The sequence below is a fragment of the Moschus berezovskii genome, chromosome 7 (genome assembly GCF_049115385.1).
Source record: "Moschus berezovskii isolate FMDL1 chromosome 7, NW_MosBer_1.0, whole genome shotgun sequence".
Taxonomy (NCBI): domain Eukaryota; kingdom Metazoa; phylum Chordata; class Mammalia; order Artiodactyla; family Moschidae; genus Moschus; species Moschus berezovskii.
The window spans coordinates 35,819,354-36,068,569 of NC_142466.1; the positions used below are offsets into that span (position 1 = coordinate 35,819,354).

Genomic DNA, 249,216 nt, shown 5'->3' on the forward strand with positions numbered 1-249,216 from the left:
TGAAAGTAACAAAGCTAACAGTTCTGTTTGTATTTAAAAATGCTGTCAAACGGTACTTAGATTACTTAGGAATCAGACATGTTGGAAAAGATATGGCCATTTCCAGTTTCTTTAAATCAATTTTGACTTGGGGTTAGAATGAAAAAAATGTGCAATATATTCTACCACCAAAAGACCTCTTCACAGGGCATTTGTCTGTTTTTAAGTGACTGGAAAGAAAATATATTTCCTCCACCGCTAGGTTATCATGGTGAAACTGGATTATCAGTTGTAAAAATGCTCTTAATTTAAGGTTTAAAGAGAATGAATGTTGAAAAATTAAGTTTCTATTTATCTTTCCAGGAAGCAGTCATCATAAAATGCATTCCCTTGCCTCTTGATAGTTAGCAGATGCTACTACACCCCCACAAAATATGCCCCCAGAGCCTTAGCCTATGAAGTAGGATCTGCCACAAATGTCTGAGGATATTTACTTGGCCAAGATTTATGTTACACATTGAAATCAAGTCTCATCTTTAAGGAAATAATCTATTTGATTAATATTTATGCATACTCGTGAATAATTTGAAAACATATGCTACGGATTTCTAGGGTAGAGTGGTGAGACAATGTGCCAAAAATATGCATTGATGCATAGGCATAGAAATGGAGCTTGTTTTGAAAAAGAAATTCCATTCCTCTTTGGATAGTGGTTTTTTTCTGAATTCCCTTTTCTATCTGTGGAATAGGGTTCCATTAATCTACACTGATGATAACTCCTTTTAAATATCGAGATAAATTCAGTTATACCCGAAGATACCAAGGTGAAGGGTCTTTCTTTCTGGGAGCTTATGGAAAGAGATGGGAAATTTCTTCAGCTACGCTGGTAAATGGGCTCCCTAACTTGCAGTCCAGGAGTGCTTCATGTGGTGGTAGTTCAGGGAATATGCTAAAGTGGTGTAGGTCACATTTTTAAATCTTGCTTTATCTTCAGATTCTCCAATTATCAAATGGCTCAACCTGTGACTGTGGTGATTGGCCTTTCAAGAAGAAAATTTATGATTATTTTTGTGAAAACTGAATTACTGCTGAAATGTTGTGACTTGCATGGAACAGAGTACCACTTGCTGTTGACTGATCACTCCCATGCAATCTAAGGGCACTTCATTAGGAGACTGAGGGATTTCTCCCTTTCTACTCTTTTGTTTTGTTCTTGGAAAGTAGAATGTTGCAGCACTCTGTTATAAAAACAGCTCCAAAGCACCAAAATTTGGCAAATTTGGCAAATTTGTCACCTTCCATTGTAATCATGATGGGGATGGTTTGGGATTACTCTAATTAAATATAAGAAGATCGTTTCAAAACAAAAATTCTTACATCACTCTCCATTGCAGCCCTCAAACTTCCCTGCTGCTAGGTCGTTTCAGTCGTGTCCAACTCTGTGTGACCCCATAGACGGCAGCCCAACAGGTTCCTCTGTCCCTGGGATTCTCCAGGCAAGAACACTGAAGTGGGTTACCGTTTCCGTCTCCAACGCATCCATGCATGCTAAGTTGCTTCAGTCAAGTCCGACTCTTTGCGACCCCATGGACAGCAGTCCATCAGGCTCCTCCGTCCACAGGAGTCTCTAGGCAAGAATATTGGAGTGGGTTGCCATTTCCCTCTCCAAACTTCACTACTTCTCCCTAATTCCAATTTTAATTATACTACCAAAATGACTAGTACATCTGAATATTTTCAGATATAAAAGTTGGAAATGTACACTTCACATTTGACATTTATTGGGAGAAGTCTAAAATGCTCCATGTTAGTTCAAGGCATTGACATATCTTAAAAGTGATGGATAATTAATAAGTGTTAAAAATTATTTTATATTTAGGAATATTTGAAGTCTTTCTAGCAACCTCATTGTTTACCTATGTTAAAGATTCTCCTTGATCCAACTACTCCAGTCTTTTCAATTTATTGGTATTTCTGTGAATATAGAAATAATAGAACTTGTATTTATTGTTATAATAAATAGTAAAACAATAATAGAACTTGTATTTATTGTTATAATAAACAATAAAACAATAATAAAACAATGTACTTATTGTATCTCTTATTCCAACTAACCCCAAATTGAAGCTAAGATCCTTATCTGCTTAGAGTCAGATCACCTTAGTCAGCAAAAAGGATTCAATTTTGAATTTATATGCCATTTAAAATCAAGGCATGCCATTAATCTCAAGCAGAAATAGAAATTTCAGTCATTACTTAATCATCCATTTAAGAAATTAATCATATTATGGGGAAAATTCATCAAACTGTGCAGAGCATTAGGGAAAAAAGTAAAATTATCAGTATATCACAAAACAACCAATGGTTGATCTCGAAAATGATTGTAAAATCTGACTTTTAGAATTTAAAAACTCACTTGGGTCTCATAAGGTATTTAACTGCTACCAGTTTGCTGTGTTAAAGAGATGGCTTCTATTCTTTTTACCTAATTTATAAGCTTAACATATAGTTCTGCCTCAGAGGATAGATGTTTGCTTCTAATCCAAATTCGACCATGCTTACTTTTAGTGAATGCAAGGTCAAAATAGACATCTGACTTTTCTTTTTACCCTTGAAGGATAAAGATACTTTCAGATAATTAGCTTCTCTTAAGAGCCTTTCAGATTTGGTGAAAGTATGTTTTAGAGAGAAGATGATCTTGGTTATTTAGAGAGTATTTAGATACGATTCCTTCCTTCTGCTTCATGGAAAGCACATTAGATAGGGTATCATAAACATCTCTATTCCAATCCCAGTCCAGCCAGTTAGACACGAATTTTTCTAGGTCAATTTGCTCATCAGTAAAATTGGAAGGATAATGCCTCTCTATTCACCTCAAACTTTTGAGGATTAAATAAAATCATGAATGCAAATATGGAGTCATGAACCATAACACTATTTGTGGAGACAGGAGAAAGTATAAGCTCTGTAATCTTTAATTTGTTCCTTGCTTTCCAGAAGTCCTGTTTCCTTTGATTCAATCTTGGCTAATATAACCACAGCTAAAGCCAGACTGTTGATCCAGGAATTGTTACATAAGGATATTGGGAATGTTTGGAAGATCAGTAGTTCTCAAACTTTTGGTCTCAGGGTTGCTTTGTACTCTCAAATTTTATTGAACATCCTACAGAGCTTTCATTTATTTTAGTTACACCTATATTTAATATATTGGAAATTAAAACTGAGAAATATTTAACTATTTAAAGGAACAAAAGTAAATTTATTACATTACAATATTCTGGTAGAAAATAACTATAATTTTGAAAGCAAAAAAAAAAAAACCCTGAGAAAGTGGTGTTTTATAATTTTTTTGCAAATCACTTTAATGTCTAGCAATACAAAACAGCTGGATTTTCACAGCTGCTTCTGCATTCAATCTCTTGTAACATCACATAGCCTCTAGAAAGCTAAGTTTTATACCCATGAGAGAATAAGGAAAAGAATATCTTAATATTGTAAAAATAATTTTGATCTCATGGAAGTCCTGAAACAATCTTGAGAAGCCCTGGCTACTTTTGAGAAGTTTTGGCTTGGAAGGTACTTAAAACATACATTCATTCTGCATTGTGATGAGGGTCAAGCCTACCTTAATCTGATTTAGTAACCAAAAGTGTTTTTTTCTAGGCTACCTTTAAAAAACCTGTTACTGATAGTCTCTTATGAATTTAACAATTATTCTTTTTTAAAATTGAGAGGTAGTTGAGATATAACACTCTGTAAGTTTGTATACAATGTAATGACTTGATATATTTGTAGTTTGTGAAATGATTACCATGGTAGTGTTAGCTAAACCCTTAACAGTTATTCTTATGGTTAAATATACTAATTTGTTTCCAGGGAACTGAGTTTTCTGTACTTCACTTGTATATAAAGGGACTAAAAATAATTTTTTTTATTGTCAGAGACCTATCTGTACTTCTCTGACAATAGTTTTTTGTATAATTGGCGAAATAAGATTACAGACTTATTTATTCAACCAATTTAAGAGGAACACTTTACTTTGACACAAATATAAAATGGTATTATTATTGTGAGTGAGACCCAGGAAAGTAAGAGATTCGCCTCAAGTCACACAGCTGCCTGATGGGAAAACAGCAAGTAGAATCTGATCTTTAGACTCTTTATTTAGTGCTTATATCACAGCTAGTTCTTCACTTTATTGAAACTCTTTACTTTTAGTAGAAGCCGGGAAATGCCTCCACTTTCAGACCACTCAGATCGCTTATTGTGAACTCCTATAATGCCTGCACTTTCCCCTCTTAGTACTCATCACATTCTAATTTCTAGCTCACTGTTCATCAGCCACCAGATGGTAAGCTTAATGCAGGCAGAACTCACACCTGCCTTGTTCACTGGAATGTTCCCAATACATGGCAGACTCTGGACAGGTTTAACGGAGTGAATAGTGTTGCAATGAATCTGCAGTGAATAATGTTGTAGAATTAAAGTTAGGCTAGGTTTGACTAGACTTGGAAGTTAATGTAATTATTTAAAATCCTGCTTTAAAATGCTATAGCTAAAATATACTTTATAACATAGCAATTTCAGACCTGAAATATACCCAAGAGAAAATAGTACATAGGTCCACCCAAAGGCAAATACAAGAATGTTCACAGCAACTTTATTCAGATTGGTCCCAACCCAGAAAACCCCCCACAAAGAGAAATATATAAATAAATTATTGAATATTCATACAAATGGTATATTACAATATAATAAAAAAGAGAAAGTATTGGTGAAAAGCATGGATGTATCTCACAAAACTTATGTTGAGTGAAAGACACAAGATAATATATACTGTATGACTCTATGTATATTAAGTTCAAGAACTGGCAAAACCCATCTATGGTTACTGAGACCAGAATAGTGGTCAGCTTTGTTTCACTGGGTGAGGAGGAGGGTGTTGACTGGGCAGGGAAATGAGGGAATCGTTGAGGGTGCTGAAAATATTCTCTGACTTGATGTGGGTTGCAGTTACATGAGTGGATGTGAGCATGCACATTCATCATGCTCTATACTTAAGATGAACGTACTTATATATACTTTACTATATATGGATGGGCATTCTGGTTCTTTCCATTTCTTGGCAACTGTGAATAATGCTGGTACAAATGTGTCTGTGCAAATATCTCTTTGAGATCCTGCTTTCATTTTTGGGAGGGGTATAGATCTAGAAATAGGATTGTGGGATTATGTAAGTCTATTTATTATTTTTTTTAAAGAACTTCCGTACTGTTTTCTATTGTGGTTCCACCATTTTATAATCACATCAACAGTGCACAAGGGGTCCAATTCCTCCATGTGGAATTCTTAAAGACCATCTTTCCTCTTTGAGAAATTCTCTGGGAATTGTGACCAGAAGTACCATTTTTTTACACTTTTGAATGCTAAAAAATATACTTATTAGATGTAATTTTTCGGAGAAATTTTAAGTTCACAGAAATATTGAATGGAATGTATCTCACTCAAAGTGAGAGATACAGAAATTTTTCTTATACTCACTACCCCAATGCATGCACAGCCTCCCCCATTCTCATTTCTCCCACCAGAGGGGTATCAGTACCATCTAGATTATATAGTCTGTATTAAGGTTCACTCTTGGTATTGTACGCGCTTTGGGTTTGGACTAATTTGTGAGACATCTATCTACCATACAGAGTAGTTTCATTGCCTTAAAGCTTTTCTGTGCTCTACTTATCCTTCCTATCCCTTATTCCCTTATTCTTTTTTATTGTCTCCATAGTTTGGCCCTTCCCAGAAGTCATATAGTCAGAATAACACAGTATGTAATCCTTCAGAATGGCTTCTTTCATTTAGAAGTATGCACTTAAATTGCCTTCATCTCTTTTCATGGCTTGATTGCTCCCTTCTCTTTTAAGTGCTTGAGAATTAATGCACCATGTAGTCAAAATAGAAAATAATTTTGTATTATAACTGGCTAAGAGACTCAAACTTAATTATTCCAACCACTAACAGGAAAAGATGATTATGTGATGTGATAGCAGTGCTAATTATCACTACAATGGCAATTAAATTACAGTATATAAATCTATCAAATTAACATGTTGTACACCTTGAATTGACACTGCATTTTATGTCAAATATATTTCAATAAGAAAGGGTTCCCATTGCCTTAAAGATTGGAACTGGCATCTCTCATGGTGCCTGACTGTCCTTCCCAGCTGCTTTCCCATCCTTCCCTGTTCCCATTCAGAAAATCTTTCCCCACTCTAAATTGTCCTGCTGTGTCAACATTCATGGCTCCCTCTTCTTTCTTAGTTGCCCTAGGGTTCTATCTTCTGCTAAAACTAGTACGGAAGATGACTCTCTTCCTTCTGGATTGTAAGGCATAGGAACTAAACTTGGGCTGCTGGTGGTTTTCTTTATCACAAAAAAAGCCTCCATGTACCAGGAAAAAATAAGGTTAATATGCAAATTAAAGCAGAGACAAAGTTTATCAATAGAGAGACAGAGAGCTAATGCTAGATTTGAGCCGCAAGATCCATTCAAGTTATTAGAGTTGTCTAGGTCCAATGAGCTAATAAATGCATGTAAGTAAAAATGTGCATTAGGTGGTACATGTTCAATGATTGTAATCACAGCTCAGTGGACAAGTTATTTCTGTTGTCTTGTCTTCTGCAAGTGCATTGTAAGGATTTTGAGAGCAGACACTAGGTCTTACTTACTCAAATTCATCTCTGTCCTTCCCAGGATTAGCACAGTGCCTGGCATATACTAAGATTCAATAACCCTGTTGAAGATAATTTAATAGATCAGCACGTTCTGGTTTCTGTCAGGCACACTCATTGTGTGACTTCAGCCTCAGCTTTCTAAACAAGTCTGGGGGGATTTTTTAATAGATTTGTGCCATTTACTCCTGAGAAAAACATCTTTGGCCTATGGGTATGTTCCATTACTTTCAGTGTTCACCTCTTGGACTAACCTACCATGATTTTTTTTTTTTAATGTAGCAACTATTTTTATTTTATTTTTTATGATGCAAAATACATTATCTTTTAAGAGAGTTGGATTTTTTTTTTTTTTTTTAAATCAATAAGCGAAGACTCCCAACTCCTAGTATTAGGCTTGGAAAGATAAAACTCTCTTGGTGCTAAGCTTTGAAAGACCAAATCTCTCACAAAGATAGTTGAAATGTAAAACAACTCAAAACTAAATTGTTTATGTTGGCTTTGGTACATTTTCCCCTTTTCCTGTAAAAGAAGAAGATAAAAAATATTCTTGATTTTTTTCATGTTTTTAATATGTACATGGAAGTCCTAATGTCTGTTTACTTTAATGCTAGTGTTTGAAGTTGTGTTAATTATTAATGAGAAAAGTACCATGCAGTGGAACAAAATGAGTCAGTTTATTCTGATTTCCTGCCTCAATGTGGTGGACAAATATGGAAATGATAATGCTAGGAGTTTCCACTTCCACAACCAATAGCTTGGAGTATGGAGGAGGGGAATCATTTTCTCAAATAGATTCTGTGATGAACATGTGATTTGAGCATCCGTCCTCATAAAATGAGAGAACTTGAATCTTTCATTCTTTCAGTTCTCCAGCTGGACCATTGCCTCCAAACATAAAACAAAGCGCTGGGAGAAGGTTTGTTTTTGTTATTAACAGCTGTCTTGCTGGGTGTTTACATGTGTCTATTTAGAAAAGGCTGCCCTTTCAATGTCTCTCCTGTCAGGACACCCTTTTCTGGCACCCTTATTTGGAAGATCTCTTTAAGATATTTTACAGGGGGACTTTTAGATGTCTTTTAGAAATATTGAATATCTTTTAGATTTTTTAAAACAAAATCTTAAAAAAAATCTTTTAGAAGTAAAAGTTTTATTTTCTTCTTTTCCAATCCTCATGCCTCATCATTATTATTATTTTTACTGTATTGGCTAGGGTCTTCTACAGTGTTGAATTGTGGTGATTGTAGCAGGCATTTTCTTTTCTTTCTTTCAGTTCAGTTCAGTTCAGTCGCTCAGTCGTGTCCGACTCTTTGCGACCCCATGAATCACAGCACGCCAATCCATACTAAAGGAGATCAATCCTGGGTGTTCATTGGAAGGACTGATGCTAAAGCTGAAACTCTAATACTCTGGCCACCTCATGAGACAAGTTGACTCCCTGGAAAAGACTGATGCTGGGAAGGATTGGGGGCGGGAGAAGAAGGGGACGACAGAGAATGAGATGGCTGGATGGCATCACTGACTCGATGGGCATGAGTTTGGTGAACTCCGGGAGTTGGTGATGTGGCTACTAAAATTTTGCCGTTAAGGATAAGATTTTTCAGAGAGGTCTTTGATTGGGTAAAAAGATTTCCATTCTGGTCTTAGCTGGCTAATAGTGTTTTTTGTTTGTTTATTTAGTGAATAAGTGTTGAATTTTACTGAACACCACTTTTTGGCATTTATTAAGATGATCATATGGCTTTTTTCTTCCTTCAATATATTAAATTGCTAGATGTTTTTATTTTGAACTGTCATTACAATCCTGAAATAAACCCTATTTGGGTATAATATCTTTAAAAATACATAGGAAGGTTAGATTTGAAGGTGTGTTATTTAGAATTTTGCACTTCTGTGTAAAAAAGTGATCTTGGTCCATACTTTTAGAATTTCAAGCAGAGCACATGGCTCTTTTTTCTGCCTTGCTGGGTTTATTTCATTCCCTGTTGTTCTACAGCCATCCCAAACTCTGAGGTCAGCAAGTCTCTGCCTCTACAAACTCCCACTAGGTTGTGTTTCTGTTCTTTTCTCATCCATAAGGGTGTTAATCTTGCTTTCATTTTATGTACTTATTTTCTTTAATTTGATCTATTTAAAGTGGACCCTTCCGCTCCTAGCCGATCGTCTTTTGTGTTGCAGTGTTGTCTCCCATAGCCACTGGGTTTTATAAATTCAGTGGAGGGACTTCCCTGGTGGTTCAGTGGCTAAGACTCCATGCTCCCAATGCAGGGGGCCAGGGTTCAATCCCTGGACAGGGAACTAGATCCTGCCTGCTGCAACTAAAGATCCTGCATGCTGCAATGAAGATCAGAGATCCCTCGTGTTGAAACTAAGACCCGATGTAGACAGATAAAGTAAATATGAAAAAAAAGAATTCAGTAGAAAACCATCTTCACAGTATGACGAAAAACACTTCTGTGCTTGGTGTCATCAGCAACAATTAAAAGACATGCTATTTTTTTTTTAAATATAGGCTTTTGGTGAAAGTGTTGGCTGTGCTCCTTAGAGAATGCTATATACTATAGCAGTTTAACAAAATTGTACATGTTTACAATCCAAAAACGTATGGTAATTTCCAACACATGGCATTCTGTATTTTTCATATCACATCTAACCCTAGGGTTAGAAATAGAATAACTTCTTTAAAATGCATTTTGTTTCAGTACTAAGTTCAACAACACATGCTTTTAGGGGGAGAATTCTTCATTGTTTCTTTGGCTAAGTTCTTTTAAAACATTCTGGCTTTGCATTTCAACTCGTTCAAAGAATATTAAAGTTGATAACTATATTATTTCAACAGCCGCTATCCACTAGTGGAAGATATGAGAAAGACTCACTTATTTGTATAAGTGGGTACCTCAGATTTCAAGATGTTTTGGCTAAACTAACTCTAGTTCTGTTTATTCTAATATATATGTTCAGCACAAAGTAAGGCCAACAACCATCATGTGTATAAATAACTTAATGAAAATTACATTTCCTGAAATATGTTGCAATCTAAGTTTTTGTTGTTTTTTGCTTAGAATGCTGAAGGTATTTTTTTCCCTACAAAAGTGGTATAAAGCATTTATTTCTGTTTCCATATGAATCCACAAGCTTTATTTAGCCCAGATGTTAGGAGAAGCACATCAATGCAACTACGTACTATCATTGCTTTCTCAACTAATAGCATCTAAAATCATCTTCATTTCTTTGCAGGTGAGATTTTCATAAGCTGGGAAAGTTTTAAATTTAGTCTGAGAACAGGATTGTCTATCACACTGTGTTTCCTGTCATCATTAAGGCTTTATTTCTTGGTTTTTAAAGATTAGTACATGAATCATACATTGTCACTATATTTTGTTTACTAATACTTGTGTGTAGTGAACACTGTTTACTTATGAAGAGCTTAGTGGTTCTTGGAGACATTTTCATCCATTTATTCTCAGAGCAAGAGGAAGAAATCAAGAGATTCTTGAAGATTTTAAATTTTTGGTTACTCTGAGTAAGTGTACACACACCTTTCATTGCTAAAGTATCCATAAAGCATGTTTTATTTATTTATTTTTTTTTCATAAAGCATGTTTTAAAATGAAATAATTGTTTTTCTCTCTCTCTTTGTATTCTTTCTCATTTTTTCTTTGCTTTATTCCTTCTTCACATAATTTTCTTCCTTTTCTTCTCCATTTTCTTCTCTCTCCCTCTCATTGCTTCCCAGAGAGAGGGTCTTATGTGGTGACCTTGTTCAGGAAAACCAGTCTTGTTTGAATTGGATTTATAGTGCCTTGTTCTTTAGGCAAAGATTTTAACCAGACGTGTCTCAATGTAAACATTTCCCCCAAAGCAAGGTAACACTCCATCCAGCTTCTCTATTTATGCCCAATTTAAAAGTTAGCCCAGATACTAATGCCACTATTTTTTTTTTTTCTGGTGGAGATGAAACACAGGAAAGCATTTTATCTTGCAGTTGTTAAGGAACAAAGCTTTCACCCACCCACTGAATCCTGCCCAGTTTAGCTGAATGAAGCTCTGTTGAGAGGACATTTCTTGACCTGTAATAGGGTGGAATCGGTGGGGTCATAAACTATATGCAAATGAGATGAGATTTACAGAATTTTTCTGGGTTTTTAAAAAAGAGCCAGAGACATGAAAAGGCTTATAAACTGAAGAACTAAGGTGGTACTTAAAAACAACCCCAGAATCTCCTCTTTTCCTTTAAAGGCTGTGACTAAAGTTCAAAGAGGCCAGGTCCCCTCCCTCTCCCTCCTCCCTTCTGAATGCAGGACATCTTGTCTGAATTTGAATAAAAACCTTTCAGGATGGGAATTTATTTCAGGAGAGGTTCAGGAAAAAAAATGTTTGAAGAGTTTGAAGGTTTAGGAAAAATCTTGTGCGAGTATGAGTGGGTATGTGCATGTCTCTGTGTGTACCTACGCATATGTGTGTTTGCACACACATGGGTATGAGGGTGTGTAAATGTGTGTGCTTGCCTGTGAATGCATTTGTCTGTGTGTAGGTGTGGGTACATGCACATGTGTGGGTGCCTGTGTGTAGTGTGTTGGGTGATTGTGTGGATGGGGTGTGAGTGTGTGCCGTGTGTGTCTGTGAGTGTGTGTGCCTCTGCGCTGCAGCGGGAGAGGCAGCTTGGGCTCAGCCAGTGGCGGAGCAGTTAGTACAGAACTAATAGTGAGAAAGGGAGCTGGGGAGAGACTAGGAAGAGACGCCACCGACCTTTAACAAAAGCTCAGCTTTGTCCCTGCGGACCCAGCCGGCAGAAGGGACTGGAGAGCTGTGGCTCTCTGCCAGGGAGGTCGGGCTCCCTGCAAACAGTTGCAGGCATCTCTGACCATGCCCTTTTCCCTGGGAGTGCTGAGCTTGGCAATCGGGAAGTTTTCAAAGCTTCAGCAGCGACTGCAGACTCGGAGAAGACCAGCAAAGACAGTGGAGTGTGTATGTGAACTTCAATTCTATATTTTCTTATGGGGTGGGTTAATGGATTTTTAGTACAAAGAGAGCTAAAACTCAGCTGACCTGAAAGACTGGAATTTCAGCTCTTCCCCTCCCTGGGCTGTTTTTCCTCCCCCTTCCTCTCAAAGCCCTTTAAATCAGAGATTACCGGGTCAGTGACTCTTATCCCGCCTGCCTGCGCCAAGGGTTTCTAGCTTTTGACTTGGCAAGGAAAACCACTACCTGTAAGTATCTGCTTTATGTATTTCCTCTCCTCTTGACTGTGAACGTTCTGCTAGAATGCCCCAGAGGTTATTTGTGTGGTAGCATTAACTCCGAGTAATGATACAAGAAGTAGATCAAGTCTGCTTGCAAAAGTTATCATATAAACTCACAAGGTGGCAAGTTGCAGTGTTAAAGAGCCCTGTACCCCAAATGGGAGGCTCTTTATTACATAATACAAATTTATAACTCTCTTCTCAACCCATCCCCAATAGCATTCACCAGTGAAAAAAACATTTTTACATTCTGAATTGTCCCCTCCCCCCACCCCCCAAATCAGAATATTTCTTTTTGGCTAAACAAAATGGCAAAGAGAAAAAAAAAAGGAAAAATTAACAAAACAGATAATATCCTCATGGTATAAAGATTCAAAAGTTTGGATGAGATGATTTTTGGATAGCTTTGCTTTAGTTTAGTTATATCTATATATATATATTTAAAGTATGGTTTCTTTTTTTATGGAGTTGAAAACCAGTGTTGGAGAGGCAAAGAAATCATATTGTTCTGAAGTTTCTGACTGATTTTTAATCTCTTTCTTCTCTTTATCTGGATTTGGCCTAGAGACTTTTGTGCTGGAGTAAATGATTTCTTTCAGTTGTCATCTGGATCCCAGAAATAATTTTCAAGGCATTTAAGTTTTGTTTCTGTTTTTTTCAATGGTTGTGTGCAGTCTTGTTGTGTGGTATGAATTACAAAGCTTTAAAAGAGCATTTCCGGGGGCTGGTTGGAGTTTATGGCCTGGGAATCTTGCTGGTGAGATTAACCTCTTCAGGACTATTTTACAGACCTGAGCAGGAGATCCAAATGCTTTACAGGTTTCTGCTCTTGAAAAGTGATGCCACCATATTCAGCGCTGCTTAAAGCTTGAAGTTTTGCTTCCTAGTCCTCTGCTTTCCTTTGATAAAATTGCCTTCAGAAATAACACTAGGAAAATGTTAACTCTTTCCCTCTTTCTCTTCATCAGAGATCTTCAAAACCCAATGTCCCTAAGAACCACTTGGGGTAAGGCAGGCACCTAGGCCACACCCCCAGAGGAGTTTAGACTTGGTGGGCTGGGGTTGGGGGCCTAGGCGGGGTGGGAGGTTGGGGGGCAGGAATTTCCCCAGGAGACTCTCATTCAGGCAAGATCACACTTGGATGAGTAGTGCTTTACATCGTCCTTGGCAAATTAAATTCTTGTCACATCCTCAGTTAATGTTAAACCTCACACCTAAATAATAAGCTTGAGTGTGAGCTGATGCTGAACACAAGTTACATGAAGCATGGTTTTGCATGCTTGACTGACAAACTAGAACTTTTAACCAGCTCTCCTGCCTTTACATTTCCCATAAGTAAGAAAAGCAGTCAGGGAAAGGTGCCCTGATTCCTTGTGTTGGACTGTGTGGTCTGACCTGCTCTGCATGGCCAAGCTATGTTTGTCTTGGAAACTTTAAGCCCAAGGCTATTCTTAGTTCTTTATCAACCTACTGGGAATGCTCTGCTCTTGGGACAGATTAGGCTGAGTGGGCTGAACTGAGTTGGATTATTTCTTGGGACCTGTTCAGTAGAAGTATAATTCCTAGAAATCTGTTTTGATTGAACAAACCCACAAGGATTGGGAGAAATAGGAAATGATTCCTCCATGAAATTGAGATCCTCATTAGTCAGCATATGAAAGGAAGAACTCAGCTTCCATCCCTGTCACCAGTGACAATGAATGACATAGTATATTTACAGTAAAAAGAAAATAGGATATGGTCATCAGTGCCCTTTTCTTTTTTTCCTCTCCTCATTCCAGATATTTGTAGGTGCCTGCTACATGCCAGGCTCTGGGCTGGTGCCGAGGATTCAGAAAGATCAGTGTACATAATATGGATAGACCCTTGGCCTTCATGGTGTTTCATGTCTTAGGTGTTGCTAACCAATCTTATGTGAGTCACCCATTCTTGCCAACCTTCACTTCTGCCATCAATGAAACAAAAGTGTTGAATTAAATGCGCTTCCGATATCTTGCTAACTCTGATATTCTGACATTGATGGATGTGCCTCAGTCTTCTAAACACAGATATAGAGGGTTGAGAGCTTTTCAGTGTTTGCTTTGACCACAGGCCCAAAGATTTGGCTTACTGCTTTTCTTAAAATTTTCAAAAATACCATTTAAGTTTTCTTTCACGAAGAATCAAGACTGCTGATCTAGTGAGTTATAGACAAATGCTACCTTTTCAGAGCACACAGTCATTCTCACAATGGAAGCCTGTAACCCTCTGGAAAGGCTGTTCCCTGGGCTGGGTTACATGGGCCAGCAGCCTCTTATCTTGTCTGAATCTGGTGTTGTTCTGCCTTTGGAGAGCTGGGTGGTCTGAACAGGACTTGCCGGCTTCCATACTTGCACAGCTTGCTCCCTGACCCTTTCATTCGACTGGTTTGATAGCTTTTGCGCTGCTAGGTGAGAGACTCAAACAGAGACCTTTGAGGGGCTGGAGAAAAAAAAAAAAGTCCCTAATGAAATCTTACATTTTTTGTACACTGTAGCTTCTTTTACTGCAGTGAATGGGGCAACATTTCAAAGGGTTCTAAAACTTGCCCATCAAGATAAGAATATCAAAATATAGGCATGATCTATGTGTTTTTCTGACAAATGTAGCCTCCAGCTGTCTGAAGATACTGCTTTTGGATGGGAAAGTGCTCACTGGAGGACAGAGTACTGGGATCTTGCAAAGTTATTTTTGACAAAATGTTCTTGGCCTCTTGTTGGTAAGTTTAATGGGGAGGGCAAAATAGGCTTTGGTTTCACTTTCATTCCTCTCTTTTTCTGAGTTGTTGATAGGATGCCAGAAGACTCGTCAAAGGCTGCTAAGATTGTTTGTCATTCTTTGCTCTCAACTTTGTTCTTGAAACCTTCATATCTGGCTTCCTTAGAGATAGAAGCAGATAATGCTCCAGGACTTGCTGATCTCCAAGTCCTTCCATTTACATGGCCCACCTCCCTGGGATCCCATCTCTGCATCCTATCAAGTGTTACCAGCTGCTTCATATTTATAGATGCTCCTTGAATTCTTCTCTTACAATAAACAAATCAGGACTATATCTTATGAGATTGCACTCAGTACCACAGTATTTTCTTTCCAAGGTCTGAATTTCTGTTAGCACAATTTTTTTTTTTTCATTTTGTAAATTATAAGCCAAAATCATTGAGTAGATATGAGAATTCCAGAGGGGATCAGAATTTCCAGATGATTCATCCAAACGTTCAAATGTTTTTGAGGGTTTCCTATCAAATCCTGTTTGTTGCCTAGATTTGTTTTTGTTTCCATAAAAGTGATTTTTCTTGAAAAAAGAACACAGTAACATCCAAGAGCAGTGCTTTATTCTGTTTTATATAAATCTTCTCTTGCTATCATGTGGTAGGATGAAACATTTTGTCAATAGGCATTAGTGGCTGTTTTGAAACCAAAACGTAGTGTTTGTAGAGAGCCCTTTTGAATATTAAATCAGAGTGGTATAGTAGAAAAAAAGAATGGCCTTTGAATAAATTTCAATTGGGTTTCAATCCTAGGCTGTAATGTTCTTTGGTTTTATGATGTTGCCCAAGTTACTTACCAGTTTCCTTGGGAGTAAAATAAATGTGTTGATGCTTACCTTCCCAGGTATTTAGGAGGGCTAAATGGCATTTGGAAAGCACCCAGCATGGGTTATGACATACGATTGGTTCTCAGTAAATATTTCTTCTTTAGAAGAGGACTAACGGGTATAAAGGCTGGAAAGCGTTGAATGTGTGACACGTCACTCAATTTATAGATCAAAGGGGAAATGGGAAATAGAGCTTTCTTCCAGGACTCATAGACTGGGCAGAATAGATATCTGTTCACCACTTCCTCAGCCTTTACCTCTGGGCAGCAGCCTTGTTCCCCCTTGATTCCTTTTTGCAGGTTAAGGAGAAGCATGAAACAGATTCATGAGCTCAGAGATCACCACAGGGATTCAGACGGAGAGAACAAAGGCAATGTGAAAATCATTCTGTCCTTTTCTACCAGGCCCTTCAGAATTAGAGACTTGTACAGCCATTTCAGATACATATATAAGAAGAGGAGTCATTTTGTTTCTCTTGGGATTTTGCTCTACTGTAGTAGGCAGCCCAGCCTCAAGGGGAAATATTTGTTTGAGATTTTGAAACTCTCCAGTTGCCGTGTGGTCAGCCTTTGAGCTGTCACCAAATGGAAAGACACAGCCATTCAAACATGTGGTGTGAGTACTCTCTGTCCCTCTCTGTCTTTCTTACTCTTCTAACCAGTTTTTCTTTTAAGTCCAAAGTTTAAACTGGAGTAAGTCAGTCTCTCAACTTGTGTCTATGGACCTCCTCTATGCCAAGTCCAGTGACCAAAACTGGAGATAATTTGAGTGAGCAGAACAATCATGGTTGTTATCTTCAAAAAGCTTTCAGACTAAGGTCAAAGGCAGACATGTTTTCAGGGACTGCAAATAAACAAATGCCTACAGGTGTGCATCGTGTGGTAAGGGTATTGCAGGATTCTATGCAAGCAGTTAACCTAGTCTGGGAAGTTGAGACCTTGGAGGAGGGGTAGAATTTAGCCAGATGTAGTGGTAGGCAGACTCGGAGAAGGCAATGGCACCCCACTCCAGTACTCTTGCCTAGAAAATCCCGTGGATGGAGGAGCCTGGTAGGCTGCAATCCATGGGGTCGCTAAGAGTCAGACACGACTGAGCAACTTCACTTTCACTTCACTTTCATGCATTGGAGAAGGAAATGGCAACCCACTCCAGTGTTCTTGCCTGGAGAATCCCAGGGACAGGGAAGCCTGGTTGGCTGCCGTCTATGGGGTCACACAGAGTCGGACACGACTGAAGTGACGCAGCAGCAGTAGCAGTGGTAGGCAGGAGAGGGCAAAGGGCATTCTTAGCAGAGGGGACAGCATGAATAAACCATGGAAAGGCCTGGAATGGGGAGTGCCACAAGTTTAGGAAAGAAATGAAAACCTGAGTGAATAGCTTGTCAATGGCAAGGAGGAGGAGTTGTGTGAGAAGAGACTGGAGAGGTGGCAGGGGACAACTACAGAGGGAAATCCAGTCTCGCAGTTAAGGGGACCCCAGAAAGTCCCTAACCGACACTCCCCCCAGAACCAAAGAACTCTTCTGATGTCTGTTCCTCAGCCCTTGCTGCTATTGGATGGCTTTGAAGGAAAGTTCTTTCTAAGAGGAACCCATCCTCCTGGTTCTGTATATGGGAAGCACAGAATAAAGTCATTCCTCTGGCAGGTATTTGAAGACAATTTTTTTTTTCATAAAGTATTGCTCAAGTAAATCTTCTCTGTCCCATACATGTGCAGCTGATATTTTGGAATGTAAATTTATATGTTTGTGTTTGTTGAAAGTGAACTTGGTGGCTTCAGTTCATCATTCCAGCCTCCATTATCTAAGATATACATCTTGACTGTGTCCTCAGTGGCTGCAAATAAACAAATGCCTGTAGGTGTGCATCGTGTGGTAAAAAACCATTCTGGATTTTTGCTGTCTGTGAATTGGATAAGCTAATCTCTTTATCTTTGTTTAGGAATTTGGAAAATTGTTGAACCAGAGGGTGCCAAAACTGGAGCTATGGGCACCACCCAAGATGTTTCTCACAGAAATGTCCAAGTATAAATGAGAAGAACTCAACAGTGTCAATGTGGGCTGATATTCTTGATTTGACAAGAATGCTAAATGCATTCAACTATAATCACTGATTTCATTTGTCGATACATGTGTTGAGTGCCTATCACACTCAGCAGAGTTCTGTCCTCCTGCTTTGAAAAACATAGTCACACAATCATGCAGGATGTGATACATGCCCCGTGATGAGTTTAAGTAAAGTGTGACTTTTCTGCAATAGCAGGAAGAAAATCTTTCCAAAGGGAATGATGAGGTCTTAGGATATCTTGAAGGAGGCAGTTCACAAGGCATTAACATGTGAGAAGGATTTTAATAAGAATGGAAGCAAAGACATTCCAGGTAGGGCAGACATGAAGAAGGGCATACAGGTGAGAATTGTCCAGCAAGACCCAGTGATGTGTAACTGAGGTTGTAGGAGGGGGAGGCCTGTGGTTTGGGGATACAGAAACCTAGATGAGGTGGCCAAAGACCATGGAAGCAGCTATGTAGTGGGAAGCCAGATGAGGTCAGATTTTAAAGAATAGTGTATTTTCAATGATACTATATGACCAAGAGAGAATAAAACAGAGGATGGAAAGAAAAGGAAGAGAAGATAAAGGAGAAAGAAACATTTGTGAGCTAGAAAGGGAAACGGGAAGTGTATTGAGTCACAGAAGCAATTGTGCAGACAGTGTGGGTGGAGGGCATTGTTGGGCACTGTAGAGATCAGAATGGACTGTTTAGAGATCGGAATGGACTGATCATCAGAAAGAACTGTTCAGAGAAAAGTTCAGTTTGCTGTCTGCATTAGGCAGTCCCTGGCAGCCTCTGAGACAGCCATTTCAGTGGCCTGGTGGTAACTTCCGGTTAGGAAACACAAGGCTGGTGAAGGGGTGGGGAGAGATGTTTATCTGGCTATGCCAGGTCTTAGTTACGGCATGTGGGGTCTTCAGTCTTTGTTGCAGCACACAGGCTCTTTCAGTTGCCGCATGTGGAATCTAGTTCCTTGACCAGGGATCGAACCTTGGCCCCCTGATTTGGGAGTGCAGAGTCTTAGCCACTGGACCACCATGGGAGTCCTGAGACAATGTTTCAAGGAGATAGTATCGTTGGTCATGATGAGGTATATAATGGGAAAGGGGAAAAGGAAATGTTTGGTGACTATTATAGCAATAGTCATAATAACAATGCTGCTGTTGCTGCTGCTGCTAAGTTGCTTCAGTCGTGTCTGACTCTGTGCGACCCCATAGATGGCAGCCCACCAGGCTCCCCCGTCCCTGGGATTCTCCAGGCAAGAACACTGGAGTCGGTTGCCATTTCCTTCTCCAATGCATGAAAGTGAAAAGTGAAAATGAAGTCACTCAGTCGTGTCCGACTCTTCGCTACCTCATGAACTACAGCCTACCAGGCTCCTCCGTCCATGGGATTTTCCAGGCAAGAGTACTGGAGTGGGTTGCCATTGCCTTCTCTGCATAATAACAATAGTGGTAGTAAAAAACACTAACATTTATTGAACACCCACTATGTGCTTAGGTGTGCTCATCGTAATGACCTCATTTTATTACCTCCTTATAGACTCTTTCTATAAATACAGTCATATTCTGAGGTCCTGAGCATTAGGATTTCAGTATATGAATTTTGGGTGAATGAAATTCAGCCCATAACACCATACCATCATATCACCTTGCAGTAGTTAGCTGATCTTCCAAATTCTTTAGACATTACTGCAGCCAAAGAAAATAGAATAAAACCTGTAGTCTCATAAACCCACATTTAAAATCAGTTTATAATGCACTCTGAATTTAGAGTTTGACTTCAGGAGGAGGTGACCGGGAAAATTCCTCATGCAGGACTACCTTTGCATTTTCAAAAATCCCAGGTGGCACCCATTTTGCCTTTTCTTATTTGGCCACGAAGCCCACATGGTGCTGATCTGTTTGCGTTAGGAATGAGCAGACTGCCCTGTGTACCATTTTGTATTACAGAGGCTATGTCACTTCAGTCATTGATTGTTGCCGAGTCGCTTTATTGGGATCTACTGGTCTTTATTTACTTCTCATGAAGTGAAATTCCCTGGTCTGTGGCTTTATAAGTTGCTTTGATGCTAGGCCCTTATGATGCATGTACATCACTCACTATGGGATACAGTGGTAGGGTGACTCTTGAGGTCCTCAAGTATCCCTTCCTGCACCACAGTTTGCCTATATTAAGAATGCCAACTGATGGTAACTGTGTGAGCTGATGGAGACATGGCCAGAGATCATATGGCATTGCATAGCAGCCTGGCTGTCAAGGACAGCTCCGTGCTTACAGGTGCCACATCTGAATTGCTAGCTCTGTGGCCAGATAATTCTGAAATGAGGACTTTAAAACCTAAAACTTAAGACTTCAGCTTTTCAAGATTAAGATTTTTCAGAATTTTTAAGACTTAGACTCAAGACTTTAGCATAATAACATGGTAAGGAGCACATGTACCTTTGGTGTGCATGCTCAGTCATGTCCAACTCTTTGCAACCCCACCAGGCTCCTCTGTCCGTGGGAGTCTCTAGGCAAGAATACTGGAGTGGGTTGCCATTTCCTCTTCCAGGGGATCTTCCTGTCCCAGAGATTGAACCTACGTCTCCTGCATTGGCAGGTCAATTCTTTACCACTGACTCACTGGGGAAGCACCTTTGATGTGAGGGTGGTTGAATTTCTTTATTCATTAAAAACAGCAACAAACTATCTTTACAGCAATCTTGTGAAATCAGTATAATGAATCCCCACTGTACAGATGATGAGAGCAAGGTTGAGAAAATTTTAGTAACCTATTTATATCACAGACTGAGGTTCTTTCTGAACACTAAAGTATTCAAAAAGTGAACAGTTTAGTCAAAATGTTTATCCTTACTTCAAAGGCTTAATTGAGGTCCGACTACAAAGAGATGTGTGAGCTGAAGAGTATGACACAAATGTCATGCAATTTTATCTGGCTTTCTCTTTATATAAAAAAGCGGATCTACTTTAAAAAAGGAATTGACTCCCTTTCCCCCTCAAAACATAGATCTTTGTTTTCTGTTATTGAGTAAACAGGCCAAGTGGAAGGCTGGAGAAAGTGGGATGGGTTCCAATGGACAAGATCAAGAATGGACATGACCATGTGAATGGAATGGGAGTTTGGGAAGATTGGATATGTGTATATGTATGACTGAGTCCCTGTGCTGTCCACCTGAAACTACCATAACATTGTTAATCGACTGTACTCCAACAAAATAAAAAGTTTAATTTAAAAAAAGCAAAAAAATTGTGTTAGGAGGGGTGAGATAATGACTCTTGTTTTATTGAAGAATCGACTAGAAATAATTGGTACCTTGGAACACAAAAGGGAATTAGACTTTGGAGTAATGTGAGAGGTTTTTAATTTGCAGACCAGAATGTTTGAGTGTTTCTGCTTTGCCTCATATGATTAAGCAGATAGCCTCCAATTCCTTCTAATCTAATCAGTAATGGCTTTGCAAGTAATGATTTGGGGAAGATCTATTACTTCTTGCCTAAATTCGAATGTTCTTTTCTATCACATCTTAAAATACCACACAATGAAAAAAGAAAAAGCATGGAAAAAATATTAGCCTTGTGAGCAATAAAATTTATTGCTACAATATCTGTATTTAACTTTGACTTAAAAGATTCACAGCAAGAGACATATTAGAATGCAACGAAAAGTAGTGGTAGCACAAAATCTTACTAGTTAAATTTTAATTTCTTTCATTTTTGACTTCGTTTCCTTTCTAACAATTTTGCTAGTTCAGGAAGCCACTGCCTTGTGTCTGTACACCTTACACATGTGACTGGCTTCCTAGTAATGACCCTCCCAGCCAGGCTGTCAAAAATGGTACCTTCCTTTCCTCTCTGGATGTCTGGGATATCTTATCTCCCTCTCCTCTTCTCCATCCCTCCCCAGTCACCTCCAAACTGGGTCATGCTTTCCAGTTCATCCTGTTGCTGGCCTTGGAGGTGGCTCCCCAGCCCTAGTCTTACTACTTCACTCTACTGAGGTGGTTTTCAGACAAGTCAAAGAACCTAGCTTCAGTCTGGGCACAAAAGTTCCTTAGACCTCTTCTTATAGGAGAAGGAAGGAAAAGTGCAGTTGTTTCCAGCAGCGATTCTCAATCCTGGAAACTCATTAAAGAAGTTTTGAGTTCAGGTGCCTGTACCCCACCAAAATAAATTAAATCTCAAACTCTGGGAGAGGTACTTGAATGATGGGGAAGGGAAGTCAGTGACGGGCCTCACTAGTTTAGGGGTGATGCCAGAGGCAGCTCTTTCACTTGGCGTTTCCACTGTCAACACTAAGGCAGACCACCTTAAACCTTCAGGGGATTGCTGCTTCCTCTGGGCCAGTGGGGTGGGGCTAAACCCAGGAGGGTAAAGTCTCCCCTGCAGCCAGCTCTTATCCTCAGGTCCTCAGAGACCTGGACTCAATCGCCATTTCCCTGGTGGCTCAGAGGTTAAAGCGCCTGTCTGCAAGGCGGGAGACCCAGGTTCGATCCCTGGGTAGGGAAGATACCCTGGAGAAGGAAACTGCAACCCACTCCAGTATTCTTGCCTGGAGAATCCCATGGGGTCGCAAAGAGTCAGATAAGACTGAGGGAATTCACTTAGGGTAGGCGCCATTCACGGAGATGGCAATGGCAAGCCACTCCAGTGTTCTTGCCTGAAGAATCCCAGGGACGGGGGAGCCTGGTGGGCCCCCGTCTATGGGGTCACACAGAGTCGGAAAGAAACGACTGAAGTGACTTAGCAGCAGCAGGCGCCATTCACTTTGGGGGGCTGTGAAAACAGCACCTTTGGCACCCTTAGGGCACAGTTACAGCACAGATGTTGCCCTGGAATTTGGTATACTGAACTTAGTTAAACTGAGGGAAGGACTCCCAACGCCTCTGCTCAACCCTTGAAAGATTAATTTGGTTTCCCACGAAAATCTCTTCCACCATGATGAGTTTATGCAGTGCTGAGTGGCATCACAGTTCGAATTGCACTTGCCAGTAAGTCTGGACACCCGTTCCTATGATAAATGTGTTCTTGTGTGTGCATGCGTGCTAAGTCGCTTCAGTCATCTCTGACTCTCTGTGACCCTGTGGACTGTAGCCCACCAGGCTCTTCTGTCCACGGGATTCTCCAGGCAAGAATACTGGAGTGGGTTGCCATTTTACTTCTAGACAAATTATTTGAAAACCAACTTTTAAAAAATAGCTTATTTGTGTCTTGGAGACTCTAAGGAAGTATTTTAGCCAAGAGTCCTTCTGTGCTCTATGTTTTTCTCCTTTAAAATACTTCTCTAACTTATTGGTGTTTGGTATTGTTTTATACTGCTGTTCTTATATTGTGCGTTGCTTTATTCACCACCACAGATTTGTTCAACAGTAAGTCATCTAATCAGACTTTCAGATACTTTATTTGCAGCCTGTGATGTTTATGGAGATTTCGTTTTTGAACCAGTACTTGAAGCATTTTTAGTCTCACTGGCTGAGCGCATCTTCGCATTTTCCATAGCCCACCCCAAGTTCTGCCAAAAGAAGCAGATCAAGGTTTGCTTTTGTTCGTGCAGTTAAGAATCTTAAAGCAATTAAGCTCAGTGGGCCACAGAGGTATCAGGGACTCTGCATGTGCAGAACTAACACTAGCGCTGGGTTGTGTGTTCACTTGTGGAGCCTCAATGTGGGAGAGTGTCTTAGGAACCAGAGAACTTGATGGTATCTGAGTGGCCCTTGAGAAGCTGGGGACACACAGATCCTCAGAAAGGACAGAGCTGGGCTGCCTGGAGAAAATCACACTCATTTCCAGACTTTAGAAGAGGCGCAAGTGAGAAGTCACTGTGGTTTGTCTCGTTTCCTTTTGGCTGCTGATGGCTCTACACAGCTCTGTGTAAAATTTCCTACCTCTGTCTGAACGTTACTGGAGGGTCAGTTCAACCTAAATTATGGAGCATGTCCAAGGATGGCTCAACTAATAAATTTTAGAAAATTAGTAAACTTTAGTTTTTGAGCAGATTTAGGTTTATAAGAAGATTGAGCAGAAAGTGCGGAGAGTTCTCACATTCCCTCCCTCCAGTTTCCCCGGTTATTAACATCTTGGTTTAGTCTGGTATGTTTGCTACAATTGATGAGCCAGTAACGATGCTCTAAAGTCCATAGTTTATATTAGGGTTCAGTATTAGTGTTGTCCCTTCTGTGTGTTTTGACAAATGTTAAGTGACATGCATCCACTATTACAGTGGTAACATTTTCAGCGTGTTTTAGAGAAAAAACAAAACAAAACAGCTTTTCTTTGATTGGCCTGGGGTAGAAAGGGGATGAGAGGACACTGGCTTTGGTTGAGCCTTGTGTGTGTGTGTGTGTGTGTGTGTGTGTGTGTGTCCTGGGGACCTCAGTTAAGCCATGATGTATTTATATATAATAGTACATTTAACTATTTAGCAACCCTGAAATGTACCAGTTATTGCATAGATGAGGAAACAGAGCCCAAGGAAGAGTGAGAACCCTGCTCAGGGAAATGATGGAACCAGGAGGGGTATACCAGTCTGGGAGATTTGATTCAGAATCTGTGCTGATCACCATTATATTTTCTTTCACTTCAGTTCCAATCCTGCATCAGAGAATTAAGCCCTCTATCCTTCTTTTTATAATACTGATGAATCGGAAAGTTGTTTACAAAGTTATTTGTAAAAAACCAAGTTTTTGTTAAAAAAATAATAAAGTAAACTGTTAAGTATCACAATAGGTTACTGAATCTCAGTATATAATACTGTGGTTTACTTACCACACTCTGCTATTCATGTTAATGAATAAAGCAGCTGCTGCTGCTAAGTCGCTTCAGTTGTGTCCGACTCTGTGCGACCCCATAGACGGCAGCCCACCAGGCTCCCCCGTCCATGGGATTTTCCAGGCAAGAGTACTGGAGTGGGTTGCCATTGCCTTCTCCAGAATAAAGCAGCAGGCCCAGGCAATTTTTTTCAACCTTTTTTTCAACCTAGGCCCCTATTTCCTCACCTTGACCTTGGGTGCTAGAGTGAACAGCATGAATCTGGGCTCTCCAGCTTGTCTACTGGGGTTGAATTCCACCTCCATGGTTTTTTAGCATTTGCCTTGAACAAATTATTTCTGTTTTCTTAGAATCCTTGGAATAGGATCTATTCCATAATTGGTGAAAATTAAATGAGTTAAAACAGTACCAGTGGCAAAGTAAATACATAACACATGATGCTGCTGTTGTGGAAGATGATAGCATGTACAATTTGGAGGAGAATCTCCTTCCAGTTCTATAATTCTGTAAATAGATATAGTCAGGTATAGTGAATGTGAGTGTTTTCCATTCTAAGTTATTCAATTAAAACAAGCTATTGTGAAAATTTGTATGATGCAACCCTCTGACTAAAAACAAAATGAAAATAAATTATGGCCATTTCCTAATGTTCACGGAAATACCTCTGATAACTTAAGAAACTTTAATAGTCATTAAGAACAAAACTATAAATCGAGGCACAAAGTATTTTCCCTCTGTGATCAGTTTTCTCTACCTTTGAAGGTAGTTTTAGTAGAAAGCCTTTGCAAAGAAAGGTTGAATATCTGGTTTCCAAAGAGTGCCCTGGAATTCAGATTTCTGACGTAGATTCATTAAGTGTGGATTTATCAAGTGTGACCAAAAACTTTGTAGATACCATGTGGCCATCCTATATTTCAGTAATTTTAATTCTATGACTAATGTCTCTTGAATGATTTTTCAGAGAACCTGGATTTTTAAATTAAAAATGGTTTTCTATAAGTTTGCAAACTTTGAACTTAATGATTTCGTTCTGCAGGAATTCTTAGAGCCTTTAATAAGCTCACATTATACTGTAAATCTCTAAAAGGAGTTTTTGGCATTCTGTGCTTCATGTATATTTGGATATAGAAGACTTTTGTGGAAAACTTTTTAACATCTCCAACATGTGCATTTAAAAAAACACAACTTGCAAACTATGGCCTTTTTCAGCGAGATAGACATTGAAGTGTTGAAAAATTTAAGAAAGGAAACCATCTAATGAGTCTGTGTGATAGTCAACGATCCATCTTTGCAATCCTGTGCTTGACGGTACAGGCCGAGGGGTCTTTCCATAGTTTTCTGAGTCTGTGTTTCCTTTGACTGAAGCTGAATCTTGCCTCTGTACCCCGACTCCAAATTAAATTTCAGAGGTAGGCTTTTGGGTGAAGTAGAAAAGAACAGCTTAATATTTTGTCAGGCAAAGGGACCACAATGGGCTAATACCCTCAAAACTAAGTGTCCAACCTGGAGTAGGCAGTGAGAAGTTTTATCGTAATGGTTCAGAGAGGGCATGAGAGCTCAGTGCACTCTTCTCATTTGTTAGTGGTGAGGTAGTGGGAGGCAGCATCCTCAGCCTTCTGTGTCCAACTGATCTTGGGTCTAAGTGTTTGTGGGCAGTTTACGATTAACTTCTCCCACCTGGTGAGAGTTTCAGTATCTGCAAAACAGCTCAAAGATATTATCATGTATGTCCCTTGAAGGGGAAGCAGGACCCTTCCCCAAAGCTGTGCTATTATTTCTTAACTGTTCTTCCCTTGTCTCTGCATCCTCTCCCTTCCCCAATTAGAGACTATTTGAACCTGCCAGTGGAAACTCAGGGAAAGTCACGGTGACTGAATGAAGTCTATTTCCTGTAATCAAGAAATGGGTGACAAAGAAAGATTTTTATGTTCACAAGGTCCTGCTCAGTTTCATGATCTAGAGTCAGTTCAGTTCAGTCGCTCAGTCGTGTCCAACTCTTTGTGATCCCATGGACTGTGGCATGCCAGGCCTCCCTGTCCATTAACCACTCCTGGAGTTTACTCACACTCATGTCCATTGAGTTGGTGATGCCATCCAATCATCTCATCCTCTGTTGTCCCCTTCTCGTCCTGCCTTCAATCTTTCCCAGCATCAGGGTCTTTTCCAATGAGTCAGTTCTTCACATCAGGTGGCCAAAGTATTGGAGTTTCAGCTTTAACATCAGTCCTTCCAATGAATATTCAGCACTGATTTCCCTTAGGATTGACTGGTTGGATCTCCTTTCAGTCCAAGGAACTCTCAAGAGTCTTCTCCAACACCATAGTTAAAAAGCATCAATTCTTTGGCACTCAGCTTTCTTTATAGTCCAACTCTCACATCCATACATGACTCCCGGAAAAACCATAGCCTTGACTAGATGGGCCTTTGTTGGCAAAGTAATGTCTCTGCATTTTAATATGCAGGTTGGTCATAGCTCTTCTTCCAAGGAGCAAGTGTCTTCTAATTTCATGGCTGTAGACCCCATCTGCAGTGATTTTGGAGCCCCCCCCAAATAAAGTCTGTCACTCTTTCCACTGTTTCTCCGTCTATTTTCCACGAAGTGATGGGACCAGATGCCATGATCTTAGTTTTCTGAATGTTGAGCTTTAAGTCAACTTTTTCATTCTCCTCTTGCTCTTTCATCAAGAGGCTTTTTAGTTCTTCACTTTCTGCCATAAGAGTGGTGTCATCTGCATATCTGAGGTTATTGATATTTCTCCCGGCAATCTTGATTCCAGCTTGTGCTTCATCCAGCCCAGCATTTCTCGTAAGTTAAATAAGTCTGTATATAAGTTGAATAAGCAGGGTGGCAATAGACAGCCTTTGAAGTACTCCTTTCCCTGTTTGGAATCAGTCTGTTGTTTCATGTCCAGTTTTCACTGAAAGGAATATTGCTGGACTAAGCACCTGTGATTTAAATGAGCTGCATTGGTTAGGAGACATTGCATGGGTCTGGATGTCAGGAGACCTTAGGTTTCAATGCAGGCTCTTTTCCAGATTATGGATAATCTTGATGTTAAAAGATGATTAAAGATGACAATTTAGGTGATACACACTTAACACTTCATGGAGTGAATAGTCTCCTTTCAGAGAACTGCAAAATGGGCAAAAGGCGAGAAGCTATTATCAGATAATGAATAAAAACAAAACAAATAGAAAACATCTGATTAGCTGGGGCTGGGTTGACAAAGTCAACCTTCTTTAGGGTAGGAAAGCCCAGAATTGGTGTTTAGGGATTGGCTGACTAAATATACTGTGTTTCTGGTCAAGCAGAGCATTTACAGGGACATGAAGGTTTGGTTGGCTGACGTGGTATCCTGGGGGGGAGTGGCTCCATCTTGGGCTTTAACAGTTATTTCAACATTGGGTAAAGTCACTTAACTGCTATAAGGCTTCCTTTCTTCTGTAAAATAAATGGGCTTCTACATGAGAAAATCCAGTGTTCTTGGACATAGAATAAAATAAGCCAAACTCAAGTAAATAAAGGAATGCAAGTTAAAATAGTGACAGGCTACAACATTTCACTTGGAAAGTGAGGAACAATTAAAGGGGATGATTTGAATATCAGCGGGAGCAAGGCTGGTAAGGGGGTAGATTAGTGCCATCTTTCTATATAGCATCATATCAAGAACCTGGCATGCTGCAGTCCATGGGGTTGCAAAGAGTCGGACAAGACTGAGTGACTGAACTGAAGAACCTCAAAATAAGTTGTACATCCTTTGATCTTATAATCCCACTTCCAAAGAACCATCAAAAGGAAAGAACTAGAAAAACAAGCTGATTTAATTAATGATTTTCAACACAACCTATTAACCTAATAACTAGCTTAACCTAACAATGAAATGACTATAGATGTCCATGTAGAGGATGCAGGGCACAAATGAAAAGTAAGATCACAAGGAATGTTTAATAATATGGAAAATGCTTAGAAAGGAATGTTACATTACTGAAAAAGAATTATTTGCAACTCTTTTTATAGTGTGGTTCTAATTAAATTTAAAAACTGTGTACATATACATACTTAGGAAAACCTAAGGACATTTTCTTTGGGTGTTGGGAAAGTGTATTTTTTCCTTTTCATTATGTTTATTTTTATCCTTTAGTTAATGAGTGTGCATTTCTTTTATATACACAAAAGGAAGTTATTTTCAGAAAAAGCTAAATTGATAAATAAAATAAAGGGTATAAACTGGTTGATTTCTGAGTGTTCTTGTAAACCACACATCTGTGATTTAGATTACATTTTAGAAAAAAATTGGCAGAATGAAGGAAGCAAAACATTATAAACAAAATCAATACATATTTTATTGATTTAATAGAGTGGAATTTGGAAGTGGCCTGCTTGCCTTGAGGCCTAGTGTAAGGAGTTGGAACACTCGGATGTGGGTAGGCAGGATATCTGCGTTAATTATATGATCTTAAAGTAACAGCTATTTCCTTGAGAGAACATTGCCTCCAGTGAAATTTAACTCCTGCAATAGCCAACCATTACTGTCTGGGACCATAAAAGAAATTGTTTAGGGTTTGCATACTGTAGGAAAAAGACCCCAGGGATAGTGAAGCAATAGCAGAGTTTAAGATTTTGTTGTAATGGGAAGTGATGTAATATAGCAGTTAAGTGCACAGGTCCTGGGGTCAGTAAATATGGGTTATAATTGCAAGGACACAGACTTGAGTCAAGCTCATGACCTTGGGCAAGTAACTTAACCTCTTTTACTTCATTTTCCAAATCTGTAAAATTACTGTTTTCTAAAACCACTGTCGGAGTTAAGATAACATATACAAAGTCCTTTGAACAATGCCTAATCCATAGTAAGCACTTAATATAAATATTGCTTTTTTATGTGATTATGATATCACATCCTTAACTCATGGTTTATTTATCTATAAAATCAGCATGATAATAGTAACTGCTTTGTAGGTTTGTTGTGAGAAATAAATGAAAATAAACATATAAAGAATATGTCTCGGTGCTATATATATATATACACACACAGAGTAAGCAAAAAGTACTAGTTGTCAAAAAATGAGAAAAGACATTCAACCTTCCATATCTGTGCATTTCGTATGTATGAATTTAGCCAATGACTGAAAATATTTGAAAAAAAATTCCAGAAGTTTCCAAAAAGCAACTTTGAATTTGCTGTGGACTAGCAACTATCGGAGAAGGCAATGGCAACCCACTCCAGTGTTCTTGCCTTGAGAATCCCAGGGACGGGGGAGCCTGGGGGGCTGCCGTCTATGGGGTCTTACAGAGTCGGACACGACAAAAGCGACTTAGCAGCAGCAGTAGCAGCAACTATTTACACAGCATTTACATTGTATTAAGGTATGTTACATAATCTAAAGATGATTTAAAATATATGGGAGGATGTTGCATGGGTTATATGCAAATGCTATGCTATTACTGACAAAATATTGACTTTCTCTGCCCACTGAACCAGAATAAATCCTCTGCCAACTGAGAACACAGCAGGCTAGTTCCTCAGGACTGTGCCTCTCTTCCTTGGGGAATTGAGAGACTTCATCTAGCCTGAGTCTCCTGGTCTTAGGGTAAATGATAAGACTCAGACTAATGAAGTGAAAGTGAAAGTCGCTCAGTCTTGTACAACTCTGCGACCCCATGGACTATACAGTCCATGGAATTCTCCAGGCCAGAACGCTGGAGTGGATAGCCTTTCCCTTCTCCAGGGGATCTTCCCAACCCAGGGATAAAGTCTTGCATTATTCTTCTTGCTTTGTTTCAAAACCGTAGTAGCTGGCAGCAGGTAGAAACGTAATTGGGTCCCTTTGTATCCAGTTTATTGTGCTGTGGCCTTCTATCTGAAATGCAAACAGAAAGAAAACTAGAAGGGGTGGTCTGCAGTAAAGGTAAGCACCAGGTGCAGGATGTAATTAGCATAGAATTAAAGACTAATAGGTGCAGAATGTAGCTTCTGCAGAGTTAGGGGGCCAGTAGGTGCAGGATGTACTTTACATGGGGTCAGATTTGTTGTTCTGTTGTTCAGTTATGTCTGACTCTTTGAGACCCCATGGACTGCAGCATGCCAGGTTTCCCTATCCTTCATTATCTCTCAGAGTTTGTTCAAACTCATGTCCATTGAGCCAGTGATGCCGTCCAACCACCTCATCCTCTGTCGTCCCCTTCTCCTGCTGTCTTCAGTCTTTTCCAGCGTCAAGGTCTTTTCCAGTGAGTCAGCTCTTTGCATCAGGTGGCCAAAGTATTGGAGTTTCAGCTTCAGGGTCAGCTTAGTTGAGAAAAGCAAACCTTGTTGTAGACTACAGATTAGGAACACTTAAAGTAAAAATTAAGAATGATCAGTCCTGCTTAGTGTTCTCTTTATGTTCTTTGTTCTCAGGAGAGAAAAGAAAGAAAAACTCATTCCTCTTTTTTCCTTTTCAATGCAACAGTGTCACTCAGGACTCGAGCATCATCCTGCAGTTGCTGTCTGGGGGAGTGGGGGTGAGGCCTGGAACCAACCTCCATGGACACAGAGGGACAACTGTACTAAAAATTGTTAAGAAAAAATGTTAGAACTCGCAATCTATTTCTTTCTTCTCCAGTATTCTATTCTCCCTTTCTGAAAGAATTCTCTCTGGAAAACCCATGAAGGGTAAGATCGCTAAGGATCCTCTACCCATGTGGGACCATTGAACAATTAAAACGCCATCAGAGGTGATGAACTTCTTGAAAGAGAAGAACCAGCTTTGTATTTGTGTATTCTCAGGACTGTTTTTTTGGCTTCCCAGGTGGTGCTTTTGGTAAAGAATCCACCTGCCAATGCAGGAGACACAGGGACTCAGGTTTGATCCCTCGGGTTGGGAAGATCCCCTGGAAGAGGAAATGGCACCCTACTCCAGTATTCTTGCCTGGAAAATTCCACGGGCAGAGGAGCCTGGTGGGCTACAGTCCATGGGGTCGCAAAGAGTTGGACACCACTGAGCACAGGGCTGATTTTGTAGTGGCTCAAAAGCAGCTCTCTGATGGAGGAAATGAAACAAGATTGTCAGGATAGAGTACAGAGCGCTTTTGCAGGTTGCCAGAGCCCTGATTCTCCCAGGCTCTGCTGCCTCTGGCTATGACCTCAGGCCAGCTTTAGATTGACTCCTTGTTGCTTATAATGAAACACCCCCCGTGAAAACATTAACCCAAAGAAAGGCCCATACCCAGGTGTTACTGGAAACTGAGCAACCGAAAAACCGCCTTGCGAGGAAGAAAAACAGCCCCACCCCGGAGGCCCACATTTCACAAGAAAAAGTCCCTGAGCTAAGTTCCCTAACCTTTAAACGAACCAATCATGTACCAACCCGTGTGATATGCTAACTATGCGGTTTTTGGCTTTAAAAACTGTCTGTAACTGCTGCTGAGGGTCCTCTGCTCACTTCAGGTACAGAGGGCCCGTTTGCGCAAACGCTTAATAAATCCTCTTGCTGATTGCATCTGTCGGCGTAGTGCTTGGGTCCCAGGGTCGCCCACCGAGACGATGGTCCGTGCTAAGACTGGCCCAACATTTTGGGGGCTCGTCCGGGATCGGGAGGACCCACGGGCTCAATCACAGGACCGGCAGGAGGTAAGACTGGGCTCCTTAATGTTTTTTTGTCTACGTCGTATGTCGTGTGTTTAACTGAATCTGAACTGTGCCTGCAGGACCTGAATCTGTTTTTATTAGGGCCAGCGGGGGAGGCAGACGTGGCCTGAGACCCCTGGTCCCACTCTGGAGCCTAACTCTCGAGTGATCTGGGAGAGAGAGGGGGACCAGGTCACCCTCCTCTCCAGGGATGGTCCGCGACCGCTCCCATCTGATTTCGCGTTTTCATTCTGTTATCAGTTTTCCGGTGCGCACCCGGCATTGTCATTTGTGTTTATCTGTGTGTTTTGTACTTTCTTCTTCGTTCTCCTTTTCACAGTGCACCAATCCCTTACCCCCATGGGGCAAACAATAACCACCCCTCTTAACCTCACTTTAGGACATTGGAAAGAAGTCGTCGGCCGAGCCCGCAATCTGTCGGTCGAAGTAAAAAAAACGAAAGTGGACCACCTTATGCTCCTCAGAATGGCCAACCTTCAATGTTGGGTGGCCACGAGAGGGAACCTTTAACGTTGACATTATCTTGCACGTAAAGGCCTTGGTTTTCCAGCCGGGGCCCCATGGACATCCCGACCAGGTGCCCTACATCATGGTATGGGAAGATGTTACCCAAAACCCACCCCCTTGGATAAAATATTTGATCCCTCTTCGAGAGTCACCAAACCCTGGACCCCCCCTCCCCCTCCTACCACTCCCCTCATCCCCCTCCCTTCCCCCGTTTCCACCCTTTGCCCTCTAAAACTTCCTGAAACAAAACCAAAACCTAAAGACCCTCCCGTTCTCCTGGGGGACGAAGACAGCCTGCTCCTCCTAGACTGCCCCCCCTTACGCTCAGCCCCAACTGGCCCATCAAGAGCCACAACCTCCCCCTACCGCTCCCCCGCCTCCGACCCCCGATTCCACGCAGGCGGAAGGAGAGACCCTAACCACCCCTCCGCTCTCCAGCCGACTCCGCCTGAGATGAGAGCGCGGGAAAGAGTCGGAGGATCTCTGGACCACCCAGGCATTTCCCCTCTGGTCGGTAGGCGGCCAGATGCAATACTGGCCGTTCTCCGCATCCGACCTCTATAACTGGAAGACTCACAACCTTTCCTTCTCCCAAGACCCTCAGGCACTGACAGGGTTAATTGAATCGATTCTGTTGACCTACCAGCCGACGTGGGATGACTGCCAACAACTCCTGCAGACTCTCCTCAGGACAGAGGAGAGGCAACGCGTCTACCTCGAGGCCTGCAAAAACGTCCCTGGGGCAGATGGGAGGCCAACCCAACTGCCTAATGAGATAGAGGACGCATTCCCCTTGACCCGCCCGACTTGGGACTACAATACAACTGCTGGTAGGGAGCGGCTCCGTCTCTATCGCCAGGTACTCCTAGCGGGTCTCAAAGGGGTGGGGAGACGCCCCACCAATTTGGCAAAGGTACGTGCTATAATGCAGGGAAAGGATGAGATGCCTGCGGGGTTTCTAGAGAGACTAATTGAGGGTTACCGTATGTATACCCCATTTGACCCCCTAGCTGAAGACAGACAGCCCGACATAATTATGTCTTTCATCGGGCAGTCGGCCTCAGATATTCGTAACAAGTTACAGCGGCTAGAGGGGTTACAGGGATATACTCTTCAAGACTTGGTAAAAGAGGCAGAAAAAATTTACAACAAGAGAGAAACTCCAGAAGAAAGAGAAGAGAGGTTCCATAGAGAACAGGAAGAAAGAGAGGATAAAGGAGATAAAAAACGCAGTAAAGAGCTGACTAGGATATTGGCCACTGTAGTGCAAAGTACAGGGCAGAATAGGTCAGGACAGAGCAGAGACCTGGGAGACAAGAAAAAACCACGGGTAGACAGAGACCAATGTGCATACTGCAAAGAGAGAGGACATTGGGTTAAAGACTGCCCAAAGAAGACTCAATCACAGGGGCCCAGGAAAAAGCCCATCTCTGTTTTGTCTCTAGAAGATGAAGACTAGAAGTGTCAGGGCCAGGAGCCCCCCCACCCCGAGCTCTGGATAACCCTAGATGTGGGGGGCCAACCAGTAACCTTTCTGGTTGACACGGGAGCCCAACATTCGGTTTTAACAGAGGTTGAGGGACCCCTGAGTTCTAAAACTTCGTGGGTCCAAGGGGCAACAGGAGGCAAACTGTACCGATGGACGACCGAGCAGAAGGTCCACCTGAGTACTGGGCAGGTAACACATTCCTTTCTGCTGGTTCCGGATTGCCCCTACCCCCTCCTCGGAAGAGACCTCCTCTCAAAGGTAGGGGCCCAGATCCACTTCCAGCAGGGGAAGGCCACCGTTACCGGGGAAAAGGGACAACCCCTCCAGGTCCTGACGCTACTCCTTGAAGATGAACATCGGCTCCATGACAACCTCTCGGTGCCCCCACAACCCTTGAGCCCCAGTTGTCTCTCTGGTTATCCCGGAGCATGGGCAGAGACAGCCGGAATGGGGCAAGCTATCAGACAGGCTCCTCTGATTATAACTCTGAAACCTTCTGCTACTCCCGTATCGATCCGGCAGTACCCCATGAGCCGAGAAGCCAAGGAGGGTATACGGCCACATATACTAAGACTGTTACAACTGGGTATCCTGGTGCCTTGTCAGTCACCATGGAACACCCCCCTCCTACCAGTAAAAAAAACCCGGCACGGGTGATTACCGGCCAGTCCAAGATTTACGAGAGGTCAACAAAAGAACAGAAGATATTCACTCCACGGTGCCCAACCCTTACAACTTGCTCAGTACCATGCCCCCAAGTCATACCAGGTATACAGTGCTGGATCTAAAATATGCCTTCTTCTGCCTGAGGTTAAGCCCCCAAAGCCAGTCCATTTTTGCCTTTGAATGGAAAGACCCTGAGGCGGGGATCTCAGGGCAACTCACGTGGACAAGACTGCTGCAGGGGTTCAAAAATTCCCCCACCTTATTCGACGAGGCCCTGCACCATGACCTGGCTGACTTCCGGATGGACCATCCTGATCTTGTCCTTCTACAATACGTAGATGATCTGCTTCTGGCCAGCAAAACCAAACAGGACTGTATGGCAGGTACAGGGGCCCTGCTTCAGAGGTTGGGAGAGCTGGGGTACCGAGCTTCTGCTAAAAAGGCCCAGATATGCCAACAGAGGGTGACCTATCTGAGGTACCTCCTGGAGGGAGGCCAGAGGTGGCTGAGTGAGGGCTGGAAAAAGGCCATGGCTTTGATCCTGGCACCCACCAATGCCAGAGGGCTACGAGAATTCCTCGGGAGTGCTGGGTTCTGCCGCCTTTGGATACCAGGGTTTGCAGAATTGGCGGCTCCTTTATATCCCCTCACCAAGGCAAATGTGCCCTACCACTGGGGAGAAAAACAACAGCTGGCATTCGACCAAATAAAAAGGGCCCTCCTGACTGCTCCTGCCCTGAGCCTCCCGGATGTGACTAAGCCTTTCACCCTCTATGTCGATGAGCAAGAGGGAATAGCTAAGGGGGTTCTGACTCAAACCCTTGGGCCATGGAAAAGACCTGTGGCTTATTTCTCAAAAAAACTGGACAATGTGGCGTCGGGATGGCCCCCATGCCTCCGCATGATAGCCGCGGTGGCGATTCTAGTAAAAGACTCCGACAAATTGACTCGGTCCAGCTCCTCACGGTGGTGGCTCCTCATGCTGTAGAGACTGTTATCCGCCAGCCCCCTGACCGATGGCTCTCTAATGCCCGAGTCACCCATTACCAGACCATGCTCCTAAACCCTGAACGAGTGCGGTTTGGGACATCTGCCTCCCTAAACCCAGCCACTCTGCTTCCCGATTCCGATTCCCCATCCCCGGTCGCACATGATTGTCACCAGATCCTCGCAGAGGTCCACGGCACCCGGGAAGACCTAAAAGACCAGCCCTTGCCGGATGCCGAGATGACTTGGTATACCGACGGCAGCAGTTTCCTGCAAGACGGTGAGCGGAAAGCTGGGGCAGCAGTGGTAGATGGAAAAGCTACCATCTGGGCTAGTGCCCTAAACCCGGGGACCTCCGCTCAGAGGGCAGAACTCATAGCCTTAACCCAAGCCCTAAAGAGGGCTCAAGGAAAAAAAGTCAACATCTACACAGACAGTAGGTATGCCTTTGCCACCGCCCACGTCCATGGGGAAATATACCGGAGAAGGGGCCTCCTCACCTCAGCTGGCAAAGACATCAAAAACAAACCAGAGATACTGGACCTCCTCCAGGCCCTCTTCCTGCCAAAAAAACTGAGTATTATCCACTGCCCCGGACACCAACGGGGAGATGACCCCGTAGCAAAAGGAAACCGGATGGCTGATAGGGTTGCCCGCACAGCTGCGCTGGGCCCACAAGTTCTTCCCTTAAAAGTACCTGAGACTACCCAGATGCCAGAGCAGTTTCCCCTCGAGTATTCGGATGACGGCCTGCAAACCATCCAGCAATTGGGGGCCAAATACGATGAGCAAATGAAGGTCTGGAAACTTCAAAAAAGGACGGTCCTACCCCAACGGCATGCAAAAGAACTGGTGACTCGACTCCACCAGTGGACCCACCTCGGACAAAAAAAATTAAAAACATTGCTTCAGACACAAGATCAGACTTACTACATTCCTAGACTCAACTCCTTGATCCAGCAAGTAACTGAAGCCTGCGTCCCTTGTGCTAAGGTAAACGCCAAGCACCTTAAGATGCCAGAAGGGACCCGAATAAGGGGAGAATGCCCCGGGACTAATTGGGAAATAGATTTCACCGAAATCAAACCAGGCAAGTACCATAACAGATACCTCCTAGTGTTCGTCGACACCTTTTCAGGATGGACGGAAGCCTTCCCTACCAGACGAGAGACCACCCAGGTGGTCGTCAAAAAGATCCTGGAAGACATCTTTCCCCGGTTCGGCTTGCCCAAGGTAATAGGGCCAGATAATGGCCAGGCCTTTGTCTCCCAGGTAAGTCAGCTGGTGGCCAAGGCACTGGGGATAAATTGGAAATTACATTGTGCTTACAGGCCCCAGAGCTCAGGACAGATAGAACGGATGAACAGGACACTTAAAGAGACCCTGACTAAATTAGCTCTGGAGACTGGCACTAGAGACTGGGTCCAACTCCTCCCCATGGCTCTGTTCCGGGTCCGGAATACCCCGGCCCGGCATGGATTGACCCCCTTCGAGATCCTCTATGGTAGCCCTCCCCCCATAACAACCTTGCTAGAACCCGCTATTGACTCCCTGGCCAATACTCCCAGTTTGCAGGACCGGATAAAAGCGCTCCAGATCGTCCAGCGCCAAGTCTGGAGGCCCCTTGCCGAGGTTTATCGCCCCGGGGACACCACTGTCCCCCATCAGTTCCAGACCGGAGATTCTGTCTGCGTCCGGAGACACCAGTCCAAAACCCTCGAACCCCGCTGGAAGGGACCCTTCACCATGCTCCTGACTACCCCAACGGCCCTGAAGGTAGATGTCATCGTTGCTTGGATCCACTCCTCGCACGTTAAGCGTGCCCCGCCATCGAGCTCCGCCGACATCAGCCAGGACAGCCCGGACGGACCGCCTCGATGGAAGCTCCAGCGCTCTCAAAATCTACTCAAGATAAGACTCTCAAAGATTACATAGCTGTAATCCTTATAATCTTGGGTTCCCTGTCTCCTGCATCCCCTACTAACCCCCATGCCCCAAAACAACTAACCTGGCAGGTGCTGACATCCGGAGGTGATGTGATCTGGTCAACGACCAAAACTGCCCCTGTGGGGACTTGGTGGCCCAACCTATATCCTGACCTATGTAAGCTGGCCCTGGGGGCCCCACACCCCTGGGACCTAGAAGGATACTTTGACACTTCCAAGGCGCCCCAAAAGGAGAGCCCCCTCGGGCGGCTGGGACTAGACCCATGGGGAGGGTGCGGAACGCCTGATAGAAGAGCCATGTTAAGCACTCTCCCTTTCTACGTTTGCCCTGGATACCACAGGGATCGCAGGCTAAATCCCCAATGCGGAGGAGGAGAATATTTCTATTGTAAGAGCTGGGGGTGCGAGACTACTGGGGACACATATTGGGACCCTTCCTCCACTTGGGACTATATTACTGTCAGGGCAAATTACACTCATCCACCCTTCAAAGATTGGAAGACCCTTAGCCACGGGTCATGCACAAATTGGTGTCATCCCCTACGGGTGTCATTTACAGAGAAAGGAAAAAAGGCCACCAGGTGGTGGGGCGCAGGGTATTCATGGGGGCTCAGGCTATACAAAGAACGATCAGACGACGGCCTTGTCTTCAAAGTCAGACTAAAAATAGAAACCCCAGCCTCCACCGCTGTCGGGCCCAACACCGTCCTGGGAGACCAAAAAAGCTTTCCCCAGACCAACGTCCCCAGCCCTAACTATACCAAATGCCACCCTGAGTAACCATAGCCCCCCTCCCCATTCCACGACCCCTGTAACTCCCCATTTTCCGCCCAACGTCGGGCAACGGTTGTTCAACCTCATCACGGGAGCTTACCAGGCTCTCAATCAGACCAACCCTGGGGTAACTGAATCCTGTTGGCTTTGCTTAGCTTCAAGTCCCCCATACTATGAAGGCATCGCCGCCACAGGAACCTACAATAGTCCTGCGGACACCCAGGCTTGTCTGGCAGATTCATGTCCCCAACTGACCCTCACTGAAGTCTCAGGACAAGGGACATGTATAGGAAAGCCTCCCCCAAAATACCAGGGGCTCTGCAACATCACGGCAGGCCCGATAAGTTCCTCCTCCTACCTTGTGCCCCCGCCCGGGATGTGGTGGGCTTGTAACAAAGGCCTCACCCCCTGTATATCAGCCCAGGTCTTCAACCAGTCAAATGATTTCTGTGTCATGGTACAGATCATGCCCCGAATATTCTACCACCCTGCCGGGATTTTAGAAAACCAATATGACAGCCACCCCTCTCGTCTCCGACGCGAGCCGGTCTCTTTGACCCTCGCCGTAATGTTAGGACTGGGGGTCGCGGCAGGGGTGGGTACCGGAGCCACTGCCCTGGTGCAGGGTTCACAACACTACCTACAACTTCAGGCCGCTGTGGATGAAGACCTCTGGACCCTAGAACAGTCCGTCTCTAAATTAGAACAGTCCCTCACCTCTCTCTCCGAGGTAGTTCTGCAAAATAGAAGGGGTTTAGACCTATTGTTCCTAAAAGAAGGAGGACTATGTGCAGCCCTGGGAGAAGAATGCTGCTTTTACGCCGACCACTCCGGGGTAGTGAGAAACTCCCTAGCCAAACTTAGAAGCAGGCTTGACAAGCGACAGAGGGAGAGAGAGGCCCAACAGAATTGGTTCGAAGGCTGGTTTAACCAGTCCCCCTGGATGACCACGTTGATTTCCACCATTCTGGGCCCCTTGGTTATCCTGTTACTATTACTAACCTTTGGTCCCTGCATCCTTAACCAATTGTTAGGGTTCATTCGCAACAGATTGTCCATTACCCAGGCCCTGGTACTGACCCAGCAGTACCAGGCCCTGCAGGCCACAGAATCAGAAATCCCCTGAGATTTTAAGGTTAAAATCTGTCCACACCAAGAGGAGGGAATGAAACACCCCCCGTGAAAACATTAACCCAAAGAAAGGCCCACACCCAGGTGTTACTGGAAATTGAGCAACCGAAAAACCGCCTTGCGAGGAAGAAAAACAGCCCCACCCCGGAGGCCCACATTTTGCAAGAAAAAGTCCCTGAGCTAAGTTCCCTAACCTTTAAACGAACCAATCATGTACCAACCCGTGTGATATGCTAACTATGCGGTTTTTGGCTTTAAAAACTGTCTGTAACTGCTGCTGAGGGTCCTCTGCTCACTTCAGGTACAGAGGGCCCGTTTGCGCAAACGCTTAATAAATCCTCTTGCTGATTGCATCTGTCGGCGTAGTGCTTGGGTCCCAGGGTCGCCCACCGAGACGTTGGTCCGTGCTAAGACCGGCCCAACAATAACAAGGAGCAATTAGACGTCTATCTCTCTCAGGGAAGGAGGATCCAAGCTGGTGGTGGATCTGAAGTCCTTGATAAAGTTTGTCTAATTCTTGATTTTCTCAACTATAATGCAAAAGAGAACCACTGAGTTTAGACAGTTAAGTTTTTCCCTGGGGGCAGTTCTCCTGATTTCCAGTTCATTGTTTCTGGGTGAATCAATTTATGTTACATATGAATCGGAATCATTTCAACTGTTCTATGGATAATTATATTCAGTTATGAGTTTGTGTTTTAAACTTTTATCCTTGATTTGTATAAATTACTTTGAAAATTAATTTGAGTAAAATCATGGTTTCAAAGATTCTTTGTAAGTAATTCCATGATGGCTGCTATGTTTCTTCTCACTGACGTCTTACAGGTTTTAATGTAGAGTACAAGTCAGAAAATCTTCACTGGTTTTCTTAGCATTCTAGTCAAATATCTCAAAATCTCTCTATGTTTTAGTGAGTGGGAATGGATTGATCATGGGTTGGCCATTTTTTACTCAAAATGCTACTTCTCTATTAGTTTATTTTCTTTCTTAAACACTTTAGGGTACTTGTAGGATCTGAAGCTGCGAGTCATGAGGTAATAACTTAAAGTACAGGAAAAACATCTATTTCTGCTTCATTGACTATGCCAAAGCCTTTGACTGTGTCGATCACAATAAACTGTGGAACATTCTGAAAGAGATGGGAATCCCAGACCACCTGACCTGCCTCTTGAGAAACCTGTATGCAGGTCAGGAAGCAACAGTTAGAACTGGACATGGAAAAACAGACTGGTTCCAAATAGGAAAAGGTGTACGTCAAGGTTGTATATTGTCACCTTGCTTATTTAACTTATATGCAGAGTACATCATGAGGAACGCTGGGCTGGAAGAAGCACAAGCTGGAATCAAGATTGCTGGGAGAAATATCAATAACCTCAGATATGCAGATGACACTACCCTTATGGCAGAAAGTGAAGAGGAACTCAAAAGCCTCTTGATGAAAGTGAAAGAGGAGAGTGAAAAGGTTGGCTTGAAGCTCATCATTCAGAAAACAAAGATCATGGCATCTGGTCCCATCACTTGATGGGAAATAGATGGAAAAATAGTGGAAACTGTGCCAGACTTTATTTTTTTGGGCTCCAAAATCACTGCAGATGCTGATTGCAGCCATGAAATTAAAAGACGCTTGCTCCTTGGAAGGAAAGTTATGACCAATCTTGATAGTATATTAAAAAGCAGAGACATTACTTTGCCAACAAAGGTCCGTCTAGTCAAGGCAATGGTTTTTCCCGTGGTCATGTATGGATGTGAGAGTTGGACTGTGAAGAAAACTGATCGCCGAAGAATCGATGTTTTTGAACTGTGGTGTTGGAGAAGACTCTTGAGAGTCCCTTATACTGCAAGGAGATCCAACCAGTCCATTCTAGAGGAGATCAATCCTGGATGTTCATTGGAGGGACTGATGCTAAAGCTGAAGCTGCAATACTTTGGCCACCTCATGCGACGAGTTGGCTCACTGGAAAAGACTCTGATGCTGGGAAAGGTTGGGGGCAGGAGGAGAAGGGGACGACAGAGAATGAGATGGCTGGACGACTCTGTGGACATGAGTTTGAGTGTACTCCGGGAGTTGGTGATGGACAGGGAGGCCTGGCGTGCTGTGATTCATGGGGTCGCGGAGAGTTGGACACGACTGAGCGACTGAACTGACTGACTGACTGACAGGGAAGATAAAAGGTTCTGTTGTTTATAGCATCTTTAGTTGGTTGGTAGTAACTATCCAGAGTGCTGAGAAGGATATCAGGCCTGTAGGAGCTCTGCAAATAGCACAGCAAGCCAGCAAAAGCTATGATAGATTATTGATGATGTTTCTGTGTTGGGCAGATATGGGGAAGGTGCTTGTATTGTGTAGGTGTCATCGTAAAATTATTCAGAAGAGCAGTAGTAAACATGAATCTCTTCAAGGCACATCATTAACATTGCCCATCAAGAATTTCCATTTCAGAGAGAGCCTGAAAGGATAGCTGGGATCCAGATTTTTTCCTTGCTGTACACAGATTATCTCAGATACATATGATGCCAACTTATCAGCATATTTATATCAACATGGAGCATACATTCTCCTCTGATTAAACTGAATGTGTAATTATGAAATAAACTGTTGTTGTTCAGTTGCTAAATTGTGTCTGATTCTTTGTGACCCCATGGACTGTAGCATGCTAGGCTCCACTGTCCTCCACTATCTCTCAGAGTTTGTTCAAATCCACATCCATTGAGTTGGTGACACTATCTAACCAGCTCATCCTCTATGCCCCTTATCTTTTTGCTTGCAATATTTCCCAGCATCAGTCTTTCCAATTCCTCTCTAAAAAATTAAATGTTACTAAATCATTTTCATCTGTTCAGGTAATTTACTAAAAAAGTTTGGGTAGAGAAACTTTTCTGAATTTTTATGAGAACTCAGAGCAGGGTGGTTTTTCCACTTTGCAAACATCTTTGCACTTTTTTGTTGGCTTGTACAGGTATCTTTAGAATACATGATTTCCACATGAAGGAAAAAAGGCAAGAGTGGGAAATGGCTTGTAAGAGCATCATTGATTTACAGGGTAACATGAGGGTTGTGAAATACTGAGAAGCAGCTGAACTGTACAAGCAAGCAGACAGTTTCTATTGCAGCATCAAATTAAGTTCCTCTGGCGAAAAGTCAGTTAGTTTATAAGAGTCCTTACGGAATCTGGCCACTTTTCTGCTTCCCCTTGCAAAAATGGTCCCAGTCATTCTACTGACCCTGAAGTTGCCCACATCAGTGATCAGAGCAAGCTGGGGACAGATGGATTCTGAGGCTCTGACTTGGCCCTGTGTTGGGGTCAAGAAATGGAGTTCTCAAGATGTGTTGTTAGGTTCCCCACTGGGGTGTTGTCCAGTAAATGTTGGCTGCCTCTGGACATTGCAATTTCATACCAGAGATAAAACAACACTATCATTTTATTTGGTGGAAATAAAACAAATTCTCATCTCTGAAATCTTGTTTGATTCAGAATCCTAATTTCCTTTACTATTGTTCTGTGGGTTTTTTTTTTTTGTTGTTGTTGTTATTTACTTTTTTTTTGACCCTTTTTTTCTCTGTTCATCCAAATCTTTCTCTCTTTCCCCTCCCCTGCTACCTTCTTCAAGTAAGAAATCAGAGCAATACTTTCCATGTAATATCTACATACTTGGTTTGCTCAACACCAAGTGAAAAATATAAGATCAAAATTGGAATATGAATAATACACAAATATAACATACTCTTTCTGATCTGTATTGCACCTAATTTGGTAGCCCAGTTGACTGAAGGATGCATTTTATTGGATTTTTGAACTTGGAAATTATTACTCTTGCACTCTTCATTACCCGCTAATGGTGTTGCTTCAGGTTGTTAATGAATTATCAGGATTCAGTGTTTTACTACTAGATCTGCCCTAGGACTCTGAGGAAGAAAAAGAGAAAATATGAATGTCAACAGAATATATTTTATTTGACTTATACTGAACTTTATTCTGCTGCCTTCATCCAGGAACAAGTTCTGCCATTCTGTTTTCCTTGAGACAAGCTTTGCTCTCTTATTCCTTTGCATATTTGTAATTTTGTAATAATAGTATTACATTTACATGGGGCTTTGTAATTAAGAAAATATTTCCAAATGGACTATTGCATTTGGCCTCTCTGGGACACTGGAAGAGGCAAGATGGATGGCCCCATTTTTGAAAGAGGAAACAGATGTTCATAAAAACCAAAGTTACAGTCCAGATCTTCAGATTCATGTCTATCCTTCCTACATCACTGTGGCACAAGGAGCCACAGAAATAGATTTACTTTTCTTTCTCCCTTTTCTCTTCCTGGTAGATGAACATTAGAATCTTGGTTTTTGACATTATTTTCTGATTAAGGACTTACTATGATATAGTTAGAGAATGAGTTATTGCCCCATATGCTGTTTGGTAAGAAGTTATAATACTTAGCTGACTAGTTACTAAATGAAATTATTATAATAGAAAAACTTGAAGAATAAGGTGGTTATTAACAGCGTAAAAGTTCAGTCACAAATAATGAAATAAACCCCAAATAAAAGTGGGTAGCTCAGCTGGTGAAGAATCCACATGCATTGCAGGAGACCCTGGTTCAATTCCTGGGTCAGGAAGATCCATTAGAGAAGGGATAGGCTACCCACTCCAGCATTCTTGGGCTTCCCTGGTGGCTTAGCTGGTAGAAAATCTGCCTGCAGTGCAGGATACCTGGGTTCAATCCCTGGATTGGGAAGGTCCCCCGAGAAGGGAATGGCTTCCCATTCCAGTGTTCTGGCCTGGAGAATTCCATGGACTATCCATGGGTTTGCAAAGAGCTGGACATGACTGAGCGACTTTCACTCACTCACTCACTCACTCAACAGTGGCTTAAACTGGAAAGCAGTTTACATTCCCTGTCAAAATTCTGAAAGAATAGGCTGATATGGTGACTTTGCCTTGCAAATGCCCGAACACCCACATTCCTTCTGGCTTACTGCTCTTGTAGCCTGAGGTGTGGTTCTGTTTCTTATGTGCAAGGCAGGCTTCTCAATCTGGGCAACAAAAGGGAGAGACGCGTAAAGATAAACCCATCAATAAAAAGGATGTTCTTACCTTCATGAGGGAAGTAGAAATGAACAATATAAATAAGCAAATGTATTATGTTAGGTGGTTATCACTGCTTAGGGAAAGGACCTGGGGATGAGAGCATCATAATTTTAATGAGATAGTTAGGTGTGGCCACAGCTTCAAGGTCACATTTGATGGAAAATTTGAAAGGGGTGAGGTAGAAGGAGGGATGTCTAGGGGAAGAATGTTTGTACCAGAGGGAACTGCAAATGGGAAGGTTGATTTTGGTTTGTTTGAAAAAAAGGCAAAGATACTAGTGTGGCTGGAGAAGGGTGAGCAAAGGGAAGACTAACAGGAGATGAGAGAGGTAAGGGGGAACAGATTACATGGTAAAATACCTTACAGGCCATCACAAGGCCTTCAGCTTTCACACTAAGGTGAGAAGCTGTTGGAGGTCTAGGGCAGAGAAGGGATGTGATATCAGTTCAGTTCAGTTCAGTCACTCAATCGTGTCCGACTCTTTGCGACCTGAATCACAGCACGCCAGGCCTCCCTGTCCGTCAACAACTCCCAGAGTTCACTCAAACTCGTGTCCATCGAGTCGGTGATGCCATCCAGCCATCTCATTCTCTGTCATCCCCTTCTCCTCCTGCCCCCAATCCCTCCCAGCATCAGAGTCTTTTCCAGTGAGTCAACTCCTCGCATGAGGTGGCCAAAGTATTGAAGTTTCAGCTTTAGCATCAGTCCTTCCAATGAACACCCAGGACTGATCTCCTTTAGGATGGACTGGTTGGGTCTCCTTGCAGTCCAAGGGACTCTCAAGAGTCTTCTCCAGCACCACAGTTCAAAAGCATCAATTCTTCGGCCCTCAGCTCTCTTCACAGCCCAACTCTCGCATCCATTCATGACCACTGGAAATAAGTAATGTCTAACAGGAACGTTATCCTGGATGTTCATTGGAGGGACTGATGCTAAAGCTGAAACTGCAATACTTTGGCCACCTCATGCGACGAGTTGACTCACTGGAAAAGACTCTGATGCTGGGAAAGGTTGGGGGCGGGAGGAGAAGGGGACGAAGGAGAATGAGATGGCTGGATGGCATCACCGACTCTGTGGACATGAGTTTGAGTGTACTCCGGGAGTTGGTGATGGACAGGGAGGCCTGGAGTGCTGTAATTCATGGGGTTGCGGAGAGTCGGACACGACTGAGCGACTGAGCTGAGCTGAATAGGAACGTTGGCTGCCATGCTGAGAAATGCCTAAAGGGGAGGCAAGAGGAGAAGCAGAGAGGTCCAGTAGGATGCTCCTGTAGTCCAGTGGAATTAGTGGTGGGTTGGACCAATGTGGTAGCAATGGAAACAGTGAGAAGTATTTGGATTCTTGATGTGTTTTGAAGAAAAGTGAACATTAAATTTACATTGCTGTACTAATGCATTACTACAAACAGTGGTTGAAAACAACACAATTGATTATCTCACAGTTTTCACTAGTCAGAGTCCAGGCATGGCTTATCCTGGTTCTCTGCTTCGGGTTGTCATCACCCTGAAGTCAAGGTATCCGTAGGGGTCCCTTCTTATTCGGAGGCTTGAGTCAGGAAGAACCTTCTCCCATGCTCGTTTAGGTTGTTGGCAGAGTTCATTGCCTTGTGACAGCAGAAATCCTAGGGGCATGCTTCTTTAAGTTCAGCAGGAGAGCCTCTAGCCCACTGGGTAAGAGAGTCTTAGTCTTGAGAATGACATCCCATCACCTTTGTTTTATTTGGTTGGTTGGACATATCGTTAGTTCTGTTGTCACTTAAGGAGAGGGAAATTCTGTGTACTAGGAGGCTGGAATTATTGGAGGTCACCCTAAGGTCTGCCCACCACAATGAACAAACAGCTTTGTTTATTTAGATGTGTAAAGCAAAGAAGAGAACAAATGAAAACATGGAGTTGTATTTACTGAGATAAAGAAGACCCAGGGAGTGGAGATCAAGAGCTCAGTTTTGGCTATGTCAACAAAAACAAAAAACTGAGCTGCCTGTTACACACCCACAGGTTGCTGTGTCCTTCTCCAGGGGATCTTCTTGATCCAGAGATCAAATAAGTTTCTCTTAGGTCTCCTGCATTGGCAGGCAGGTTTTTCACTACTAGCACCCCCTGGGGTGTGTTCACATGCACCCACAGGGAGACATCAAATAGTTCCATGTATGATCTAGAATTAAGGTGAGAGATATAAATGTAGGACTCATTAGCCACATTTAAAATAAGTGGTATTTAAAGCCAAGGAATGAGGTTGCTAGGGAATTGAGAGTAGACAGAAAACAGGACTAGACCTGGAGGTCCCCAAAGTGAAAAAGCCAGAGAGTCTATGGAGAAGCAGGAAAGAAGGGAGATGAGAAGAGTGTCTGAGAGTATAGAGTCCTTGTAGTATCCTTTATAGGTTGATTTAATTCATTTCAATCTCAGAAAGCCAATGTTTTTCTTTTATCTCTCAGTTTGGGGAGACACCTACCCACCCTGCTAGCTCTTTCTCTCTGAATGCACTGCTTTTTTGAACGCCCTTAGATGTCAGAGGTTAATGGAAAGAAGTTGTGAAAGTTCAACAGTTTGCATTCTTGCCCAAACAACCCAACCTAATGCAGCCTGAGAGTGTACAACATGGTCATGGGAGGGTGGTACTGTTTTATTTTGGGACCAATCAAATAGAAAACAGGCTGCTCTGTGAAGCATGTAATCCCTGGTGTCAGGTGACACAGATCAGGCACTACCTCAAAAGTGAAGGCTTAAAACAGTGACAAGAGGATGAGTCTTCCGTTAATGTCCTAGACGTGGACAGGACAGGCCTTTCTGTCTACACCTTCCGACATTTATTTCCATGTACAGAAATCATTAAAAGTATTAAAGCGTAAGACCTTTCTATGGGCATAATGAACTACCCTTGGTTCACCTAATCATATATTGGAGTTAAAGATATGTTTCACCATTTACTTTGGGTTAAAATCATTTCTGTTCTTACAGGACACAGAAAAAAAATCATGAAATTCTAAGTGGTTAAAATAGAAAAGAGTACCCCACTCGTGCAAATTCAGTACTTTCTATGTAATTAGCATTGCAGACGATGTATAAATGCATGTACATTTGCCGGGTCATTAGCTGTGTATGTTGAAGCTATGTTACTCAATTCCTAGTGCTTGTTACACCTAAAACAAAACCCCAAATGTTCACTTAGAAAAAAATATCTTTACTCCAATTTTCACTCAAGCATTTCTTAGGTGTCTTCATTGCCTGACAAAGTGTGCACAGGTGACAAATTATTAAGCCTTTTTTTAAAAAGTGGGTAACAGTGATTCAGAATTAATCATGTTTTCAAACAGTGGGTAAATAATTCTATCAGCTCTCTTGCACAAATTTGGTTACAGTCCTCATTTATCAAGTGAATAAACAGAAGCAGAGTTCAACAACTGTCTCTGAAAGCAGGGGGAGCAAACGCTGCCCTTGGCAGTGAGGCGGGCTGGCTCCTGTAAGACCACACAGCTGACATCCTGGTGGGGACCCGTGGAGTCCGGAAGCAGGAGTTACCACCGGGGAATGAAATGACTGCATTGCTTTTCACATGGGCCTGGAGGTCAAGTTAGTTTATTTGTTTTTAATTTAGCTGAAATTATAGGCTGGTTGAAAGATTCCTTTGACAGTGGGGGTCTTTAGAATGAGTCACATAAACTTTTGGTTTCTCTCTCACTTTCCTCCAACCCCTTGTCCCCTTTGCAGGATTAAAAAAGCACTTGGGAGGTATACATTAATCTTGCTGGCGTTGTCAGGAGTGATCAGCGAGTTTTATTAAAAGCTCTGGGACTGCCTGAAAGACCTCCTTGTCTGAGTTTGAAATGAAAGGGACATGTTAAGATCTTGGGGCACGTTGTCAGGACCCTTCTCCCTGCCCCTTGGACTATGAGCTGACACCCCTGGAGGAAGCCGAGAAGCCCTCCTTTGTTGAAGGGATTTCCCTGGTGAACGGAAACGACTTGGCCCCTGTCGGCATGAGCTCTCCGAGCTGGGGTGGGTTTGGTGCCCTGCTTCTGCTGCTGCTGCTGCTCCCAGGCTGGGCCAGCCTCACCTTTGTCCGTGTTAACCAAGGGGTCAGGGTGATGAAGGGCAGTTCCGCCTTCCTGTCTCAAGATGACCTGAAGTTCACCATCCCCAAAGAGAAAGATGCCTGCAAAGTGGAAGTTGTGATGAATGAGCCAATAACCCAGAGGGTTGGGAAACTCACTCCACAGGTAGGTCATATCTGAGATTTGCTATTTAGCAGTGTGTATGAATCTGAGTGTGTGAGAATGTTAGGGAGGGAGGGGGGAGAGGAGAAAGAGATAAAAGGTCTTCCTTCAAGCTACCAGAGGTGAGTGCTGTTAAGAAATTCAGATTTGAAATGGTGGAGTTGCAATTGGTGGGCATAATACTGTATTGTTTTCTCTATGCAAGGTGAAACCTGTTAAAATTTTTTTGAGGTATATTTGACATACAACATTAGTTTCAGGTGTACCAGGTAATGATTTGTTGTTGGTCAAAACTATTTTTGAATGTTCTTGGCTGACTGTGAATTACGAAACCAACAGGAGTTACTCCTGTTTATGTTAATACCTGTGGTGGAAGGCTGGTTCAAACTAATGGATAGATGGATTTTTAAATGAAAAATACACAAATTGACAAGTCTTTCCAATTTATCCTCTCTATTGAAGATAATGCATGTAAATGTTACTAACATGAGGGAATCAGCAACCCACTCCAGTACTCTTGCCTAGAAAATCCCATGGACAGAGGAGCTTGGTGCATGCTACTGTCCATGGGGTCACAAAGAGTCGGGCACAACTGAGCGATTTCACTTTCACTTTCATTTTAGGTACGTCAGTGCTCTCTGAGAAACTTAGGGGGGGAACAGAGGAAAATGGGGACAGAGAGAGAGAAAATGAAAACAGGGCCAGCCTTCCAAGGGTTGGAGTGGGCAGTCTCCTGTATAGTGTGATATGGTCAGTCTTTATGGGACTATTACTGCCCCAGATTATCTCACCCTGGCCAGTCAAGGTGCCTTTGGATAAGATGTCAGGGTTCCAGGACAATTTTAGGACACACTTGTACTGCAGAATAGCAAAAATAAAACGTAAAGATATTTTTATCTATTACCATCACTCAAACATTCCCTTGAGTAGTGGAAGAGATCTGGAAAAAAGATATGAAGATACTTTAAATAGTCGCTGTTCTTCAAAAATGTCCACATACATTTTTTCCCCTTTAATCAAGGCCTTGGAGAACTTGTCACTTAAGGGTAATCTGTGTTCAATCCTTTTGTAGGGTAAAGAGTTAGCCTCTAATTCACTGGTTTTAGGAGAGCCCAAATTATCAAATATTTGTTTAAAATAAAAGTTTTTCTCTATACACAGTAGAATATCACTTCTGGTCTTATTACTTGTTCTTATTGTGGTTTAACTTTCCTCTCAATGCAAACAGTTTTGAGAATATTCAGCACTGGATGTGACTACTACTTCTGGCAAAATACATCATTTCTATTTGCTGAACTATGAACATTAATGTTCTTTCTATTTAGCTAAAAATAAAAAAATCTATCAGCTTATTCAAAAGTGATAATAGATGTTATAAAGAAGAACTAAAAAGACAGAGATAGGGGACTTCCTTGGCGGCCCAGTGGTTAAGACTTTTCTTCTAGTGTAAAGAGTGTGGGTTTGGCTGATGAAAGAAATCAAAGATGACACAAATACATGGAGAAATATATCATGTTCATGGATCAGAAGAATCAATATAGTGAAAATGAGTATACTACCCAAAGCAATCTATAGATTCAGTGCAATCCCTATCAAGCTACCAACAGTATTTTTCAGAGAACTAGAGCAAATAATTTCACAATTTGTATGGAAATACAAAAAACCTCGAATAGCCAAAGCAATCTTGAGAAAGAAGAATGGAACTGGAAGAATCAACTGCCTGACTTCAGACTATACTACAAAGATACAGTCATCAAGACAGTATGGTACTGGCACAAAGACAGAAATATAGATCAGTGGAACAAAATAAAAAGCCCAGAGATAAATCCATGCATCTATGGACACCTTATCCTTGACAAAGAAGGAAAGAATATACAATGGAGAAAGACGATCTCTTTAACGAGTGATGCTGGGAAAACTGGTCAACTACTTGTAAAAGAATGAAACTAGAATACTTTCTAACACCATACACAAAAATAAACTCAAAATGGATTAAAGATCTAAATGTAAGACCAGAAACTATAAAACTCCTAGAGGAAAATATAGGCAAAACACTCTCTGACATAAATCACAGCAGGATCCTCTATGACCCACCTGTCAGAGTAATGAAAATAAAAGCAGAAATAAACAATGGGACCTAATTAAACTTAAAAGCTTTTGCACAACAAAGGAAACTATAAGAAAGGTGAAAAGACAGCCTTCAGAGTGGGAGAAAATAATAGCAAATGAAGCAACTGATAAAGAATTAATCTCAAAAATATACAAGCAGCTCCTGCAACTCAATTCCAAAAATAAATGACCCAATCAAAAAAACGGCCAAAGAACTAAACAGACATTTCTCCAAAGAAGACATACAGATGGCTAACACATGAAAAGATGCTCAACATCACTCATTATCAGAGAAATGCAAATCAAAACCACAATGAGGTACCATCGCACGCTGGTCAGAATGGCTGCTATCAAAAAGTCTACAAGCAATAAATGCTGGAGGTGGTGTGGAGAAAAGGGAACCCTCTTACACTGTTGATGGGAATGCAAACTAGTACAGCCACTATGGAGAACAGTGTGGAGATTCCTTAAAAATCTGGAAATAGAACTGCCATATGACCCAGCAATCCCACTGCTGGGCATACATACTGAGGAAACCAGAATTGAAAGAGTCACGTGTACCCCAGTGTTCATCACAGCACTGTTTACAATAGCCAAGACATGTAAGCAACCTAGATGTCCATCGGCAGATGAATGGATAAGAAAGCTGTGGTACATATACACAATGGAATATTACTCAGCCATTAAAAAGAATGCATTTGAACCAGTTCTAATGAGGTGGATAAAACTGGAGCCTATTATACAGTGTGAAATAAGTCAGAAAGAAAAACACCAATACAGTATATTAACACATATATATGGAATTTAGAAAGATGGTAATGATGACCCTATATGCAAGACAGTAAATGTAAAGAACATTTTAAAGAGATGTGAACATGTAAACATTTAAAGAGATGTAAAGAACAGTCTTCTGGACTCTGTGGGAGAAGACCAGGGTGGGATGATTTGAGAGAATAGCATTGAAACACATATATTATCATATGTGAAATAGATCACCAGTCCAGGTTCGATGCATGAGACAGGGTGCTCAGGGCTGGTGCACTGGGATGACCCTGAGGGATGGAATGGGGAGGGAGGTGGGAGGGGGCTTCAGGATGGGGAACACATGTACACCCATGGCTGATTCATGTCAATGTATGACAAAAACCGCTACAATATTGTAAAGTAATTAGCCCCCAATTAAAATAAATAAATTTAAAAAAAAAAGGAGTGTGGGTTTGATTCCTAGTCGGCAAGCTAAGATCCCACATCCCACATGCCTCATGCCCAAAAAACTAGAACATAAAAAGTAAAAGCAATATTGCAACAAATTCAATAAAGATTTTAAAAATGGTCCACATTCACCCCAAAAAAATCTTAAAAAAAAGAGACTGATGCACACTAGCTCAAATTGACATCTCCAGATACTCCACTTACCTCCCTACAGTTATATCTGATTCTGAAACACATCAGGATTCTGTGGAGAGCCCTCGTGTTGGGAGTATTGCTTATGATACTGTAGCTTAATGTCTCCTTTCAGTTTCCCATGAGCTTTTTCTTTTATCAGTCAGTGACCTTCAGATGGGCATCTAAACAGTGTTAGTTTGTGCTAATGGCCCTAGGTCACACTTGTATTCCCAAGTATGTAGGAACTGCAACATCTCCCCACTTTCTTCCAACATATAACTTCTGCTGGAAGGTGTGTTTGATTGATGTCTGTAAGTTAGGGGAAAGGTAGAGGCCTGGGATGGCTCATGCCTGGAACCCTGATGCACTAAATGTGATAAATCGGTGAACATGAATAGGCTCAATAGCAGGCAGTGGAGCCCTCACTACAGACACTGGGGTCAAAAGCAAAACCTTGGGGGTTTGTGCGGCAGCAAAATAGGACCCTAATCCTACATGACTGGGGTCCCTGATAGAGCAGGGACTCGTGACTGTATGGATAAAAGTGGATGCCTTATAAAGACTGATAATTTGATAATGCTTCCAATCAATACATTAAAAAAAAATTGTTCAACATTTATTTAGAAGTAAAGCTGACTATTTTGTGAGGGAAGAAGAGAGGGAAAATACCCCCTGTAGTGCAGAGATATTAAGCTCTGGCCTCAAGCATGCAAAAAAAACATCCTATTATTCCCCAGATTCTCCTTCCTTAGAAAGCATTTTGGGGAGAATCTACTGTGACTTAAACCTTTGGGGATATCCTGTCCCTCTCTCCATTCCAAACAGCCTATGACTTCTAAACACATATAACACTTTCTATGAGAATAAACTGAACTGATGAGAATAGTGAAAAAGTCATAATTTGTAGTGATATTTTAATGGTCCTCATCACTTGGCCAGTTCTGAGGCCCTGGAGAGCAAAAAGGAATCCATGTGACCAGAAGTAAGCAAAACACTTATTTGGTCACAAGAAGCAAGGATTGTAGGAGATCTCTAAGTCATCTCCTTTTCAAACTTTCTCTGATTTTAGGGCAAAAATCCGTTACTAGAAAGATGATGTGGAACAAAAACAACATACCTGTCTGGTTTAGGAAAGTCAGCATTGCAAGGCAAAGGAACAGGGCTCCATACATCCCCAGAGGGTCCCCTAGTGTGCTGTGGCTCATTAAAGGATCATGCTTCAGTGTATGCATATCCAGAGGTACCTCTGACATCTCAAATGAATTTTTCTCATCTAAGAATCCACCTGCCAATGCAGGACTGAAGACTCAAGAGATGTAGTTTGATCCTTGGATCAGGAAGATTCCCTGGAGTAGGAAATGGCAACCCACTCCAGTATTCTTAACCTGGAAAATTCCATGGACAGAGGAGCCTGGTGGGCTATTGTCCATGGGGTCACAAAGACTCAGACACGATTGAACACGCACACATGAAGTAAATATATTTATTTTCTTAAAATGTGGAGTTTTATTACCTTCTGGACAAATATTAGAGCTTTGTACTATCAAGAAATTTTTTATATCTGGAAAAAATTTCTCAGATCACCAGGTGACCAACATTCCTAAGTGAAAAGTGATTTTTTGAGGAATATGTGCCTGTTTTTAATTCAGGCAGATGAAGTTCTCCCGAGGGATTTATGTCTTATAGAGTTTTTGAAATTAAGCATAATCATGTTCATGCATGCGTGCCAAGTGCACACACACACAAACACACAGTGTAAGCATTACTCTTCAATAGAGCTTACTAGTAAGGTGAAAGCAAGCTTATGTGGGCCCATTCCTAGTGAGATGACTGTATTAACAATACCCTGCTGTGTAATGAACAGTTTCATGTGATTTGCACAGAAAATGTTTTGTTTAACATCTGTTCAATTAGTGTTTTCATTTCATTACTGAAGTTTGTCTTAGGACCAACAGGTTCATTTTCCTATTGGATATTTGGAAAGGGATTCGCTTGGCGCACACCAGTACCTTCTGTCTAGATAACCCTCTTGATATAGTCAGTTAGAAAAGGTTGATGGCGAGATGTTTTCCTCATGTTTTAGGACAAGACTTACCCCCACACAGCATTGCTCGCACCTGTCCCAAAGCAAGAAATTTCCTGGGTGGAAAAGCACCACAGTTTAGTGCTGAGCTTGCTCTTTTGAATAGGAAACATAGTGGTAAGAAAATATATCTCATTTGAACCAGTTTACTGTCATTAAAGTGAGTAATGAGTTAGGAATGTGTGACAATTTAATTATAAATTGTAATTGAAAAGCGGTTGGAGTGGAAAAAAACAAAGCTAGACAGTAATTAGAAAAGGATTTAGCTCTCCTTTGTTTTGGTTAGTAAATTTATGGACAATTATGGTTGTCGCCTTTTATAAAAGGAAAACATATTATGAAACATAAAACAGATGTTTCTTTTCACCAAACAGATTGTCTCTTTATTACCATGACTATTTGTCAATGATATGGGGAAGGTCTTTCCTTTATCTCCTTCCTTGTTGTCAATTAAGAAGAGGAAGAGAAGATGTGTGTAGAACAGGAATACAAATAAATGATCTCCTCTTCTACAGACGTCTTTGCTTCCTCTTTCTGACAGTAAGGAAGGAGATAAAGAGGAGACCTTCTGACTAGAGTAGAGTCAGAAAGGATTATGTTTTCTGTAAATGTGTGAGGCTGTACTTAGGTACAGGCTAAGTAGCATGAACTCAGCAGTGATGACATGTAAATACCTCGAGAGTACTTCTTAGAACTCTGCCAAGTCAGATTGTACACTATGAGTGTTATGGTGTGATTGGAAGAGAAAATTCTTTTTAAAAATATGACCCCAGAATATAACAATTAGCAATTTCCTTAATAGTTCTGAGTTAGGTGGTACAGTTAATTGTAATTCTGCTTGAAGAGAGAAAATTGCCTTGACGTTGCTATTTGTCTCATGAGTCATTTCTGTTACTACATAACTAGTAAACACAGTCTTTTGCAAGTAAATGAGAAACCACTGTGGGTCTTGTTTGGCTTTGATCAAACACAACAGTGTCCATAGTAAGCAGCTTCATCTTTAAATATAAAAACACTATTTGGAAAGGAAAGCAATAAAAGTAGAAGAAAAAATACACACAGAGCTAATATAGCATGTTGGTATGTGGGGTAAGACGTGTCTTTTCTTGTGTACATACAGGTATACCTCCTTAATTGCTATAAACCCCTGAAAGGTGTTGGCAAATAATGTTTTGAAAAATGGAACCATATTTTAAATATACTATAAAAAGATAATTATTTAGAGATCATCACTGCTTAATTTATCTGCTTCATCTGCTTGGACTTTCATAATTTAGATATTCTCAAAACAGACAACAGCAATATAAGCAGGATGGTCATGGACCTGGGGCAGGGTAGAGGTGTTGGTGGTTAAAACACACACATACAGGGAATTCTGTGGTGGTCTAGTGGTTAGGACTCTGCTTCCACTGCTAGGGGTATAGGTTCTATCCCTGTTCAGGGAATTAAGATTCTATATAACAAAACATACATACACATACATAATGCTAAGAGAACATAATTTCTCCAGGCCATACTTTACTGCTGGAAAAACTAAAAATTGTACCAATGATTTACACATATGTATCCCTTTCTTCTCATGAACTAGGTCTTTGACTGCCATTTCCTTCCCAATGAAGTAAAATATACTCATAACGGTTGCCCAATTCTCGATGAAGACACAGTGAAGCTTAGACTTTACAGGTAAGTGGCACAGGAGCGTTCTTCATTCTTTGTCAGATAACCATTCTGTGTGCTTCTGTTTCTTTGGATAAATATTGCTATGGTGGGAGTTACTAGATTTCAAACAGGTAAGTAAGTAGTAGTAGGAACTAGAGACCTGAATGGATGAGGCAAGAATTGTAGCAACCTTTCAGTTACTTTTATTTATATCCTCTTCCTTGGTGCTTTTCTATGGCAAATTATTAGCCTTCTCCTGTTTCCCTTTAGAGTTCTTGTACAGGTATCTCTGGTCATTCAACTCTCCATTTACGATTAAAAATGGAGATTACAAACTACAAATTTTTAATGAGAATTAGGAAGAAAATATATTCCAAAAGTGAATGAAATTCTTTGTTTTGATTATCAACTGCTTAGTTTTAAGAAGTGCAATATCTTCCATTTTTAAACATATTTTAAAAAGGTTTAAAACGATCAGTTATGGAGTTGGACAAAATGATCATATGACCGAACAGTTCTACTCCTAGATACATATATATACAAGAGAAATTAAAACATATGTTCACACAAAAATTTACACAAATGCTCACTGCAGCATTTTTTGTACATGTCAAAAAGTTGAAATAATCAGTCTGATGAATGAGTAAACAAGATGTGGTATATTTATACAGTGAAATATTATTCAGCCACAAAAGGGATGAAGTACTGTTACATGCTGTAACACAGATGGGCCTTGAAAATATTACGCTAAGTGAAAGAAGTCAGATGTAAAAGGTTACACATTGTAAAATTTCATTTATATGCAATGTCCAGGAAAGGCAAATTCAGAAAGGCAGAAAGTAGATTGCAGTTGTCAGCTTTTGGTGGTGGGGTGAGTGGGGAGTGACTGTTCATGGGTATAGATTTTTATGGGGGGAGGTGATTAAAGTGTTCTGGAATTAGAGAGCAGAATGGTTGCATAGCCTTCTGAAAATACTAAAAACACTGAGTTGTAAACTTTAAAAAGGTAAATTTTAGGATTATGTGAATTATATCTAAATAAAGAATTAATTTAAAAATTAAGCTTATGGTTATGTTATTGCTCACTTTATAGAAGCAACTGAAAATTCAGTGTAGGTGGAGTAGGCCTTATATAGTTTTTTACTTGGCTTTTGTCACTTTTGAGAGTATTTGACTAAAATACAGCAGCATGAATTTCCCTTAAGTACTAGAGGAATACTAGTCTAGAGTTTTGTAGCAGACAGTGAATTATCCTGATCACCTATTATAGGTCAGGCTCATGCCAGGTAGGCTTAGGAAACAAAAGCATGAGGATAAATGGGCTGGTTTTCAGGGCCTGATGCAAAAGATGGCTAGATAATTGTGATGCAGAATGACAAGCCAGAAGAGAGGCATGAAGCAAATGCCGTGCTTAGAAAATGAGATGGCACCCAAGGATTCCTTGGGAACTAGGCAATCAGCATATAGGGCTGTTTGATCTTCCTAAGACTTTAAAGTTAACATACTAATTAGCTTCAGAGAGCTTGCTGATGAATTCTGGCTATTCCCATTTCTTTGAGTTTCTAGGGGATGAGGCAGGTGGAGCAGCACACATGACGTGCAGAGTTAGAGGACCTGTCAATCTTCTTGGTCTTGAGGATTTAAAGTAGAACATTCAGAGGAGTTGGAGGCAGAAAAGCAGAGAGCATGTTTATTACCCTCTTACCTCATCTCTAGCCCTTTTGGTAAGCTACTTGAACCTCTCTAAGCCTCAGTTTCCTCATCTGTAAAATGGAGTCAACAACACTACATAGATTCCTGTGAAGACTGAATGATAAACTTGTTGTAAGGAGTCTAGCCTGTGCCTGGGCCGTTATGAAAGCACATCAGTGGAGAATCTATTATTGATGCACAACCATCACGTTAATTTTCTCCCTTCAATAAAGAATGACAGCCCATCAATTTGCTGTATGACTCAGGGAACTCAAAGCAGGACTCTGTAACAACCTAGAGGGGTGGGATGGGGATGAAGGTGGGAGGGATGTTCAAGAGGAAAGGGATCTAGGTATACCTATGGCTGATTCATGTTGATGTTTGGCAGAAACTAACACAGTGGAGCCTTGTAGGCTGCCGTCTATGGGGTCGCACAGAGTCGGACACAACTGAAGTGACTTAGCAGCAGCAACACAGTACTGTAAAGCAATTATCCTTCAATTAAAAATAAGTAAATTTAATTAGAAAAAGAATGACAATCCATCCCTATTAGGTTCTGCAAATATCCAGAGAATGTAGTTCCTAAGGGAATGGAGGTTATAGTCACTGATCACCCTTTACATGCCACCCACTGAGCTGAGCTTCCCCAGCTAGATTGGAAATAACTACTCTTATAGTGGTATTTGTGAAAAGCAAAAAGGGCTTGATGCTTCAGAAACCCCTCATCCCTTCACTCCTGAATTAAAAGTCAGTGCATAAACTAGATATGCAGGATACTCTTAAATTGCACACATGCTAGAGATGAGACTCTGAGCTCAGAGCAGTCGTTAAATACCTGTATTGATGATAGATTTGAGAGAAGGTGTTAAAAGGAGGGTCATTGGAAAGGGAAGTAACAGAAAAAGGAGTTGACACCAATTTAAGGAGAAGGGAAAAGAACATGGAGGTGGGGTGTACAGTATAAAGTTAAATCCAAACTCTACCTAATACACAGATTGCGTGAAAGACAATCTTTAAGCTTCAAGTCAACTTAGTGTCCAAGTATCAGAAGAACCTGTGCACCAGTAATGTTGCCTTTGCTCTGTTTTGCCCTCAGGTTTACTGAGACAGACACCTTCACGGAAACTTTTATCCTGCGGGTCTACCTCCTGGAACCAGACTGTAACATCATCCGCATGAGTGATAGTGCACTGGAGGTGTCTGAGTTCTATGGCCTGTCCCAAGTCATTGATAAGAACCTGCTCAGATTTGATTACGAGAGGATGGCCAACCTGGAATGCACAGTCAGACTGGACCCAGTGGGAACTCAGCTGCCAGCCCACGGCCAGTTGGTTCTGGTGGAGCCCCAGCTGGAAGAACCTCGTGGAGATCAGCCACATAGTTTCTTCCCTGAGTCTCGTATGATATGTTTTAATTCTTATCTGGATGTTACTAAATCTGCCAGATCTTAAATGGTCATCTTCCACCGTGACAAAGAGTTTTACTTAATAAAATTTGTAGCTGGTTGAAAAATGGGCAGGGATAGTGGCTGTTACATAGGGTTGTATAAAGGTGAGAGTGAATGAGATCACACACACACACACAAAGCAATTAACACAGTGTCTGGCTCATAGCAAGTGCTCAGTAACTGTCAGCTGTTATTATTAAGAGGAGGTAAGCAATAGCAGTGATAGCCAGAGTAGTTGGGGAATTCATTAGGTGTTATGAAGCAGACTTGAAGCAGGTTTGGGGTAAAGCTGGTAGGCAGGAGGTATGATTTAAATCAGGAAGAGTTGATGGATAATGTTCCTCTTGTTATTCATTTAATTATCTCATTTTTTGTACCTCCTAGATGCATAATAGTGTTCTAGGCACTGTGGAAAGACCAAGAAATATAGGGAAAATCATGGTCTTGGTCATACCTGGAATCTGGACAATAAGTTATAGCTAAAGACATGTTTGCACATATGTCATCTCATTTAGTCTTTGCAGCCTTCTGGGTAAGAATAGAATACCCAGTTTTTACATCAGGGAAGTATGCAAAAGGCCACTAACATAAGTGGCCTGGGCATATCATAGACTGTGAAAGAGTGAAAAATACAGTTGGCAGAGACAAAAAGACTATGTACTGGAGAGATGACTGCAGTTTTTAGTGGAGGAGATTAGGTTGGTTCAGGTGGTCAATGAATATTTGAAGAAAGGTTTAGTGAAAAGACTAAATGAACCTGGAAAATATGCAGAATTCAAATGTGTTTAAGTGGGGAGTGAATTTCAGTGAACAGAATATTCTAGCAGAGACTGTATGCTGGCGCTATGGAAGTGGATGCTGTAAATACAGACAAGAGCAGGATTGTAGAAGGCCTACAGTGAGCCTATTTGTCAGAGATGGTCCACCACCAGAAAATGCATTTTATATTTTTTCTCTCAAGCACTTTTGGTGGGTAAGGACCTTATTAGATAATCGGTCGATTGTTTTTACAGTAAGGAAATGGCAGGTTTTCAGAATAACGACAATCCACTCAGTGAAAGACTGACGGGTACACATGAGTGTTCTCTGGTCAGTGAGAGGGAATGTGTCTGTGGAAGGGAGGATAGGTTTTTAAAGATAATCACTAAGGTACAAGTGCCTCTCTTAATTCCCTGCTATACATTCTAGAATTGGGAACAGAGCTGAAGTGTCCAGGTGGCAGGTGTACCCTGGGACTAAAGAAAGTCGGAAGTCTTAAAGTGAGCTGTGAGAAGTTCCTGCTGATGGGGCTTCGATACCAACACCTGAGTTCCCCTTCTCCCAACATTGATTACTTCTCCATCCAACTGGACCTCACAGATAGCAGGAGTAAAATCACATACAAGGTAGAGTCTATGGGTTTATGTGTCTGGGTCCCCAGCTAAGAGGTGGTTCCCTGGGGGCACTTGTGCTGGCTCCCGTGTCAGCGAGGGTTCCCGTATGATTGTGGGTGGAACAGCCTAATGACTCACTGGAACTCCAGGCTTGTTCTGCCAGTAAGTGCTTAAAACAGGATTGATTTTGCACATACTATCCATGTGTACTTTCCCTTTTCTGGCAATCTTATAGCTCTACCATTGCAACTTAGAAAGGACCAGAATCAGGTTACATGCTAACCTTTCTCTCCCTTTCCCTTCAATCTTCTTCAGCTTCTCACTTTTGCAAGTCCTACTCTTTGATGCTTCATTTACTCCTTTATTAGACCCTCTTTTCATCTGCTGGAGGAAATCAAAGGGTCCACACACCCATTCAGCAAGGCCATGGGAAACTGGGAGAGAGGGAGTCCTTGTCTCACTGTTAGGACTGTAGTAGGGCCATCTTCATCTTCCAGTCTCTTTTAAATTCTTTTTCCCGTTCTTCCTCTTGATCTCTTCTTATTGAAGTGATGACAGAATGGGAAGTCAATCTAAATGAAAGATTGGCATGCTTCTCTACTAACTCATGTACTCTGTAATGTATTTATTTGGGAAGCTGGAGTGACTATGAAGCTGCTGAAACAGTTCAGATCTTGTGCTGATTTAAGATGATCTGAGATGACATTTGTGAAAGACTTCCATCTTTCAGTCTCACTTCTTGCTACGATTTCTCCTAAGAGACCCAGTTGAATGTTGAACATTATTACCACAGGAATTAATAAAACAAAGAATGATAAAGAAATGATTAAACAGGGTTGTAGTATATTTATAATTGAGAACTGGAAAAATTGTGAGGTGTTCTGGTCAAACTGATCAGGTAAATCACTTGGGGAAGTGAGATTTAAGAAGAGATTTAAGTCTGACATTAATAGTTAGCCTGCCCTTGGGCCAGGGTTGCCTGGGTTCAAATGTTTACTTAACTAGCTGTGTGATTTTGTACTTTATGCCTCATTTTTAAGATCTTTCAATGGGCATAGTAGTACTTCTTATTGAGAGGATTTAATGAGGTAATCTTTGTTTTCTGAATGTTGAGCTTCAAGCCAACCTTTTCACTCTCCTCTTTCACTTTCATCAAGAGGCTTTTGAGTTCCTCTTCACTTTCTGCCATAAGGGTGGTGTCATCTGCATATCTGAGGTTATTGATATTTCTCCCAGCAATCATAATTCCAGCTTGTGCTTCTTCCAGCCCAGCGTTCCTCATGATGTACTCTGCATATAAGTTAAATAAGCAAGGTGACAATATACAGCCTTGACGTACTCCTTTTCTTATTTGGAACAAGTCTGTTGTTTCATGTCCAGTTCTGACTGTTGCTTCCTGACCTGCATACAGGTTTCTCAAGAGGCAGGTCAGGTGGTCTGGTATTCCCATCTCTTTCAGAATTTTCCACAGTTCGGTCCCATCACTTCATGGGAAATAGATGGGGAAACAGTGGAAACAGTGTCAGACTTTATTTTTTTGGGCTCCAAAATCACTGCGGATGCTGATTGCAGCCATGAAATTAAAAGACACTTACACCTTGGAAGGAAAGTTATGACCAACCAAGATAGTATATTAAAAAGCAGAGACATTACTTTGCCAACTAAGGTCCGTCTAGTCAAGGCTATGGTTTTTCCCATGGTCATGTATGGATGTGAGAGTTGGACTGTGAAGAAAGCTGATCACCGAAGAATTGATGCTTTTGAACTGTGGTGCTGGAAAAGACTCTTGAGAGTCCCTTGGACTGCAAGGAGATCCAACCAGTCCATTCTAAAGGAGATCAATCCCGGGTGTTCATTGGAAGGACTGATGCTGAAGCTGAAACTCCAATACTTTGGCGACGAGTTGATTCACTGGAAAAGACTCTGATGCTGGGAAAGGTTGGGGGCAGGAGGAGAAGGGGACGTCAGAGAATGAGATGGCTGGATGGCATCACCAACTCGATGGACATGAGTTTGGGTGAACTCCGGGAGTTGGTGATGGACAGGGAAGCCTGGCGTGCTGTGATTCATGGGGTCGCAAAGAGTCGGACACGACTGAGTGACTGAACTGAACTGAACTGAATTAGGTGATGCTTACAAAGCTTGGCACAAAGCTGAACACACAGTAAGCGCTACATGTATCTTTTGCTAGTGAAAAAATTGTTTTGGAAACAATTGGTTTAGCCCAAGCCCCTTATTTTATACTGGGGCCACAAAAATTGCATATCTTGACCATGCACGCATGACTGAATCAAGACTAAACTCTCAGTCTCCTGATGCTTAGTACATGCTTTCTGTTTGTTTTCACGTGAAACTTCTTTGACTTTTAATGCTTTCTTATCTCTGTAAAAAACAAAATATAGAGCCATTTTTTTTCCTAACTGATTTTTATTCTTTTTCCTTGTATATTGATATAGGGCTTTCTTTGTTGAATTTTCAGATTAGTTTTATTAGAACTTTCCTCTCAAAATGAACTGCCTGTATTATTTAGAATTAACTTATACTGTAGTCAGTTCGGCATGTCATAAACAGATTCTTTTATGATTACAGTAATATGCTCAATGGCAGAGGCTATTTTTTTAAAAAAAAGCACAGAAAGAAAAAATAAGAAAATGGAACTAGGGTATTTCTAATATTTATATATATATAAATGTATGTGTATATATATGCATACTTAAACATACACACACACAGAGGGGAAGCCATGCATACCAGAGTCAGCTTATGGAATTGAATTATATTATATTTGAAGTTTTGAATTTTGTTATTTTATTATTTTTATGCTGGTATAATCCATCCTCATCAAGAGGCTGACTATTCACCCATAATTTCTTATAGATTTAAAAATATTTTCTTGTTTATGTTTACCTTTTTAATCTGCCTGAAATAAATTTTATCTTATTGTAAAACAACAGAACAGTTTTTTTCCAAGTAGCCAAAATTTTCAGCACTATTTGGTGAATAATGAACCTGTTTCCTAAGGATTTTTTGATTGTTTTGTTGTGTAGAAAGATATTATATGTCTGTTTCAAGGCTAGTTCTCTTATTCTTTAGATTTGCCCACTTATTCTTGTGCCAGAATCTTACTATTCCAAAATAAAAGGTCTAAAATGGACTTTAATATTTTACAGGCAAGTTTCTCCTCATGGTCCTCTTCAAAATTTTCTTATCTATTCTTTGTTCTAGACAAGTAATTAATATTTGTGTTAGTTTTTTTAAGCCCCTAATTATCAGGATTGGATTAAAATTATAAATTATTTTTAGAAAAATTGGAATATTGGAACATTTACCATATTGAGTCATCTTTTCCAGGCAAAAGTTATCTCACTTCATTGAGGCAAATGATCTTTGATATGTTTCTGTTAAGTTTGCAGTTTTCTTCATGTCACTTGCGAACACTTATTAAGTCCAATCCTAGGCAGTTTGTTTTTGTGAAATTATTCTGAGTAGTCTACTTTTCCTCCACTATTTCTTCTTGTTGGTTAGTGATGATAAACAGGAAAGATGTTTCTTAGTCTAATTTTCTTTTGTCTGGCTTCTTTCTTGAATTCAATTATTCTAAAATTTTTTCAATTCTATAGACTTTTAAAGACTGTATTAATTACATCTTCCACTGATGATGATAATTTTTCCTTTCTTTTTCAGTAATTATTCCTCTTTTTTCTGCTGTATTCCCCCTGGTTTGGCCAGAATAATATTAAATACAGTGATGCTTATCAGAATCATTGTCTTATACATTTTATCACTATTAACTGCACACACTGTCCTTTTTAATTCTTCTTGCCTTAAATTCATCTCTCTTTGAAATTCTTATAGTCACATCTGCAGACTTTTTTTGATCATCCTTTTATGTTTAATCTTTGTATATAATTTTAAATGCCTCTCCAGTAAGGCAGATATAATTGAATATTTAATTTCAGAATATTTGTCTTAAACAAGAGAATATAGACAATATATCTATAATAATGGATATCTGTTTTTTTTTTCTATCATCTTGTTTTATGCTTTCTTGCTAATTAATAAAATTATCTTGCACTTTAGGTTATATTTTATTTGCCTTTGTCTTTACTTATTTAATATCCCATTTTAAAATTTAGTTCTAAATTGAAAAAATTCTTTAACCTTTATTTTTAACATATTAAGTAAAAAATACAGTGAAGTCTTTTGCCTCCTTCATGTATGTTTTGAGGTCTGATCCTATTTATCCTTTCTCGCTGCAATTACCCACCACCAGGCTGGGTTAACATAATCTGCAGCTTTAATTCTAGCATATCATCTTTATACCTTATGGTACTTACCTTCATCTTTTATTTCAAGTGTGCTCTTTTGACATTTGTATCCATTCTGTTAGTGTTTCAAGTAATATTTGTTCAGGCTTAACCTCTAGTTTTAATATTTGTTATTGTTCAGCACCAATCCTTTTACAAAACTATGATTTCCTCATTCTTGATTAAATTATAAATCCTCAAATGCTTTTCAGTGGCACATTAGGACTACATAGTCTAAACTCTCAGTGTTATCACTCTTTTGTTTTTCTAAACCACCATGTGGGAGGGAGAGGAGTTGTCACCTTCTGTTTCTCTTGCTTTTCTCTCTTTCTCTGAGCCTTGCTGACTAGTTTCTGAAATTCCAGGCTGAGGAGTGGGTGGTTTTGGAGGAATGTTGGAGAGAGAGGTCTTATTTGACCAGGCATCGATGGAATATGGCTTTGTGCTCTCTGAGGTGGGTGGATGTTTCAAGCAATTGAAACATTGGGGCAGTTTCATTGTTCTCCTGGAGGTTCCCCTCTGCAAAGGCCTCTCATCTTGTCCAGCCTGATTAGTCCGTTGCAGTTCCTCCCAGTGCTCCTAGGATATGACCTCCACCTCCAGCTTCTTTCTGTGGTGATTTTTGGCTTCTCACAGATGGACCTAAAGGTCAGGGACCCAGATGACCCTAGATCAACCCTCTGTCCCACTTGCTCCATATCTGAGAGCACTCACATATTCCTTCCTACTGCAAACAAGGACTAGAGACTGATCCCAGCACAGATACCATGTTTCTTCTGCCTCTGGCCACTTAGCTTCCTCAGGGATGAGCCCAACATCAATCCCCTATGTGCTCCACTGGTAAAAGATGCATTTAAGGCTGGTGTGATAGAAGCTTCCCTCCTGACACCTGGGACAAGGGATGCAGCATTGCCCCCCCCCCTTCACAGAGGGCATACAGTGTGCGGCATCAAGGCAGTGACTCAGCATGACACAGAGCAACTTCTGTCTGTAAATAAATCTCTTTCTCTTCTCTCAACCCTTTTATATTCTTAGAGTGGGTGAGAAGGTTCTAGAGTCTAGAACTGGTTCCAGACAATTTGTTTTGTAAATTCTGCCTATAGTACCTGTCTCACATGGTCTTTGAAATGCTCTCTCCTGGAACTTCAGTTGAGACTAAGCCAAGAAGAACTTCATTTTAAACATTCCGTTATATAAGTATCCAGTGTTCAGCAGTACTGCACTCATGTGGCTCTGATCATTAAGCCTGGTCTCCCAATAATGGGGGACATCAAATTCTGTGATGACCAGTTATCTTCTGCTGGGAATCCTTTCTGCCCATCACACTTGTTGGGACCTTAGATCTCAGCATGCAAGTTCATGATATCTCTGGAGAACCCCACAATGAGAGCCTCTTCCTTATAACTCTCTTACTTGGGGAAGGTGTATTTCTAGCCTGAAGAGTTACTTGCAATTTTGATGACCTACTCCTCGCTTGGAGACCCAGGGTCCTAATTAATACACGACTGAGCAAACGTCCTTCAGTTTCATGAACAGCTATTATAAGGACAGGTTCCTTCATCCTGCCATTGTCACCTTTGAAACCTACAAGAGGTGGATGGGGTGGCCAGGGGAAGTTGGTTGTGTGTGCCAGACACTGCTAGTGCTTTACTTTGTTTTTTCTTAAGATTAAAAAAAATTATTTGCTTATTTGGCTCTGCCAGATCTTAGTTGTGGCATGAAAGCTCTTAATTGTGGCTTGTGGGATCTACTTCCCCAACCAGGGATCGAACCTTGGCCTTTTTCATTGAGAATGCAGTGTCTTAGCTACTGGACTGCTACGCAAGTCCTTGTGTTTTGCTTTGGCTATCTCTTGTAATCCTCACTCAGTACTTAGGACCTCTAGGATGTCCATGTTATAGTTGGGGAAATCAAGATTAAGAAGTTAAGCAACTTGTCCAAAGTCATATAAACCATATGTGCTGGGCATGGAATCAAAAGAACAGTTCCTTCTAACAAAATTGGTGCTCCACCTCAACTCTGGCTAAATATTGGAGTCACCAGAGAACTTTAAGAATACCAAGTCATCGTTTTTTTTTTTTTTAATCTCCTCCTTCAGTTCAGTTCAGTTGCTCAGTCATGTCCGACTCTTTGTGACCCCATGAATCATAGCACGCCAGGCCTCCCTGTCCATCACCAACTCCCAGACTTCACTCAAACTCATGTCCATTGAGTTGGTGATGCCATCCAGCCATCTCATTCTCTGTCGTCCCCTTCTTCTCCTGTCCCCAATCCTTCCCAGCATCAGAGTCTTTTCCAGTGAGTCAACTCGTCGCATGAGGTGGCCGAAGTATTGGAGTTTCAGCTTCAGCATCAGTCCTTCCAATGAACACCCGGGATTGATCTCCTTTAGAATGGACTGGTTGGATCTCCTTGCAGTCCAAGGGACTCTCAAGAGTCTTCTCCAGCACCACAGTTCAAAAGCATCAATTCTTTGGCGCTCAGCTTTCTTCACAGTCCAACTCTCACATCCATACATGACCACTGGAAAAACCATAGCCTTGACTAGACGGACCTTGGTTGGCAAATATCTCTGCTTTTTAATATATTATCTCGGTTGGTCATAACTTTCCTACCAAGGAGTAAGCATCTTTTAATTTCATGGCTGCAATCAGCATCCGCAGTGATTTTGGAGCCTAAAAAAATAAAGTCGACACTGTTTCCGCTGTTTTCCCATTTATTTCCCATGAAGTGATGGGACCAGATGCCATGATCTTTGTTTTCTGAATGTTGAGCTTCAAGCCAACCTTTTCACTCTCCTCTTTCACTTTCCTCAAGAGGCTTTTGAGTTCCTCTTCACTTTCTACCATAAGGGTGGTGTCATCTGCATATCTCCTCCTTAGGAAAGTTAAGTTAGAGCATCTGGAAATGGAATTCAGGCATCAGTATGTGATTAAAATCTCTCTAAATGATTCAGATCGCTGCTGGATGCACCCTCTAGGCTGTGGCTTTGTGTTAAATATCATGCGATTTACCCTGCTATTATATCAATAGCTTCATTTATAGTTTTCCTCTTTATCTTTTCTTTCTCCTTCCAAAGTCAGAGAGCGCGTGGTTGCCTGTCTATATCAGACCTGGAATTCCCAATCAGATTCCAAGAGCTGCATTCATGGCCATGTTTATTCTGGAAGTGGATCAGTTCATCCTGACCTCATTGACTACATCGGTTCTGGACTGTGAAGAGGATGAGACCCCCAAACCCTTGCTGGTGTTCAACATTACTAAAGCCCCACTCCAGGGCTATGTGACTCACCTGTGGGATCACACCAGACCAGTGTCCTCTTTCGCCTGGAAGGATCTAAGAGATATGCAGATTGCATATCAGCCACCAAACAGCAGCCATTCTGAGAGGAGAATTTATGAGGTGAGAAGGAAGAGAGACAAAGCTGCTAGACTCTTTGGTATTCAGAGAGTCATTGAAGAGGCCACTTCTCTTTAGCCTGCAGGTTACCTTGTATGGTCATTGCCTCAGAAGAGAATCAATCTCTGCAAATCAGGATGCAAACCAGGCAGGTGATGCAAATGAACAAACCCATCTGGAGGGAGATTGGGGGGAAGTGAGGAAGGAGCTGGCAATTTAGGAAGCAGATGTAACTCAGCTCCAGCTGACTGCTGCATGTGGGAATATGGATGTACCCTGTGTTGCTGCAGCTTTCATTTTTCAAGAGAAGTTGGAAAGCTCTACTTTTTTTTGGTAAAAATATTTCGAGTTTCATAATACAAGTGAATGTTTATGCAAAACTGAAACAGACCCACAGACCTAGAAAACCAACTTGTAGGTACTAAAGGGGCTAGGGAAGTGGGAGGGACAAAGTAGGGGTATGGGATTAATTGATAAAAACTACTATGTATAAAGTAGATAAGCAACAAAGATATACTGGATAGTATAGGGAATTGAAGCCCTTTTCTTGTAATAATTTATAATGAAGTATCACCAGCAAAAATACTGAATCTCCATGCTATATACCTGAAACTAATGTAATATTGTTAATCAACTATATTCAGTTAAAAAGTTTCAACTTTTAAACATAGAAGACATTGTAAATTTAAAACATAAAATACCAGCTGCAAAACATTTCTGAGGCCACATTTGGCCTCAGGTTCACCAGTTTGAGAATTCTGGTGCCTCCAACAGCCTTCTTCCATTACATAGACCACTGAAGTCAGAGATGGTCTAACTTCTATTTGTTTATAATTCTTTCATTAATAAATTATTTTATATTATTTTCCATCAAGGTTTTCTACTGGAATCCTTAATTTTAAGTAATAATGCTTACTCAGGGTAGGAGATTCCATATTCTCATTAAAATGACTCATTTCACTATCACTTTCCATCAGGAAAGTCCTCTTTCTATCTAATCTAAATCGTTTCTGCTATTTCTGCCTCTCTCCTCTTGTTTTGTATTCAATGAGAGTAGAGAACAGCTGGTTACAGACTTGTGCATAATAACCCTTCACAAACTTGCAGACCTACCCGCAAGTTGATTCAAAAATGGTGGAAAAGTTAAATAGGCAGGTTAACACAGACTTGAGTTCAGGTCTGTTAAGGAAAATATGTGTCCCTGGGGTTACCAAATTGCCCTCTATCTAGCTTAGGCATTTTTAGCATTTAGTCTCAAGGGCAGACTATAAATTCCATGCTTTGCCCTTTACTTTTATTTTCTTCACTTCATAATAGTAAGTGGCAACTGGTTTTTTCTTTCCTGTCTTCCCTTCTCATTTCTTCCATAGCATGAGGTAATTTCTCTTTAGATGTCCAGTTTTATCACGTTCACAAATAAAGCAATGCTACTCTGTCTGCGTTGTACGTGTTTTGTCTGGCATTGTACAATGTAATACTAAAGCAAAACGTGTCCAAATGTGTGCTTTTTTGGTTTGTTTTGTTAGAAAGTGACTTTCAATTTTCTCAGTGGAGATTTTGCACTGTTATTTTGGCTGGAAGCCACCTGGGGTGAGATATCTGAGAGCAGAGCAATGGCCGGTGCAGCATTAAGCTAGCTGATCCTTCCCTCAGCTGTTACACCAGGTAGTCTGTTCTTGTAGGCATGAAAATCCAACTTCACTCTAGTAGGTACTACATTTATCTTAAAGGAAAGTTCCTTAGTGATAGGGCTCAACCTAATATATATTTATATTAGACCTCCAACATGATATCCCCCATATCAGTATAGTTTCATTTTCAACGTGTGTATTTGTCATTCTAGAATCTCTTTTTTTTTTATGTAGTATTTGCTGATACGGTACTATCTAATTTTTTCTTTTGTCCTCTCAAATGGACCACACATTCTTCAAATGTAGGTAGCCTGCCTTCCTTTACAGTATTGTACATCATCCATCTCTGTCAGCACCTGGTGTAATTCACATGTAGCATGTAATAAAGCTCAAAATGTATAAGCCTACTTATTAGCTATGGAACTCAAGGGAGCAACTAAAATATAGATATTTAATAATATATCTAGTGGGATAGCTGCCTGTAGATCAGGATCTCTGCAACATTGTTGGCATTTTGAACTGGCTAATTCTTTGTTGTAAGGACTGACCTGGTCATGGTTGAATGTTATTAATAATAGCCTCCCTGGCTTCTATCGACTAGATGTCTGTAGCACCTCTGTGGGCATGCCTGTTTGTGAGACCAAAAATGTTTTCAGATATTCCCAAGTGTCCTGGGGAGAGGGGGTTGGTGAAATCACAGTGGAGAAACACTGCTCTAGATCCTATATCTTTGCGAGAAGCTGAAGTGGTCTGATGCTGGACTGATATAGTCTCCTGAAAAAATGCAGGGACACATTGCTAGCATATTTGCTTATTTCAGGTTAAGAACTTCATTCATAGAGAAGAAAATTTAAAAACACTGATAAATTAAGGAATAAGACATAGAGCTGGAAAAAGTGAGATTATGTTGTCAAAAATGAGGTCAGGCAACAGCAGAACCTGAATTAGTTTTGCCTCCATCTGTGGTATATATCCCAGAATTAATGGTATTTTATATTGTAAATTGTCAACATGTCGTTCATATTCAACTGTTTGTTTCCAGGTGGAGTTGGAGGTCTATGACTTCTTTTTTGAGAAGAGTGCACCTATTACAGTCCACATCTCCATCAGACCAGCAGATACAAATGCCCCGCGAGTGTCCTGGAACACAGGTGAAGTGCAATATAGGAGGCAAACAAAATAGGGAAGGGAAGATAAGAAAGTACACTGGTCAGTGAAAAAAGGTAGCTTTATTCCCAGTTTACACACAAAGCAACTGAAACCAGACAGGCTATTGGTATCTAGTTGGTTTTTTGGGTTTGTTTTTCCTACTGTCATGGTGAGAAATTTAAATTGAGGATTCTCATGTCCTGAAATTAAGTTCTTTCCTCTACAGGAGATAAACCAAAGGGTCCCTTTCAGCTGACTGAGGCAAAAAAGTGACTGTGATACTGAGCAGAGTTGGACTGAGAGATAAGGTCTCCAACTCAAAATTGTTCAAAGGAATCAAAGAAAGACACAGACTATAATCCATTCTCTTATTTTTAAGTTGGGTTGCATGGACATGAAAATACATAATTGAGTTTAAACTGCTTTGTCTTCTTATTTTTAATATATAACTGACTTACAATCTTACGTTAGTTATAGGTATACAATATAGTGATTCAATATTTTTATATATTATACTCCATTTAAAGTTATAAAATATTGGCTCTATTCCCAGTATTGTACAGTATATCCTTGTGGCTTTTTTATTCTATACTTAGTAGTTTGTACCTCTTAATTCCTTCTCCCTATATTGCACCTCCGCCCTTCCTTTTCCCCATTGGTTACCACTAGTTCTCTGTATCTGTGAGCCTGTTTCCATTTTCTCATATTCATTAGTTTTATTTTTCAGACTCCACACATAAGTGATAAAATAGAGTGTTTGTCTCTCTCTGATTTATTTCACAAAGCACAATATGCTCTATATGTATCCCCATTGTTGCAGATGGCAAACTTTCATTCTTTATTATGGCTAAGTAATAGTCCGTCGTATATATAAACCATATCTTCTTTATCCTTTCATTTGTTAACGGACATTTGGGTTGTTTTCATATGATGGCTATGGTAAATAATACTGCTATGAACATTGGAGTGCAAGTATCTTTTCAAATTAGTGTTTTTGTTTTATTCCAGTATACTCAGCAGTGTAATTGCTGGGTCATATGGCAGTTTTATTTCTAGCTTTTTGAGAAACCTCTCTACTCTTTTCCACAGTGGCTACACCAATTTTATTTTGTTGTTCGGTTGCTCAGTTGTGTCTGTCTCTTTGTGACCCCATGGACTGCAGCACGCCAGGCTTCTCTGTCCTTCCCTATCTCCTGGAGTTTGCTCAAACTCGTGTCCATTGATTTGATGCTGCCATCCAGCCATCTTGTCCTCTGCTGCCCTCTTTTCCTGTCCTTAATCTTTCCCAGCACTAGGGTCAGTGTATGAGGTCCCCTTTTCTCCGTATCCTTGAAACGTTTGTTATTTGTGTTCTTTTGATGACAGTCATTCTGAGAGGTGTGAAATAATATCTCACTGTGCTCTTGATTTGCATTTCTCTGATGACTAGTGATGTTGAGCATCTTTTCATGTGTCTGTTTGCCATCTATGTATCTTCTTTGGGAAAATGTATATTCAAATCTTCTGACCATTTTAAAATTGGATTACTATTATTATTATTTGCTGTTGTGTGAGTTGCTTATATGCTTGTATATTCACTAAGTTGTCTTTTCATTTTGTTGATGGTGTCTTTTACTGTGCAAGTTTCCTTTACTATATATTTGCCTTTACTAGTGGATTTTTCTTTTTCTATAGATTCTTACTGCTTGTTGTAACCCATTCGTTTCTTTTCCACTTAGAGAAGAGCCTTTAACATTTCTTTAAGAATTGGTTTAACATTGACATACTCTTTCAGTTTTTGCTTATAAATTCTTTATCTCTCCTTTAATTCTGAATGATAATCTTGCTGGATACAATATTCTAGGTTGTAGGTTTTTCCCATTTAGCACTTTAAATATATCATGCCATTCCCTTTTGACCTGCAAAATTTCTGCAGAAAAATCCATTAATAGCCTTGGAGGAGGAGGGTTCCCTTGTATGTGATTCTTTGTTTTTCTCTTGCTGCCTTTAGAATTCTCTCTTTAACTTTTGCCATTTTAATTATGATATGTTTTGGTGTGGTTCTCTTTAGTCTCATCTTGTTTCGGACCCTCTATGCTTCCTGTCTCTGGAAATCTGTTTCCTTCTTCAGGTTCGGGAAATTTTCAGCCATAATTTCATCAAATATCCTTTGACCTCTTTTGTTCTCTCTTCTCCTTCTAGGAGAATGTAATGTAAGTGTTATTATGTAAGTGTTATTATGCTTGATGTTGTTTCAGAGGTCCCTTAAACTGTTTTCAGTTTTTAAAATTTGTTTCTTCTTTTGTTGTTCTGACTGGATTTTTTCCATTATTCTATCTTCCAGAACACTATATATCCTCTGTGTCACTTAGTCTTTAATTATTTCTAGTGTATTTTTAATTTCAGTTATTGTATACTTCAGTTTTGACTTTTTCAAATTTTCTAGTTCATCTGTTCTTTCCCCTCAGCTAGCATTCTTATTACTAATCTTTAAATTCTTTATCTAGTAACTCATTCATCTCTGTTTCACTGGATGGTTTTACAGGTTTCTTTTTTTTTATTTCTTTCATTTGAAATAAAATTCTCCATCTTCCTGCTTGGTTAACTTTTCCTGTCTCTATAAAATGAGGTAAAAGTTACCCATCGTGGTCTTAACTGTATGTCCTTGTGTGGGAACATTCTGTACAGTCTGTGCATGTTCCCAGTGGATTTCGTGGGAGTGCTGGATCTGATATGAACACAACTCATGTCTTTCCTCAGAGTGTAGTGGCCTCTATCGACTTGGTAGGTGTTGTGGTCAGAGACGGATGAGCTAGAGCCAAAGCCAGGTGTAAGCCAGGGCTTCTCTGCTCAGTTGCCAACACCACCACCCTATTGGGGTAGGGCTATGTCCCAAGGTACTGGAGCAACAGCCGTGAGGGTTGGGCCCAAGCCAGCTCCATCCCCCACAACTGGGCGCTCTCCTCAGCTATGGCAGCCTCATTGTAGTGGGGAACTGTGCCTTTGAGCAAGTGGGGCTGGGAAGGGCACTCAGCATGGGCATGCACTGAGGCAGTTGTGAGAAGCCAGCCAATGTCCTGAGCAATTTCAATCTGCTTTCTCTATCTTGTATTGGGAGTAAACAAGAATGTGTGGGTTCTTCATGAGTAGAGTCTAGCTCTCTTACAGCCCTGTTGTCAGTCCTGCTGGTTTTCAAACCAGCCAACGGTCTTCCCACCGTTTGACTCCAGGGCTGGTGCACCCAGTGTATCGTTCAAGCTGCTCCCCAGGGATATCTTCATCCTTGTAATGCCCCTCCTGTCCTGTGGCCCCTCCTAGGGGTGCAGACCCCTACGTGATTGCTTCTGTTCCCTTCCTGCACAACTTTCTTTTAGCCTTGGTTGCATAAGGGTCTTTCTGTCAGTCTTCAGTCCATTTCCAGTGAGAACTGCTCCATGTGTAGATGTATTTTTGATGTGTTCATAAGTTGGGAGGGAGAGGGGAAGTAAATTCTGCATCCTCCTACTCTGCCATGTCGATTTCCTCTTGCTTTATTTCTTTTAAAAGAAGTAAAAGTACTGTTTCTCATTTCTGAGAAGACTTACAGTGCAGTGTATAAATTTAGATCAGATGTCAATGTGAAATGTAAGTGAAGATTTTTTCCTTTCCCACTGTTACCATCAATGGCATTCAAGCAGTGTTGGTAGGTTCATTTAACACAGAAAATATCTCTGTCTGATTTAAATCCTCAGGTGGCAGCTTATATGGATTATCTTTTGTGCGCGTGTGTGTATGTGTGTGCTTGCACATGGGTAACACACCATGTGTGTGTTTATATATATGTAAGTTTCAGTAGGGATGAACAATATCAGCTGGACATCCTTGATTTACAATCTGGTTTTCTATCCTGCTCTACTTCTGTTTGAGGGATAATGAGAGAAAAGAAGGAATTGGTGATCTAAAGTTCGCTGCTTTTGAATAGTGGTGTTGGAGAAGACCCTTGAGAGTCCCCTGGACTACAAGGAGATCATACCAGTCAATCCTAAAGGAAATCAACCCTGACTATTCATTGGAAATACTGATGCTGAAACTCCAATACTTTGGCCACCTGATGTGAAGAGCCAACTCACTGGAAAAGACCCTAGTGGGGGGAAAGATCGAGGGCAGGAGGGGAAGGGGGCGACAGAGGATGAGATGGGTGGATGGCGTCACTGACTCAGTACTCAATAAATATGAGTTTGAGCAGATTCCAGGAGATAATGAAGGACAAGGAAACTTGGTGTGCTATAGTTTGTGGGGTTGCAAAGAGCTAGACATGACTTAGCAACTGAATAACAGCAAAGTTTAGTATACAGCATAGAAACTTAATGGTCTGCATGTATATGTGTGATCTGTGAAACCTAGGCTTGTTAAGAGCTCCGGATCTGGTTTTCACTCCTTTGGACATCAGAATTCTTTTTAAAATAAAATTTTATTTATTATGAACTTAATATAAGATCATTGAAAACTTGGAAAGTGCAATAAGTAGAGTTAATAATAATGAATAAGTGAATGAAATAATAGTAGTTGGATAAAATTATTCATTACTCCACCACAAAACATAATCACCATTAATATCTTGCTACATGAATTTCTAGTGTTCTTGCTTGCTCCTCTGCTGCATCCCATGATGTCTTGTTCTGTGCTGTACCGTGTACTCTTGACTTCAAAATCCTTATTACCAGCCACAGAGATTCTTTACATGTGCTTGTCCTCCCTTCTTCCCTCCTTCCCTGCCTTCTTTCCTTCTACTCTCTTCTCCCTCACTTCTCTCTCTCTTTGCTTTTTTCAGTATTCCTGCATATCTTAACTCAGGTTCCCTAGCAAAGAGCCCCTGAGGCAGATGATATGCACTAACCCTGTACTGAAATCTGGAGAGAGGGGAAGTTGGGAGTTTGGAGGGTAGCAAATAGAAAGATGGTTTGACTGAGCTGGTCGTAGCTGTACAAGAAAATAAAGCTTATTGCTCAACAGTGCTGATGTCTCCAGGAGGAGATGGAAGCATTCTGTGTGGGAAGAGTCAGGGGTGGGGTTGGGAAGGGGTCAACAACCACATGTCAGCATCTTCCATCTCTTCTCTCAGCTCAGTCAGTCTGCCTCACTGGGGTTAACTTCCCACACGCCCGGGGGTGTGTCACTTGGCTCTTCTTAGCAGTCACTGTACAAATTCCTTGAGTCCCATGGTGTGAGACCTGGCCATGGTCACGGGGAAGGTCATGCCAAAACTTGGTCTGTTGGGCAGTTGAGGGCAGCGACATCAGAAGATGAAGCAACAATGGCGGCCAGGGCTTTATTGTGGGGATTGTGGGAAATTCGTTGGAGCTGCCAGGCTAGAAAGCGGGCAACTGGTCAACATCGGGGGCAGGGGACGCCAGGCAGGTTTGAGGGGAAGCGTTAATGCATTAACTGTGTCTACCAGTACACAGTCTTTAAATTTCATCCACTCATTTCTTTTCTATTTTTAATTGGAGGAAAATTACTTTTCAAGGTTGTGGTGGTTTCTGCTGCACAACAGTGTGAATCAGCCTTAAGTATATATATATATATAATATATATATATATATATATATATATACACACCCTCCCTCTGAATCCCTCCCATCCCAGCCCCCACATCCCACCCCCCTAGGTTATGACAGAGCACAGGCTGAGCTCCCTGTGTTACGCAGCAACTTCCCACTGGCTATCTGTTTTACACATAGTAATGTATATACTTCAGTGCACTCTCTCAATTCATCCCACCCTCTCCTTCCCCTGCTATGTCCACAGGTTCATTCTCTTTTGTCTATGTCTCTATTCCTGGCCTGCAAATTGGTTCATCAGTACCATTTTTTAATGGATCCACATATGTGTGTTAGTATATGATATTTGTTTTTCTCTTTCTGACTTACTTCACTCTGCATAACAGGCTCTAGGTTCACCTACCTCAGTTCAACTGACTCAAATTCGTTCCTTTTTATGGCTGAGTAATATTCCATTGAATATATGTATCACAACTTCTTTATCCGTTTACTGGTTGATGAGCATTTTGGTTGCTTCCGTGTCCTAGCTAGTGTAAATAACGCTGCAGTCAACATTAAGGAAAATGGATATAGCCACTATGGAGAGTAGTATGGAGATTCCTTAAAAAACTAGGAATAAAACTACCATATGACCCAACAATCCCACTGCTGGGCTTGCACTATAAGAAATTCATAATCTATAAAGACACTTGTTTCTTTGAAAGGCTTTGCCCCCTTTCAAGATTCTCTTCAGTCTGGTGACCCACCAGCTCTACTGGGTAATGGGAATGGTTGATGGTACTGCAGCTTTCTGTCTCTAACCTCAGTGTTCAGTCCAGATTTTGTCTTCTTGGCTCTGAGCTGCACGTCCCTTTCTCCCCAGATTCCCTTCAGCATGCTGGAGAAGCTTTTATTGTTAAATTCCTTTAGTTACAAAAGTCCCTTCCTTATTAGTGTCTAGACTAAAACACAACCCTCATTACAAAGTGTCAGACTTCCTGTCTAACACCATTAAACACTCCCCTGGCACAGTTGCTCTGTATTTGTACATTTAATGAATATTTAACTACTTTAATACTCTATCCTGTGGGCTACTTATGCTCTTAGAATTTATGTGTGAAAGCGCTTCTGACTCTTGCCCACTTAAAATATGTGAACCCAGCCTTTGAAAAATTCCTTGTGTACATTTTTGAACTAGAGACCCCTGTGAACATAACATCTGTTATTTCTTTCTAGTATTTATTTTTGGCACCATTGTGCTTCCAAAGGATAGATCATAAGGAACCAGTCATCAGGTTAGAGTTAATATTACTAATAGTAAAAATGTTACTTAAAAGCTAAATTACAGTTTCTTGAGAAGCTTTTGAAGATACAATTTTTACCTAGCTTTGTGAGTGAAAATTTATTACTCTTGTCTTAAAGTAGTCATCTTGACATGCTGTAGAACTTTCCAGGACATTTTTTGTTTGTTTGTTTTCTCTTGTAGGTCTGAATCTCCTGGAGGGACAGTCTAGGGCCATCACATGGGAACAGTTTCAGATTGTGGACAATGATGACATTCATGCTGTCCAGGTAGTCACTGTGGATGGCCTGCAGCATGGACAGCTTACTCTGAGAGGTGAAGGAACAAACTTTGTAACTTAGAATCAAACCCAACAATTATTTTCTCCAAAAGCAAATCATATTTAACAGGATATATGTGGTATTTCTTGGGCTCCATTTCTCAATGAATTATCATGTTCCCTATGTCCAGAGATCTTGAAACCATTGACTTTTGTAGTAGATGCTCAAATCAATGGATGACCATTTATGAATGATATTTTATATTTGAGCCATTATTTAAATCTCAGATTTGCTTTTTGAACTCACGTAGGGCTCCTTCTAAATGTACCCCTTAACTGATTATTTTAGCCCAGTTTAATTGGGGGTGGGGGGAGACGGGGACAACAGAGAATGAGATGGCTGGATGGCATCACCGACTCGATGGACATGAGTTTGAGTGAACTCCAGGAGTTGGTGATGGACAGGGAGGCCTGGTGTGCTGTGATTCATGGGGTCGCAAAGAGTCGGACACGACTGAGCGACTGAACTGAACTGAACTGAACTGAACCATAGTTTAAAAGAAATGGTTTTATAGTTTTAAGGGTGGTAGTTAACAAAGTAATGGCCCTAATAAAAATAACCATAGTTAATAATAGTATAGTCTATTCCTTGTAATGAGCTCAGAGGAAATAATTCCATTATTGTCTTAGTTTACCTATTTGTAAAGCAGAAAGAGAACTCTTGTTTATCATTATGTGTGATTAGGAATTCTGAAAAAAATAAAAATAAAAATGATAAATTCTCTTGCCTAATCCTAGGACAATGGGAGGTTAGCTCAAGGCTGGATGTATACATTAGGATGGGTATTCAGTTGCAGGGCTTCCCTGGTGGCTCAGAGGTTAAAGCGTCTGTCTCCAATGCGGGAGACCCAGGTTCGATCCCTGGGTTGGGAAGATCCTTGGAGAAGGAAATGGCAACCTACTCCAGTACTCTTGCCTGGAGAATCCCATGGACGGAGGAGCCTGGTAGGCTACAGTCCATGGGGTCACAAAGAGTTGGACACGACAGTAACTTAAACCTTCAAGAGTTACTTCTCCTTTTGACAAGTGACATAGAGGTGGATATTCTGTATTTATGATGCCAGCAGCTCTGTGTCAGTGGTCACACTGAATTTGTGACCTACACATCTAGGCTTCTAGTGAGCATTAGGGGAAGGAAGAAAGAAAAGGAACAATAAAAAAAAGCTATGCCATCTAAGTTTGCTCTGTTTAGCAACTTTTCCCAGGAGCCTGAAGAAATGAAGTCTAATTACATCTCTTACTAGTTACATACTATCCCCTAGGTGCAACAGGGTCTGGGAAGCTATTTTTAAATGGTTATATCACCATTCCAAATAAGACTAAGATTCTGGTACTGAGAAGGAGGAGAAAGTGACGGACGGGCAAGTAACCCATAGTGTTCACTATACTCATGTTTAATCTATAAAACCATCTGGAGTGGGAAAAGCTATGGGCCATCTGCAGAAAGAATTGAAATATTAGTAGTTTGTGCAGAGTGAAGCAATGTTTATCAATACTATAGAAATGAACCGGAGAGTCATACCCCATAATGATATTCCAGCTCAGAGGAGGCAGAAAATAGTACAAACATTTATTAAGCATTTACTTTGTGCCCAGTTGTACAAAGCATTCTACATACTTTATCTCCATCAACTTTATGAAGCAAGGTACTATTATTTGCAAATGAGAGCCTGAGACTAAGAGAAATTGACTTGTCTAAGGTCTAGAAAGTGGCTGAGCTGGTATGTGAACTCAAGCCATTTGCTACCACAACTCAAGCTCTTAGTCATTAAGCCAGTGATTCGCAAACGTTAGCACTCATTAGACTCCTGGAGGGCTTGATAAAACGTGGATTGCTGAGTTCCAGTAGCAGAATTTCTGATTCAGTAGGTCTGGGGTAGGACCTGAGAATTTGGATTTATAATGACTTCCCAAATGGTGCTGATGTTGCTGTTCGAAGCCACTACTCCAAGAAGTGCTGTCAGCTGATAACAATGAATTGAAAAATAATACTTACTGTAGATACACTATGATTTTGAGCTCTATCATTCTTAGGAGGGAATGTTAGGTAGGTATTATTATCTCTGTTTTATATATGGGTCTCAAATAAATCAAATACCTTGCCTAAGTCCACCCTGCTAATAAGTGTTACAACTAGCTAGTATTCAAAACTGGGTCTTTGGAGCCCCAGGGCCCACTAAACAATCTGTGGTTTTTCCAGGTGGGGAAAGTATTGGCCGCCCTACTTTCCATTTCACAGCCACTCCTGTAGTGTCACTTTTACTAACCTGCTGCCTCCATATCTTTCTCATCCTGCCTCATCTCTGTTCTTTCCATCAGGGGGGAAGGGGTTTCTCTTCACCGTGGCTGACCTTCAGGCTGGAGTCGTTCGATATCATCATGATGACAGTGACTCCACCAAAGATTTTGTGGTCTTCAGGATATTTGACAGCCAACACAGCATCCAACATAAGTTTCCCATCAACATCTTGCCCAAAGATGACAGTCCGCCATTCCTCATAACAAATGTTGTGATTGAACTGGAGGAGGGGCAGACCATACTAATCCAGGGTTCCATGCTGAGAGCTTCAGACATGGACTCCAGTGATGACTACATCTTCTTTAATATCACGAAACCCCCACAAGCTGGAGAGATCATGAAGAAACCAGCGCCAGAACTGATAGGTGAGTGCTGGGCAGTTAAGATCATTTGTGTTAGAATTTGTGCTAAGAGAGACATCAAGTTTATGAGGTAAGATTCTGTTATTATTATTCCCATTTCACAGATGGGAAGACTGAGACTTAGGTTAAGTTGATCTATCCTTCTGGAATCTAGAAAGTTCCAGAACTGGGCCTCAAGGTAACAATTACACTATGAAAAATTAAGTCTGCAATGCAAGGTGATAGGACAAATAAGGTTGAAGAGATATTTTGGCCTATTCTAGATTATTGATTAAAAAATTTCATGAATAACTTTTATTTACATTTTGTTAGAATACTTTCACAACGACTTTTTGAAGTAGATAGGTAAGGAGCTTGACAAAATAGGCGTCAGGCAGTTTTACCTAAGACTATTTGTTTTTTAAACATATTTGATTTTATTTTTAATAGATTATTTAAAAATTGAGGTATAGCTGATGCACAATATTATATAAGCTTTAGGTGTACAGCATAATGATGCACAATTTTTGAATGTTATACTCCATTTATTGCTATTTTAGAATATTGTTATATTCCCTGTGTTGTATAATGTACTTTGAAGCTGATTTATTTTATGCATAGTAGCTGACATAGCAGTTGGTACCTCTTAATCGCATACCCCTATGTTGGCCCTCTCCCTTCACTCTTCCCACAGGTAGTCACTCATTTGTTCTCTATATCTGTGAGTCTGTTTCTTTTTTTGTTACATTCACTAGTTTGTTTTACTTTTTAGATTCCACATGTAAGACATTTCACTCATCATAATACCTTTCAAGTTTATCTATATTGTTTTAAGTGGCATAATTTCATTCTTTTTCATAGCTGAGTAGTGTTCCATTGTATGTGTTTGTGTGTGTGAATGGCACATCTTTGTCTGTTCATTTATTAATGTCCACTTGGGTTGCTTCCATATCGAGGCAATTGTAAATAGTGCTGCAATATACATTGGAGTGCACATGTCTTTTCAAATTAGTGTTTTCATTTTTTTCAAGTGTATATCTAGGAGTGGAGTTGCTGGGATATATAGTCAATTCTATGTCTAGTTTTTTAAGAAACTTTCATACTGCTTTCCACAGTAGCTATATCAATTTACATCCCACCAATAGTGTACAAGGTTTCCTTTTCTCCACATTCTTGCCAGCATTTGTTATTTGTGTTAGCCATTTCCTACTTGTGATGGCCATTCTGACAGGTGTGAAATGATATCTCATTTGCATTGCTTTGATGATTAGTGGTATTGAGCATCTTTTCATTTGCTTGTTGGCAATCTGTAAGTCTTCTGTGGAAAAATGTCTATTCCAGTCTTCTGCCATTTTTAATTGGGTTTTTGTTACTTTGCTGTTGAATTATATGAGCCGTTTGTGTATTTTGGATTTTAATCCCTTATTTGTCATATTATTTGCAAATATTTTCTCCCCTTCAGTAGATTGTTTTTTGTTGTGGTGATAGTTTCTTTCACTGCACTTTTAAGTTGAACTAGGTCCCATTTGTTTATTTTTGCTTTAGGAGACAGATAAAAAAAAACAAAAACACAAAAACACAAAGCTCAGTATAGTTTATGTCAAAGAGTGTTCTGCCTTAATTTTCTTCCAGGAGTTTTATGGCTTCAGGTCTTACAGTTAGGTCTATAATTCATTTTGAGCTTATTTTTGTCTATGGTATTAGTTCAAAGCTCAGTTGTGTTCAACTCTTTGTGACCCCATGAACTGTAGCCCACCAGATTCCTCTGTCCATGGGATTTTCCAGGCAAGAATTCTTTAGGGGATCTTCCTGACCCAGGGATCAAACCTGGTTATCCTGCATGCAGGAAGACTCTTTACCATCTGAACCACCAGGAAAGCCATATGGTGTTAGAGAATGGTCTAATTTAATTGTTTTACACATAACTGTCCAGTTTTCCCAGCACCACTTATTGAAGAGACTGTCTTTTCTCCATTGTATAGTGTTGCCTCCTTTGTTGTAGATTAATTGAGTGTAAGTGCATGGATTTATCTCTGTATTCTCTATTTTGTTCCACTAATCTGTGTGTCTGCTGTGTGCCAGTATCATACTGTTTTGATTACTGTACCTTTGTAGTATAGTCTGAAGTCAGTGTGTGTTTCCTCCAGCTCTGTTCTTCTTTCTCAAGATTGCTTTGACAATCTGGAGTTTGGTGTTTCCATACAAATTTTAAAGTTATTTGTTTTAGTTATGTGGAAAATGCCCTTGATATATTGATAGGGATTACATTGAATCTGTAGATTGCCTTGGGTAATATGGTCACTTTAACAATTTTAATTCTTCCAGTACATGAACATGGTATGTCTTTTCATCTGTTTGTGTTGTCTTCAGTTTCTTTCATCAGTGTCTTAATTTCGGATACATTTTAATAACCCTGTACTCTTCTCTCCTCACTGCTTTTGATGTCACGGTGGTGGTGGTTTAGTTGCTAAGTTGCATCCAACCCTTGCAACCCCATGGACTCCTCTGTCCATGGGATTTCCAAGGCAAGAATAATGGGGTGGGTTTCCATTTCCTTCTCCATAGGATTTTCTGACCCAGGGATTGGACCTGTGTCTTCTGTGTTGGCAGGCAGATTCTTTACTGCTAAGCCACCAGAGAAGCCCTTTTGTCATATATTACATCTAATTGTTTTATGAATCCCTTAACAGCTTATTGTGGATGTAGATGATTTTACCACTTTTGTTTTTTAATCTTCCTCATATCTTTGTGTGTGAATGGCTTTCTAACTTTTTGCTGTATGTTTGCCTTTACTAATGAGCATTTTCCTTTTGCATTTTTCATGTTTCTAGTTGTGGTATTTTATTTTTCTCTTAAAATTCCTTCAACATTTCTTGTTAAGCTGATTTTGTGGTTCTGAACACTTATCTTTGTTTCCCTGTAAACTTTTTGACCTCTCCATCAAATCTGAACAAGAGCCTTGCTGGGTAGAATATTATTGGTTGTAGGTTTTTCCTTTTCATCACTTTAAATATATTGTGCCACTCTCTTCTGGTCTGCAGAATTTTTGTTGAAATTCACCTGATAGCTTTATGTGGGGTTCCTTTATACATTATTTGTTGCTTTTCCCGAGCTGCTTTTAATATTCTGTCTTTATATTTAATTTTGCCACTATAATTATAATGTGTCTTGGTGTGTTCCTCTTTGAGTGAATCCTGTATAGGACTCCCTGTACTCGCTAAACTTAGATAGCTGTTTTATTTACCAGGTTAGGGAAGTTTCTGACTTATGTCTTCAAATATGTTGATAGGTTCTCTCTCTTCTCCTTCTGCCACTCATATAATGTGAATATTAGGGTGGTTGATGTTGTCCTAGAGGTCTCTCAAACTGTCCTCATTTCTTTTCATTCTTTTTTCTTTTGTTTACTTCAGTCAGTTCAGTTCAGTTCAGTCGCTCAGTCGTGTCCGACTCTTTGCGACCCCATGAATCAGAGCATGCCAGGCCTCCCTGTCCATCACCAACTCCCCGAGTTCACTCAAACTCATGTCCATCGAGTCGGTGATGCTCTTCGCACTTAGCATTGGTCATTTCTATTACTCTGTCTTCCAGCACGCTGATCAGTTCCTCTGGATCGTTTAGTCTACTCTTTACCAGTCCATTCTAAGGGAGATCAATCCTCGGTGTTCATTGGAAGGACTGATGCTAAAACTGAAACTCCAATACTTTGGCCACCTCGTGCGACGAGTTGACTCACTGGAAAAGACTCTGATGCTGGGAGGGATTGGGGGCAGGAGGAGAAGGGGACGACAGAGAATGAGATGGCTGGATGGCATCACCGACTCGATGGACATGAGTTTGAGTGAACTCCAGGAGTTGGTGATGGACAGGGAGGCCTGGCTTGCTGTGATTCATGGGGTTGCAAAGAGTTGGACACAATTGAGCGGCTGAACTGAACTGAACTGAATTCTTTCTAGGGTATTTTTCACTTCAGTTATTGTATTCTTCATCTCTGTCTGGTTGTCCTTCATATTTTTTAACTTTTCATTAAAAAAAAATTTCTCACTCTGTGCATCCAGTTTTCTCTTGGGTTATTTGATCATCTTTATAATCACTGCTGCTGCTGCTAAGTCACTTTAGTCGTGTCCAACTCTGTGCGACCCCTTAGACGGCAGCCCACCAGGCTCCCCAGTCCTTGGGATTCATTACCTTGAACTCTTTCTCAGGTAGAGTGCCTATCTCTACTTTGCTTAGTTATACTTATGGGGTTTTATCTTATTTGTTTGAAACACGTTCCTTTGTTGCCTCCTTGTACCTAGGTTGCTGTTTTTATTTTTATGTATCTGGTAGGTTAGTTATGCTTTCTGACCTTGGAGAAGCAGCCCTTTGTAGGAGACATCATATGTGTCCTAGCAACACATCCCCCTCTCATCACCGAGCAATATGCTCTAGGGGATGTGTGTATCTTCCTATTGCACTGGACTGACTATGTAGGCAGTCTTATATGCTTGGTTTATTTCCTGTCCAGTTGGTTGCCAGGCCTTGCATTGTGTGGAGGTTGCTGGCTGCTGGTTGGTGGGACCAGGTCACAAGGTGGCACTAATGCTGGCTTATTGTTGGGTTGAGTCAAGATCCAGGAGACTCTGGGGCTATTACCACCCAATGGTGGGTGGAACCAGGTCCTAGGGCTAGTGTGGCCCACTGGCAGGCAGAGTCAGATACTCGAGTCTAGTTACAGGACCTAGGGGCCCTAGAGCTGGTTTTGCATCACTGGTGCATGGGACTACTTCCTGATGCTGTTGAGTGCAGGGTCTGGGGAGTCCTGAAGCTTGTGTTGGCTTGCTAGTGGACAGGATCATGGTCTAGTTGGTCAGGATGTATTTGCAGGCTGCATATCTGTGGTTTTATGAGGTTAGTACCTGCCTCCTGGTGGATACAACTAGTTCAGAGACTAGAGTAGGCTCCCTGGAGAGTGGGTCTGGGGTCCAGGCTATTCTGGAGTTGGTGTCTACCCAGAGATGGCTGGAGCTGGCTCCTGCACTCTCTGGTGGGCAAGGCTGTGTCCAGAGGCAACTGTTGGCTCAGGAGGTCTTAATACCTTCTGAGTGAAGTTGTGTCCCTACCCAGTTAGTTGCTTGGCCTGAGGTATCCCAGCACTGGAGCCCCTAGGCCTGTGGGCTGGATCGGGGCTTGGTTTTGGCCCTAATAAGCTAGAGGGAGGATTCCACAATGGTGCTTGCTAGAGCCAGTGTCTGTGTGGTTGAACAGGTTCCCCAAAATGACTGCTGCCAGTATCTGTGTCCCCAGAGTGAACTGTGGTTCCTCCTGTCTCTCCAGAAGGTTCTCCTAAACAAGCAAGTGGTTCTGACCCAGTTCAGTCCACTTCAGTTCAATCCAGCATAGTCAAGTTCAGTCCAGTTCAGTTCAATCCAAATTCAGTTCAGTTCAATCTCTTAGTCGTGGCCAACTCTTTGTGACCCGATGGACTGTAGCACGCCAGGCTTCCCTACCTATCACCAACTCCCAGAGCTTGCTCAAACTCGTTCAAGTCAGTGATGCCATCCACCCATCTCATCCTCTGGCATCCTCTTCTTCTGTCTTCAGTCTTTCCCAGGATCAGGGTCTTTTCCAGTGAGTTGGCTCTTTGCATAACATGGCCAAAGTATTGGAGCTTCAGCATCAGTCCTTCCAATGAATATTCAAGACTGATTTCCTTTAGGATTGACTGGTTTCATCTCCCTGCTGTCCAAGGGACTTTCAAGAGTCTTCTCCAACACCACAGTTCAAAAGCATTAGTTCTTTGGTGCTCAGCTTTCTTCATGGTCCGAATCTCACATCCATACATGACTACTGAAAAAACTATAGCTTTGACTAGATGGACCTTTGCTGTCTAGATTTGTCATAACTTTTCTTCCAAGGAGCAAGTGTCTTTTAATTTCTGATCTAGACTTCTGTCAAATTACTGCTTCTTCCCTGGGTCCTGAGGCATGTGAGATTCTTGGTGTGCCTTTTAAGAGTGACGACTGTATTTCCCCCATGTCCCAGGTGGTGCAATGGTAAAGAATCTGCCTGCCAATGTAGAAGATGTAGGAGACCCACGGATCATGGGTCAGGAAGATCCCCTGGAAGAGGAAACGGCAACCCTCTCCAGTAGTTTTGCCTGGAGAATCCCATGGACAGAGGAGCCTGGCAGGCTACAGTCCAGGGGGTTGCAAAGAGTCAGTCATGACTGAGCATGCATGCACACACTCTATTTCCCCCAGCTGTCTGGGGCTAACAAAAATAACCCTATAGGTTCTCAAAGTCAAATGCCCTAGAGACTCATCTTCCCAAGTGCAGGATCCCTGGGCTTAGACTTGGAGCTCTTAGTCCTTTGAGAGAAACTCTGCACTTGTAATTATTTTCCTGTATGTGTATTGCCCACCCTGGGGTATGAAACTTGACTGTATTGTGACTTTACTCCTCCTACCAACCTTACTGTGGTTTCTTCTTTATAACTTTAATTGTAGAAGATCTCTTCTGGTATGTTCTGGACTTTTTCACTGATCGGTATTCTGAAGATAGTTGTAATTTTGGTATGCCCATGAGAGGAAGTGAGCTCAGGCTCTTTCTCTCCTCTGACATCTTGGCTGACTTTGATACTGTTTCTTGAAAATATTTTTCTGATGCTAATTTTTCTATATACTAAGGCAGAGGTAGTAACTTTAATTTTTATGCTTTATTATTTATAAGCTTTAATTTTTGTTGTTCAGTCACTAAGTTGTGTCTGACTCTTTGAGACTGACCCCATGAACTGTAGCACATCAGGCTTCCCTTCCTTTTCTATCTCCCAGAGTTTGCTCAAACTAATGTCCATTGAGTCAGTGATGCCATCTAATCATCTAAGCTGTCACCTCCTTTTCCTCCTGCTTTGATAAGAGCATTTAATAATGATTCCTCAAACAAACTACTATATACAAAATTGATAAGCAATAAGAATTTACTGTCGAGCACAGGGAACTATATTCAGTATCTTCTAATAATCTATAATAGAAAAGAATCTGGAAAAACATATGAATTACTTTGCTATATACCTGAAGCTAACACAATATTGTGAATCGGCTGTACTTAAAAAAAATACTCCTTGGGTACATGCAACATACTAGGCAGAAAAAACTTGTAGATAGATCCAAATTATTTTACCCCAACACCTGGCAGACGGTTAAAAAGGTATGTGGTATTTTGTGGACTCCATAGGTTATCCAGTCCCTGGCTTCATTCAGAGGGATCTATTCAATGGCATCATTTACTATCGTCACTTTGGTGGAGAAATCTTTGAAGATTCATTTGAATTTGTCCTGTGGGACAGCCACGAACCTCCAAATCTCTCAGTGCCACAGGTAAGAGTCCATCTTTGAACACATATATCAGTTCTAGAAGATATTATTAGAAACTCTATGAAAACAGATTCCAAAGTTTGAGGAGCAGTGGAATAGGCAAAATTAAGTCAATTTCCTTGCAACATAACTGCTTTTTAATATTTACTTTCCCCCAAACTTATGAACAGCTTATGTTCACATTGTTCAAACTTACGAGAAAGTGAAAGTCACTCAGTCATGTCCTCCTCTTTTGAATTCTTCAGGCCAGAATACTGGAGTGGGTAGCTGTTCCCTTCTCCAGGGGATCTTCCCAACCCAGGGATAAAACCCATGTCTCCCTCATTACGTGGATTCTTTACCAGCTGAGCCACAAGGGAAGCCCAAGAATACTGAAGTGGATTATGTAAATTTCCATGTATGCAGTGTTTTCAAAGTTAACTATGGGACCCTTTTATGAAGAGTATCTTATGAGATTTGCTTGCTTCGTAACACTCAAAAAAAAAAAAAAAAAACCCCACTGATTTATTTTATGTGTAGTGGTTAAAATATAGGCTCTGTAGTTAGATTGTCTTTTTCTCCTGTCCTTGGCATTAACTGACCTGTGCCTCAGTTTCCTTATCTGTACCGCAAGGAAATCCAACCAGTCCATTCTAAGGGAGATCGATCCTGGGTGTTCATTGGAAGGACTGATGCTAAAGCTGAAACTGCAATACTTTTTGTCCCCTTCTCCTCCCGCCCCCAACCTTTCCCAGCATCAGAGTCTTTTCCAGTGAGTCAACTCGTCGCATGAGGTGGCCAAAGTATTGGAGTTTCAGCTTTAGCATCAGTCCTTCCAATGAACACCCAGGACTGATCTCCTTTAGAATGGACTGGTTGGATCTCCTTGCAGTCCTTTCAGTTCAGTTGAGTGAACTCCGGGAGTTGGTGATGGACAGGGAGGCCTGGTGTGCTGTGATTCATGGGGTCGCAGAGAGTTGGACATGACTGAGCAACTGAACTGAACTGAAAACAGATAAAACAACTTACTTATGATGTAATACATATGAGTATGGTAAACCTTCTGGCACCTAGTATGTACTCAATGAATATATTTGCTTTTATTTATTGTTGCTTTTGAAGAACTAAGAGTTTTATTAACACTCAAGGATTTTATTTAAATATACATAATAAAAAATAGGCTTAAGGAGACATCATCCTACAGAAATTATAGGAAAAAAGGGTCTGGACAGCTATAAAGGGGTAGATTTCTTGTAAGGAGAGGGCAGTTGGTGGTAGGGATGGACAAATGTCTTCTGAGAATAAATGACACACACTATATATAGTTATTTTTGCTAGGCATTTTATACCTCTTATTTTAGAAGTTGGCATGTGTAGGGGTCTAAGCAAATTTTGAACCTAATCCCTATTGGTTATATAATATCATCTCATAGTGTCACTGTCATTGACATTAGCCAATACGTAGATGATTGGGTTATTCATCTGTTTGCCAGGATACAGGTAACAAAAGGGGATGATCAGGAGGAATGATACGGACGGCTCAGAAACTGAAGGAGGTAGATGCTACTTGCTAAAAGAAGTAATGGAAAAATGAATGAGGAAATTCTCAATTCATCTGCTTATTGACTAAAAAAAAATTCCTTTATGTAGAACAGCCTCTCCTTTTCATCAACGTATATGATTGTGCCACTTATTGATTCCTTTTTTCTTGAAATCTTAGTTGATCTGATAGTCCAGAATGAAAACTATTCAGTTCAGTTCAGTCGCAGTCATGTCCGACTCTTCGCGACCCCATGAATCACAGCACACCAGGCCTCCCTGTCCATCACCAACTCCCAGAGTACACTCAAACTCATGTCCATTGAGTCAGTGATGCCATCCAGCCATCTCATTCTCTGTCATCCCTGTCTCCTCCCACCCCCAATCCCTCCCAGCATCAGAGTCTTTTCCAGTGAGTCAACTCGTCGCATGAGGTGGCCAAAGTATTGGAGTTTCAGCTTTAGCATCAGTCCTTCCAATGAACACCCAGGACTGATCTCCTTTAGAATGGACTGGTTGGATCTCCTTGCAGTCCTTTCAGTTCAGTTCAGTCGCTGTCGTGTCCGACTCTCTGCTACCCCATGAATCACAGCACGCCAGGCCTTCCTGTCCATCACCAACTCCCGGAGTTCACTCAGACTCAACTATTAGTAGGATTTATGTCTACATCTTCTGTTGTATCCATTCAACTGTGCTATGTTTCTCACTAGAATACCATATCCCTCTTAGCAAACTATCGGCCTTTTTGAAAATAGGAAATTCAGGACTACTTTTTACTTTTCTGCTCTTATATATTTTATAGATCATATTTTTCATACTCACAAGTATAGATGTCAGTTTTCTCTAGTAAAGACCGCAGTAATGAAAACTTTACTGAAATAAAATTATTTGTAAATCTTGACAAATAAGTCAGATTAAATGCTATAGATCCAGTTATGTTTATTCCCTATTATGGTTGTGCTTCTAAGGAAATCATATCATATTTTTCTCTGCTTTTATTTATCTTCTTAATCTATGTTGAATGGGGAGGGAGAGAAGAAAGAAGGGAAGGGTTGGATAAAGAGAGAAAGAAAGAGAGAGCATGAGGAGGGAGGGAGCGAGAAAGAGAGAAATGGGGAGAAAAAGAATTTTGCTCTGTTTTCATGTAGCACCTATTTTCTGACTCCTAAATATCCTCCAGCTCAGGCTTGCATACCTACATCTCTACCTGACATCTCTACATTTATTTTAAACTCATGTTCACAAGACATTTAGCCTATTTCGCTAAAGCTGTGCAAAGCCACTGTAACTGGAATTTCTGAAGTCACCCCTACCCTCTTTCTGTTGAGTTATCTGTATAACCAATCAGTTGGCTAGTATTACTAAATCTACTTGAGAAATTTCTCTCATCTATCTTTACTTACCCCACCCCACTGTCATTGCTTTTGTTTCAGCCTTCATCTTTTTTGAACTAGATTATTCTCCAAATCTCTCACATGGTCTCTTAAGAATAGAAGCAATTAACAGCATCCTTTGAGGACAATTATTTGAGGACAAATAAAATTCACTGATGGACTTCCCTGGTAGCTGGTAGTAAAGAATCTTCCTGCCAATGCAGGAGACACGGGTTTGATTCCTGGCTCAGGAAGATCCCCTGGAGAAGGAAATGATAACCCACCCCAGTATTCTTGTTTGGGAAATCCCATGGACAGAGGAGTCTAGTGGGCTGTGGTCCATGGGGTCACAAAGAGTGGAACACAGTTAAGTGACTAAACAACAAAAACAAATTCATTGATACAGAAGCAATATGTTGAGTAGAATTCATCTGGTTGTTTTTTTTTTTCCCCAACTCTCCCTCTTCTGGTCTTTAGTATCTTTAGCTTCTCTAGATATGGACCAGCTCTCAGCTATAACATCATCTGCTCCAGGAATCCTTCTCTGATCCTCTTATTCCCATTTCCCCGTGTTTGGCTATCTGGTCCTTTTACATGATCTGATACCAAGTTACAATAACGTGAGGCCATTATTTATTTTATTGGATCAATGGTGAGCTCATTAATGACAGGGATCCTGGTATATTTATCTCTGTGTCTTCGCATCTTGGTACCTACCTCAGAGTAGAACCCCAAGAATTGTATGTTGGTTCTAAAACTAACTCTGGTTCTTTCAACTTGTAATGAAGTGAAGTGAAGTGAAATCACTCAGTCGTGTCCGACTCTTGGCGATCCCATGGACTGTAGCCTACCAGGTTTCTCCATCCATGGGATTTTCTGGGCAAGGGTACTGGAGTGGGTTGCCATTTCCTTCTCCAACAACTTGTAATGAAACTGGGAGGAAATAAGAAGACCCAACCATTTTTCAGGGACTGGGGAAGAAGTGAGATAGGGAGGTAATAAGTGTAAAACTTTAGTTTTCAGAGTTTTCAAGAATTAGTGTGGTGTATAAAAACAAAACAATTATTTTGTATATGTGTGTGTTGATAAGGGTTTCTATGTTATAATTATATCATCACTGAAACTCTGATTCTTAAGGAATACAAATGATTACCTGGTCTATTGTACCAGTATCTAGTCATGTCCAACAGATAAAAATGTATTTAAAATATTCAACAAAATGTAACTTTCAGCTGTTCAACTATAACACCAGATGAAATGGTTACTTGATTGGAGCTTTTGTGATCAGAAGGTTCCTGGGTCACTGAAGATTAAACTCAAGCCCTGGATTTTTTCAGCCATACTGTTAGAATAGTTCCTTTCAAAGGGACAGAGACCAAAGATTTTCTCATGTAAGTTTCTGGTCAAAGCAGGGAAGAAGTTGCATAAGTGGAGATGCCCCTTACTTCCTCTCATCCTTCCCATCTGGCTAGGGATGAGCAACCTACCTACCCATCAACAAAGTGTTAGCTAGAAGCCCCTCTCTCTTTCCATCTTGGTTATCATGACTGTTGCCAAATAAAGCCTCACTTACTCAATGTGCTTTTCAAAAATATTTTCTTAGATTATTAAGTGTAGAGTTGATTGTATCAGCACCCAAAATACTCATCAGCAGAAGACTGGTTTAAAAAATTATGGTATATCTATACAGTGAAATACTATCAAACCAACCAACCAACCCCCCAAAAAAAGAGCAAATCCGTGGGAGATATTATGTATCTTAATTGTGGTCATATCTTCATAGGTGTATGTGATTGTCACAACTCATCAGATTATAGACTTAAATTGAATGCAGTTCATTGTTTGTAGAGTAGTCCTCAATAAAGCTGACCATAAAAAGAAAATATTTTCTTCTTTATTCTTCTCAGTAGAGATTTATAAAGCTTACATTTGAGGTCTTAGTCTAGGAGAGCATAATGTTAGCAGTAAAATAGAGAGTCAAACATAAGAATAGAAGAAAGAGAACTCAGAAACTGAAAGAAGGGAAGCAGATGCCACAAGGCCTGTGTGTGAAGTGGGAGGAAGGAAATGTAACGTGACCAGTGCAGAGAACAGGCAGCTGGGATAGGCATTTACCAGAAGTCAGTCTGGAGAGTGGAGTGCACAAAACTAGCATTGGATGTAATTCCAGTGCGAGAATTTATTTGGTTTAATTGTTCTGCAGTTGTGGGTCTTCTACTCGGTGGCTCTATGGTGGGGTTAATGGTGACCTCCTCCAAGAGGGCTTATGCCACATGCTTCGTGACCCAGGTCTGCTGGAATCAAGATTGCTCGGAGGAATATCAATAACCTCAGATACACAGATGACATGCCCTTATGGCAGAAAGTGAAGAAGAAGTAAAGAGCCTCTTGATGAAAGTGAAAGAGGAGAGTGAAAAAGTTGGCTTAAAATTCAACATTCAGAAAACTAAGATCATGGCATCTGGTCCCATCACTTCGTGGCAAATAGATGGGGAAACAATGGAAACAGTGAGAGACTTTATTTTTTTGGGCTCCAAAATCACTGCAGATGGCGACTGCAGCCATGAAATTAGAAGATACTTTCTCCTTGGAAGAAAAGCTATGACCAACCTAGACAGCATATTAAAAAGCAGAGACAACACTTTGCTGACAAAGGTCCATCTAGTCAAAGCTATGGTTTTTCCAGTAGTTATGTATGGATGTGAGAGTTGGACTATTAAGGAAGCTGAATGTCAAAGAATTGATGCTTTTGAACTGTGGTGCTGGAGAAGACTCTTGAGTCCCTTGGACATCAAGGAGATCCAACCAGTCAATCCTACAGGTAATCAGTCCTGAATATTCATTGGAAGGACTGATGCTGAAGCTGAAACTCCAATACTTTGACCAGCTGACACGAAGAACTGACTCATTGGAAAAGACCCTGATGTTGGGAAAGATTGAAGGCAGGAGGAGAAGGGGATGACAGAGGATGCGATGGTTGGATAGCATCACCGACTTGATGGACATGAGTTTGAGTAAGCTCTGGGAGTTAGTGGTGGATCATGAAGCCTGGTGTGCTACTGTCCATGGGGTTGCAAAGAGTCAGATACAACTGAGTAACTGAACTGAACTGAACTGAAGTGATAATTCCTGTGGGTGAAAAATAGCTTTGAAAATCTCAAAGAATCAGCTTCCCAGATGGCGCTAGTGGTAAAGAACTCGTCTGCCAATGCAGGAGACATAAGAGATGCAGATTTGATCCCTGGGTCAGGAACATCCCCTAGAGGAGGGCATGGCATCCTACTCCACTATTCTTGCCTAGAGAATCTCATGGACAGAGGAGCGTGGTGGCTATAGTCCATAGGTTCACAAGGAGTTGGATATGACTGAAGTAACTTAGCATGCACACACACAATGTCAAAGGAAGATGAAAAAGAAAGAATCAGTTAGGAATCAAACCTCAGAGCAGAGAAGGGATCAAAAATCCAGGTCCACAAGAAAGGTAGATACTAGCTGGTAGAGTGTCATATTGTGACCTGTATTCTGAGGGTCAAGGTTAGTCATTGTCATTTTATATACGGATTTATTTCTTTATGTTCTGATTTCCGGCCAATCTGTCTGTGGGTGCTTGTGGCCTTAAGTAGACTGGAGACATGTAGAGGAAGGCAGCAGGCAAGAACCCAGTGACTGGTATGGGCGCTAGTTTTCCACTGTGTGGCAATGGGTATTTAATTAGGTCTTTTTTACAATCAAATTTCAGGAAGAATGGGAACAGTTTATTTCTTTATGGAGTTTGTTAAAATTGGATTTTTTCTCACCCACAGAATACACACACACAGTAATTATTTGGACATGCATAAATATGTAAAGATACGTCAACTTAGGCAATCATAAAGCATGTTGAAAAATGGGCCCACCAAGAATTACTACTGGGGTATGAAAAAGCATTGCTTGTACATTCTTTTTGTACAAAGAGCACACTAGAGAATAACTTTGCATGGAAAATGGTCTCTTTGAATGCACAATAAGTATTGTTTCCTTATTAAATCCAGGTTTTCAATTAAGTGGAGCCTCACTGATCCACAGCATGACTGGGAGGTCCCATAGAGAATTTCTGAACTTAGTAGATTAGCAAAAAACTGTAATTGGAAAAAAAAATCATGACACAGATTCCAGGAAACTAGAGAAATGACTGCCACTGTGTTCCATTATTTTGATAACTGGGTTTAGTTTTTAATTATTGAAATACTTCATAGTTCAGTCGCTCAGTCATGTCTGACTCTTTGTGACCCCATGAACTGTGAAATACTTCATAATGGAATAGTAAATATGCTATATGCTTTTCTAAAAGTGATGAAGAATGGAGATAGGGAATTGATTTATTGAGCACGTACCACCAGGTACTTTCTGTGATATCAGATATCTTGTTTGATCCTAATAACACTTCACTGTAATAGCCATTCTTATTACTCTCAATGTGCAGAAAGAAAAACTGAGCCCCAGAGGGATTAAATGATTTGCCCCAAGCAGTAAAAGCTTGTAGGTGGCTGAGCTGATGTTCCAGTCTTTTTTATATTATAGCAAAAGCTTAGCTATGTTTTCATTTTTGCTTTATATGTTAATTTTAAAAAGGAATTCTCTTCATTTTCAAACTGGTTCTTGTGAACACCACTTTCTTAGAAAAAATTTGCATTGCTGATCTGTGTTTCAGTGACAATATTAAATAAATCAAAACCAGGAGAAGAATATTAATACTTTCATGCATCAGGCTTTCATGATGCCAAGCAAATGTGCCATTTCAAGAGAGAGTAATTGCTTTCTTCCAACCAGGCATGGATTATTCTTACAAAAAGATAAAAAGTGACAATAAAAACTGGCACAATCTCCTTGCCCTCCTTGCAAGATCTAAAGCTGTGAATTTTTGAGAAAATTCTTAATATCACAAACAGGACATGTAGACTCATTCAGTGAGAAAACGTGATAAAGTGCCTCCTACTTACAAAATACCATGCTAGATGTGGTGGAGCTGATATTATGCCTAATTTACAGATAAGAAAATGGACACTTGAAAAAGGTGAATGACTTGTTCAAGATAGGTAACTACCAAGTGGTGTACTCAGGACTGTCCATTCACTGGCACTTTCCAAGTGGGACTATACTGTGATCCTCCTCTTATGGAACTTACAGTCTAGGAGAGATGAAATGTAAACTACAAACTAATAATGCAAGACAATGAAATTATAGTGGTTGTCAAGGGATAATGAAGATTCAAGAAAAATGAAATCCAACTGAGAAACTGGAAAACATTTCAAGAAGAGCCTTCGAGAGTACGAAAGAATTGAGTTGCTAGAGAAAACAGGAGAAGAGCATTCCAGACTGAAGAAATAACATGGTCCAGAGCAGAGAGGCATGTCTGGGGACTGGGCCTGGATCTGCTTTGTGCGATCGGGGTGCTGGATGAATGTTAAAAGGTAGCAAAAGACAAAGTTAAAATAAAGAGGGTGTCTAAACTGTGAAGGGTTTTGAATACCATGCTAGGGAGTTTGAATAATTCTATCCCTCCTGGGTGGTTGTTTAAGATTTTCCTTTCTTGTTTTAAAAATTTTTACTGAAATATAGTTAGAGTGTTGTGTTAATTTCAGGTATACAGCAAGTGAATCAGTTACACATGTTTATGTATATATATGCTTTTTTAGGGGCTTCCCAGGTGGCTCAGGGGTAAAGAATCCACCTGCCAATGCACAAGATACAGGAGATGTGGGTTCAGTCCCTGGATCGGGAAGATCCCTTGGTGGAGGCAATGGCGAACCACTCCAGTATCCTTGCTGGGAGAAACTCAAGGACAGAGGAGCCTGGCAGGCTATAGTCCATAGGGTCACACACAGTCGGACACGACTGAGCACACACATGTATTCTTTTTCAAATTCTTTTCCTGTATAGATGAAAAACTATATAGCATAGTTCCCTGTGCTATACAGTAGGTCCTTGGTGGTTATCTATCTTACATATAGTAGTGTATATATGTTCATCCCAGCCTCCTAATTTATTCCTCCCTTGCCTTTCCCCTTTGGTAACCATAAATTTGTTTTCTATGTCCGTGGGTCTGTTTCTGTTTTGTAGATAACTTCCTTTGTATTTTTTTTTAGATCTTTAAGGAAGTGAATAATCTGATTTTACTTGTGTTTTTTAAAAGATAAGATCAGAGGTATGAAAAGTCAAGATTGGTTATTGAAATTAGGGCTGATGGAAAGCTGTTACAATGATACAAGGAAGAAATTTTGAAAGCTAGAGCAAGATCAGAAATAGTGGGGCTGACAGCTGGGGAGGAGGGTGTGGTCACTATTTAAAAAAATTTATAAATACAAACTCTAAGACTTAGTGTTGTGTTCTATGTGGGTAGAAAAAGAGGAACCAAAAGTTATGTCAAGGTTTCCAGGAATCATGACAGAGTGGAAGGAGGAAGAGAAAGCCCAAGCTGTTGGTAAAGAGAGATGTAAAAGTGAAACCTGATGCTTTCAAACTGTGGTGCTGGAGACTCTTTGAGAGTCCCTGGGTCTGCAAGGAGATCAAACCTGTGAATCCTAAAGGAAATCAACCCTGAATATTTATTGAAAGGTCTGTTACTAAAGTTGAAGGCCCAATACTTTGGCCACCTGATGAGAAGAACTGACTCATTGGAAAAGACCCTTATGCTGGGAAAGACTGAAGGCGAAAGGAAAAGGGGGTGGCATAGGATGAGATGATTAGATGGCATCACCGACTCAGTGGACATGAATCTGAGCAAGTTCCTGGAGATAGTGGGGATAGAGGAGCCTGGCATACTACAGTCATTGGGGTCACAAAGAGTTAGAAAAGACTTAGTGGCTGAACAACAACAACAAAAAATAAAACCAGGAATATATTTTGTGCATTGTATGCCCATTTGATAGTACTCAGGACTGCATTAAATGTAATTGTGATAATTGTATTCTTAAGATACAGTGAAAAATGGATGGAGAACGATCCATTTTTAGCTCGTGCTCTTAATAGCTCCTGAACTTTTTCGCTGGAAGTGTATTATAAAATGGCAGTTTTTGAAAATCATAGTTGATTGGATGATAGTGGAGTGTCTTTTTTCTGGTGTCCTTTCGGTATTTCAAATTAATGATACAGATAATTTCTCTCCAGGTGGTGGCAGTTCATATCACTCCAGTAGATGACCAGCTTCCAAAAGAGGCTCCTGGAGTTTCTCGGCATTTAGTTGTCAAGGAAACGGAGGTGGCCTACATCACTAAGAAACATCTACATTTTATAGATATGGAATCACAAGACAGGGAGCTGCTCTACACAATAACTGCTCCTCCATTTTTCTCCTCCAGCCGCAGGTATCTTTGAAAAGTCATCACTTGGGCTATTGGTTGAAGGTTGTGTTCTAGGATTGAGTTGAAAGGGTCACTGTGTAGTCCTTGGTTCGCTTACTTTGTTAGTCAGACATGAACTTGTATTCAATTCAGCATTTATTCTAATCTCAAACTTGACTCATGCCTTCCTTCAAAGACTATGTTAATAGGTAAATGGCCTGCAACTTGTAGTGTTTTTAGCTTCAGTTCAGTTGCTCAGTTGTGTCTGACTCTTTGCAACCCCATGAATCATAGCACGCCAGGCCTCCCTGTCCATCACCAACTCCCGGAGTTCACTCAAACTCATGTCCATCGAGTTGGTGATGCCATCCAGCCATCTCATTCTCTGTCATCCCTTTCTCCTCCTGCCCCCAATCCCTCCCAGCATCAGAGTCTTTTCCAGTGAGTCCTCTCTTCGCATGAGGTGGCCAAAGTATTGGAGTTTCAGCTTTAGCATCAGTCCTTCCAATGAATACCCAGGACTGATCTCCTTTAGGTTGGATCTCCTCGCAGTCCAAGGGACTCTCAGGAGTCTTCTCCAGCACCACAGTTCAAAAGCATCAATTCTTCGGCGATCAGCTTTCTTCACAGTCCAACTCTCACATCCATACTTGACCACTGGAAAAATCATAGTGTTGACTAGATGGACCTTTGTTGGCAAAGTAATGTCTGTGCTTTTTAATATGCTGTCTAGGTTCGTCATAACTTTCCTTCCAAGGAGTAAGCGTCTTCTGATTTCATAGCTGCAATCAGCATCTGCAGTGATTTTGGAGCCTCAAAAAATAAAGTCTGACACTGTTTCCACTGTTTCTCCATCTATTTCCCATGAAGTGGCTGAAAACAGTCTTTAATCCATTTTTTATAAAGAGAATACTTTTTTCTTTTAGGTACAATTTATTGAGTCTTCATAGCTTTATTTTTAGATATCTCAGGCTACAAAAACGGTCATATTCTATGATTCCAGTCCAGAAAGTGCCATGAATATACCTTAGGCTTGAATTGTGTACTAAATGATAGTGAGTAAATGTTTTTCAGATGAGTATCTAACTGCATTTCATTGTAGTTAGATTCCCTTTCATCATGTCAGAGCAGAAATTTTGTACATACTTTTTATATTTATGATGAGAATGACATTCATGATACTAGACTTAAGGCTAGTAAGTCTTAAGTCCCCGCCCCTGATATAAAGAGAGAATATAAAGATGGAATATTTGATTTCTTCTGACAATGAACACTTTTAGCTTTAGAAAATGTGGTTGCAGGCTAATGTGTGACTTAATTTTTACCTGGAAAATTAGCTGGTGTGTTCTCTTGTATTTTTCTTTAGACACTTAGATGCTGGGAAATTATTCATGGTGGACAGCATACCAAGGCTAACCAAGACTCCTGCAGCTCCAGGGTTAAAATATTTCACTCAGGTATGATGCCATGCTCAAATGTTGACAAACAGATGAAAGTATCCTCTGAGAAGGTCTGGTGCTCCTAGCATTTTACTTGAGAATTTTGACCTTTGACATCCTCCACTAGCAACAAATACCTGATGTCTATATTCCTTCTGCTTGCACATTTCCATTAAGCAAGTGACATGTATTTGAAAATGCTTGATCCAGCTGAATATGTTTGTGTAGTAAAATCTCATTATATTTCAATACAGCCTTTTGCTTCAATTTAGGTTCCTGGTTTAGGGCTCTGATTTAGGGACCTGATGCATATGTTTTTATTCCATCAATTTCAGTTCATCTGATAACCTACATGTTAGTTTCCTAGGGCTGCTATAGCAAAGACCACAAGCTAGGTGGCTTTAAAGGACTGAGATGTATAGTCATAGAGGCGAGAAGTCTGAAGTCAGGGTGTCAGCAGGGATACCATCCTCCAAAACCTTGTTCATGTGTGGGGTGAACAAGGTTCACCTTTTCTCTTCCCAGCAACTAGGGGTTTGCTGGGAATCTTACATTCCTTGGCTGATAGATGATCACTCCACTCTCTGTTTCTGTCACCCCGTGGCTGTGTTCGCCCTATGTCTCTCTCTTCTTATGAGGACACAAGTTATGTAGGATTAAGGGCCACTTTATTCCAGTACAGCCTTACCTTAACTAATTGTGAGTTTTGCCACACCCATTTCTAAACAAGATTATATGCTGAGGTGCTGGGGTTTAGGACATCAGCATATCTTCTTTTTGTGTATGGGGGACATAATTCAACCCATAATATATACTGCTTTGCAAAATCCTTCCTTAACCTTCTCCCTACTCCTGTGGTTTCTCTATTCTGAAGACCTGAGTGGAGTCACAGTAATAATGAGTGCTTAGGCAGCAGCTATGCCTCAGGTTTAAGGTTCAATATGTTGAATCTCACTGAAGTTTGTTGTTCAATCTCTAAATCATGTCCAACTCTTTGTGACCCCATGGTAGTTAGAAGTGGTAAATGAACATGCCAACCCTCATGATAAGTACTATTATTTTATTACCATTTATTTTATAGATAAGGAAACAGGGGCCTCATAACTTTATTTATTTAATTATTTACTCTTGGCTGTGCTGGGTCTTCGTTGCTGCACAGGCTTTTCTCTAGTTGTGGTGAGCAGGGGCTACTCTTTAGTTGCGGTGCATAGGCTTTTCTTTGCAGTGGCTTCTCTTGTTGTGGAGCTTGGGCTCCAGGGCATGTGGGCCTCAAAAGTTTAAGTAGCTTGACCAATATCACACAGCTCCTTCATGGTGGAGTAGGGCTGAAATTCAAGGTTCCTGTCTTTTATAGAGTTGGCTGACTTTAAGCACTTGGCATAGTTTCTTAATTTCTTTGTTCTTTTTCCTCCCATTTTTAGAAAATCTGATTTGTAAGATAGAGCTTTGTAGAATCTTCAGATTGATGATGGGAGTGTTTGCAATGTTCCCATTAAGTTAACCCAATGGGTCTCTTAGCCCAGGTCTTTAAATGTCCCTGATCCTGGCAGTCAGTACCCACATGTCCATCTTGATTTGCTTGGCAGCACGCTGTGAACCATATGAAAGTGGCCTACATGCCACCCATGCAAGATGTAGGTCCGCATCCAAGACACGTCCAGTTTGCCTTTTCCGTCAGTAACCAGCACGGTGGGACGCTATATGGGATCTGCTTTAACATCACTATTCTTCCGGTGGACAATCAGGCCCCAAAGGTAGGTATCATGCTTGATACGAAGGATGAAGAAGAGCGAGGACCTAAGGAGAAAAAGGTTTTTAAAGACTTACTCGAAATGCTCACTTCTCTTTAGGCTGTTTCCAAGGACTTTTCTATTTTCCAACTACAGTATAGGGAACACAAGCATGGGGAGGGGAGTCCTTCATCTCCTATAAGACTTTCTATCTAAAAGGTGAGATTTTCCAGTTGCTTTATTTGGCATGAAAATCATTTGGCATGATTTTCAAAGCTTTGTCAAAATCTCTTTCATTTCCTCTCCTTTTTACTGAGTTTCACGTGTTGATCAGGGGAAGGAGATTAAATTAGGAGTCTCTTAGCAACCAGACAGGCTTAGTTGCTCTCCCCACAGACTAGCTATGCTGCTCTGTCATCTAAATAAGCACTTTAATTTTCCAAAATGAATTAAGATGGACCCTTGCATATCATCCTGTTCTACTCCCTCATGTTTGTGTAAGCTTTAAAGCACTCGGGTCTCTCATTAAAACCAGACTACAAAGGCGATGCTACCTTGCGCATCTTATCTTCAGGGCTAGGATTCATCATAAGAGTTTGTTTCCCACCTGCCCCCGCCCCATCAGAGTGCTAGGGTTAATGAGTGTGGCTATTCCTAGGCTTGTTTTTCGTCCCTCATAAGTGGAAAGACAAAGTGTGATTACCCATTCATTAGGAACCACTGGGGACTAGAACCCACCCATGTCACATCCCTAAGGAGAGAGGCCACCTTCCCAGGCCCCCACCTGAAATGAAACCAGGAAAGCATGGATGCTCCCTTTCCTGGGTTCTCCTTATCATCTCTGCACCTGCCCGACGTTGTGGGGCAGAAGTCTCACGCTGAGGGACTGAGGCACTTATCCAACCTGCACAACTGTTCTGATGAGTCTAAATGACACCGGAAAGTAATGAATTGCCCAAATTTCTGTTAGCTGCTGAATGGATAGATGAGATGTGGCAATCCATACATTGGAATATCAATCCTCAACGTAAAGGAATAAAGTACTAATATGTTTTACCAGTTGGTTGAACTTGGAAAATATTATTTCAAAGACAAGTACCCAGTCACAGAAGACCACATGTTATAATAACATGTGGTTATACAGTGATAATAATGCTCTTTAAATGTGAGATCCCTTTATTTCTTTCTCCTACAATCAGTGAAGGTGTAAAATCCATTTAAATGAAAGATCCAGGATAGGCAAGTCTATAGGAAAAGAAAGTAGATTAGTGGTTAGGTAGATTAGTGAATAGGACTGCAAGGGGGCTTTCAGGGTAGCTCAGCTGGTAAAGAATCCGCCTGCAATGCAGGAGACCCTGGTTTGATTCCTGGGTCGATAAGTTCCCCTGGAGAAGGAAAAGGCTTCCCACTCCAGTATTCTTGGGTTTCCCTGGTGGCTCAGACGGTGAAGAATCTGCCTGTAATTTGGGAGACCTGGGTTTGATCCCTGGGTTGGGAAGATTCCCTGGAAGAGGGCATGGCAACCCACTCTACCATTCTTGCCTGGAGAATCCCATGGGCAGAGGCACAGCACAGCATAGGACTGCAAGGTGGGGAAATGGGAGGGTGGGGGAGGGAAGGATGGTGGGGAAATAGGGAGTAATTGCTAATAAAGACAGGGTGTGTTTTCTTGTGAAAAATATTCTAAACTTGATGATAATGGTTACATAACTTTGAATATGTGAAAATACTAAAAGACAAATACTAAAAGACATTGTCTTTTACACAGGGATAAATTGTATGGTGTATGAATTATCTCAATAAAATCATTCTGTGTTTATTTCTGGATTTCTGGCTTCTGCAGTTTACCCTACCCCCACTCTGCGGCAGCTGGACAGGGCATGTTCCCCAGTCACCAAAGTATCCATCCAGCTCAGGACACTCATTTACCTCACGGGCCTGACCCTTCAGGCCCCTGAGCTTGCAAATTTTGGTAGAAGATGGGCCCCCCAAGAGGTCACACAAAATAATCTAAACTGGATTCTTTGTCTCCTTCCCTGCTGGGGACCAGATCATGTTCCGTGTTGAAAATACACTTCTGAATGTCTGTGAATTTGATTAGATATTATTCAGATCATCCTTTTCTGTGTATGAGATGCATGCACTGAAATAGCCCGGTATCCAAAGAGGCTACCATGTTTTCCAGAATAATCACAGAGAAGCTGTTTTTTTATGTAAAATATCCAAACCTCTTGCCAGAGAAAGATGATCTCCGGGGTGGGGGGCGGAGGAAACCAACAGAAGGAGTGAAATGAATAGTTACCTCTGTCATTTGAAGGTAAATGGAATTGTTACGAGGACTTGGGGCTCAAGAGGCATAGGGGCTTCTGTATTTTTTCTACACTGTATGAGACAAATGAAATAGTACCATAGAGACCTGAGAATAATACAATAGAAGTCAAATTAAATTTCTCCTCCATGAAAATGGTCGTGGGAACTGTTCCCTGATGTTAAAAATCCATAGAGCACTAGGTTGAGTGAAACCGTGAGAGACTCTTGATGCCATATTGACCTGAAGTTCCAGAAACCTAAGCACTGGGTTCAGGGAGGGACTGGAAGGTGAATGATGAAAAAGTGGAAGTAAGTTAGCCTTATGGTTTTAGTCTTCGAAAGTTGTTCTAAAACCATATGTAGTTAAAAATCATTGAATGAGGCAAAGTATATTCCTTGAAGCTTAGCATCTTGGGATCTTAATTGATGTAACTCAGGACACAACGAGGCTGGCACACATGGACCATGTTTCAGTGATAATAATCCTCTTTAAGTGTGAGCTCCCTTTATTTCTTTCTCCTACAATCAGTGAAGGTGTAGGTGTGGCAAATGAGAGTAAGTCTCTTGGGAAAGGTGGGAGTGAGTGGTTGTAGGGAGAAAAGGCTCTTACTTTATGTTTTGCTTTGCTGAAAGAAGTAGTTTATTAAAGAATACAAGGCAGCCGTCCCAGGGAGCTTGGTGTCATCATTTCTATGACCCAAGGGCTGCCCTTGGGGCAGCTGTGGGTAAGTGGTAAGATGGAGCAGGGCTGTAAGTGGACACTGCGATTTCTTGCTCACTTCCCTTTCCTCTGCCCATTTCTTGCCCCGTCTCTCCCAACCCCCTTTTCAAGATCTTTCCTTGGGGAAACTTCTCCTTTCTAGGAGTGGCAGCTGCTCTGAAGAGAGTAGCTGCTTCCTTAGAGAACATTGTGTCCTTACATTAGCAGAGCAGTCATCCCAGAGTGTTCGTGAGGATCCTTCAAAGCCCATGACTTGTAGCCCAGCTGTATCAACTTGTTTTTGATTCTGTGTAGTAATACAACTTTGGGAAAATAGTAGGTTAAATAAATTTAACAGATTTTCCTATTCTAGGATCTCAGAGCATGAATATGATTATGAGTCTTATAAACCTCCAAGGTGAAGATATTATATTAATATGTGACTATTTTCCTCCTCCTCCATCCATGGGATTTTCCAGGCAAGAGTACTGGAGTGGGGTGCCATTGTTGTGTTTGACCATGGAACACTTCTTGCCAACTCCCAAAGTAATGATAAATATCCCCAGTTGTTCAAATTTGCTTTTTACTTTCAAATGAATTCTTACTGAGCAGTGGGTTTTTTTCTATTATAGAAAATTATCTTTATGGCTTTAATATTTAAGTCTAATGTTTGAATGAATCTATTTCCTCTGAATTCTTCAGTTTCCAGTCTTCAGTTTCCCTGTTCTACTTCCATCTCTAAAATGCTCACTACCCTAATGCTTAAATGCTCCAATCAGTTACTCCAGTCTTTAAGAATTTTTAGGGTGTAAGAAAACACGGATTCTTTCCCTCAGGAAATTTAATATAGGTTTTGTTCATTTTGTAAATTAAGGTACATATGTGCCAAGCAATGATAGATACAGACATGATGAGGAATGTTATTTTCTTAGTTTAGATACATAGTTTAGATATCATACTATGATAAATCTGATTGATGCTGATAGATCTAATTGCTTAAATCTATTCAGGATCTGAGGTCAAAGAAATGTAGATGCTTTCAGGTTTCCAGATCTGCCTTGTTTCTTTGTGTCCATCAATGTTTAGAACTGAAATTATTTAGCAAAAAATATTTTTTAGCCATGATGTTCAACTATGAATTTGTCCCCTTTAGAACATTCTTGAAAGTTGGATTGACATGTAAAGATGATACTGGAATTTTTCTGTTGCTTTCGTGAGTTCTGTTTTCAGGTACACCTCATAAACAAGGCTTTAAATGTTTCCTCCTTCTTTCTAGGTGTTTACCAAACCTCTGAGAGTGGCTGAGGGAGGTCAGTGTGTCATCAGCACAGAGCATGTCCTGGTTTCTGATGAGGACACCAAACTGGACACCATCCACCTCTCCTTGCAGAGTCCGCCTCAGCATGGACTTGTGGAGCTAAATGGATTCCCTCTAAACACAGGGGCCACGTTTTCTTGGGGAGACCTCCAGACCTTAAAACTTAGGTTAGAACATTTCCTGGATTCTTTGTTTTATATACTTTGGCTCCCATTTGAATCAGTTGTGAGGCAGTGTAAGAAGTTTATTCAATTCTTGCAGGAGTAACAACATGCCACCTAATACTTTCAAAGGGCAGTTGAACATTAGCAATAACAACCCTTTAGTATTCCCTGCGGAGAAGGCAATGGCAAGCCACTCCAGTACTCTTGCCTAGAAAATCCCATGGATGGAGGAGCCTGGTAGGCTGCAGTCCATGGGGCCGCTACGAGTCAGATATGACTGAGCAACTTCACTCTCACTTTTCACTTTCACACATTGGAGAAGGAAATGGCAACCCACTCCAGTGCTCTTGCCTGGAGAATCCCAGGGACGGGGGAGCCTGGTGGGCTGCCGTCTATGGGGTCGCACAGAGTCGGACACGACTGAAGTGACTTAGCAGCAGCAGTAGCAGCAGTTTTCCCTGTAGACATTTTCTTCCCCTCTGGCTTGCTGTACTGATGGGAATGATATTATGAATATTTGAACAACAAAAATTGAATTGCCATGAATTCAATTAAATTTGCTGCAACAGCACATATCACAAAGGGTAGCAGTCAAACTAGATGAATTAAGTCTGAACTAATCTATCAGGCTAATCTACATAACTGAATTTGGCTTTTAGAAAAGCCGACTCGTAACCCTGGAAATTCTGGGATAGAATTCTGTTGATTGATGTCTTTAGAGTGACTTTTTAATCCATTCTACTGGGGAGGTGATTTGCAGGCAAATAAGTAGGGTAGATTAGGTAGGTAGGACGCAGACTAGTACTTGGGTCTCTTATTATCAGGGATGGAGTAATCCCTGCTTCATAGTTCTGTAGTGGGCCTATAGTATTAATAGTTCCCTTCACCTTGAGAATGTTCCTTTCCTCTGCCTAATGTCATTATGTAAGATGCTTGAAAAAAAAAATCTAGTAAAACTCTTTCTCTGTAAAATAATGCAAGATACTCAAAAGCAGTTGTCGGGTAGACAGACATACTGGTTAATTTCTCACTTGTACAAATTCAAGTTACAAACTAGAATTTTGGTCTTTTTGATAAAGTATAGGCCTCAAATGCTTAGTTTTGCATTTGGAAATTGACAAAGAAAGGGGATTTATATACAGGAAGAGCATTTTCATCCAGAAGTTTAGTTACACTGTTTTATTTACAGCTTCCAATATCTTAAGCTGTTTTCACTACTCTTATTCTCATTAAAATTTTCTTCCCTCACCCCCAAGATCTCAGCTGTTTCCTACCCGTTAGAAAGAGAGCTCTGTTTAGGTAATTCTTTCTAGGGAATGAATGATGGATAGAAAAAAGGTACCAATTTTGCCAGCACATAGTTCAAGCATTCTTGAGCTATAGTTCAAATATTCTTTGAGAGACTTGCAATTATGTTTTGTTCATTGAACTTCACAGCAACCAAACCTGATAAGGTAGATGGTTCTGTTCTCATATTATAGTTGAGTTAGCTAATGCACAAAGAGGTTAACTAAGGTCACTTAGCAAGGAGTCTGGTTTTAAAAGAAGTTCTGTTTGATTCCATTGCCATACTTTGGAATGTGTACTCCTAGACCTATTTGGCCCCATTAAGGGTAATAGCATGGTTAAATTTATTTGAATTAGCACATTATCACATGTCAGTCTACTTTTGATCAGGGAGCGTGACAAAATAAATCATAGGATTCAGTGTTGGGAGGGAAACAGGAGGTTGGAAGTGGGTTTTCTCCACCATTGGAATTGAATCCCTAACTAGTGCATGAATGAGTCAGTATCATCAATAAGCTAGACATTTGGCTCAGTTCAACAATGACTTAAAACTTACAGTGTATCACTACAGTAGACTGGAGAGTGAATGGAAAGTCTCAGTTCAGTTCAGTTCAGTTCAGTCGCTCAGTCGTGTCCGACTCTCCGCGACCCCATGAATCACAGCACGCCAGGCCTCCCTGTCCATCACCAACTCCCGGAGGTCACTCAAACTCATGTCCACAGAGTCGGTGATGCCATCCAGCCATCTCATTCTCGGTCATCCCCTTCTCCTCCCGCCCCCCACATTTCCCAGCATCAGAGTCTTTTCCAGTGAGTCAACTCGTCGCATGAGGTGGCCAAAGTATTGCAGTTTCAGCTTTAGCATCAGTCCTTCCAATGAACACCCAGGATCGATCTCCCTTAGAATGGACTGGTTGGATCTCCTTGCGGTACAAGGGACTCTCAAGAGTCTTCTCCAACACCACAGTTCAAAAGCATCAATTCTTTGGCAATCAGCTTTCTTCACAGTCCAACTCTCACATCCACACATGACCACGGGAAAAACCATAGCCTTGACTAGACGGACCTTTGTTGGCAAAGTAATGTCTCTGCTTTTTAATATACTATCAAGGTTGGTCATAACTTTCCTTCCAAGGAGTAAGCGTCTTTTAATTTCATGGCTGCAATCAGCATCTGCAGTGATTTTGGAGCCCAAAAAAATAAAGTCTGACTAGAATTAGACAATTCCTTTAAGAAACTTGATTGGAGAATGAAAAGAAAATAGTGTCAAGAATAGATCAAGAAAAAAATATTTTTAAGTCTGAAGACCTTCAAGAATCTTCTTAGGTTGAGAGGAAAAGACCTAGTCACTGGCAGGAGGGAAATGGCAGAAGAGAGGTAGTGAGTAATCAATAGATGAGGTTTTGGGGCAGAGCTATACTGATTCAGAGCACAGAAGGATTAACCCTAAAAGTGGGGGAGGAGGGAGAATCACCAAAATCCACTCATTGTCCCACTTCTGTCTGTCACTGCTCAGTTTCAGGATCTCCTTGGCCCCAGACAGTGTTTTTTGTATGTAAGCCTCCTGATGAAAGTGAAAGAGGAGAGTGAAAAGGTTGGCTTGAAGCTCAACATTCAGAAAACAAAGATCATGGCATCTGGTCCCATCACTTCATGGGAAATAGATGGAAAAACAATGGAAACAGTGTCAGACTTTGTTTTTTTGGGCTCCAAAATCACTGCAGATGCTGATTGCAGCCATGAAATTAAAAGACGCTTGCTCCTTGGCAGGAAAGTTATGACCAACCTTGATAGTATATTAAAAAGCAGAGACATTACTTTGCCGACCAAAGTCCGTCTAGTCAAGGCAATGGTTTTTCCCGTGGTCATGTATGGATGTGAGAGTTGGACTGTGAAGAAAGCTGATCGCCGAAGAATCGATGCTTTTGAACTGTGGTGTTGGAGAAGACTCTTGAGAGTCCCTTATACTGCAAGGAGATCCAACCAGTCCATTCTAAAGGAGATCAATCCTGGATGTTCATTGGAGGGACTGATGCTAAAGCTGAAACTCCAATACTTTGGCCACCTCATGAGACGAGTTGACTCACTGGAAAAGACTCTGATGCTGGGAAAGGTTGGGGGCGGGAGGAGAAGGGGACGACGGAGAATGAGATGGCTGGATGGCATCACCGACTCTGTGGACATGAGTTTGAGTGTACTCTGGGAGTTGGTGATGGACAGGGAGGCCTGGCGTGCTGTGATTCATGGGGTCGCGGAGAGTCGGACACGATTGAGCGACTGAACTGAACTGAACTGAACTGAAGCAGAGCTACATCCACTGCTTCCCATTTTTACAGTGACAACGTAAAGGGCTGATTTTTGATTTGGGGACAAGTTATGAATGCACAGAACACATTTTTCCTGGGTGGGGCAATTTTGCCATCAAGGATGCTTGAATAGTTATATAAGTGACTTCAAGATTATACTACGATTTTGGTTATATATTTATTTGATTGAACATAGGGCCAAAACCATGGAAAAGCTCTTGTGACAGGAATCTCAGTGCACTCTCACTGTGACCTTGAGAGGTTAGTGACAACTATTATCCCCACAGATATCAGCATGATGGATCCGAGGAACTTCAGGATGACATACTACTACAGGCCTCAGATGGCACAAATGCAGCTGAATATGTCCTACACGTTGAGGTATGTCATAATTTTCCTCCTCGGTTCATAGAGAAACAAAGTTTTGGGTTTGGAATCTTCTTAGGGTCTCTGATAGAAATGAAGGTACATGGTTGCCAAAGCAAGAAGGTACCTGTTTATGTCTTGGAATGTGTCAGAACAGGCAATAGAGAGCAAAAATATATTGGTGAAATGGGCATACTGGTGTCTCACTCCAGTCCATTTAAAGATAGGAATGCTCTGCCCCCAAACTCAGACTTAATTGAAGAAGCGATTGGTTCCTTGTATAAATTATCTCCAATATTTTTGAGCTGTAACATTCAAAAATATTTATTTAGCAGTTGGAAGGGTTAGGCTAGCATCATGGGGGTTTTTCCTGTTGTGTGCAAAGAGCCATATCTGTATGTATAATGTGAGTTTTTGTGAATCCCTGTACTGTACATTCCCCTGGCCTGTTTGAGATGATTAATTTCCCCCTTTGGACAAATGAAGGAAAATCTGCACATAAAGATTGAGTACATGCTCAAAGGTCTGATGGGAATACCCTAGTGTCTTTGTCGAGTGACTATCCATGTCCACAAGCATAACTCACAGGATTTGCAGATATGTATAGTTAGTGTCAAAGGAAAGTCTGCAGAAGACTTATCATGCTTCTTAAAGACCCTCTAATTATTCTTACTGTACCAAATTATATTTTTGTTGCAGTTGGTCAGATCTTCATGGTATGAAATTGTTGTTAAATAATTGTTAAACACATAATAATGTGTTTTCAAGATATTTTACAGTTAATAATTAACTTAGAATGATGACATCCATCTAGTGTTTTTATTTTTATTTTTTAAATTAATTAATTTATTTATTTTTATTGGAGGCTAATTACTTTACAATAATATATTGGTTGGTTTTGCCATACATTGACATGAATCCACCCCGGGTGTACATGTGTTTCCCTTCTTGAACTCCCCTCCCACCACCCTCCTCCCCATATCCTCCCTCCAGGTCATCCCTGTGCACCAGCCCCGAGCATCCTGTATCATGCGTCGAACCTGGACTGGTGATTCGTTTCACATATGATAATATACATGCTTCAATGCCATTGTCCCAAATCATCCCACCTTCACCCTCTCCACCAGAGTCCCAAAGACTGTTCTATACACCTATGTCTCTTTTGCTGTCTCGTATACAGGCATAAGGTTACCATCTTTCTAAATTCCATATATATGCGTTAGTATACTGTATTGATGTTTTTCTTTCTGGCTTACTTCACTCTGTATAATAGGCTCCAGTTTCATCCACCTCATTCGAACTGATTCAAATGCATTCTTTTTGATGGCTGAAAAATACTCCATTGTGTATATGTACCAAAGCTTTCTTATCCATTCGTCTGCAGATGGACATCTAGGTTGCTTCCATGTCCTGGCTATTATAAACAGTGCTGCAATGAACATTGGAGTACATGTGTCTCTTTCAATTCTGGTTTCCTCAGTGTGTATGCCCAGGAGTGCGATTGCTGGATCATATGGCAGTTCTATTTCCAGATTTTTGAGGAATCTCCACACTGTTCTCCATAGTGGCTGTACTAGTTTGCATTCCCACCAACAGTGTAAGAGGGTTCCCTTCTCTCCACACCCTCTCCAGCATTTATTGCATGTAGACTTTTGGATAGCAGCCATTCTGACTGGTGTGAAATGGTATCTCATTGTGGTTTTGATTTGCATTTCTCTGATTCTGAGGGATGTTGAGCATTTTTTCATGTGTTTGTTAGCCATCTTTATGTCTTCTTTGGAGAAATGTCTATTTAGTTCTTTGGCCCATTTTTTGATTGTACATAGACAACTATAAAACACTGGTGAAAGTAATCAAAGAGGACACTAATAGATGGAGAAATATACCATGTTTGTGGATTGGAAGATTAAATATTGTGAAAATGAGTATACTACCCAAAGTAATTTATACATTCAATGCAATCCGTATCAAACTACCAATGATATTTTTCACATAGCTAGAACAAATAATCTCACAATTTGTATGGAATTACAAAAAACCTCGAATAGCCAAAGCAATCTTGAGGAAGAAGAATGGAACTGGGGGAATTAACCTGCCAGACTTCAGGCTCTACTACAAAGCCACAGTCATCAAGACAGTATGGTACTGGCATAAGGACAGAAAAATAGATCAATGGAACAAAATAGAAAGCCCAGAGATAAATCCACGCACCTATGGACACCTTATCTTTGACACAGGAGGCAAGAATATAAAATGGAGAAAAGACAGTCTCTTTAACAAGTGGTGCTGGGAAAACCGGTCAGCCACTTGTAAAAGAATGAAACTAGAACACTTCCTAACACCAGACACCAAAATAAACTCAAAATGGATTAGAGAGCTAAATGTAAGACCAGAAACTATAAAACTCCTAGAGGAGAACGTAGACAAAACACTCTCCGACATAAGGATCCTCCATGACCCAGAATTCTGGAAATAAAAGCAAAAATAAACGAAAGGGACCAAATTAAAATCAAAAGCTTCTGCACAGCAAAGGAAACTTAAGCAAGGTGAAAAGACAGCCTTCAGAATGGGAGAAAATAATAGCAAATGAAACAACTGAAAAAGAATTAATCTCCAAAATATACAAGCAGCTCCTGCAGCTCAATTCCATCTAGTGTTTTTAAAAGTACACAGGAAAGGAATTATCTTTCTTTTTTAGCAAAGGTCTGAGAAAGTTCAATGACTTGTTGAAAGCCATTAACTTGACCACGTTGACCTGGGCTGACATCTCCACTCTGGTCATCAGGCCAGCGTTCTTTCTTCTTCGCCACTGCCACAGACCTCAATTCACAGGTGACTGTAATTCAGGAGCACTTACGCATGCCAGGTTCAATGCACAGTCCTTTCCTTTCACTTTCCCACTTAGTTCTCATGATGGTCTTATACCTAGATGAAAAGAAGTATGTCATTTCAGCTTCATAAAGGTGAGTTTTCTTTATTGGTGGACTTTCCGAGTTACATTTTTTCCTGAAAAGAAAATTTCTGGTGAAAATCCCAACTCTATCTTCTGTCTGTGGCTATCTTCTATCAATGACAGTAAGCTGTGCCTTTGAGGAAAAGAATCTGTCTGTGTTACTTTTTAGACAAAAGATCATGTCCTTTGAAAGCCAATCAGAAGTTCAGGCAATTTGGGGACAATTATGTATGATTTTTTTTTTTCATCCAGGAGAAATGTTTTTAATTCTATCACCTTTGGACTTTTAGCATTTGAAAGCTGAGGGTATTTTGTGAACTGCTGCAAGGTGATTATCATGAATGTGTTAGTGAGATTGATCAGATGGGGTCAAGAACGATAATAAAGAGGGTCTTCACTCAATATACTTCGAGGACTTGAACAGAGATATTGTCCCTTAATAAGCTAATAGAAAATGGGATAGAGTACTGCATGTTTTTTCTACCTTTAATTAAATAAACCTGTTCTCTACCTGTTAAAGGAAAGTGTCAACATAATTTCATGCATATTTGTTGTAGAGTTGTTAGCCTGTTTAAGTAGCAGAGTGACCAGGACATACCTACATAGTTATATTCATACATTCATTTATCCCATTAATGCTTAATAAGTGCCTTCTATATGCCAGGTCCTATGCTAAATGCTTGGGCTATGATGGCGAACAAGACAAATATACTTCCTCTTCTTGTGGAGCTTATGGGAAAGGGAGGAAGGCAGGCTTTAAATAGATTATCACTGAAGAATCGATGCTTTTGAACTGTGGTGTTGGAGAAGACTCTTGAGAGTCCCTTATACTGCAAGGAGATCCAACCAGTCCATTCTAAAGGAGATCAATCCTGGATGTTCATTGGAGGGACTGATGCTAAAGCTGAAACTCCAATACTTTGGCCACCTCATGAGACGAGTTGACTCACTGGAAAAGACTCTGATGCTGGGAAAGGTTGGGGGCGGGAGGAGAAGGGGACGACGGAGAATGAGATGGCTGGATGGCATCACCGACTCTGTGGACATGAGTTTGAGTGTACTCCGGGAGTTGGTGATGGACAGGGAGGCCTGGCGTGCTGTGATTCATGGGGTCGCGGAGAGTCGGACACGACTGAGCGACTGAACTGAACTGAATTAGTTAAAATAAGCATGTGTTCTACAAGTCAACAGGGTACTAAAAGAGGGTAAATGAAGAAAGTTTCTAAGTGAGTCTCAGTTGTCAAGAAGTTTTCCTGGAGGAATCTGTATGTAACCTAAATGTAGAGGAAGCCAAGTAAAAAGCTAGGGGAGAACATACCAGGCAAGGGACAGGGTGAGGATGCAAAGACGGTACAAAGACCTGATGTGTGTGGAACACAGTGTCTTGGGGGTAACAGTGAAGTGGAATGGATGACCTAGGCACCCCCTTGCATGAGATGGGGCCAGAGACCCTAGGAAAGTCCCTGGGAAGCCAGTGAAGCTTCAGTGATAAATAATCTGCCTGGAGACATCTCTGGTGGTCCAGTGGTTAAGTTGTTGCCTTCTAATGCAGGGGGCGTGAGTTCAATACCTGGTCAGGGTGCTAAGATCCCATATGCCTCCTAGCCAAAGAAAAACAAAACATGAAACAGAAGCAGTATTGTAACAAATTCAATAAAGACTTAGCAAAAAGAGAGAGAATCTACCTGCAATGCAGGAGACTCGGGTTCCATCCCTGGATCAGGAAGATACCTTGGAGTAGGAAATTTCAACCCACTCTAGTATTTTTGCCTGGAAAATTCCATGGACAGAGGAGCCTGGTGGGTAACAATCCACAGAGTCACAAAGAGTCAGACATGACTAACCATGCACACACACCCATGCACAGGATGGTGACTTGATGAAAGCCACATTTTAAAAAGATCATATTGGGGACTTCCCTGGTAGTCCAGTGGTTAAGAATCTGCCTTGCAATGCAGGGGACATGGTTCAGTTCAGTTCAGTCACTCAGTCCTGTCCATCTCTTTGTGACCCCATGGACTGCAGCATACCAGGCTTCCCTGTCCATCACCAACTCCCAGAGCTTACTCAAATTCATGTCCATCGAGTCAGTGTTGCTATACAACCATCTCATCCTCTGTTGTCCCCTTCTCCTCCAGCCTTCAATCTTCCCCAGCATCAGGGTCTTTTCAAATGAGTCAGCTCTTTGCATCAGGTGGCCATAGTATTGTAGTTTCAGCTTCAGCATCAGTCCTTCAAATGAATAGTCAGGACGGATTTCTTTTAGGGTGGACTGTTCTGATCTCCTTGCAGTCCAAGGGACTCTCAAGAGTCTTCTCCAACCCCCCAGTTCAAAAGCATCAATTCTTCTGCATTGAGCTTTCTTTGTAGTCCAACTCTCACATCTATACATAACTACTGGAAAAACCATAGCTTTGTCTAGATGGACCTTTGCCAGCAAAGTAATGCCTCTGCTTTTTGATATGCTCTCTAGGTTGGTCACAGCTTTTCTTCCAAGGAGCAAGCGTCTTTTAATTTTCTGGCTGTAAGTCACCATCTTCAGTGATTTTGAAGCCCCCCAAAATGAAGTCTCTCATTGTTTCCATTGTTTGCCCGTCTATTTGCATGAAGTGATGGGACCAGATGCCATGATCTTAGTTTTCTGAATGTTGAGTTTCAAGCCAACTTTTTCACTCTCCTCTTTCACTTTCATCAAGAAGCTCTTTAAGTTCTTCTTAGCTTTTGCCATAAGGGTGCTGACAAAGTAGAGAGAATATCATAATAAAGTCCCATATACCAATCACTGCATCTTAATAATTGCTGTCATTTTACCATATTTCCTTTGTTTATTTTCTCTTTGCTCAATTATTTTAATGTAAGCCCCAGATATCATGACTTTAGCCTCTAAATGTTCCAGTATACCTCTGAAATTAAAGATGTTTTCACTCTAGCTTTGTCTTGTTATTCACCCATCAACTCAGATTTTCTCACTTTGAACTTGGACTATGCTCCTTGTCCTGTCTTATTTCCTTACTGTGTTTAAGCAGAAGAAAGTCATTGAATAAGCTATATATTATAGGCACTGTGCTCAACCTGGGAATATAGAAATGCATAATGTAATATCTCTACTTCAAAGAAGTTGGGACCTAATGGCTCTCAGAGAAGTCCTCCATGATCTGCCAGCTTCTCATAATATACTACCTGTATGCCACCTTTGGATAGCCACTTACTTGGTCTGTTCCTTTTGGCTTTATTGACTATGCCAAAGTCTTTGACTGTGTGGATCACAACAAACTGTGGAAAATTCTTAAAGAGATGGGAATAATAGACCACCTTACCTGCCTCCTGAGAAACTTGTATGCAGGTCAGGAAGCAATAGTTAGAACCAGACATGGAAAAACGGACTGGCTCCAAACTGGGAAAAGAGAACGTCAAGGCTGTATATTGTCACCCTGCTTATTTAACTTATATGCAGAGTACATCATGAGAAATGCTGGGCTGGAAGAAGCACAAGCTGGAATCAAGATTGCTGGGAGAAATATCAATAACCTCAGATATGCAAATGATACCACCCTTATGACAGAAAGTGAAGAAGAACTGAAGAGGCTCTTGATAAAAGTGAAAGAGGAGAGTGAAAAGATCCCACATGCAGTGGACCAATTAAGCTCACACACTGCACCTATTGAAGTCTGTGTGCTGCAACAAAGACCCAGCATAGCCAAAATTAAAAGAAAAATTTTTTTTTAAAAAGATCATATTGGTTGAAGTGTGAGGGAAGGAAATACAGGGTTGAGGATATTCACAGGCCAGACTTGATAAATAAATGTTCAGCACACACCAAGTTGTGGTTGTGAACTCAAAGGAGGACTGTCCTTTATTCCTATTTAGAAAACATACTTTTTCAAATTTATACAAAATCTTTTAAAATTTTGGACAGGCACTGCAATCGCATGTTGCTTTTCTTTCCTTTCTACTTAAGAGTTTTATTTTAATGACAGTGAGAGAAAAATGTATCACCACATTGAAAACTGGCACTGATTTAACAGTTATGAAGTTTCAGAATTAACTCAAAATGTTTGAAATGCAGCTGCTACTTATTAAATGTCCAGAGAAACTTCCTGGGTGGCAGGAAGTTGAAAGGAGAGGAGAGTTTTGTAATCACCAAATAATTTGAAATATAAATAACTTTGGTGTGGTAAATGTAAATGCTGAAACCACAAGGACTAGGTCCCCTCCAGAATATGCATGGATTGGACGAAGGAGGATAGGGGCTTGGGTGACAGACGTTTTATATTACATTTATATTTTGTCTGTCTAGAAACAAACGAGAGCTTTGGGTCCCAAACCATAACCATACTCCCCCATTCCTACCTTAAATGTCTCTCATATGGGTCATTTCTTCCAAGATGGTTCATTCGGGGAAAGTTAAAAGATACAAACAGCTTGGCTAAATTCCACAGCTATTGTTTTGCGTGTCTGGAAGACTGAAAAAGTCTGCCATTCCAATTATGAGCAATGAGTTACCAGTTGGACAATTGTCATGGCTGTCTTTTTCTCAAAAACATCCATTTTTCACCCCCCACTGCTTAGGTGTTCCCTGTAAATGATGAGCCACCAGTGCTAAAGGCGGACCTCGTTCCCATGATGCATTGCTCCGAGGGTGACGAGGTGGTCATCACTTCTGAATACATTTTTGCTACTGATGTGGACAGTGATGACTTGAAGCTGATGTTCATGATTGTTGGAGAACCTCGGCATGGGACCGTGAGGAGAGCTGGGGTCACGGTACAGCAATTCTCTCAGGAAGATGTTGTCACAGGGGCTGTGACGTACAAACACACAGGTAAGTGACAGCATTGTGATGAGTCTGGGCATGGGGATGCAACAACATTACAGACTCTTAGCTCACTTCTTGCTGTGGGCCCTGATAATCTGTCTTAATGCTTGTTTCCATTAAAACCAGAGAAGCTGCAGTGGGAGCCCATATCCTGTTTTTCAAATATGATCACCATATTCAGCAGTATTTCTAGATCTCTGAGTAAAACAGTGGATTTCACAGAAAGAGCAAGTGTTATTGCTGCTATGTTCCTGATGCTTCCACACAGACTTTCAGTTCACTCTTGCTTGTCCCCATCCCGATTTTGGTCAATTTGAAGAAGGCTATTTGGCCATCCCACTCTGGTTCCATATATCATACCAAAAATGCCTGAAGTGGGCTCCCAAAGGTAATTATATTATTAACTTGAGAACTTTCCTGTTTATCAGCTAGTTCCTTAGAAGTAACTGGTCTGCCCTTTGGGTTCTTGCAGAGCAAAGATGATGTTTTATGCTTTGCGTAACTCGCCACAGCACCTGACAGTCGTGAACACAGATCAGAAATACAGTAAATGCTTGTTTGTTAGCATTGTAGTTTCATTTCTGGCATTGCATTATATTACTATCTAGATGGCATTTATTCCTATGTAAAATATTCACATAAAAAATGTTGTCAACATCTGAAATCTACAAATCACAGTAGTAGGTAGGCGTAGTAGGCTCACTCCAGACCCCCAGATGAACCCCATTCCCATGGAAAGATGAGAGTAACACCGCTGTCCTTCGTGACATCACTACCCCTGCCATATCTGATTTCTGGGTTAATAATGCCGTGGACTTCCTCTAACTCACTTGTATCACACTCCATTACTGTTTCATATTTACTCATCCATATGCCTCTCTAATCTAGATTCCAGGGGGAGGTGTGGCTGAGTGTGTCAGGCCAGGTGAGTGGTACAGGAAATAAGAGGTATCAGAATTCAAATCTTTTTATTTGAAAAGACAGAGAAAGAGAATACAAGCAGTAATGTAGGAGGGATTTCAAGGAGGGGGACTGAGATAGCTCAAGTTTAATTTGGACATGGGGGAAAACATTTTGAAATAATATTTTAAAATGTACTTTGTAAACAACAACCTATTAGGATACCAGTTGCCTCAGAACCAGTTAGTATGGGATACTTTAATCACTTCACTAGAAACTCCAATACTTTGGCCACCTCATGCGACGAGTTGACTCACTGGAAAAGAGTCTGATGTTGGGAGGGATTGGGGGCGGAAGGAGACGGGGACGACAGAGAACGAGATGGCTGGATGGCATCACCGACTCGATGGACATGGGTTTGGGTGAACTCCAGGAGTTGGTGATGGACAGGGAGGCCTGGCGTGCTGTGATTCATGGGGTCGCAAAGAGTTGGACACGACTGAGCGACTGAAATGAACTGAACTGAACTGAACTGAGACATCTTTTTTCTTGAAATAATATCTCTTTATCCTCTCTCTGTTAAGTCTTTGTTGTTGTTTGATTGGTAAGTTGTGTCTGACTCTGAGACCCCATGAACTGCGGTACGCCAGGCTTCTGTGTCCTTCACTTCCTCCTGGAGTTTGCACCAATTCCTGTCCACTGAGTTGGTGATGCCATCCAACCATCTCATCCTCTGTCACCCTCTTCTTCTCCTGCCTTCAATCTTTCCCAGCATCAGGGTCTTTTCCAATAAGTCAGCTCTTTGCATCAGGTGGCTGAAGTATTGGAGCTTCAGCATCAGTTCTTCCAATGAATATTCAGGGTTGATTTCCTTTAGGATTGACTAGTTGTTGTCCAAGGGACTCTCAAGAGTCTTCTCCAGCACCATAGTTGGAAAGCATCAATTCTTCCATGCTCAGCCTTTTTTGTGGTCCAACTCTCACATCTGTATATGACTTAGAAAAGGTTTGACTCCTTGCTGTCCAAGGGACTCTCAAGAGTCTTCTCCAGCACCATAGTTGGAAAGCATCAATTCTTCCATGCTCAGCCATTTTTGTGGTCCAACTCTCACATCTGTATATGACTTAGAAAAGGTTTTGTGGGCTCTTTCCTTGTCCTGAGAAGTGTAGTCCACTTACTCAATGTCTCTCAATGTCAGAGTTCACAAATAGGTGCTTCTTTTTGATTTGCCCAAACAGGCTATCAGAAAAATGATCTAGAGACCGATATTATGGTTTGTAACATAATTTTAACATCTTTGAAAGGCTCATTTGGCATAGATACATTATGGGTGAGATTAAACTATCTTCTCTTCAAGCCTGTGCCTTGTTCCAGGTACTAAACAACAAGTAGACATACGTATAACTCTCATTTAGTGTGATGGCTATATAAGGGAGTGTTAACACTTTTTTTTTTTTTCTTCAAAGACCTAGTAGGACACTGGTACAAATTCTTTCAGATAAACATTTTTGTTATGTTAATAAATTAACAAAAATACTGTATTCAAAAAAATATTTTATTTGAATGATACTTTTGCTTGTAATGTTTACTCATTTACTCGGTAGTGATTAGCATTATGATTCATGGGGTCGCAAAGAGTCGGACATGACTGAGCGACTGAACTGAACTGAGAATGAGTAAAGAGAAACTCAGAACAGGAGCTAAAATTCCAGTGGCCCCGCGCTTGCCTCCATACATTGGTTATCAAGGTTACCAAAGAACAATTGTTATTGTTGTAGTTTTAGTTCCTTAGTTGTGTCCAACTCTTTTGCAATCCCATGGACTGTAGCCTGCCAGGCTCCTCTTGTCCATGGGATTCTCCAGGCAAGAACACTGCAGTGGGTTGCCTTTTCCTTCTCTAGGGGATCTTCCTGGCTAGGGATTGAACCTGCATCTCCTGCATTGCAGGTGAATTCTCTACTGCTGAGTCACCAGGGAAACCTGATAACAACTGTATCACCATTATTTTATTATCAATTTATTTTTGTGATTATGAAAATAATATATACTCATTACAGAAAGCTTAGAAAATTATGATAAAATTTTGAAAAATCACCTTATTTACCTCAGAAAGATAATCACTGTTAACATTTCAGTATTACAATCTATGCTTTTCCTTTTTCTAATTGTAATTTTTAACAATCATGTTGTATGGGCAGTTCCTTTTTTCATTTAGATTCTCATCTTAAAATGTTTATTAAAATATTATTAAATGTTACAAAGTTATCATAACCATGTTTTAATCATTGAATAATATTTTATGGTATAAAATTGTTACTAATTTGCTATTCTCCAAATATTAAATATTTGGCCATTGAAAAATTATTTACTAAATAACAGTCCTGTTGACTGTTTTTAGTATAAATTGTATCTTTAGATTGTGTCTCATTTCAAGGTAAAGAATTCTTCGACACATGTTGTAGCTGTTTTTTTGTGGCTTAACACTCGGCCAACTTTTCTAGATCTTTCTATGAATGTCACACATGCTTTTCTTATATTGAAATTACAGTTACTGAATGTACTATGTTTGTATTTTTGGTTAAGCTGTTCTCATTTCCTAGAATTATTTTTCCATTTCTCTTCCCCACTCCCTCTTCCTGCACATCTTCTCGCATATCTCCCAGTTCTCTGCCTTATCTGCCTTATAAACCGCTCATTATTTAACGCTCAGTACAAAGTGATCAAGGCCATCTGGAAAGATTTCTCTGACTTTCCCTGACATGTGCATTCTGCCCCCCATGCCATCATCAGCCTATGCTCTCATCCTCCTTCACCCTCAGCACCTAATGCGTAATAATCAGGCTGAGATAGATGAATGTTCCATTTAATAGGTTAAAAATAGCTAAGAGTAGCAATTTCATATGGTTTCACTTAATATATATATGCATCTGTGATATTCTAACTGGACTGCATTTCTTTCCCTCCCATTAGACTGTGTCCCTTCCTGACATATAGTAGGTCTTTGAACATTTGATATTTTTTTGAACTGTTTTGACATTTTCAATATGTCTGTCTTTCCCTCTGCTGGAGCACACAGAACACTATTTTCACACAGCAAGCATTAAATAAGTATTTATCAAGTGAGTATTGAATAAAAAACCTTTATGCCAATTAACTTTTTTATAAATATGAATAGATAAGCGGTGTCTTCCCCCCACTTTTCCTAAAGTAGAAGGCTGATTGTTTAATTTTAATGTCTCAACTTTATTCTTTTAAAAAAATAAGCCCAGTCTTGTCATTCTTTAATCATTTGGTTACTCAATAATATCATTTTGAATATTTCCTTGTCTGCCATTTTTTAATTGGCGTATAATTGCTTTCTAATGTTTTTCAATCTCTGCTGTACAGTGAAGTGAATCAGCTATATGCATACTTATATCCCCTCCCTCTTGAGCTTCCCTTCCACCCCAGGCCCCATCCCAGCCCTCAAGCTCATTGCAGAGCACCATGCTGGGGCTCTCTGTGCTATACAGAAGCTTCCTACTAGCTATCTGTTTTACACACGTAGTGTACGTATGTCAATGTTTTCTCAATTGGTCCCACCCTCTCTTTCCCCTTATGTGTCCACAAGTCTGTTCTGTACATCTGCATTTCTAGTCTTGCCCTGCAAATAGGTTCATAAGTACCATTTTTTTTAGGTTTCCTATATATGCATTGTTATTGTTCAATTGCCCAGTCGTGTCTGACTCTTTTCAACTTCATGGACTGCAGCACGCCAGACCTGTCTGTCCCTCACCATCTCCTGAAGTTTGCCCAAGTTCATGTCCATTGCATCAGTGATGCCATCTTATCCTCTGACTTCCTCTTCTGCCCTCAGTCTTTTCCAGCATCAGAGACTTTTCCAATGAGTCAGCTGTTTGTGTCAGGTGACCAAAATATTGGAGCTTCAGCTTCAGCAAAGCTCCTTTCAATGACTATTCAGGGTTGATTTCCCTTAAGATTGACTGGTTTGGGAGTCAAGGAGCACGGGAAGATGGCGGAGGAATAGGACGGGGCGACCACTTTCTCCACCACAAAATCAGCAAAAGAACATTTGAACGCTGAGTAAATCCCACAAAACAACTTCTGAATATCAGCAGAGGACATCAGGCACCCAGAAAAGCAGCCCATAGTCTTCAAAAGTAGGTTCAGTTCAGTTCAGTTCAGTTCAGTCGCTCAGTCGTGTCTGACTCTCTGTGACCCCATGAATCACAGCACGCCAGGCTTCCCTGTCCATCACCAACTCCCGGAGTTCACTCAAACTCATGTTCACAGAGTCGGTGACGCCATCCAGCCATCTCATTCTCTGTCGTCCCCTTCTCCTCCCGCCCCCAACCTTTCCCAGCATCAGAGTCTTTTCCAGTGAGTCAACTCATCGCATGAGGTGGCCAAAGTATTGCAGTTTCAGCTTTAGCATCAGTCCTTCCAATGAACACCCAGGATTGATCTCCTTTAGAATGGACTGGTTGGATCTCCTTGCAGTCCAAGGGACTCTCAAGAGTCTTCTCCAACACCACAGTTCAAAAGCATCAATTCTTCGGTGATCAGCTTTCTTCACAGTCCACCTCTCACATCCATACATGACCACGGGAAAAACCATAGCCTTGACTAGACGGATCTTTGTTGGCAAAGTAATGTCTCTGCTTTTTAATATACTATCTAGGTTGGTCATAACTTTCCTTCCAAGGAGTAAGAGTCTTTTAATTTCCTGGCCACAATCAGCATCTGCAGTGATTTTGGAGCCCCCCAAAATAAAGTCTGACACTGTTTCCACTGTTTTTCCATCTATTTCCCATGAAGTGATGGGACCAGATGCCATGATCTTTGTTTTCTGAATGTTGAGCCTCAAGCCAACTTTTTCACTCTCCTCTTTCACTTTCATCAAGAGGCTTTTGAGTTCCTCTTCACTTTCTGCCATAGGGGTGGTGTCATCTGCATATCTGGGGTTATTGATATTTCTCCTGGCAATCTTGATTCCAGCTTGTGCTTCTTCCAGCCCAGGTTCCTCATGATGTACTCTGCATAAAAGATAAAAAGAGAGACAAAAGAGGGAGGGATGGAGCTCCATCCCGGGAAGGGAGGCTTAAAAAAAAAAAGTTTCCAAACACCTGGAAACACTGGCGAGTGGAATCTCAGAGGGCCACATAACTGGGAGACAAAAGACATAAATAAAACTCACAGACTAAGTGCCCAGAGGAAACTCTGGGAGAAGCAGCGCAGATGCCCGCACCCCCCACTAGCAGGCGGGGGCTGGGCAGGGAGGCGTGGGCAGCGGCGCTAAGAGGGAGAACCAGGCTTGAACGACCCAGGGCAAACTGAGGGCGCGAGCTTAAGATAGCGAAGCAGAAAGGAGGAAAGCCTGCGAAAAGCCCGAACCCAGGACTCCGTCAGCCCTGCTCACAGAACAAAGCACTGAGCAGAGTGAGCCGGCTGTGGGCGGCCCATCCCCCAGCCCCTGCCGACAGAGGCAGGGAGGGCAGCCAGCGCCAGAAGGGGCAGCCGCGGCCCCAGACAGGCTTCCTGTGCCAAGCTGCAGGCAGGCTTCCTTGCTAACCAAGACTTCTTGGGTTCGGGCCAGTCGATATCCACTTGAGAAACTGTGCTGGTTGTGCACCCAGAAAACCGAGTGGCAGGGACCGGGAAGGCAATAAGTCGCAGCAACCGCTCGCCAAATGCCTGGTCACCTGAGCTGCTCGGACCAAGGAAGGCACAAAACGCAGGCCCAGCCAAGTCTGTGCCTTTGTGGAGTACCCGAGGACCTGAACCCGAGCCGCTCAGACCTGGGAAGTGCATGCAACCTAGCGCCGGCAGCGGACAGCTCCCGGCAGAGCAACCCAGAGCCTGAGCAGCATAAACGGGGAAAGCACACACGCCTCGAGCGGGAGCATTCCCAGTGTAGCCGAGACACTGCGAGCACTCCCCACAGACGCCAGGGATATTTGTTAGCTGCGTTCCTCCCTCCCCACAGCAGGACTGAACAGGAGAGCCGGGGGGGAAAAAAAAGTGTCCACCACTGCATCCTGGTGTCAGGATGGGAATTAGACACTGAGGAGACCAGAAAACAGAAGAGCTTTTTCAACAGAAGGAACTGCCTTGGAAGTAACAGAGGGTGAAACCTTGAGCCTACTGAAGAATAAGACTGAAAATCAGAGGCAGAGGCTTAAGTCCAAATCCTGAGAACACCAGAGATCTCCTGTTCCAGAGAACATTAATTGATAGGTGCTCATCAAATGCTTCCATACATACACTGAAACCAGGCACCACCCAAGGGTCAACAAGTTTCAGTGAAAGACATACTATGCAAACAATCCAGCAACACAGGAGAATAGCACTGAGCATCAATATACAGGCTGCCCATAGCCACTCCAAACCCACTGACATCTCAAACTCATTACTGGACACTTCATTGCACTCCAGAGAGAAGAAATCCAGCTCCACCCACCAGAACATCGACACAAGCTTCCCTAACCAGGGAACCTTGACAAGTCACCCATCCAACCCCACACACAACGAGGTAACTACATAGTAAAGAGAACTCCACAAACTGCCAGAAGGCGGAAAGGCCACCCCGAACACAGCAATATAAGCAAGATGAAGAGGCAGAGAAATACCCAGCAAGTAAAGGAACAGGATAAATGCCCACCAACACAATCAAAAGAGGAAGATATAGGGAACCTACCCGATAAAGAATTTCGAATTTTAATTGTGAAAATGATTCAAAATCTGGAAAGCAAAATGGAGTTACAGATAAATAAACTGGAGAAAAGGATTGAGAAGATGCAAGAAATGTTCAATAAGGAATTAAAGGAAATAAAAAAGTCAGTATATAATGAATAATGCAATAGATGAGATCAGAAACACTCTTGAGGGCACAAGCAGTAGAATAACAGAGGCAGAAGACAGGATAAGCGAGCTAGAAGATAGAATTGTAGAAATAAATGAAACAGAGTCGGAAAAAGAAAAAAGAATTAAAAGAAATGAGGACAATATTAGAGACATATGGGACAATATTAAATGCCCCAACATTCAAATCATAGGAGTCCCAGAAGAAGAAGACAAAAAGAAAGACCATGAGAGAATACTCGAGGAGATAATAGTTGATAATTTCCCTAAAATGGGGAAGGAAATAATCACCCAAGTCCAAGAAACACAGAGAGTCCCTAACAGGATAAACCCAAGGCGAAATACTCGAAGGCACATATTAATCAAATTAACAAAGATCAAACACAAAGAACAAATATTAAAAGCAGCAAGGGAAAAACAACAAATAACACACAGGGGATCCCCATAAGGATAACGGCTGATCTTTCAGCAGAAACTCTTCAGGCCAGGAGGGAATGGCAAGACATACTTAAAGTGATGAAAGAAAGTAACCTACAGCCCTGATTACTATACCCAGCAAGGATCTCCTTCAGATATGAAGGAGAAATCAAAAGCTTTACAGACAAGCAAAAGCTGAGAGAATTCAGCATCACCAAACCAGCTCTCCAACAAATGCTAAAGGATCTTCTCTAGACAGGAAACACAGAAAGGGTATATAAACTCGAACCCAAAACAATAAAGAAAATGGCAACAGGATCATACTTATCAATAATCACCTTAAGCATAAATGGGTTGAATGCCCCAACCAAAAGACAAAGGCTGGCTGAATGGATACAAAAACAAGACCCCCATATATGTTGTCTACAAGAGACCCACCTCAAAAAGAGGGACACAATCAGACTGAAAGTGAAGGGCTGGAAAAAGATATTCCACGCAAATAGAGACCAAAAGAAAGCAGGAGTAGCAATACTCATATCAGATAAAATAGATTTTAAAACAAAGGCTGTGAAAAGAGACAAAGAAGGAAACTACATAATGATCAAAGGATCGATCCAAGAAAATGATATAACAATTATATATATTTATGCACCCAACATAGGAGCACCGCAATATGTAAGACAATTACTAACAAGTATGAAAGGGGAAATAAACAATAACACAATAATAGTGGGAGACTTTAATACCCCACTCACACCTATGGCTAGATCAACTAAACAGAAAATTAACAAGGAAACACAAACTTTAAATGATACAATAGACCAGTTAGACCTAATAGATCTCTATAGGACATTTCACCCCAAAACAATGAATTTCACCTTTTTCTCAAGCGCACACAGAAGCTTTTCCAGGATAGATCACATCCTGGGCCATAAATCTAGCCTTGGTAAATTCAAAATAATTGAAATCATTCCAAGCATCTTTTCTGACCACAATGCAGTAAGATTAGATCTCAATTACAGGAGAAAAACTACTAAAAATGCCAACATATGGAGGCTAAACAACACACTGCTGAATAATGAACAAATCATAGAAGAAATCAAAAGAGAAATCAAAATATGCATAGAAATTAATGAAAATGAAAACACAACAACCCAAAACCTCTGGGACACTGTAAAAGCAGTGCTAAGGGGGACGTTCATAGCAATACAGGCACACCTCAAGAAACAAGAAAAAAGTCAACTAAATAACCTAACTCTACATCTAAAGCAACTAGAAAAGGAAGAAATGAAGAACCCCAGGGTTAGTAGAAGGAAAGAAATCTTAAAAATTAGGGCAGAGATAAATGCAAAAGAAACAAAAGAGACCATAGCAAAAATCAACAAAGCCAAAAGCTGGTTCTTTGAGAAGGTAAATAAAATTGACAAACCACTAGCCAGACTCATCAAGAAACAAAGGGAGAAGAACCAAATCAATAAAATTAGAAATGAAAATGGAGAGATCACAACCGACAACACAGAAATACAAAGGATTATTAGAGAATACTATCAGCAATTATATGGCAATAAAATGAATAACTTGGACGAAATGGACAAATTCCTAGAAAAGTACACCTTGCCAAAACTGAACCAGGAAGAAATAGAAAATCTGAACAGACCCATCACAAGCATGGAACTAGAGGATGTAATCAGAAATCTCCCAGCAAACAAAAGCCCAGGTCCACACGGCTTCCCAGCTGAATTCTACCAAAAATTTAGAGAAGAGCTAACACCTATTCTACTCAAACTCTTCCAGAAAATTGCTGAGGAAGGGAAACTTCCAAACTCATTCTATGAGGCCACCATCACCCTAATCCCAAAACCAGGTAAAGATCCCACAAAAAAAGAAAACTACAGGCCAATATCACTGATGAACATAGATGCAAAAATCCTTAACAAAATTCTAGCAATCAGAATCCAACAACACATTAAGAAGATCATACATCATGACCAAGTGGGCTTTATCCCAGGAATGCAAGGATTCTTCAATATCCGCAAATCAATGAACGTAATACACCACATTAACAAACTGAAACATAAAAATCATATGATTATCTCAATAGATGCAGAGAAAGCCTTCGACAAAATTCAACATCCATTTATGATAAAAACCCTCCAGAAAATGGGAATAGAAAGGACGTACCTCCACATAATAAAAGCTATATATGACAAACCCACAGCAAACATTATTCTCAACGGTGAAAAACTGAAAGCATTTCCCCTAAAGTCAGGAACAAGACAAGGGTGCCCACTCTCAACACTACTATTTGACATAGTTCTGGAAGTTTTGGCTACAGCAATCAGAGCAGAAAAAGACATAAAAGGAATACAAATTGGAAAAGAAGAAATAAAACTTTCACTGTTCGCTGATGACATGATCCTCTACACAGAAAACCCTAAAGACTCTACCACAAAACTACTAGAGCTAATCAATGAATACAGTAAAGTTGCAGGAAATAAAATCAACACACAGAAATCCTTGCATTCCTATACACTAATAATGAGAAAATAGAAAGAGAAATTAAGGAAACTATTCCATTCACTGTTGCAACGAAAAGAATTAAATACTTAGGAATATATCTACCTAAGGAAACAAAAGACTTGTACATAGAAAACTATAAAACACTAGTGAAAGTAATCAAAGAGGACACTAATAGATGGAGAAATATACTGTGTCCGTGGATTGGAAGAATAAATATTGTAAAAATGAGTATACTACCCAAAGTAATTTATACATTCAATGCAATCCCTATCAAGCTACCAACGATATTTTTCACAGAACTAGAACAAATAATCTCACAATTTGTATGAAATTACAAAAAATCTCGAATAGCCAAAGCAATCTTGAAGAAGAAGAATGGAACTGGAGGAATTAACCTGCCGGACTTCAGGCTCTACTACAAAGCCACATCATCAAGACAGTATGGTACTGGCATAAAGACAGAAATATAGATCAATGGAACAAAATAGAAAGCCCAGAGATAAATCCATGTACCTGTGGACACCTTATCTTTGACACAGGAGGCAAGAATATAAAATGGAGAAAAGACAGTCTCTTTAACAAGTGGTGCTGGGAAAACTGGTCAGCCACTTGTAAAAGAATGAAACTAGAACACTTCCTAACACCATACACCAAAATAAACTCAAAATGGATTAGAGAGCTAAATGTAAGACCAGATTCTATAAAACTCCTAGAGGAGAACGTAGGCAAAACACTCCCCAACATAAATCACAGCAGGATCCTCCAAGACCCACCTCCCAGAATATTGGAAATAAAAGCAAAAATAAACGAATGGGACCTAATTAAAATCAAAAGCTTCTGCACAGCAAAGAAAACTATAAGCAAGGTGAAAAGACAGCCTTCAGAATGGGAGAAAATAATAGCAAATGAAGCAACTGATAAAGGATTAATCTCCAAAATATACAAGCAGCTCCTGCAGCTCAATTCCAGAAAAATAAATGACCCAATCAAAAAATGGGCCAAAGAACTAAACAGACATTTCTCCAAAGAAGACATAAAGATGGCTAACAAACACATGAAAAAATGCTCAACATCCCTCATAATCAGAGAAATGCAAATCAAAACCACAATGAGATACCATTTCACACCAGTCAGAATGGCTGCTATCCAAAAGTCTACATGCAATAAATGCTGGAGAGGGTGTGGAGAGAAGGGAACCCTCTTACACTGTTGGTGGGAATGCAAACTAGTACAGCCACTATGGAGAACAGTGTGGAGATTTCTCAAAAAACTGGAAATAGAGCTGCCATAGGATCCAGCAATCGCTCTCCTGGGCATACACACCGAGGAAACCAGAATTGAAAGAGACACGTATACTCCAATGTTCATTGCAGCACTGTTTATAATAGCCAGGACATGGAAGCAACCTAGATGTCCATCTGCAGACGAATGGATAAGAAAGCTTTGGTACATATACACAATGGAGTATTTTTCAGCCATCAAAAAGAATGCATTTGAATCAGTTCTGATGAGGTGGATGAAATTGGAGCCTATTATACAGAGTGAAGTAAGCCAGAAAGAAAAACATCAATACAGTATCAGTTTAGTTCAGTCGCTCAGTTGTGTCCGACTCTCCGCGACCCCATGAATTACAGCACGCCAGGCCTCCCTGTCCATCACCAACTCCCGGAGTACACTCAAACTCATGTCCACAGAGTCGGTGATGCCATCCAGCCATCTCATTCTCTGTCGTCCCCTTCTCCTCCCGCCCCCAACCTTTCCCAGCATCAGAGTCTTTTCCAGTGAGTCAACTCGTCTCATGAGGTGGCCAAAGTATTGCAGTTTCAGCTTTAGCATCAGTCCTTCCAATGAACACCCAGGATCGATCTCCTTTAGAATGGACTGGTTGGATCTCCTTGCAGTATAAGGGACTCTCAAGAGTCTTCTCCAACACCACAGTTCAAAAGCATCGATTCTTCGGTGATCAGCTTTCTTCACAGTCCAACTCTCACATCCATACATGACCACAGGAAAAACCATTGCCTTGACTAGACCGACCTGAAAGATGGTAACCTTAACCCTGTATACGAGACAGCAATAGAGACATAGGTATATAGAACAGTCTTTGGGACTCTGTGGGAGAGGGTGAAGGTGGGATGATTGGGGAGAATGGCATTGTAGCATGTATATTATCATATGTGAAATGAATCACCAGTCCAGGTTCGACGCATGATACAGGATGCTTGGGGCTGGTGCACGAGGATGACCCAGAGGGAGGATATGGGGAAGAGGGAGGTGGGAGGGGGTTCAAGAAAGGGAACACATGTACACCCGGGGCGGATTCGTGTCAATGTATGGAAAACCAACCAATATATTAATGTAAGGTAATTTGCCTCCAATAAAATAAAAAAACAATAAAAAAAAAAAAAGATTGGTTTGATCTCCTTGCTATCCAAGGGATAGTTAAGAGTTTTTTCCAGTACCACAGTTTGAAGGCAGTAATTCTTTGGTGCTCTGCCTTCTTTACAGTCCAGCTGTCACAACTCTGCGTGACCACTGGGAAGATCATAGTCTTGACTATATGGATCTCTGTCAGCAGAGTAGTGTCTGCTTTTCAACACACCGTCTAGGTTTGCCATAGCTTTCCTGCCAAGAAGCAAATGTCTTCTTGTTTCATGGCTGAAGTTACCATCTCCAGTGATTTTAGAGCCCAAGAAGATGAAATCTGGCACTACTTCCACCTTTACCTCCTTCTCTTTGCCATGGAGTAATGGGGCCAGATACCATGATCTTTATTTTTTTAATATTTAGTTTTAAGCAGGCTCATCACTCTTCTTCTTTACCCTCATCAAAAGGCTCTTTACTTCCTCTTTGCTTTCTGCCATTAGACTGGTATCACTTGTATATCTGAGGTTGTTGATGTTTCTCCTGCCTATATTGATTCCAGCATATAACTAAGCCAGTCTGGAATTTCTTACGAAGCGCTCAGCATATAGGTTAAACAAACGGAGTGACAGCAGACAGCCCTGTTGTACTGCTTTCTCAATCCTGAACCACTCAGTTGTTCATACAGGGTTGTAACTGTTGCTTTTTGACCTGCATGCAAGTTTCTCAGGAGACAGGTAAGATGGTCTGGTATTCCCATCTCTTTAAGAGTTTTCCATAGTTTGTTATGATCCACACAGTCAAAGGCTTTTATGTAGTCAATGAAACAGAAGTAGATGTTTTTCTGGAATTCCCTTGCTTTCTGTATGATCCAGTGAATGTTGACAATTTGATCTCTGGTTCCTCTTCCTTTTCTAAACCCAGCTTGGAAGTTCTTGGTCCATGTAATGCCTGACATGCAAGATTTTAAGCATGACCTTAGTAACATGGGAGATATATGCATTAATATTTGTTTTTTTCTTTCGACTTACTTCACTCTGTATGACACACTCTAGGTTCAAGTACATCTCTACAGATGACCCAGTTTTGTTCCCTTTTATGTTCCTCATTTTTTTAAACAGGTGTAATAATTCCAAGTACAGTGCTCTATAGATTTGACCAATGTGTCTTGTAAAAGAGATGTTGCTCCTGGTCTTTTGTACCTAGTCTCATCGAAACTTCCAACATAATTGCTTCCCTCTTGACACTTTTAGAGTAAAGTAGAAGAATGATAAAAAGCACATCTACATAACTTTTCTGCCCCCTGGATAGTAAGCACTCCTACTTCTGTGCTGTTCATTAGTAATCCAAGAATAGATTGTCCTATTTCCTGATAAAGTATCTAGTCCTGATATTTTCTTCCTTCTTCCTCTCACAACTTAAGTTGGGACCATTTTGAATCCCATAGATGGAAGCTCTCAAGAGTAAAAAGAAGATGAAAATTAGGGTCTCTTCTTATCCAGGTGCTGTTGCTTTTTGGCTAACATCTTGACTATTTGTAATGAGGAAAATACTGAAGCAAATGACAAAGATGTGGGTTATCTTTGTATTTCACCTATTCAGCTTCTTCTGCAGTAGTGGTTGTTCAATTAAGGTGGTTAATGCAAATGGGAAGACAATTACCAGAGGGACAGGGTGCCTTCTGTTTTCCCTGCGGTTGGTCCTAACACTAATAATTATGGGAGAAGAGTGAAGTCATCCCGGGTCCAGCTTTGTGTCTCTCTTGTTCATTTGTGAACTGTCAGACCCTTGTTAGCCCTGTTTTGCCCCTCCATATGGTGATAGATGGCTGGCAGGGTTTTCACCAGAGGCAACAGATGGGCAAACATTTCTGCATTATTTGCATGACTCTATTTAATTTCATAGTAATAAAATTGAGTTTCACATTTTAACCACATAAGTTCCTTTCCTTGCCATTCTATGCTTGTAGAGGAAGTGTAAGGCGATTTCATCTTGGTATTCTGCATTTTTTAAAAGTCATCTTTCAGCTGTAGTTGTGTCTTCCAGGTGGTGAGATTGGCCTGATGCCTTGTTTCGACACCATTACATTGGTGGTTTCGGACAGAGAAGCTGGTCCTTTTGTGAATGGCTGCTGTTACAATGGACCTCATCCATCTGTTCCTCTTCATGAGTCCTTTCCAATGTATGATCTCAACATCACAGTGTATCCAGTGGACAACCAACCACCTTCAATTGCAATAGGTGGCGATGTTTTTTCTCTTAAGTTTCTATTATCTCACCTAGTCATACCTGTGGTCCAGTGAAATAATGCCCTTTATTATAGTCAAAACAGAAAACCACCATACAAAATTGCCTCTAATAACTGTCTCAATACAGACTTGTGGAAACCTCAGATCTGTGAAAGATTACAGGGCAAAAGAAATAACTTGTTTAAAAATTTAGATAAATCCATGTGGAGAGAGAATGCAAGTGTGTGTGTGTGTGTGTGTGTGTGTGTGTGTGTTAAAATGAACACAACATTGTAATCCTTAGATACTCTGATTTTATTTCACATGGGAAAGTATCTTTTACCTGGTAGAGACAGTAATTTATTTTATTCATAATAATTTCTATTAGAATAGAATGAGTATATCAGTGTGACTCTTTATATATATTTAACCTTATTTGCTTTTTAGGAAGTCATTTCTTTGTAGGCACTATATATATGTTCTGACTCTCAGAAAAGAAATGCAAGCATATGTATGAACATTATTGTAATTTGCAAACTGTCTCCCAAGCAGTGTTCTGGAAAGGAAGCATTATCCCCGCAGAATAATTAAGCACTACGGCATGAAAAAAATGCTCGTTATGAGCAATTCATAATAGTTCTCAGGCAATTAACGCTCTGACAAACAGAGGTAACAACTGATCTTGAAGAGTATATAAACCACATTCAGTGGCTTATCATTAAAACATTTTGGCAATTCTTATTTTCATTTGTCACTTCCATAGAGACACAGGGGAAATCAGAGTTCCTTGAGAATGACTAAAGGGCTGTACTGGAACATTTAGTATTTCTTCTATCTTTCTGTAATAGTCTGGCTTTCTTAGACAAGAAAAAATATAATTCCATAAGTCAAATTAAATTCCACCCATTACCCCTGAATATTTTCACCATGAGGAGAATTATGCCAAAGGAAATGAACATCTCCCATGGAAGTACATTTGCATATAGGAGGTGTCTCTGAATTGGAATCTCAATCACTCCCTTTTGTCCTCACTATTCTGATTAGAGGATTTCACAGTAAGTCATAATTGTGTTATTATTTGTATGCAGGTACCATATTCGTTGTAGATGAGGGTTTCTCAGCAGCTCTTACCGTTAACCATTTGTCTGCCACTGACCCTGACACTGCAGCAGATGACTTGGAATTTGTTTTGGTTTCTCCTCCCCAGTTTGGCTACCTTGAAAACACACTCCCTTCTCCAGGTTTTGAAAAGAGCAATATGGGCATCAGCATAGGTAAGTCATGGTTTCATGTTCAGCAATAATCAGCCTTTGTTTGAGACTCTCATTGATTCAATTCAGTTCAGTTCAGTCACTCAGTCGTGTCCGACTCTTTGCGACCCCATGAATCACAGCACGCAAAGCCTCCCTCTCCATCACCAACTCCCGGAGTTCATTCAAACTCATGGTTATATTTAATAACTAGGTTAGGACTTTAAAAATGTTCAAAGTACCACACTTGAGGAATTATTATGATCACTGATACTTTCAAATACTATTGTTTTTCATTCTAATTTTTCATTTAAAATTTCCCATGTATGGGAGTTTACTTCAAAATAAATGGAAATTATACTTATGGAAAATTTAAGGATAAATATTGAAGAAATAATGTTTTAAAAGGCCCCCATAGCAACACAGAATACTGTGACAGAATAAATCTGGTGGAACTCACAGTCTTATTCTCACAGTTTCTTTTAACACTTTTAAAAGATACAGGCAGAAAAGAGTGGGAATATATCATGGAAATATTGACGGTAATGACATTAATTTTAAAACCAAAATGTCTCAGAAACTTGAATAGCTCTGGTGTTTCACCTGAAAAGAAAACAACCAAAGCAAAAACAAATGCCAAAACCAAAATCATTCAAAGGCAACACTTCAGAAGTAAATTATTCTCTAAGCACCTTTTGAGGCATATCCATTTTAAATATGAGAGAAACTGGGTTTACAATTAGTTGTGTTAGTAGAATGAATAGAAAAAATAAGACACCACTAAATGCTGCTGACAAGAAACTTACTTCAGGCTTAAGGACAGACACAGGCTTAAAATGAAGGGATGGTAAAAGATATTCCTTGCAAATGGAAACCGAAAGAGAGCAAGGGTAGTAGATATACATATCCTAGACAAAATAATCTCTTAAGTCAAAAGTATAACAAGACACAAAGAAGGTCATTATATAATGATAAAGTGTTAATTCGTTGAGAGGATATAATAGTGGTAAATGCATATGCATACAATATTGAAACACTTAAATATATTAAGCAATTACTAATAGAACTAAAGAGGGTAATACTCAACAATACAATAATAGTAGGGACTTCAGTGTCGCATTTTCAACAGTGGATGAATCATTCAGATGGAAAATCAGTAAGAAAACATTAGACTTGAACTATATATTAAACCAAATGAACCCAACAGACATACATATATTTCATTCAACAAAAGTAGAATGCACATTCTTCTCAAATGCACAGGAAACAGTCTCTGGGATAGATCATATGATGAGTCACTAAGCAAGTCTTAAACAATTTAAAAAGATCGAAATTGTACCAAGTATCTTTTTTTTTTAACCACAATGGCATGAAGTTTAAAGTCAATAACTAGACATAAGTAGAAAGTTCCCAAATATGTGAAAATTAACACATTCCTGAATAACCAATGGATCAAAGACTAAATATAAGAAAGAAATTTAAAAATCCTAAATAAAAATAGGAACACAACACAGCAAAATATATGGAATGCAGCAAAGGCAGTACGAAGAGAAAAGTTTTATAATGATAAGTGCTGCATTAAAAAAGTAAATAACCTATAACTAGAAAAGCAAGAACAAATTAGGTCCATATTTAGCAGAAGGAAGGATATAATAAAGACCAGAGCAGAAACAAATAAAGAACAGATAAACAAAATGGGGAAGGTTAATGAAACTGAGTTGATTTTTTTAAAAAGATAAAGGCAAGTGGCAAACTTTTAGCTAGACTTAGCAGTGAAAGTTTGAAAAATTTCCCTCTAAGAACAGGAACAAGACAAAAGTTCCCACCTGCATCACTCCTATTCAATATAGTACTGAAAAAATCATAGCCAGAGAAGGAAATAAAGGGTCTGCAAATCAGAAAGGAAGAAGTAAAATGTTCCTATTTGCTAATGATGTGATATTATATATATAAATTCCCAACGACTTCACCAAAACCCATTAGAACTAATGAACAAATTCAGTAGTTTTAGGGTACAAAATCAACACACAAAACTCAGTTGTATTCCTATACATGGACAATAAATTTTCTGAAGAAGAAACAGATACAGCGATCTCATTTATAATAGCATAAAAAAACAGTAAAATATATAGGAGTAATTTTAACCAAGGTAGTGAAAATTTTATATACCAACTATAAGACATAGAATTGGTGACTTGATGAAAGAAATTGAAGAGGACACAAGCAAATGGAAAGACATCCCATGTTTGTGGGTTGAAAGTGTTAATATAGTTAAAATGTCTTTACTGCCCAAAGCTCTCTGCAGATTCAGTGCAATCCCTATCAAAATTCCAGTGACTTTTTTTTTTTAACAGAAATAGAACAGATAATCCTAACATTTGTATGGAACCACAAAAGACCTCAGATAGCCAAAGAAATCTTGAGAAAAAAGAGCAAAGTTGGAAGCATCATACCTGCTGATTTCAAACTATTATTGCAAAGCTATCATAATCAAAGCAGAAAAAAAATAACAAGCTCACAGATCAACGTAACAGAATAGAGAACCCAGAAATAAAGCCATACAAATATGGTCAATTAATTTTTAATGAAGGAACCAAGAAAATACAAAAGGCAAAGCATTCTTTAAGAAGTGATGTTGGGAAAAATGGACAGACACATTCAAAAGAATGAAAATGGACCATTATCTTACAACACAAAAATTAATAACTCAAAATGGATTAAGGTCTTGCATATGAGACATGAAACCATAAAGCTCCTAGAAGAAAACATAGGCAGTAAGTTCCCTAATGTGGGCCTAGTGATGACTTTTTTAATTTGACAGCAAAAGCAAAGGTAAAAAAGCAAAATATCAAGAAGTGGGGCTACATTAAAATACTTCTGCAGAGGAAGAGAAACAATCAATAAAATGAAAAGATTATCTTTAGAATGGGAGAAAGTATCTACAAACCACATATCTGTTAGGAGATAAAATCAAAAATATATAAATTACTCATATAACTTAATACAAAAAGCTAAACAATCTGATTAAAAATGAGCAGAGGACTTGAATAGACATTTTTTCAGAGAAGTCATACATGCTTATGTCAAATCAACATGTCTTACACCTTAAACTCACACAGTGATAGGTGAATTATGTCTCAATGGAGTTGGAAGAAAGATTAATGCATTAAAGATTAATTGCATTAATTGCAGTTTCTCCTGTGACTTAGGGTGGGGGCCTTAGTTAGCTCAGTTGGTAAAGAATTAGCCTGCAATGCAGGAGACCGGGATTCAGCCTCTGGGTCAAGAAGATCCCTCAGAGGAGGACATGGCAACCCACTCCAGTATTCTTGCCTGGAAAATCCCATGGACAGAGGAACCTGGGGGACTACAGCCCCTGGGGTCGCAAGAGTTGGACACGACAGCGACTAAACCACCGCCTGTGACTTAATACATAACACAGAGCGTTTTTCTTTTGATTTAAGTCAATATCAGAATACCATAATAGCAGGTCAGTTAATTTCACTCATTCCTGCTAGTTGCTTGCTATGCAGTCAAGCAGGCTGACAATAGGCTACCATCCTGGTGGCTCAGATGGTAAAGAATCTGCCTGCCATGCAGGAGACTGGGGTTCAATCTCTAAATGGGGAAGATCCCCTGGAGAAAAATGGCAACCCACTCCAGTGTTCTTGCCTGAAGAATTCCATGGACAGAGGAACCCGGAGAGTTACAGCCCATGGGGTTGCAAAGAGCTGGAGACAACTTAGCGACTAACAGGCAGATGACTGATGAACTCTTGATTTGCCTTTATATGAAAGAGATGGTTCCTTGTTCAAATATGACAAGAACTGTTCACTCTGGAGCACTGTTTTTCATCAAGGGACGGTCTCTCTGACATTCATTCCAAGTATGTGAATGATGGTCACAAAGTCCCTACATCCTAGTTAGCAGTTACAGCCCTTCTGTTCTCCATGCAAATTTTAATTCTTCCTTGTAATTTATGGATATGTTTTTATGTTGATGGGTATAGTCATTATAGAAGTCCCTGATAACTGATCCTTAGGTCAACTGCTGTGATCCCTTATTTGCTCTGCTGAGAAATAGGCTATTGGGTTAAGGATTAAGGACCAGTAGCTTGGGAAAATATGTTTTTCTTATTTACCTGCTCCATTTTGATGTGCTCTAGCTTCGTTTCAGTGGAAAGACATGAAGGCTTTACATATTAACTATGTGCAGTCCAGGCATCTGGGGATGGAACCAACGGCTGACAAGTTTATGTTGTATGTCACCGATGGGAAGCGACACTCCATGGAGATACCATTTTATATTGTAATCAACGCTACAAATGATGAAGCTCCTGATTTTATAGTGCAGAATATTACTGTAAGAAAGATATTTGGATTTTTAGTCTCTATCATTTCCTAATTTTTATTTTCACCTAATCTATTCACATTGGTCTTTGTGCACTTAACACATCAAGTTAATGAGCAAAGAGGGCAGTAACCTATGTTATGTAATGCAGTCACTTGATAAATATTTTTCTAATAGTAATGATGATGGTCATGATAATAATAACTGGTAACAGATAGCATTTGCATAGTTTTAATTATAGTTGTCTATATATAGAATGCAGTACTTGCTAGTAGGTCCTGTTCCAAACCCTTTACATGTGTTCATATTGAATCACTTTTAAAGTGATGGCATTATTATTGCCATGTTATAACTGCAATAAATGAGACTAAAAAGGTTAAGTTAGTGTCCCCAGATAACAGAGCTTTGCAGTAAGTAAAAAGTAGGGGATTTGCACCCTGGTGCTCTGATTCCATAGCATGCTTCCTTAACCAGTGCTACAATAGCAAGGACTCTTAATTCACAAACTACAGGCATCTCTTTTATACAGCTGTTTATAAAGATATATGACAGGAAAAAACACAATTTGGACCATTATTTTTGTGCAGCTTAAAAATGTCATTCTATTATATAATAATATTTGTTAGTTTTATTTAAAAATTTAGACATGGTTAAAATGGCCCAGCATATCACTGCTGAGACAACTGTTGTCTTAAAAAAATAATAAATATATGTGGTTAAACAAGTTAGAATGTTGTGAAACTTACACAGTGAACTATGAAATTCTCCCTCTTTAACAGTCCCTATGCATGGTCACTCCCCTTCAGTTGAGTGTTTGGTAATTAATTTACACAGAAGTAATTTTGCCCATGCCAATGATATGTATGTATGTATATGACTTTTCTGTATGTTTTCACCTACAAATCAGAGATCATTAATATACCCTACTTTCTACTTAAAAAAAATCTTCGATTACTATATTTTAATATTTTCATATAAGCATATAATTCTTTTTAAACAATCTTAATTTTTATACAATTATTTAATCCAGATATACTCATAGCATATTCTGATTAAATGAATGAGTACTCGCTTTGGAATATGAGGGACTTGGTGTTGTTGTTTACTAGTCATGGGGTCCTGGGTAAGTTATTTCTCTGAGTTTTTGTTTCCTCATCTGCAAAATGTGTATCAGATCTTCCTTTAGGGTGGCCATGACTATCATGATGGGCACATTTTGCTGTTGTTCAGTTGATAAGTCATGTCTTACTCTTTGCAACCCCATGGACTGTAGCACCCCAGGCTCCTTTGTCCTCCACTGTCTCCCGGAGTTTGCTTAAATTCATGTCCATTGAATTGGTGATGCTATCTAACCATCTCCTTAGAAAACCCTTATTAAATAGGTGTCATTCATATTAGTCTTGTTACGTCTGTAGTCTGATCAAAGTTACTTTGAAACCATTATTTTGCCTTATTTTTCACTAAAAATCATCAAATTCTAAATGCAAAAGTCTTTATTTGATTTTAATTTTCTGCCAAGTCTTAAAGGTATATAAGACTTAAAAGGATGAGACTTAAATGCCTGCTCCTGCCATTCCTCTTCTGTTGGCACATGGATTTCTCCAGAGAGCACTTCAGTAATTATGAGAGAGAGAAGAAATTACAAATGACTCCTTCTATACCTACCTCTATTGTCTTGTATCTATCTAGGGTTGGAGTTTCTGAAATAATTAGGCCACTGGGAATTTGTCTCTTGCTCTTCTCTGAAAGTAATCATGCCTTTTTTCTCCCCTGTGAATTGCTTACAGAGGCTGTTGAAGAGTAACAAATATGGAGCCCCATGTGTTATTGGCAGAGCTGGCTTTAAGCTTCAAGTGATTTTTAAAATAGTCATATGTATTTTGCTTTCTTGTGGAAAAGTGTATTTATTTTATAGCTAGCTAGGCTTCCATCAAGTTGTGCTGCAACTTGCAGCACAAAAAAAATTGAGATTTTAAAGTTATTATAATCCATTTCAAAACTGTCTACTAGTGAGTGTCTGTATTTTATATCTATTTATCTAAACCTTTTATTTATAATCTCAATAAATTATAGAATGCACAAAGAAGAATCTCACATTTTTTTGATAAAATTTCCCAGTCATCTTGTGAATGAATTTACCATTTTATAAATGGGAAAGGTTGTCATTCAGTGAGTCCAGGAGTCCCGAGCTTTATAAAGAAAGATGATTAGAACTTCTTTTTTAGGTTGCTTTATTAAAATTTTTGGAGAAAAATGCAATTTACTATCAAAGATGATTCCCTACTTCTATTACCATGCATTAAATTATTATGCCATCTCAGTTTTTAAAATGTAGTCCAGATAAAAGGGAACCAGCATAATTTTAGCCTAAATGTAAGATATTATGATTCTTGTTATATATATGCAAGTAGTTGTAGGAAGGCTCTTTTCAAAGTCCTTAAGAGAGGCTGAAGACAGAGTATTTTCACAAGTCTAAAGCCCATGTCTTCTTCAAACCTAAAATGTCCACTCAGCCACAAAGACATTCCTGGATTTCTCCACCCTTTCCTACTTCTTGTTTATCTGTATTTAGTAGTGCTAGGTATTTTCTTCCTTATAATTAATGATGAACAGGCCATCACAGTCTCATCTGGACTTTGATTCTTTAGAATATTCATGTTCTTACAGTGATTCTGTACGTGCCCAATAAGCACATACTAAACTTCTATACTCATATTATTTAGATCTTGCTGTATTTCACAGTAGGAAGCAGAAATACTTTTTTGTTCCCTTGCTATGAGAAAAAAAAGATGAAGATGACTAAGCACCATGTTAATGGTACAGATGTTTCTAAATAACTAGATCCTACATGAAATGAAAAACATTCAGTTCTCTTTATGATTAAAGGGTTATGAAAACTTTAAGTGGGATGCGGGTTGTTCAGGCAAATTAGTGGTGTGAGGACAGAGAAGAGATCAGGGACCCAGCATTAAAATATATACTGTTGTGTAACCAGGAGTATCCTCTCAACTGTGGTTGACTGTAATTAAGATATAGCAGTGTTTGCTGCAATGACAAAAATTAAAAACACCTAACACCCCCCAGTGTGTATAGCAGATATTTATGCCATTTGTAAAGCAGAAAAAAAGAACTGTGAGAGCAGCAAGGTTCAGAGGTTAAAACGGCAGGTTAGGAGAGCCAGGGTCTACACCCAGTTTTACAGCTGAACTCTGTGACTCCCAGAAAGCAAGCATCCTTTTGGTTGCTTTAGTCCCTGATCTTTGAATTATGAATCAAGTCCTTCATGGAAATGGATAAAGTGCTTTGAAATCTTCAGAAAGACACATGAGAAAGATGAATAGATTTCTTATTGTCTTCTAAGGTCATGTTAACATTTTTAGGACTCCTTACACACAAACGTTCTGGAAAATTTGTAAGGATCTCTTAAAATTATTATAGGATGTTTTAAAATTACTTTTTGAGCTTTTTGCCAAAAGAAAGACAGGTTTCATTTCACATGCGCTGACTTCTCTTGCCTTTGTTTAGGTGTGTGAGGGTCAGATGAGAGAGCTGGATTCTTCCATCATCAGTGCTACTGACCGGGACATTCCCAAGAACCCCTTGCTGTTCAGTATCACTCACAAACCGCGTCATGGCCTCCTCATCAACAGGGCATTTAGCAGAAACTTTTTTCAATATAAGCAATCAGCCAACCCTGGCCAGAAGCATGAACTTGTCTACAACTTTTCCATGGAACTTCTCAAGAATGGTATATCATGTTTCATTCCAATTTGTTTGTTGTTGTTGATTTAATAATTTAACCCAGAAAAGATAGTAATAAATCACAGAAAGAGAAATTGAAGAAATGGCCTTTGCCTATATTCTTTTATCCCTCAAGGGTTTTCTTTGGGCTCTCAAATAATGCAGAGCATGAAGTCTCAGCTAGACAGAGTGGGTAATTGAAAAAGAAATATCTTTTCTTTCACCTTAAGAGCATCAGTAAAAATTATATTTGTGAATTTTGGTATTTTACCCCAAGGTTTTAATCACATAACAAAAAAATTCCTTTTTAAAACAATTGAGATTATGGAACTAAATTTGAAGAGATTTTTCTGTCAAAACCTCCACATTTGAAACAAATATAGAACAACCTATAATAATTCATTATTCTCCGAGGTGATAATTTGCTCTTTAAGGAAATGACACATTGAAATAGCAGCCTAAAGTATTTTTTCATTACTCTTTTTGAAAAATTGATCTTATCCTATTTGCTCATGTGCTCAGATGTGTCCAACTCTTTGTGACCCTATGAAATGTAGCCTGCCAGGCTCCTCTGTCCATTTGATTTTTCAGGTAAGAATACTGGAGTGCATTGCTGTTTCCTTCTCCAGGTGATCTTCCTGACCCAGGGATCAAATCTAAAACTCTGTCAAACTGTTTTCCAAAAGTAGCTGCATCATTTTACTTTTCTACTAGCTACATATGAAAGTTCCATTTTTTCTTTTTTGAAAGTTCCATTTTTTCCATGTGAATGTTATATAGACTTTAAAACCAGTTTTTTATTTAAGTTTTGATTCACTTAAAATTTAGATTGTTGGCTTGAGGTAGGGATCTAAATACAAATTCCCCTAAGTAACGAACCAATTTTTTGTTTCATTTAAATACCCTGTCACCATTGTTCTCTTCCAGTTTATTGAATATATTTTTTCTCAATGACTTTAAGTAAGACCCTTATCAAATACTAACTTATTTAAATAGGAACTTTTAATGAACTAGGAGGGTACTCTTACTTTATAAAATAGTTTGATTTTACCTTATTGTGCTGGTTAATGAGCTCATGCTAATAACAATGCCTTGGAAATTAAGACAAATTATTTGTGACAGATTTTGAAATGGTTTAATCATAAGAAAGATTTACTTTCTCTCTTTTTTCCCTTTGTCTAGGAATGAGGTTGATGTACGTGCACGATGATTCAGAGAGTCTTGCTGATGACTTTACAATCCAGGTGTCAGACGGGAAACATAAAATACTTAAAACCATTTTTGTAGAGGTCACCCCAGTTAATGATGAGAAACCAATGCTGAGCAAGTAAGTTACCTGAAAAGAGCCCATTTGAGATTCTATATGAAGTTCTAAGGTCTGGAATACTAGGTGCAAGTGTAATGTATTTCCTTCAGAGAGAAGTCTTTAACAACTCCTGCCTGTTGCAACTTTCCCACGGACTTAAGCACCTAGAACCTTCAGGTTAAATGTTAGTTAACATAACTCCTCCTTAAAATTTCTCAAATTAGCCTTTTAATTATTTGGTTTTCCTCTAAAAGTTCTATTTAGTTGTCAGTAATTCAAAATGACCACACATACATTATGGAATGAACACTATACTAAATATTTAAGCACATGCACGTATACACATACACACAAACCAGAGAGTAATTAATAAATAAATTCAACTAAAGTGTGATCATACAACTGAAGACAGTCCTTACCGTGGATTTGGTTAAGCTTTGAACTAAGAGTGGCTGAGGGAAATATATTGCCGTGATTTTTTTTTCTTTTATTTTTTAAAATTTATTTATTTTAATTGGAGGCTAATTACTTTACAATATTGTATTGGTTTTGCCATACATTAACATGAATCTGCCCCGGGTGTACATGTGTTCCCCATCTTGAACCCCCCTCACCTCCCTCCCCATCCCATATTGCCGTGACTTTTTTCATCTTCATATTTCATTGACCTCCAGTCCTCTTCTGTGTTCCATAGGGATCAATACCCTCTTGCCACCTGAGGTCAAGACGATCACCTTTTAAAAATTCTGTACTGATATTATTCTTTGCAAACTTTCTCAGTAGCTGATCAGTTTGATCATAGCTATAGAATCTTCATCAGTTATATTTCTTAGTTCCAGTCGTTTCTCTTATCATTGGCAACTGTAGAGAAGTCAAAACTTTAGGAAGTTCAACTCTTCTAAGGTCCTAGATCGAGGGAGTTGTGTGCTTCTTGGTACCTCTTTGACCATGTCAATGGTGTAGCGTGATGGGCATTGAGTAGACAGTCTAAGTTTTTGTTAGGAAGTGAACAACTTCTTGAAAGTGTGTAAACTCCCAAAGTCTCCTCCACTTTACAGGAAAGAAACAAATCCCTTCCTTATCTTGCTCTTTCCTTCCTGTTGCGACTTAGGTCCTTGGAAAGCATTATGGGAAATGCTGGAGATAATTTTTTAGAGAGTTGCATCTCAGACATCAGATTAACTAAGAGTATTCAACAGGAAGTTTTTGTGTGTATGTCCTTAGGATTTGTGTATTTATAAAAATTAAAAACTTTTTCAAATTGTGTTGATTTCTGGGCTTATAACTCATCTTTCTTTTGAAACGCTTTTCCTTATTTAAGGAATAATTATTTGTTTAAATTTATTTTTATTGGATTATAGTTCCTTTACAATGTTGTGTTCCCTCGTGGCTCAGATGGTAAAGAATCTGCCTACAGGAGACCCAGTTTGATTCCTGGTTGGGAAGATCCCTTGAAAAAGGGAATGACTACCCACTCCAATATTCTTACCTGGAGAATACCATGGACAGAGGAGCCTGGCAGTCTACAGTCCATGGGATCACAAAGAGTCAAATATGACTGAGTGACTAAAACTACTTTCTACTGTACAGCAAAATGAATCAGCGATACACATACTATTTCCTTATTTTCTAGCTGGAATGTTGGATTAGTATAATCTTAATTTATAAAACTGAAAATTTGAAAGATATTTTGGTAGTAAAGAGCCTCCTTTCTGATGACCTCACTTTATCTAAGAAAGAGGGAGAGAGGTGAAAAATGATGTTTATTAAATGCTTTCTATACAACTGTGTGCTGGATTTGTTCACATATATTTATTTAAATCCCCACCAAAATTGTGTGAAGTAGCTATTGTTTTCTTCAATAAGATAACTGAGACCAGAAAAGTGAAATGACTTAAGGCTCTCATTTGATTTTATCTGATTTACTATTTCTTGCGAGGTTCCTGCCTTTAAACTTCCTGACAGCTTTATCTACAGAATCACCAAAATTCCTTCAGTCCTGCTTTGAAATCTCTCCTTTTTTCCCCTTCTCTTTTTTCCCCTTCCATATGTGTCCTTGAGCATATCACCTCTTGTCTTCTCTCAGAATATGCTCCATTATTTTTTCTCAACTGTGTCTTCCATCTCTTCCCTTTTCATTCCTTTTGCTAACAAGACACACGGATATAGTTAGTTGTAAAGGGAGCAAATTCTGAAGCCAAACTGTCTTGATTCAGCCACTTATGTGTAGTGTGATCTTGGGGGGAAAAGAAAGTGAAAGTTCTAGTTCTTCAGTCATGTTCAACTCTTTGTGACTCTATGGACTGTAGCCCTCCAGGATCCTCTGTTCATGGAATTCTCCAGGCAAGAATACTGGAGTAGGTAGCCAGGGGATCTTCCTGACCCAGTGATCAAGCTTAGGTCTCCCATACTACAGGCAGATTCTCTACCATTTAAGCCACCAGGGAAGCCCTGATTTGATATTGAGTGTATTACTTAACCTCTTGCTACCTCTTTGTCAACCTCTTTGTAAATGAGGGTAATAACGGTATCCTTTTCATGTGGTTGTTGAAGGGGTTCAATGGATTAAAATATGTAAAAGTATTTGAAAGACTGGTTAGTACATAGTAAGTTTTCCTAAATGTCAGCTATTATCATTATTGCTAGCAGGTATCTTCATTTTAGACTGCAATGATGACCCAGTCCCTCATTCATTTCAGTGCCAAACTGTTTGAAGAAATAGCTTGTGCTTACTTCTTCCATTTCTGCCCACTGTCTCCAAATCTAATGGTTTTCCCACCAAATCTATTGGCTTTTCTCATCTGGCTGGACCTTGTTAGTGCATTTGACACCATTTCTTTGGTATTCTTTTTAGATGCTATAGTGGGTGGTTTTGGCTCGTGGGGTTAAACCCCCTTAGCCTACATTTGATTCTAGTGATGGAATATGCCCTACACCTGTCTATGCCCTTCTGAAGTACCTGTGCTGCTCTGCTTTTCTGCCTCTGGGCAGCAGTGGCTCGTTCAGCCCCTGTCCTGGCACAGGGGAAAACACTCTGAGGGCATTCTCCACCTGTGAGAGGTAGTGGATAATATAAGTGTCCCAGCCTCCCATCCTTCAGAGGTAAAATTTGTGGCATATTCAACATGGCTCTTCGACAGACCCCCCAGTAGGACTGAGTCCCATAGCAATCTTTACTGCTATGTTGTTGCCCTTTCCTCCTCCCCTCCCTCTTACTTGTTTCTGAGGTCACTTCCCAAATTACCTACACTAAGCCTTTGTCCCTTTCAGGGTAACACAATGTGACACACTATCTTCTCTCTTGAACTCTTTTGACATTTATTTCTGACCATTTCTTTCTATCAGACTCCTTATCGTCTTCATTGTATTGGCTTCCTGTTTCAGTTAATCTATTTCTATTAAAAACACCACTGGGAATTCCCTGGTGGTCCAAAGCTTAGGACTCCATGCACTCACTGCCAGAGGCTGGAATTCAATACCTGGTCAGGGAACTAAGACCCACAAAATGTGAGGCCAAAAAAATAAATAAACACACTCACCACTAATCTCCATAAGCCTCAAACCATCATTCTAGGCTCCTAGAATGATGTTGATCTTGGAGAGACAGCAATGAGTTTTCCTGAAGAAAGATCTTAGTCCCTTGCCCCAGAATTGAATCTGGGTAGCCTGGATGAAAATGAGGAATCCTCGGCACTAGATAACAGTGTCTAGAGGCTAGAAGCAAAGTTACTCTGGCTCTTATCCTCGTTGAAAAATGCATTTCTCAAGAAGGCCAAAACTGTAAAAACAGGTACAAAGTTTATTATCAGGGACACAGCATAGCATATGAGAGAGCACATAGAGACTCATTTTGTGTGTTTAAGAGTGAAGCAAGGCAGAAATACACACCTGGAGAGAAAGCGTATGTGTCCACCCTAATGAGGAGGAGTGCAGTAAAGAGGTGATTTAAATCACTTACATAGGACAGTATTTCCAGATCTTTGTTTACCTTCCGCCAATTATCTTGTTTCTTTTCCCATATGTGACCTGTTCAAGGATTCTCCCCAACATGTGTGCGCACCTTTTTACTAAGATGGATTCCACTGCAGACGCTTGTGGGTACATGTTCACACAGGTGGCGCCCCCTGCCTTTTGACCACCAAGGAGTCTTCCTGCATTTGTGCAGACAGAGAAATTGTCCTTGACCTCAGGATTGGTCCTCTTGTCTCTTTACTTCAACAGCGCTCAGCTTCTGCCACTAGCTTTGTCCTTGGAGTGTCTGGGTGAGAACCAAGCTGCAACTTTACTCCACTTGAAAAACAGCAGCTGTTCAGCCCAGGGGCCCATCTATCTCCTACCTCAATGGTATTATAGTCTCTTGTAAAGAGGAGAGCAAAAGTTGCCTCAAGGAAAGTTATGACCAACCTTGATAGTATATTAAAAAGCAGAGACATTACTTTGTCAACAAAGGTCCGTCTAGTCAAGGCTATGGTTTTTCCCATGGTCGTGTATGGATGTGAGAGTTGGACTGTGAAGAAAGCTGATCGCTGAAGAATTGATGCTTTTGAACTATGGTGTTGGAGAAGACTCTTGAGAGTCCCTTGGACTGCAAGGAGATCCAGCCAGTCCATTCTAAAGGAGATCAATCCTGGGTGTTCATTGGAAGGACTGATGCTAAAGGTGAAACTGCAATACTTTGGCCACCTCATACGACGAGTTAACTCACTGGAAAAGACTCTGATGCTGGGAAAGGTTGGGGGTGGGAGGAGAAGGGGACGACCGAGAAGGAGATGGCTGGATGGCATCACCGACTCTGTGGACATGAGTTTGAGTGAACTCCGGGAGTTGGTGATGGACAGGGAGGCCTGGCGTGCTGTGATTCGTGGGGTCGTGGAGAGTCGGACACGACTGAGCGACTGAACTGAACCAGGGAAGATGTCAGTTCTGAGGAGGCAAGAGAAACCTGGTAAGGTTAGAACTGAAGTGTTTGGGCTTTGACTTCTCAGCAGAGGACTGGAAGGTGAGAATGGTCAGTTTGCTACAAAAATGTCCTTGATCTTAATCCCAAGGAAACTTCCGAGTTTTTCTCAGAAACAAAGTGTCACAGTTAGTTCTTGTGTGATGACCAGAACCAAGAACAAAAAACAACAGGTGGAAAGAAATCCCTCTTTACTTTGGTGAGACCAGGGAAAATGGCAATATTGGCTGTGAAGGCGGTCACCCTTTATAGGACACATGAAAACACAGTAGCAGCTTCTATGGTAGAAGTAACAGCTGCTCCTGCCCCAGCCTTCTCTTCAAGATGCCAGGAGTTGACCAGGCAGCTGTAGCACTTGGAAAAGATGAATTGCTGTGAAAGCAATGCTAGTTACCCAGAAGATTATCAAGGAGAAAGAGTAATGTAGAGGGCTACAGATTGCCTAAATATCACCAAATTCATAATGGTCTATCATAAAGGGTACCAGAATAACTGTGAGTAAGTAATTTCATCTTTTTAAGTTTCTGTCTGTAAAATTAGAAGGAGAATATTTTGCCCACTTACTTCATGGAGCTGTTGTATTCATATCAAGTAAAATTTTGGAAAAATATCAGTTTATAAAATAAGCTTTAATTTAAAGTTATAAAGTTCTATACATGTAAACAGGAGTATGTAATTGCCTCATGCCATGCTCATCAATACTGGCTAAATATTTTCAGGACTTTCACAGGTAAGGTGAAATGAGAACTTGTTTCACAAGACTGACTCATCATTTTTAGTACTTTGGAGACTGAAAGTCATTCCCTAATTTTTGAAGGTTGAGCACTATGATAGTCATTATGAGTGTCCCCTGTTAAAGCAGTGTCTTCTGTTTCGGTATCAAACCAAATATCTTCTTTTTTTACAGGAAGGCTGAAATTACAATGAATATGGGCGAAACTCGTATTATCTCTAGTGGTATTCTCTCAGCCATAGATGAAGACTCACCCAGGGAGAAGATTTACTATTTATTTGAAAGACTTCCCCAAAATGGGCAACTTCAACTTAAGGTTGGTCGCCTTTTTACTTTAATTTTTCAGATTGACTATGATGGGTTTAAATTTTTTCAATGCACAGATTTGCATAACTGAATTTATTCTGTCATAATCATATTTTGCCCAAAAGTAGAAATTTTAATTTTCCTACTTTGGAGTGAACTCACACTATTCTACATTTACTTACTCATTTCAGGGTAAAGTCAACCAAAATCAAGGTTTTTCACTGCTCATTTCTCCTTGGGATTGTACCTAAATTGGAGGATAGGAAGTTACCAGGGATAGCAAGTTGTCTAGTTTCTAATGAGAATCAGGCATACTTTTAGATATCTTTATTTCCATCAGATTTTTATTTTAAAAAAATAGGCTTTATTTTTTAGAGCAGTTGTGAATATCAACAAACTGATTCTAAAGCTTATCTGGAGAGGCAAAATACCCAATAGCTAACACAATATAGAAGAATGAAATTGAAGGACTGACACTACCTGACTTCAAGACTGACTATTTAACTATAGTAATCCAGACAGTGTATGTTTGGTACAGGAATAAACAAACAGATCAATGGAACAGAATGAAAGTAAAAGTGAAGTCGCTCAGTTGTGTCCGACTCTTTGTGACCCTATGAACTACATGTAGCCTGCCAGGCTCCTCCATCCATGGGATTCTCCAGGCAAGAATACTGGAGTGGTTGCCATTTCCTTCTCCAGGGCATCTTTGTGACCCAGGGATCGAACTCAGTCTCCAACACTGCAGGCAGACTCTTTACCGTCTGAGCCACCAGGGAATCAAAAATCTCTAAGAGTTCAGAAATAGACCCACACGAGTGTGGCAAACTGATTTTGACTAAGCAGTGGAGAAAAGATAGTCTTTTAACAAAAGGTGCTCACCAGACTAGTTCAGACTTTGTATGTGATGCCCAAGGATCAACTCAGTACAAATTATAGATCTGTCACTTGAGAAAGTCACTCAAGTAACTCATCAAAATGTCTATGTGATTATTTGAATGCTTAACTTTTAGTAAAATGTAGACACAGCCTGAAAATAGCAGCAAGGATTTATTCTGTGTGGAACAGCTTGATTGTTTAGATTGTGGCACCATAGAGAATCGAAGTGAAGAGATATCACTGATTTAAACTGAGGTGCAGCTGTGGCCTTATTTCATTTCAGAGAGTAATGAAGCAGAAATGCAGTGAGAGTTCACACATTTGGGTGGCATGGGAGCAAAAGTGTTTTTGGTTATGTAAAAATCCAGATGGGTCCAGGTTCCCAATATGGCACCATAGAGTTCTCTCCCAGCTACCTAGGGGTTCTCCAAGTCTCTCCAAGACAAGGGACCAGGCCTCCTGGACTTTCTCGTGCATCTTTGTTTTCTTGTTGACTTTCTTGCGTCTTACCCACCTTGAGTCCAACTCTTATTTTCTTCCTCTTTGGGGACTTGCAGATGGATTTTTTCTAGTCAAAGGTCACACTTGGCAGTGCAAGTAGTGAATTAGATGGAGATGAGGGAAAGTATTCAGAAAACAAAGATCATGGCATCTGGTCCCATTACTTCATGAGAAATAGATGGAGAAACAGTGTCAGACTTTATTTTAGGGGGCTCCAAAATCACTGCAGATGCTGATTGCAGCCATGAAATTAAAAGACGCTTACTCCTTGGAAGGAAAGTTATGACCAACCTAGATAATATATTAAAAAGCAGAGACATTACTTTGCCAAGAAAGGTCCGTCTAGTCAGGCTATGGTTTTTCCAGTGGTCATGTATGGATGTGAGAGTTGGACTGTGAAGAAAGCTGATCGCTGAAGAATTGATGCTTTTGAACTGCGGTGTTGGAGAAGACTCTTGAGAGTCCCTTGGACTGCAAGGAGATCCAACCAGTCCATTCTAAAGGAGATCAATCCTGGGTGTTCATTGGAAGGACTGATGCTAAAGGTGAAACTGCAATACTTTGGCCACCTCATGTGACGAGTTGACTCACTGGAAAAGACTCTGATGCTGGGAGGGATTGGGGGCAGGAGAAGAAGGGGACGACAGAGAATGAGATGGCTGGATGGCATCACCGACTCGATGGACATGAGTTTGAGTGAACTCCGGGAGTTGGTGATGGACAGGGAGGCCTGGTGTGCTGTGATTCATGGGGTCGGAAAGAGTCAGACATGACTGAATAACTGAACTGAACTGAGGGAAAGCAAAAGATATCTTCTTTTGTATTTACTTTCTGGGAAAAAACTATAAAGAAAAAAGTTGAATAGATTACAGGCTGTCTGATTTAAAACCTGAAAGAGTGTCTGCTTTAAAAACTAAATTTTCAGATAGACCTGATAATGCAAACAAACAATGAACTGAATTATTAGAATATAATTAACTTTCACCCAGTGAGAACTGGAGCAGAGAATCAGTTCAGTTCAGTACAGTTCAGTTGCTCAATCGTGTCCGACTCTGCGACCCCATGAATCACAGCACGCCAGGCCTCCCTGTCCATCACTAACTCCCAGAGTCTACCCAAACTTATGTCCATCAAGTCGGTGATGCCATCCAGCCATCTCATCCTCTGTTGTTCCCTTCTCCTTCTGCCCCCGATACCTCCCAGCATCAGAGTCTTTTCCAGTGAGTCAACTCTTCGCATGAGGTGGCCTAAGTATTGGAGTTTCAGCGTCAGCATCAGTCCTTCCAATGAACACCCAGGACTGATCTCCTTTAGGATGGACTGGTTGGATCTCCTTGCAGTCCAAGGGACTCTCAAGAGTCTTCTCCAACACCACAGTTCAAAAGCATCAATTCTTCAGCACTCAGTTTTCTTCACAGTCCAACTCTCACATCCATACATGACCACGGGAAAAACCATAGCCTTTACTAGACGGACCTTGGTTGGCAAAGCGATGTCTCTGCTTTATAATATGCTCTCTAGGTTGGTCATAACTTTCCTTCCAAGGCAGTGTCTTTTAATTTCATAGCTGCAATCACCATCTGCAGTGATTTTGGAGCCCCCCAAAATAAAGTCTGACACTGTTACCACTTTTGCCCCATCTATTACCCATGAAGTGATGGGACCAGATGCCATGATCTTAGTTTTCTGGATGTGGAACTTTAAGCCAACTTTTTCACTCTCCTCTTTCACTTTCATCAAGAGGCTTTTTAGTTCCTCTTCACTTTCTGCCATAAGGGTAGTGTCGTCTGCATATCTGAGGTTATTGATATTTCTCCCGGAAATCTTGATTCCAGCTTGTGCTTCTTCCAGGCCAGCGTTCCTCATGATGTACTCTGCATATAAGTTAAATAAGCAGGGTGACAATATACAACCTTGACATACTCCTTTTCCTGTTTGGAACCAGTCTGTTGTTCCATGTCCAGTTCTAACTGTTGCTTCCTGACCTGCATATACTTTTCTCAAGAGGCAGGTCAGGTGGTCTGGTGTTCCCATCGCTTTCAGAGCATACCTGTGTGTAAACATCAGCTGGGCATAAACATTAAAGAGGAGGGAACTTTATCAAATAGAGTGACAAAAGGAAGTGTAGCATGGTGAGGGGGAGAGGAGGGCATGTGAAATAATGTGTCAAAGGAAATAAAAAACAAATGTTTAAATTTCTGGTATAGTTTCTTAAAACATAGGAAAAGCACTTGATAATATCATACAGTAAATTTTTAAGATGACATTTTTCTTGAATTATGTCAGATGACTTTTACAAGCTACTCTTAGGGAAAGCTATACATCTTAAGAGAATAACAACAGAATTATTCATCAGAGACAGATTTATTGTTCCTGTATTTTCTAATACTCTGTTTTTAGTTCTCCCTCAGCATAAAGACCTCTTTTTATTGAAAATGCCACAATTTCTGCACTGAGTTCTGTATAGAATATATGCTTAACTAATGCTGGGTTATTTTTAGAAGAGTGTAATTAACAATACAAAGTGTCTGCCATGCAGGAGACCTGGGTTCAATCCCTGGGTCAGGAAGATCCCCTGGAGAAGGAAATGGCAGCCCACTACAGTATTCTTGCCTGGAAAATCCCATGGACGGAGGAGCCTGGTGGGCTATAGCCCATGGGGTCGCAAAGAGCAACACATGACTGAGCGACTTCATTTATATGATATTTGTAGTTATTTTTGTGCTGACTCAGGATATAAATGTAGGGAATAATAGAAGTTTTGATCATTTTCTTTGGTCTTTAGGAAACCTGAAAAACACAGGGACAGTAAATGCACCCATTCTATTTGTGTTTTAGCTACTTCAGACAACTCCAGTGACAAACTGGTTTGAAATACAGGTTTTATTAGTTGAACAATGATATGAACTAAAAAGATAAAAGGAAATCCCAAGTGAAACACATTTAATTTTTAAAGAATCAATTCCAACAGCTCAATTACCCACCTGCTCTCATCAATTGAAATATTTAGTCAGTTATGATGGCTTATGATAAATACCTTAGTAGCACTGCCATTGAATTGCGACATGACTTTGCCAAAAATTGTTTGCTTACAGCTAGTTTTTCTCCAAAGGTCTGAAATTATTTTAATACATTTATTTCAATGGAAAATATGAGGTAGAATGGCAAAATAATTGAATCTGGAGTTTCCCTGAAATATCGTTTATACTGGAAGTTTTCAGAGGATATGAAAGATGTTTACTAACACCTTGGGAGGAGGGGAAACCTGGGCAGCTGACTAATTCTGGCATCTTTCAGATAGGGAGGGACTGGGTCCCTCTGTACCCTGGCATGAAATGCACTCAGGAAGAAGTAGATTTGAACTTGCTGAGATATACACACACTGGGGCCATGGACTCCAAGAACCAAGACAGCTTCACCTTCCACCTCTGGGATGGTAACAATAGGTCACCGGCATTGGACTGTCACATCACCATCAAGGATATGGGGAAAGGTAAAGCGTTTCCGTCGGGCTTTATCGGGGCACACTTTTACAGCAGAAGTGCACTGGTGTAAACCTCTCCCGTCTTCTCTCCCTCTCTTCCTCCTTCCCTCCTTTCCTTTCTCCCTTCCATCCTTTAGACTTGAAATTCCATCAGTTATCATTTGATCTTGGGCTTCTCACTTGTTTTGCCTGGTTTACAAGGTTAGCCAATTCATGTGTTATTTTCAGTATTTCAAAAAGCCCATTAAAATTCCAGCCTTGTCTGCAATATGGCTGCACAGGTTACTTTAACTGTCAAGGTTTTATGCTTAAAGGAAAATTTTACAAATCAATGCGCCAACTCTAGTTTTATCTTCTGGAATGGGATGATTACTTAAAAACAGAGTTTGAAAGGGAAAAGATTTCCAATACAGTAATGATAAAGGAAATATAAATGAATATTTTTTTAAAAATTAAAATAATAAAAAGAAATTTTGTTGTTGAAAAGGTTGAAAGTTGTTACTCTTTTCACTTTGAAAGTGCTAACACATACACTTTAGGGATGAGGGAGAATGCTGTAAGATAATAAGCTTTTCTCTCTTTTTTTTAAAAATTATTTTGTATTTATTTGGCTGCACCAGGTCTTTGTTGAAACACGCAGGATCTTTAGTTGCGGCAGGTGGACTCTCAGATGCAGCATGTGGGATCTATTTCCTTGACCAAGGATTGAACCCAGGTCCCCTGAAATGGGAGTAGAGAGTCTTAGCTACTGGGCCACCAGGGAAGTCCTGATAGTAAGCATCTCTTGAATTAATTAAGCAGACCATTTGCATGATGGGACTCAACAGCACATAAATGGCAGAAGGAGGAGAGCAAAAAAAGTACTGAAAGCTCAGCAAGGGAGAGAGTAGGTCTTTGATTCTCAACTGTTACTTCTGCATACTTGCACTTAGAGCTTGTGTGAGGAGAGTAAAGATCATATCTCATTCATCTGTATAGTCCAAGATCTATATATTCTCAGGACCAAGCAAAGTCTTAGATACTTAGTACATGCTTGATTGACAGATTAACAGAATGCTTTTTTTTTTTGCCTTGGGTGCCAGAAAGCTCAGAGCTAAATTCAATTGGATGCTTAGGTACAATAAAAGTGTTACTTTATGTATGTGGTAAAATTACAGCTGTCCTGAATTTTTTAAAACAAATTTTAAGCTAGATTGACTGATTTTGATATTTTTTTTGAAGGGGAAGACTATATATTTTATTTGCTTATTTCCTTGAAGATACGTAATAAGTTCATGTTACTGTACATATTTATTTCTCTTTGCGAAAGTAAGACTACATTCTTCATAAATACTTGTCCAGGAAAAATGTAATACAAGTGAAATCTGGACAGACAACATATGTATTAGGGCAGCAGATTATCTGGTCATTCTTAGCATGGTGCATTCCCTGGGGAGTACAGAAGTGTTCTGTTCCATGCACCCACCTGGGGATTCTTTCTAGCCAGGGGATTCTTTGTCTCTGAAGGCCTTGGAGTCACTCTGGGAGAGAGATGTGGATGACAATGGATTTCCCACGTGGTGCAGTTGTAAAGAATCCTTCTGCCAGTGCAGGAGATGCAGGAGACATGGTTTGGCCCCTGGATCAGGAAGATCCCTTGGAGGAAGAAATGGCAACCCACTCCAGTATTCTTGCCTGGAGAATCCCACGGACAGTGGAGCTGGTGGGCTACAGTCCATGGGGTTGCAAAGAGTCGGACATGACTGTACATGCACACACGGGTATGTGAAGGAAAATGGGAGAATTTCATGGGCTAGGCTTGGAGGTAGGGTACTTGACCTCTATACATCCAGTGGCTGAATCACCTTAAAGAGGCTGGGCAGTGGACACTGGAGCAGTACATCCAGAAGAAAAAGTACTGAGGCTGGTGAGGTCCTCCCTAGTTTCTGCTACAACTGGCATGTGATTATTTTCTAAAAGGATTTGTGAAAACTTAATCAAGTAGACACAGTAACCTGTTGAAACTTTCAGTAGTTCAGAAGCTTTTTTAAAATTTGGTGGTATTTTTTTTTATCTCTGTACAGAATCCTATCCTTCCTTCTTTCCTCCTCCTTCTTCACTGCTTTGGTTTTTTTCCCTTCCTTCCTTCTTTTGGAGGAAATTTTCTCAGGTTGCAGTGTAACTTTATAATCAGAATTGTTCATCTCTAAATGAAATTATACTGAATTGTTAGACTAAATCAGACCCTAACATTAGCATATCTGAACACTTTTTGGGAGCCATTATAGATAACATTATGCTTTCCCATATGCCATAACTTCTGATTTGCACAGTGGCAAAAATGACTCAGACATCTTTGAGAGAAGTTTAGAAGGACATTGCCTACAGTTGACCCTCATCCATACTCTGATTAATGTGAAAAACAGTGCTGAAAAACTGCGTTCAGGCAAAACCTAGATATTTTTCCTCCCCTCAACTCTATCTTCTGCTCTTCATCCTATGGGTGAATTTTGTTTCCTTGCTTTGTTCATTCCTCTTTCTTCTTTTATATATTCATCTTAACTGACCTCAGAAGCATCTGCGGCTCAGGTTTTGATGTAAAATTAGGTTGACTGTTGATTCTACATTGAACTTAAGTTGCATTTTGAGTTAAAAAGCATAATATATGAAAAAGACTAATTTGATCATCTAAAACAGGGTTTCCCAGTCATGGTAATATCAATATTTTGGGATACATAAGCCTTTGTTGTGCACTATAGAATTTTTAGCAGCAGAAAACGAAGAACTAAAGAGCCTCTTGATGGAAGTGAAAGAGGAGAGTGAAAAAGTTGGCTTAAAACTCAACATTCAAAAAACTAAGATCATGGCATCTGGTCCCATCACTTCATGGCAAATAGATGGGGAAACAATGGAAACAGTGAGAGACTTTATTTTTTTGGGCTCCAAAATCACTGCAGATGGTGACTGCAGCAGTGAAATTAGAAGACGCTTGCTCCTTGGAAGAAAAGGTATGACCAACCTAGACAGCATATCAAAAAACAGAGACATTAGTTTGCCAACAAAAGTCCTTCTAGTCGAAGCTATGGTTTTTCCAGTAATCATGTATGGATGTGAGAGTTGGACTATCAAGAAAGCTGAGCACCGCAGAATTGATGCTTTTGAACTGTGGTGTTGGAGAAGACTCTTGAGAGTCCCTTGGACTACAGGGAGATCCAACCAGTCAATCCTAAAGGAAATCAGTCTTGAATATTCATTGGAAGGACTGATGCTGAAGCTGAAACTCCAATACTTTGGCCAACTGACATGAAGAACTGACTCATTGGAAAATACCCTGATTCTGGGAAAGATTGAAGGCGGGAGGAGAAGGGGACAACAGAGGATGAGATGGTTTGATGGCATCCTGATTCAATGGACATGAGTTTGAATAAGCTCTGGGAGTTGTTGATGGACAGGGAAGCCTGGTGTGCTGCAGTCCATGGGGTTGCAGAGTTAGACACGACTGAGCGACTGAACTGAACTGAACTGGTCTTTCCCTATTAGAAGTTAGTCATTGTTCAATTGCCAAATTGTGTCTGACTCTTTGCGACCCCATGGACTACAGCGTGCTAGGCTTCCCTGTCCAACAACAACTCCCAGAGCTTGCTCAAACTCATGTCCTTCGAGTTGGTGATGCCACCGAACTGTCTCATCCTCTGCCATCCCCTTCTCTTGCCTTCAATCTTTCCCAGCGTCAGGGTCTTTTCCAGTATTGAAGAGAGTAAGCAAAAATAGTGAAATGTTGGAGTGTGTGCTCTTGGGTCAGATGGCTTGGGTATAAATTCTAGCTCTATCTGTCCTAATTGTATAATCATTAGTAAGTTGGTAACATCTGTACACCTTAGTTTCCTCATTTATAGCCTAGACACATGGCAATGGCTTATGACAGTGTTGGTGTAAAGTTTTAAGAGTCTCCCTTACTTAGCACAAAGTTGAAACTCAAGGGTATTTTAATTATGATAATTTTTTGATGAACCTCAGGTGAGCAAAATTTGATATAACTTTAGTTTATGAAGCTCTGTATCCTTTGTCTGTGTGTGGTCAACTTCTTTGCTCATTCAGACACTCACTCATACAGTCTTTTAAATACATATAACAGCACCTGTGCAGCCACCATACATACAAGAACTGGAATATTAACAGTATCAGAATCTACCTATCCACCCGTTCCATCCTCCAGAGAAAACCACCATCCTGAATTTTGTGTTAAGTCTCTTACTTTTGTTTGTCGTTCTCTGGGACTTGCTCATTCAACTAATACATGTTAATAAGCTACATCTGTGTGACCGCATGTAGCTCAAGTGCATTCATTTTGCTACTCCGCAAAATTCAACTGTATGAATAGGCCACAGCTTGTTTATACATTCACCTCCTGAAAAGGCATCTGGATTGTCTCCAGTGTTTTCAGTTACAAACAGTGCTGCCATGACCTTTCTAGCACAGACCTCCTGGATACAAGTGCACATGTTTCTCTCCAGCACACCGCTGGAGTGGCATCACTGGGTCAAGGCATGTGTGAGTATCCAACTCTTGACAAAATAATTCTAGGTTGTATACCAGTTTACACTCTGACTAGCACTGTATGCAAGATTCTACATCCTCTTCAACACTTGCTGTCTTCAGCCTTCCACATCTTGGCCTATCAGAGTGATGTGAGATGGCAGTTTTTTGTGATCTTGATCTGTAGTTCCCTGACTGTTCATGAGATTGAGCATATCTTGCATCTTTATTGGCCTTATGTGTTGCCTCTTCTCTGTGATATCTGCCCATGTCTTTGGCCAAATTCTTTGATTAATCCCAGTCATAGAAACCTTGCTATATCATATTAGGGTTTTATTTTTCTTTTTTGTCACTTCTTAAGTATTTTTTTATCGGAGTATAACTGCTTCACAATGTTGCGTTAGTTTCTGCTGTACAACAGTGTGAACCCCTCTATGTGTACATGTGTACATATATCCTCTTCCTTTTGGACCTCCTTCCCAGCAACACCCCCCTCCATCCCACCCATTTAAGTCATCACAGAGCACCGAGCTAAGTTCCCTGTGCCATACATCAGCTTCCCCACTAGTTGTGTTTTACACATGGTAGTGTATGGGCTTTCCAGGTAGCTCAGTGGGAAAGAATCCACCTGTCGATGTAGGAGACACAGGAGATGCAGGTTCAGTCCTTGGGTTGGGAAGACCCCCTGGAGGAGGAAATGGCAACCCATTCCAGTATTCTTGCCTGGAGAATCCTATAGACAGTGGAGCCTGGCAGGCTACAGTCCATAGGGTTGCACAAAGTCAGACACGACAGCACCTGAGCACACACGCATATGCATGTTTGTATGTCAAACCTAATCTCCCAGTTCATCCCTCTCTCCGCCGCCCCTCATGTCAACACATCCGTTCTCTCCATCAGTGTCTCTATTCTTATCCTAAAATTGAGATTTTGATTCCTGCACAGTTTGGCCTTTGCTTTTTACCTTCACCATGGATGTTTTATTTTTCAAATTTTGACCACCATCTCTTCTGCCACACAGGTGATATTGTCATCCTGGCAAAACCACTTGTGGTGTCTAAAGGTGACAGAGGTTTCCTGACGACCACCACTCTCCTTGCTGTGGATGGAACAGACAAACCCGAGGAGCTTCTCTACGTCATCACCTCCCCACCGCAATTTGGGCAGGTTGAGTACGTCCGCTATCCTGGGGTCCCCATTACAAGCTTCAGTCAAATGGATATAGCAGGACAGACAGTCTGCTATGTAGATAAGAGCATGACAGCTGTCCACAGAGACACGTTCAGGTGAGCCCTGGGGAGACTTTTCGGAATGCCTTCTTTGAATGAATGCTTAGAAAGACAAAGGCAGGGAAAAATATGTCCTTTTCCAGCTCCAGTATAAATCTGCTCTTCATCCACTGCCTCGATGGATGAGAGAGAAGGGTGCACAATTAAACTGACAGTAGTAGCCAGGCAAGAAATTAGGGCTTGTTTTTTAAAAATAAACACCTAAGCAAATCTCCACACAAGCTATTCAGTGAAGAGACATGTGAAGACCTGAGGATCTCCAGTAATGAGATATGTGGCAAAGTAATTTACCTCTTTATTTGAGTCTGTTTTTCTACCCAAGGAAAAGAAATTTGCTAGTAAACATTTGGCATAAGCAGACAGTGCCTTTTGACACAATGTGTTCGGGTAACTATATCATAAATCATGTTGTCATAAAGTGGATCATATTTCCCCATAGAAACAGTGTTATAATTGGGGGCTGTGCACCTGTTCAAGGATTCTGTATCAAATAAATCACTGGGAGGAGTAACAATCTGTTGAAAAGGCAAAGATACAACATTAATGAAAGTCTACATTCATTTAAAATACTGAAATCTGTTTCCAGTCACATAAAGCAAGAAAAACTCTAGAGGGTCTATCCTTTCAGTTCAGTTCAGTTCAGTCGCTCAGTCATGTCTGACTCTCTGTAACCCCATGAATCACAGCACGCCAGGCCTCCCTGTCCATCACCAACTCCCAGAGTTCACTCAAACTCAGCAGTTATCAAAACTGGCTGAACTTGGGGTTCTTGATAGAAATACAGATTGCCAGGGTTGGGTTGAGAACCCAGAAATCTTGGACTCGCCTTTGGGGGACCTTGGTACACATCTAACCCTGAATTTTCCAATTAAGAAAGAGGCTCTGAGAGCATTGATTCATCTTCCCTACACACAGGGCTTCTGTCCCTCCCTATGATTTTTATCATGTCAGAATACAGCCTTCAAAAGAATGCTATAAAATACAGAACTGTAGCAGACTCCTACGCTATTTGACAGGCTCCCATAAACTATCAAGTACACGGGTAAACCCATGTCCAAATGCCACTCTCCTCTATCATACATCTTATCTAGTTCAGTATGTCTGCTATGTCAGTAAATGTCAGCAAAGATTACTTTGCTTGCCTTTTTGATATTTGGAATGATGATTTGAAACGATGAGTTGTATAGTTAGGTAAAAAAAAACAAAAACCAGGGAAGTTTAAACTAATACCTCCTTTTTTCTTTAGACAAATGTTCCTAACAAGTAGATAATCATTTGGTGGCTCACTATCTTAATACCAATTCAGTACTTGAGTGTTGCTAGGTGTTAACTAAAATACCGGAAGTGGGGATTACTTTTCACACTGATTCCTTGACTTGGGATACGGTACAGAGTCATGAAAGCACGAAACTGGGGTCAGTTCTGTGCTTTCATGACCCACATCTCTGGTTTTCCTCGAGTCATTCCTTCTTCTGTGCTCCTATAAACCCTTCGTGAAAAGGAATGATGCTCATAGTGGCTATGTCAGAGTTGTTGAGAGCTTTAAATGAGCTTATGTGTGTAATGTTCTTAATAGGGAATCTAGAAAACTGATACTGATGAACCTATTTGCAGGGCAGGAAGAGACGAGCAGACGTAGAGAACGGCCTTGTGGACACAGAGGTGAAGGAGAGGGAGGATGAACTGAGGGAGTAGCATTGACATACACTACCGTGCAGAAAATAGACCACTAGCAGGAAGCTGCTGTATAGCACAGGGAGCTCAACTGGATACTCTGCAACAACCTAGAGGGGTAGGATGGGAGAGGGGGTGGGAGGGAGGCTCAAGAGGGAGCAGATATATGTATATATATGGCGAATTCATGGTGGTGTACGGCAGAGGCTAACACAACATTGTAAAGCTATTATATTCCAATAAAAAACACAAAACGTGGCACATAGGAAGAACAAGATAAGTATTGGTTTCTATTATGAATATCAGGTTTTAATGCTTATTTTAATGTTAATGATAATGTTTCTATTGTTGTTGTTTTTCTTGTAGTTATTATTGTTTACCATATTCTTTCGTTGGCTTCTTTTTTTTCTCTCCAGTCTTTACAATACCGAGATTAATCTTGAAGGAAGGAAGAAGTTATAAAGAGCAATATGATTCCTTTTTTCCTGTTTATTAATGGAGGGTGGGTGCTTATTAGCTTAGTGCAGGTATATCAGATTCAGGGTTTTTCATTTGACACCCATTTCTGGAACTTCTTTTTCCTGTCCATTCCTGTTTGCTTCCATCCATGCCTATGGGAGAGTCTGCTGGAGACATTCATGACTGTATGGGCGAAACCAGAGATTCTGCTGGTGAAGCCAAAGAATGAACACATAAAGATGTTGAGAAATAATGATTAGGCCTTAATTAGATGGTAGTGATGAGCTGAGAATAAAAAACGGTATCTATGATGTGAGAATTAGTGATACCATAACAGCCTCCCAATTCACATCCATAGAGAATCATACTTGAGGGTGTTTATAAAATCATTCATCCCAGGAGTTTCTAAGTTTCTAGATTCTGAAGAGAGTTACTTGAGAGATTTACAAAATTTAAATTCTTGGGCCTCACTGCAGACAGACAACCTTAGTAAGTCCAGTTTCAGGCCTAGGAATCTGTATTTTTAAAAGCTCTCCAGGTGATTCCGATGCCGTTGGGACTAGCCATGTCCAGTCTGGTCCAGTCCATTGTTCCCAGTGTGTTCTGAGGCGTCTGAAGGTTTACAGGAGTCTCTAAGTTCCTCTCCCAGACATCACATGAAGGGGCTGAATTGATGGTGTTCTGCCGCTCACATCTCTAGTTACTGAGAAAACTTTGTTTTGTTTAGTTTGTTGGTGGTTTGATTTTTAGTTTGTTTTGCACAGAGAGCTTCTGGGCAAGGTTTTCATTTAGCAGAAACTATGTAAAACTCAACTTTGTTAAATGAGTGATTAGAACCACCAGTGCTACAGAGATGCAAAATGACGTTGGCTGGTACAAAAGGAGACATTAAGTAATAGAGATTCAAGTGTGAGAAACTCCTTTTTAATACTCTCAATCCTTCTGTTTCTAGAAGGCAGTCTCAGGCGGCCTGTGCTAATATGTCCTTAACAGCTCTTCAGTATGGACTGTTTTTCCCTTTTTAGCAAAGAGAGTACAGACCTCAGGCTCCAAGCCATTGGCCAACAACATCTAGTGTGAATGAAAAACAGTTGGTTTCTTGTATTTATTTTTGTTGTGTTTATGATGACTTTGTTTTTATGAGTGAAAACTTTGATCTTTTAGTCGTTAAAAGGTTTCTTTTCAAGTACATTTATTTAAGAGGAACAATGAGTTGATATAAAACAAAATAGTAGGTAATAAGAGTACAAGTAGTACCAGAAAATGACAAAAATTATGAAGATGGTGTTTGAATGACTCAAGATTAGGAATCAGGTTCATCAAGACAATAAACAGCAAGGGTAGGAAAACACTGATTTAATCCAGTCCTTTCATTTTTGTGTAAGAAAGCTAGTCTTGATACACCTGTAATGGATCAAGCAGTGTGTGTGTGCATGCTAAGTTGCTTCAGTCATGTCTGACTCTGTGCGACCCTATGGACTGTAGCCCGCCAGGCTCCTCTGTCCATGGGATTCTCCCGGCAAGAATACTGGAGTGGGTTGCCATGCCCTCCTCCAGGGTATCTTCCTGACTCAGGGATCAAACCTGCGTCTCTTGTGTCTCCTGCCTTGGCAGGTGGGCTTTTTATCACTAGCGCCACCTGAGAAGCTCCATCAAGCAGTGTTGTAGACCCTTCTTATGCAAATATAGTTGCTCTTAAGCCTTACCTTGACAGAGATGTCTTGTTCCATTTTACAGGTGAGAAAAGTGAGTCTCGAAGAGGCAAAAAATCACCTAAATTGACATAGCTGAGTATCAGAGCTCAATCTGGGCTGAGGTCTCATTGTGGAAAAGTCTTTACATTATCCCTGACTGTACTGAAAACCTTGTGGAGAATCTTTACTTGTGGGAAGGACCCTTCTCCGTGTGTGTCATTCTGATGTTTGGCCAGCAGTTTTGCATATTTATAATGGAAAAGCCTCACATCTGCTGAAGACCCTTGTTTTAATCTTGTCATTTCACTAACCCAACCGTTGTGTTGTTTGTCAGGTGGCGTTCAACCAAAGCTGAAAGGCTGTTTTAATGAAAGTGTGATCATGGTGCTTTTTAAAAATTAAATATATGCAACCAATCTAATCACCTAAATTTATGTTGCTTGCTGTTAAATCTGGCAAGGAATTTGGCTGGGGAGAAGAGATAAATTCTGTGGCAGAGAGCTTCCCTCCTCCCTTCACTTTTTAATGTAAGCTATGGCAGCATTAATTAAACGGGGGAGTTTAATGGTCAGATTTTACCTTCTGCAAAAATATTTTGTGAATCATAAATTTCTCCTGTATTGTTTGGTGCTGCTGGCCTGGAAGAAGGATTTGGCAGCACATCCTGGGACAGCTGACACCAAGTGATTAGCAAGCTGACTTCAGCTGCTGGCAGCCGGGTTCTAAAAGAACATGCTAATGTCCTCCATTTTGACATGCTGGTTGGACTTTTTTTTTTTTTTCCTGAAGAACTGGCTCTATTTATGATTCCATTTTTATCTTTTAAATGCCATGACAGATGGCAGATTCTTCAGCCAACTCTATTGCCAGGAAATGCAGAAAGCTTGAAAGCACCATGGTAATGGTGAAATCAGGCCGGGCAGGCACCCCACACAGATCTGAGAGTCATTCCCCAAATTTCATGAGACAGTGGTCATCTTGGCTGCATTTCTTCTCAGGGGGTGGGGGCATAAAAAAGGAAATTAAACAAAATGGACCCACACACAGAGCTGCCACCTCAACACCACTGGCTTCTTAAGCTTGATTGGATGCCATAATAGCAATGGCACTATTGTTTTAAAACTTGAAAATCTATTTGGAAGGTTTCTTCTGAGGGGGATGGTGTGGGCCATTTGCAAGATCATCTGGTCCACTTTTGCAGGCACAAAGCATTGACCTTGTCGCACTGGTTCTGCCAGGCTTTTTTTTCTTTTGATTGGAAAGCCAACCATGACCAATTCACCCCATCTCTCATTCTCTCTGATAATGTTCTCCGCTTGTGAATAGTTTGCACTGTTACTTGTGAATGTGGAAAGATGTACTTGATCCCATCGTGTTGGAACATTGCATCATTTTGGCCACTGGCTTGTTAGCTTTCTGTCAGTGCAGACAGCTGCCTGAGCGTCCCAGCTGGGAACACCGGCCTCAGGAAACATGTTTCTTATCTTAAATGGTCCCTAACCCACTCACCCTCACTCCCTTCTGACTGAGGGCAGACTGCTGATTTTTACTGTGGTCAGATGCCCGTCAGAGGCAGAGAGGAGTCTGAAATGGACTGCCTGGATCGTGAGAAAACTTCAGTGGCCTTGCACAGATCACATGTATGTGGATAATGCAGCCACCTTGAGATTGAGCTTGGGGCACCCAGTTGGGCATTTTTGAAATGCCAGAGGAGAAAGTCAGAATCAGATGCTCAAAATGGCCACCTCTGATGCGCCCCTAGCAGCCCCTGTGGCTCCTGCTTCACCTCCTTGCTCCTGATGGCTGTCTCTCCCCTTCCTCCCATTTTCTTTTTCTTCCTTCTCCGCCAGCATTTGACATGCCTACATGTTCTCTGGTTTAAGTCTGTGCTCAACTATAAACTGCTAATTTAAAACTCTCCAAAGAGCATGTTTTTACGTAGACGGCCACTTTATTGTGAAAGACAGCAAAGCTGAAGGCATGAAGTGTGTTTCTGGAGGGGTTACATGAAAATGGAGGCCCTGAGAGGATGCCTAGTCTTCGGTTTTTAACCTCTGCTCAGATAGACTCCAGGGAGGAAACATGACAAAGTTAACGAGAAAACAATGGAATAAGGGCATAATTCCATGAAAAGCATCCCCTGAGCAACAGACCATGATTTTTGTACCTAAAAATGTGTATCACCTGATCTTTGATTTTGTCAAGGTGACTAATAACTTAAAAGGTGAAGAGCATACACTAATATTTTTTCTCAGGTGTGATTTCTTTTCTTTTAAAAAAATAATGGATTTCGCAAACACTCCATGATCCAGCAATGAAATTACTTATTTGCTTAAAATATATTTATCCAAACATTTTGTTTTAAGGAAAGTATGATTTTGTTCCATCTATAATTCTAAAGTTGATTCCATATTCTTGTTTGAGCTGTGGGGGGGAGCGGAATAACAGGTTGTATTCTTTACAAGTCAAGATATGTGAAATGTCCAAAAATGTGTTTTATTTGGAGTATTTCACTTAGCAGTTTTAACTTTTTGGACAAGGATTCCTTTTCCATGCATCGCATCCTATTTTCCTGGTAGGCAGTCTTACCAGCTTGATAATTAGAAAGCTCAAAAATGTTAGCCTAGCCTTCAAAGCAAAATCTGTATCTGCCAAACTCATCTCCCTGTAACTTCTGGTCCAGCTGCTCTTGTCCCTGAGTCCTTTGCCTCAGGCAGGCTGGCAGACTCATCACGCTCACACAACCTGGTTTCATATTCCTTATGTTCAACAGCAAAGCATCAACCTTCTATCCCTGAAAGATAAGATATCTTTTGTAGAGAATAAAAAACTTGGTAGTCACGTTTGTCAAATTAATAAAATAAATATAAGCCCCATATCTTCTCTTATTTTAAAAAAGAACCTCCAAAGAAAACTCTTTCATCATTCAGTGTTATACACACTACAATATTTTAGGAGATTTATACATCCATGGAACATAAGAGTGTTTCTATCCTCCATGACTATTTCAGAACTGGTACGTGGAAAAAAACAAATAGACACAATTCCATGATTGTTTTGAAGTACGTTTCTTTGGCCAGTGGTGAATGTGTCAATTCTATTTGAGATTCATGATTTCCTAACTTGTTGGAGTTTCAATAGCAGATTTTGTTGGCTTAATTTCATCATAGTCTCAACTGTCCATTGTATAGAAATTACACATTGAAATGTTCTAAGAGTGATTTTGGTTAGTTTAATTTTGAGATTGTTGGTTTTGGTGGAATGTGATTTAGTGATCAATGTAATCAGAAGCATGCCATAGTATCACAGAGTTTCAAGTGTAAGAAACATCTTGCTCAGCTTGGATTTGTATAATTTCAGTTTTCTCTTCTAGGCCTGCAATGATACTTAGGCACAACAACTCTTTCTTAGTGGATTGTTAAACCAGCAATCACTAAAACTGCAAGAACAGAAGGTGTGGAGTCAGAGGACCTGGGTGTTCGTCCCAGTTCTGTCTCCTACCTGCCTTATGATCTGCCATGTTTCTGAATCTTTCCACTCTAATTTTCTTTTCTTTAAAGCAGGGGAATAATCTTTGTCTAACATAACTCCCCCGTATCTTGTCACGGGCAAATGTGAAAACAAACAGAAAAATATATGAATTGAGTGAATTAGCCAAATTCAGCCTACACAGTACTTTATTGGATGGGCTTCCAATGATCAGACTTAAGAACTGAGCTTATTAAAATCTCACAAAGAAAATACAATTGCTAAAGAGTCTGGGCTATGAAATTCCTATTTGGGGCAAGAAATGACACTAAATATTGACAAGCCTGAGAAATATCATTGGCACAGTTAACCTGTCCGATACCAGGAATCTCCCATCCATGCTGCTGAGCAATATTTGAGGGGTTAGAATGGTTCATGTACGCATTGTCTAGTGACTGGTTTAATGGATAGAATGGTGTCCTCCTGAAAGATCTGCTCTTGAGCTTTCCTTCACATCCCAAAACAATATGTCCTTGAGTAAAGGTGTGTATTGTTATCATTTCATTCCAATAGATGGTGACACAAGAATCCATGTTGAAGGCTGCCTTGCCTCTCTTTGCCAGATTCATCGTCAGCAATGGACTTCAGACCAAACCTGGGGTTTTTGAGATCACACTGGAGACTGTGGACACAGCTTTACCCGTGGTGACCAGGAACAAGGGGTTGAGACTGGTTGAAGGGGCCACGGGCCTGCTCTCCCCTGACCTCCTGCAGCTGACCGACCCTGACACTCCAGCCGAGAAGCTCACCTTTCTTCTGGCCCAGCTCCCACGGCATGGCCAGCTCTACCTGCGGGGGATGCCGCTGATCCCACGCAATTTCACTCAGCTGGACGTGGACAGTGGGCATGTGGCCTATCGGCACTTGGGAGGGGATTCTCGAACTGACCACTTCACTTTTGTGGCGACAGATGGGACAAACCATGGCTTTCTCGTGGATGGGAGAGTGTGGCAAGAACCTGTATCATTCGCCATCCAGGCAAGTATAATGAATACACAGTTCATGGCCAGAGATAAGGAGAACACGACTTCGGGAGAACTGTTTCCTATTTCCTTCCTTCTTTCATTCAAATGTATAATGTGTGTCTATAGCATGCCAGGCACTAAGCCAGGCACCAGGCATGTTAATATGAACACAAAACAGACGTGCTGCCTGTGTACAAGATAATGACTGACCTTTGGAGTCAGTGGTAATACACAAAGGACCAAAATACATTTGGAGACAGACACCTAGGTTGAAATTTCTGCTTTCAGTATTTTCAAAGCTGTGTGAGCTTAAAATTTTTTTGACTCTTCTGATTCTACGTTTTGTTCTTCAAAAAACATCCCTTACAGCATTGTGGTAAGAATTACATAAGATAAGGTATCCAAGGTACTAGCATGTTGCCTGAAGTATGTTAGGTATTCAGTCTCTTATAATTGCTTTTATAATATCTAACTATACTATTACAATGATGCTTATTGGCCTATGTTATCTACTGGCATTGTTGTTGTTCAGTTGCTAAGTCTTTCTGACTCTTTGTGAACCCATGGACTGCAGCATGCCAGGCTCCTCTGTCCTCCGGCTATCTCCCGAAGTTTGCTCAAATTCATGTCCGTTGAGTCAATGATGTTATCTAACCATCTCATCCGCTGCTGTCCCCTTCTCCTCTTGCCCTCAGTCTTTCTCAGCATCAGGGTCTTTTCCAGTGAGTTGGCTCTTCACATAAGGTGGCCAAAGTGTAGAGCTTCAGCTTCAGCATATGTCCTTCCAATGAAGAGTCAGGGTTGATTTCCTTTAGGATTGAGTGGTTTGATCTCCTTGAAGTCCAAGAGCATTTTAATGGTTTTCGATTAAACACCCGAAAACTTATGAAGCTACATCAGTGTTACCCATGTATTGATGAGAAAAATAATTATAGAAGCTACAGTTTTAAAGTGATAACTGTAGGTCAGACCCGCTTTATATAAATCTCATTTAATTTTCATAAAAATCCAATGAACTGAGTTTTATTGTCTCCATTTTATAGCTGTTCAGAAGTTCAAAAATTAAACAGTTTGGTCAAACACACATGAAGAGCTCCAGTCTTCCTGATCCCCAGTGCTGTGTCCTTTCTCTGGTACTGTGCTGCCACAGTTGTGTTGACTGTTAAGATGATTCTTGGAGGGCATAACGTGTTTTTCTTTTTTTAGTCAAAACACATCAAGTATATTCTGGCTCTCAAAGCCTTGAATCCACTCTCCTTGGATACAGTTCACCCTGTTCTGCACACTTCCACCAATAGCATAAAAGATGTAAATCTGTCTTAATGCAGAATACATTCTGATTATGTAAAATAATAATAATTTTCCCTTGCTCTTTCATCTCTGTCTTAGGGATCTCCAGATAAACAATCAATAGGATTATATAATTTATATGCATATAAATGATAAGAGAGAGAAGAAGAGAGAAAGACTGATTTCTGTTCAGGAATTGGCTCATGCAATTGTGGGGTCTGACACATTCCAAAACCTACGAGGCAGGCCAGCAGCCTGAAGATTTCGGAAGGAGTTGATGTTAGTCTTGAGTCCAAAGGCAGTTTGGAGGCAGAATTCCTTCCTCTTGAAGAGACTTCAGTCTTTTTTTTTTAAGGCCTTTAAATGATTGGGTGAGGCCCACCCACATTATAGAGGGTAATCTGCTTTATTCAAAGTCTATTGATTGAAATACTCATCACATCTAAAAAAATGCCTTCACAGGAACATCTAGCTTGACCAAACATCCTGGCCAAATTGGCATGTAGAATTAACCATCACAGTCTTTATGTAAGGTAAGATCTGAGGATGAAAGTGGGGAGTTTTGATAACATGGAGTGGATCCAGGAAGAACCTTTGACTATAAGAAAGTCTAGAAAGTGGAATGAGATTATGACACACTGGGAGAAGAGAGAAGGTGTTGATGTTATCGGTAGAGTGTGTAAGAAATACCTTGTGCATAGTAAAGTTAATTTCTTTTTTTATTACATGTTTTAATTGTTGTTAGTTCCCTCCCACTCTTCAGTCAGTTCTTATTTTTCTTGACTCCTGACTACCCCCACCCCCATGCTATGTAGAGAAATGTCGTAGTACTACCCAACCTGGAATAATGTTCTGGTCTCTCTGGAGAAGGAAATAGCAACCCACTCCAGTACCCTTCCCTGGAAAATCCCATGGATGGAGGAGCCTGGTAGGCTACAGTCCGTGGGGTTGCAGAATCAGACACGACTGAGCAACTTCACTTCACTTCTATTTGGTTACAAATATGTAGGAATTATCAAGTCTGTAAGAGTTCCTATCTACACTCCAGAACAGGGAGGGAAAAGGGGTTAGAGTTTGAAGAGAATACCAAAACTTCAATCAGGTTTCTCCCAACAGCAAAAGTATCATATAGAGTGTGGTCATCGCAAGAGCCTTATCTCTTGAAGTTGTAGAGTTAACTGATAGGGAATTGTTGAATACATGTTGCAAAATTTTTCATCAAAAGTACAAGGTTTTCCTTGCCTTTTGTGTAAACAAAACAAACAAACAAACAAACAAAAACCCTCAGAAGGAAGCCTCAAACTTTCTCCCATAATTCCTCTGAATTTCCTGATGTCTCTGAGCAGAGAAGTCAAATAACTTAGGAACTGACTGACCCGTCTGTAATGCAGAAGAGGTGACCTACTCAGTACCTTGCTTTTAAGAGCTCTTTCTGGCAAGAAAATATGACATTGGCCACCACTGAGTGATGAATTGGGCCAAATGGTCAATACCAAAATCAGATTGATTATATTCTTTGCAGCCAAAGATGGAGAAGCTCCATAGAGTCAGTAAAAACAAGACTGTGAGCTGACTGTGGCTCAGATCATGAACTCCTTATTGCCAAATTCAGACTTAAATTGAAGAAAGTAGGGAAAACCACTAGATCGTTTGATTTAGGTATAGCCTAAATCAAATCCCTTATGATTATACAGTAGAAGTGACAAATAGATTCAAAGGACTAGATCTGATAGACAGCGTGCCTGAAGAACTATGGACGGAGGTTCGTGACATTGTATAGGAGGCAGTGATAAAGACCATCCCCAAGAAGAACAAATGCAAAAAGCTAAAATTGTTGTCTGAGAAGGCCTTATATAGCTGAGAAAAGAAAAGACACAAAAGGCAAAGGAGAAAAGGAAAAATATACCTATTTGAATGCAGAGTTTCAAAGAATAGCAAGGAGAGATAAGAAAGCCTTCCTCAGTGATTAATGCAAAGAAATAGAGGGAAACAATAGAATGGTAAAGACTAAACATCTCTTCAAGAAAATTAGAGATTCCAAGGGAACATTTCATGCAAAGATGGGCTCAATAAAGGACAGAAATGGTATGGACCAAACAGGAACAGAAGATATTAAGAAGAGGTGGCAAGAATACACAGAAGAACTGTACAAAAAAGATCTTCACAACCAAGACAATCATGATGGTGTGATCAGTAACCTAGAGCCAGACATCCTGGAATGTGAAGTCAAGTTGGCCTTAGGAAGCATCACTACCAACAAAGCTAGTGGAGGTGATGGAATTCCAGTTGAGCTATTTCAAATTCTAAAAGCTGATGCTGTGAAAGTGCTGCACTTAATATGCCAGCAAATTTGGAAAACTCAGCAGTGGCCACAAGACTGGAAAAGGTCAGTTTTCATTCCAGTCCCAAAGAAAGGCAATGCCAAAGAATGCTCAAATTACCGTACAATTGCACTCATCTCACACACTAGCAAAGTAATGCTCAGAATTCTCCAAGCCAGGCTTCAACAGTATGTGAACTGTGAACTTCCAGATGTTCAAGCTGGATTTGGAAAAGGCAGAGGAACCAGAGATCAAATTGCTGACATCTGCTGGATTATCAAAAAAGCAAGAGATTTCCAGAAAAACATCTACTTCCTCTTTATTGACTATACCAAAGCCTTGATTGTGTGGATCACAACAAACTGTGGAAAATTCTGAAAGAGATGGGAATACCAGACCACCTGACCTGCCTCTTGAGACATCTTGCCTCCTTTATGCAGGTCAGGAAGTAACAGTTATAACTGGACATGGAAAAGCAAACTGGTTCCAAATTGGGAAAGGAGTACATCAAGGCTGTATATTGTCACCCTGCTTATTTAACTTATATGCAGAGTACCTCATGAGAAACGCTGGGCTGGATGAAGCATGAGCTGGAATCAAGATTGTCAGGAGAAATACCAACAACCTCAGAGATGCAGATGACACCACCTTTATGGCAGAAAGTGAAGAAGAACTAAAGAGCCTCTTGATGAAAGTTAAAGAGGAAAATGAGAAATTTGGCTTAAAACTCAACATTTAGAAAACTAAGATCATGGCATCTGGTCCCATTGCTTCATGGCAAATAGATGGGGAAACAATGGAAGCAGTGAGAAACAGTTTTGGCGGGGGGGCTCCAAAATCACTACTGATGGTGACTGTAGCCATGAAATTAGAAGACGCTTGATCCTTGAAAGAAGAGCTCTTAACCTAGACAGCATATTAAAAAGGAGAGACATTACTTTGCCAACAAATGTCTGTTTAATCAAAGCTATGGTTTTTTCCAGTAGTCATATATAGATGTGAAAGTTGGACTATAAAGAAAGCTGAGTGCCGAAGAATTGATCCTTTTGAACTGTTGTATTGGAGAAGACTCTTGAGATTCCCTTGGACTGCAAGGAGATCCAACCAGTCCGTACTAAAGGAAATTAGTCCTGAATGTTCATTGGAAGGAGTGATGCTGAAGGTGAAACTCTGAATTTTGGCCACTTGATGCGAAAAACTGACTCATTGAAAAAGGCCCTGATTCTGGGAAAGATTGAAGGCGGGAGGAAACGGGGATGACAGAGGATGCGATGGTTGGATATCATCACTGACTCTATGGACATGAGTTTGAGTAAGCTCCAGGAGTTGGTGATGGACAGGGAGGCCTGGCGTGCTACATTCCATGGGGAGTCGGACACGACTGAGCGACTGAACTGAACTGAACTGAATCTCCTAAACATAGGTGTACCACTTATGTTCCCAGACTGAGCGACTGAGGACAAAGCTACAGGACTTAAACACAAACACAGTTGTATTTTATTGACACCAATAGGCGCTAACCTGACATTCATTTTGTAGGAAATCGTGTCTGTCTGTCTAAGACTCTGCATCTTTTTTTAATTGAAGATTTACAATGTGTTAATTGCTGTTGTACAGCAAAATGATTCAGCTATATGTATATTTACATTCCTTCTTTCTTAAGGTATTCTTTTCCATTACGATTTATTGTAAGATGTTGAATATAGTTCTCAATACTGTATAGTAGGTCTTTGTTGTTTATACATTCTATTAATATATATTAAGCTTACATCTGCTGATCCCAACCTCCCACTCCATCCCTCCTCCAACCCCTTCTCCACCAGTCTATCCTCTACGTCTGTGATTCTGTTTCTGTTCCATAGATAGGTTCACATATCAGTGATACTACATGATATTTGTCTTTCTCTTTCTGACTTACTTCACTTAGTATGATTTCCAGGTCCATCCATGTTGCTGCAAATGGCATTATTTCACTCATTTTTATGACTGAGTAGTATTCCATTGTGTACCACATCTTCTTATCCATTCATCTATTGATGAACATTTAGGTCTTGGCTATTGTGAATAGTGCTACTATGAACATGGGGCACGTGTATCTTTTTGAGTTATGGTTTTTCTGTGTTGCTGCCCCAAATTCTGCAATCTTAGTGCGATGATTTCTGTAATCTTTCTTAGAAGGAGATGGGGGTGGGGGTGAGGGACAGAGGACCAGTGTCGCTGCTTCCTATGGTTTGGGCAAGTGTGACATAAGTTTTAGTAAATCTAACACAAATGGTTGTAAGGATGTAGCCTTTTTTAAAAAAATAATGTTCGTACTCTAATATTTTAAAATGCTTCTGGTATCCTGAGCCAAAAGACCTGCTTTTGAAGAAGAAACTAGAAATTTAGGATGGATTTTAACAGAGTAGGATCAAAGACACAGCCGGGGTCCCAAAGACCAAAGTGTAGATATTAACATTTTTAAAAGCAAATGATTACAGCAGGCATTTATTCCTTTTATAATACTTCTATTTTTAAGGAAAATATAATTTAAAAATAAAACCCGTACACTCAAGTATTTACCACTTTGAGGATTACTCACATGTCTTAAAATATCCTTATTTTTCTTCTCTTGCCATTGACTGTACTTCCTACTAGTCACCCTGGAGCTTCTTCCCCAAAAGGCCATGAGACCTGCCTCCCCGCCTCACAGCTCTGAGGGCACCATCCTCACTTTTTTAGGAAAGGCGAATGACTATAACCTTTGAAACTGTGTGTTGCTATTTCAGCTTACAAAATAATTGTTAAAAAAATAATAAACTACAAAAAAAGGTCTAGAAAATAATTCTTCATTATCCCACTGTCATCAGTGGCTTGCTTGCAGTCTTTTATTGAAATAAGAGATGATATTATATGTACTATTAAGCATTTTACTTGTTTCCACTCATAAAAATTTCCACATGTCATTAAATATTCCTTGATAACAAAACTGATAAAGGCTGCATGGCACTCAGCCTCAGGCAGAGATAGTTTACAATTCCCCTGTAGGACTTCCAAGTTTTATGGAATTTTTTATTACTTGCTATTACAAATTATATTTTAATTAATATTCATATATATATTCTTTGTCTACACATCTATTTCATCAAAAAGTGGAAATTTTGAATCACAGTGTATGAACATTATTAATAAACATATATGTCAAATTTATCTCCAAAAGATTTTGACTAATTAGCATTCCTTCCAACAAAATATAAAAATGTCTGTTTCTTCAAACATTTACCAGTGTGATGTGTGGTTGCTTTTATATTTAAAAAAGCAGATTGCCAACTTAACAGAAAGATATTTCATTGTTAAAAAATTCCATATAGAAATACTCAAAGGAGAAGTTATTTTTCCCCATCTGAAGACAAATGAACATGTTTGTACACATGCTCCCAAAATTTTGTCTGTGTCAGTGTGAACATATATATGTATTTGTTTTGAACACAAATGGTAGTTGTCTCCTATTCTGAAACGTTCTGGTTTTTATTTTTTATTGGTTAACACTGAATTATGGGACTTTTTTTGTTACTAGTTTACCCTATCTCTTTTTCTTATCAATAGCTGACTGGTAGTTTATTATATAAACACAAAAAAATATGTAGTCTTATTGTGGACACTCATTTTTTACTTTGCTAGAATTACAATAGTTTCATTTGGGGATAAAGTTAAGATTTATGTGATTAGAAATGAAGGGAACAAACGCTGTGTTCTTGTACCTCTTTTGTGGTATCAGTGATGAATCATGCTAATTCTTCCAAAAATGTTCCCTCCGTAACCAATAAGAGTCATTTCTAATGACTCCATACCATATGCAAGTGAGGTCCTTTGTAGTGTCTGAACTTATGTACCTCTTTCACTCATGAGTAATTGCCCATCACAGCCTTTACAAATTGAGTCTACCTGTTTGGTTACCTGGTTCTGTCTATCAATAAAACAAATACTCAATACCTATAGCTAAGCACCTTCCACTTTTTTTACTGAAGTATTTTTATTGCTATTCAATATTTTTGCTATTTAAACCGAGACATGACAAAGAAAGGTTCAGTGTATTTGTAGACCTTTATAGCATTGTTTCTGTAAATTACCAAACACTGGGAGAAGGGGGAAATGCTTTTGTAGAAGTATTAAGTTTGCAACACTGTTCCTAAGTCAGTTTTAATGTATTCATCCAACAAGTATTTCTTGAGCTTCTGTAATGGTTGGGCATTGTGCCAGGTGCAGGGAATAGTTGAGGGGGAAAAAGACACGGTGTCTGCCCTCAGGGAGCTTAGGTCTCATGGAGGAGTCAGACAGTGGGCAAATAAATAAAGCTGAGTCAAAGCTTACGACAGAAAGTTAACCTCTCTTGTGGGCACTATGATATTTGCTGAAGGTATTGTGAATGAGGTAACTTTAACATAAATTAACCAATGAGGAGGATGACGAATCTGAAATTCAGGAGAGTTTGTCATTGTTGAACCATTTAAGCCCCCGTGTTGCTTGGGAATGAGAAGCCTTTGCTTAACATTGTGTGTGATTATTGATCATTCAGGTGGACCAGTTGGACAAAGCAGCCCCACGCATCACACACTTGCATTCCCCTTCTCAAGTAGGGCTCTTGAAAAATGGTTGTTACGGGATTTACATCACTTCCCGCGTGTTGAAGGCATCAGACCCCGACACTGATGATAGTCAGATCATCTTTAAGATTTTACGAGGCCCCCAACATGGGCATCTGGAGAACTCAATGACAGGTACTGCCTTCCTTAATCCTTGCTCATTTAAAAATACTCAGTGGTTGGCAATCTAGAAAGCAATTTGTAATTAAGTTCAGGTCCACTTGGTAAATACTCCCCAACGCTTACTGACAGATGCAGTTTATAAATCAGTATCCATGCTAAAGAGGATTTAAAGCTGAGTTTTCCTAAATTCATCTTGAGTGGGAGAACTGGATACTGATACACAACTGTTTATCATGTATGACTTTTTTTCAATAGCTAGATTGTAAGGTATTCACAGGAATACATTGTTAGGACCAAATTCATATTTGTGACCCATTTTCTTATGTCATGAATTTCTGAGCTATGTAAATTCATTAAAAACAATTTTTTGATGTAAGTTTTCTCTGAATTGTATGTTATTTCTACTTTATGAAGATAGTATAGTGATCTTCATAAAGATGGCACAATTTTAGATTTTATTGCTAGATTTTCCTATTCACTCTCTGTTTTCATATTTAAGGTACAATGTTTGAAACAAAGTAATTTTGAAGCCAAATTTAAGTTAATTGACTTTGAGTTTTAAGATGGTTACATTTTATTAATTTCTTTAAAAGATTTACTTTAAATATTTTAAAAGAGGAGTTTAAAAATAAAACAGCCATAAATATTGTATCAGCTCTTATTTATTATTTTTTTTGATTACCGATGAAAATAATTTACTTCTTTTTTGTAGGTGAATTTATCCATGAGAAATTTAGCCAGAAAGACTTAAACAGTAAGACCATTCTTTACATCATAAACCCATCTTTGGAAGTAAATTCAGATACCATGGAATTTCAAGTCATGGATCCCACAGGGAACTCTGCCACTCCTCAAAGGTAAATTCTTTTGCTTATTTAATAGTCCTGCATATAACGTCCAGAATGTATCTGATGAGAAAAGTAGAATGTTCTTTTTTAAAAAGAATCTAAGAGGACAAATCGGTAGATGATTTCCCAAGCTGATAGCATTTATTTTGGAAAGAGAAACTTCTATTGTTGCTGTTTCGTCACTAAGTCATGTCTGACTCTTTTGCTTCCCCATGGACTGTAGCCCTCCAGGCGCCTTTGTCTGTGGGATTTCCAGGCTAGAATACTGGAGTGGATTTCCATTTTCTTCTCCAGGGGATCTTTCTGGATCAGGGATCAAACCTGTGTCTCCTGCATTGGCAGGCAGATTCACTACCACTGAGCCACTGGGGAAGTTCAAACTTCTGTTGCTGCTTGATAATCACAGAATATGGGAGTGTTAAAAAGTTTAGTTGTTTGAGGCTGGGCCATTCATTTTGTGCATGCATTTACAAATTCATATCCTTTCACATCCACAGAGGTTTCTGTCTTGACAATTCACTGGTATCCAGGACTGGGCTTGTAGGCTCATGTACAAATCATGCAGCAAGAGGTCACTCTAGGACTGTGTTAGGACCCACAGTTTCCTAAATCTAAATTTCTAAAATATCTAGAGAATGAGGGAGTCAGGAAAGGTTAGCAAAATATCTTCTCTTCCCCCCAAACCCAAGCAATTACTAGCGACTCCTTTTGTAAGTTAATAAACCCAACATGGGTAAGGTGAAGACAGTGTGAAAGAGGAAAACAGACTTGGGGAGGTATTAAGTAATACTTGAAGTTGTGTCAAATATAGGACCCTCAGAAAAACCAGAGTATCAAATCCTCAAAATTAACCATATTAACAGACCATAGTAATTTCACTTACCAGGTCACTATTCTAGAATTTTTTAAAGGTACACCTTGAATAACAGCTATCAAATGATCCCAGAAATCACAATCCAGTTCTCCACGTGCAGTGTTTTTTCTTTCTAAATTTGATACCCTTCCCACTCACCTCAGATAAAAGTCATTCATTTATTTTAGTTTTAGTATTGACTCCATCAAACCACACACCATAATGAGGACAGCTTCTTACGGGGCTTTTATGACAGAGTATGGGCAAAGAAAGACAAGAAAATTGAGAAATTCACCTCTGATCTCTTCATTTTTGCTTTTCCTTTCTGATCCTGAATTGTAGTCCCAGTATCTGCCAGCAGAGGTCTCTGTAGTCATTGTTAGAAAAATGCAGCTTGACCAAAACCTGTTCTCAGAATCGTTACCTCTATTGCCATTAGTAAAAAAAATCTGGTCCAGATTTTTATTGAGTGGCTACTATAGGCCAGGTGCACAGTATAATCATTTGGGAAATAGGTGTGAGCAAGCAAGAACTGGACACTGACATGAAAATTCAATCATGACACTTTAAAACAGTTGCCCACTTCCCATTAAAATGCTCTTGCCTCAGAAAAATGGCTCCTTGGGATTATAATCTTTATAGAAAATAAGTTACCTACTTGCAATTTCAGACAAATGTATTCAATTTTCAAGAATTAAAAAATCCTACTAAAAATATTAATATCTTGATTTCACTTGCTTTTTAATAGTTCAACACATAAACATAAAAATATTGATCAGACTTGCTACTGAACTAATGCTAACCATTGGTCTTCCACATGGGAACACAGAAATAGAGCTAGATTGATATTGCTTCACCCACAAACCTCTTTTTTTCATTGGTCACATCTTGCAGTATGTAGAATCTTAGTTCCCCATCCAGGGGTCAAACCTATGTCCCCTGCACTGGGAGCGCAGCATTTAACCACTGGATGACCAGGGAAGTTTCTGCATACCCGCCCCCACCCCCCTCCCCAGTTCCTCATTGTAACCAAGGACACTGCTTTTGAAGATGATTTATGATTTTGAATAATTTTCAAGTTTATTGCAGAACCTCAGAATGTATAACTTTACTTGAGACTTTTAATATAGACTCCTACTTCTACTGGATACCTATTTTCAGGTACCTATGCTGAAGATATTTCTAATTCAGCTTATAATGATTGGAGTCAGTGGAATATAATGCAAAATATGTCCACTGAGAGTTAATCCCCAAACAACTTTGATTTGATCGGACATATATTAAGTTGTTTTCTCTACAGTGGGTGGAGGGAAAAGCAGGTAGAAGTTACTGAGGACTTATCTTTATAGGTTTTGAAGGAGATAGTTGTCTCTAACCTCATTTATAAGTAGATACTTTTTGGAACAAGGAGAACTTTTTTTTTCCAGTAGGAAACAATGTTATGAGTAATGATCTGTCTTCCCAGAGCTAGCAGGAACCTAGCTGCCCGCATAGAATAAATCACAGGCATTTACACTATAGCTTTCTGCTCTATTTCATTGCTCTTCATTTAACCATCACAACAATCTTTAAGTTCAGTTCAGTTCAGTCCAGTCGCTCAGTCGTGTCTGACTCTCCGTGACCCCATGAATCACAGCACACCAGGCCTCCCTGTCCATCACCAACTCCTGGAGTTCACTCAAACTCATGTCCATCGAGTCGGTGATGCCATCCAGCCATCTCATTCTCTGTCATCCCCTTCTCCTCCTGCCCCCAACATTTCCCAGCATCAGAGTCTTTTCCAGTGAGTCAACTCGTCACATGAGGTGGCCAAAGTATTGCAGTTTCAGCTTTAGCATCAGTCCTTCCAATGAACACCCAGGATCGATCTCCCTTAGAATGGACTGGTTGGATCTCCTTGAGGTACAAGGGACTCTCAAGAGTCTTCTCCAACACCACAGTTCAAAAGCATCAATTCTTCAGCGATCAGCTTTCTTCACAGTCCAACTCTCACATCCATACATGACCACGGGAAAAACCGTAGCCTTGACTAGACGGACCTTGGTTGGCAAAGTAATGTCTCTGCTTTTTAATACACTATCAAGGTTGGTCATCACTTTCCTTCCAAGGAGTAAGCGTCTTTTAATTTCATGGCTGCAATCAGCCTCTGCAGTGATTTAGGTACCATCATAATCCAGAAGTTACAGGCGAGGAGACTGAGGCATGGAGATAGGAAGTGACTTTTCCAAGCTCTTACAGCTCATCAGAGAAGGAGCTAAGATTTTGGTACAGAAATTATGACTCTCATGGTTTTCCTCGCTGCACTAAAGGACTTGCTTGCCTCCTCTTAAGGGAGATCGATCCTGGGTGTTCATTGGAGGGACTGATGCTGAAGCTGAAACTGCAATACTTTGGCCACCTCATGCGACGAGGTGACTCACTGGAAAAGACTCTGATGCTGGGAAATGTTGGGGGCGGGAGGAGAAGGGGACGACCGAGAATGAGATGGCTGGATGGCATCACCGACTTGATGGACATGAGTCTGAGTGAACTCAGGGAGTTGGTGATGGACAGGGAGGCCTGGCGTGCTGTGATTCATGGGGTCGCGGAGAGTCAGACACGATTGAGCGACTGAACTGAACTGAACTGACTGAGTGTGCTGAACTGGCCTAAGGGGGAAGAAGCAACAGACTCAGCTCCATATTTTTCTCCAATCTTCGGCCATCAAAGCAACAAGAAAGGAAGAATACTTACTCCTCAAGGAGCTTACATGTAGATTACAGGTCTCAATATGAGTGTGTACTCCATGGCTAATGAACTGGGGATAATGAGATAGATAATATACAGTAAACCACTGAACTCAGAGCCAAAGAACAGGGTTTGGGCTTTGACTTTGCCATTGACCTAGGTCAAGTGTTTAGTTATCTTAGTTATCTCATCTGTAAATTGGGGGCAGTATTACAGTTTATTTAGAGGAACAAATGAGGTAAAACATGTGGGAGCTTCTATTTAAAGTCCTTGACAAACACGACCTGCAGGGGTGATTACTATTGTTGTGCATTCATGTGGGGGACAACGATTGACTGAAGAAGTATCCCAGAGGCCTTTGGTGGCCAGCTAAGGCCCCCCATGAGTTAGAAATGGACTCTGAGACATTCACAAAGTGAACAATCCATATTCTTGTTAATAATCTGAATGCAGTGAACTTTGTGTTCTTGTTTGGCTTAGGATTAATAGGTTAATATTCTGTATAGTTCAAGGGGTGAAACCATTCTGCAATGAAGCTAAAGGAACTGGTGGATGCAACCAGGAGCAGAAAGGAGGCTCTTTATAGAATAAGGAGGACTCATGTTCAGTGAGAATTGACCCAGAGACTTGATTGCTAGTAAGTTTTTGCTACGGCAGCATTTCTATGGTGCATCAGTCCTGAAGGGTCAATAGACTTTCCATTAGAAATGGTGTTAGGAAATCTTGATGTGATCAAGTTATTATGACTCACTAATGCATCACATTGCCAAGGTCACAGAGTTGCGTGTGTGCATTGGGAATCTTCAGGAGAGGGATATAGTATGCAACATATCTCAGTATGATTTGATTATAAAACCAAGACCACCCTGTCCCAGAATAGCTCACGGCACAAGCTTGACATGTGATACATTTAGGAGACATTTATAAATAGAAATTACTATAGAACGTTGAAATCCATGGGAATTTGCATCAAAATTTAGATTTGGTTAAGTGCCTAAATTTCAGGCACTGTGCTAGGTGCTTTCACATATGTTTTCCATTTTAATCTGCAAAACAGTTCTCTGAGGGTGATAAGGAAATCAGGCTCAAAGCATTTAAGTAATAGGCCAGCAGCCATTAAGTGAATAAATGGCAGAGCCCACAGTGCACGATGACCTCCTGACCTCAGTGTGAGTGCTCATCTTCTTGGCACATGCCTTAGCATGCCGTTCTCATGTCCAGGGTGAATCTCAAGATGGTCTGCATCCCACCCAAACTCTGTCACATAGGAGCACATCATTCATCAGAAACACCTTTGCAGCCCACAGAATGAAGCTGACGTCTGACCGAGGCAGTTTCCTAACATGCATTCCGTGTTGACCTCTTTCTTGCACCCACTGCAGAAAAGGTGAACTTCAAAACCAAAGTTGACCTCTGCTGAAGTTCTTCATAACTCAGCGGCTGCTTCCCCAGCTGCTCCATGATTCCAAGCACCTTGATCCTTCTCCTCCCTAGCAGGCGAACTTAGTAATGCTTTAACAACTTTTATGAAACACGTTATAGGGGAAGAGGTTGAAACTCTTGGTTAGGTAAAGCTTTCATGTTACCCGCAAGCCAGAAGTTAAAGTATTTGTCTCTCGATTAGATCTAAGAAACCACAGAGGAAGGAAAGGGAAATAGCCCTTATTAAGCACCCACTGTGTACAGGTGCTTTATACATATTAGCAAATTTTAATTTGCATCATTTTACATGACTATAATTTCCCTCATTCTACAGATGATGAAAATTGTGGTCCAGAGAGACGGAGTAACTGACCATAATCACACACTAATAAGTGGTTATGAGATGTGTCTGACTCCAAAGCACTTGTTTGGGGTACTCACTGTGCTGCTTCCTGGCTAAACACTGTTTCCCCATTATCATGAGAGAAAGACAGAAAGGAAAACACAGGTGTTCATAGCATTTTTATGGAGCTTAATAGCATCCTCTTTGAATTGATAAGTCTTGGATTGAATACTTAGAAAATATTTTTTAACATTTTGGTTTTCTTAAGTCATATGCTACTTGATTATAAGTGACGATCTAGTTATAAGAATAATTTAATCACCGTTTTAGCTACTATAAAACCTTTCACTGAGAAGCTCAGAGTACTTTATGAGTGTTCATTAAGGTTCATTCAACCTCTTTGAAGTACAGACTCATCATGATTGTACTTGGGGAAGCGAGGAACCTGAGGCAGAGAGCAGCCAAGTACCTTTTTTACGTTTGCTTGTTAACCTGGATTAATGTCCCAAATCCCGAGATAGAGTTTAATCCCAAATGGTTCTTGTGGTTCATTGTTTCTTCATATAAATGAACCAAGTAGCCACAAAAGGGTTAGATAGCATCACCGATTCGATAGACATGAATCTGAGCAAACTCTGGAAGATGGTGAAGGACAGGAGAGCCTAGCATGCTGCAGTCCATGGGGTCGCAAGGAGTCAGACATGACTTAGTGACTGAGCTACAACAGCCCAAAATAGAATATCAGAAAGTATACATTTTTGACTCTGCCTCAACACTTTTGACTATTTGGTCCAGACAATTCTTTGTTGTGGGGCTTGGGTGGAGGGTGAGTTGGGTGTCCTGTACATTGAAGGATATTTAGCAACATCTCTGGACTACACCCACTAAATACCAGTATCACCTTCCTCCCATTATGAGAAATAAAGCTGTTTCTAGATCCTGTCAAGTGTTGGGAAGCATGCATGTGCCTTAGAAAATAAGACATCATGCTTTAGGCTAGAATGCTCATTTACCAATGCCATCTTTCTCTCGAGATAATACAATCCAGTGTGACCTAAAGAATCCAGAATAAGTCAGGGCTAGAAAAAACATGTGAGGGTCATCCGGCCTAGAATTTTCCTTTTCAAATTATGTGAAATATGTAAATTGGGCTGGGAAGAAACAAAGTTTCAGTGGTCAATTTAGCTTTTCAAACAGTAGCTTGAATGAAGTTCATTATTTCCTTGAGCAAATATTTATTGAGCACTTGCTATGTCCCAGTCACCCTGCAAGGCACTTGGTGACACATCAGTGAACTAAAGACCCCTGTTTACCTAGGTACTTAGCTAACTACCTTAGTACCTAGGGGAATTAAATAGTATGTTTTACGTACTTTGGAAAATGAGAGTTAATCAGATTAAAGGGGATCACATATGCTGGACTTTGGAGGTGGACTGCTAAATTGGGTGATTAAACAGTTTGTCTTGTCTTTGAAAGAAGAACTGGAAGTCTCATCCCATTTAGTTTATTTTTCCTGTGAGATGTTATATCTTTTTATTACATATGCTGGGTACTGTTGCCTTTATTTTTTAATTTTTATTTTAATTAGAGGAAAATTACTTTACAGTATTGTGATGGTTTGGGCCCTATATCATGAAAGACATAGGATGGAGGAATAGAAATTAAATAGTCTGGGGAGACCCCGCAGACTATGTCTTTCATTCACGATAGTTGTTGAGAACCAAAACTTGGCTTATAGATTAAATAGAATTTTCTGTTGTGATGAGTCTGTGAAATCACTTCAGGAAGGTTTCTCACCTGGGGATGACTTTCCCCGTGAGGGACATTTGGAAATGTCCGGAAACAGTTTTGACTGTTGTCACTGGAATGGAATGGCATGGCTGCATCTATTAGATCTAGTGAGTAGAACCCAGGGATGCTGCTAAACATTTTGTTGTTGTTGTCCTGCACGCCGCAGCATGTGGACTCTTAATCCCCTGACCAGAGATAGAACCTGTGCCCCTGCATTGGAAGGCAGAGTCTTAGCCACTAGATCAGTGAGGAAGTCCCCACTGGGACACATCTTGCGGTGCTCAGGACAGCCTCCCACCACAAAGAATCACCTGGGCCCAAATGTCAGTAGTTCCAAGGCCTAGAAATCCTGACCTCAGGGCTTGAGGAGTTCTTGTGTCCTGCTGACTTACAATGATTGCCATGTGGGTTTCACAGAAAGTATGTCTGTAAACTTCATTTCTGACTTCAGAACGAGCTTAACTTTATGATAATAGAAGAGGGGGATCATTAAAATGTGAAGATGTGAACCAGCCCCTATCAGCTTGACACCTCCCAGTCCAGAGCTTTCCACAATTCTCTCATGGGCTTCTGCATCTGGTTATCTACATGATACCAAACATATATCTGTGTGGCTACTTGCAGGGAGAAGTCCCAGGTGACTGACCACACCTCTTACTTTTCTTTCAAGGATTTGTGTAGAGTTTAAGCAACCGTAGGCTCAGTGTAGAAAGGCCTTCTTAAATACAATACTGCAGAAAACAGAAAACACTTTCAAAGCATGTGTCACACATATCCTCTGGGTATGCAAGTGCCTCATGATTTAAATATTTTTCTGAAAAATATATAGCCTGGCTTAAATTTCGTAGCTTTTAAATAGGTATGTATTATTTGCAGGGAATAGTTTTAAGAAAGTGAAATGGAACATTGTGTAATTACAACCTTAACCTCTAAGCATCATGCAGCATTCCAATGATATATCAGGGTGATGTGTGCACGTTCCCAAACACCAAAACCCTTAATGCTTTGAAACGGAATGTCACTCTGCATGATCCCCTTATGGATCTAGATCAGCAATCAAATCACACTTCACTTTAGGCCTCAAGGTCATCTGGACCTGCAGAGTGACATTGATGAATTTTTGCTGGTCGTGGTTAGCATTAGCAATGCATAGATTCTTAGAAGATTGAACCTTGAAACTCATTTGAACCTTACGCAGACTTAGTTGAAATCCATCCCTGTGTATTTATTTCACTGGTTCCCACTGCTCCCTTTTCCTTCCTGTTTTCTGTTTTTCTCTTCCAATCATTCTTGTTGATTTTGTTTCCCTTTCTTATCTGGCTGGATCCTTTAGGAATTCTTTGCAACGTGTTATTTCTATTGGCATTTATAACATCCGTGTTGCTTGTTATCTTGTGATTCTTTAAGCATTGTCATTTCTTTCTTTCTTGATCTGTCTCCTGTCAGATTTGAAATTGATTTCATCAAGGCCCATAAGGTACCCAATATTATTTAATATAAGTATCCTACTTTTATGTCAAAATTTTGTGAAGCCCAGCATGCCAGTAACAATAAATGTCATGTCTATCGATTGAATAAACATATACATTAATATAAATTCTTGAACCTCTGGACTAATTCCATGCTTCCACACTACCATTGTCTCACTGGCTGCTGGTCGGTAGAGTAGAACACAGTGCTGTTGAGTTTGTTTTGCTAGTGAACTTAATATATAGGATGTGACTGTGACACATGACTGGTATAAGGACATAAAGGGTTGATTAGAGGACAAACTTATTACTCTCTGTTAGGAATGATCTCCAGGAAAGTGTGGCGTGTTCTTTGAAATTTGTGAACTTCACGCTCTACTCGGTAACACCCAGAATTTCTAGCTCTGCAAGGAAAAACACTGTAAGAAGTAAATGTAAAAGTCTAGAGGAAAGACCTGAATCTACTCGATGGACATGAGTTTGAGTGAACTCTGGGAGTTGGTGATGGACAGGGAGGCCTGGCGTGCTGTGATTCATGGGGTTGCAAAGAGTCGGACACGACTGAGCGACTGAACTGAACTGAAGTGAAAGTTTGGGAATACAGTAAGACAAACTCTGAGGGTTTTATGAATGGAGAGTGAAAGGAAAATGAATTAAACCAAAACAATGGAAGTGACTTAAATGATCATAGTAAAAACTGTTCATGTCTTTAATGTTGCTGAAGTTTACAGGGGGTGAAAAAATGTAAGGAAAGCTTTGAAGAGAACTGTTCAGGTGAACCATTTCAAGTTTTCTCACCTCAAAAAGGGAAATATTTCAGGATAAAGATAAAACTGTAGTCCACTGCTTGAGCTCAGATCACAAGAGTCATGAAGAACTTTAGTTGGGAAGAAGAATGGTAGAGAAGGAACAAAACATTTGGTTTCAGATTTATGCTAAGGATTCTATCTCTGCTGTCTATTAGCTTTGTCATAGCATTTTGCCTTCGAGCTAGTTATTTAACCTCTCTAAGCTCAGGAGATCCAACCAGTCCATTCTAAAGGAGATCAGTCCTGGGTGTTCATTGGAAGGACTGAGGCTGAGGCTGAAACTCCAATACTTTGGCCACCTCGTGCCAAGAGTTGACTCAAGGGAAAAGACTCTGATGCTGGGAGGGATTGGGGGCAGGAGGAGGAGATGACAGAGAATGAGATGGCTGGATGGCATCCCCGACTCAATGGACATTAGTTTGAGTGAACTCTGGGAGTTTGTGATGGACAGGGAGGCCTGGCATGCTGTGATTCATGGGGTCACAAAGAGTCGGACACGACTGAGTGACTGAACTGGACTGAACTGAACTGAAACTCAGTGTTCTTTTCTGAAGAAAAGGAAAAAGACAAAAAAGTACCTCTTTGCATTATGAGGATTAAAGAAGTCAGTTTCTATCAAGTTTCGGACTCACTAAACATAGTGTGGAAAAAAGAGCATTCTCTCTGTACCAGGTTTATTCAGTTGTATAGCTGCAATCAAGCTATATGTTAGTATAGTCCTTTCATATACACAGAGGAGGGATGGATAAACTTGTAAAATATGTGCACATTCTAATTCCTAGACACTCCTCAAAGACATCTTGTTATTAAACTGAACCTGTGTTTAGATAAGATCTGTGCCTGGAAATGATCTTGTTGTACCATTGAAGGAGGGCAAAATATAGGAGAGAGGTTTTGTATCAATGTCCTTTCCAAAAATGAACATCTCCTTGAACTTAACCACCTGCTCCTTTCCCTTCCAAACACTCTCAAGTTTGAGTCCCTTCCTTTATCATTGATAACCCCAGACCTTGGATAGACTTTTAATCTTATTTCTGCATTCATAAAATAGAATTCTAATATATGCTCTGTCTACCTCATAGCAGTATTGAGAGTAACAAATGAGATAATGCTAGTAGATGTTCTTTGTGAACTAAAAGGTACCAAACATATGCATGGAGTTTGTAGCACTGGTGTAGGTTGATGAACCACTTTTTTCTCCCAGTTTGGACCAGTGGTTGTTTTATACCCAGCAGAGAAGCCCCACAGGCTTCCACTTTGCATTTCTCATGATTTTCTTTTTTCTTTCTTACATGCATAGTTTGGAACTGAAGTGGTCTCATATTGAGTGGTCGCGGACTGAATATGAGGTCTGTGAGAATATGGGCATTTTGCCCTTGGAAATTACCAGAAGGGGATATTCCATGGACTCGGCCTTTGTGAGTGTACAGGTAACAACTCTAAACTATCATCTTTCAAGCTAAAGCCTAGGTTGCTGGTTGGTGCCTTTGACTATTTCCTTAGAGAAACTCAGAGTAACTAAGGAAGCTGCAAACTGCAGAAGTGTTGCTGTGTTCCAGAGTCTAAGTACAAAACCTCTTTGTCCCTCCATCATTTATCAAGGTATATTAGCTCCTACATATGCTATTTCTAACCCATTTTTAGTTTTTAAATTTGGTCTTTAACTCTTGAAGTTTGATTTCATAAGATCTACCCAACTTAGTGAACTTGGGCCAAACTCTGCTTTGGAAAGGAAAGTTGTCTACAAACTTCAGTCCCTGTATGGCTTTCTCTTAGCGTGCACCAAGATCACTTCCTATGGTCTCAGTGAATGAGAAAAATCAGGGATTACACCTGTCTTAAGCATCACCCAAGTCATGCAAAATTAAGAGGCTATGTAGCAATAGAGGCACCCTGAAATATAAGAAATTTTCAATAATTAATTTTGGACTAGTCACCTGATATTTCTTTCCACTGACGTGGAACATGGAGCACAACCATGGCTTCTAGAATGGAAGGGTTTTTAAGGAGTCTCTAGAAAAACAGCACATTGGGAGAATGCGAGCATGAAAAGCCTGTACATACTAATGCTGGGAAAACTTCCTCCTCAATCTAAAGGGAAAAAAAAAGCAGTGATATTAGGTTATGGGGGAAAATGCCATCACAGTGAAGTCTCAATTACAATAATAAGTTCAGATCACCTTCAGAACTTTGTGCACGTAGATTATACTATATACCAGACTCAGCATTTATCTTTCCAGTGGGCATAGGTTCTGTTTTCCTGATCTATGGGTGCTTTATGATTGTTAAAGGATCAGATAACTTGGTGTCCCCTATAACTTCCCAGTACATTGGTTATGGAAAAAGAAAACTGCGTGGATGGTTTCCTAATAATCTTCTGGGCCTCCAGAGAAAGCACCATATGCTCTAGTCTGGAGTTTTGGGCCACAGAACTGTTCACCCTGCCAGGCAGGAAGAACAGACCTGGTGTGACAGGGAATCTTTTGTCTGCTGAAGCTGAGCGCGCACAGTCAAGCTGCCGGCTGTGTCTGCAGGCCTTTCTCAAACAGTCTTTCAGGGACCACTCTGCCCACAGCACAGCCTGCCACTTTAGACCGGAGTTGATTGGCTGCTTAAGAAAGTGCTTCTACCCTCTGTTGTTGCCTTGGTTTGAATCACCAACCTGCACCGGACTGGCTGCTGCAAACACCTCACCTTAGCACATTTCTTTTCCCACGTAGGATTCTGTAAACTCAGTGGTGGTAAATACTAGGTAATTGCACATGCAAGAACCACACGGGGAAGTGTAACTCCCAGCATATGGTGGGTACAGGTGTACAATGGGCTGCCTTTCCACAGGGAAAGGTTGTTCGGGAGGAGCCTTGGCATCGTAGAGAAAGAGCAAATAGGGGCTTAGGAGGCAGTACTCTTTTTTTTAATTGGCGTATAATTGTTTTACAATGTTGCATTAGTTTCTGCCGTATAACAAAGTGAATAAACTCTGCATATATATACATATATCCCCTCCCTCTTAAACCTTCCTCCCTCCCTCCCACCTGCAGCCCACTCATCTAGGTCATAGCAGCAGCAAGTTGAGCATCCTATGCTATACAGCAGCTGTCTGTTTGACACGTGGTAGCTATCTATTTTACACACGTTGGTGTATATATGTCAGTGTATCAGTATATACAGCTGCTTTACACTGGTAGTGTATCCATGTCAATGCTACTCTCCCAGTTCGTCCCACCCTCTCCTCCCCAAACTGTGTCCACATGTTGGTTCTTCCATGTGCATCGTTATTCACCTGGCAGTACTCTTCTTGAGCAGAGCATTCCCACTGCAGACCACTGGCAGATGTTAGGGCCTTTGGTAGAAATGGAGATCGTGTCTGAGACCAAAGAAATAGGAATTTGTGCATTTTCAATTGTGCCCTTCGTCCCTTGTAAGAAAGTGAAGAAATGAGTAACCCACTTTCCCAAACATCTCATTCAATGACCTCTTTTTCAAACCAGCTGAAGCCTCTTTTTCACTCTTTTTCAACCATGTTTCAAACTAAATATGTATTCTTCACATATATTTAGGCTCCTCGAGGGAAGTTAAGGGTACGATGTCAGAGTCCTTAAATCATCTCTGTCCTTCAGCCCCAGGGAAGGGGAACAGGGGAGCAGCCAGTAGTCTCTTTAGACTAGAGCAAATTTTTTTTTTTAACAACTTACTTGAAGGAATTTCTAAAGCCCTGAGTTCTGGGTGTGGGTGGCCTCTGTGTGGCTGTTCCTCAGGTCCATCATCCCCGCAGAGCCCTCATTCCTGTCTGTGAAGGGGAATGGCTTCATCCAGACAGGAGAATGGACCGGACTTGTTTTCATTCATCTGGTCTGAAGGCTGCGCTCTGAGCTCACGGGATCCCTCCAACTGACTGACAGAGCTGCACTCTATTTGTCAGGAGAGCCCACTTTCCCTTCTCTCCTCTGTCCCCTTCCTTTCCTCAAAGGCGTGATTTTAGGACCATGTTGGGGTAGAGGGAAGGCCATGGAATAAAATGGTATCTGTAGCAAAGAGAAAAATATTATTTAAAATTCACAACTTTCTCCAACAACTGAATTATTTATAAAGGAGAAGCCAAAAAATAAAAAGTTTTATATGTACTTCAATTGATATTAGTCTAGGAAAAAAGGTAACTTTAAGGAAGATGGATCCAAAATGATGTATTATAATAAAAAATAGTTTATGTTAGAAACAGATTTAAGAACTTGAGTTAGTCTAGTATGAGACTAGACTCAGCATTTCTCTATCACAGCATATTTTTGTTAAAAGAATGTCTTCTTTTTCTTCCCCTCTTAAGGTCAACCAAGTGTCAGCTACAGTTGGAAAGGATTTCACCATGACTCCATCTAAGCTGGTTCAGTTTGACCCAGGTACATTGTGTGTCTACACTTTGTTTCATGTTTTTGTAAGACAGTCTAGAGATTGTGGAAAGACAGACTATTATGCAACTTCAGCCAACCAGAACTCCTCAAGGAACAGTATTACCTCGCTTCCAGAGAGATCAGTTTGGCCTTGACGTTTTGTGCCTCATATTTTATTTTATTACTAGTGGATATTTATTTTAAATGAGATGAAAGATCATAACAAATAAAATATATAAAATATTAAAGCAAACATCCAAAAATCCAGAAGAAATTCCATTAAAAAAAATGATTTAAAGGTCTGACACAAAGATGAAATAATGTAATTGCCTCATATTTTGATGGAAAATTTCAGAATGTTATAGTCATGTGGATTCCTAAAGGGCATTTCTAAATTATCTGTCTTGGAATAGCTTGATATGAGCAGCTTTCATGGAAAATTATTATTTAGTTAGATAGCACCTATTTTGCTTTAGGCCTTTGGAAAAATTTTGCTAGGTGCAAAATGAATATAAAAGCATGGGGCCTACTCTCGTAGATGTTCTATGCTGTGCTGTGTTTTGTTGTTCAGTCATGTCTGACTGTTTGCGACCCTGTGGAACATAACCCGCCAAGCTCCTCTGTCCATGGAGATTGTCCAGGCAAGAATACTGGAGTGGGTAGCCATTCCCCTCTTCAGGGGGTCTTCCTAACCCAGGGATTAGACTCATGTCTCCTGCATTGCAGGTAGATTCTTTACCATCTGAGCCATCAGGGAAGCCTAAGAATATTGGAGTGGGTAGCAGGGGAACTTCCCTACCCAGAAATTGAACTGGGGTCTCCTGCATAGCAGATGGATTCTTTACCAGCTGAGCTACCAGGGAAGCCCCCACAAATGTTCTATCCTTTGGGAAATACAGGCATGAGAACAACTCATTGATAGAGGGCATTGGGACCCCAAGGATGCACCACTGTTCTGGCTGAGAAAAATCCTGGAAGACTTCCTAGGGGAGAGAGCAGCAGAAGAAGGGGGACTTAGCCCAAAAGACAGACATACTTTTGGCAACTGTGCCTGGAGGGAGCACCATAGCAGAAGCCATGCCCCCTTTCCCTGGCTGCTAAAGATGGGGGCTGGTAGCTCCCTCACTGTCCTGCATGGTTCTCTCTCTTACCCTCTGTTTGGGATAGACCTCGATCACCAGCCCAGGGATGAATGGACAGGCTCTGAGAGCAGCCAGGGCTTGTACTTTTATGCTCTCCTGCAGAGGACGTGTTCTGTACTCTGGGAATCAGCCATCTGATCAAAACTTTTGCCATTGTCTTCCACTGACCCATGATGTTTTGGCAAAGGCAAAACAAAATTGCCTGAATACCATCACCATTTCAAAACTGATAACTTACTATTAAACATAGAAAAGAATGCCTTTCTGCAGTTCAGGCTTCCCTGGTGGCTCAGTCAGTAAAGAATCTGCCTGCAGTTTGGAAGAACTGGGTTTGATCTTGGGGTTGGGAAGATTCCCTGGAGAAGGGTATGGCCACCCTCTCCAGTATTCTTGCCTGGAGAATTCCATAGACAGTGGAGCCTGGCGGGCTACAATCCATGGGGTCACAAACAGTCGGACATGGCTGCAAGTTGTATGATGTTTGGTGACTATATTCGCTTGCTGGGGCTGTCCTAACAAAGTATCACAAACCTGGTATCTTAAAAATAAGAATTTGCTTTCTTACAGTTCTGGAGGCTAGAAATTCAAGATCATGTTGTGAGCAGGGTTGATTCCTTCTGAGGGCTGAGAGGGAGTCTGCTCCATCCTCATTTCCATGATCTGATGCTCTGCTGGAATCCCTGGGCGTCCTTGGTTTCTGCTGTATCACCCAATCTCTGCCTTTGTCTCAATCAGGCGTTCTTGTGTGTGTCTGTGTCCAGATTCCTGCTTTTTATAACAACACTAGTCATAATAGATTAGGGGTCCACTCTAGTATGACTTCATGTGAATTGCATCTGTAATGCCCTTATTGCCAAATAAGTTTAGGACTCCAATGTAGGGATTTCTGAGTGACACAACCTATAACAAAGAGCCTCACATTTGACACGCAACAATCCCTGATGCTGGAAAGAATTGAGGGCAGGAGAAAAAAGTGTCAGAGGATGAGATGGCTGGATGGCATCACTGATACAATGGACATGAACTTGGGCAAACCCTGGGAGAAGGTGAGGGACAGGGAAGCCTGGCATGCTGCAGTCCGTGAGGCCACAAAGGGTCAGACACGACTGGACGACTGAACAACAACAACCCCAATATTGTTATTGGCCTCCTTCCTATGATGCTTAAGTTTCTGACTTGCCGCAGTTTGTTCCTCAGCCTGACCGCCCTGGGTGAGAAGAACTATTCCTATTATGGATTGAAGTTTACCCTTGAATTGCCACAGGCACTGGTTCTGATAAACCTCAGGGCGAAAGGACTTGATGCATTTGCACTGTGACTTGTACGTACTTCAGATTAAGGCAGGTTCGCTCTTTCCACATTTTGAAAGGCACGAGTCTTTGTTGTATGTCATCTTTATTACTCGAGGTCTGTTTGTGACAAGATCAGGAGTGATTTGGGCTTTGGGTGGATTTTGAGCAGTCTCCTTGCAGGTTCCTCCAGGTGAGAGAAATACCCATTTTTCTGGAAGAGTTTGCATGCTGTTTTGAGTAGGTACTAAAGACCTCTGGAGGCTCTAAATAGTTAAGAGTTTAGAGATCATTTAAACATTTGAAGAAAATAAGTAAACATAGTTTACAAATGAAAAAGAAACAGCACTTGGCTGCTCATTGTTTTGGAGCTCATTAGCCAGAAACTTTCATAAACTGTTATCTTCCTTTAGAAAGTGTTACATGTCCCCCAACCACTGATCCTGCAAATATTTCAGTTCAGTTCAGTTCAGTTCAGTTCAGTCGCTCAGTCGTGTCCGACTCTCCGCGACCCCATGAATCACAGCACGCCAGGCCTCCCTGTCCATCACCAACTCCCGGAGTTCACTCAAACTCATGTCCACAGAGTCGGTGATGCCATCCAGCCATCTCATTCTCCGTCGTCCCCTTCTCCTCCCGCCCCCAACCTTTCCCAGCATCAGAGTCTTTTCCAGTGAGTCAACTCGTCGCATGAGGTGGCCAAAGTATTGCAGTTTCAGCTTTAGCATCAGTCCCTCCAATGAACATCCAGGATTTACTCCCATGTTATTAACCTTACCTCTTTCAGATCTGATGTCATCATCCCCATTCCCACCCCTTTTACCCAAAGTAATCTGTTCATTTCTTTAAAAGCAGCAGCTTCCATGATTGGGGAAGAAACAGAGATTGAGAAATCAGAGTGAATATTTTAAGGTTGGAGAGCTCTTGAAGGAAGCTGAAGAGAAACTGAGGGACTTTTTTTGCTCTAGTCATCTGTACTCGCCTTGCAGTTTTGCGCCAAATCGAAAAATCGAAAACAAACTCTGACTACTTGGCATCCTGTGATTGTGTCTAATCTTGAGTCAAAGTGCAAATATTCTTAAGAAAATGATTGTTTTCCTTTAAAATAGGTGTTCTTGAAGGCTTTGCTGCATTCTTAATTGAGACTTCACCGTGCCTTAGAGTCAAAATGTTTTCCAAAGGAACAGCTCTCTCATGTGGCATTTGCAAAAAAAACCTTGAGAAAATGTCTTTCAATGGTGAAATCTGTTTTGCAGGAAAATATCCAGGAATTAACTCACTCTGTAAAGTGGGCTCTGTCTGCATAACCTGACACTTCTCTTTCCTCCTCAGCACCTTTTGTTTATGGGAACAGGGGGCCAGTTCAAGCCTTCTGAAATTGTTTATAATTGCTGTGCTTTCACAAATACTTTGCACCTTGAAGGTGGAAGAGGAAGGAAAAAGAAAGACTAAGAAAATTCTTATTTCTAACCTCATTAACCAAATAAAAAAGTAGGTCCTATGTGCACACCTGGTATAAATAGAAACAGAGTTGAAATGCAGGCAAACAAATCAAAAGTACTTCAGTGAAACTTGGAATAGATTTTCTCTAATTATATGGTTCTACTCCAAAAGGTTTTAAAAAACTTTAAGGGGTTTTCTTTAAAGGTGGGAGGATGGGGGTACTATAATTAAAAAATTCTTAAAGTAAGAGGGCAAATGGTTGAGACTTGGAAAAAAATTTTTTTGTATTGGATTTTTATTTGACCACTGCTTAACTTTATGGGCTTTGAAAGTCAAAAGAGCTCTCTAATTATTAAAAGCCCTAGTATTCATGTGCTTTCTTCATTGTCAAGTCTCTTTTCTCTTCATGCCAGTTTATTACAATAGCTACCTATGTGGACTCCCAAATTCTAGCTTCTTTGCTTGCCTGCTTGGGCCCCTAAATCTTCCCACATAACACTTTTCAGTTTCAGTTTTCTCAGACACCTATTTTCAAGAGCCTTCCTTGTTGCCTGTGGTTTAAAGTCTGAATGTGACCACCTGGGGTCCAGGGCTCTCTGCCGTCTGGCTACAGGGGGTCAATGCTGCCTTGTCACCTCCCTTCCCTGGCAAGGCCCCTCTACTCCAGCCAGCGTTTCTGCTCAGCCCTCTGATTAAGGCCTCTGCTTTGCTCTCTGACTTTGCTCATGTTGTTTTCCCATTCCTCCCTCCTGGTCTTTCCAACTCTGGAGCCCACATACATGTAGTATATACTGTCTGTTCTATATCTGTTGGCAGATGAGAACTACAGGAAAAGAATTCAGATTTTTAGATGAGAAAGCTAGAAAAAAAAATGTTTAACTATTTATATAGATGAGTTCATGGGAGTGGTAAAGAATCTGCCTGCCAATGCAGGAGATGCTGGTTTGATCCTTGGGTCAGCAAGATCTCCTGGATGAGGTCATGACAACCCACTCCAGTATTCTTGCCTGGAGAATCCCATGGACAGAGGAGCCCGGTGGGCTACAGTCCAGGATTTCGCAAAGAGTCAGACACAACTGAAGCAACTTAACACATAGAAATAAAAGCACTTGAATAGCCAATGAGTAAATGACCCAGAATAAAGTTTCAAAACCTAGTTCTTGAATCTTACACGTTTATTTTTTCCCCTTAAAATTGAGCCGTCTTTCTCCACTATAAACAGTACTTTCTTTTCTTCCTGCCAACTCTTTTTCTTCTAAATAAACCCTTGGGGCGGATGTCCTGCTCTACATGTCGTGGAAAATGTCAGGATTCGACAATCTCTGAAGTTTCTTCCAACATTAATATTTTGTGTTTCCGGGGTTGCTTTGCATCCCATCTGAGTGGTGACAGAATGGCTGGAGATACATTTGTAACATCAAAACTGTTTTGTATTAAGTTCGCAAAGTTACTGTGATCCAAGCTTGATTGTAACTCCATGAACAGAGGCAGATAGAAAGAGAGAAAAAAAAAATTGGCTCCATCTATTTCTAGAACCCCTCAGCCTATAAATTCTCCACAGGAGAATATCAAACTCTGGAGTATTACATCATCATAAAAAGCGTTTGTGGGCTACAAGTATCTCAGGAAGTAGGGCAGCCGATGGAAGCAGCTGTCGTTAGAAATCAATCATTTCAAGGGTTCCATGAATAGCGTGGAGTACCATCCAATAATCACTTCTGACTGCATCAACATCTTAAGATTTTTCAAACTTTTAAGATTTTAAGATTGCAGTACTTGTTTATTCTTAAGATGAGAAGGGTCAGGTCAGGAAATAATTAAGTCTTGGGGTCTCAACAGCTCACCATTTTTTGTTCATCCCTTCCCTAATGCAGCTTGCTTTTTTTTTGTTACAGTGTTTGCATTTAAACGGAATCATCATTGTCCAGGAACAAATGTGGTCTTTTAATATTATTTGGGAGAACAGCACGACTTCAGCAAGTTGGTTGCAGTACAATGGCTCACTCAGGCTACTGCAGTTTGGCTGCAGACATGTTAATTAATATATTTCGCTGACACCTAGTTGATTGAAATAGCAATTAAAGAGTAATTAAAATGTTTACTTCTTGTAGGAATGTCAACTAAGATGTGGAATATAGCAATTACCTATGACGGATTAGAGGAAGATGATGAGGTCTTTGAAGTAATTCTGAACTCCCCTGTGAATGCGGTTCTTGGCACAAAGACAAAAACTGCAGTGAAAATTTTGGACTCAAAAGGAGGTATTCTTTTGATCCTCATCTTGAAATCACGAGCAGTCTTGGCACTGTAGCTGCTTGCTTTCAACAGCCAGTGTGCTGGATAACGCTTTCAAATCAAAATGCTTAATTTCTTGTCAAGAAAGCAACCTCAGTCATGATGTAGGCCCTTTATTCTGGTTTCTGCTTCATGTGGCTTTCCTCCTGCTAAGAACGATCGTTTGAGAAAAGCAACAAGTCAGTGCCTCATTGTTTTTTTTTTCCTACCCGTTTGTTGTTCTCACCAAGGGGGAAACAATGTTGGTGAGAATCTATCGACAATTATTTCCCCGCCCCGAGTTTGTAGGGCTGTAATTATCTTCCTCTATGGAAGAGAGCTCTTAATGCCTAAAATCTGAGCCCTCACTGTAGTGTGACCACGAAAATTCTGAGGGAGGAAGGAATGGGAGGAAAATAGATGTGAAAGGTGCAGCTGGCGTGGGGATTCAGGAGCAGCTGAAGAATATTAATGAATAACCTTGGGTTGCAGAGCCAAACAGGTCCTGGATGGTATATGCTAAAGAACAACCTGTGAACTAAATAAAGATCAGCCAAAGTCCTTGGTACGCTGACTTTTTCCTGCCAAATACCCTCTACTTATTCGTCTTTTTAGCATTTGACAAGTGTCCAGTTACAATGCTTAGTCTTACACTCCAATTTTTACACCCATCATGCCCTATGGGCCATATATTTTTCTTCGCTTAATTATCTCCACTTCTCTTTCTCATTCTATACTAAATATAGACACTTTCCTCTTTCCTTTACCATACTCATATTTCCACATCTCTTCGCACCACCTTGCTTCACCAAATTCTTTTTTTTTTCCAATAGACTTTTCTGGTCACATTAAGTACATAAATAGATGAAGTACACACTTGACACATGAAATATAAGGTATCCAAATGTGCCTTCTGGGTTTAGACTTTTTTCATACTAATCAGCAATATTTCTGATCAAAGGAGAGCCATTAAGTTTGACTGAATCTTTGTTCTAACAGTTGAATGCTCATCTGAATAACTGTTATCTGATTTCACTAACATCTTCCAACAATTCCAGTTTCTACCTATGGAGACTGGGGAGAGGGTGAACAAGTAAAAGTGTTTGTGGAATGATACTTAATCAGGGAATAAACCCAATAATATGGAGGAGTTCTGTTGATATGATATGAAGGCAGCCTATTTCCCAAGTAGATGGGATGATTATAAAATCACCACAATGATTTTCATCTGTGGTTTGTGAAATCAATTTCATGACTCATAATCACCCTGTAGACGTGCAGAAGGGCATAGCTTTCCTGTATGGAAACTGATGAAGAGTAAAGGGGTTTCTGGCAAATGTCAGCAAGACAACATCTATTGGGAAAATCATCCATCTGAATGTAATGACAAGCTTCATCTATGTGATCACTTACCTGTTTGTGTAAAATGAACTGACCTGCCATTTTGTGTGCCACCAGGGCAGTGCCATCCTTCATATGCCTTCAATCCAAACATGCCCAGTGCATGGGAGAAGGGCATTTGGCACCTGCTCTCCCCAGGGGCTTCCTCACCCACCACTTCTGGTTCCTTTCATCTGGAAAGAAGACCCCTTCCAGCTTCCAAGCAGCTAGCAGTCACCAGGGGTGACGCCCTGCGGGACTTTGGTTCTGAAGATCTTTCTCCAGTGAAGCTTAGGACCCGAGGGAATGGCAAAACAGTAAGGATGGGGACCTCCTGGGCTTTGATGTGTATAGTGCATATGAAAAGGATCAAAGGATCTTAATAAGTAATCTGAAATGCTGAGGAAGCTGTTTTGGTTCTCACAGTGATTGGGGGCCATAGAGATTCTCATGGTTCCTTGTATCGTGAAGTGGCTTTTGCATACAAACATCAGCATAGTTCATTAACTTGTACTGACTGAAGTGATAGATATTCTGACTCATCCATATGATTTCTGCTTTGGTTCCTTTTGTGATCAAGACAGATAGGGAATGACCCGTGGTCCTGAAAAAGAATGAGATTATTTGGGTGTGGAAACCATGGCTTTGAACTTACTAGCATAGCACTCTCACCAGGCATATACTCATGAGTAAGTGTGTGTGTGTGTGTGTGTGTGTGTGTTTCTTGGACCTCTGTGCACTATAGGTGTACCAAAAAAATAAGGATGTCTTTTCTAACTGGGACTAAGAATAGATGAGTCAACACTGATAAGTTATGATTAGTCCAGTGACTTTTGAAAATTCCAATTATTTGGGCCTGGAAAATCTTTTAAAAATATGTTTAGAAATTTTTAGTTACTAAAAAATCTTAATGGAAGGGTTTTGCCCTATTGCTAATTATTATTCAAGCCAATTTTTTTCCCATTAATTTCCTCTCTTGATTTCAGGTTCCTCCATCCTCTGTTTATAGAAATAGAGCAGACATCATCTATAACGTAAGCATATATGTGTAAGCAATGTGTGTTCTCAGTCACTCAGTCATGTCCAATTCTTTGCAACCCCCAGGCCTGCCAGGCTCCTCTGTCTGAGTCTGAGAGAACTGTTAAATTTTTTGTATTTATGGATGCAAAATATCTAGTGAAACTACCTTTTGTAACTTTTATATTTATATATTTTCCTTAAAATCTTGTCTGAATTTTGTTTAGAGGCTTGGGTGGTCAGGAAAAAATCCTTTTATCTCTTTATTTTGATCCAGTTTTTGGATTGCCTGTTTTTACAACAAATGTTTTTGTTTGCTGTCTTATTGTTTGTTTTGTCTTCATTGTTGTTTGCTGATTTCCTCAAGTATCATGGGATGATTTCCCTGAAACTGGAAGATGACAGCTCCCCAGCTCGCAGAAGGAAGGCCAACGTATCCATTATTAGTGAGCCCCCAAAGACAACCAAAGTGGCAGAACTGCCTCAAGCCGATAAGGAGGAATCCACAACCGGCTCACACTTCCCCAGACAGGTATGAAAATCTCTTCACTTCCTACTTACCTTGCAATAAGCTGTTTCCTGGGCCGAAAAACAGCCTTTAAGTTTGGGGATAGTTTACTCAGTTCAAACACTATTCAGCAAATGATGACCTAAAAGAGGTAACAGTGTGATCAATTTACAGGGTGTCAAATCTAAATTACCTTTCCTTCCCATAGGACCCATTGCCCTCATTCCCAAAGAACTGCACACTGGAATTAAAGGGACTCTTCCACTTTGAAGAAAGCCTCCAAAAACTGTACAAGTGTGATGGAATTGCCTGGAGATCCTGGAGCCCCCACACCAAGGTGGGACACAGGCCGAGCAGCCAGGCGCCTTTACTTGTAGCAAGTCCCATCAAAACCCAAGAGAGGGAGAGGAGGTGCCCTGTCCACTACTGTTTCGTCTGCCTGCCCTGTTATGCTTTGAGGTGAAGAGGAAAAGATGGCCAGTTGATGTTTTAAAAATCTCAAAACACAGTAGTTAAGCACTACAATTTAAAAAGAGGCTTACTTATTTTATTCAATTATTATAATGTTAAAGGTGTAAAATTAAAACATGGCTGACTTTACCAACGTGTCCCATAAGAAGCCATTGCATTTCTCAAAGTGGAGAATTGGAATTAGGGCTGACCTCCTTGCTAGTGACAAAATTATTTTCTTTAGAGGACTCACAGGATTCTCTATGTTGAAAATAGACTCTAGATTGTAAAGACCATTATGATGTGAGCATTGACAACTATTTTTCAGGAGGTGAAAAATAAATCCTGCCCAGCTGGGTGGCACCGTCATTCAGGCTACTGCCACTCCTTGATCACAGAGCAGAAAGGCACATGGACTGCTGCTGCCCAAGCTTGCAGGCAACAGTAAGAAACCCCATTTCTCATCTTGCTGATGTTTCTTTGCTAATGTTTCTGTTTTCTCAGGGAACTCTAGTGTTTCTTCATTCTTTCAAGTGCTGAGTGTCTAACATCTACCTGGCTTTGTTTCAGGAGCTTGGAGGGAGTTCTGTAGTTCAGAACAGATTTGGGCTGACCTTAATGATGTATGATAGCTCTTTTATGATAAACTGTGCCGATGTCACAGTTTTATTTTTTAGCCTCTCCATCTCAAACTTTTGAAGAAAGTCAGGAGATTCTCTGAGTCAGCAGCATGGCAGAGTCTATCATTTATTGATTAAATAGGAATCCCAGCCCACTGATTTGGAAATAGATAGCAATGAAAGATTTCATAGCACCAGGCCTATAACAGTATAAGAGGCATTGATGGTTATGAAACCAGACGGTTGGATAAACTGTGATTAGATAACAGAACACTCAATGAAAGATGACTTGTGGTCAAATGTTGACAAAATTTACCCATTTACTCTACAACATAGTCAGTCTCTGTGATTTTAGCCACTCTAATGGGTGCAAGGTGATGTTTTATTATGGTTTTAATAGATCCTAATGCTACTCCAGGAGAAGGCAATGGCAAGCCACTCCAGTACTCTTGCCTAGAAAATCCCATGGATGGAGGAGCCTGGTAGGCTGCAGTCTGTGGGGTCGCTAAGGGTCGGACACGACTGAGCGACTTCACTTTCACTTTTCACTTTCACACATTGGAGAAGAAAATGGCAACCCACTCCAGTGTTCTTGCCTGGAGAATCCCAGGGACGGGGGACCCTGGTGGGCTTCTGTCTATGGGGTCACACAGAGTACTCCAAAATTGCTGATTTATCCCTCTCCCTTTGCTGCTTTGATAACCATGAGTTTGTTTTCTGTGTCTGTGACTCTGTTTCTGTTGTATAAATAAGTTCATTTGTATTTTTTTTAGATTCCATATATATCTTTCCTTGACTTACTTCACTTAGTATGATCATCTCTAGGTCCATCCATGTTGCTATAATTGGCGTTATTTCATGCCTCTTTATGGCTGAATAATATTCTACCGTGTGTGTGTCTTAACCCATTAATCTGCTGATGGACATTTAGGTTGCTTCCATGTCTTTGTTTTTGTACATAGTGCTGCTGTGAACATTGGGTTATACGCATCTTTTCAAATTAGAGTTTTCTTCTTTTCCAGATATGCCCAAGAGCGGGATTGCTGGGTCATATGGTAACTCTAGTTTTAAATTTTTAACAAACCTCCGTACTGTTATCCAAAGTGGCTGCCCCAATTTACATTCCCACTAATAGTATAAGGGGGTTCCTTTTTCTCCCCACCCTCTCCAGCATTTATTAAATATAAGCTTTTTGATGCTGGTCATTCTAACCCATGTTAGGTGATACCTCATTGAGTCACATTTCACATAGCAACATTGAGCACCTTTCCATGTGCTTGTTGGCTATTTGTATGTCTTCTTTGGAGAAATGTCTATTTAGATCTTCTGCTCATTTTTGATTGGGTTGTTTGTTTTTGATATTGAGCAATATAAGCTGTTTTATATTTTGGGGATTAATCCACAGTCAGTAGCATTGTTCACAAATATTTTCTCCCATTCTGTAGGTTGTCTTTTCATTTTGTTTATGGTTTCCTTTGTGTGCAAAGGCTTTTAAATTAACTAGGTCCCATTTGTTTATTTTTGCTTTTGTTTCTGTTACTCTAGGAGACAGATTAAAAAAAATATTGCTGAGATTTATTTCAAAGAGTGTTCTGCTTGTGTTTTCCTCCATGATTTTAATAGTATCTCTTCTTAAATTTAGATCTTTAATCCATTTTGAGTTTATTTTTGTATATGATATTGAGAATGTTCTATTTTCATTCTTTTACATGTAGCTTTCTGTTTTCCCAGTACCACTTATTGAAGAGACTATCTTTTCTCCATTGTATATTCTTGTCTCATTTGTCATAGATTAATTGACCATAAGTGTGTGGGTTTATTTCTAGGTATTCTATCCTGTTGCATTGATCTATGTATCTGTTTTTGTGCCAGTACCATACTCCTTTGATTTCTGTAACTTTATATTATAGTCTGAAGTTAGGGTGTATCATTCCTCAAACTCCATTCTTCTTTCTCAGGATTGTTTTGGCTACTTGGAGTCTTTTGTGTCTCCACATATATTTAAAATTTTTTCATTCCAGTTCTACTAAAGATGCCACTGGTAATTTGATAGAGGTTGCACTGAATCTGCAGATTGTCTTGGGTACTATGGTCATTTTAACAATATTGATTCTTCCAACCTAAGAACACAGTATATCTTTCTACCTGTTTATCATCTTCAGTTTCCTTCATCAACACCTTATAGTTTTCTAAGTACAGGCTTTTTGCTTCATTAGATATCCCTAGGTATTTTATTCTTTCTGATGCAATAGTAAATGAGATTATTGCCTCAAATTCTCCTTCTGATATTTTGTTGTTAGTGTACAGAAATATAACAGATTTGGGCAATTAGATGGATCAATAAAATAAAAAATATATTAGGAGACTAATGCAGGGTTAGCAAAATGATGACATCAATAAGATTACCTTAAATTTCCATGGTTTCATAACAAATGTTTTTTGACACCAAAAATCTGGAAGATCATAATCTCAGAATAATCCATACATAGGTATTTTGTTCTGCAGTAAGCTATTATAAAATCTAGTATAAGAGTGATGGAAATTTTCTGTCTCCCCTATTAATTTAAGGGGATTGGTGAGCATATACAGCAAATCAAACATTATGTAGTAAGCAGTTTCAAGAATTAATTTTTTCATATCTTTGTGAAATTAATTTTGTAAACTGGTTTCAAGGAATTGCTTTAAACAATTGTACTGAGACCTTTTTTAGATGTAAAACTGAAAATATTTTCAGAACAAGAGAAAGTGTTTAGGGGGCAACTGGAGATTTTCCATCATATTTTAGAAAGTGACTCATTATGTATCTATCAGTAATATAAACTATTTAGAAGTGTATGTTATATATGTACCATATTGCCCCAGAAATTCAGGTGTCTATCAAATACCATTTCTGATGGTATTCCAAGGTGTATAAGAGGTAAAGAAAAAATATTTGCTATGAGATTTTTAAAATATCATAAAAATGCTTCAAATTTTCTAATTTTAAGTGAAGAATGGGTATAAATATTTGACCTGATGACTTTTGTATGATATTTCAATATGCATTTTATTTCAAAAGGACAAGAAGAATGATTATCCCAAGAACAGTTAAAAATAGTTAGAGGCATTTCAGAAAATATCTAGCAGCAGATTAAAAACAAGCAAAAAGATTTGCATTAGTCACTTTAAAAGGAACATATTTGAATGGCAAGGCCACCTCCTCAGTATTTTCTCTGAACCCCAAGACCTCCTCTGTCATTCAACATGTTTTCATTCATTCTATGGGCCTCTGCTTGCCTTCACCCATTACTTTTCAGGTTCATTTAGTCCTCTTCTTCTCTAACCTCTTTGCCTTAAACAATGAATATTCCCCTGGGAATTATCAGTTCTTTCTATGATGTAAAATTAATAGTTGCAATATTTTATAACTTGGCTATTTACTTTCTCATGAAAACTTTTTAGGAGATGGTTTTAGAGTCTATAATTAGAATTAATACACATCGGAGAAGGAAATGGCAAGCCACTCCAGTGTTCTTGCCTGGAGAATCCCAGTGACGGGGGAGCCTGGTGGGCTTCCGTCTATGGGGTCACACAGAGTCAGACACGACTGAAGTGACTTAGCAGCAGCAGCAGCAGTGTGTTTTTTAGATCTCAGGGACCATTTTCAATTTTGATTTATATTTCCTCAGGCTCCCTTGCTACCTGATGGTCTTTTACAGATGGTCATTTACAGCACACATGTTTCAAGAAGCACAGCAAATTTTACTTTATCCTTTGCCCCTAATCAGATTGGTAACTCAACTCAATCTTTATCTCCTTTCATCCCCATTGGTGTTTTATTATTTTTCTAGCCCAGAGGAACCAGACTCTGAGATTAGGTATTTCTTGAATTTACATATCATAATCTCATCTGCTCATTTCCTTAGGCAGTCACTGTACATTTGGTAATTCTATTATTATAGATCATTATCTCTGAAACCATTTTGGTTTCCCACAGGAGTGTCTGGAACCCCTGCTGACCTATCCTTAAAGAGCTGGTCTAAAATATATCTATATTTAATTAAAAAGTTCTAATGAAGTAGATGTTTATTTCTGTAACTGGAAAAATTCAGGTTTATATTTTTAATTCTACACTTTGAAAGCCTTCAGATTTCAGAGATGCCAAAAGATTTTTATTTGTATGTTTTTCTATATTTTATTTTTATATCTCTATAGTATATATGTATCTATATGGTTAATATTCTCACTTTTATTTGTATATGGGAATAAAAGGAAATGATTGACATTTTTATAAAATGAAAATGCCTAAATATTTATTTTTGTAAATAACTGTGACCTAACGTTTTACCTATTCTAAACACAGCTGTTTTCTCCTCTTGCTCTTCTCAGAGCATCAATAAAGAAAGCAAACTTATACTTGAGCAGCTAAAATGGATTTTGCAAAGTCTTATATTAAAGATAGTTTCAAGGCTCTTAAAGCAGAAGGAGGTGTTAAATATCCTTGAATAAAATCTATTTCTTCCTGATAAAGACTCAGGCTGAAGTTACATCCATAAGGAAATTGGGGACCAAGCAGAAAGTGGAACCCAGGTCTCCCACACTCTAATATATCACATTAATTGAAACAGCCCCTCAAACCCTCCCTTGGGCTATTTTTAGTATGCATTTCATATTCTGTGTTTTAAACCCTCAGCACATCAGAATTGCCATATTGGATCTGAGGGAGAGGGAAGAGAACTGGCTATCATGTCTGTTGTTAACAGTCAGAAGAAGCTGACAGTAAATAGAAATGTCAGAACCAAGTCACACGACCTGAATCTGGCACCGTGAGGACATTCAGAGATAGAAAAGTGCCTACATATCTCAGAAGCCCTAGGAGTCATCACTGCATTATACCACACTAAAGTACTGTATTAGTAGGAAAAATATCATTAAGAGATAAATTAGATTATGTTCACCATACATGATCTGGAAAAGCAGAGAAATGAATCTATAGCTTGGATAGTTGTAGGTAAAACGAAAAAAAAATTCATTTCAGCAATGTAAACTTGTGACAAGTATGTATTACTAATTATGTTTCTTGATTTTTAAAACATCAATAGATATTAACTAGGCAAGAAGATTGTGGTGATTTTTTCCCCCTTTTTGATTGTTGAAACTTTCTGTATCAGAAAAAGAAGAAAAGAAAAAAAAAATTATCTATTGGCTTTTTACTTAGAGTATTTTAAAGATTTTTAAATGAATACTGTTGGGGAATTGGTATCAAATATTGCTTATAGGAATAACTTAGCTAGCTGCAAAAATAATTCATAAAGAATTTTTATGCCTGTTAGTGTCTGTCACTAAAAAGACAAGATATAACAAATGCTGGCAAGGATGTGGAGAGAAGGAAACCCTTATGCACTGTTGGTAGGATTGTAAAATGGTACAGCCACCATGGAAGAGTATTGAGGCCCCTCAAAAGTTAAAAATAGAATTATGATATGATCCAGCAATTCCACTTCTGGGAATATGTCTAAAGGAAATGAAAATACTACGTTGAAAAGGTATCTGCACCCCCATGTTTATAACAGCATTTTTTTTTTTTTTTACAAAGTGAAGACATGGAAACAATGTAAGTGTCCATCAACAGATGAATCAAATTTGTGGTTATAAGAAGTGAGGAATTTGGGGTGGGAGAGTTGGATGAAGGTAATCAAAAGATATAAACTCCCAGTTATAAGATAAAGAACGTGGCTGTGATGTGTAACATGATTATTGTGTGGTAGATGTGAAAGGTGTTAAGAGTAAATTCTGAGAATTCTCATCATAAGGAAAAAACATTTTTTCTTTTTTTGGTAACTATATGAAATGGGTACTAACTAAATTTACTGTGGTAATCAAATTTCACAGTTTATGTAAGTCAAGGCACTATGCTGTAAACTTTAAACATATAAAAAATACAATTATATTTTGGAGAAAATGTCTACATGTATTTGTAAGAATAGGTGCTTTAATTTCTTCATAACAAACTTGACAGTGAGGCTGAGTTCCTTTCCCTGAATAGGGTGAAAAAGAGTCACATATATTTGGGCATTTGACTAAACACATCAAGCTCAAAATGTTGGCTTCCAATAATTTTATCTGGTAGTTTGGGTTACCTTACTAATCAAATTAGCCAGGTAATTGCCGAATTTATGCAATTTAGAGAGAAACTTCCCATGAGAGGGGTCATTTTTTTGACATTAAGTAATTATATAAGTAAACAGCTGCTGAGTTTCTGAAAAGAATTTTGTGCTTTAAAGCCCAGATATTATAATACAGTATCACGTCTTTGCTGTTATCTACCCCACCCTGTGACTTAGCATGGATGCAAGCACCCCCTCCCTGACAGATACTCATTAATAAAAAAAAAAAATGGAGTATTAAAATCTTGGAAAGTTCTTTCTACATATATACCAGTTTTCTAGTTTGAACTAGCTTTGATTTCCATTATACATCTCACGTCAGCAGAAATGCTGAACTCCCTGTCACTGATGCTCTGATTTTTCTGTTTGCACTTAGTCACCAGGGCAGCCTTGTAACTGTCATCTCCAGGCAGCACATGCGATGGCTTTGGGACATCAGTGGAAGAAAGCCCTTTTGGATAGGCAAGTATCTGTGTTACCCTGAGGAGGAAGGCAAGACCACGAACAGAATGTCTCCCTTCCATGGGTCAAATAATTGTGGTTTACAATAATAAGCAATGGTTAGATGGTTGGACAGTCTATCTTTTAAAACTCATAAATGTTATTTTTAAAGGCAAACAATTTAAAATAGTTGTAAATAGGGAATGGTTTAATAAATTATAATATAGCCATATGAAAGAATGTTAAAGACATGACAGTGCCTTATGTTTATCGATTCATTCAGTAATGGATGTATATTATATATGAAATATGTAATGCACTGCATTTGTGGCAAGGTACTAAGTGAAAGTCTACAGCCATATGAAGTATAAAATAATTTAGAATCAAAAAGTATATATACAAGTGATATATTACATATAATATATACCTATCAGTTCAGTTCAGTTGCTCAGTCGTGTCCGACTCTTTGCTACCCCATGAATCGCAGCACGCCAGGCCTCCCTGTCCATTACCAACTCCCAGAGTTCACTCAAACTCATGTCCATGGAGTTGATGATGCCATCCAACCATCTCATCCTCTGTCGTCCCCTTCTCCTGCCCTCAATCTTTCCCAGCATCAGGGTCTTTTCCAGTGAGTCAGCCCTTCGCATCAGGTGGCCAAAGTATTGGAGTTTCAGCCTCAACATCAGTCTTTCCAATGAACACCCAGGACTGATATCCTTTAGGATGGAATGGTTGGATTTCCTTGCAATCCAAGGGACTCTCAAGAGTCTTCTCCAACACCACAGTTCAAAAGCATTAATTCTTTGGCACTCAGGTTTCTTTATAGTCTAACTCTCACATCTATACATGACCACTGGAAAAACCATAGCCTTGACTAGATGGACGTTGGTTGGCAAAGTAATGTCTCTGCTTTTTAATGTGCTGTCTAGGTTGGTCATAACATTCATTTCAAGGAGTAATTGTCTTTTAATTTCATGGCTGCAATTGCCATCTGCAGTGATTTTGGAGCCCAGAAAAATAAAGTCAGCCACTGTTTCCACTGTTTCCCCATCTATCTGCCATGAAGTGAATATGTATTGACATAAAAAGAAATAAGCCAAAGAGTTAGAAATATTTTTAATCTCTGGTTATGAATTATAGCTAATCCTAATTTTATCCTTTTTTCCTAAAGTTTTAATATTTTCTACAATTTTAACAGTAATCACAAATCTTTTCAAGCCACTTTAGAAACAGAATTCTCAGGATGTACTAAAGTAAATATTCTCACCATCTCTTCAAGATACTGTATTTAAGGAAATAATAGTAAACCCACTCGATTCTTAAAATCTCTGTGATACTCAGTCAGTGTGTAATTCTCAAGTCATCTGAGAGTATTAAGTGAAGGCTGGAAGATAAATTTTCTCTATGTCCACAGTGACTGATGTCAAGTTTCTAATCCCACAAAGTTTTGGGGCGTAGCATCACCTGATCAATAATTCACAGAAACAATCCAGAAGGAGACAAGTCATTCCCAGCCAAGAGTACTTCATTTTATTCTACCCCAAAATATCAAATGAGAAGCAATGGGGAGAAGGTTACATGCTGCATAACAAACCATTTTCACAGTCAAATTTGGTTTGTGAGCTGCCAGGTAATCCTATTGCACAGGATTCTTTTTTTTATTCTATTATTTTTATCTCTGTTCTAAAAGAGAGTGAGAAGGGGAAATTTTTTTTTAATTATTTTTAAATTGGAGTGTAATTGCTTTACAATGTTGTGTTAGTTTCTGCTGTACAACAGCATGAATCAGCTGTGTGTATACATCCCCTCCCTCTTGAGGGACCACCCATTTTACCCATCTAGATCATCATCGAGCTTTGGTCTGAGCTCCCGGTATTATAGCAGCTCCCCACTAGCTAGCTATTTCATACATGGTAGTATATATGCAGGGGCTTCCCTAATAGCCCAGTGGTAAAGAATTTACCTATAAATGCAGGAGACCCAGGTTTGATCCCTGGGTTGGGACGATCCCCTGGAGGAGGGCATGGCAACCACTCCCGTACTCTTGCCTGGAGAATTCCATGCCCAGAGGAGCCTAGCAGGCTACAGTCCCATAGGGTCGCAAAGAGTTGGACACAACTGAGCAACTAAGCATAGCACAGAACGCAGCACAGTATATATACATCAAATGCTACTCTCTCATTCATCCCAGGAATGCTTCCTTAAGAAAACTTTTAAGAGCTTTGTAACATTGAAGTGTAATTTAAAAAAAAAATTGTCAGTGGGAGTAGAGAGGCAAATTGAGAAAAGCTGCTTTTTATTAGAACTGTAGCAGATTAAAAAAAAAATCTTAAGGCTCCAGACTAAAAATAATACTTCATAAGCTACTTTCAAATATGATACCCAAGAATCACAAAGAAGATAAATAGACAGGAGTGTATCTGTTTCCCTGTGACTGGTACTCTGTCTGTAGGAAGTATGAATAATAAGTGCCGTTTATTAACACTTCTATGTCATGAGCTTTATGTGCATTATCTTATTTAATCCTCAACATAGAGCTAGTTCTACTTAGATATACATTTCTGAGATGAGAAAACCAATGCTTGGAGAACTCAGAGAGGTTAAATAACCTGCCCAGATATGTTCACCTAGAAAGTGGTGAAGCTAGGATTTGGATTCCTACCTGGCCTTAAACCAAAGCCTCATAGTCTCAGGGTGTCTTATAGGATTCCTAGGTCCTAGTCCATGCTTTAGAATGTAGGCTCACAATTGCATGTGATTACTGAGCTTAGAACAGTGGGTTGATATGATATCCAGTTGTAAATGTAATAAAAATCATTTGGCACCCTTCTTTGGTTCATGTCAGGTTTGAATGACCAAGTGAGTGCTGGCCACTGGGAGTGGATTGGCGGTGAACCTGTGACCTTCACCAATTGGAGGAGAGGGCCCCCGCAACGTGCAAGGCATGGCAAGGACTGTGTTTTGGTTCAAAGGCCAGGAAAATGGCACGTGAAGGACTGTAGGAAGGGAAAATCTCACAATTATGTGTGCTCCAGGAAACTCTAACTGGCCCTACAAGTATACACTTGGGATGCTTTTATCTATTTATTTCCAGGATTTGTGCATATTACTTAATAGAAATGATGTGGTACATTTCTTCTATCAAAGTGTTTGAAGGATTCTATCTAGTAAAGAAAAACAGTAGTTCCAGGAAGATTGATAAATAAATGTTTCTTAGAGGAAAAGATAAATTTTTTGCATCTCAGTACATTTTGAAATAAATCCTCAAGGTATTATGTGGTACAAAATTTGATTATTCTGGAGACATTGTATTTCAGTCAACAGTAATTTCATGGTCCTTGGATTTTTTCCCCCAATACTTCAAATGAATACATTCTGAAATCTATATTGCAGGTGCTTCCACCACTTCCATCTGAGTGAGGCTTACCCTGCCAGTTCATTAAATCAAGGTTGAACTGCAAAGGGTTGCTTTGTCCCTTTGGAGTCCTTTCAAATGTGAAAGCTGAGAGGTTGTGGATAAAAAGGAGAATTCTCTGTGGTGAAAAAGGCAGGCTTTAGATGGAAGAATCTGGCAGATGGAAGTTCATCTGCAAAGCTGTAGTTCAGGTAAGACTTCAGGGGCTACCTGTCCTTCAGAAGTCTACCCATCACTTCCCTTGAGACAGAGCTCCTTTTCCAGTAAGATGGTTGTGCCATTCTAAAGCAAATAAGTGGGTTTCCCCAGCTTTACAGAATCAGGAGACATCTGAAGCAACACGAGCCTCTGTTCATTCGTGCTTATAGCACTGAGTAGCATTTCTCAAGGACATTTGGAATAAAAAGCATATATGGATGATGGTTAACATATGGAAGAAAAATATGGCTTCCTCAAAAGTGTCCCAATGAACTATGCAGATGAACAAAGAAAAATAGTACTAAAAACAGAGTCCTTGAAAGTCTATATTCTCAGAAAGGATTTTGATATAATTCTGAGCCCTTAAATATTTAATATGTGTAGAATTGCCATGTTAACCTGATCCTTTAATGAAAAGGTACCTTATTAATTTATAATGGCAGCTGAGTGAAACATTTTTGTAGCAGTAAAGTATGTTGTAGCCTTACAAGAACTCCCTTCTGAAATCCAGGCTTAATTACAGGAAATTAGAAATTTATTTTTGAAACATTTACTCACAATTTTCCTCTTTTTCATAATCCCTGAAAAATATGGTTGTGTCCCATGTTACTTGCTATTATGAGTACCAGAGTCACTTCAAAATCAAAACAGGGCTACAAAGTAGATCAAAGTTTTGGTGCAGACTTTATTACAATAGTACCTTGAGAGAAACTAAAAATGACTGAAGAAATTCAGTCTCATTTTTTGGATATAAAGCACAACAAGCTTGTTTTATTTGTACATTTTTGTCAAGATTTTGGCTAATAGAAATATTAACAAAGACAGATTGGAATGAGATTTAGACATTCTACCTCTTATAAAATTCCAACATCAGTGTGGAGTCAGGAGGCTCCTTACCTTAGATATCACAAGTAGCATCTGAATTGCTCTGATTTAGAGGTCTTCCATATGACACAAGCAGTTTCTGGTGTTGAATCAGAAGGTGTAAACCCATTCTCTGTATCAGTTGATGTCCCTTCGGATCCATGGGCCTCTGAAATTTTGAAAGATGGGATGATGAATAAAGAAATGAGGAGTTGTTTACCTGAAGGATTGTATCCTAGGATGGAAAGTAAATGGTCAAGGAATGAGGAATTCTAGATATGTATTGACTGGAAATCCAGAACCATGGCAACTGTGTAAACCTAGTCAGCATGGTAGGTTTTATTATACATTTCTGCCAGGTCAGTGATATTAAAATGTAATTGCAAATGGTAGCACAAAGAGAGAATGCTTTGATTTTTATAGCAACTAAAAGAAATACTAGAAGAACGTTTAAATTATTCCTGGTCATGAAAACATTAATCAAGTGGTAAAATCCAACTCATTGGAAGAAGGTATGAATAAAAATTCAAGCAAGTGTGGGTGCTAAGCAGTATGTGGGGGCATGACCTTCATCTCCTCATGACTGGGCTTTGACTGATGGGGGAGTAGTAGTAACGATCGTCATGGTTCTCTCCACCTTGATTGGTTATTGTCTTCCTTTAGGTTATGGTGGGAGTGGGAAGGAAGGAAATGGAGTAGTGGTATTGATAGAATGGGAAAGGGAGATTATAGATAAGGGGAGAGTGGAGAGAAGGATTGAATAGGAAGAGATGGGAGTTGACTGGTAGCTAAGAAAGAGAGCATCAGAAAGGACTTGAATGCCACCCAGCTCTTCTCTCCAGACTTGAATACTGACTCAGGAAAAGTCACATGTAATCCAAGGGCATTAACCCAGCTCAATAATGTGTAGCTTTTCAGAATCTTGTGACTGTTGGTCTTTAACAAAACATACATGTGTGTAGTATATATCTGCTAAACATAAACTCAAAAAACATATGACAGTTATTCCATTTTCTTCCAAGGGGGTGGTAAAAATGAACCAGGTGACATTTATTTACATTTTTTTTGGTTTATTTTTAAGACAGCCAAAAAGAATATGCACATATTTAAACTATGGTTCTGTATAATTTAAACCATATACTAGTGCTGATTAATTTCTGTGACAAAGCAGCATATTAATTGTACTGTACCTAGTGTTATACAAAAATTAATAAAATAAGCTATTTCTAGTTCTGAATTACTGTTCCTTTAGTGTTTAACATTTTATATTTATTTTATCCATTTAAGAAGAAATGGAGAAAAAAACTGAACATATATTTTTCATCCTTACTATTTAGTTCAGCCTTTCATTTTACAGCTTCCATCCATTTATCCCTCCATCCAGTAATCCATCCACCATCCATTCAACAAATATTGACTGAAGTGCCTGATACTGTTGTAGATACTGGATATATGTAGTGGATGAGATAGAAAGTTAAAGTATAAAAGCATGGTACTTATATGTAAATTTCTAATAGTTGTTTTTAAGCATGGAGCTTTTTTTAAAATAATATATATCAGGGGAAAAGTCACAGTGGAAGTCATTGATTGCATTATCCATTTTCAGAATTGGAGGGAAAGCCACACTGATACAAAGAGCTCAGACCATCTTTTGTTCTATTTCACAACTGATTAAGAAATTGGTGTGAACTTCCTGAACTTATAATCAGGTCAAGGTGTTATTGATAACAGCTGTTTCAAATTTCCTGTCTTCAGATCAGGTTAGGAGCAAAAGATTTCAAATCTAGCTAATTAATTTTGTAACAATTATTTTTTCCAAAGAGACAAGCAGTGTGTGTCTCTATGTCTTCGAGATTCCTGGAGTAACAGGAATAAGGAAGAGAGATCTTTGATGTCATCTCCTCTAATATTATACAGCAGAAAGCACAGAAGTCCTCAGAAGTTAAAGTGAGAAGAAATCAGCACCAGAGAGCTACAGTCTTCCAAATAATTATTCCATATGTTTATTATCACTGTGAGCAAATGGTTTATTATATTCCAGTAAAATACCTTTCAATGGTGAGTATTATGAGGTTCACCATATACCTAAAAACATTTTTCTAAGTAAAAGAAGATGGACACAAAAGGCCACATATTGACTGATTCCCTTTATATGAAATGTCCAGTTTAGGCAGAGGATCAGTGGAAGGGGAAATTGGAACTAACTGCTTTTGGGAACAGGGTTCCTTTCTGAAGGAATGGAAGTGCTCTGGAATTAGATGGTGGTGATGATGGTTGCACAATACAGTGAATACGCTAAAAACCACTGAAGTGCACACTTTAAAATGGTGAATTGTGTGTTACAGGAAGCATATCTCAATAAAAAAGGCTATTAAAAATCACCACATAAAAATGTATTTTAGAAAACTATAAATGGGTTGATGTATTAGCTGTATGTTTATGCAATTCATCCAAGATACTTTTTCCAGTCTTTGCCCCCGGTCTGTCTCAGTTTTTTGTTTATTTGTTAATACAGTAGGTTAAGGGAAAGAAAACGCTGATTTGACAGAGTTTTAAATTTACAGTGCTGCTTTATTGATCTTCCTCCTCTTTCCCCCCATTAATCATGGGAGAACAGTTATTGATGGCGGCATGTGTCTGGACGCTTATAATATCCAGAATGCCTTGATTTTCTTAAAATTAATTTTATAAGTCTTTAGAACAGGATTGTGCAGGAAATGAATATACTGTCCTCATAACTTACACATATAACTGTTCATTTTGAGCAGTTTTTATGGGTCTTATATATTCTGCTAGGCAATAAAATTTAGTTTATCTTAAGACAGAAAGGAACAAAAATCAACTGACACTTCCATTAAAGGCCTTATGGTAACCTGCAATACTTTTTCTGAGCGATGAAGTATATGAGTTCACCTTTTGCTTCTATTCCCATCTGTATTTTTGCTTCCCAAAGGCAATCAATCCCAACTTACCCTACAGAAAAAAAATGGAAAAAAGATACATTGTCCTAAAACTAGTCGAAGGAAAGCTGGAGTGGCTATGCTATCAGAGTAAATTTTAGAGCAAAGTATATTATCAAGGATAAAAACTTACCATTTGAAGGAGACAATAAATCAAGAAGACATATTTATGCATCTAATAACTAAGTTAAAAATACATGAAGCAAAAACAGAGAACTGTGAGGAGGAATAGACAAAATCTCTAATTATAGTCAGTAATGTTAATACCCCTCTCTCAAGGATCGATAGAACAAGTAGGCAGGAAATCAGTAAGGTTGTAAAAGTATGGACACTGTTAACCAAATTAACCTCATAGACATTTATCGAACACTCCACCCCAAAACAGCAGAATATACATTTTTTTCAAATCCTCAGGGAACATATACCAGGGCAGGCCATATTCTGGGACATAAAATGAGTCTCAGTAAATTTAAAAAAATTCAAGTCAACAGCAAAATTCTGTAAAGCAATTATCCTTCAATAAAAAATAAATTAATTAAAAAAAATTCAAGTCATACAAAGTATGTTCACTGGCGACAATGGAATTAAACGAGAAATCAATAACAGAAATATCTCTGGAAAACCCTTAAGTGTTTGGAAACTAAATTATAGACTTTAATACAGGAAGTAAAGAAGAAATCAAAGAGGAAATTAGAAAGTATGGTAAACTGAATAAAAATGGAAACACATCAAAGTTTGTAGGATACTATTAAAGCAGTACTTATGGGGAATTTTATAGCACTAAATGCCTATATTAGAAAGGAAGAAAGTATTAGCCTCAGCTTCCACTTTGAGAAGATAGAAGACAAAAGTAAGGAAATGAAAAATATCAGAACAGAAGCCAGTGAAATAGAAAACACAAATCAGTAGGAGAAAATCAGTGAACCCCAAAATTGCTTTTTTGGGAATATTGATGAAGCTGGTAAATCCCTAACCAGACTGATGAGGAAAAGATGAGAAGAGGACACAGAAGGCTAATATCAGGAGTGAGAAGCAACATCAGGTGATAGCACTCACTACGTATTCTACAGCTGCTACAAGAAAAATGAGGGGCTGTCACGAACAACTGGTATCAACTTAAATGGTCAAATTCCATAAAAGAGACAAACTCAAATCTCAATCAAGAAAAAATAGGTAACTTGAGAAAACTCTAAAACTATTGCGGAAGCTGAATTTGTAGTTTCTTACCAAGAAAATTCCAGGCTCAGATAGCTTTACTATTGAATTCTACAAATATTTAAGAAAGAAAGAGTTCCAAATCTACAAAAGTCAGAAAACCGCAGAGGGAAGAGTATTTTCTGATTCCTTCTCTAAGGCCAATGTTACTGTGACAAGCAAACCATACAACAATATTATAAGAAGATATCCCTCATGAATATAGATGGAAAACTCCAAAAAACTTTTTCGCCAATTAAAATCCAAGAATGCATATAAAAGGATAATACATCCTACCCAAAACATTGTTTAAAAAAAATGATAGGCTATGGACTCAGAGAAAATATTTACTATGCATATATCTGATAAAGACTTGTGTGCAAACTCTATTTTTTAAAACTCCAGTATATAGAATATAAGAATAAAGAGGTAGAATATTTGAACAGATACTTTACCAAAGAGAATACATGGATGAAAAATTACATGAAAATATGTTTTCCTGTGAAGAAAGCTGATCGCCGAAGAATTGATGCTTTTGAACTGTGGTGTTGGAGAAGACTCTTGAGAGTCCCTCATACCGAAAGGAGATCCAACCAGTCCATTCTAAGGGAGATCGATCCTGGGTGTTCTTTGGAAGGACTGATGCTAAAGCTGAAACTGCAATACTTTAGCCACCTCATGCGACGAGTTGACTCACTGGAAAAGACTCTGATGCTGGGAAAGGTTGGGGGCGGGAGGAGAAGGGGACGATGGAGAATGAGATGGCTGGATGGCATCACCGACTCTGTGGACATGAGTTTGAGTGAACTCCGGGAGTTGGTGATGGACAGGGCTGGGGTGCTGCGATTCATGGCGTCGCGGAGAGTCGGACATGACTGAGCGACTGAACTGAACTGAACTGATTAATTAGTCATTAAGGGATTACAAACTAAAGTCACAATAAGATAATACTACTCTCTACTAGAATAGCTAAAATTAAAGAGGCTGACTGTACTATGTGTTGAAGGAACTGGAGCTCTCATACATTGCCGGTGGAAATATAAAGTAGCCCAACAACATTGGAAAGAAATTTGGTGGTTTCTTCAAAAGTTAAACATGTATATGATCCAACCAGTCCACTCCTAGGTATTTATCCAAGAGAGAAAAATGCATATCTCCATTGAAAGACTTGTACATAAATATTCATAGTAGCTTTATTTGTAACAGCCAGAATTGTCAACAATCATCTATTATCATATGAATGGATAAATAAATTATAGCATATCCCTATAATGAAATACTATGCGGGAGTAAAGCAAATGAGAACTTTCTACAACATGGATAATTGTTAAAATATTTATGCTGAGTGAAAGAAGCCTGACAACAAGAGGATACATAGTGCATGTGTACTCCACTACCAGAAAATTCTGGAACATGCAACATAATCTATGTTGCCAAAAAGTGAGTGAGATGTTATCTGGAAGCGACCGAGGAGGACAGGAAAGGACAGAGGAAAGGATTGCCAAGGGGCACAAAGAAAGTTTAGCAGGGGATGGATGTGCTCACTTGTTTGATTGTAGTGATAGTTTTACAGATACACGCATATATACATATCCAGCCTGCCAATTTGGGAGATATAAGAGACTCGAGTTCGATCCCTAGGTTGGGAAGACTGGAGAATCCCATGGACAGAGGAGTCTAGAGTCTAGTAGACTCCTCTGTCTGGTAGACTGTGCAACCGCACACAGTCAGACACAACTGAAGTGACTTAGCACATCGGCATCCACACATATATATATATGTATGTGTCAAAATCTGTCCAACCATACACTTTAAATACATCTTGTTTATTGTATCTCATTTGTTCTTCAATAAAGCTATTTAGAGAAATAAAGCAATGAAATAATGTCTACAACATCATGGAAAAGTTTCAAAAGAAAAGGAAGGCTATTTGAATTGTTCAGTTGCGAAGTTGTGTCCAACTCTTTGTGACCCCATGAACTGCAGCATGCCAGGCTTCCCTGTCCTTCACTATCTCCCAAAGATATCTACTTCAGGGCAATAAAAATTGGAACAAATTTATATGATTTAAATGTCCAACAACAGAAGAATGCTTAATGGAATATTCTATTGCCTCCATTAAAATGATAATTCTATTGTACAAGGTTAATTTTAAGTAGCAGAGTTTAAAATACTGTGTGCACAAGTTTAATAGCCATATAACAATAGGGAAACTGACAAGGGAGAAAAGCTTGATATAGTTTTGCATCTCAATCCCACAACTGCCTAGCTATGGATTCTAAACTTAGGTTTCTCATCTAGAAAGTGGAGGTAAAAATAACTTTCTAAAGAAATTGTTGAGTGAATTAAGTGTGAAACTATGAAGAATATGCCTGCATCATAGTAGGCATTCAATAAAACACATCTTTGTAAAAGTTGAAGAGCTATAAGTGTGTGTTTGTTTGTGCGTGTGTGCAATGCACAGTACTTGGAAGAGGGTGACAATTTCAAACAGTGTTGTCCCGACCAGTAAACAGGGGAGGAGGGGTAGGGGTGGGACAGCTGGGGTTTTGAAGTTCCATATTACCAGTGAGAGCCTTCCCATGTATTAGGACACTTGGTTGAACATAGAGGTGTTTCCAGCTGTTGGAAGAACCTAGAAGACTGATTTCTTTTTAAAACTCCAGTATGCCTTGCTTTCATGCATGATCTTTTATAAAAAATTGGGATATAATTGCTTTGCAATGTTGTGCTAGTTTCTTCTGTACAATTAAGTGAATCACCCATATGTATACATATAATCCCTCCCTTCAGGACCTCCCTCCCATCCCCCAATCCCACCCCTCTAAGTCATCACAGAGCACTGAGCTGAGCGCCCTGTGCTGTAGGGCAGCTTCCCACTGCTGCTGCTGCTGCTGCTGCTGCTACTGCTAAGTCGCTTCAGTCGTGTCCGACTCTGTGTGACCCCATAGACGGAAGCCCACCAGGCTCCCCCATCCCTGGGATTCTCCAGGCAAGAACACTGGAGTGGGTTGCCATTTCCTTCTCCAATGTGTGAAAGTGAAAAGTGAAAGTGAAGTCGCTCAGTCGTGTCTGACCCTTAGCGACCCCAGGGACTGCAGCCCACCAGGCTCCTCCATCCATGGGATTTTCTAGACAAGGGTACTGGAGTGGCTTGCCATTGCCTTCTCCGAGCTTCCCACTGCTGCTGCTGCTGCTAAGTCACGTCAGTTGTGTCCGACTCTGTGTGACCCCATAGACGGAAGCCCACCAGGCTCCCCCGTCCCTGGGATTCTGTATTGATGTCAAACCTGATCTCCCAATTCATCCCACCCTTCACTTTCCCCGACTGTCCAGCCTCCTTGTCCAGCCACATCGCTACAAATGCAGATCTATTATACCCAAATCTTATTATAAAGATATAAAAGTTAGGAAATAGCTTTTCCACTGACAGAAAGGATTGTTTGTTTTGCTAAAGGCTTGTTTACTGGTAAGGACTTGGGTGATAGTTATTTTCTCAGAATGGTTCCCCAGTGAGGCCGTATTCTCAAAATTCCCCTTTATATTCAGTAAGTGACACACTTGCTACATGTATTGAGGATTCATCAGGGCCCGAAAGAACGTGTGTTGGTTGTTCGTGCATGTGTGCTTAGTCACTCAGTCGTGTCTGACTCTTTGTGACCCCATGGACAGTAGCCCACCAGGCTCCTCTGTCCATGAGGATTCTCCAGGCAAGAACACTGGAGTCTGTTGCTATGCCCTCCTCCAGGAGATCTTCCCAACCCAGCGATCAAACCCGTGTCTCCTGCATTGGCAGACAGATTCTTTACTGACTGAGCCACTAAATATCCCACTAAACGGAGACAATGGTGGTTTGAAGTGTATGGGAGTCAAGAAAGATTCGCCTAGAAGCTGAAGGACAGAGAAGTTCAGCTGAGACTGACATCCAGTAAATCACCTTCTTGCCTAAGATTTCCCACTGAGCAGAATCCTTAGGTCATGTTGGTGACTAGCCATGAATAGCAGGCCTCTAAGAGTTTCAGATTTGAATCAAGAGTGAAACTTTTGCAAATGTGATGAAGGCCTGCCCGACTTTATAGCAAACTCAGGCTCAGGGTCAGGTACACAACAGAAGGCAAGCCTTACTGGAAAGTTCTGCTTTGCTTTAGCACTTTATTCTCATGATTTTTCACAGTTTGTCTCATGCCACCTTATTACTTAATTCCCACACCTCAGAGGGAAAAATGTGTAATATTTTAATATTTATGTTACAGATACTTAACATTATGCTTCTGCATAGGTGTTGCCAAGATGGCAAAGCCAACCTTTATTTATAGAGGGTAGAAAATATAAATCTGTCTAAAATCTTTCATGAAAGGAAGGTCTTAATATTTCCAGAGTTGATTTTGGTGCCTACTCTTGGAGAGGTTTAGAGAAGCGTTGTCAACACAAGGTGCCATTGTTTTAGGTTTCCTATCCATGGCTTGCGTTTTTTTCCCCCAAATTTCCCTCTCTTTTGGCAACTTCTCTTTACATTCTGTCCTACATTTGGCCTCGAGACAGTTGAAAGCTTTGCAAGTTGATTTTCCGTTCCCATCTGAATTTTAGCTTAGCCGTGGAACTGTTTTCCATGTGTTTTTAATCATTTGTCCATGTGTTATGAGCTTAAAGGGACAATATGGTTCCCTCAATCTGCCTGCATTGTAAAAGCAGAAACTGGCAAGGTGGCCGGTGGGGGAACAGTTTTCAGACAGATGCCCCCTACACTCATTTCTGTTGGTGATACACCATCCCCATCTTCCAACTAGAGGAAAGCAATTTATGAGCTGTGTAAAGTTCCCTAACACAAGAGTTTGCTGGCCTGAGTTGCCTTTTCTGGGAATACAATCATCTTTCAGAAGAGATTTGCCTGGGACTTGTGGCTGGTATGACAAAGTTCAAAGACCTACTCTGAGACTGTGGCCAGGTTGGAAAATAAAGTTTTATTTTGAGTCTTCCCAGATCTAGTGGAAATTTGATTTTAAAATAGAGTCTAAACACAGAGAATTAAGGATAAATTCTCCAGGACAAAGTGATACCTCTTAGAAAGCAAAGCATGACAAGGACCCATGGCAGAAGTTGCTGTCCAAAATTTTTCCTGGATTTGATGTGTTGAAGTCAACATTCATTAACCTAAGTGTTGAGTGAGGTGCTGGGAAGGGGAAAGAAGCAGAAAAATGCATTCAGCAAAATTTCTGTTCTCCAAGTTGCTGACTATGCAGTCTCCAGCAAACATAGACCTTGCCTCTGAGGAGCCTCTCCTCCTGGTTAGGAAGACACACATGTATTCAAATGGAGCCAGCGCTCAGGAATCACTAAATGGCAGGGTAAAGAAGGAGCTGTAAATAAATCCTGGTGTTTCTGGGTGAGGTGAAAGTGAAGAGAAAGTGTCTGTTAGTTGCTCAGTCATGTCCCACTCTTTGCTACCCCGTGGACTGTGGTCCACTAGGCTCCTCTGTCCATGGGATTCTCTAGGTGAAAATACGGAGTGGATTGCCATTCCCATTTTCAGGGGATATTTTCAACCCAGGGATCAAACCTGGGTCTCCTGCACTGCAGGCAGGTTCTTTTCCATCTGAGGCACCAGGGAAACCCTATGGGTGAGATGACTCCTAGTAAAACTTCTATTCCCCAGAAAGCTGGTTCGATGACAGGTTGGCTCCTGGAGGTTAAGATTTCAGGTTTCTCATAGCTCTTTTGCCCACTCTGACCTCCCATTCTTTCACCATTTTATTTAGGACCAAATTCTTAAGAAATGAGTTTAATGTTGCAGAGCATTCTAGTAGCTACACGGAATCATGGGTGATCCTGGGAAGAAAGATTTAAAGGAGTGCCTAAGCAAAAAGCTAGATTTCAGTGGGTTGATATGTCAGTAGAAGTGAGAAAGTGGAGTTTGGGCTTGGACAATTTTTTTCCAATATTTGCCTGGGAAGGCAGAAGACACCATTGAAGAATAGAACCTGGAAATTGCTGTGAAATCAAAGAGGCATTTATAAAAGCTTCAAAACAAGCACACATTATATAAATGCTGATAGGTAACTGGTGGAGTGAAGGGAGTTGAATGATATGGGGTGGGAGAGACTATTAATAAAGGAAGTGGGGAAGGATGGATTCCAGGAACAGAGCGGAAAGGAGAAAAGAATTGTTGTGGTCTGACAGTCAAGTAAAGGAAATGCTCCCATCTGATTGCTTCTGTCTTTCTCTGTGGAAGAAGGGGGTGAGGTCATTTGCTGAAAATGTCGAGGAGAAATGAAAATGAAAGGCAGAGAAGTCAGAGGTTCGAGATTATTAGAGAAGACTTTTAAATGATCTACCTGGAAAATGAAGAGAGAGTTTGACTAGAGTAATAGAAAGATTGCTGGGTGGAACTGACAGTTCAGTTAAAATGGGAGATAATTTATATAGAGTCAATTTTCACCATTTTGTCATTGTCTCTGCCAGTATTCTATGTCAAAGTAGCCCAGGGAAGAGGGAGCGGGGTGTTTCCAGGTTTGGAATTCTACTAGATCATGCAAGAGAAAGGGGAGCAAGGAAGTTGGGAATATTGTAAAAATTTGAAATGACGGGCCATGTATCCAAGCTGGATAGGGAAGAAAATGAAGACCAGAGAATTATAGATATCCATTCATTCATTCATTTTATACAAGTATTTTTGAACATCTACTACAAGAATAGACCTGAAATGGTAAGTAAGAAAGGCAGAACCCCTGCTTTCATGGACTTCAAAAGCCAAAGTGGAGACAAATATTAAATGATCACACAAGTAATGATTCAACTGCAATTCTGGTAGCACCATTATAAGGATGAGGCAGAAAACAAACGCTGTGGAAACAATTGAGAGAATAGAAGCCACAGAAAGTTGCCCTGAGAAAGTGGAATGTGACATTCATATTCTAGAGGTGGAGCAATTCTTGGGGATAACAGGGGTCAGAATGTAAAGGGGACGGAGAGGCCTGTTGAGTGGAAGTTACCAGGTTGCAATCAGGGTATTGAATAGGACATCATGTAACACTGACAGCCAGTTATTTGTTCAGACCCATCCTGAGTTTACCCAGGATCCTGAAGTGCATCCTCAAGTTACCCAGGCTGACAATAGGATTTGGGGTGAAAAGAAAGGCAATGAGCCAGATGAGGAAGGCAGGGCAGGTAGGATTGTTTCTGGCAAGGTTTAGGGACATGAAGTCAAGTCCCTGAGATCATGTTGCTTATAAACTGTAAAGGCAGAGCCAGGAATCAGATAAAGTTTTTCTGGCTTCAAATCTGAAGCCACTTACACTTATATTACTCTCTATCAGCTTTCTGCAGTGAAAGTTGATCAGGGTAAATTTTAAGAAATAGCAAGAAGGTGATGACAGAGGTTTAGGATCAGTGAAGACATCCTGGACTGACTATAATTAGAGCCTGTGGGTGGTGAGGGATGGATGGACGGTGGAGGGTGTGGCGCAGGATGAAATTGCCTCTGCTGCCTTGGCCTACTTTTCAGATTTATAGGAGCCCTCTCTGCCATCTTGGTAGGTAGCTTATTTGTCATGTTTAGGTATTGTCCATGACTTGTGCATGGTAATAGATACAACTTATTTGTCATATTTAGGTATTGTCCATGACTTGTTCACGGTAATAGATACAGCCCCAGTAGCAAAAAATAAAATGCTTCCTTATGGTGTGGGAGTGATTTGGACACAGAGCAGTAAGTTCGCTGAAACGGAATGATCTGACCGTAAAAGGCAATACTGGACTCAGTGCCTAAATGTGGAAATAGAGAAGTTTTATAATATGGTACATCATTTGGTATTTGTCCTTTTCTACCGGCTACATTTTTTTTTCAAGTGGTATGTTAGTTTGCCATCACTGCCATCACAAAGTACCACAGGCCTGGTGGCTTAAATGGTACAGATTTGTTTTTTCACAGTTTTAGAGGCGGGAAGTCCGGAGTCATCGTGTTTGTAAGCTTGTTTCCTTCTTTGCTTGGCATGTAGATGTCCATCTTCTTATGTCTTCATGTGGTCTTTCTTCTGTGTGTGTCTTTGTCCCAATCTCTTTTTTTAAATGATGACATCGATCTTACTGGTTTAGGACCCACCATAGAGGCCTCACTTTAATTTAATTACCTCTTTAAAGGCCCTATTTTCAAAAACAGTCACATCTGAGGTACTGGGGGTTATGACTTCAACATATGAATGTGGAGCAGGGGGGACACAGGTAACATTTTTTTAAAAATAATTTAATCTTTTTTCATTTAGGCAAAGGCTTTCAATTAAAATTTGCCTTAAATTTCCACTTTCCCTGACGTCCATCAGTGGCTCTTTCACATTAAAGTATTTTAATTTAAAATTTTATTTATTTGTTTTAATTTAAAAGATTGATAGCCACATGGCAGGACAGCAAGCCTGGGAGATCAGAGGAAGGTTTACCTTTTATCATACAATTTTTTTTAATGATCTCAATCTTGTTACTATACCTATATATTACCTAATCAAAAATGAAATATTTGCATGACATGTACTGTACTGCATTCTGCAATCTTTATTTGCAAATATTTATCAAATAAAATGAGCAGAAACACAGTCTACTGTGCCTTTGGGATTAGCATCCACCTGAAAGTCCCCCATCAGTACTAGGAATGGTGTCTGCCTTGGTTTTCCTTGTGTAACTCATTTTGAATAAACTCCCTCTAGAGCACAAACTTCACTAGGCCTGGACAAGGACACTCTCGCTAATTTGTCCCCAGGACCTAGCACAGAGTTGGCACTCAGATATATTCTGTGTGAATGAGTGTATTCATGAGTCCAAAAAGTGAAAGTCCCTTCTTTGGAGAAGGACTTCCTAATGTTTCCTTTCTATAGAGAGTGGCAGGGAGGAGAGTGCAGGGGGAGAATTCTATGTTTTAAATAATTTACTAACTAAATCATGATGATAAAGAGTTTAAGGGGAAATCACTTACTCTTAAACCTTAAATTTGCTTCTTTCCTTGTTCTTTGGTCAAGGAAAGCTTCTGCCTTCTTCTGAGTTCTTTTTTAAATAATCTAAATTCCAACGGTCTTGTTGCTACTCTATATTTTGAGAAGACAGATAGTTGTGAAGCAGTGGCATGTGCTCTAAAGAGATTTCTTCCACAAATCCATCCACCCAGATTCCCCTTTCTGTCTCTCTATTTAGCTCTAATGCCTACCTCCTGCCCCAATATTGCCTCTCACCTTTTGTTGATTTAGGTCTGGGATTTTTAGAAAAGAACTGTCTCTTTTCCCTTGGAGAATACTATACTGCTTTTAGCTTCTTTCTGAGAGTCTGGAAGAGGGACAGAAACCTGTCTGTTACTGTTCTCTCACAGACACCCTGGGAACTCCTGAAGACAGCCTAGTGCCCACACAAACAGGCCAAGTTGAACTCAGAGTTCAGGTCATGCCTAGTACAAGTTGTCAATTGAAAATAGTACAGTTGCACTCTCTGGCTCACACTCTGGCGTCAGGGTGGTCTCAGGGAGCAGATCCAGGCAGGCTTGGGCTCATGAGATCTCAGGCCTGCCTTCTGCTTTGGCGTTTGCTACAAAGGACATCAACAATTTGCGGTGCTGTCTCCATACCACAGCTCCCTGCTGTGTCTGGAGACCCCCACCACACCTACCTCCATTTGGTTTCATCCAAATTGGGAGATGACTATATGCTCATATTACCAAAGACCCACAGAGGCAGCATATTTTTTGCTGAAAAACTCCACAGTGTTTCTGTTTTGGAGAATAAACTGTACTGTATCACATCCACAGCTTTAGCACTGAGGAAAGGACACAGTGGTGAAAGGTGAATGTCTCCTGCCCTTAGCTGCAAAAGCCAGGGGCTGAAGAGAGACTTCCACACTATTGGACTCATCACAGAAGGCTTTACTTCACTGGCTTTCCCTTCAAGATACTTAAACATTTCTCAACTTGAATAACAGAACAGCAAAAGCAGATCCTCCCTGAGCAGTTTTTAAGTGACATTTATAAACACCAAAATTAATATCAGAAGAAGAGAGTTTAGGACTAAATAAAGGTTAAATATGGATAACTGACATTCCTACAGCTAATATAATAAAGTTATAAATGAGTGATATCACTAGACAACTTGAGTGCAGAAACTAAGTTTTCATCATTTTTTATCATCTTCTAGTGTCTAATACGATGCCTGGCCCACCAAGTGACCCTTCTATAAATTTAAACTCAAAAGAAACTATTTTAACCGTATCCTGTGTTCAGAGACAGGAAATCTGAGACTCCAAGAAGAATTTCTGGAATAGACTTTAGTCTGGGAAAATGCTGGACACTGTGATTGATGGCAGTGGAACTTTAGGCACTGAAGAGTAAAGTCTAAAAGGAATTAGGAACCTAGAGGGGTGGGAAGGATGCTTAAGGGCAAGGCAGGGAATATACGGATACATGTAGCTGATTCACTTTGTTGTACAACAGAAGCTAATGCAACATTATAAAGCAATTATACTCCAATAATAAAGATTTTTTTAAAAAACTGAAAATTAATAAAAGGAATCAGGAACATATCATATTTAGCTCCCACACCATATTTATAATTAAATGGCCAGCTAATATAAATTATACAATTAGAGTGGCCAGTTCTAAGACATCAACTGCATTGGATGGCTGAGGGAAATTAAGAAATTCAAACAGCAGGCAATTTTTTAAAGAACTCTTAAAAATGACAAATACTAATGTTAATTTAGTAGGGAATACCAGACCACCTTTTCCAGTGAGTCAACTTGTCGAATGAGGTAGCCAAAGTATTGGAGTTTCAGCTTTAGCATCGACTCTGATGCTGGGAGGGATTGGGGCAGGAGGAGAAGGGGACGACAGAGGATGAGATGGCTGGATGGCATCACTGACTCGATGCACATGAGTTTGAGTGAACTCCGGGAGTTGGTGATGGACAGGGAGGCCTGGCGTGCTGTGATTCATGGGGTCGCAAAGAGTCGGACACGACTGAGCGACTGAACTGAACTGAACCAGACCACCTGACCTGCCTCTTGAGAAACCTGTATGCAGGTCAGGAAGCAATAGTTAGAACTGGACATGGAACAACAGACTGGTTCAAAATAGGAAAAGGAGTACGTCAAGGCTGTATGTTGTCACCCTGCTTATTTAACTTATATGCAGAGTACATCATGAGAATTGCTGGGCTGGAAGAAACACAAGGTGGAATCAAGATTGCTGGGAGAAATATCAATAACCTCAGATATGCAGATGACACCACTCTTATGGCAGAAAGTGAAGAGGAACTAAAAAGCCTCTTGATGAAAGTGAAAGAGGAGAGTGAAAAAGTTGGCTTAAAACTCAACATTCGGAAAACTAAGATCATGGCATCCGGTCCCATCACTTCATGGCAAATAGATGGGGAAACAGTGGAAACAGTGTCAGACTTTATTTTTTAGGGCTCCAAAATCACTGCAGATGGTGATTTCAGCCATGAAATTAAAAGACACTTACTCCTTGGAAGGAATGGTGTGACCAACCTAGACAACATATTAAAAAGCAGAGACATTACTTTGTCAGCAAAGGTCCGTCTAGTCAAGGCTATGGTTTTTCCAGTGGTCATGTATGGATGTGAGAGTTGGACTATAAAGAAAGCTGAGAGCCGAAGAATTGATGCTTTTGAACTGTGGTTTTGGAGAAGACTCTTGAGAGTCCCTTGGACTGCAGGGAGATCCAACCAGTCCATCCTAAAGGAGATCAGTCCTGGGTGTTCATTGGAAGGACTGGTGTTGAAGCTGAAACTCCAATCCTTTGGCACCTGATGTGAAGAGCTGACTCATTTGAAAGACCCTGATGCTGGGAAGGATTGGGGGCAGGAGGAGAAGGGGACGACAGAGAATGAGATGGCTGGATGGCATCACCGACTCAATGGACATGGGTTTGGGTAGATTCCAGCAGTTGGTGATGGATGGGGAGGGCTGGCGTGTTGTGTTTCATGGGGTTGCAAAGAGTCAGATACGGCTGAGCGACTGAACTGAATTGAACTGAACTCTTAGAAATCAGGCATAACTATTAAGAAGAATAGTAGTTCTGGAAAAAATATTCCAATGGGTCACTTCTTAGAAAAAAAGATTAATCATTACTGAGAAAAGGGGTTATGTTCCAGGATTATGTGTGTTACTGAGAGCAAGAAATATGATTATCGAATTAAAACGGGAGAAAGGCAAGCAAGTGTTAGGTTGATTCCCAATGGAAATACTGTTCTTACACCTTTGTCTGATTTATAATGTTTTAAAAGGATAGTCATCTAACAAAATTTCCTTTGATCCCTGAATACTCATGTTTGCTCCATCTTTATTTAACCTGGTCATCAATTATTGCAGAATAAAGAAAATGATGTGGGCTCAGCCAGCTTCATGCCCCAGAGCTATCAAACCTGGTTTGTAGAATCCACATTTTCAAGTCTGGCTCTTTGTTTTGAGAAAAAAAAGTCAGTAGGGTGGCTTGAGGGAAAGACATTTCCCCCTCCTCACTGAGGGCTAATGAGCTGTCAGTCTATTACTTAGAATCCTGTTGAGAGATTCGTGTGAACAATTGAAAAAGTTTATCTGATTATTAACCAGTTGTGAAGTTTAGCACCAAGTATTTGATTCTTAAGGTGAGAGGATTACTTGGGAATTGTGAGTTTCCATGTGTGGAAAAGGAGACTATATTCTCTTTACTGTTACCATGCAAAAATCAACAACCCCAACCATATCTCGGTTATAGGAGCATCCTTTTCTCAATGAATGTAACATCCCTCTATTTCTTCCTTTCTCTTTCTTACAACTTTTATATATTTCTTTGACTGCTCCTGTGTGTGTGTGTGTGTGTAGAGCCTAATGGCCTGAACTTTGGTTAAACGTATACATTAATTTTTACCTGATACACTCCTCTTAAAGAGGAGAAGGAGGAGAAGGGGATGACAGAGGATGAGATGGCTGGGTGGCATCACTGACTTGACGGACTTGAGTCTGAGCAAGCTTTGGGAGTTTTGGTGATGGAAAGGGAAGCCTGGCGTGCTGCAGTCCATGGGGTCACAAAGAGTTGGACACGACTGAGCGACTGAACTCTCTCTTAAAAACATGTCAGTTCTATCTCAGCACAAAGCAGATGCACCACAGATGTTAGCTTACTCTGGCCCTAGTAACAGTGATGGGAAATCCAGGCAAAGATGTGTTGTTTTCACTAATACTGCTTCTTCAATCTCAGACGATAAAGTGTCAGCTAATTACCCCCTGGGTCCCTGGCTTTCACTGGAGCCTTCTAAAATACACAAAACCAAAATGAAGGCAGAACACTATTAGCACTCCATAATTCAAGCAAACAAGAGATGTGTTTACTCTGCCTGGCTACTGACCACCTGCCTTCCCATCCCACAAGGCAGGTATCCATATATAGCATCTCCCTGGTCACAGTCCTGCAGGGAGTGAACTTCCTTCTGGGCCTCACAGTCTGTGAATCTGCAAGAAGCGGGCCCCGACAGCATGCATCTTCTCTTCCTTCAGCTGCTGATGCTCCTGCCTCTAGGGGAGTCTGTACAGCGTGGGCATGGTCGCCAAAGGCAGAGTTCTGTCTCTCTCGTGCTCCTAGAAAGGAATCGCAGAGAGCTCTCCATGGGCACTCAGGAGGAAGCAGAGGAGAAACCAGATCTGTTTGTGGCCGTGCCACACTTGATAGGTGCCAGCCCTGCAGAGGAGGGCCAGAGGCAGAGAGAAAAGATGCTGTCCAGGCTTGGGAGATTCTGGAAGAAGCCCGAGAGAGAGCTGCACCTGTCCCAGGGCTTGGTCAGTGAGCAGTTTTTCCCTGGGACTTGGGGCCTCACTCAGCTGAAGGATAGGAAGCCAATGGAGAAATCTCCTCTCCGGGAAGAAGCCAAGAAATTCTGGCACCACTTCATGTTCAGAATGAGTCCAGCTTCTCAGGGGATCATCCTCCCTATCAAAAGCCACGAAGTGCATCAGGAGACCTGTAGGACAGTGCCCTTCAGCCAGGTATTTGTTCTGGGTGGGGGCGGGGATCCGGATTTTCAGGAGGGAGTGGACAGCTGGGATGGGTGAAAAGCCAGGGACGGATGTGCCAGGAGTCTGAGTCTCACTTAATTTCTAGATTTGGTCCTTGAACCTTCATCATGGGATTTGGCAAAGTATGCTCATATTCCCTAAATTTCTTTCTAACCTTGGAAATGCTGCAAAGATGGTATGATGGCACTGCTAATGTTAGTAACCATTCATATTGATCACACGAGCTTTTTTTTTTTTTTTTGGTTTTATTTGTTTTTACACTGGTGTGATCTATCTGGAGAAGTAATTGATTGTACCCCCAGTTATGAAACTGGGAACTTAGAGTGATCACCAGAACTTCTCTCTAGCTGCATCTCTACACTCTATTAGACATGGATGAGCAGGTGGGTTCCATCTGCAGATAAGTGGGATACGTTGGACTTCTCCCAAAACATGCATGTATGATGGTCTTAATCCCTGTATTTCGCACCCAGCTACTTCATAGGTCTATCATCTATGTCCAGGTTGTTAGGCAGAAGTTGCCAGATTATTTCTAGCATTACCATAGCAAAAATGATTTAATACAACAGATTTTCTCATAAGCTTTCAAAAAGTAATCTTGATGTGAAATCACATTTCCTCCCCTTAGAAATGCCTGTCTCCAAATTCATGTTGTGTTGGCTGATTTGTGGTTAGGATGATTGATTCCACACTATTAAGACCAGGGAGCATTCTACTATCTGTTTCCTCCAGTCAGTCTGGCAAAGCCCATGCTCCAAATGTTAGATTAAAATTGAGAAATTGCATCAGGTCCTTAAACACAGAGATGCTGAACCAAAAGCAATGCAGGGTAGAGTAAAATTTTACAGTCCACTAAAGCTACCCAATTAAGCAGGCAGTATTATAAGGTAATTGACTGTGCAAGGCAGTTAAGTATTCTAAAAAGCCAAGGATATGTAGCAATGACAAGTCAATGATCAAATAATAATGACTGCTTTGTTGGCCCATGTATAATTAGAAAATTGCTCCTAAGAACCGGGCAATCAAATTTCCTTTGAACTCTTATTCTGAATTCTATTGCTAATCAAATTAAGAGTAAGGTGTTTGGCTCATATATTTTGAAGGGCACGTAAAGCTAGGTGTCTGGGGTTATGGGAGAGGCAGAGATGATGTCACACAACATGATTTAGAGGTGTCGGTGCTGCAACTTTGCTCCATGCGACTTTAGTAAATTTGAATGTACTATAAACACTGAAAAATAGGACAGAATTAAACTCTCAATGTTCTGATCTATTCTGCGAGCTATTGAACAAATATGTATTGAGAATTTATTATGCACAATTCCCTGTGAAGAGTAGAAGGATAAGACACATTATTGACAAGAAGCGAGCCATTAGAATTTTTCAGACCAGTAACATCAAACTTAGAGTTTGGCATTCAAGTGTAGAGTAAACATTTTCATATTACTTTAGGTATTTCCTACAGGTTAATTTATTAATTTACCCAATAAAAGAAATTTAGTTGAGGTAGCTCTGTGCTCTTAAGATACCATTACTTGGATATTTAAAATGTATCCAACATTGGGAAGATTTTTAAATTTTAGTCTAAGTTATCCTCAGGCTTGGGAGGGCCTCCATGGTGGCTCAGATGGTAAAGAATCTGCCTGTAATAGAGGAGAACTGGGTTCACTCCCTGGATCAGGAAGATCTCCTGGAGAAAGGAATGGCAACCCACTCCAGAATTTTGCCTGGAGAATTCCATGGACAGAGGAGACTGGTGGGCTAGTCCATGGGGTTGCAGAGTTGGACACGACTGAGCAACTAACATCCTCAGACTTAATAGTCTAGAGCTTCTGCATCATATATGTTAAAGAAATGACTCAAGATAATTTAACGGAGATGTGTTTGCCTTTTAGACTATCACCCATGAAGACTGTGAAAAAGTGGTTGTACAGAACAACCTCTGCTTTGGAAAATGCGGGTCCCTTCCTTTTCCTGAAGCTGCGCAGCACCCCCACACATTCTGCTCCCACTGCCTGCCTGCCAAGTTCACCACGAGGCACTTACAGCTCAACTGCACCAGCCTGGCCATGGTGGTCAAGGTGGTGATGCTGGTGGAGGAATGTCAGTGCATGGTGAAGACAGAGCATCAGCATGGCTACCCCGAACAGGCTGGCTTTCGGGCAGAATTTCATGGCCATGATCCCTTTATCCCAGGATTTTCAACATAAATTAAAAAAAAAGAAGAAGAAAAGCTATCTTACTGTTATCAGGAAAATTACTGATTACTCAGTCTGAAATGTTAAGTGGGTATGTAATATTTTAAGAGAAAGATGGTTTACAAAATAGTTGTGAAAATGAGTTAGAGGTCATGATATTTATTCATCCATTTATCACTGCACATTTGGGATCCACTCTCGACTCTGCCACTAACTGGGTATAGCATGTTAATGAGCTGCAGAAGATTTTTCCTCAAGTTTTTCATCTATAAGGGAGGGACTTGAACTAGACGATTGCTAAGGTCCTTTCCGCTACTATTATTACATGATCTACTGTCTACAAGTTTTGGTAAGAGCCCTCCATCTGAAGATGGAAAAGAAATAAACTAGACCATAAAATGGATTTCTTTAATAGCTTGTCAAACCATCAGCAAATATATATACATATTTATACATATATATATATATACGTATGCATCTGAGCCACAGTCAGCTCCAGGTCTTGTCTTTGCTGATTGTTTACAGCTTCTTCATCTTCAGCTACAAAGAATGTAATCAATTTGATTTTGGTATTGACCATTTGGTGATGTCCATGTGCAAAGTCGTCTCTTGTGTTGTTGAAAAGGGGTATATGCTATGACCAGTGCTTTCTCTTGGCAGAATTCAGTTAGCTTTGGGAAAGCTGGAGAAGTTTGAGGGCAGAAGGAGAAAAGGGCATCAGAGGATGAGATGGCTGGATGGTATCACCGATGTAACAGGCATGAACTTGGGCAAACTCCAGCAGATGGTGAGGGACAGAGAGGCTGCAGTCCATGGGGTTGCAAAGAGTTGGACATGACTGGGTGACTGAGCAACATATGTATGCGTGTATATATACATATCTATGTGGTATTTGTAGAGAGGATTCCTGATCCTTGTAGCTGTCTCTGCTCTCAAGCCATGTTTTATTTGACTTGTATCAGATGATTAAGTAGGTCCATTGGTAGAAGGAGTTTGGTGTTTGCTTGCCTCATTACTTTTTATACTTCCCATATAAAATTCTTAATGTCGGGTCTCTAGCTTTGAAGAAGGAACACAGATGTTACTTTTAGTGGTTTACATAGGGATAAGGGGGCGGGAGGAGAAGGGGACGACAGAGAATGAGATGGCTGGATGGCATCACCGAGTCGATGGACATGAGTCTGAGTGAACTCCGGGAGTTGGTGATGAACAGGGAGGCCTGGTGTGCTGTGATTCATGGGGTCACAAAGAGTCGCACACCACTGAGCGACTGAACTGAACTCAACTGAACTGAAGGAACAATCAATTATCGGTAAACAAACTAGTACCTAAATTATGGGGAAGGAAAATATATGATCAGTATCAGGTTTAAAGTTTAATCCAGAGATGTTGATGCAAATAACCAAGGAATTCCTGTAGATGTCAAATTAAATAAACTGCAAATGATTTAAAATTTAAAAAGCAATTTACAGGTGAAATCCTTTTCCTCATGCATTTTGGTTTAGGTAGTTTAGTAATGGTTCTGTGTTTGTATGACTGTGTTTGTGCTACTGCATAAAAACTCTGTTACAAATTTTATTCTGTAAATGCCACAGTTGCAAATTCTGAAAAGATTCCAAATATTTTAATGTATTAAATTTTCATGTATGATGCATTCTGGGAAATATTATAGCATTCATTTGTCTTCTATTTTGCCCTTATTTGTCTTACATCTCCCATAATTTAAAGGCACTATTGGGAGATTATCTAGTAAGAGTATTTCTGAAATGGCTTCATAGGCTAATGACACTGGTCCAAGTATTTCTTTTAACACTGCAAACCGCTTTCTGTTAAGGTCCTTCAATCACTGTCTGTCAGTCATTTCTCCTGTGTGTATTTATTTGTATGAAAATCGTGCAGAACTGACTTTCCTTAAACCATATTTCTTTTTCTAAAATCATTCTCTAAAAATTCATCTTAAAAATGATTTTATTTGAATCCCTTTACTTTCAGTGTATCCAAGAATGTATATCCTGGAATAATAACTATTTTTCTAAAAAAGAAATTAATGTCTATTTTAATTCTATTCCTCTTTAGTCACACCATCTAACCTGGTGTTCTGAAGAAACAAATGCATTTACATTTAGTGTATACTCTACAACACATCCACGCAATAGAATCCATGCTGCAGAGATATACATGCAACATTTATATTAGAATATATTATACCCTTCTATGGTCAAAGACAACCTAATTGGCCAAGATATGGTCATAAGGATAAAACTGTTAAGCATTAATGATATCCCAGCTGGTCAATATATTTTGGTGCCAAAAGCTATTGAGCAGATGTCTAGTTTGCAATTGCCTCACCCTGATTATGTAAACCTATCTCTGCCAATTGACTATCTTTCTCCTCCTCACACACTTGCAAATCCCTTTTATCTATCCTTGCAAATAGACTCTCCAGCCCAAGCCCCAAACAATCATCAGTTTTATTCAAATTCTGCTCTGCCCTTCGTTCATGTGTGAATTCGAGATGAGATAGCTGATGGTTGTAGCAGAGGTCACATTCAAAGAGTAGCAGCATGAAACTCATGAAATTGCCCACATTCGATGATTTTTATTTACAAAAAAGGCAGTGTTTAACTGTTTGACATAATACATGTCAGCATAAGAAACAGAGGAAACACACAAATATTGAACAGTCTATTAAGTGCCAGATACTGTCCTGAGTCTTTTATATAAATTGTATAATTTAAGTCATGTGTAAATACATAAATGATACAATATTAACAAGAATCAGATGAGGTATGTAAATACCCTATTTTGTAGGAGAGGAAAATAAGCTTAAAAATTTTAAGCAACTTGACTAAGATCATGTGAGGCATATTTTCTACTTGTATTAAAATGTTTGCCTATTTGCTGTTTGGCAATTTAGATTTAACTCCTCTAGGTCTCTTGCCTATAGCTCTCAAAGCTAAAATTTCTTTTTACCTCTGGTCTAGCCCTCATGTTTGAAGGACAGTGATGTTATCTCTTGAAAGAGAAGTCATCCCTAGGCCAGGTTCTCAGTCAAGCATTGCCTTGACTTAAGAGGTGGTCATGGAAAGCCCCCTTCCTCAATTTTGGTCTCATTTTCCTCCTGTATAAAATAAGGCTGGTAATAATTACTTCAGAATTACTGTGATGTTCAGGTTTAGGTAACAGCACATCAGAGAGCTTTAGATCCTATAAAGCTAGGATAAATTCACTCTTCTCTATTCAGACTTTAAAAAAATTGTTTTGAGACATATTAAAGACATAAAAAAGTGCAAAAAGCAATACAATGTGAAGTATGAACCACTTCACATATACGTCTTCTCTAACTACCATTCTGATCTATCCCCCAAGTCCCTGAGCACTTAGTAATTACCCCACCCCCAGTCTTGTTAACACTTCCAATACCTTTTATATTTTTGTAAAGGTACATACACATCCATAAATAATGCATACTATTTTTGTGTATATGTTCCTTTACTCAGCAAGTATTTATTTGTCCACCAGTTCTGTGCAAGATAGAGCTGTAAGTCTATAGCTGTGTCCACAGCAAGGAAACAAGTCAGATAAGGTCCCCGTTCCTATCGAATTCATATTCTAGTGCAGGCAGACAAGCAACTTGAAAATCAATCAATTCATTAATCAATCAATTGAAAAGGAAAAATACCAGATGGTTATAAGTGATAAAAAATAAAATAGACAAGTGTTTCAGCGGTTAATTATGTTAGACTAAATAATCTGTGAAAGTGTGACAATAAAGTTGAGTTTTTAATTACTACAAACATGATATTTTATATAAATTGCTCCATGGTTACTCTTTTCTCCATACAGGATTCCAGTTTGTTTTTACAACAGTTTTTAAAGGCGTTTTTTTCTATACTATTTTATCTCTATTAGGAAGTATAACATTAAGTATTCCCTACAGGGATTAGGTAACTTAGCTCTGATAATTTATTTTTTTGGTGTCTATAGTCTCCTTAACCTGTCAGTTTAATTCTTAATTAAGAATGTTATGTGTTCTCTGAATTTTCACTGATAATTTATGCTATACATGACACTATTCTGAGGACCCTCAGATAAGCAAACACAGATAAAACACATTTCCTCCCACCCTGTAGCTTATAATATAGTAGCAGAGATAATATATGCAAATTATAAAGCAATAATAGTGAGAAAGTCCTGTATATTATACATCTTTGTTAGTCACCCATTTCTAAAGTTTTATATATTACATTGTTTTAATATATTATTAGATATATTTCTTTTTATTTCTTATATAATAGTATATATTTACATATTTTGAGATTTTTATATATTTGCATATATTCAGGAACATACACATATGCCTACAATGTATAATTTTAATATTTTGTAAGGAATACTTGTAAAGGTAAGTGAATGAATTTTGGAAACTACTCTTGAAAAGGTCTGTGGGGTACATAGGGTAGGGAACTTGGAATGGCAGCCAACAAGTCTTAAAAATGTATTTGATAGACTGTGGGGAGTTTTTGAAGATTTCTGAGCAGATTAGATGGTATGGATTTACAAAGTAGATTCAGAGGGCCTCATGACCCCCCGAAATGTGCATAATTGTTGTGGTTATGGACACACTTCAGACGAGATCATCTAGAATTTTCCTGAGCTTCTACAAGATTTCCATGAGCCAAAAATTTTAACAGTGGAGCTGGTCAGTTGGAATGGAGAGAAAGCATGGAGGCCAGAAGAGCTGGAAGAAAACTTGGAAATCATAATCACAAACTCTTCCAAGTGAATCTCAAGAAAGTCAAGTTTACATTTCAAGAACAGAGGAGGAGTTTTAAATATACATCAGTGGGTCCTCTTCACCTTGTTTAGTGTTCACTTTCAGGAGTTGGCAATGGTGAAATGGGTGAGTAATCATACTTTAAGCAAAAGAATGGACTTTCCTGTAATACGAGTTTTCCACAGCCAGGCCCTAGTTATCCACCCGCGTTTCCGGGAGAGAGCTCAGATTTTCATTTTATTGCCGTGCTCCCTCCGGTTTTGTTTCGTTCCTCATCCTTTCCTCCAAAAGAAACAACCAGTGACCCATCTCTGGGTGTGGACTTAGGTTAATGTTTCTCAAGGAAATGGTCACAATTTCCTCTTGTCTACCACCTAAGGGAAACACGCCTATTTATGTTCAATACCCCAGGAATAAGATTTTCCAGTACATGCCTCTTTATGTCACAGTTCCAGTAATGAAGGGAACCTGCATCCTGCCTAAACCTCAGACAAGAAGTAGGTAATAATTTAAATGGATGCACAGATTTTACCTCAAATAAAACACCAAAAGGATGCCTCCATCAAGGGCCCTGGGATCCGTTGGATTTAGTAATCTTTGAACATTAAAAAAATAATGTCCTGGAGCTTCTCAGGACCATGAGAACACAGGGTGAAACTATCATTGAAGGGGCCTCCTCCCTGTGCAGAGATTGAAGAAAGAGGTTTTATGCCCCTCATTCCCCTGTGCTATGGCCGTGGCTATGCTAAGTCACTTCAGTCATGTCCAACTCTGTGCAACCCCATGGACTGTAGCCCGCCAGGCTCCTCTGTCCATGGGATTCTCCAGGCAAGAATACTGGAGTGGGTTACTATGCTGTCCACAAGGGGATCTTCCTGACCCAGGGATTGAACCCATTTCTCTTATGTGTCCTACATTGGCAGGCGGGTCCTTTACCACTAGTGCCACCTGGGAAGCCCCCTAATTCCCCTGGCCATCTGCAAAGGTGACTATGAGTCCAGGCATAGCTCTAAGGAAAATAGTTCAAAGCAGGTGGAATTTTCTTTGGTGTCTACTTTTCCTCCTTTTGCTTCACCCTTGACCTCCCTTCCCTCTCTCAAGAATCCTCTTGATTCTAGGATATTCAAATTGTCTACGGTTGCCCAGGGCTCCTAATTCATGTGCATTCATCTGTGTAGCTCATCCAGTTAACATCTATTCAGAATGGATTAAATATCAGGCACTGACCTGACCCACTGGGGTACCAAGATGGCTATGACAGCTTCCTGCCCTTGAGGATACAGAATTTACCAACTAGAGAGTTCAGATATCATGTACAGCTAACTACTCCTTCACCTTGGCTGTGTGTTAGAATGGTCCATGAGCATTTAAAACACAGAAGTTCCATTCCAGTAATTAGAGGTAGGCGTTGGGGACATCAAGCAATTGTCAATATATTTTTAAAGCTCTGCTGGTGATCTTTCCACCAGGGCAGATAATGAGTAGGTGGGAGCTACTGTAGAATTCTGGTCACAGGAATTCTGAACGCTTGCTCAGGTTTCTTCCTGAATTAGAACATCATGCTGTTCTCTCAGTCCTTCTTGATTCTCCAGTTTTGTTGTTCCTCCAAAACTCTAAGTTCCTCAGATTTCATTTTCAGGCAGCTTATGAATAGCAGTAACTTTGCTCAGTTAACTAAATTGCAGTTTTCGGCCAGAGGAAATAGAGGTGTTCAACTGAATTTTTTTTCTCCTCCAAATCATTACCTCTTTTAATTATATACTTATTACACGTACTCCTCTATTAGCATTTAGCCCTATAATTCATTAACTCTCATATTTTAGCATGTCTCAAACTTACTTCAGGTGCTCACAAGCAAGGCTTTTTTTGGTTTCACACCCAAGGCATCTGATTCACTGGGTTTCAGATATGTTCTGGCATTTAATTTTTTTCCACTTTTTTATCATGAAGATTTTTCAAACATACAAAATAGTTGAAAAAAATTAGATCCCAGAAGACTTCCATAGCCTCAGTTGAAGCGACTGTTATGTTTGCCACATTGACTTTATCTTTCCATTTGTGTGAAAGTATGTAGATGTGTGTTCATTACATATTTTTATACTGTAGGCCCATTTGAAAGTAAATTGCAGATATCACGCTATTTCACCCTTAATTGTCCAATATGCATCGCCCAAGAATGAGGTTATTTTCCTACACAATTCAGGATAATAATATCATTATCACCTCTAAGAAAATTAACAATATTTCCAAAATGTCATTGAGTTATTTTCAGTTTAACATTCACTGTCTGGATCTTTCTCTCTCTCTCTCAAGTATAGAGCTGGAAATTTCAGACTTTATGATAGGCTCAGGAAGGCGATCTCAGGGGAGCAAGCAGGACTTATGAGACAGCCCCAATAAGTCTTGAGTTTGCTCTGAGTAGATTTCACAAATCAGAACAGAGATCCCCTGGAGTAGGAAATGGCAACCCACTCCAGTATTCTTGCCTGGAAAATTCCATGGTCAGAGGAGCCTGGTGAGCTACAGTCCATGGGGTTGCAAAAGGTCAGATACAAGTGAGCACACGTAAACGTAATGTCCCAGATGGCCAGAAGGCCCATTCCACTTGACACTACTCTAAGAGAAGCCAGACAGTCATATAACTCCTAGGGTACACTCCCACATACTGGCTTGAACTAGAAGGAAGGAGAAATGTTCTCTCTGGCCCTGGGAAACTTCAAAGAAAATCCTCCTGCCTTCATGTTTACAGTAGAAGTTGGGTGATGAGTGTAGAGAAAGGCATCTACAATCATTAACTACACACCTAGTTTAAGGCATAAGATCAGCTTCCGTGGAAATGATCAGTTGAATGATTCTTTGCTATGATTAAAGCTGCTTGACATTGTGGCCCCACGTCAGGCTTCAGGAGAGCTGTAAGAAACAGAGATGGTGGGAGTTGGAGTTTGATACTTCTGCACACTCTCTAATATTGCCTCCATAAAAACAGCATTAACTGTTGCGGCACATGATATAATATTAACATGCTCCTTTAATATCTAGAGCATGCCTGTAAAAGACTTTGATGATGACAGTTGGCGATTTCCGTGGCAGTTAATGAATGACAGCACAATGGTGATCAGATTGCTTCAGGGAGTCTCTCAGAATGCTGGTATTCACAGATCCAGACTACAGGATGAATCCTGGGTGCAGGACTTTCTAAACCTAAGGCTGACCCATTTCATCGTTGCCTACGTAGTTCTATAGGGTCATATCTCTAGGTTCTCCCCAAACAGCAGAAGTGGACTGAGAAAAGGTGAAGGAAACAAGGGGGTTGCTTGCTAGCATAGGTGTGTACTTAGGGCAGACTTTTTGTTTGTGATGCAGTTACAGTGAGGTTTTTTTTTCTTGTTGTTGTTTAGTTGCTAAGTTGTGTTTGACTCTTTTGTGATCCAGTGGACTGTAGCCTGCCAGTCTCCTGTGCCCATGGAATTTTCCAGGCAAGAATACTAGAGTGGGCTCCTTCTCCAGGGGATCTTCCTGACCCAGGGATTGAATCCTCATCTACATTGATGGGCAGATCTTTTACCACTGAGCCACCAGGGAAGCCCACAGTGAAAGTTACTGCTTGATTAAGAGAGCAAAGAACAAAGACGTGTGTGCATATGGTATGCAAGTCTATCAGTTTGGCAGGCATTGCTATCCAAAGCAGCACAGGTATTTAATAAACTGAAGATGTGGTCAGTGTATTCTAGCTGTTCATTAATCTTTCACCATCGCTTGCACTGAATTCCTCAATTATGCATTTGCTTGCTTCATGCTCTTCTCCATTGTAACACTCTAAACATGAGTCGCCTATGGAATTTTCCCTGGCATCTCTGCTATTCCACCCATGTCAACTATATCTTCACTACTGAAGGCTGAGGCTCCCTGCTGTGGCACTGCAGGTGTCAAAAAGTGAAATATCAGGTGTCCTTTTTTTTTTTTAATCTATTAGATGTAGATTCCACAAACCCAAATCAGGTCCATTGAGTTAGTAGGCTTGGAAACAAACAGAAGTTAAGTCTCTAAAGTATTTTACAGCCATAAATACGATTATGCACAACAGCCGACAGTACTATTTTCATTACCTCTGGCACCTAGGTTTTCTCTGAAGGACTCAGAAATGATGTTCTTCTCCTAGTCAACATTATCTCCACACGAGCCACGTGGGCTGTCCCTTTCGGTCTCCTCATCACCTTTCCTGGTGCTAAACACTCTCAAGTTTTCTCGTCCTTTCAGAGAGCCCAGCAGTCTCCTGGGCTTCCCTGGTGGCTCAGCTGGTAAAGAATCCTCTTGCAGTGCGGGAGACCTGGGTTCGATCCCTGGGTTGGGAAGATCCCCTGGAGAAGGGAAAGGCTACCCACTCCAGTATTCTGGCCTGGAGAATGCCATGGACTGTGTAAATCATGGGGTTGCAAAGAGATGGACACGGTTGAGTGACTTCATTCTCAGTATCTCTTGCTCTTGTTTCTCCACACAGGTGGAAGTCATTCAGGTTTAACCCTTAGTTTTCCTCCTGTCCCCTTCAAAATTTCCTGCTTGGTCATCCTTTGGCTCTTCTTTGCTTCTGACTGAGAATTGAGCGACTGTTTCTTCTCTAGTGAAGACAGCTCTCCTATTTGGACTCTTGATCTTCCTGGTGCTCTTGCCCTTCACTTTGTTCAAGTTTCCAATTCTGACTTGTATTCTGCTTCTGTTTTCATGGTCTCGCCAGTTTCTCCACCTCTTTTTGCTATTTTCTTCATGCTATTTTCTTCGTAATAACATCTCTCAGAGGACGTCTTACTTCAGTCTTTCTCCATCATGCAAAGAGGTCAGCATCATCAAAATTGCCCTATTTTTAATGTGTTCTTTGCATTGAATCAGGGCAGAACTTGCCATCGTCTTTCTAGGCCCATTTTATTTCTGTCTTGGAACTCTGTTAATCCTGTTTACTTAGAATAAGCTGTTTTCTGAAATACCACTCACAAAAAAAAACCCACACATTTTTCAAAACAATAAAAAGCCTTCTACTTCAATCCATGTTTCTCCAAAGGCTCAGGGCAGGCTCTGCCCAAAGCATCACTTTCTCCCATGTTGGAAGAATCCACGTGGGAAACTGCTGAGTCTCCCTGCTGAGGATGGCAGCTATTTTGCTGTGCCTTTGACACAAAAAGGGAGACCTCTTTCCTGAAGAATCTTGACTGTTGAGTCCTGACAACATGTGGCTTTCATTATCAAATGGGCTCTTAAAACTTACTCAGGCCAGGACTACCAGGAACAAGTCTGTAGCACAACAAAAGCAGATTTATTGCCTTGGAAAAAGGGAGGACACATCAGAGGAGTGCCTGCCACTAGGCTGGTGGATGGAAGTAAGCATCTTTTGAAAGCGGGCTCTTACTGAAGGACTCTGAAGATGGTCTGAGGAAAGCAGGGATCAGTTTCCCACTGGTTGTTGTTCTGAGGTGCAATTTGAAAAAGAGGGAATTTACTAGGAATTGGGTGTTGTCAGCAAGTGAAGGTGTCAAGAAGATTGAGCAATTGGGTATCCCTAGTAAAAAGTGAAAAGAGCACGTGGTCTGGGGCATTATTGTAATTTCTAACTGCTGCATGACCTTGGCAGAAACAGTGTTTTCTATTAACGTTGCAGCTGCCTTCATCTGTGTCTGTCCTCCCAGCTTGATTAGTGGCAGGGCTTTTTTTTTCCCCCTCTTTTCAGTCCAAGTTAATTTTCACTCTTTCAATTCCAAACAGATTTTAACTCTTTCAGCATCATAGACTCTAAACCCACCTGATCATTCACTGCGATACATTTCCTCACCTAAACAGTTGTCAGCATTTTAGTTCATCTTGGTTTAAATTAGTAGGAACTTCTAGAGCAAACATCAAGCAACTTAAGGGCTTGAAGCAAAGTCATGTGGCTTCACTCATAGGTTCCATTTTAGGATATTTAGAGCTTTCCCAGATGCCCCACACCTCCCCACAACTTTTGATAATGCTACTGCCCTCACAAAAAGTCTTTCCAGAGCACAGCAGGTCTATCGTTGTTGCTCAGTTGCTCAATCGTGTCCAACGCTTTGCAACCCCATGGACTGCAGCATGCCAGGCTTCCCTGCCCTTCACCATCTCCTGGAGTTGCCCAAACTCATGTCCATTGAGTTGGTGATGCCATCCAACCATCTCGCCCTCTGTCGTCCCCTTCTCTTCCTGCCTTCTATCTTCCCCAGCATCAGGGTCTTTTCCAATGAGTCGGCTCTTCACATCAGGTGGTTAAAGGATTGGAGCTTCAGCTTTAGCATCAGTCCTTCCCATGAATATTCAGGGTTGATTTCCTTTAGGATTGACTAGTTTGATCTCTTTGCAGTCCAAGGGACTCTCAGGAGTGTTCTCCAACACGACAGTTCAAACACATCAACTCTTTGGTGCCCAGCCTTCTTTATGGTCCAACTCTCACATCCATACATGACTACTGGAAAAATCATAGCTTTGATTATAGAGACCCTTGTTGGCAGGTCTATTACTCTACTCTGAAAGCTTAATGACTCCTCACTGGAAATCTCATTGTCTTTGAAGCTCACCATAATTGGGCTTTTTCCTACCTTTCCATTCTCCTCTCTTTCTCTGTGTTTTACATTTGAGCCACACCAGAGGGACCCTTGCACTTCCACACCTCCATGCATTTGCTTACACTTTCCCCCATCCTGGAGGGATCCTCTGTCTAATCAAAATCTTACTCTCATTTATCTGATGCAAGAACTTTCTCCGTGAACCCACCCAGAATCATCTTGTTGACACTGTTAGCTGCTTCTTTAGCACTTCCCATAGTAACTTGTCCATACCTCTGGTTAGCATGGCTTTTCTTCTGTCTCCTAAGAATGTAGTGTTTTTTAGAGTTATCCTTAATATTTTTGGGGGGAAAGAGTTATTTTACCTACTCTCTGTTTCCCAGGGAACATTCTTAACGTGAAACTTATTAATTCATTGTGGTTGTCTGGGAACATGGGAAAGTAGAGCATTTTGTGAAACTCTAGGTATAAATCTAAAGGTATAAAACATGTATGTACATGTTTATATACTTGTGTAATTTGTTAGGAAGAGAGTCTATGACTTTCTGCAGATGCTCAAAGAGATGCATAACCCCAAAGAGGTTAAGAACAACTATTCAAATATTAGACTGTTGTGGAATGGGCACTCTGCCACTCAAACAGATGGGGGAGATGACTATAAGCAACCAAGAAATCATGAATGTGCATCAAATGTGGGTGCTTAGGGCATGGTACCCAGCTGGGCAGGTGGAGAACACTATCCATCCCAAGCTGCCGAGGGCTATTAGCCAGTACTGATTAAACTCTGAACTGCACTTGTTCTGACTTTGGGAAATTGCAGTAAAATTCTGTCCTCCCCAGTCAAGGCACAGAAGCACAGTTGTTGGCTGAGTTTACCCACATAAATGCCCTGACTGTGCCTTTGTTGAGAAGCCAAATTGGCAGTGGCAATAGTGCTGCTTGTCCTTTCTACTTTTTTTCTATTCCCAGATAAATATTAGTTTGATTAATAATCACGTTTCAGTCAGTCACAGGCACCATGAAAACTAGAATTCTGGAGGGGAAAAAAAAACAGTGCATGACATATGTCTTCTCTAAGAGTAAGTAAAAAAGCTCCTCAAAAAGATTACAAGATGCCATATCTTCCTCTTCTCTCTCTATAACATGGTTTCTAAGTGTATATGTTGCAGCACAACATAGTCAATGTTTAGCATGAATGATAAAGTTACGACTTGACCTTCAGTGTAAGGTATAGGCCCTTAATGATACTTCTTAACTGCCCATGCCAAAAAAAAAAAAAAAGTTCATGATTTTGAGAATGTTTTTCCTGCCACTTATCTCCTTCCTGCCTTCCTTAGAAAATTCTCTGTGGAACTGATTTGGCTAATAATATTTTAAAGATGCATGAATAACACGTACACTTCTGTAGTCATGTGCATTCACATGCTCATCAACTAAGTCTTATTTTGGCACCTGTTGAGATAATTTGCCACAAATTATTCTCTTTCACAAGGGTATACCAAGAGACAGCCAAAATATATGCATTTCAGTACCAGGGTTTAAGCCGGGGTAAAACTTTGTGTTTCCTCTTCCTCAAAGTGACTATCATTATGACTTCTTTCTTTTCAAACAAATCCAGTCATAAAAATCCTACCACATCAAAAGCATTATGATAAACAATGATAATTCTTCCAAAAGCAAGTGTGACAACCTTCAAACCTAGCTATTTGTGAATGAAAGAGCTTAGTTCTCAATCTGAAAAGTTAAAAACCTTGCATATAGCCAAATCAACCCCTATCCTTTGGGATTAACAGGTAATATTCCAACTCAGTGATTTTATTATTTATTTATTTTTGGCTGTGCTGAGTCTTCATTTCTGCATGGGCTTTTCTCTAGTTGCGGCAAGCAGGGGCTACTCTCTAGCTGTGGTGTGCAGGCTTCTCATTGTGGTGGCTTCTCTTGTTGCAGAGCATGGTCCCTAGGGCATGCGGGCTTCAGTAGTTGTGGCTCCTGGCTCTAGAGCACAGGCTCAAGAGTTGTGGCCGGTGGGCTTAGTTGCTCCTCAGCATGTGCGATCTTCCAGATGAGGGACTGAACCTATGCCTCCTGCACTTTCAGGCAGATTCTTTACCACTGAGCCACCAGGGGAGCACTCCAACTCAGTAACTTTAAAATAAGCATGCCTTCAGTTCAGTCGCTCAGTCTTGTCCGACTCTTTGTGACCCCATGAATCACAGCACTCCAGACCTCCCTGTCCATCACCAACTCCCAGAGTTCACTCAAACTCATGTCCATCGAGTTGGTGATGCCATCCATCCATCTCGTTCTCTGTCGTCCCCTTCTACTCCCGCCCCCAATCCCTCCCAGCATCAGAGTCTTAGAATCATCTAAAAGGTCTGATAAAACACCGATTGTTGGGCTTCACCCCCAAAGTTTCTATGTCAGTAGGTCTGGGTACAGCTGGAAAACATGAATTTCTCATAAGTTCCTAGATGACTCTGATGCTGGTGGTGTGGGAATCACACTTTGATAACCACCAATGTAACGCAATGGCAATCTACTCCAGTACTCTTGCCTAGAAAATCCCATGGATGGAGAAGCCTGGTAGGCTGCAGTCCGTGGGGTGGCTAAGGGTCGGACACGACTGAGCGACTTCACTTTCACTTTTCACTTTCACACACTGGAGAAGGAAATGGCAACCCACTCCAGTGTTCTTGCCTGGAGAATCCCAGGGATGGGGGAGCCTGGTGGGCTTCCGTCTATGTGGTCACATGGAGTCGGACACAACTGAAGTGACTTAGCAGCAGCAGTAGCAGCAGCAATGTAAGACTTTAAGATTGCAAGGTCTTATATTTGTAACTAATTCAGAAACCAGGACATAACACGTTTGAAAACACCTAGCAATACAAGGTAACATAAGGGTCCAAACTAAACTACAGTGTGTGTGATATTGAGAGAGAGGAACTCTGGGCTGGCAGGATTTGAGCTGAGTTCCAGGTCTGGATAGAATTAAGGTCATGAGAGGAAGATGGAGAGCATTTTAGGAAGGGTAGATTCAGAAGCAAGATAGGTAGAGATAAGACTGGAGGGATAGGTAGGGACCAGTTTGGGAAGAGCGTTCAATGCCATTCTGTGGAGTTCAGATTTTAGAGTTCAGCAAGTAGAAACACCCCCCACCCCCAACCCTCAGTTCAGTTCAGTTCAGTCGCTCAGTCGTGTCCGACTCTCCGCGACCCCATGAATCACAGCACGCCAGGCCTCCCTGTCCATCACCAACTCCCGGAGTTCACTCAAACTCATGTCCACAGAGTCGGTGATGCCATCCAGCCATCTCATTCTCTGTTGTCCCCTTCTCCTCCCGCCCCCAACCTTTCCTAGCATCAGAGTCTTTTCCAGTGAGTCGACTCGTCGCATGAGGTGGCCAAAGTATTGCAGTTTCAGCTTTAGCATCAGTCCTTCCAATGAACACCCAGGATTGATCTCCTTTAGAATGGACTGGTTGGATCTCCTTGCAGTCCAAGGGACTCTCAAGAGTCTTCTCCAGCACCACAGTTCAAAAGCATCCATTCTTCGGCGATTAGCTTTCTTCACAGTCCAACTCTCACATCCATACATGACCATGGGAAAAACCATAGCCTTGACTAGACGGACCTTTGTTGGCAAAGGAATGTCTCTGCTTTTTAATATACTATCAAGGTTGGTCATAACTTTCCTTCCAAGGAGTAAGCGCCTTTTAATTTCATGGCTGCAATCAGCATCTGCAGTGATTTTGGAGCCCCATAAAACAAAGTCTGACACTGTTTCCACTGTTTTTCCATCTATTTCCCATGAAGTGATGGGACCAGATGCCATGATCTTTGTTTTCTGAATATTGAGCTTCAAGCCAACCTTTTCACTCTCCTCTTTCACTTTCATCATCAAGAGGCTTTTGAGTTCCTCTTCACTTTCTGCCATAAGGGTAGTGTCATCTGCACATCTGAGGTTATTGATATTTCTCCCAGCAATCTTGATTCCAACTTGTGCTTCTTCCAGCCCAGCGTTTCTCATGATGTACTCTGCATATAAGTTAAATAAGCAAGGTGACAATATACAGCCTTGACGTACTCCTTTTCCTACCCCCAACCCTATCCACACATTATTTCTGTTGTGGCAGACAGGCACAAGGATCCAGCATATTGCAAACTTTTTAACCTTCCCAAAGTACCGTTCAGCAGAGGTGAGGGGGAGAGTAAAGGTTTTAGCTTATCTTTGGTGTTGGGCGAAGATAGGAATTGAGATTAAGAGGTGGATTATTTGCAGTGTTGAGTCAATGTGTTTTTCGTAGGTTGCAGGGATTGGAAAACCAGTAATTTTTGGATGACAAACACAAAATAAAGCTTGTTTCACTACGAATTTTGGTTGCCGACAGGAAAAAGAAAAATGTTGGTTGTCTTGGGCAACTTTGGCTCTTGTTATACAGAGGGTCTGAAGTGGGCAAGACCATTCACTAGAGTCCAGTGGTTTTCCATCTTCAAGATGCACGTGTAGGTCACTTGTAACCCTTCTTAAAATGCAGATACTGATTCAGCAGGCCTGAAATGGCGCGTTTCTAACAAGTTTCCAGAGAATACTGATGCTGGGGACTGTAATTTGAGGCAAGG

At 40.3% G+C, this 249,216-nt stretch overlaps 2 protein-coding genes across 7 annotated transcripts; both read left to right on the forward strand.

Moving 5' to 3' along the window:
* The first annotated feature begins 11,291 nt into the window (after nt 1-11,291).
* Nucleotides 11,292-219,538, forward strand: FREM1 (FRAS1 related extracellular matrix 1). 6 transcript variants are annotated; one of them, XM_055428202.2, is made up of 37 exons: nt 11,292-11,675; nt 48,306-48,814; nt 55,978-56,072; nt 58,837-59,138; nt 60,376-60,572; nt 67,947-68,270; nt 70,941-71,049; nt 78,032-78,163; nt 80,487-80,831; nt 88,020-88,162; nt 98,197-98,393; nt 99,736-99,826; nt 101,395-101,562; nt 105,825-106,033; nt 109,911-110,004; nt 117,512-117,764; nt 132,867-133,061; nt 134,137-134,322; nt 138,464-138,660; nt 142,174-142,396; nt 143,572-143,716; nt 149,560-149,701; nt 154,369-154,564; nt 160,092-160,356; nt 168,278-168,692; nt 176,846-177,047; nt 177,748-177,892; nt 188,598-188,727; nt 191,619-191,691; nt 197,668-197,817; nt 199,289-199,527; nt 200,197-200,244; nt 200,595-200,759; nt 200,944-201,072; nt 201,514-201,629; nt 208,328-208,413; nt 211,241-219,538. In XM_055428202.2, exons 2-37 carry the CDS (start codon nt 48,575-48,577, stop codon nt 211,438-211,440), a joined length of 6,546 nt encoding a protein of 2,181 aa, XP_055284177.2. In that variant the 5' UTR covers nt 11,292-11,675; nt 48,306-48,574; the 3' UTR covers nt 211,441-219,538. The 6 variants fall into 6 exon arrangements, 5 of the variants coding, with proteins under 5 accessions (XP_055284177.2, XP_055284178.2, XP_088694023.1 ...); XM_055428203.2 differs by lacking the exon at nt 11,292-11,675 and adding an exon at nt 11,682-11,917; XM_088837897.1 differs by lacking the exon at nt 11,292-11,675 and adding an exon at nt 24,593-31,990.
* A 10,985-nt stretch (nt 219,539-230,523) lies between these two features.
* Nucleotides 230,524-235,267, forward strand: CER1 (cerberus 1, DAN family BMP antagonist). The gene is made up of 2 exons (XM_055428208.2): nt 230,524-231,030; nt 232,955-235,267. Exons 1-2 carry the CDS (start codon nt 230,524-230,526, stop codon nt 233,267-233,269), a joined length of 822 nt encoding a protein of 273 aa, XP_055284183.2. The 3' UTR covers nt 233,270-235,267.
* The last annotated feature ends 13,949 nt before the right edge of the window (nt 235,268-249,216 follow it).

Bases quoted from the DNA above. Each gene is read 5' to 3' on its own strand.
- FREM1 (XM_055428202.2), top strand. From the start codon at position 48,575: ATGAGCTCTCCGAGCTGGGGTGGGTTTGGTGCCCTGCTTCTGCTGCTG. The intron at 88,163-98,196 runs GTAAGAGTCCAT...ATTTCTCTCCAG, and splicing joins CAAATCTCTCAGTGCCACAG to GTGGTGGCAGTTCATATCAC. The intron at 188,728-191,618 runs GTAACAACTCTA...TCCCCTCTTAAG, and splicing joins CGGCCTTTGTGAGTGTACAG to GTCAACCAAGTGTCAGCTAC.
- CER1 (XM_055428208.2), top strand. From the start codon at position 230,524: ATGCATCTTCTCTTCCTTCAGCTGCTGATGCTCCTGCCTCTAGGGGAG. The intron at 231,031-232,954 runs GTATTTGTTCTG...TTTGCCTTTTAG, and splicing joins GGACAGTGCCCTTCAGCCAG to ACTATCACCCATGAAGACTG.